Source organism: Macaca nemestrina, chromosome 7 (assembly GCF_043159975.1).
Source record: "Macaca nemestrina isolate mMacNem1 chromosome 7, mMacNem.hap1, whole genome shotgun sequence".
Classification (NCBI taxonomy): domain Eukaryota; kingdom Metazoa; phylum Chordata; class Mammalia; order Primates; family Cercopithecidae; genus Macaca; species Macaca nemestrina.
Genome location: NC_092131.1, coordinates 54,886,276 through 55,115,425, shown reverse-complemented (window position 1 = coordinate 55,115,425; position 229,150 = coordinate 54,886,276). Strand labels below are relative to the sequence as shown.

Sequence of the window (229,150 nt, the reverse complement as noted above, 5' to 3'; positions counted from 1 at the left end):
TGAAATGCATTTTTGACTTACGATATTTTCAATTTACAGAATGTAACCTCATCATAAGTTGCAGAGTGTCTGTACTCGGTTTCCACATTCTAGTTATTTTCCCGCTTTCCAGTAAGAGTTACTTTCTGAACAACCCCCAGCACAGCACCGACTGCTCTAACTACCATGCTTTCCTGAATCCACTTCTACACATGTTCTCTACATTTAGTGACAGAGAGTGGAGCGGGGAATTTTAATATTGTGAATAACTGCCCTGTTTCTTAACATTTGAAATTGCTTAAGTATAGCTTCATAAGACACTTTACTAGCTTTAGAAAGTCAGCCGTATTTGTTTGAGCAATTAATGCACAGGAAGGCAAGGACCTTCGGTTAAGTACCAGTGGAAGAATAATTAGATTAGGATGGGTGCAGCTGGTCCCTTCAGGCCTTCTTTTTGACTATTTCAAGCTGTCATTTGCTTTGAAGATTAAAGAGGAGTCAGCCTCACCTCTCTGAAACTGGGATTTTTTTTTTCCAGTTTATCAAGTGAGGCTTTCAAGTGCATTTCTTAAATATTTACTTCTACCTAAGATTTAGAATGTATTCAAATATAGAATCTTATCTGAAATCCCCTGCTAGAATCACTAGGACAATGCAATGCTTGTGGTACTTACATCATACTGAAAAGTAGCTGAGTACGCCAGTGTTTGGAAGAACAGCTCAAGCATTGAAAGCAGCAATATCCAAATAAGGTACCAAGCACTGGACTTAGATTTAGACCAAGCGATGCCTCACAGATCTGCCGTCAAATGCAGCCCTCGGGCTTGGTAATGCTCAGGTTGACTTTAGCTTTTTCTTTGTGCCTACTTAACACTGTGCTTTATATTTCTCAAAGGTCAATTCAAAATATAACCACTGGGTTTAAAAGAAGGAGAGAGGATGGGGGTAGGAGAAAATAAGAGAGGGTTTATATGAGTGTGAATGTGTAAGGGGGGACTTGAAAATGTGACATGAGGCCAGCAAGATGAAATGTAATGAATTATTCTTGTCAAATACCAGGTGGGTAGAATTCTTTCTTTGTCTTGGGGATTGCCAAAAATGGCACACACCAATAACGTTACTAAAGAGATAGAAATTCAGGGGTATGGAGTGTGATCTAAATGGGAAGGGAGGTTGCAAAAGCCACGTTTTTTATAGAAATGGGCAGTCACTGTAATTAGCAAGAAAAGGACTGGCAAACTGAGAAACAAGGAAGATTTGCCAGGAATATGGCTGTTTTCACAGACCAAAGAAGGGCTCTGAGATAACAGTGAAATCTTTAAGGGGAAAGAAATGTACTACTTACATTTATTGCTCTAGTTACAGAAAGTTTTATGTAGAAAACCATGCTCAGGGATACCTTCCCCCCTCCGACTTAAGTTTGAACACCAGGACACCTTGTCAAATATTCCTCACCTCAACAAAAATATCAAATGTTCACACATCCAAACACAGTAACTATGTGTCTAGCACAGTGTAGGACACTGAGACAGTCATGTAAATGTATAACACGTGTCACACATTCTTAGGGAACATCTATCTAATCCAGGAGGCTTATATTTAACACATCAGAAAGGACACTCACACACAATATATACCAAAATTAACTAAAAATAGAGCATAGGCTTAAATGTAAGGTCTAAAACTATAAAATTCCTAGAAGAAAACATAGGACTAAACCTTTATGACCTTGGATTAAGCAATGGCTTCCTAGATGAGACATCAAGGCATAAGCACCAAAGGAAAATATAGTTAAATTGGATTTTATCAAAGTTTAAAATAGTTATGTTTTAAAGGACAGCAACCAAAATGTGAAAAAGCAACTTATAGAATGGGAAGAATATTTGCAAATCATATATATTTTCAGTGACTTGTATAAAAAGTAAATAAAGAGCTATTACAATTCAATAATAACCCTAGACAAATAACCTAACTAAAAATGGGCAAAGAATATGAATAGACAGTTGTCCAAAGAAGACACACAAATGGCCACACAGAATATTCTCAACATCATTTATCAGCAGGGAAATACAAATTAAGGTACAATGAGATAACACTTCACATCCTACTAGAAGGACTATAATAAAAAGATGATAACAACAAGTGTTGGTAAGGATGTGGAAAAATTGCAACCTTTATAGGTTGCTGATGGAAAAGCAAATGGTAAGTTGCTTTGAAAAACAGTTCAGCAGTTCCTCAAAAAGTCAAACATAGAGTTACCATGTATATGGTTACCACATATATATAGTTATAGTATATATAGTTAGCATATACATAGTTACCATGGTCTGAATGTTTGTGTCCTCCTGAAATTCATATGTTGAAATCTAAACCCCCAATGTGATGATATTAAGAGATGGGGAAGGCCTGGCACAATGGCTCATGCCTATAACCTCAGCACTTTGGGAGGCCTAGGTGGGAGGATCACTTGAGCCCAGGCATTTGAGACCAGCCTGGGCAACATGGTGAGATCATGTCTTTGCAAAAATAAAAGTAAAAAAAATTATCTGGGCATCGAGGTGGACACCTGTAATCCCAGCTACTCAGGAGGCTGAGGTGGGAGGATTGCTGGAGCCCAGGATTTTTTTTTTCTTTTTTTTTCTTTTCAAGACAAGGTCTCACTCTGTCACCTGGACTGGAGTGCAGTGGCATGATCTTGGCTCACTGCAGCCTCCACCTCCTGGGCTCAAGTGATTCTCCCACCTCAGCCTCCCAAGTAGCTGAGACTACAGGCACATGCCACCATGTCTGGATAATGTTTGTATTTTTAGTAAAGAAGGGGCTTCACCATGTTGCCCGGCTGGTCTTGAACTCCTGACCTCAAGTGATCTGCCTTCCTCAGCCTCTCAGAGTGCTGGGATTGCAGGCATGAGCTATTGTGCCTAGCCAAGCCCAGGAGTTTGAGGCTGCATTGAGCAGTGATCATGCCACTGCACTCCAGCCTAAGTGACAGAGTGAGGCCCTAAAAACGAATTAAAAAAATTTTTTTTTGTTCTTTTTATTTGTCTCTAAAAATAAACTTAAAAATTTTTTTAATTAAAAATAAAGAGGTGGAGACTTGATTAGATCATTAATCCCCTTAATAAGGGAGTAGCACACTTACAAAAGAGGCCTAAAGGAGCTTGTTCACCCCTTCCACCATGTGAGGACACAGCGAGAAGGTGCCAACTATGAACTAGAAAGCAGCCCTCACCAGACACAAATCTGCTGGCCTCTTGATCTTGGACTTTCCAGCCTCTAGAAGTGTGGGAAGCAGATTTCTATTGTTTATAAGCTACCCAGTTTGTGGTACTTTGTTGTAGCAGCACAAATAAATTAAGACATCACATAACCCACCAGTTCTACTGTTAGGTATATACCCAAGAGAAGTGAAAACATATGACCACATAAAAACTTGAACATACATGAATATTCATAATGTCTAAAGGATGAAAACAGCCCATATGTCTTTCAAGTAATGAATGGATAAACAAAATGTGGTATATTTATACAATGAAATATACATTGTCTGGCCGGGCATGGTGGCTCACACTTGTAATCCCAGCACTTTGGGAGGCCCAGGTGGGCAGATCACCTGAGGTCAGGAGTTGGAGACCAGCCTGACCAACATGGTGAAACCCCGTCTCTACTAAAAATACAAAAATTAGATGGGCGTGGCAGCACATATCTGTAATCCCAGCTACTTGGGAGGCTGAGACAGGAGAATCCCTTGAACCCAGGAGGTGGAGGTTGCAGTGAGCTGAGATCGCGCCACTGCACTCCAGCCTGGGCAACAAGAGTTAAACTTTGTCTGGAAAAGAAAAAAAGAAAATAAAATAAAGAAAAAAAGAAAGATTGTTCAGCCTAAGAACAATCAGTACCAATACATGCCACAAAATGGATAAACTTGAAATCATGCCAAGTGAATGATACCAGACACAAAGTTAGGTATTGTATGATTCCACTTATGTGAAATATCCAGAATAGGCAAAACAATAGAGATAGAAAGTAGATTAGTGTTCTTGGGAACTGGGGGCAGTGGGGAGGGTGGTGAGGAAAGAATGGGAAGTACTACTAATAGGTGCAATGTTTATTTTGAGGGTGATAAAAATGATCTGAAATTAGATAGTGGTGATGTTTGCACAACTCTATGAATATACTATAAACCAGGGGTCCCCAACTCCTGGGCCACAGACCGGTAGCAGTATGTGGCCTGTTAGGAACTGGGCCGCATAGCAGGAGGGGAGTGGCGGGTGAATGAACATTATTGCCTGAGCTCCACCTCCTGTCAGATCAGCAGCAGCATTAGATTCTTATAGGTGCGCACACCCTATTGTGAACAGCACATGCAAGGGATCTAGATTGCACGCTTGTTATGAGAATCTAATGCCTGATGATCTGAGATGGAACAGTTTCATCCCTTAATCATCTCCCCACCCCACCCTGCTGCACCTCAGTCTGTGGAAAAATTGTCATCATCTATGAAACGGTCCCTGGTGCCAAAATGGTTGGGGACTGCTGCTATAAACTACTGACATATATCCTTGAAAATGTTGAATTTTATGGTATGTGAATTATATAACAATAAAGTAATAAAGAAATCAGAAGGGAGAAAAGGGAGCAAAAATAAAAGGCTACATTGTGAAGTACAGATCCATTTTGAGGACTGTGATAGTCTAGACTCTGTAAGAAGCTGATTAACGAAGTCATGATACGTTTTCTGGAGACGATAAAGCTAAGCGAAGGAGTAGATGGAGTAGGCCTATCAGAAGTGAGTATGGAATGCTCACCAGCCAGGAGAAGAAAGGAATAAATGCCAAGGAGATGCTCGGGATTGGTGAGCACAGAGTGAAACCAGACCAGGAAGGACAGAAGTTTAGACTCTGAAGTTTAAAAAAAAAAAAAAAGAGGAGCCATTTAAAAATTGGTTTGTGGGCCAGGCACAATGGCTCATGCAATCCTAGCACTTTGGGAGGCTGAGGCGGGTGGATCACGAGGTCAGGAGTTCGAGACCAACCTGGCCAACATGGTGAAACCCCGTCTCTACGAAATATACAAAAATTAGCCTGGCGTGGTGGTGCGCACCTGTAATTCCAGCCACTGGGGAGGCTGAGGCAGGAAAATCCCTTGAACCCAGGAGGCGGAGGTTGCAGTGAGCCAAGATCGTGCCACTGCACTCCAGCCTGGGTAACAGAGCAAGACTCTATCTCAAAAAAAAAAAAAAGTTGGTGTGTGGTAGTAATATTATGAAAGCAATGTTCAAGTAAGATTAATCTGGTAAAAACATGCATGATGGTTTGAAAGAGCTAGGGACTAGAATCTGAAAGGTTGGTTTGGAACCTGTTCACAACCTTAGATGTAAGGAAAAAACCTTTGGTTGGTAAGAAAAATAATAGGGGGTAGAAGATGCAGGGGATTTCAAAAATAGTATTAACAAAAAGTTTCTGAGCATTTTTGATGTTCCAGGCACTGTCAAGTTACTTTAAATGTTCCTTATGATAACCCTTAGTTTTTATTACTATCCTTATTTAATGTGAGTTCACTGATGGACAGATTGGTTATCTGGTTATACAACTTCTCCTAAGCCACACAGTTGGTATATGGAAGATCTGGGACTAAAACCTAGGTCTAAAAACAGATGGTCATAAATGCTTCAAAGTGTTTACGCTGAGGTGACTGGAATAACAGGGGTACTCCTGGACAGGGAAATGGAAGTTTAAAGGAGATGATTTCAGGGAGCCAGGTAAAGATGAAGAGCTTTTAAAAAGAAATATTGAACTTGGGGTGAAAGCATCACATTCAGTGGAAATGTTTAGAGGACAATTAGATAAGAAGTCTGGCAGTCTTGTGAGAGGATCAGATCACACAGAGAAGTCATTAACATAGAGGTGAGCCCTAATGGATGGCTCAGAGTCCCCAAATGAGGCTGCCCCGTGGGTCACTGTTCCCCACAGGCAAAAGTAGGAAGAAGAGTTATCTAAGGTAATAGAGAAGAAAGGATCAGAGCTGAGAAAGGAATTGGATTAGTTAGGCAAGCCAAAAAAAAAAAAAAAAAAAAAGAAGAAAGAAAGAAACTATTTCAAGAAAGAAAGGTTGGTCAACAGTATCAAATGACACAGAAACGTTCAGGAAAATAGTGACTGGCAAAAATTACTCTTAACCTTGCAGAGGACAATTCTAGAGCTGATGGAAAACAGATTTCCAAGAGTTAAAGAAGAAAAAGGGAGGTTTGCCAGGCAAAGGAAAGCAAGAAATAAGATGGTAATTTGGAAATGCACCAGAAACAAAGACACTTCTCAAAGCAAAGGAGACCTAAGCATGAGTAAAGACTATGCAAAATGTAAGGGGGATTTAGATTGATTCGTGATTATCAGGAAGAACAAAGAAAGAAAAAAAGAAAATATAAGGGGAAACATTTGTTTAAAAGATTCCTCATCGGGATAATTCCAAAGATTCAGGAGGAAATAGGAAAAGCCCTTGCCAAGCTAGAAGAAATACACATCAGTTTTCAAGAATAGAATTGGGTTGTTGGAAGGCTGTAACCATCTTATAAAAGTGGAAAGGCACAAGAGGCTAGAGTAAGTCGGTCACAAATGTATTTAAACAAATACTGTCAATATTAGTCAACGAGAGGGTGGGGCTGCTTGAGTTATTGTGCTGATCGGATGGAAGCCCTTCCCAGGTCAGATCTGGGCCAGGATGTAAGAAAGGAAGGATGTGATTGAGATTAGTTTCAGTACAACTGGGGCGGAGAGAGTCAGAGGCCGTAGAGAAATCAGCGGTGACAGCACAGAGGTGCATTTGCCAGCTAGAGGTGCTGCTGCCACTTGTGAGAGTCACTGGAAATCCACAGGCCAAGAAGCCAGTCCTCACAGCTGCCTTCATCCTACAATGCTTGATCAGTGTTTCCTTATTAATAAACATGCTAGACTTCTCCCTGATTTTTAGTGTTATTTATTGTCTAGCTGGTTCCTCCTAGTTTTGGGTGGCAGGTAAACTGCTGACTCTCAAACCCATTCTGAGAAATGTTCCCTACCGTTTGTCCTTTGTAACACAATGTTCTCTTTAAATGCATAAACCCTCTATTCTTTCCCAGGAGTTGCAATTCCACTAAAAGAGCCAAACCAGAAAGTCATCTAAAATTTCAACTGCCCTAGGGCCAACTCAGTCCACCTTGGAAGGACAGAAGTGCATTTTATCTACTAGCTCTTAAGAGGGTGCTCTCAGGTGACAGAGAACAGAATAGCAGCTGAACATTGCCATCTGGTGCCTGGGAGGTGTCACTGTGTAAACCTTTCCTCTCTCTTGAACTAAATTCAACAAATAATTCATTAAGAATTTAGGCCCAGTGCAGTGGCTCTCAAGCCTGCAATCCCAGCACTTTAGGAGGCCAGGCGGGGGACGAGGGGCTGCGGCGGATCACTGGCATCCAGGAGTTTGAGATCAGCCTGGCCAACATGGTAAGACTCCGTCTCCACCCAAAATACAGAAAATTAGCTGGGCATGGTGGTGTTCCGCTGTAGTCCCAGCTACCTGAGAGGCCGAGGTGGGAGGATGACTTGAGCCCAGGAGGTGAAAGCTGCAGTGAGCTGTGATCGTGTCACTGTACTCCAGCCTGGGCAACAGAGTGAGACTTTGTATCAAAAAAAAAAAAAAAAAAGGAAAAGAAAGAAGAAAATGAAAGAAAGAATTTAGGCTGGGTGTGGTGGCTCATGCGTCTATCCCAGTACTATGGTTTGGGAGGCCAAGGTGCAAGGATCACTTGAGGCCAGGAGTTCAGACCAGCCTGGGCCACAGAGTGAGATACTATCTCTAAAATAAAGCAAAATAAATACAAGAATTTAGTAAGCAAATGAAAATGTGTCCCTACACCTATTAAAAGATAAACCCTTGACCAGGGGTGGTGGCTCAGGCCTGTAATCCCTTGGAGGGATTACTTGGAGCACTTGGAGAAGCCAAGTCAAGTGGATTGCTTGAGCCCAGGAGTTCAAAACCAGCCTAGGCAACATGAGGAGACCCCCCCTCGCTATAAAAAAATTTTAAAACTTAGCCGGGCATGGTAGCATGCACCCATTGTCCTAGCTACTTGGGATGCTGCAGTGGGAGGATCACTTGAGTCTGAGTCTGGGAGGTCGAGGCTGCAGTGAGCCATAATCGCACCACTGTACTCCAGCCTGGGTGACAGAGTGAGACCCTGTCTCAAAAAAAAAAAAGATAACTCTTCGTTTTTAAGTTCCGTATCATTTCCATCACCATATAAACAGATTCTACTATCTCCCATTTAAATACATAAAGAAACGAATCTCTTGATCACATATCTCCCTATATTTTTACTTCTGTGGTTCCCGTAAACACAAAACCACTCAAATGAATGGCCTATATATATTTTTACTTTCTCAATTTTTGATTACTTTAAAACTCACCCCCAAATTTGCATCTGAAGAAAACATGTCACCTCAAAATATGCTTCTTTTTTTTTCACATCTGCATGAATCAAAACTGGCTCTTTGACATAAAAATTATTTTTGAGTTGAAGGCAATTCAGATGCAGCAGAGGAAAAGCTCTCTCTATCCAACCTCCTTTTCTGCCTAAAGACAGGGTATAAATTCTCCTTTGCTGGAGACCACTTGAGACTCTTACCAACCAAACATGGCACCAGAGGGATCTGCAAACAAACTTTATTCTGTTAGTTTCTTCCAATATATTTACCTTTCCTTAGAAGTCTAAAATTGCTTTTCTTTGTCCATTCTCTACAAATGTATTGTTCTTTTCGAAGATGCTGTATATGCTGTATAAGCCATCGATTTGAGTTACTTTTCATTGAAATTTCTCCCAGATGATGTGTGCTGTATGCATTAATCAAATTGTTAGCTTTCCTTTTGTTAATCTGTCTTTTGTTATAGGTATCCCAGCTAAGAACTACGAGGGGTTGAGGGAAAATTATTTTTCCTCCCTAATACCTCTTTCCATCACTCCACTGAGTCAGTTTTTTAATATCACCAATAATCTTCATGTTGCAAAAGAAATCGTGCCCTTTCCATCCTTTTCTTTGAATTCTCTCAGCCACTTGCCCACTCTCTCTTTCTAAACACACACTCCTCTTGGAGTCTGGACATTGCCATCTCTGAGCTTTTCCTCTACCTCTCTGTCCTCGTTTTTCAGACTTCCTTGCTGGCTCCTCCTCTAGCTGATCTCTGAAGTCGTCATGCTGTAGTACTCTGTCCAGGACCTCTTTTCTTCTCTATGTACATTCTGTCTCCAGCTGATCTCCTCATACCTTGAGGCTTGAAATACTATCTCTCTGTTGATGATTTCCCAACCTCTAGCCCAGACCTGTCCTTGAAGCTCCAGACCTGTAGATCCATGTGTAGTAGTAGGCACTTCAAACTAAAATGTGCAGTGTGAGACTCTGGACTTTTCCTCCAATGTCTACTTCTGCCCCAGTATTTTTCATCTCATCAGATAATATCACCATTCAACCCATTTGCTCAACTTATAAACTCGGAGTCAACCTTGATTTTCTACTTTCCTTTGCTGCCCGTCTGCAATGACTAGTTTAACACTACATCCTAGGCCGGGCGCGGTGGCTCAAGCCTGTAATCCCAGCACTTTGGGAGGCCGAGACGGGCGGATCACGAGGTCAGGAGTTCGAGACCATCCTGGCTAACACGGTGAAACCCCGTCTCTACTAAAAAATACAAAAAACTAGCCGGGCGAGGTGGCGGGCGCCTGTAGTCCCGGCTACTCGGGAGGCTGAGGCAGGAGAATGGCGTAAAAACCCGGGAGGCAGAGCTTGCAGTGAGCTGAGATCCGGCCACTGCACTCCAGCCTGGGCGACACAGCGAGACTCCGTCTCAAAAACAAACAAACAAACAAACAAACAAACAAAAAAAACAACAAAAAAAAAACACTACATCCTGTTGGTCTGTCTCTAAAACAGATCCCAAATTGATCCACTTTTCTCCACCTCCACCACCCCACCCTAATCTTAGCTACTGTCTTCTCACTTATATTATTTATTCAGTATCCTCCTAATTGGCCTCTCTGATCTTTCCCCCTCCAATCCATTTCTCTACACAGCAGCCAGAGTGATCCTTTAAATCTGTAACTCACAACGTTTACTCTTCTCTTAATAACATCAGTAGCTTTCCATCACACTTAGAATAGAATCCAAACTCCTTTATCATGGCTTGAAAGGCCTCACAGGATCTGGCCAGTCTACCTTGCTGACCTCTTGCTCACTGCATTCAGTCATTCAGGACTCCTTACTTTTCCATCTTAGCACATACCATTCCCTTAGCCCCGAGGCTTTTCCCTGCCTCTTCCTGTGGCTCCATGTTTCTCAGCCCCAGTATCATCCCTCAGCAAGGCTTTTCCTGGCCAGGTAGTCTGTAGTAGACTTTACCACACTGCATCCCCACTGCCCCATTACTTTCTATTTCCTCATTTGCTTGTTTTCTCCTATAAAACTTATCAAGAATTGAAAATTATCACATTTGTTTGTTAGCTTATGTTATTGTCTGGCTCTGTGTCCCCACCCAAATCTCATCTCAAATTGTAATCCCCATGTGTCAAGGGAGGGAAGTGATTGGATCAAGGGGGCGGTCTTCCCCTACTGTTCTCGTGATGAGGCATGAGTTTTCATGAGATCTGATGGTATTATAAGTGTCTGGCATTCCCCTGCTTGCACTCACTCTCCTGCCACCATGTGAAGAAGGATGTGTTTGCTTCCCCTTCCGTCATGATTGTAAGTTTCCTGAGGCTTCTCAGCCAAGTGGAACTATGAGTTAATTGAAGCTCTTTTCTTTATAAATTACCCAGTCTCAAGTATTTCTTTATAGCAGTGTGAAAACGGACTAATACAGCATATTTGTCTTCATCCCAGCCAGCCTTCCTTTCTACCATTATAAGAGCTCCTTGAAGGGAGAGACTTTCCAGTTCCATGCACTGGCACTGTTCCAGCTCTGTGGGCACAATTCATGTCATGATCATGTAAATAGAGGTCCCTAAGGCTTCCAGTGTTGGTCTACTTTGTTCACAGCCATATCTCCCAAGCACTTAGCACAGTACCTGGCACATGACTGGTGCTCAACAAAAATTTGATGAATGAGTGAAAGAATGAAAGGGTACTTATCTTGGATTCTATGCCACTAAGAAAATTAAACTCTTAAAGACTATTAGAACCAAGAGCATCAGCGGGACATATAAATATTCATGTGCTTCTCAGCCCCACATGCTTATTTTGTAGTGTGCTCTGATCTTTGAGCTGTAACCAAATATATCAATGTGCATAGATCCTGTCCTCATCGTCCTCGTAGACACTGTCCTTCAATCTTGTCTACTATCTTTGATTAGTCAACCCTGGCCCTTTGCAACCTAGCCTCACTCCTCATTCTCCTATGACTTCATCTCCTATTTCCTATTGAAATTGAAGCCACCAGGGAATAACTCCCTTGATTTACTCTACCAAACCTTCCGGCCTGTCGAAATCCACACAAGATGGTCTCTCCTCCTTTCCTGCTATTAGGCAGAAGAGGTGTTCATGTTCTTATCAAAGATTAATCCATCTGTGCCCACATCCCATTTCCTCCTATTCTCAATAGATTCTCCCGTATTTTCTCCTGCATCTTTAAACTCTCTCCTTGACCCAGAGGCTTCTTATCTGCACTTAAATGCGCTCAAGTCTTTCCCATTATTTGAGAGGCTAGAGAAGAACTCAGAAAGCCCTCCTTAGACTTTACTGTCTCCTTTCCTGTTGTTCTTCCCTTCATAGTCAAACTTCTCCAAAAAATTTTAAGCATTGTTTATACTCACTGTCTCCATTTCCTCTTACTGTCTTACTATATTTAATTTTTTTATTTTTAATTTTTGTGAGTAAGAGTAGGTGTATATATTTATGGAGTACATGAGATATTTTGATACAGGCATGCAGTGCGTAATGATAACATGGAAAATGAGGTATCCATCTCCTCAAGCATTTATCCTTTGTGTTACAAACAATCCAATTATACTCTTGTAGCTATTTTTAAAATGTACAATTATTATTGACTTTAGTCATGCTGTTGTGCTGTCAAATAGTAGGTCTCATTCATTCATCCTTTTTTTTTTTTCTTCTGAGATGGGGTCTCACTCTGTTGCCCAGGCTGGAGGGCAGTGGAACAATTCCGGCTCACTGCAACCTCAGCCTCCTGGGCTCAAGTCATGCTGCCACCTAAGCTTCTAGAGTAGCTGGGACCACAGGTGCACACCATCATGATAATTTTTTGTAGAAATGGATAATTTTTTGTAGAAATGCGGTTTCACCATGTTGCCCAGGTTTGTCTTGAACCTCTCAGCTCAAGTAATCCGCCCATCTTGGCCTCCCAAAGTACTGAGATTTTAGGTGTGAGCCACTGCTCCTGGACTTCTCCATTCTTTCTATTTTTTTGTGTGTCCATTAACTGTCTCCACCTCTCCACCTCCCCTGTCACCACCCCCCATCAACCCCCGCCACTACCCTTTCCAGTCTCTGATAACAAACCTTCTATTCATGGACTCAGTGTCCATGAGTTCAATTGTTTTGATTTTTATATCTCACAAGTAAGTGAGAACATGCAATGTTTGTCTTTCTGTGCCTGGCTTATTTCACTTAACACAATGACCTCCAGTTCCATCCATGTTATTGCAAATGACAGGATCTCATTTTTTTTTTTTTTAATGGTTGAATAGTACTCCATTGTGCATATGTACCACATTTTCTTTATCCATGCATTTGTTGATGGACACTTAGGTTGCTTCCAAATCTTGGCTATTGTGAACAGTGCTGCAACAAATGGGATTCTGCAGACATCTATTCAATATACTGATTGCCTTTCTTTTGGGTATATACCCAGCAGTGGGATTACTGGATCATATGGTAGCTCTATTTTTAGTTTTTTGAGGAACCTCCAAACTGTTCTCCATAGTGGTTGTACTAATTTACATTCCCACCCAGAGTGTACGAGGGTTCCCTTTTCTCCACATTTCACCAGCATTTGTTATTGCTTGTCTTTTGGATATAAGCCATTTTAACTGGGGTGAGATGATATCTCATCATGGTTTTGATTTGTATTTCTCTGATGCTCAATGATATTGAGCACCTTTTCATATGCCTGTTTGACATTTGTATATCTTCTTTTGAGAAATATCTACTCAAATTTTTTGCCCGTTTTTTGATTGGATTGTTAGATTTTTTCCTATAGAGTTGTTTGAGCTGCTTTTATATTCTAGCTATTAATCCCTTGTCAGAAGGGTAGTTTGCAAATATTTTCTCCTATTCAATGAGCTGTCTCTTCACTTTGTTGATTATTTCCTTTGCTGTGCAGAAGCTTTTGAACTTGATGTGACACCATTTGTCCATTTTTGCTCTGGGTCGCTTGTGCCTGTGGGGTATTTCTCAAAAAATTTTTGCCCAGACCATTGTCCTGGAGAGTTTACACAATGTTTTCTTGTCATAGTTTCATAGTATGAGGCCTTATATGTAAGTCTTTTTTTTTTTTTTTTTTTTTTGAGACAGAGTCTTGCTCTCTCACCCAAGCTGGAGTACAGTGGTACAATCTTGGTTCACTGCAACATCTACCTCCTGGGTTCAAGTGATTCTTGTGTCTCAGCCTCCTGAATAGCTGGGATTACAGGTGTGCACCACCACAATTGGCTAATTTTTGTATTTTTGATAGAGATGGGGTTTTGCTATGTTGGCCAGGCTGGTCTCAAACTTCAGGCCTCAAGCAATCCACCTGCCTTGGCCTCCCAAAGTGCTGGGATTACTGGTGTGAGCCACCACACCTGACCAGATTTAAGTATTTAATCCATTTTGAATTGATTTTTGTATATGGTGAGAGATAGGGGTCTAGTTTTTCTGCATATGGATATCCACTTTTCCAAGGATTACTGAAGAGACTATCTTTTCTCCAGTGTATGTTCTCGGCACCTCTGTCAAAAATGAGTTCACTGTAATGTGTGAATTTTTTCCTGGGTTCTCTATTCTGTTCCATTGTTCTATGTGTCTGTTTTTATGCCAGTACCCTGCCATTTTGGTTACTGTAGCTCTGTATAATAATTTGAAGTCAGGTAATGTGACTCCTCCAGTTTTGTTCTTTCTGCTTAGGATAGCTTTGGCTATTCTGTTTCTGTTCTGGTTCCATATAAGTTTTAGGATTTTTTTTTTCTATTTCTCTGAAGAATGTCATTGGTATTTTGTTAGGGATTGCATTAAATCTGTAGGTTGCTTTGGGTAGTATGGACATTTTATTTTATTTATTTTTTTGAGATGGAGTCTTGCTCTGTCACCCAGGCTGGAGTGCAGTGGCATGATCTTGGCTCACTGCAACCTCCGCCTCCTGGGTTCAAGTGATTCTCCTGCTTCAGCCTCCCAAGTAGCTGAGATTATAGGCATGCACCACCATGCCCAGCTAATTTTTTTGTATTTTTAGTAGAGATGGCGTTTGGTAGTAGAGATGGTCAGTAATGGTGTGGTTCTTGCAGACTTGTACACATACCATGTTGATGGTCTTTGATAAGATCTGGGAGAATTATCTGTATTTCCAGACCATGTTGGCCAGACTGGTCTTGAACTCCTGACCTCAAGTAATCCACCTGCCTCGGACTCCCAAAGTGCTGGGATTACAGGCGTGAGGCACCGCACTCAGCCCAAGACTTGTTTTTTTGATCTAATATATGGTCTATCCTTGAGAATGATTAATGTGCTGAGGAAAACAAAATGTATTCTGCAGCCATTGGATGAAATGCTCCGTAAATATCTATTTGATCCATTTGGTCTATAGTGCAGATTAAGCCTGATGTTTCCTTTGTTGATTTTCTGCTGGGATGATCTAGCCAATGCTGAAGGCGAGGTATTGAAGTCCAGCTATTATTGTAACAGGGTCTATCTCTCTTTTTAGCTTTGATAATATTTCCTTTATATATATGAGTACTTTAGTATTCGGGGCATAGATATTTACACTTGTTATATTCTCTTGCTGAATTGACCTCTTTATTATTATATAGTGACCTCATTTGTGTCTTCATATAGTTTTTGTCTTGAAATCTATTTTGTCTGATATAACTATAGGTACTCCTGCTCTTTTTGGTTTCCATTGGCATGGAATATCTTTTTCTCTTTCTTCATCAGTCTATGTGTGCCTTTATAGGTAAAGTGTGTTTCTTGTAGGCAACAGATCAATTAGTCTTTTTATTTATTTATTTATTTTTTTAATTCAGCTACTCTGTGTCTTCTGATTGGAGAGTTTAGTCCATTTACATTCCCTGTTATTACCGATAAGTAAAACTTACTCCTGCCATTTTGTTATTTGTTTTCTGGTTGTTTCGTGGTCTTCTGTTCCTTCTTTCTTTCCTTCTTGTCTTTCTTTAGTGAAAGTAATTTTGTCTGGAGATATGATTTAGTTTCTTGCTTTTTATTTTTTGTATATTTGTTGTATCCTTTTTGATTTGAGGTTACTGTGAGGCTTGCAAACACTATCTGATAACCCATGATTTTCAGCTGGTAACAACCTAACACTGTTGGCATAAGCAAACAAACAAGCAAAAAGGAAACTAATAAAAACTCTATCCATTAATTGCATCCACCCACTTTTTAATTTTTGTTGTTTCTATTTATATCTTACTGTACTGTCTATGCCTTGAAACATTGTTGTAGTTCTTGTTTTTAACTAGTTCATTATTTGGTCTTTCTACTTAGGATAAGAATAGTTTATGTATCACAGTTACAGTGTTATAACTTTCTGTGTTTTTCTATGTGCTTACTATTACCAGCGAGTTTTGTACCTTCTGGTGATTTCATATTGCTCATTAGTGTCTTTTTGTTTTTGATTGAAGAACTCCCTTTAACATTTCTTGTAGAACAGGTTTAGTGTTGATGAAACCCCTCAGCTTTGTTTGTCTGGGAAAGTCTTTATTTCTCCTTCATGCTTGAAGGATATTTTCACTGGATATACTATTCTAAGGTAAAGTTTTATTCCTTCAGCACTTTAAACATGTCATACCATTCTATCCTGGCCTGTAAGGTTTCCACTGAAAAGTCTGCTGCCAGATGTATTGGAATTCCATTGTATGTTATTTGTTTCTCTTCTCTTGTTGCTTTTAGAATACTTTCTCTATCCTTGGTCTGTGGAAGTTTGATTATTAAATGATTTGAAGTAATCTTCTTTAGGGTAAATCTGCTTGGTATTCTAGAACCTCTTATACTTGCATATTGATATCTTTCTCTAGGTTAGGGAAATTCTCTGTTATTATCCCTTTGAATACACTTTTGACCTCTGTCTCTTTGTCTACCTCCTCTTTAAGGCCAATAACTCTTAGATTTGCCCCTTTGAGGCTATTTTCTAGACGCTGTGGGTGGGCTTCATTGTTCTTTATTCTTTTATCTGCTCTGACCGTATATTTTCAAAGAGCCTGTCTTCGGGCTCACTAATTCTTTCTTCTGCTTGATCAATTCTACTATTAAAAGACTCTGATGCATTCTTCAGGATGTCAATTGCATTTTTCAGCTCCAGAATTTCTGCTTGATTGTTTTTAATTATTTCAATCTTGGTAAATTTATCTGATAGAATTCTGAATTCCTTCTCTGTGTTATATTGAATTTATTTGAGTTTCCTCAAATCAGCTATTTTGAATTTTCTGTCTGAAATGCCATATGTTTATTTCTGTTTCTCCAGGGTCAGTCCCTGGTGACTTATTTAGTTTATTTGGTAAGGTCATGTTTCCCTGGAATATCTTGATCCTTGTAAATATTCATCTGTGCCTAGGCATTGAAAAATTAGGTATTTATTGTAGTCTTCACTGTCTGGGCTTGTTTGTATCCATCCTTCCTGGGAAAGCTTTCCAGATATTTGAAGAGACTTGTGTGTTGTGATCTCAGCTGTATCTGCTTCAGGGGCAACCCAAGGTCAGTAATGGTGTGGTTCTTGCAGACTTGTACACATACCATGTTGATGGTCTTTGATAAGATCTGGGAGAATTATCTGTATTTCCAGGCATAGACTCTTGTTCTCTTCCCTTATTTTCTCCCAAACAAATGGAGTCTCTCTCTCTCTCTCTCTGTCCTGCACCACCTGATGCTGGAGGTGGAGTTACACAAGCACCCCTGTGGCCACCATCACTATGACTGTTTGGGTCAGACCTAAAGCCTGCAATGCACTTAGTCTTACCCAAGGCCTGCTGTAATCACTCCCTGACTACTGACTATGTTTGCTCAAGACCTTGGGGCTCTACAATAAGCAGGCGGCAAAGCTAACTAGGCATGTGTCCTTCCCTTCATGGTGGCGAGTTAGCCCAGTCCCAGGGCAGGTCCAGTGGTGCCATCTGGGAACCAGAGATTAGAGTCAAAAACCTTGGAAGTCTACCTGGTGTTCTATTATATCGTAGTTCAGCTGACACTCAAACCACAGATGCAGTCCTTCCCACTCTTCCCTCCCCTTTTCCAAAGGCAGAGGAGCCTCACCCTGTGGCCACCACCACCACAGGCCCACGAGGAGTACTGCCAGACTACTGCGGTATTCTCTTAAGGTACAAGGGCTCTTTAGTTATCTTGTGGTGAAAACTACCTGGCCTGGGGCTCATCGTTCAGGACAGTGAGCTCCCCTCTGGCCCAGGGCAGGTCCAGAAATGATTTCCAAAAGCCAAGTTTTAGAATCGGGGACCCCAAGAACCTACTTGGTGCTCTACTGTACTGTGGCCGAGCTGGTACCTGAGATGCAAGACCAAGTCCCCTTTACTTTTCCCCTCTGTTTTTGTCAAGCAGGAGTCTCGCCCATAACCACCACAGCCAGGAATGTCCTGAGTCTCACCTGAAGCCAGCAAATCTCAGAGGCTCACTCAAGGCTCTCAACATAGTACTTGGGTAGTGCTGCTGGTTATCCAGGGCTCAAGGGCTCTTCAGTTAGCAGGTGATGAATTCTGTCAGGACTGGGTCCTTTCCTTCAAGGCAACAGGTTCTCTTCTGGCCCAGGGCAATGTCTAGAAATGTTACCTGGGAACTAAGTTCTAGAAAGAGGGCTTCACAACTCTGACTGGTTCCTTCTCCTGCTGTGGCTGAGCTGGTATTCAAGATGCAAGACAAAATCCTTAGCACTCTTCCCTCTCCTCTCCTCTCCTCAAGTGGAAGGAAGGTGCCTCTTTTGGAGCTGTGAACCGTGCAGCCTGGGGTGAGGGGAGGGGTGATGCCAGCATTCCACTAGATGCCCGGGCTGGTGTCTCAGTAAGTTGCATCACCCCATCTAGTGGTTCTGAGCCCAGTTTAGCACTAGCACTCATGTAAAAGTTGCAGTTCTTATGGCCTAGACTGCATTTCCAGTTTATTAAGAGCCCCAGAACACTTTAGCTTGTGGTGGTGATTGCAGGGATTGGCAATTCCCCTCCAACTAAGGCTGATTTAAATGCTCCCTCTGCAGGTGGGCATCAGCTGAGTTTGGTCCAGTTTTCCTTTCTGAATTTTAGTCTTTATAAAGGTGTTTTCTTGTATAAATAGTTGTTCAATTGGTGTCCTTGTGGGGTTGAAGGGGGCAGGGAGGATAAGTGGAGACATTTATTCTACCATCTTGCTCCACTGTCTTATGATTGAACTCATTTCTTCATTGTTTACACTTCCTTACTCCACTGAAATGACTCATGTTGTGGTTTGAATTATCTCCATGTCACTGAATTCAAAGGACATTTTAAAACCCCATCTTTATTGATTTCTTGGCAGTTTTTGATACTGGTAACCACTTCCTCTTTGTAACATTTCTCTTGCTTTCTGTGTCACCATATTTTCCTGTTTCTACTTTGCTTCTTCTCAGACTCCTTTGCTGGGTTACCTTTATCATCATGATCTTGATTAGGTAGAGTCTTTGAGGCTGTATCTGAACACCCTTCTCTTATTCAAGGATCTCCTTCTAGGAGTTCCGTCCATCACAAAATCCCATTGTTACACTGAAGAAACAGTGTCTGTCCCACTCACCACCCTACTCTTGTTTTTTATTTGTTTGCTTGTTTTTGTTTTGAGGCAGGGTCTCACTCCATTGCCCAGGCTAGAGTGCAATGGTGTGATCACAACTCACTGCAGCCTCAACTTCCTAAGCCCAAGAAATCCTCCTACCTCAGCCTCCAAAGTATCTGGGACCACAGGCCTGTGCCACCATACCCAGCTAATTTTTAAATTTTTTGTAGAGATGGGGTCTCCTATGCTGCCCAGGCTTGTCTCAAACTCCTGGGCTCAAGCAATCCTCCCCAGTCAGCCTCCCAAAGTGTTGGGATTACAGATGTGAGCCACTGTGCCCAGTGGCTCATTTTATCCTTAAGACTTACCAGTGTGTGGCACAAAATTAGATACCTGATAAATGTGTGTTGAATGATTGACTGAATGAATGGCTAGTACCCTTTCATTTATGACTTGATCAAGCATTATCTGATAAATTCTCAGATTTTCAATCATCTTTGTGCCATCTACTTTTGACATATTTTTATTTTACATTCCTTCTAGTCTTCTTCCTTTCATAAAGTTTACTTTTTTCATTTCATCTTTGGGACAATGGCATTCTCCATGTAATACCACAGACTACTCTCCCTTAATTTTGTCTGAGTTTAGCTTTTAAAATCTATTCCTTCCTACCAAAACATTCATCTTAATATTCTAACTATAGGAAAGTCTCCTTTTATAATAGGGCTTTGTATTTTCAAGTCACAATATTCCTTGATATCCATCCTTGAAGCCTATAAAGGCTTTTAATTGCAGGCTTCCATTGCCCTTTCACTTTTGAAGAAGGTGAACATATGAAAACATACTCAATAACAGTGCATTTCTGAGATTTAATCGCTCCTCATAAATTTATTTTTAGTGTGTGAGAAAATGGTAAAGAAGGCACTTCCTCTCTTTCCCCGTAACTTTAAGTCTCTGTCCATTCGTTGACTACACCGATGGGGGAGTCACAAATTTTATTGCTTAGAGCCCAGATTATTAGTTGGGATAGTGCTGCTAATCGGCAACCTAAAGTGTGTGCCTATAGTGTGTGCCTATAGTACCCTAAAGTGTGTGCCTATAGACAGTCTGTTGTCTTGTGGTAAGTATCCTATACCTGGGGCAGGCTCAACACCTTCCTCCCTTCCACGCCATGTGGCTTCCAGGGTCTCAGGACCCTTTTATTTGGGCAAAAGAAATGAGATCTTGCCTGCACTTTCAGCAGAAACTACATTCTCCAATCCAGGTAGGGACCACTTCCCTCTTTGTGGGAGTATCAAGCGCTTGCTCAGCTATTAATGAAGTAGAACATTGTTTTGCATTTTGAGTTTTCTTTTCATGTGGCTAGAGCCAATTGAGTAGGAAGGATGCTTGGCAGTGCAGGATCTGGGCATTTCTGGGTCTCTTGTTTAATATGCTCAAAATAAGAGTATAAACTTTTACCTCCAATCTCTAATAACACACTTGTTTCTTTAGGAACTCTGAATTATAATTTCAGAGCTTATGCCATAAGGGTTTCACTTCTTGGCAGAATCTTTAAAATGAATAATAGAAAAGTCTCAATAAGTCTTCCAGTCTGTCTCCCCCAAACCAGAACAGGATCATTTCCTACATTAGGTCCAGCTAATGTTTTATCTGATTTAATTTTTAATATTTTGGATGATGACTTTCACAATTTCCCTGAGGAGGCCCTTTCATAATTTAATATTTATCTTCCAGACAGGGAGTGTTTCCAGTAATCAGCCTAAATTTTTAAATTTCATTTTGTTCTCTTGGAGATTAAATATTTCCTCTCTGTGAAAAGTTAACATTTTCAAATATGGTATTAATATACCAAACAGTTCCCCAGTATGCAATCTATTTCTTTAATCTCTTCAAAGAAATTAATAGTTCTAACCATTCGTTGTTGTTCTTCAGAGATGGGGTCTTGTGATTTTGTCCAGGCTGGTCTTGAACCTTCGGGCACAAGCTCAAGCAATCCCCTAACCTTGGCCTCCTGAGTATCTGAGATTGCAGGTGGAAACCACTGTGCCTGTTCCTAGCCATTTATTTCTATTGCTTTTCTGAATACAGATCATTTTCTTCTATCCTTTTATCATCTATATGAACTAAATTTTCCACTGTGGTCTCCTTTTTTTTTTTTTAAGTGTCTTTTATGTGGTTTTTTTGTGATAAAATGTACACAACATAAAATTTACCATTTTAACTTTCTTTTTGTTTTAGCTTTTTAGAATTGAAATTTTAAACATTTACAAAAGCTGGAAAATACTGTATTATTCAACTTGAATAATTATTAATATGTGGTCAGTCTTTTAAAATTATTTTAACCTTCTTTGTTTTATTTTTTGAGGCAGGGTCTTGCTCTGTTGCCCAGGATGGAGTACAGAAGCACAATTACAGCTCACTGCAGCCTCAACCTCCCTGAGCTCAAGCGATTCTCCTACCTTAGCCTCCCAAGTAGCTGAAACTACAGGCCCATGCCACCACGCTTGGCTGACTTTTGTACTTTCTAAAGAGGGAGGATTTTGCCATGTTGCCCACGCTGGTCTCGAACTCCTGAGTTTAAACAAACCACCTGCCTCGGCTTCCCAAAGTGCTGGGATTACAGGCATGAGCCACCATGCCCAGCCAATAAGCATTTTAACCATTTTTAAATGTACATTTCAGTGGCATTAAGTACATTCACATTATTGTACCACCATCACCACTCTCCATCTCCAGAGTCTTTGATCTTCCCCAACTGAAACTTTATTCTAGTAAACTCTATTCTAGTAAAGTCCTCATTCTCCCAACCCCAGTTCCAGTGGAAAGTAGAATCACTATTCTATTTTCTGTTGCTATGAATTTGACTATTTTAGGTACTTTGTCTAAGTTCATTCTTGTTTTTTCAAAAGAAATAACACTTCTGAACTCTAACATGTAGTAATTTTAGATGACAAAAATAACAATAACCTTATTACAGCCGTATTGATTCAGGATGATATGAAAAATATTAAACAACTGGCACGACAGGGGCACTGGGCAATTGGAACGAAGCCCAGCCTAGTCAGAGTGGATGACTGATGGACCAGACCAGAGCGCACAGCTGCACAGCAACCCTTTATCTATTACATAACTCACCCTAATGCTGCTATTTGCTTTGTGGCATTTTTAGATATTTTCTTTTCATTTAATAGTTACACAGCTGGCTTTATTGGCTCACTGGATTTTTTGCAGACCTAGTGAAATTATAAATTCCTTAAAGTACTTGGGGGAGAGAAATACAATATATGTATCTCTATATATGTATACATATATCTCAAGGAGAGTGCTGTCGTGACCAGCCACAGAAAACTCCACTGGAGTAGTCCTGTGGATGACAGAATTGAAAACTTGGAGTAAAAAAGCATTTTGATGTGTAAATTCTAACAGGAGTTAAGAGTTAGAATTTATGGTGATAAGCAAAAGAAACACATTTTTACAAAGGCTCCTAAGAGATAGTAGCCTGGGGAAAAGTCAAATCACGACTTTCATATAAATATATAGTGGACATAGGTTAAAAATGTATTTAACTCATTAATGAGTAAAGCAGCAGAATGGTTCAGTTGATTCAAAGAGAATCTAGAAAGCTGATCTATAGGATTGGTGGAAAAAAAAAAAAAAGCTCCTGGAGGAAGATGGCAGAATGAGATACAAAACTGGTAAATGTCCTACAGGGCAATAAAGTCATAACCTTTGAGGTTATCTTATTAATGGGACAAAAATCATTATCAGTTTTTTACAAGGTAATATTGAACTTTACAGAGTCCAGGCTCTAATCATCAGTAAATGGTAAATCAAACAAGATTATATCTTCTAGAGAATCTAGAGTCTTAGGCAGGTGTGTTAGATAATGATCTATTATGATATTGAAAGGCCATATAGTACTTTCTGTTTTATTTGCAAGTTTTGGACTTTAAAAAAAAAAAGGTGTATAGAGGCCAGGTGCAGCGGCTCACACCTGTAATCCCAGCACTTTGGGAGGCCGAGATGGGCGGATCACCTGAGATCAGGAGTTCGAGACCAGCCTGGCCAACATGGTGAAACCCTGTCTCTACTAAAAATACAAAAATTAGCCAGCTGTGGTGGCAGCCGCCTGTAATCCCAACTACTCGGGAGGCTGAGGCAAGAGAATGACTTGAACCTGAGAGGCGGAGGTTGCAGTGAGCCGAGATGGGGCCATTGCACTCCAGCCTGGGGGACGAGAGAGACACTTCGCCTCAAAAAAAAAAAAAAAAAAAGTATATAGAAAACATGATTCCTCAAATTTCCCCACTATCATTACTGAAGACATGTTGACTTGGTGGAAAATTCTTCCTACCAGAATGAAGTCCCTATAGATTGGGAGAAGACCTGAATGGAGGCTGACCAAATTTTTTGTATCTCTAATCATGTTGGCCAGAAACTCCAGCATTAGATAGTTACAAAGCCTAACCTTAGACAGTTATACTATCTGCCTTTAATGAGTCATAGTATCTAGATCTGACATTTGGGTACCAGATATAATTTCTTGTTATGCTACCAGTGCCATGGAAATACCACAAAAACAGTGCTACAAACACCCATGTATCCTTGACTTAGATTCACTAATTGTTAACATTTTATACATTTGTTTTATCACTTTTTTCACACTCCCATAAATATATTTTCTTCTTGAATCATTTGAACATTACAGTATATATCATGAAATTTCACTTCTAAACACTATACTGTATACTAAAAACAAGGACTTTGTTTTGTAGTGGATACTACAAAACTCTATCCAGATCCCTATTCAGGAATGAAGAGCTCATTCTCTCGTAGTTTTTGGAGTATCACCGGCAGACTGCCCTTAGCTTCTTTGGAAATTGTCTTGGCTGAAGAGACTCTGAGCTCAAGCTCACATCCCACCACCCCATTAGGGCCATCTGCATCCGATGACTGATGTGCAGGTCTAAGGCCTGGGTTGCTTTCTTACTCCAGAAACCTGAAGGGCCAGACCAGCTTCAGCTCCCCAAGGTGCCAGCTGAGGCCTTTCTTGAGTCTGCTTTGCAGCTCAAACTTTCTCTCTGCCCAGTTCTGCCTGGCTTTCTTCCAGTCTCTTGCACAGGTATTGATCCCAAGAACATTTCCTCATAAAATTCATGCACAACAATCTCCACTTTACACTCTGCTTCTTAGGAATCTCACCTGTGCATTTGGTGCCAGAAGGAGCTTGAAAGAGCTGAAACTGTTATTGGTTTTAGTGAATCATTCCAGAATCTTAGCATCATGACAATTAAAAAGATTTTCTCATGCTAGACTCAAAACTCTCCTGTTTCAACAGACTCCCAGATATGTTAAATGAAAAAAGCAAGATACAGAATGTTGTATATCATGAGGTTCCATTTTCAAAAAGCAAAATGGAGCAATACAGTTACAGACATGCTTACTTTTAATAGAATATCTTTGTAAGGAAATAAAACAAATATGTGACAGAGGTTGCCTCTGGGAGAGAAGGCTAGGGGCTTGGGAATAGAGGAAATAGAGAACTTATTTTTTTATTGTAAGTCCTTCAATAATATTGTAATTTCTATCATGCACTGTAAGACTGCCTTTTTTTTTTTTTTTTTTTTTTTTTTTTTTGAGGAATGTAGGAAACACAGTAAAACAAAATGGTAGTGGTTGTTAATTCTGGGTGGTAGAAATGTAGGTTTTGTTATTTTTTTTTTGTAGTTTATAAAATTAAAATTTCAAAAACCAAAAGGCTATGAAAAAAAATTTTTTTTAGAGGCAGGGTCTTGCTGTGCTACCCAGGCTGAAGTGCAGCGGTGCAATCATAGCTCACTGCAGCCTCGAACTCCTGGGCTCAAGCAACCTCCTGCCTCAGCCTCCCAAGTAGCTAGATCTATGGGTGTGCACCACCATGCCTGGCTAATTTTTAATTTTTTTTTTTTTTTTGTAGAGACAGGGATCTCGATACATTGACCAGGCTGGTCTCAAGTGATCCTCCCATCTTGGCCTCCCAAAGTGCTGGGATTACAGGCATAAGCCACCAGGCCCAGCCCCATCTGTTTAAACTTAATTAATTAATTCATTAATTTTTTTTTTTAGATGGAGTCTCGCTCTGTTGCCCAGGCTGGAGTGCAGTGGCACAATCTTGGCTCTCCGCAAGCTCCGCCTCCTGGGTTCACACCATTCTCCTGCCTCAGCCTCCCAAGTAGCTGGGACTACAGGCGCCCGCCACTACGCCTGGCTAATTTTTTGTATTTTCAGTAGAGATGGGGTTTCACTGTGTTAGCCAGGATGGTCTCGATCTCCTGACCTCATGATCCACCTGCCTCGGCCTCCCACAGTGCTGGGATTACAGGTGTGAGCCACCGCGCCCACCCAGAGGGTAGGTTGTTTCTTATCCACTCCTTTGGTTTCTATGACAAAGGATTTTCCCAATAAACTCAGCCTCTGTTGGTGCCTCTTATTCCTCCCTATGGATAGAGATGGAGTGGGCCACTCAGCTAGTGAATATGGGAAAGGATCTTGAGGCTGGTGGTGGTAGAGGCATAGCCTGGCCCCACTGTCTTCTCCTCCCTTGGAAACACATTCTGTTCTTCCTCTTGGGGTGACTTCCATGGGGGCCCGTCCAGTGGGCCAGAATTCTACTGTGTGTAGAATTTCCAGCACAGTGGAGACTGAGTCAATGAGGCTGCCTGATTTGGGTTTTTACTGGGGATACCCATGTTTCTGCACATCTAAGCCTCATTTTTCAAAAACTGTGTTGATTGTAAAACTGACATTTTGATCTCCATCTGATTCCTTCCGGCATATCTTAACTCTCAGTTGGTTCTAAACCCAGTCAGGGAAAAGAGAAGTCTTACTTCTGGGTCCCCCACCTCAAACCTGAACATCATTTAACAAATCTTTTTGTGGCACGTATTGTGGAAAAGACAGTTGAGACCTGAAGCATGAAGCAGAGTAAATGCCAAGAAGAAGATATGGTAAGAATTTCCAGGTTGAAGGAGGAAGGCCCTGTGGTGGGGGGACATGCAGATGTGAGATCTTGAAGGCAGGCTGGGGAGCTGGATGCAGAGAGGGAGGAGGATATGCGTCCAGTGGGGGCTGATGTAGGCAGGCAGGGGCCACATTTATCCTAAGGCCAGTGGAAAAGCCATGGGAGAACTCTGCATTGTGAATGATCACTTTGGCTGTTCTGAAGGAGACCAAAATGAATGTGGATAGGCGAGTCAAATCTAGAGGATTTATGATCTCTGTGTGGCTGGAAGTGACAGCAGTGGATGTGAAGAGGACAGATTTGAGAGATATTTAGGAGGCCAACTGATCCAAACTTTGTGATGGATTGGATGTCGGCAATAAGAAAGATGGAAACGTTACAGTAAGTCCTGGGTTTTCAGCTTGCATAACTGAGAGAATGGGAAGCACCATTCAATGACTTCAGGAGCAAAGGAAGACCCCAGGTATTGAGAGAGAAAGAACATGTGTTCAGTTCGGATATGTTGAGTCTGTGGTGCCTTTGAAACGTCCAAGTAGAGAGAGAGAGAGAGATGATACATTTATATATGATGTAATATATATAGTAATGTATCATATATATTACTATATATAGTGTAAACTATATATATGCTAATTATACTATATTATTTATACTATATATAATATATAATATACTATATATAGTGTAAATTAAAGACCAGGATGTAGGGAGATGACCTCGGGAGAAAATATAGCTAGATGGAGATGAGAAGGTGACCCAACACTGAGCCATGGAGTTCTCTAACAAGTAGAGGTCAGATAGGGAGAAGTAACCTGTAAGACAGACTGAATAGAAGCAGCCAGAGAGGCGAGAAGAAAGCAGGAGAGTGTGAAAGGCAAAACAAAGGATGTTTCCAGAGAATGTCTGTTGTACTGAACTGGATAGCTAACAAAATGGCTCTGCACCATCCATCCTAATTGTTATCCCTGTTTATGCAGGTTCTCGGAAATTGCTTTAATTTTTGCTTCCTACCTGTTTCAGTCTGTTCAGACTGCCATAGCAAAATCCCTTAGACTGGGTAATTTACAAACTAGAGAAATTTATTGCTCACAGTTCTAGAGGCTGGGAAGTCCAGGATCAACTTGCTAGCAGATTTGGTGTCTGTTGAGGGCCCATTTCTCATAGATGGTGCCTTCTTGTTGTGTCCTCAAGAGGACAGAAGGGGTAAACAGTCTCCCTTGGTCCTCTTTTATTTTTTTTATTTTTTTATTTTTTTATTTATTTTTATTTTTTTTTGAGACAGAGTCTCGCTCTGTCGCCCAGCCCAGGCTGGAGTGCAGTGGCGCGATCTCGGCTCACTGCAAGCTCCGCCTCCCGGGTTCACGCCATTCTCCTGCCTCAGCCTCCCGAGTAGCTGGGACTACAGGCGCCCACAACCGCGCCCGGCTAATTTTTTGTATTTTTAGTAGAGACGGGGTTTCACCGTGGTCTCGATCTCCTGACCTTGTGATCCGCCCGCCTCGGCCTCCCAAAGTGCTGGGATTACAGGCGTGAGCCACCGCGCCCGGCCTGGTCCTCTTTTATAAGGGCACTAATCCCATTTGAGGAGGCAGAGTCCTCATGACCTTATCACCTCCCAAAAGCCCCACCTCTTAATACTAGCACATTGAGGATTACGTTTCAACATGTGGATTTGGGAAGGACACGAACATTCAGACCACAGCACTATCTATGCTAGAAAATAACTTGCTTCACATTCTGTGTGCTCAATGCTCACTAATGATAACTCCATCCAAATATGCTGGAAGTTTTTGGCATTACTTCCTCCACTTTAGGAAAGAGAATGAACTTCTGAAGCTTGTAGGCAGGGCCTCTCGGGGGCAAATAATAGGTGGAAAGCAATGCAAGCTCCAAAGCTCTGGAAACCTGGTGGGCTGCACTAACTGACAGGCTAGAAAGGATAAAAGAAAATGGTTTGCAAACACTTTGTTTTGCATTTAAGAGTCTGAATTTTGTGAGCTGATGCAGCCCTGATATGATTTGGCTCTGTGTCCCCACACAAATCTCATGTTGAATTGTAATCCCCAATGTTGGAGGTGGGGCCTGGTGGGAAGTTATTGGATCATGGAGGTGGATTTCTTATGAATGGTTCAGCACCATCCCCTTGGTGCTGTTCTCATGATAGTGAGTGAATGAGTCCTCAAAAGATCTGGTTATTTAAAAGTGTGTAGCACCTGCCCCCAGCCTTGCTCCTACTTCTCCTGACATGTAAGACGTGCCTGCTTCCCCTTCATCTTCTGCCACCATTGTATGTTTCCCAAGGCCTTTCCAGATGCCAAGCAGATCCCAGCATCATGCTTCCTTCACAGCCTGTGGAACTGTGAGCCAATTAAACCTCTTTTCTTTATAAATTACTCAGTCTCAGGTATTTCTTTATAGCAATGCTAAATGGACTAATACATGTCCCAAATGCTATAATAATGACAACCTGGAGTACTTACTGTGGATTTCCCATTACCAACAGTTTATGACTCAGAACAACAGGGTGTCATCATTTGAGGGAAGGCATGAAACATGAGGGGTTGTTATGGTGTGACAGGGGCCTGGAGTGACAGGGCAGGTAGAGTGACATCTACTCACCTTTCTCAGTATGTCTAGATGACACTTGCTGGGAATATGAATGAGAATTAGTACAGCCCCTATTTTCTCCCTTGTGCTCATTTTTGGTTCAGGGCTTTTTGGGGGTGGAAAAAGTGTCAGCCATCAATACTCTTTTGTATTTATTTGTTGCTATTAGAGCAAGAATTGTAAAAACTGGGTGGCACAATCAGTTGTAAACTTCCCGAGTTTTGGAACTTTTGTTTTGTTCACTGCTATAACCACAGTGCCTTCTGAGGCATTGTGGACTCAGTAAGTATGTATTCTGTAAATGAAAGAATAAAGGATACTCTTAATCAATTACATAAATAGAGAAATATGCTATCAACTGAAACAGAACCACTGAAATTATGCCCCCTGCCAAGGACGCAAAGTGAACTAAAATGAAGAGCTTGCTATAGCCAGTTGGATCCTTGCCATTCTGCCTGCTGTGCAAATGGCAGAGCTTGATTAGATTAACTCCTCAGTTGATGTCATGCATACTAATAAGGCAGAAAACCACAGAGAGGGAACAACTAGCACAGGCTGTGTACTCAGGAGACACTCAGCAAATTTTTTTCTCATTTTTCTCTTTTTAGAGACAGGGTCTCACTCTGTCACCCAGGCTGTAGTGCAGTGGCGTGATCATAGCTCACCACAGCCTCGAACCCCTGGGTTCAAGTGATTCTCTGGCCTCAGCCTCTCTAGTAGCTGGGACTGCAGGAGTGTGCCATTGGCTAATTTTTCTTTTATCTTTTTTAAGAGACAGGGTCTTGCTATATTGCCCAGGGTGGTCTCAAACTCTTGGCCTCAAGTGATTCTCCTGCCTCGGCCTGCCAAAATGCTGGGATTACAGGTGTGAATAATCACATTTGACCCTCAGTTTTGGCTCACTGATGACTATTTGAATCCTTACCAAAGTATTTAAATCTAAATGCCTGATGTTTTATCTTCTGGGATACATCATGAATTAGCCTTGCTTGCAGCAGCTTCTGAGGACTAATATATTCTTGAAAACTGGAAAAAGGCCAACTTAATGTCTTACTGAATGAAGGATGAAAGGGACGACCTTGAAAATTATTAAGCTTGCAGCAATACCTTGAAAAGTAGTGCAGTAAATCAGCAGATGTCAATTTAGAAATGCTGAGAAGGGAACAAAGCATAAGGCATGGCTTTGTAATAAACGATTCTTGTCTGACTTATCCAATTTCCTTCTGGGCAGATGTTTAAGACTGGTTGAAGGAAAGGGAGCAATAAATAAAACAATTTTTTAAACCTATCAAGCATGTTCATTTTGTCTTGTATAGTAATTTTAAATGAGAAAAACATATTCTAGGCAGATATATTGGTAGGAGAATTAAATTCCAAAAAAAATCATTGTCAACTGCATAGAAACGGGTTGACAATGGGACTTCAAAAGTATTGAGTTCTACTGACTCTACCTTCAATTATGCAAAGCATATTCATTGAAAACTTACTTTTTTGCAGGCACTATTCTAGATGCTGGGGACATAACGCTGAACAAAACAGATTACAATCCTTGCTCCCATGGAGCTTACATTCTAGAGGGAGAATGGCAAATATACATATGATATATTAGATAATGTTAAGTGTTAAGAAGGGGAAAATAGGCAGGTAAGTGAGATAGAAAATGTAGGCACAAGGACGGGCGCAGTGGCTCACACCTGTAATCCCAGCACTTTTGGAGGCAGAGGCGGGTGGACCACTTGAGGCCAGGAGTTTAACACCAGCCTGGCCAACATGATGAAACCCTGTCGCTACTAAAAATACAAAAATCAGCCAGGTGTGGTGGCAGGTGCCTGTAATCCTAGCTACTTGGGAGGCTGAGGCACAAGAATTGCTTGAGCTGGGGAGGCGGAGGTTGCAGTGAGCTGAGATCACATCACTGCACTCCAGCCTGGGCGATAGAGTGAGACTGCATTTCAGAGAGAGAGAGAGAGAGAGAGAGAGAGAGAGAAAGGAAGGAAGGAAGGAGAGAAAGGGAGAAAGAGAGACAGAAAGAGAGAGAGAGAAAGAAAGAAAAGATAAGAAAAGAAAAAGAAAGAAAAAATGTGGGCACAAAGTGGGTGTATATATTTATGGGGTACATGAGATATTTTAATACAGGCATAAGATGCATAATAACCACATTAGGGTAAATGGGGTATCCATCACCTCAAGCATTTATCCTTTCTTTGTGTTATAAACAATCAAATTATACTCTTTTAGTTATTTTAAAATGTACTCTAAATTATCGTTGACTGTAGTCACCCTATTGTGCTATCAAATACTAGATCTTATTCATTCTATCTAATATATTTTTTGTATTCATTAACCATCCCCACTCCCTCCAACAACCTTTCTCAGACTGTGGTAACCATCCTTCTACCCTTATCTCCACGAGTTTATTGTTTTAATTTTTAGATCCCACAAATAAGTGAGAACATAAGAAGTTTGTCTTCTTGTGCCTGGATTATTTCACTCAATACAATGTCCTTCAATTCCATCAGCATTGTTGCAAATGACTGATCTTATTCTTTTTATGGTGGAATAGAACTCCATTGTGTATATGTACTACCTTTTTTAAAATCCATTTGTCTGTTGACAGACAGTTGGATTGCTTCCAAATCTTGGCTATATTTGTCAATAGTGCTGCAATAAACATGGGAGTGCAGATATCTCTTTGATATACTAATTTCCTTTTTTTCAGGTATATACATAGCCATGGAATTACTGGATCATATGGTAGCTCTATTTTTAGCCTTTTGAGGAATCTCCAAACTGTTCTCCACGGTGGTTGTGTTAATTTACATTCCCACCAACAGTGCACAAGGGTTCCCTTTTCTCCACATCCTTGCCAACATTCGTTGTTGCCTGTCTTTTGGTTAAAAGCCATTTTAACTGGAATGAGGTGATATCTTATCGTAGTTTTGATTTACATTTTTCTGATGATCTGAGCACTGTTTCATATACCTGTTTGCCATTTGTACGTCTTCTTTTGAGAAATGTCTGTTCAGATTTCTTGCACATTTATTTATTTTTACTTTTTTTAAACGGATAAAGTAGGATGCAGCTTTGCACATTTAAAAACTGGATTATTGGCCAGGCATGGTGGCTCACCCTTGTAATCCCGAAACTTTGGGAGACTGAGGTGGGTGGATCGCTTGAGCTCAGGAGTTCAAGACCACTTTGGGCTACATGGCGAAACTCCATCTCTACAAAAAATACAAAAATAAGCCGAGCATGGTGTCGCGTGCCTGTAGTACCAGCTACTTAATAGGCTGAGATGGGAGAATGGCTTGCAAGATTGGCTTGCAAGGATGCCTTGCATATCTGGCTAAAGATTTGTCTATTTTCTTCAACTTTTCAAAAGCCCAACATTTCTTTCACTCATCTTTCATATTTTTTAAAATTTCAAATTCTTTTATTTCTGCTCTGTTCTTTATTATTTCTTCTATTAATCTTGGGTTTGGTTTGCTCTTTCTTTTCTAGTTGTTTATTTGAAGTTTTTCTACTTTTTGATGTAGGCATTTATTGTTACAAACTTACCCCTTAGTACTGCTTTCACTGTATCCCATAGACTTTGGTATGTTGTGTTTCCATTATCATTTGTTTCGAGAAATTTTTCAATTTCCTTCTTAATTTCTTCATTGACACACTGATCATTCAGGAGCATATTGCTTAATTTCCATGTGTTTGTATAGTTTCCAAAATTCCTCTTGTTGATTACTAATTTTATTCCATTGTGGTCAGAGAAGATGCTTGATATTATTTCAGGTTTTTTTCGAATTTTGTTAAGACTTGTTTTGTGGCCTAACATAGGATCTATCCTCGAGAATGATCCATGTGCTTGCTCAGGAAAGCCGTATGTATTCCGTAGTCATTGACTGAAATGTTCTATAAATATTTGTTAGGTCCATTTGGTCTATACTGCAGACTAAATCTGATGTTTCTTTGTTGATTTTCTGCCTGTGTGATCTGTCCAGTGCTTCAAGTGGGGTATTTAAATCTCCAGCTGTTATTGTATTGGGGTCTTTTTTTTTTTAGCTCTAATAATATTTGCTTCATATATGTGAGTTGTCTGGTGCTGGGTGCATAGATATTTACAATTGTGATATCCTTTTGCTGAACTGATCCCTTTATCATTATATAGTGACCTTCTTTGTCTCTTCTTAGCATTTTTGTCTTGAAATCTATTTTGTCTGATGTAAGTATAGGTAGTCCCGTTCTTTTTTGGTTTTCGTTGACATGGAATATCTTTTTCTATCCCTTTATTTTAATAGGTGAGGTGTGTTTTTTTAATAGGCAACAGATCAATGGATTTTGTTTCATTTTAAGTCCATTCAGCCACTCTATGTCTTTTGATTGGAGAGTTTAGTCCACTTATATTCAATGTAAGTAAGGACTTACTATGGTCGTTTTTAAAATTTGTTTTCTGGTTGTTTTGTGGTCTTCTCTTCTTTCTTTCCTTCCTGTCTTTCTTTTAGTGATGATGATTTTCTCTGGTGGTATGTTTTAATTTCTTGCTTTTTATTTTTAGTGTATCTGTTGTATGTTTTTTGATTTGTAGTTACAATGAGGATTGCAAATGATATCTTATAACCCATTATTTTAAACCTATGACTTATTTATTTATTTTTTTTTGAAGACAGAGTCTCACTCTTGCTTAGGCTGGAGTGCAGTGGCATGATCTCGGCTCACTGCAACCCCCACCTCCCAGGTTCAAGCAATTCTCATGCCTTAGCCTCCCGAGTGGCTGGAATTACAGGTGTGGGCCACCATGCCCAGCCAATTTTTGTATTTTTAGTAGAGATGAGGTTTTGCCATGTTGCCTAGGTTGGTTTCAAACTCCTGGGCCCAAGTGATCCACCTGCCTTGGCCTTTCAAAGCACTGGGATTACAGGCATGAGCCCCTGTGCCCAGCCACTCATGATTGCATAAACAAACAAACAAACAAAGATAAAACTAATAAAAACTCTACACCTCTACATTTTAACTTCATCCCCTACTTTTTAACTTTTGTTTTCATTTATACCTTATTATACTATCTATGCCTTGAGATGTTGCTGTAGTTATTATTTGTGATAGGCTCATCTTTTAGTCTTTCTACTTAAGACATGAGTAGTTTGCACACCACAATTAGAGTGTTATAATATTCTGGGTTTTTTTTTTGGTGTACTTACTATTACCAGTGAGTTTTGTACTTCTGGTGATTTCATATTGTTCATTGACGTCCTTTTTTTCAGATTGAAGAATTCCCTTTAGCATTTCTTGTAGCACATGTCTAGTGTTGATAAAATCCCTCAGCTTTTGTTTTTCTGGGAAAGTCTTTATTTCTCCTTCATGTTTGTGGAATATTTTCACCAGATATACTACTCTAGGGTAAAAGTTTTTTTCCTTCCACACTTTAAATACGTCAGGCCTTTCTCTCTGGGACTATAAAATTTCCACTGAGAAGTCTGCTGCCAGATGTACTGGAGTTCTTTAGTATGTTATTTGTTTCTTTTCTCTTGCTGCCTTTAGGATCCCTTCTTTATCCTTAAGCTTTGGGAGTTTGACTATGAAATGCTGGAGGTAGTCTTCTTTGGGTTAAATCTGCTTGGTGCTCTACAATCTTCTTGTACTTGAATATTGATATCTTTTTTGGGAAGTTTTCTGTTATTATTCCTTTGATTAAACTTTCTGCCCCAATCTCTTTCTTTTGAGGCTATTTTCTAGATCTTGTAGGCATGCTTCATTCTTCTTTATTCTTTTATCTCCTCTTACTGTGCATTTTCAAATAGTTTGTCTTCAAGCTCACCAATTGTTTCTTCTGCTTGACCAATTTTGCTATTAAAAGACTCTGATGCATTCATCATATGCCAGTTGCATTTTTCAGCTCCAGAATTTCGGCTTGATTCTTTTTAATTATTTCAATCTCTTTGTTAAATTTATCTGGTTGGATTCTGAATTCCTTCTCGGTGTTATTTTGAATTTTTTTGAGCTTCCTCAAAACAGTTGTTTTGAATTCTCTGTCTGAAAGGTCACATATCTTGGTCTCTCTGGGACTGGTCACTAGTGTCTTATTTAGTTTGTTTGGTGAAGTCATATTTTCCTGAAAGGTCTTAATGCTTGTAGATATTTGTCAGTGTCTGGGCGTTGAAGGGTTAGGAACTTATTGTATTCTTCCCAATCTAGGCTTGTTTGGACTTTTGCATCTTGGGAAGGCTTTCCAAGGGACTTGGGTGTTGTGACCTGTCTTTGGTCACTGCAGCTGTACATGTGTTAGGGGGTACGCCCATGCCCAGTAATGCCATGGTTCTTGTAGACTCATAGAGGTACCATCTTGGTGGTCTTGAATAAGATCTGGGAGAATTCCTGGGATTACCAGGCAGAGACTCTTGTTCTCTTCCCTTACTTTCTCCCAAACAAACAGTCTCTCTCTCTCTCTCTCTCTCTCTCTCTCTCTCTCTGTGCAGAGCTATGAGACCAAGGTTGTGAGACCCAGTGCTGTTCTGCCTTCAGTGTCCACTGCCTGGCTACTGCCTATGTTCACTCAAGGCCCAAGGGCTCTATAATCAGCAGGTGGTGAATCCATCCAGGCTTGTGTTTTTCCCATCAAGGAGGTAACTACTTCTGCCTTGGACAGGTCCAGATATACTGCCTGGGAGCCAGGGCCTGGAGTCAGGAACCCTAGGAATTTACCTGGTGCTGTGGATCCAAGCCACAGGATAAAGTTCTTCTCACTCTTCCTTCCCCTTTCCTCAACAAGTGAGTCTTTCCCCACGGCCATCACTGTTCTAGGCCCACAGTGAGCCCTACATGACTCCTACCAATGTTCACTGAAGGCCCAAGGTCTCTTCAGTCAGTTTGTTGAATGCTGCCAGGCCTCAGTTTCCCCTTCAGGGTAGTGGTCTCATCCTCAGACCTAGGGTGGGTCTAAAAATGTCTTCCAGTAGCCAAGGCCTTGAATCAAGGATCCCAGCAGCTGGCTTGGCCTTCTACTCCACTGTGGCCAAGCTGGTACTCAAGCTGCAAGACAAAGTCCCCTTTACTCTTCCTTCACTTTTTTTCAAGCAGAAGGAGCATCTCCCCGTAGCCACCACAGCTGGGAATGTGCTGGGTCACACCTGAAGCTAGCGTGGCTCTGAGTTCTGCCCAAGGCCCACAGCAAGTTCTGCCTCGCTACCACTGCTGATTATTTGGGGCCCAAGGGCTCTTTAGTCAGCAAATGATGAATCCTGCCATGATTGGGTGCTTCCCTTTAAGGCAGGGGGTTCCTTTCTGGCCCAGGGGTGTCTAGAAATGTCATCTCGGAACTGGGGCCTGGAATAGGGACCTCAGGATTCTACCTGTTACCCTGTCCTGCTGTGGCTGAGCTGGTATCCAAGTTGCAAGACAAAGTCCTCTTTACTCTTCCCTCTTCTCTGCTCAAATGGAAGTAAGGAGTCTTTCCTGGAGCTGGGAGCTGCACTGCCTGGGGTTGGGGGAGGGTGACTCAAGCACTCCTTAAACCCCCAAGCTGTGTCTCACTAGGTTGTATGTACCCCAAGTCCACTGACTCTGAGCCTAGCACAGCACCAATACTTATGAAAGTGCTTTTTTCGGTGTGTGTGGATAGCTGTTAAATTTGATGTTTTTGTGGGGTAGGGGGTAATTGCTGGAGGCATCTATTCGGCCATCTTGCCCTGCCTCCCTCTCAGGTTTACAATTTTAAATAGAATGGCTGCAGTACAGTGTTATAAGAAGGCAATATGTGTGTAGAGACTTGAATAAGGTGAGAAAGGGAGCCACACAGATGTTTGGGGAAGAGTATTTCAGAGATGAAAATAGCATATGCAAAGGTCCCAAGGCAGGAACATGTTTGGTGTTTTGCATTGAGACTAGAACAGAGTGAGTAGAAGTTGAGGTCAGAGAGGTAGCAGGGGCCAGATCATGACAATTTACTATTTTTGGCAATGACTACTGAATGTACAAGACTAGATAGCTCTTTGTATTTGGGGACAGTACTCCATAATGTAAGTCTTGGTAGGAGGTAGAATACCCTCAGCCCCAACCTTTCAAGTTGAAAGGACCCTCTCTCCACTTCCTGGTAGATAAAGGAGCAAATAGAATTGGTTATTCCTATCCAGGACTTGGAGCCATCAAGGAGAAGAAAAATCAACCCTGCAGGCTGAGGAATGGTGGTGTTGACAGCTCTGCAGAAACAGTGCCTATTGCACAGTGTGTACAGCACCAGCAGCAGTGCCCTGTCCAGTGTCCTTGTGATATCACTGTGGCTATGCCTTCCTGCCCAGCCTTCCTTAGAGTCTGCCCATATTCCGAGTTTACTTATTTAACCTTCGTACCTTCTGTAAGCTACTTGATAAGCCAACAACACAACAAAACCTTTCTGCTTAAGTTAGCTAGAATTGCTTCGTATGCCTTGGAACCAAAAACACTGACTGCTACACACAGAACTCAGGATTATAACTTGAGACATTCTTTACCAGATAATGTATTAATTAATGAGGAGATGGACATACAGGGAGAAAACAAACTAATGCTAGATTCATTACTACTGCCTAGAACTGGGATTTATATTAAATTACCAACTAACATAAAATAAGTCTATATAGTGTGGTAGCTCATGTTTCCAAAGAGGGCTGCAACACCATCTCCCATCTTGCACAATCTATTACGCTGTGACTCTGCCACTCCTCGCACTCCCCCAACAGGACGGGAATATGTTTCCTCTCCCCTGGAATCTGGGCTGGCCCTGGGACCTGTTTGGACAAATAAAATGTAGCAGAAGTGATGTGGTATAATTTCCAAGGCTGGGTCTCCATCTTGGAAGCCAGCTGCCATGTGAAAATCCCATTCTATGGGAGACAGACAACTAGAGAGAAGACTGAAGACACTTGGAACATTCCAGTCCTGGCCAAACTCACAGCTGAATGCAGCTCAATGAGTGAGCTCAGCTAATGTTACATGAAGCAAAAGGACCAGCCAGCTCAGCCCAGTCCAAATTTCTGATCCACAGAATCTTGAGCTAACAAATCATTGTTGTTTTAAGCTACCAGGTTTCGGGTTTTTTTGCTACACAGCAATAGATAACTGAAACATACAGATATTGTCACAGTAAAAATTTTTAAGCACTTAATTGCATATAGTTTCAGTCATGAGCTAACAAAGATGTGTGTGTGTGTGTGTGTGTGTGTGTGTGTGTGTGTGTGTGTAACATCTGTCTACCAGGGCCTTTACTTTGTAGTAGATAGAACTCTCCCAAGCACAAAAGTAAAATACTTAGACTATGGGAGAAAATCACAGAATTGAGATATAGTTAATACCGTATTTAGATTAAATATAGGACAAAGATAAGTGGTATGTGTCTGTCTGTGTGTTGGGGAAAGGTCAAGGAGATTTCTGGTACAACTGAAGGGGAAGAAAGGAGAAAAGGAAAAGCAGCCAACAGAAAAGTTCACTTTTCTTTCAGAACCATATGCCAAGCTCAGGGCTTTGAACTTGAGAAGCACTAGAATTAAGTTTATTGGACTAAACCACGTTCAATTATTGATCATATAAAATGTCATTCATCTACTACTACATCCTTCAGTAGAAATTGTCAGAAACATGATTTTGCCAGTTTTGCTCACTGATCCATGCCCAGTGACTGAAACTGGGCCTACCTCATAGGTAGTCACTGAAAACTTATGGCAGAAAATAAACACAAAGGCAAACAGCAATATACTTAAGAATGTTTACCTAATAAATATCAGAAGTGTAATAGAGGTCATCCAACTTAGGGTTTCCAAACTGACGACTGGTTAGATCAGAAGAGGTGGAGTGAGTTGATGGAAGAGCATTCCAGAAACCTGTAAAATAGATACATATCGTTACCAGAAACTCAAAAAGGGTTAGGAAGGCTAGCACTCCAAATAAAGCCAATGTTTGTAAAAACTATGCATAAAAGCGTTTTTAAACCTATGTTTCTTAGCAACAGTTTCCTCTAACTTAGACCTCTAATTTTACCTGCAACTTTTTCTTTTCTCCTATTTCCTTTACTCAGAAAATAATCTTCATATTGGTAAGTATAAGATATACGTGAGAAGAGCTCAGGCACATTGAGCATCTCACGTCCCTTGGCTTTACATGAGTTTACGCCTCTGGACCCTGCAAGAAAGCTTTGGTCAAGGGTAGCATGGCCTCACTGAGTGTCCGCAGTTGGATCTTCTTCAGTGGGTCTGGAGGGCCAGTCACCCTGATCGGAGGTGAGTCTGTGTCTTACGGGTTTATTCTTGAGCCCAGGTATTATTTGGGCTAAGCAGCTTCATAACGAGCCCTATTAGCCCCCTTTGAGGAAATGTGCTTTTATAAGCTGGTGGTAAGTCTCAGCAGTATTCGACTGGCCCTTTCCAACCCATCACTCTGTCCTCTGGCAGAGGTAGCACACCCCACGCCTGAGGGCTCTCCTCACTAGGCAGCCTTGCCAACCAGGCCCTGCCAAACAGGCTGCACAGGAGGGGTGGCTGGATGGAATTTCTCCTTTGGTCAGATGGGATGCCAGTCTCCACAGCATCACGTATGCACAAGATAAACACAGAGAATCCTGTACTTGTCTGTTCTGTACTGGGGAACAGTCAGAAAACCACCAAGTGACCTCTCAGCCTCTGGAATGAGGCAAGTTTTGAAACTGATGCATACCTTCCTCAAAAGGCCAATGGTACACCGGTTGTGGATAGACATGCTGAGCCTTTCTCCTTTTTATAGACCTCTGCTGCATGAGCATCTCCAATACAGTTTAAAATATTACTGGTCATCAAAAGTACCAAAATGAGTGAGCTTTTTCCCCAAGAACTCTGGAATGCTGCTTTGGTTAAATGACCTTGGCAGAAGCTAGGAAGTTTACACATACGCTGCCTGCTCCATTGAAATGAACTCATACTCTGCTCTATCTTGCAACATTCTTATGGATAAATGCCCAGAAATGAACTCATTAAGTTGAATAATTTTTCAGGCTATTGATCTATTGTCTAACCTTAATTTATCCTTTAGCAAATGTCACATATTGGTTGGCCCACTGATTAAAAGAAACACTTTTTGAAATGTACAAAAAGTTAAAAGATTTATACATTGAATTATATGGCATCATATCAAAATTAAATGTGTCATTTAAGCACTATTTTCAGAAAATATTAGAAGTAACTCAAATGTCTATTGATAAAGGTTTTGTTAAATAAATTATGATATATCCAGATGATGGAATACTATGCAGCTGTTCAAAAGAATTAGGAAGCAACAGGTAAGGAAAGGTTTTCCAAACATGTTTAAAAAATATTCAGTTAAAAAAAGCAAAGCCCAGAAAAATATGTCATGCTTTGATAAAGAAGGCAGAAATGTAAGAATGGGCAGGGTGTGGTGGCTCATGCCTATAATCCCAACACTTTGGGAGGTTTAGGTGGGTGGATCACTTCAGCCCAGGAGCTCGAGACCAGCCTGGGCAACATGGCGAAATCCTGTCTCTACAAAAAATAAAAAAATTAGTCAGGTGTGGTGGTGTGCACCTGTGGTCCCAGCTACTTGGGAGGCTGAGCTGGGAGGATCACTTGAGCCTGGGAAGGGAAGGTTGCAGTGGGCCATGATTGAACCACTGCATTCCAGCCTGGGCAACAGAGCAAGACCTTGTGTATATATATATATATATATATATATATATATATATATATATATAAAGACATTTAAGAATACATATTCATAATTTGCTTCTATGTGTTTTAAACAACTCTGGAACTAAGTATATGTAAGAAATTAAGAAGAATGGTTATCTATGGAGTGAAGGAACTGGGAAAATGGGAGCCATGGGTTAGGGTGGGTTTCACTGTATAATTTTTTATATATTTTGGTTTTGACCCATGACAACATATTACCTATTTAAGAATCTAAATTAGACCAGGCACGGTGGCTCATGCCTGTAATCCCAGAACTTTGGGAGGCTGAGGCAGGTGGATCATCTGAGGTCAGGAGTTCGACATCAGCCTGGCCAACATAGTGAAACCCCATCTACTAAAAATACAAAAAAAACTAGCCAGGCATGGTGGTCAGCGCCTGTAGTCCCAGCTACTCAGGAGGGTGAGGCAGGAGAATTGCTCGAACTTAGGAGGTGGAGGTTGCAGTGAGCCGAGATCACGCCACTGCACTCCAGCCTGGGCAACAGAGTGAGACTCCATCTCAAAAAAAAAAAAAAAAAAAAATTAGCCGGGCGTGGTGGCAGGCACCTGTAACCTAACTTCAGCTACTCAGGAGGTTGAGGCAGGAGAATCACTTGAACCCAGGAGGTGGAGGTTGCAGTAAGCTGAGATCACATCATTGCACTCCAGCCTGGGCAACAGAGCAAGACTCTGTTTCAAAAAACAAACAAACAAACACACACAACAACAAAGAACACAAAAACCAAAAACCAAAAACAAAAAACTAAATTAAAAAAATACATGTGTATGAGACAAACTTCAGTAATTCAGTTTCTAGTCAATGGGAATCTGTGGTGAGTGGATCATGTTAAAGGCAGGGGTGATGATTTATTTCTTCATTCCATGGGGAAGACAGAGGCTCAGAAACTCCGGAATAGAAGCAGGGCTCTTCTCCCGAGTCTCCAGCTCATGTAGAGAAGCGAATGGGAAAAAAAGGACATGCCCCTCTCCTTATCCCTGCTTTATCCATGTCCTCCACAGGAATTTCAGTGTTCTTGCAAGTTTTTAACAAAAGCCTAAAACCACTGGAGATGTGTGCATTCAGTAAACATTTGTCAAGTACCAAGTATGAAGATTCAAACATAAAGAGTAGCCCATCCCAGTCCTTTAGAGAAACACAGTCCAGGAGTTGGGGTGGGCAGGCAGGCACAGGTAGGCCCGTCATGGGACAGCAGAGAAGCGGCTACTGCAGCCTTTGAAGGTGAATAGATGTGTGGGTGGTGAGGGGCGTGTCGGGGGTGTAGGCAATGGGGAAAGAGTTTTTCAGCAGGACAGGTGAGCTGAGTTTTCTAAGACCACCAGGAGTAAAGTGAAAAGGAAGGTGGGAGGGAATTCCAGAGACAGGGTCACAGAGTCACCATCCTCCTGCCTTGTGGGGTGGGGGAGAAGTAAGGGGAAGGCAAGGAAATGACCATGGGAGGATAGGAGACAGAGACCAGATTATGAAGGGCATTGAATGCCAGGCTGAGGAAGCTGGATTCTGATCTAGACACTAAGGGGACTTACATGTTAGGTTTGGGTTGTGAAGATAGGTGAACCTGGAGATGCTGAAAATTCAAGGTACCACTGAAAGAGGGAGATGTAATAATTTGCCTGTGAATTATTGCTTGTGATTGTTTCTGATTGCCCTAAAATGTACAACAGGCTTGCTAGGTTCTGGAAATATACTATGTGCAATATTTGGTATTAGTATTTTTGAGAATGAAGACAGAGAATGATTGTCTTGGTCAGAGTGCTAACAGAAAGCAGATGCACACTCAGCGGAGGACAATTCTAGGAAGGTTTATTTATAGAGGGACGTGACAAAGTTGAGCATAGGGCAAAGTCCCTGTAAGGGATGCTGTAGTAACCTGGGTTTGTAGCAGCCTGGCAACACCACAGCCCTAGGCCCAAAGGGACAAGGGCAGGGAACCCATGCCTGAATCCAGGAGCCAGAGAGCTGTGTGAAACAGGCCAGTGGAGAGGAGCAATGAACTTCTGTTAGGAGACGCAGCCAGCCCGACAGATCTCGCAGGGAGCAAACCAGGGCAAGAAATATTCTGACCTCCTCCTCCTCCCTCCTTTTCATTTCCTAGCAGTCAGAGGGCTCAGAGGCCCAGAGATGTGGGTCAGTCTTCAGGATACAGAAGGAGGGAGCTCAGGTCTAGAGGGGCAAATGAAAGGTATCTGGCATACATATTATAAGTGCATTTCCCTCGACTTATCCTTTCTTTTGTCCACCCCCTTGCAAAGAAAAACAAAAGAGAAAAATTTTGCTAGGCAAGTATGTAAGTTAGGAAAAGCCAGCCGCGGTACCAAACTGACCTTAAAATGTATGATGGCTCAAATACCGTAGAGTTTATTTCTTGTTCAGGTAACAGTAATGGGTACACCTCACAGGCCAGCAGAGTGCCTCCTTCATTTGGGCACCCGGGCTGACGGAGGCTCTGCTGTTTATAACTGGTGGCTTTCAAGCTTTCAGGGTTGCCCTGGGGGTCATCTTCATTCCAGCCAGCTGCAAAGAGCAAAGAAGATGAAGCATGGGAAGTTGTAATGGGGCAGACCTGGAAGTGGCACACATCACTCCAGCTCATTCCATTGGCTGGACTCAGCCACGTGGCCACTCCTCCCCGTCAGAGTGGCTGGGGCATGTGGTCTAGCCATGAGCTCAGGAAGAAGAGAACATGGTAAGGAAGCAGCTAGCATCTCTGCCACAGCATGTAAGTAATGTCCGTCAGCAAGATCGGTTTGCACTAAGTAATAGACTAAACTCTTGAAAGACCCACACTACTCTGAATGGTTTCAGCTCTCAACAGTGAAAATTGTCAAGTGTAGTGCAGTGCATGGACCAAATCACTAAATAGCTGAATTGGCTGAAAATGTAAAATTTTAATTTCAAAATGTATAGTTTCTTTATTTTACTTTCCTTACAGTAAAACCTCTCTCCGCTTCCAATTTATTCCTCGTATTTGATGTTGTCATCCTTCCATAATGTATGTGAATGAACCCAGTCAGGTCTTTGAAAGTTGCTAAGAGCACATCAGAAATAGACAGTACCGGCTGGGCACAGTGGCTCACGCCTGTAATCCCAGCACTTTAGGAGGCTGAGGTGGGCGGATCACTTGAGGTTGGGAGTTCGAGACCAGCCTGGCCAACATGGTGAAACTCCATCTCTACTAAAAATAAAAAAATTAGCTGGGCCTGGTGGCACAGGCCTGTAATCCCAGTGACTCAGGAGGCTGAGACAGGAGAATCGCTTGAACCAGGGAGGCAGAGCTTGTAGTGAGCCAAGATCATGCCACAGCACCCCAGCCTGGGCAACAGAGTGAGACTCTGTCTTAAAAAAAAAAAAAGAAAGAAAGAAATAGACACTACCAATAATCAAAGAAGTTGACAGCGTAAGAGGAAAAAACTTGTCTGTTTAGATGACCTGGAAGTATGGTTATGGAATTGTAATAGAGTCCATCATGGATCCATTAACAACATTAATCATCCCTATGACTTTTACCACATAAGCTGTCCTCTCGAAGCTCCCAAACACAGCGATTCACCCCTTCCACGTGGGTTGCTGTGTGCTACTATTGCTCCCATCAGTGTGAATCGTACATATATACCCAGTTACAGGTTCGTCGCCCTCTTGAGAGCAGGTTCCCACCTTATGGCTTTTATAAATCCTTAGCCTCTAACACATTACAAAGCACATGCAGGCAATACATTTGAATGAAAGAAAGAATGAATGAGCATTAATGACTGCAGTTTTATTTTGGGTCTCCAGAAATACTGACAGATGTAGTAATGATCATTATCTTTAAACTTCACATTCACAGGTAAGCCTATCTCAGCTTTCCATTTGGTGAAAAAAATAAGCAACCCAAAATGGCCTGTGTCCTGGGATCCCTGTCTTTTTTTTAATTTTTATTTTTTTAAAGGAGACTAATTGTAACAATCATTACAGCCTGCCTTCACTTTTATTCAACCACATTACAGAAGGTACAAAGGTACCCTCACAATTCAAACAAAGTTATAACAAAGAAATTAAATAAGTGAAGAAAGAATATATTTGATTTGCAAACAGGTTTCAGGCAGTAGCAACATAACAAAGCACCAATATTTCATATGCAAAACTGTTAATAGTAATACCACAGTTCTTTATATAAACAAATTAATAGTTTGATTTTGATTAAGCAATTGGTGGTCAAAAGATACTTTTATGTAACTCGGTGACAGCTACATCACAGTTTATAGAAGCAATAGGAATTCTATGCCATTTTTTTCTTTAACTGTGTGTTTGTGTGTGTTTAAGTAAAGAAAGGCATAAGATTAAAAAAAAAAAACTTAAACAGCATGAGGACAAAAATGCTTCTGTCCTCTAATCTAATGCTTTGTTCCTCTAATCTAGTCCCTATCACCAGAGGCATCAAATGATACTCCTTCTTGTATACCCTGAATTTAGAATTCTCAGTATTTATAAGCAGGGTTGTGTTTATTTTTTAATTTTATTTTTTTGAGACAGGGTCTTACTGTGTAGCACAGGCTGGAGTGCAGTGTCACTATCACGGCTCAGTGCAGCCTTCAACTCCCAGGTTCAAGCAATCCTTCTATCTCAGCCTCCTGAGTAGCTGGGACCACAGGTGCACATCACCATGCCGAGCTAATTTTTTTTTTTGGAGACAGAATTTCATTCTGTTGCTCAGGCTGGAGTGCAGTGGCGTGATCTTAGCTCACTGTAACCTCTGCCTCCCAGGTTCAAGCGATTCTCCTGCCTCAGCCTCCCAGGTAGCTGGGATTACAGGCGTGAGAGCCACCATGCCCAGCTAATTTTTGTATTTTTATAGAGATGGGGTTTTGCCATGTTGGCCAGGCTGGTCTTAAACTCCTGACCTTAAGCAATCCTCCTGCCTGAGAAAGCGTTGGGATTACAGGCATAAGCCACGGTGCCAGGCCTGCAGGTTATTTTTAAAAAGTTACACATGCGGTTAGCAATATGAAAAAATGGTCTGAGTCATCAATTGTTAGGTAAATAATGGAAACGATCCTTCTTGATCACTTATAATCAGAGGCCCAAGGGATGGGGGTCTCTGATACAGATGTATCCCGTGTTAGTTTGCTAAGGGTGCCTTAACAAATTACCACGAACTGGGTGATTTAAAACCACAGAAATGTCTTCTTTCATGGTTCTGGAGGCCGGAAGTGTGAAATGAAGGTGTTGGCAGTGCCTCTCTCTCTCTGAGGCCTGACAGGAGGATCCTTCCTTGCCTCTTTCAGCTTCTGGTGGCTTCGGGTGTTCGCTGGTTGGTGGCAGCAAAACTCCCATTACTGCCTCCACCTGCACACAGACTGCTCTTTATGTGTCTCTGTGTTTCAAATCTCCCTCTCCTCTTAGAAGGGAACCAGTCATTGGATTTAGAGCTCACTCAAAATCCAGCATCATTTCATCTGTGTGCAAATGGAGTCCCGTCTTTGTCACTTCCAGAAAGCCTGTGAAAGCTACCCCTTCCCAGCTACCCTGCCATGAGGAAAATGCCTTGCTCCAAGCCCCAGCCGCTCTGCCATCCTCCTTAAGGCTCACTTACATCATCCTCTGTGCTGGGCCTGAAGCACAAAAGCTTCTTTACGTTTCATTGTGGGAAGAAGAGCACTAAGGACCACTCAGACTTTTAGAAACAACCAACATCCAACAAATTTAGCACATAAAACACAACGAGTAATTAAGCTGGGAGCGGGGGGACTCTGTTGTAACATTTCCTTCTGCCCTCCACAGGAGCAATGGGCTTTGAATATAGAGAGAAGTCTCCACTCCACCCAGCCTTCATTTATTTACTCAGGATGCCACTTGGATTTCAGTTTTTATCCCTAGGGCATCCTAAGGGCCTTTGGAATCACTGTGAAATTTGGAAAGAAACATTGGGTGTTTCACACCCGGTATTCATCTGTTCATTCTTAAGGGACAGGCAGGCACTATGGTAAGATGTTGGATGCGAGAAGCCAATTTCCACCCCAAAGCACTCCACACCCTCCAGTGATGGATGACAGACATGTAAACAGACAGATAGGACAGGAGGTGGGGAGTGTAAGGATGGGTATCTGAAAGCAATATTGTGGGTTGTCCCTGCTTCTGGAGTATGACATTTACTACAAGGGTGGCTTTCCCCAGGCAATGCTGTTGCTGCCTGTTTTGAAGCTAATCGCATCTTTTGATAGTTTAGAGTCCTGAATGAACTATGAACTCATTCATAAGGTAATGAGACCTACTAGTTTTGAATATCCTCAAAAATAAATGATTGTAATTAATCCAATGTAGAAGTTACAACAAAAAAGCTAAAATAAGAAAAACACAGAAACTGACTCAAAATGGTTTCTAAAATAAGGAATGTATTAACTCATATAATAAGAAGTTCAAAGATTGACAGGCTCAACAATATCACCCATTACCCCTAGTTTTCCTGCCTCTCTTTGCTATTTTCCATAGGCTTCATCTGAACGCTGGTTCCCTTTGTCTTCCTATCATGACCCATAGCAATTTTGGCCGCATAAGTCCTTGTGTGTATCCACTAGGTGAGAGAGCAAGTAAACATCCTGGTAGACCAATTTAGTTCACATGCCTGCCCCTGGATCCATACCTCTCACCGAAGGGAATGCCATGTGCTGTTTTGTTCAAATCTAGATGACTGAACACTGGCAAAAGAGGAGAGAAGGAATTACTGAAATTAGTTTAGGCCAATCAGAGCCCATGCCTTGAGTGGGAATTGGGGATACAGTCTTCTTCTCCTGAATCTCCTTGGCTGTTGAAGACGCGTGCGGGACTGCTGGATGGATTAATGAAGCTCAGGTTCTGTTAGGAAGGAGGGAAAGGAGAACCATAAAGGATAACTGCAAACCCTGATCTACAATAATGAGGAAGGGCTTCCAGTAAAAATCAGTGAGGGCTGGTGAAGACCCCAGGATGGAACCTGCAGCCTGAGTCCCAGACACATTCTCCTACATGGTGTATCATGAGGGGGCACTCAACACTCCCTGGTTAGAAGTGATGGGCACAGGATGCTTAGGCTGGCTGTAGGAGTTTCCAGGGGACACTGCGGAGTGGTAGGGGGAGGTGAGATTAAATGAAGAAGCACACAATCTTGCTCTAGTTGTAGGAAACAGTCTGTCAGGGAAGCAAAGTAGGAAAAAATTACCTGTGACTTGTGAACAGTCTCACAGTTGTTGATTGCTGCTGACTAGGGAACAGAAAGGGCATCACACATATACCAGACACACCCACACCCTTGTGTTACAAGGAACCAAAAAGAATTTTTGCCAGCGGAGAACACCAGTTTAGTCCCTCCTGCACTGAAACCTCCTACCCGTTGCTCTTCTGGGAATACCCATCTCATGTCTGGTTCTGCCCTTACTAGTTGTATGTTCTTGGAAAGTTGTTTAGCCTCTCTCTATTTCAGTTTGCTCTTACGTAAAAATGGGATAATAATAGTACCTACACTCATAGGGTTGTTGTGAGGGTTAAGTAAGTTAATAAATGTTAACAGTTAGAAAGTTACCTAGAACTTAGTAAGCATAAAGTGATGATAATGGTGATTGGCTGGGCATGGTGGCTCACACTTATAATCTCAGCTGTCTGGGAGGCAGAGGTGGGAGGATCACTTGAGCCCAGGAGTTGGAGACCAGCCTGGGAAACATAGTGAGATCCCATCTCTCCAAAACAAAACAAAAAAAGAAGGCAAAGGATGATGCTGGTTAAAAGAAGAGTAATATAAAATGAACTCTGTGTGTGTGTGTGTGTGTGTAAAAAGAGAGGAGCAAGAAAAAAAGAATGGACAAAATAGAGTAATACTGCAATTGAGCTATGGACATTTTGAACAAACCTAAATCTGCGTGTTGTCATGAACCAGTGACTCCTGTGTACCTCCCGTTTTCTTCCTTTTTGAACAGGAATGCCTCTAGCTGCTCTCCTTCTCCTGTTCCACCATTGTACATTGGGTGTGTGAGGCAAACAACTTGTTTCATTTTTTTTTTTTTCATTTCATAGTTTTGCAAGTCCGCAGGAAGAGGAATTGTGCTCCAGGAGCTGGACTTAATGAGTTACACTTGAGGAGCCTCATCCGTACACCTGGACCTGATTTAGATGATGAGGTTTTGGCCCTCAAAGTGACTCTGTAATGGAATAAGACTTTTGGAGGACTTGAGATGGGGTAGATGTATTTTGCATATGGGAAGGACATGGATCACTGGGGGCCAGAGTGTGGATTATGGCAGACAGGCTACATGGCTCCCAGTGAGCCCCGCTGATATGGTTAGGCTCTGTGTCCCCACCCAAATCTCACCGCGAATTGTAATCCCCAGGTGTTGAGGGAAGGACCTGGTGGAAGGTGATTGGATCATGAAGGTGGTTTCCCCCATGTTGTTCTCATGATAGTGAGTGAGTTCTCATGAGATCTGATGGTTTTATAAGGGGCTCTTCCCTCTTCTCTCTCTCCTGCCACCTTGTGAAGAAGGTGCTTGCTTGTCCTTTGCCTTCCATCATGATTTTAAGTTTCCTGAGGCCTCCTCAGTCATACAGAACTATGAGTCAATTAAACCTCTTTCCTTTATAAATTACCCAGTCTCAGGGAAGTTCTTTATAACAGTGTGAGAATAGACTGATATACCCACCTCCTAGCATTCTCACCTTGTATAATCTCCTCCCCTTGAGTGGGAATGGAACCTGTGACTTGCTTCTACCAATAGGACATGGTATAGGAGATGGAAGGTCACTTCTGTGATTACTTTAGGTAAGACTGTAACTTCCATCTTGCCAGAAGACTCCATTGATTTTGCCCCGGCTGGCTTTGATGAAGCTGCCAATGTGGAGAGGCCCATGTAGCAAGAAACTCAGGGAGCCCCCTGAGAGAAGGCTAGGAAGGAGCTGAGTTCCTCCACCTGACAAGCAACAATGAACTGAATCCTGCCAACAACCATGTGAACTTGAAGGCAAGTCCTTCTCCAGTTGAGCCTTCAGTGAAACCCCAGGCTTGGCTGACACTGTCATCACAGTTTTGTAAAAGACCCTAAAACAGAGGATCCTGCTCACCTGTGCCTGAATTCCTGGCCCAATAAATGGTGTTGCATCTACCAGAGAGCCAGCTGGAAAAAGATGTCAGTGGAGGCCTACTTATCTCATCACTACAATAAATTCTGGCTGGATTGCAGATATAAATACTCAGCACAAAATAATAAATCTTTGAGTAGAATATATCGTGAAAATTTTTCATAATTTCAAGGGAAATACTATCTAAATGATAAACTTTCTAGAGGCCAAGAATGAAAAGGTAAATTCAAAAACATAAAACTGGAAAGACTTCTGTATAAAACAAACACTGTAAATATGGAGGGAAGAAGAAGCAAATCGGGGAAAAACCCCTCCCATATATACATGAACAAAACGCGATTTTCCCTGATATGTAGAGTTCAACAAGTCAAACAGCAATGTGATAGAAAACAGGCAGAGAACATGGTTCACAGAACAGAACATGCAAGTGGCTCTCAAACATAGGCAAAGATGGTCGACATTTGATAAAGATGAAACCAAATTAAAATTATGATAAGGTATCATTATTTAACCTATCAGTTGGGATAGGTAAAAAAGTTGGAATATTCTGTGCTAAGGGATGGGGAAACAGGCCCTCTCCTTTTGTTTGAGACACAGTCTCACCCTGTCACCAGGCTGGAGTGCAGTGGTGCGATCTCGGCTCACTGCAACCTCTACCTCCCAGGTTCAAGTGATTCTCCTGCCTCAGCCCCAGAGTAGCTGGCACTACAGGTATATGTCACCACACCTGGCTAATTTTATTTTATTTTTTTGTATTAGTAGAGACAAGGTTTCTTCGCCATGTTGGTCAGGTTGGTCTCGAACCTGACCTCAGGCCATCCGCCTGCCTCAGCCTCCCAAAGTGCTGGGATTACAGGCGTGAGCCACCACACCGGACCGGAAACAGGTACTCCCATACCTATGCATATAAATTGGTACAATCTCTATGAAGGGCAATTTGACAAAATATCTATCAAAATATCCAAATTTGACATAGAAATCTCACCTCTAGAAATTTTACCCACACATGATATATTTGAAAAGATTGTCACTGAAGCACAGTTTGTAATAGGGAAAGATGGAAAATAACCAACATGTAAATAAACAGGGTACTGTTTAAATGTCTAGTGAAAATGAACACATAAGGCAGTTCTGTTTGTACCGACATGAAGCAGTTTTCAAACAGAGAGGAGAATATTGTGTATTGTATGCCATTTGAATAAAAACAATTACATATACCAGACGTGCTTATTCATGCAAAGAATATTTCTGGAAAAATACACAAGAAACTTGCTTCCAGGAAGAACTAGGTGGCAGGGGAAAACAGAAGTTAGACACTTATTTTACAGTTTTTTGAATATTTGGGACGAATATTATGACTATATTCTCTATGCACAATTGTTAATACGAAAATGAAAAGGAAGTAATGTTTTGACACCCAAAGCCTCTCTCCAGGACTTAAAAGGGAGGGGTGTTTTCTAGGCAAGAAAGAACCAGTGAATGCCCCTCTGTGCGTGCAAAAGGAGAGAACGCCCACTGCATTTTAAAAGTACATCTTAAAATAGTGCGTTGCAAAGCTCAGTGGGCTCAGCCCTTTATGATTGTTGGTTAGAAGACTGTCAGGGATCATTTTCCAAATGCCAGCTTACAATCCCCTGTCATCCAGAAAGTTCTTATTCCTGGGAGAATTTTTAGAATTTAGAGAATGGCTAGTAGGGCTGACAGCCCCACGCAAAGCCGGTGGGGAAGCTTCAGAGGAGTGGTCCCCGTGCAGCTATTTCTCATCGTTTTCTTTCCTCGTTCCAGCCAGTGCTACCGGTCCTCTTTCCTGGGTCCAGCCTTTGACATAAACTGTGCAGCTGAGACCCCTGACCTCTCTCCCCGCTTCCCTGTCTTACTTAAGCCTGGAACAGCTCTTGCTGGCACCTCTGCAGCTGTGACTCATTGCAAATGCTTTGCATTCCGGGATGTTCTTCAGGGTTTTGGGTCTCCCCTGTGGCTCAAAGAACCAGGCAAGTTGAAAGGGAGGAGTAAAACAGGCCCTGCAGCTGCCAAAACATTGCAGACGTGAGGCGGGAAATTGTTAGGAAAACGGAAAAGGTTTTGTGCTGGAAGGACCCCAGCCAGTTGCTCCCTCGCTTGGGCCTGCTTGTAGCTGGAGCAGAGCTAGGGGATTCCTCTGTGGAAGCTGAGTCAACTGTGGGTTGTCCCAGCCCCCATGAGGTTCCATTCACAGACCCAGAGGCACCACACCCCATCTGGAGACCATCTCCATGTGTCCATGAAGGACTGGGTTAAAGCCACTCTGGAAAGCAGAAATGAGGGTGTCATCTAGAAGTATTGTTTGTCTCAAGTGTTGTTAGTTTACCTTTACGTCACTGGAATGATTTTGTCAGCTTGTTCCGCCTCCTCACCACCTTCAGCTGTACACAATTTATGTTTATAGTCAGGTCAACTGACATCTACTCTTATGACAGCTGTGTTCTTCCCTGCCCCTTAAAGCTATGAGACCCTATGTTGAAGGTCTTTAGGTAAAAGAAATTAGTGTCTAGCTGTCCAGGTTAATTCAATGGAGATGGGGGAGGGTAAGCTGTGCCCTCTCATCTTCACTTCTTTCCTGATCCTCTATAAAGACTCCAGTGGGGCATCATTTTAAAAACCTTTTAAATAAACTTTATCAATGTAAACTTACGTATAAGAAAACACACCCGGGTTGGCTCCGGTTGCAGAGCTGAGTGTCCTGAGAGGTCAGATTGCTGTCAGACATGGCTCATGAACATGGACACAGTAAAATGGAACTTCCAGATTGTAAACAATGGAAGATAGAGGGGACACCATTAGAAACTGTCAAGAAGAAGTTGGCTGCACGAGGGCTAAGGGATCCATGGGGCCGTGATGAAGCTTGGAGATATGTGAGTGGCTTTGCAAACAATGGTTCCTCTATTGGTGCATTATTACAAGGATTCAAATGGGGATTTGCTGCATTTGTGGGAGCTGTAGGAGCTGAATATTATCTGGAGTCCCTGAATAAAGATAAGCATCACTGAAGATAATACCTGGAAGTATCACAGTGGTTTCTTAACTCTCCAAAATAAGATTTCTTCACTGTAGCCTACTTGTCTGGCTTGTCCCTTAAAGAAATTAGTAAGATTTAATAAAGTAAAATATATGCAAAAAAACCTCACTCCTTTTTGGTGTATAATGTTATGAATTTTTTGACAAATCTACATACCCATGTAAAGCATAATTTGAAGCCAATGGCTTAATAGACATGAAAACAATGAAATAAATGCACATGGTGGGGTCAACAGTATTTCATATTCACCTACATTTCTCTCACCCTGTGGGTGCAACATCATCACATGTTAAGGCTCCTTTGCTATCAAACAATATTCAATATAGTTTTACTTGGATTTCATAGGAGGAAACAACTTGGATTGAACAGAAAAAAAAATATGAAGTAAAGTGGGAAGAGAAAAAATTGCTAGTTTTAAAAAAATTTTTGTTTTACTTTAGTTCAGGGATACATGTGCAGAACGTGTAGGTTTGTTACATAGGCTAGATTTCAAATAATTTTTTTTCTGTATAACAAGTATTAGCTCTTAAAAGTTCTTTCCGAAATTAAGAAATTTCGGAAGTAATGATGCTTTTTTTTGTGAACCACACATTTCAATTTTATACATTGACTGACTTCCACAAAAAAATGAGGATTATCATACTTCCTCTCCTTACATTACCCTCTCCTCAACTTTCATGTTTTTATTTTTATTTATTTATTTTTGAGAGTGAGTTTTGCTCTTGCTGTCCAGGCTGGAGTGCAGTGGCGCAATCTTGGCTCACTCAAACTCCGCCTCCCAGATTCAAGTGATTCTCCTGCCTCAGCCTCCTGAGTAGCTGGGATTACAGGCACCTGCCACCATGCCTGCCTAATTTTGTATTTTTAGTAGAGACGGGGTTTCTCCATGTTGGTCAGGCTGGTCTCGAACTCCTGACCTCAGGTGATCCACCCACCTTGGCCTCCCAAAGTGCTGAGATTACAGGCATGAGCCACCACGCCCGGCCCACAAAAACCTTTTATGTGGCTTCTGCTCCTTTATTTCTTTCTCGAAGTCTTCTCTTAATTGCCAGGATATCATCAAGTAGTTTCTCTGAGAGAGGCTCATGGATGCTGTGTTTTCTGATGTTTTTCTTGCTTGCGAGAGTCCTCTTTGCCCATGTGTGGGAACTTACTTGCATAAGATCCTTGGGTTACACTCCATTAGCCATTGGTTCACTGTCTTCTGCCATTAAGTTCTGAGGTCAGCCTGTCCCCTGCATATAATGTGTTGTTATTTGTCTGAATGCTTGAAGAATTCTTTATTTTTGAATTTCAATAGGTAGGTCAAGATATGTCTTAATATTGAATGTTCTATGTTGAAGTAGTTTGAAACACAACGTGTTCTTTAATTCTGCAGAGTCGCTTTTCTTTGTTTCAGGGATGTTCTCTTGAATATTTTTCTGTTCAATTTGTTGGGCTTTCTACTTCAGAGACACAATTTGTCATTATATTACTTCATCTTCATCTAGTTCTCACTTCTTTTTATTGTAGAGGAGGAAAAGTAATTTTCTCTACCTTTCATAGTTCTTAGTGAGATTCTTATAATCAAAGACAGATTAACAAGAGAAAAACAGAGGTTGATTAACATGTATACCTCAGGAATACATGGGAAATACACAGAGAAATGAGTCAATCTCAAAGAAGTGGCTTTGAATTCAGCCTTATATACTATAGTTCACTGAAACAAACAGGTGCGGGGAAGGCCAGTTATGGAGAGTTAACCAGGGAAAGCATGGGTAAACTAGGGTAAGGTTTGTTATGTGGATTTAAGTTGGTGCCTTCTCCATTGACAAGAGTCTTTTGTTATTCAGAGTCATCCTCTCCTCCTGGTACAGAGAGAAGTCATCCTTACAAATGGAATTTTCCTTTATATTTTCCTTACAAGACAGTAATTTGTTTTCAGAGCTAGTCCTTTGCTGTTGCTCAAAATAATCCTTGTGCCAAAAAGGCATATTTTGGGTGGCATATTCTGGTCTCCTATAGCCATATTTCAGATGTTATATTCTGGTCTCCTACACCACTTTATTTATTTGAGACAGGGTTTCACTCTGCCACCCAGGCTGGAGTGCAGTGGTGCAATCTCGGCTCACTGCAGCCTTGACCTCCCAGGCTCCAGCAATCCTTCCACGTCAGCCTCCTAAGTAGCTGGGACTACAGGTGCATGCCACCACACCTGGATAATTTTTGTATTTTTTGGTAGAGACGGGGTCTTGCCGTATTTCCCAGGCTAGTCTCAAACTTCTGGGCTCAAGTGATCCTCCTGCTTCAGCCTCCAAGTAGCTGAGACCACGCCTACCACACCCAGGTAATTTAAAAAATTTTTTGTAGAGACAGGGTCTTGCTATGTTGCTCAGGCTTGTCTGCAACTCCTGGTCTTAAGTGATCCTCTCTCCTTGGCCTCCCAAAGTGCTGGGATTACAGGTGTGAGCCACCTCACCTGGCCTAGTTTTTTTTTTTTTTTTTTTTTTGAGACAGGGTCTCACTCTGTCACCCAGGCTGGAATGCATTGTTGCAATCATGGCTCACTGTAGCCTCTACCTCCCACCCTCAAGTGATCCTCCCACCTTAGCCTCTCAAGTACCTGGGACCACAGGTGAGAGCCACCATGCCCAGTTAATTTTTTTTTTTTTTTGTAGAGATGGGGTCTCCCTGTATTGTTCAGACTGGTCTTGGATTCCTGGACTCAAAGCAATCCTCCCACCTCAGTCTCCCAAAGTGTTGGGATTACAGTCATGAGCCACCATGCCCACCTAAATTGCAGCCTTGGTTAGACTCTTTGGGCTCTGCTTTCCTGAAATTTTGTTAAATATCTTGTACTAGTTTTGTTTTGCCCAGCTGGAGGCTGTATCCTATTCTTAGGTTGGAATGGCTGAGTGGGGAGAAGGCATACTCTCAAGTTTAGGATTATTTAGTGAAGAAGTTAAGGACATGTCACCCCAAAAACATATGCTGCTTTGTTGTTTATTTTGAGCTGAAGGCACTTGAAAAACAGCAGAAGCAGGAAGGGCTCTCCGATCTACCCTTTTCTACATAAATACAGGCCATAAAATTCCCCATAAGAAAGGAGCCCTCCCTGTACAAGGAAGAGAAAAACATCCTTAACACCAGAGACTGGGAATCAACACCGAAATCGATCTGTATAAACTTACTAAAGCAACCCTTATCATCCACTAGTTTTACCTCCCTCCCAGTATATTTCCTGGTCACTTCCCCACAATTTACTGTCCCTACCCCAATCCCCTTTGTCTGGTCAAAACTTCAAAAAGTTATCATTGCTTTGACTAGAAGGTACAAAACCTCTTCTACTCTGTTCAACTTCTTCGGGTCTTCGTTTTCTGGTGAAGGGTTCCATGTGCATCTAAAAATTTAATAAAACTTGTATACTTCTATCCTATTAATCTGTCTTGTCAGTTTAATTCTTAGGCCTATTGGAGATCCTAGAGGGTAGAGGAGAATTTTTTCCCTCCCCAACAGTTCTGGTGATGAGGAGGGAATTTCACTGCTTGCCTTGGTTACTGTAGCTGAGAGATCTTGGGACCTTTGACAAAAGCCAGCAGAGGGTAGAAATTCTTACCACTTCAGTGTCCTAGATCTCTGCCTGCAGGGTCTGGTTGAAGCAAGACTGATGAGTCTCTTTTTTTCTTTCTACGCTTACATTAGCGGAGAAAATATTTGTGTGAAGTCATTCTTTGGGTGTGGCAACTTTGGCATTTTCTGTTTCAAGTATTCTTGTTTTCTATTTGATCCCACTCTTCCCAGAGATGGTCATTGTTTTCCTTTGTCTTCATCTTTTGTGTCATATGCTACTAGGGGGAACCCAGGTCTAGGGCCTGTAGTCCTGTGTTCGAACTGGCCTCATGGACTGGTGAGTGCACACTTCTCACCAGATTGGTGTCTGTTTAGATAATCTTTGTATGGGTCCCTGAAGCAAAAACAAGATGAGATTCTTTTACTTGTGTTATGTCCTAAAAGCTTGACTTTGTGACCAGTGAGAATATTCTCTCTGGGCCCCTCTAGTTCAGGGCAGTAAGTGTTGGCTTGCTTTGTGTCAGGTGGCCGGCCTACAGGGTGGAAGCCTGAGACATGTGATGACAGGTAGCATTCTCTTTGTTGGAACATGCCAGCTTCCAGGGCAGGTCCCAGTCCATAAGGGCCATTTGTTTTCTCAATCTTCTTTGTTTTATTAGTACTGGGAATATCCCATCCTAGGGTTGCCCCCCTGGTGCTACAGATTGGTGGGTCTGTGGCTGGAGGTGTCCCATGTCTTGTGACAGACCAGAGACACCATTTTCGTAAACACAATTCACACTGCTGGTGACAGCAAAGGTCTTTGCTTTCCTAGGCCACCTCTGGGTGTGAACTTTTTAGGATCATGTGGGTGCATCTTCTACACTCACTCTAGGGATGCCTTTTGCATCCAGGGTAAAGATTTATTCTAAGCCTGGAAAGTTATTTCACAGTCTTTCCATGAAAAGGTTTATTGGTTTCAGTTGCTATTGAAATAAACACATTCTTGGATATCCTATTGGTCAATGGCCAGATGATGGATCCTTTGAAATGGAAAAACTTCCCTATTTGAAAAAAATTTTCTCATCCAAAACAACTGTCCTATTGGCACTATGGAAAGATCACATTGTAAAGAGGACGTAGAGGAGGGTAACAGCTAGCTTTAGGGAAGAACAGATTTAAAACAAAAGTTAAAGTCCACACACACTACAAATCCTCCTTCTCCATCCACTTATGCTTCCCTGCTCCCCCAACTCCCTGTCCCTGAACCTCCAGAAGATCTTTTAGATCTCTGGGCCCCTGGCTTGAATCACCCTCCTCAAAATACGGCCCCTTCTCTTCAGCAAAATCCTTTAACTCGTAAAAGTTTTCCAGCTTTTTAGAAAATCCCTTAAACATTCAGCTGCCTGCTTTAACTTCCCTTTCCTGGGAAGATTACAGAGCACCCTCTGGCCTGATCTTCAGGCCTGGGGTATACAGGTTGCCTGTGTAAATGCTGATAGCCAGGAAGTCAATCTGGCCCAGGCTCCAAATAGACTCCTCCTACTTCCCAGGGTTCTGCAAACTCCATCAACTCCAGATCTTTCTGTGCTGTGACCCCTGTGAATGTTATACTGGATCCCCACCACAAAGGATTTGTCTCCAGACTGCACTAGACCCTTTATTTTATTTTAAAAAATGTATATATTTTTTGAGACGGAGTTTTGCTCTTGTTGCCCAGGCTGGAGTGCAGTGGTGTAATCTCAGCTCACTGCAACGTCCACCTCCCGGGTTCAAGTGATTCTCCTGCCTCAGCTCCTGAGCAGCTGGGATTACATGTATGTACCACCATGTCCGGCTAATTTTGTATTTTTAGTAGAGACGGGGTTTCACCATGTTGGCCAGGCTGGTCTTGAACTCCTGACCTCAGGTGATCCGCCTGCCTTGGCCTCCCAAACTGCTGGGATTATAGGTGTGAGCCACCGTGCCTGGCCTAAATGTTTTTTATTAGTACAAATTTATGGGGTAGTGTGAAATTTTTAAATGTATATATAATGCATAGTGATCAAGTCAGTATTTAGGCTGTCCATCTCCTGAGTATAACATATTTTTGTTTACTACACTCACTCTGCTATGAAACCTTAAATTTCTTCCTTCTGTCTAATTTTGTGTTTGTACTCTTTAACCCACTTCTCTTCATCATCCCTCTTCCTCCCACTCACCCTTACCAGTCACTGTTATTTATCTTTTCACATTCTACCTTCATGTGATCAAATTTTTTAGCCCCTACATGTAAGTGAGAACATGTAATACTTGTCTTTTTGTGCCTGGCTTATCTCACTTAAGATGATGACCTCCAGTTCCACCCATGTGGCTGTAAATGACAGGATTCCATTCTTTTTTATGACTGAGTAGTACTCCACATTTCTTTATCCATTCATCTGTTGATGGATATTTAGGTTGATGTTGTATAGCAGCAGGTGTTTTAAATTACAAAGCCCTTTGGTCCCCACTTTCAGAAGATTCTACCAGATTTAGAGAGGAGTTAGAAGGATTGGTAGCCACTCATAATCCCACTCACAGGGACCTCAACTGGCCACTAAGATGTGTTCTTCCTACCCGTGATGATACTGTAGTCATTAGACAGGCCCCCTGACTCTAGGGGAACCAACTCTTCCCTACCCACCTCCACCCAGGAAATAGGTGGCTGGAACTACTTCTAGACCCTAGTGCAAGAGACCAGGAAATGGCTCAGCTAGAGGCCAGTATTCCATGCCTAATGGAGATGATGAAAGAGGCTTTTCTCCCCAAGGTGAATTGGTCTCAGGTTGAAGCATACACTCAAAGGAAGGAGAATCTCCTAAGGTTCTTATGGAATACTTTATACAAACTTTTAAAAGCCACACTGCATTAAACCAGGAAACCCTAGAACATAGAAATCTTTTAATTTCTGGCTTGGTTGGAAATCTTCTCCCTGATATGAAGAGGGAAATTCAGAATACTGTGGCTGCCTGGGTGAGTCAGTCTCTGAGTGTTATTACAGAAGCAGCTATGCAATTCTTTGAAAATAGCTTGCAGAAAATAAGAAGAAAAAAATTAAAACTGACAGCTCTGCCTTCTAAATCTAGTATTTACAGAAACAAAGCTGTGACTCTAAGAGTAACTCAAAATCCCCTCATTTTTCTTACCGACCACAGTGCCTGCCTTGTTTGCCTCCAGATGTCTGCAGATGTTTAAAAAACCAGGACACTGGAAAAACAACTGTCCTGCACTTCAAAGAAAGATGAAGAAGAAAGAAAAAGTGGGGTCCGTAGATCCCACCATCCTCAGAAGTTTCATTTTCCCCTTCTGAGGGATAATACCCCATTAACTGATGGGGTCAGCTGATCCTCAGCCACACCCCCAAACCCATCATTAAACTTTAAGCAGAGGCTTGGGAACTGGATTTCTTAATTGACACTGGTTCGACTTCTTCTACCATAACACCCAGAGGATTTATTTTTACCTGTCACCTCTGAATCTATTTAAGTTGTCAGAGTCTGTGGGCAACCTATTTCACTGCCCATGTCTTAGGCCACCCCAGTATAATTAGGCCCTCTCAACATTGTGCTTTTGTACTTTCTGACTCCTTACCAGCAAATCTTTCCAGAAGAGATTCTAATGCAAGTTTCACGTAAGCATATGATGTAATGAGAAAGATGTTTTTATTTTCCTGCCCTCGGAACAAACCTAAAACTTTCTACTTTCCTTAATGGAAACCCATCTCCATTTAAAATGCAACCTTAAAAGATGCCCGAACTAGTCTTTGGGCCTTGCATGTAAATGACGCTGGCTTGCTACTAAGCACAGGGCCTGCGCACGCCGCCTGGGAATGAAACAAAACTTTCCCACCAGTAGCCCACAATCTTCTCTTACGAGATGCAATGCGAGGAATCAAACATATAATTGACTGTTTTTTACAGCAGGCTGCTGGGGTCTTTATTTCTTCACCCTGTAGCACCCCAAGCTTGCCAGGAAAGAAAGAAGAGAAATTTGATTCTGATGGGGTTGGGAAGTGGGGTGGGGGAATCACTTCTATCCAATTGTACAAGATCCAAGAGCCAAAAGCAATTCCTTTGTAATTCCTTGCTACCCTACCCCATAGTCCCTAATCCAGCTACCATTCTTACCTGGATTCCTGCTGACACAGCCTGGTTTACAATAATTGACCTCTGCTCGATTCCATTGCACCCTGACTAGACATTTCTCTTTGCATTTACATATGAGAGAGACAATTAACATGGACTCACATTCCTCAGGGATATCGTTAGTCTCCCTTAATGCTTTCCCAGGTCTTTAAAACCCACTTAGACTCTTTAGCCCTTACCCAAGGCTCCACTCTTGTGCCATATGCTGATGATCTCCTCTGAGCCTTAATATTAGCATTGTTCATACCCACTGCCCTTGGCTTACCTAATTTTGACCACCTTTTCCTCTATATTGCCATAAAAATAATGAGATAGCTGCAGGTATTCTAAGACAACTTTTTGGATCTCAAATATGTCCTATAGCATATTTCTCATGTCAGTTAGACCCTGTGGTAGCAAGTGTGCCCTCACGCCTGTGTGTAGTTACTGCAGCTGCCACCCTAATTGGCAAAGGCAGTACTCTTATACTAGAATCCTCCATTTACCTCTATGGTCCCTGTACTGTGTCTGTCTGCTTTCTTATAAGTTTATAAAACACAGGACCTCTCTACATGATGACAGACCACTTCAGAAAAGCCCGTTAACCATCCCTCCATCATGTTACATCACTTTAACACTTTCAATCCAGCTACTCTACTGCCTCTCCCTGTTGATGAAGAGCTTCATTCCATTTCTCATCATTCCTTGACGCTGTAGAAATGGTCTCAAAGCCACGAGCGAACCTCTTAGCTACACCTTTGGACAACCCAGACTTACTTCTATTTTGTGATGGCTCTTGTAGATGAAATTTCCAGGGAAACATAACAATGGCTACTTTTCCCACATGAAACACTTGAGGTGTGCTCTTTGCTCACTGTAAGATCACCCCAAGCTGCTGAACCGATAGCTGTCACTCAAGTTCGCACACTGGCAAAAGAAAAAATGGCCACTCTTTACACTGACTCCAGATATACCTTTGGAGTCTGCCATACGGTTGGCATAACCTGGAAATGCCTTGAATTTTTAACTTCTGCTGGTGCTTCTATTGCCAATGGGCATATAATTGTTGATCTGTTACAGGCTATTTTCCCCCTACTAAAATTGCTATTGCTTATTGTTCAGCCCATACTAAGGAGTTTGGTATTATATCTCTTGGGAACAATAGGGCTGACAAAGCTGCTAAATACACAGCCAAAAATGGGCCACTTTTTTTTTTTTTTAATCTAGTTTCTAAACCTACCTTTATCTCTAGCTGATACTATTCATTATCAGGCAGATGCTCCATGATCTGAAAAGACAAATGGATACAAAAGCGTTCAAAACAATGATCAGATGGATTATATTGGGCCAAAAGGTTTTCCTACGGCCCCCATTCTTTCAGCCTTTTGGCTTGCACTTTTCTCCCATCAAATGGGATGTATGTGCAGAAGGAGGATAGTTAAGGACCTACAAGATAAATGGAGGCCAGGTGCAGTGGCTCACGCCTGTAATCCCAGTACTTTGGGAGGCTGAGGTGGGTGGATCACCTGAGGTCAGGAGTTCGAGACTAGCCTGGCCATCATGGTAAAACCCCATCTCTATTAAAAATACAAAAAATTCACTGAGAATGGTGGCGGGCACCTGTAATCTCAGCTGCCTGGGACGCTGAGGCAGGAGAATTGTTTGAACCGGGAGGTAGAGATTGCAGTGAGCCGAGATTGTGCCACTGCACTCCAGCCTGGGCAACAGCAGCAAAACTCTGGCACCCACAAAATTTCTGGCCAAATTATTTCCCAGTGTACTGCTTGTAAATCTCACCAAATTTCTGGAGGAAACCAATATTCCTCAGGAAGTCCTCGAGGCCTACATTGCCTCTTGTGGCACTCCAAGTGGATTTCATAGATTTATCTCCATCTTTAGGTTACTCTTACTGTTTGCTTATTGTTTCTATGTTTAGTGGATAGACTGAATGCCATCTGACTAGACGTGCTGATGCCACAACAGTGGTGAATAAACGAATAACTAAGATTATTCTTTGTTTTGGCATTCCTTTATGAATTGAGCCAGACCAAGGAATTCATTTTACAGCAGGAATAAACCACTTGCTTGCAAAAACTTTGGGATATTCATTAACATTTCATACCCTGATCATCCTTTATCTTCAGGGCAAGTGGAACAGAAAAATCTAGACATAAAAAGGACTTTGGGGAAAGAAGCATTGGAGGGACTGGGTTGTTTTCACTGCCCTAGTGAGCATGAGATTGAGTGTGGTGTGGGGAGGGCTTTAGGAGCTGAGGTGGCTGTGCTTGGCGGGGGGTTGGGGAACCACAATCCTCCAGAGAAAGCAGATAAAGTAGAAGTTCCCCTACATCTTTAAAAAATATTTTATTTAAGAAATTTTTAGAGATAGGGTCTTGCTCTGTCACCCAGGCTGGAGTGCAGTGGTGTGACCTTGACCTCCTGGGCTCAAATGATCCTCCTACCTCAGCCTCCCAAGTAATTAGGACTACAGGCATGTACCACCACACCCAGTTAATTATTTTATTTTTTGTACAGATGGGCATCTTACCATGTTGCCCAGGCTGGTCATGAACTCTTCCTGCCTCAGCCTCCCAAACTGTTGGGATTACGGGTGTGAGCCACCATGCCCAGTCTCCCATGCTTTCTAAATCAAGTCTTCAGGCAGCAGAAGCCTCATCTTCAAACGGAGACAAGTGGTGAGTTACTGGCCCATCTGAATGACTTACTGTTTGTTCACTGATTAGCAGAAGAGTCCAGGACAAATGCCTGTGAGAATAAATGTGGAGTCATCAAAAAGGAGCACGTACTGGCTGCAGCAAAGGGAATTCTAAAGAACAGAGGCTCAAAATCAACACATTCTTGAAAATTGTATGATGCATTGTCTTCAGTGGTAACAGGTTGTAAAAGCACTTTTTATGAATCCATTAATATTATGGATTATTAAAATATTGGCTAGTTAAAAACAAAAAACTTTAGGAAAATTCTGTCAAGAGACTGCACTGAAATGGCCTGAAACGTTCCCCTAAATACATAAAACCTGGAATACCTGAAATAGAAGGCATGAATTAACCCCTTTTGAAACAATACTTGGTTGTCCTATGCCTAGTGGTATCTCTAAGCCTTCTGTTCTTGAATTGAGTGAACCATTATGGAGACTTAAGCGAACAATTTGATGCTATGACTAGTTATATACAGGAACTGACTAGTATACTTCAAGCATATCAGCAGGTAAAAATGACACGGCCTCTGCCAACTGACAATGCTTGCCATCTCTTTTGACCAGGAGATCTATGTACATCACGGTTTTTAGAAGACATCACCTAGCTAGGAAGGACCTTATGGAGTACTGCCAACAATTTATGCCACTATCTGAATAAGATAAAAATCCTCATGGATTCCTGCAAGCCATGCTAAGCTAGGTCAGCAGTCTTAGGACAATTGAGAGACCCCAGATCAACACTCTCGGGACAATTTGGAAGACCATCCCTGCAAGTGACCTTAAAGTAAGGATTTCCAGGGTTAATCCCTAGGCCCTGGAAGCAGACAACATCATGAAGTAGACAGTTTTTTTCTAAGGTCATTAAGAAACTTCACTTCCACTGATTTCCTCCCCCATTACGTCTTCCTACTCCAAAACAAAAACAAAAATATCTCTTCCTTTTAATGAAGACTCCTTTTCTTTGGCCATTTATTTAAAGGCTGACTGGAGATTGCTCCTCTCAATCTATCCTGTTTTCACTCTGATTCTCCACTATGGGCTCTCTTCCAAACTCTATTAAGCTTTTATAAACTCTTCCTGTTTTCTCAACAGGCCAAGCAGAAACCTGACATTCTCCTACACCAGTTTCCCAAACCCTGGCATATTAGTTATTCAGATTGCTGGCTATGTCCAACATCTAGATCACACAAAAACTAGGCCAGGTGCGATGGCTCATGCCTGTAATCCCAGCACTTTGGGAGGCCGAGGCGGGCGGATCACCTAAGGTCAGGAGTTCGAGACCAGCCTAGCCAACATGGTGAAACCCTGTCTCTACTAAAAATACAAAAATTAGCTGCTGTCGTGGTGCATACCTGTGATCCTAGCTGCTTGGGAGGCTGAGGCAGGCGAATTGCTTGAACTCAGGAGGCAGAGGTTGCAGTGAGCCAAGATTGAGCCATTGTACTTCAGCCTGGGTGACAGAGCAAGACTCCGTCTCAAAAAAAAAAAAAAAAATCCCAAAAAACCTGAACCAATTTTAATTCCTGTCAAGGAATGACAGGTACTTGCAAAAAGCTGGTAGACCAAGACTGGAAAATAGATCTATGACAAGATATGGCATTTATCACCAAGGAAACAACGTCACTCTATTTCTCCTTTTGGTGAATTACTTGGGTATGGAAAAACTTTCAGGGAAGCTCAAGGACTGTCCTGTGCTCAGGTAAAGTCATTAGAAGGGAATTTTCTCCTTTGTCTTGAAAACAGGAGTGGTGCTGGGCCTTTCCTGTGTGACATACCAAGGCAAGACATACCCTGTGGTTTGATTTCACAGGCAGCATCCTCAAGCCTCTTATGAAGGTCATAAATGGTCCTGACACTGATTCTTATGGTACAAACAATTGTCAAATTACCAGATGTTACAGCTGAGCCACAAGCCACCCTTGTGTAACCTCGGGTAGCTCATCTGCTTTCCTCACTAGGCTGCCAAGCAAGCTGGTGACCCACGAAAGCTGGTTGGTGGCATAGTTTGAAGACCTGAGAGCCAGAGAGCCAATGGTGTGGATTCCACTGTGGATCTAAAGACCTGGGAACCAGGAGTACTGAGGGCAGGAGAAGATAAATGCCTCAGCTCAAGCAGTCAGGCAGAGGGAGTGAATCCTTCCTTCCTCTACTCCGGCCCTCAATGGATTGGATGGTGCACATTCACATTGCAGAGGATAATTTCCTTTACTCAGTCTATCAATTCAAATGCAAATCTCTTCTGGAAATACCCTCACAGGCACACCCCAGGAGTCATATTTAACCAGATATTTGGGCATTCCATGATCAAGTCAAGGTGACACATCAAATTAACTGTCACAGGATCTGACAAAACTTTTCTTAATACCTCTTATTTAAATGGCAGGATGGAAGTCTGTGTACTGGGTTATTCAGCAATTAAGAGGACCATAGCTGGTTGGTTAGCCATTTTGTTAAGATTAGTGTATGTTCTTTAAATTAGAGGAAAGCCTGGTTACAATGATTGCTTCTGACCCTATCTTGTGCAATTCTTTGAGTCTGGAGAAGCACAAAAGACTATCTAAAAAAGTGTGTAGCAGCAGAAACCTGGAAGTGTAAGCTCACTGGATGGCAAAATCATTACTTGAGAGAGATGATTCTCAAGTGATGAGCCCAAATTAACAAAGTGAAATTTTAAATATTTTATATATATATTTATATATTTTATATATAGAAATATTTTAATATAATATTTATATATTTATATAAAAATATATTTATAGATAATATTTATTTATATAAAATATAAAAAAAAATATATTTTTGAGATAGGGTCTTGCTCTATTGCCCAGGCTGGAGTGCAGTGGCAAGACATCTGCTCAGTGCAACCCTTCTGGGCTCAGGTGATCCTCCCACCTCAGCCTCCCAACTAGCTGGGATTACAGGTATGTGTCACCATGCCTGGCTAAGTTTTTAATTTTTTTTTTAGAGGTGGGGATTTGCCATGTTGCCCAGGCTGGTCTCAAACTCCTGGGCTCAAGTGATCTACCTGCCTTGGCCTCCCAAAGTGCTGGGATGAAGACATGAGCCATTGTGCCTGGCCTATAATAGATATTCATAATTTAGGTGGTCCAGCATCCAAACTCTTTTAATTAATTAATTTATTTATTTTGAGACAGAGTCTTGCTATGTCACTCAGGCTGGAGTGCGGTGGTGTGATCACAGCGCACTGTAACCTTGATCTCCCAGGCTCAAGTGATCCTCCTACCTCAGCCTCCCGAGTAGCTGGAACTACTTGTGGGTACCACCACACTTGCCTTTTTTCTTTGTAGAGACGAGGTCTCACTGTGTTGCCCAGGTGATCTTGAACTCTTAGACTCACGTGATCCTTCTGCCTTGGCCTCCCAAAGTGCTGGGATTACAGGTTTGAGCCACTGTGCCCAGCCTAAACTCACCTTATATGTGCATATATTACTTGCAAATTCTTCTAGCTTCTATGTGGAATGTTGAGAATTGAAATACTTGAAGATATTTTGCATTTGTGAGAAATAAAAATATTGAAGGTAATTAAACCCTTTTGTTAGCCTGTATTAGATTGGTGCAAAAGTTTACCTTCAATGGCAAAAACTGCAATTACTTTTGCACCAACCTAATATATAAACTGGTTCTACAACTCCCAGGATCCATTGGCATCAAGAATTGAGAGAGGTTCTGGGGAAATGGAGGCCTTCTCACCTTTAACTCTCCTTGGCACAGCACAAAGGACCAAGGCTTCTCCCTGGGAAATACAATCTGGGTACTCAGTACTGGCAGGATTTAGAGTCAAACAAGAGCTTCATTCAGGCTAATGAGAGTTGGTACAAGTAATATTGCTGTAAGGATTCTTCTGACTACTGAGCATGCATATTAACCAGCTTAACTTTTGTTCCTTGTTTTTGCAGTTATGGCAAGTGATCTGGGTTAAGCCATCTTCCTTCCTCCTTTTTCTGTTTCGTGACACTTATTTCTGTAGTCTAATTGAGCTGCACCAACAGAACAGACTGTGAGCTCTTATGGTGGGAGTGGGGAGGTGGAAGGAGAGAGGCTTGGCTTATTGAGTTTTCTCTATCACCTCGGACAACTGCAATCACAGAGGAAATTACTGTTGGATTGAATTGAACCAAACTGGCATGGAACTAACTGACCCATAAGATGAAAACCACATACAAACAAGGAATGCTTGTGTTGGGGTTCAGAGAAAGATCCCTAAAATATGACCCTTTGACATGCTGAATGAAAGAAGCAGGCTCAAGGTCTCTCTGACCTCCCTGCCCGCTTCTCTTTCAATAGTCTCTCTCTCCCAAAGCACAGGATGTAGCTGTTCTCGGAAGTTCCCTTATCTACCTAGAAACTGGACCCATGAAAGAGAAACACAGTTGTCTTTGATCTCCTCCCTGAAATTTCATAAACCAGAGATTAAAACTCGTATCACCAAGGAAGAGGCTGAAAATTAAACACCACATGTAGAGCTCAGCTGAACTTTTTTTCCAAACTATTTTCTGTTCTCTGGTTCCATTCAATTCCCCAAAATAATTATGTGGTAGTCATTGCCTGAGCATTGGACCCATTCATTTCCCCTAAAAATCATTTGTTACCTACTATAGTTTGGATATTTGACCCTCCAAACTTCCTGTTGTTTTTTTTTTTGGACACAGAGTCTCACTTGTTGCTCAGGCTAGACTGCAGTGGCACAATCTTGGCTCACTGTAACCTCCACTCCTAAGTTTGAGTAATTCTCTTGCCTCAGCCTTCTGAGTAGCTGGGACTACAGGCGCACAACACCATGCCCAGCTAATTTTTGTATTTTTAGTATGGACAGGGTTTCACCATGTTGGCCAGGCTGCTCTCGAACTCCTGACCTCAGGTGATCTGCCTGCCTCGGCCTCCCAAAGTGCTGGGATTACAGGCATGAGCCACTGTGCCTGACCTTCATTTTGAAATTTTATCCCTAATGATGGAGGTAGGGTCTAATGGGAGGTGTCTGGGTCATGGGATGGATCCCTCATGAATGGCTTGGTGCTGTCCTTGAGGTAATGAGTGAGTTCTCACTCCATTAGCCCTCAAGAGTTTCCCCAAGAGCTAGTTGTTCAGAAGAGCCTGGCATATCCTTCCCATTTTCCTTGTTTCCTCTCTCATCATATGATCTCTGCACACGGGTTTTCCTTTGCTTTTCACCGTAAGTGGAAGCAGCCTGAGGCCCTCACCAGAAGCTGAGCAGGTACCAGTGCCATGCTTCTTGTATAGCCTGCAGAATTGTAAGCCAAATAAACCTCTTTTAGTTATAAATTACTCAGCCTTGGGTATTCCTTTATAGCAACACAAATGGACTAAGACACTACCCCTCAAAATGGCCATATTTCCCCCATCTCCTTTCCCCCTATGAAGAAAGGTATATAAGCATATGGACCTCATTAGGTTGTTAATCATTCTCCTGCAATTCCCCTGTGCTTATGCATATTAAATAAACATGTATACCTTTTTCTCCTAATAATCTGCTTATCAGCATTCATTTTCAGTGAACCTTTAGAGGGTAAAGGGGAAACTTTCCCTTGGTCTCTACACTTGCTAGATATTTAAACAATTAAATTCATAGATAAAGCGACTTTCTTTTCTTTTCTTTTTTTTTTTTTTTTTTTTTTGTTGAGACGGAGTCTCGCTCTGTCGCCTGGGCTGGAGTGCAGTGGCCGGATCTCAGCTCACTGCAAGCTCCGCCTCCCGGGTTTACGCCACTCTCCTGCCTCAGCCTCCCGTGTAGCTGGGACTACAGGCGCCCGCCACCTCGCCCGGCTAATTTTTTGTATTTTTAGTAGAGACGGGGTTTCACCGTGTTAGCCAGGATGGTCTCGATCTTTTCTTTTTTTTTTTTTTTTTGAGACGGAGTCTCGCTCTGTCGCCCAGGCTGGAGTGCAGTGGTGCGATCTCGGCTCACTGCAAGCTCCGCCTCCCGGGTTCACGCCATTCTCCTGCCTCAGCCTCCCGAGTAGCTGGGACTACAGGCGCCCACAACCGCGCCCGGCTAATTTTTTTTGTATTTTTAGTAGAGACGGCGTTTCACCGTGGTCTCGATCTCCTGACCTTGTGATCCGCCCGCCTCGGCCTCCCAAAGTGCTGGGATTACAGGCGTGAGCCACCGCGCCCGGCCATAAAACGACTTTCAACAGGGAGAGAAGCTGGGAATGTGTTTTTCCTTGATCTTCATTCTATAGCCTGAACTATTGTATAATAATTTATTAAAAATTAAGGGATGCCAGGCACAGTGGCTCATGCCTATAATCCCAGTACTATGGGAGGCTGAGGCGTTTGGATCACCTGAGGTCAGGAGTTTGAGACTAGCTTGGCCAACATGGTGAAACCCCGTCTCTACTAAAAATACAATTAGCTTGTGTGGTGGCAGATGCCTGTAATCCCAGCTACTTGGGAAGCTGAGGCAGGAGAATCGCTTGAACCCAGGAGGTGGAGGTTGCAATGAACTGAAGTTGCACCATTGCACTCCAACCTGGGCAACAAGAGCAAAACTCCATCTCAAAAAAAAAAAAAAAAAAAAAGAAAAAAAAGGAGGGGGTGGTTGCAGAGGAAAGCCAGCTTAAGGAAAGTCAATTAAATGGGCATTAAAAAAACTCCCATTTTTAAATGAGTGTGGTGGCTTATGCCTGTAATCCAAGCACTTTGAAAGGCCAAGGTGGACAGACTGCTTGAGTCCAGGAGTTCAAGCCCAGCCTGGGCAACATGGAGAAACCCCATCTCTACTAAAAATACAAAAATTAGCCAGGCATGGTGGCGCATGCCTGTAGTTCCAGTACTTTGAGAGGCCGAGGAGGGCAGATCACGAAGTCAAGAGATCAAGACCATCCTGGCCAACATGGTGAAACCCCATCTCTACTAAAAATACAAAAATTAGCTGGGCATGGTGGGGCATGTCTATAATCCCAGCTACTTAGGGGGCTGAGGCAGGAGAATCTCTTGAGCCCAGGAAGTCGAGGCTGCAGTGAGCCAAGATCATACCACTGCACTACAGCTGGGTGACAAAGAGAGACCCTGCCTCAAAACCCAGAAAACCCCCAAAATTCCTATTGTCACATTAGGTATGTGTTGCTTCGAAAAAAATAATCAACAATTCCAAAACCACAAGCCCTAGAAGTTAAACTTGTAATTATACTTACCTAAAGAAAGAAAATTACGGACTTCATTCCACCTTTGCTCACCAAATTTAATTCTCCTTTAATTTTTAAAAATTCTTCATATGGAGAAGAATAAAGATAGCACATTAATTTTTATTTAAACAGTTCCTGAAATGCTACAGTGAGCATGAACTGGCATTATTGCACCTAATACAGCAAAGGAGAGAAATGCATAAAGATAAAAGTAGTTACTTAAAAACCAGAAAACAGAAAAATAGTACTAATAAATAAAACCAAAAGCTAAAAAAAGAAGCTTATCTTCATTGTTTCAAAAGAAGAAAACAAATATACTAAAAATAGGCAATAGAAATAGGTTAATTACCACAGATATAGGGAAAATTAGCAGACTTAAGCTAATTTTACTTAGTACTACGCAAAATAGTTTCTATGATGAAAGTGGATGATTTTCTAGTAGATATTAATTGCCAATGTTGTCCTCACAAGAGATAGACAATCAAAATACAGCATTCGTTGTGAGAGAAATGTGGAAAGTTGTCGGCCTCCTTACCAAAAATAAACAATGCCCCAGTCACAGATAATTTTACTAGTAAATTCTACTAACATTTAAATAACAGATAAAATCAAATGTTCTAGAGTATGCCGAAAAGAACAGCCTCAAGGCTCTCATGACAAATCCAGCCTATAATTGATTTCAAAACTCAACAAAAGTAACAAAAAACCCCACAGACCAGTAGCACTTATGAATATGTAGAGGAGGGAAAAGTTTTCTTTTACCTTCTTAGGTTTAGTAGCTGAGGCCTTTGAATTAAACTGTGAATAGATGGATTAACAAGAGAAAGGCATACACGTTTTATTGATGTTAATATTTTTATGTGCATGAGGGCTTCACAGAAAAGGAGAGAAAACCCAAAACAGCAGTTAGACTTAGAAGTTTATATACCATTTTAACAAAGAGTGATACATTGTGAAGTGACTAGATGAAAAAGGGAGTTGGGCTTCTACAGATGATGAATTGTGAAAAGGTGACTAGAAAACATATGGGGAACTAAAGAAAGATAAGAGTTATTTTAGTAAGGTCTGTTTGTGCAGACTTTTTTTTTTTTTTGAGACAGTTTTACTCTTGTTGCCCTGGCTGGAGTGCAATGGCACAATCTCGGCTCACTGCAAACCTCTGCCTCCTGGGTTTAAGTGATTCTCCTGCCTCAGCCTCCCAAGTTGCTGGGATTACAGGTGCCCACCACCATGTCCAGGTAATTTTTGTATATTTAGTAGAGACAGGGTTTTGTCATGTTGGCCAGGCTGGTCTCAAACTCCTGACCTCTACCTGCCTCAGCCTCCCAAAGTGCTGGGATCACAAATGTGAGCCACTGAGCCTGGCCTGTTTGTGCAGATTTATTTGGGTGCTGATTTTCTGTCCCTGGTGATAAGGTTGCTCTCCTTATCATGGTACAACAGAGGAGATACCTTCACAAGGAAAATTTATGTTACTTTACAAAGAGAAATTTATGCCCTGCTTTTGGGAAATAAAGATTATTCAATTAAAAATGATTGTTTCTTTATGTATGTATGGAGAAAAAATGGTTGGACAGTTAACTGAGTGAACTTTTTTTTTTGACAGTCTCACTCTTTCATCCAGGCTGGAATGCAGTGGTGTAATCATGGCTCACTGCAGCCTCAACTTCCTAGGCTCAAGCGATCCTCCCACCTCAGCCTTCCGAGTAGCTGAGACTAAAGGTGTGTACCACCACGCCCAGCTAATTTTTGTAGAGACAAGGTTTCACCACGTTGCCTAGGCTAGTCTTGAACCCCTGGGCTCAAGCAATCCTTCCGCCTCAGCCTCCCAAAGTGTGGAGATTACAGGCGTGAGCCACCGTGTCTGACCTGAGTGACTATCTTAAAATACGAGATTGTGTCCCCCTACTTCACTCTGTATACTGTTAAATAATTCAAACCTAAAGCTGTTAGAACTTTAAATTATTTTGAGACTCGGGAGCAATGTGACTATGTGGCCTGAGTCACAGCATGAAACTGCAACTTCTCTTTGATTATAGATTAAATATCTTCCAAATTCTTGTCCTGTAAATGATTGAGAAAGATCAAATAGCATCAGAGATCAAACCTCTCAAGACCATTACCCCTCCTTATAGGATGTGAAAGCAATCTTCATTGGAATATAGCAAGCTGTAACCAGTCAAATCACTATAACGTATGTACTGACTTTGTATGGGGAATGTTGCAACTCTGTTAACCCTTTTCCCGTTTTGAAAAAACACGTGTGGCTCACTGCCAGGACTCACTTAATTTTATATAAACACACTCTTTGAGGCTGAAGCAAATCTGATTTTCAATGTGAAAATAAAATATTAAAAAACTTCTTGGAGTTATTTCTAAACAGAACATCAGAATTGTCTGAATCATTAGAATTGTCTATTTTGGAAAAATCATTCATCAAATTAATCTTTGGCCAACAACAGTTTGAGAATGATGTTAACATCACATATAGGAATGCTACGTTTTCTAGGATTTGAAATTTTCAGTGACTGAGAATGACTATATTTTATAGATGAAAACACCACTACTAAAAACAGAGTGCTGTAAATAGAATGATGTCTTTTGTTTCCAAAGTCGATATACTAGAGTGATGCAAAAATAATAAAGTGAGATATTCTGTGGCAAAGTTTTCTGGGGGTAAAAACTGTAACCACAAGCACTGCTGGTGAGTATTTTTGGGACAAATGGGAAAAGGGTTAAACATCTGTCTCTGCCTATATAAGAGAAATCTTAACTTTCTCACTCTGGGATGCTGACCCATTCTTTTGGAGTCTGTGTTTACTGGATGGTCATCAAGATTTGTGCTTGAATAAACTCCATAGTTAATCTTATGTTTTGAATCTCATTATTTAAGGTTGACAATACCAAAATAAATTTGAGATAAAGATTTAAATGTAAACAAACTAATTCACAAAAGTACTAGACAAAAACATGGGAAGATTTTTATGAGCAAATTCTTTTTTTTTTTTTTATTATACTTTAAGTTCTAGGGTACATGTGCACAACATGCAAGTTTGTTACATACGTATACATGTGCCATGTTGGTGTGCTGCACCCATTAACTTGTCATTTACATTAGGTATATCTCCTAATGCTATCCCTCCCCACTCCCCCCTCCCCACAATAGGATGCGGTGTGTGATGTTCCCCTTCCTGTGTCCAAGTGATCTCATTGTTCAATTCCCACCTATGAGTGAGAACATGCAGTATTTGGTTTTCTGTTCTTGCAATAGTTTGCTGAGAATGATGGTTTCCAGCTGCATCCATGTCCCTACAAAGGACATGAACTCATCCTTTTTTATGGCTGCATAGTATTCCATGGTGTATATGTGCCACCTTTTCTTAATCCAGTCTGTCACTGATGGACATTTGGGTTGATTCCAAGTCTTTGCTATTGTGAAGAGTGCCACAATGAACATACGTGTGCATGTGTCTTTATAACAGCATGACTTATAATGCTTTGGGTATATCCCCAGTAACGGGATGGCTGGGTCAAATGCTATTTCTAGTTCTAGATCCCTGAGGAATCGCCACACTGTTTTCCACAATGGTTGAACTAGTTTACAGTCCCACCAACAGTGTAAAAGTGTTCCTATTTCTCCACATCCTCTCCAGCACCTGTTGTTTCCTGATTTTTTAATGATTGCCATTCTAACTGGTGTGAGATGGTATCTCATTGTGGTTTTGATTTGCATTTCTCTGATGGTGAGTGATGATGAGCATTTTTTCATGTGTCTGTTGGCTGTATGAATGTCTTCTTTTGAGAAGTGTCTGTTCATATCCTTTGCCCACTTTTTGATGGGGTTGTTTTTTTCTTATAAATTTGATTGAGTGAGCAAATTCTTAGAAAGGTCTTTGGAGGAAGCAAGTATTTAAAAAATCTCAGGAGAAACTGGAAGTCTTGAGAAACCGAATTTTCTGACCATGCTTTGGAGACTCGGTTAGCTTGAACTTAAGTGTGTTGCCTATTTCTAGTCTCATGACACAGGTCTTGAATGGAGGAACGTATAACCCAGATGTCAGCTGAAGCACCTTTTCCCTTGAAATTCAAAGAAAATTAGCTTGAACTCTTGTGTCCCTCCTCAGGAAAATCTGGGTGATTTATGCATTTTCCAGTTACCTCAGTATTCGGAGAATTTATATTTATTTTAGAGATTGAGTCTGTATTCCCCAGGCTGGATTTAAGATCCTGGGCTCAAGCAATCCTCTTGCCTCAGCCTCCCAAGTAGGTGAGACTACAGATGTGTGCCACTGTGCCTCCCCATGTGCTGTTACTCTCCTGCATTGCTTTGTCCCAACTGAGGACTCTCAGCCTTTTCCCCCTCAGCCCCCCTCAAAACAATAATACTTACACAAGGCATTTGTGTATGAAACAAACTTTACTGAAGGCTGCTTGGTTTCCCTTTCCCTTTTCAGAGCTTTTTTCTTTTCACATGTTCCTATCTTAAACTTACCTGCTTCTGTGATTTTCTACTCTTCACTTCTTTCTTTATATGCAGAACTATTTTTAAGTTTGGGGTACATGTGCAGGTTTGTTACAAAGTAAACCTGTGTCATGTGGGTTTGTTGGTACAGATTGTTTCATCACCCAGGTATTAAACCCAGTTCCTATTAGTTACTTTTCCTGATGCTCTCCCTCCTCCCACCCTCACTCTCCACCCTCTGATAGGCCCCGGTGTGTGTTGTTCCTCTGTGTGTGTCCATGTGTTCTCATCATTTAGCTCCCACTTATGAGAACACGTTGTATTTGGTTTTTCTGTTGCTGCATTAGTTTGCTAAGGATAATGGTCTCCAGCTCCATTCATGTCCCTGCAAAGGACATGATCTCATTCTTTTTTATGGCTGCATAGTATTCCATGGTATATATGTACTACATTTTCTTTATCCAGTCTATCATTGATGGGCATTTATGTTGATTCCACATCTTTGCTATTGTGAACAGTGCTGCACTGAACAGACACATGCATGTGTCTTCATGATAGAATGATTTATATTTCTTTGGGTATATACCCAGTAATGGGAATTGCTGGGTCAAATGGTAGTTCTGTCTTTAGGTCTTTGAGGACCTAAATATTGTCTTCCAAAATAGTTGAACTAATTTACACTCCCACCAACAGTGTATAAGCATTCCTTTTTCTCCACAACCTCACCAGCATGTTATTTTTTGGCTTTTTAATAATAGCCAGTGCAGAACTATTTTGATTCTTCTTTTCCAGACCTGCCCTGCCCCATCTCAAAACTCATTAGTGTGTTTTGCAAAACAATGGCTCATCTAAGGAATATGAACCTTGAGCTATAAGGAGAAGTGCAGTCAAAGGCTTTTCTTTTCAGCCTTTCTGAAGAAAAGCATGGGGACAGATAGTTAAATCATCCTACTTTTAAAGATTGATCCTTTATTCCTCTAATTCTGAGTAAGCCATTTCTTTCCTAATCGCACATCCTACAATCTCCTATCTGCCTCTGGGTTAGTAAACATGTTAATATTGCTCAATACTCTCAAAAGAATAAGGAACATTTAAGTTCCTTGGTATGTAGATTAGTATGTAAAATTATCAGAGATTATTCCTGTTATTTCTGCTACTAATGCTTGTTTCTTAAAAGATAAAACACAGTTTTGAATAGGTAACTCATGCAATTAAATATTCAAAAGGCACACAAAAAAAGGATATATAGCTAAAAGTAAGCATACCTTCTACTCCTGTCCCTCAGTTATCTAATTCTCTTTTGCAGAGGTAACCACTAAGACTAATTTCTTGTTTCATCTTTCAGAGGTATTATATCCTGTGTCTTCCTAACTGCCTATAAATGGCATACATTCTAAACACTCTACAATCTACACATCCTGTTTTGCATTTGGGTTTTCATACAGCTTGGGGACTGTGCCGTACCTGTACATATAGAACTGCCTTATCTTTCTTTAATCTTTAGGCTATACACAATTCCACTTTATAGAGGCACCATTATTTCTTTAGCTACTCCCGATCCATGGAATTTACATTGCTTTTAATCTTTTGCTGTCACGAACAATTCTGTAACTACTTTATATGTAAGTCATTTTTCAGGAGTGGTAATATCTGAAGGACAAATTTGTAGAAGCAGAATGGTTAGGTGAAAGGGTATGGGCATTTTCAGCTTTGCTAGATATTGCCAAACTACCCTCCAAAAATGTTGTACCTACTCATATTTCCACCAGCAAATGTTTGGGAGTAACTTTTCTTGTACCCTCACCAACAGAGAATGTTATGAAGCCTTTCGAACTTTGTCACTCTTATAGATGAAAAGTGGTAGGTCACTGATTTTTATCTTAGATTCTTCTTATAAATGATTTGAAATGCGTTTATCATATACTAAAATTGGCTATGTATCTATTTCTCAGCTTTCTCATCTATTCTATTGGTCTCTCTTGTCTCTTCATACACTATTACTCTAGTGTTTTGATCACAACAGCATTATACTGTTTTACTATCTAGTTGGCCAATTGTCCTCATTACTCCTTTCCCTCTTGGAAATTTCCTGAATATTCTTATTTTTTCTATACAAATTTAAGACACAGCTTGCCCACTTCCAAAAAAGATCCTGTTGCATTTTTGAGATTGTATCGTATTAACAGATTATTTAGGATACTATCACTCACTTGGTAAAGCTTACTGTTGAAGCTTATCATTTGTCCATATGCTTTGAGTTACATCTTCCTTGTGCTTATCACAACAGTGATGCCTTACCTAAAATGTTGTCTTATTAATTCTTTACAACAACCTTGGGAAACAGGTAGGGTAGTTAGAAGATTAGGGATTAGTTCAAGATTATATATGATAGATTATCCTAATCCAGTTTTATGTCTACTACTTGGTAATACTTCCACAGATATTTCATAACAAATTAAAAAGACAAAATAGACTTTCCTACTAAGGGTTATATTTCCCTATTGCAAAAAGCCAGCAATATGCAAGCACAATTCTGCAGTGTATTTCTTGTGTGACAATCTGTGGCCAAGCACTGTGGAATGCATTCCAATTGTGGATTAACAATCTCAAAAGAATGTTGAAACCAGAGTTGGCTTGAATGTTGTACAATGACACCAAGGATCTTGGCCCAATTCCCAGGTTTTCTCTTTTCGGTTTTCTAGCAAGTTCGATTATGCCTGGGAATTTGCGGAATATGGCACTTGGATCAGTGACTTCCTGAATATGACATTGAGATCAATGGCATTTGTCTGCCTGAAAGATTTTGGACTATGATTTTTAGATATATTGCAGTTATAAATAAATTCTCTTATTTATAATGGTACTCAGGAAGCCTTGACACAGGGTACAAAGAGGAAGAGGAGTTTGTGAATTGCTTATGGAAGGCAAAGATCTTGAAAGAGTTATTTTGTGAATAGTGAGTTGCATACCTGGGCACACTGACATTCCAGCTGGAGGATCTTCAAGTCTTTAAAAAAAGATCTAGTGGATTAAAATCTATCTTTAATGCCTCATTTGACAAATGGCCACTCACCAAGGGTCAGCCAGACTGTTATAAACTGGGTCCCTCTTCCCATCGTCCTAGTTCAGTTGAGAGCTGACAAAGAGCCTGCATTAGTTACTGAATTATTTTTGAGGATAAAACTATGTGTTGACTTGAGCGTATTTTTGGATTACATTTCCAAAACAAATAATGCATTCATCATTTTGCTGTAGTCAAACTTTTCTCAATGCCATGAGTAATTAAGAGCTGACTTAAAATTTTAAAAAGATGTATAGTAGTATGATATACATACCTAGGTCAGTTTGAGTTTTCTGCCACCATATAAATGAGAACATTCTTTAGCTTGTCCCTCTGCAACAAAGACTACTGTGTTCTAAACTAGAATGTTATGCAAGAATCTGAACAGCATACAGTTTACTGAAAGCTCAGCCTGTATAGTGACAACCAAAAACTAGGACAAAGGTTAAAAGCAAAAACTTGGGGCAAGTTCTAAGCAATAAAGTTAAAGGCATATGGGTGATCAAATATTTACCAAAGCAGAGACCAGGTTGTAAAATCTGGCTAGTAAAAGTGTAAAGATGAGTTGTGATTGACATGGCTATTCAATTCAATGAACTCATTGGTTTGTTGAGCATTAAGAATGTTGCCAAAATCATGAAATTATACCGCTTTGAACAGAGATGAGGTGGCATGATGGTGTAACATATAATGTGCCTTTTATTCCCACTATAAAGGCAACCCCTCAAGCTATAAATATTAACTATTTGTACATGAGAAATTATTGAAAGGTGAAGCAAAATAGGCAGCAAAAAGAAACTGTTACATTAAATTAAGCATAAATCATATCAAGTTAGGAGAGCATTTTCAATTCTAGGAAAATGACCTAATACAGATTTCATAATTCTCCACATATATTTATATTTTAGAGACAGGGTCTTGCTCTGTTGTCCAGGCTGGAGTGCAGTGGTGCAATCATAGCTCACTTGCAGCCTAGAACTCCTAGATTCAAGTGATCCTCCCACCTCAGCCTCCTGAATAGCTAGGACTACAGGTGTGTGCCACCACACCTGGCTAATTAAAAAAAAATTGTAGAGAGGAGGTCTTACTATGTTGCCCAGGCTGGTCCTGAAGGCCTGGGCTCCTGTAATCTTGTCTTGGCCTTCCAAAGGGCTTAGGATTTCAGGCGTGGCTACCACATGTGGCAGATTGTCCTTGTGGACAATCTACTTTGGCAAATTCTATATTTATAGAATTTGTCTCAACTGACTTATATGAGGAACACTTTTTACAAACAGACCATGCTGAGTCTTAACATGTACCTTAAGTGTCATTAAGTGCTGTGGTTACAAGACTCAGCAAATCTCAAATAAACAGAAATCTGAGTCTGACAAACCTCTCAGAGAAACGTAAAATATGATTCCAAAACTAAAGGGTATTCCAGTTCCTTTTGATGACAATTTTTAAAATTTAAGATTTGTGGACTCATTAAGGACCTCTGTATAGCTGAGAACCTGAGTGTCTTAGTTTTAGATACACATACACACACACACAAATAAAACACATATGACACGTATGCCACATATATGTCATATGTGTGATTCTGAAGAACCTTTGAAAGATTTCAGGGTCTTTATTCTGGAAAAGACTTCACACTGTTAAAAATGTGGCTCCAGGATGATTATGACAGATTATAATACAGGATATTTTCAGACTTAAACCTGGGGAGTGTGAATTGAACCATTCCCAGGACTATGTTATTCCTAGATAAGAATATTTAGCTGTTGTATGTACTGGAAGGAATACAGGTAAGATTATATTCACTGTGAAAATCACTTGTCAAGATACCAGCCATTCTGCTCAAAGCCCAGAAGAGGCAAAGCAGGATGTGCTCACCTTGGTTTCTTCTTCCACGTGAAAGGTTTCTCTCTATTCCACTCGTGCAAACTATAGTTATTTTACTAGTAACTGAGATCACTAGCGGGGGAGTAGGCTAGACTTTTGACTGAGTTACAATTATCAGGCCTCTATATACAGACGTTTATGTGGAGTCTGGTCTCAAGGCCCATGTAGAAGGTGTTCCCAAACATTAAGCTGGGAGAGGCAGCAGAGTACAGGATTAAGCATAGACATACCACGGCTCCACCATTATCTCATAGCTGTGTGACTGTGGTTACCTAACCTTTCTGTGCCTTGGTTTCCTTGTGGAAAGTTAAGAGCTAACAATGGTATTTCCCTCATAGGGATACTGCGGACATTAAATGAGGGGATGTATCTAAAGCACCTACAGTGCCAGGTAGATAGCAAACCTTCAGTAATGTTAACAGTGATGTTAATACAAGCTGCACAATTAAGGATTTAATAAATTTTGCAAGCTAGTAAGCTCTCACTCCTATACACATAGCCACATCCTTAAATCTTTTTACAGTTGATAGGGGGAAAAAATGAGAATTCTTTGAAACAGGTGGTGTTAGCAAATATTTAAAGCCACTGATCTTGTTGAGAAAAATGCTCAGTCTTTGATGTATCAGCAATGAGTATTCTCTACTTTGGCATTACTATGAGGAGCCAGACCCGACCCCTAAATAAGATGCCCCAGTAGTCTCCATAGATGAAGTAACTTTCCACCATTACTATCTGTGGGAGGGGTTTATCTCCCACATTAGTTCTCCCTCTTCACTGTGTTGTGGTTTTCTCTCCCCACAGAAATAATTTTTAGTACATTAGTCACACCTTAAAATGCATTTATAGACTGGTAGAAACTGGTGATCCTTAGCTTCCAAAATAGTTGCATTTCTAAAGTTAACAGCTATTTATTTAAAACTTGGAATACATTCCCTTCCTTATAAACAAAACACAACAACAAACGTTGTAGTATCCCTCACAAAAGCAAACTAATTGATCACCATTTTCCACAAACCTCATCTTTTTCTCCTTTGCTTGTTTTCCCTTCCATTTTATTTCAGTTGCAGAATGAGTGAATCATAAATTACTGTCTGGCTTAGAGACAAAATAGTCTGCAGCTTGAAGGCATTGAGAAAGCACTGGGAATGTGTCTTTTTTCCAACTGCAACTCATTGCTGACTTCAAAATAAATGAAAGTTCAATACATGGAAGTTTTCAGGGTGAGGGGACAGCAAATGCAAAGGTAGAGAGGGGTGAACATGCACTGTTATGTTTAGGGAACACCATAGGGCAAGGAGGAAATACTTCTTGGTTTCTGTAGGAAACTGCCACTGAGTTACTATGGGACCAAGTTGGGAAGTGCCTGCAATTATAAATATTTTGTTAGGGATTTTAGCACACGTTAATGTAACAGTTTTTTAAAATAGCACACCCCAGTTCTGCATTCAAGTTCACCATGACATATAATTTCTACTCTTCTGCCTTGCCCCACAAGCTACTAATTTTTCTTTCTTTGGCTGTGGAGAAAGAATGTTCCTTTAGTCTTTTGGTTCCAGGTAGGGTTTGCCCTTTCTCAAGGCTTCTCCCAATTCAGCAATTCTCATTATTTTGGTCAGAGTTTCCCATGAAGGCAAAGATTTTTGTATTTTTAAAATTCATGGTTGTTCCCAGCACTTAGAGCCTGGTTTATATACCAGTGTAGACATAATTCAGTAAATTTAAGCACCTACAGTGTACTGTGGAGGGTCTGGTGATGATTAGGATTTCTCCCCTGCTTTAAAGAACTTACACACACAAGTGGGAGACTATAATGAAACCCCAAATCAAGGCAAAAATGAAGCCAGTGCAATTATTGAGAAGCACATTTTTTTTAATAAAAAATATTTTCAACTTTTCATTTAGAAACAATGGGTAAATGTGCAAGTTTGTGACAAGAGTATATTGTGTGATGCCGAGGTTTGAGGTACAGATCCCATCACCCAGGTACCCAATAGGTAGTGAGCATAGTACCCAATAGGTAATTTTTCAACCTATCCTTCTGCCCTCCTCACCTATACAGTGTTCTACTCTGCAGTGTCTGTTGTTCCCACCTTTGCATCCTCAGGTACTCAATGTTTAGCTCCCATTTGTGAGAACATACAGTACTTGGTACCTTCTGTTCTTAATTTGCTTAGATTATGGCTTCCAGCTGCATCCACGTGGCTGGCTGCAAAGGACATGATTTTGTTCTTTTTAGGGCTGCATAGTACTCCATGATTTATATGTACCACATTTTCTTTATCCAGTCCACTGTTGATGGGCAGCCAGGTTGATCTGTCTTTGCTACTGTGAATAGCACTGTGATGACCATATGTGCTTTTCGTAAAAGGATTTATTTTCTTTTGGGTATAGACCCAGTAATGGGATTGCTGGGTTGAATGGTAGATCTGTTTAAAGTTATTTGAGAAATCTCCAAACTGCTTTCCACAGTGACTGAACTAATTTACATTCCCACCAACAGTGTATAAATGTTCTTTTCTCTGAAGCCTTACTGGCATGCTACTAGACTTCTTTACAACAGCCATTCTAACTGATGTAAGATGGTATCTCATTGTGGTTTTGATTTGCATTTCTCTGATGATTAGTGATGAGCATTTTTTCATATGATTGTTGGTTGCTTGTATGTCTTCTTTTGAGAAGCGTCTGTTCATGCCCTTCACCCATTTTTTAATGGGGTTGTTTTTTGCTTGTTAAGTTCCTTATTGATTCTGGGTATCAGATCTTTGTTGGATGTCTAGTTTGCAAATATTTTCTCCAATTCTGTATGTTGTCTGTTTATTCTGTTGATAGTGTCTTTTGCTATGCAGAATGCTTTAGTTTAATTAGGTCCCGACTTGCCAATTTTTGTTTTGTTGCAATTGCCTTTGGGGATTTAGCCAAAAGTTCTTTGCCAAGGCTGAAGTTGATAAGGGTATTTCCTAGGTTTTCTTCTAGGATTGTTATAGTTTGAGGTCTTACATTTAAATCTTTAATCCATCTTGAGTTAATTTTCATATACGGTGAAAGGTGGGTGTGTGTGTGGGGGTCCAGTTTCATTCTTCTGCATATGGCTAGCCAGTTATCCCAACATCATTTATTTAATAGGGATAAAATCCAACTTCCCTCATGATAAAAACCCTCAACAGACGAGGCATCAAAGGAACATACCTCAAAATAATACGAGCCATCTACAACTGACCTACAGACATCATACTGAATGAGCAAAAGCTGGAACTATTGGCCGGGCGCGGTGGCTCAAGTCTTAATCCCAGCACTTTGGGAGGCCGAGACGGGTGGATCACGAGGTCAGGAGATCGAGACCATCCTGGCTAACATGGTGAAACCCCCGTCTCTACTAAAAAATAACAAAAAACTAGCTGGGCGATGTGGCGGACGCCTGTAGTCCCAGCTACTCGGGAGGCTGAGGCAGGAGAATGGCGTGAACCCGGGAGGCGGAGCTTGCAGTGAGCTGAGATCCGGCCACTGCACTCCAGCCTGGGCAACAGAGCAAGACTCCGTCTCAAAAAAAAAAAAAAAAAAAAAAAAAGCTGGAACTATTCCTTTTGAGAACTGGAATAAGAAGAGGATGCCCATTCTCATCACTCTCATTCAACTTAGAGCAATCAGGCAAGAGAAATAAATAAAAGGCATCCAATTGGGAAAAGAAATCAAACTAGCTCTCTTCGCTGATACGATTTTACACCTAGAAACCCCCAAAGACTCTGCCAAAAGCTCCTAGCCTGATAAACAACTTTAGTCAAGTTTCAGAATACAAAATCAATGCACAAAAATTAGGAGCATTTCTATACACCAATAATGTTCAAGCTGAGAGCAAATCAAGAACCCAATACCCATTTACAATAGCCATTAAAAAAAACTGAAATACTTACGAATACACCTAACCAAGGAGGAGAAAGATCTCTACAAGGAGAACTACAAAACATGGCAGAAAGAAATCAGGGATGAAACCAAAAAATGGAAAAACATTCCATGTTCATGGACTGGAAGAATCAATATAGTTAAAAAATGGCCATATTGCCCAAAGCAATTTACAGAATCAATGCTGTCCTATCAAACTACCAACTTCATTTTCCACAGAGGTTAGACAATTTTCACAGAATTAGAAAACAACTATTCTAAAATTCAGATGGAACCAAAGAGCGAGCCTCAATAGCCAAAGCAACCCAAAGCAGAAAGAACAAAGTCAGCAGCATCACACAGATGTGGCCTCAAACTGTAAGACCACAGTAACCAAAACAGCATGACACTGGTACGAAAACAAGACACATAGACCAATGGAACAAAATAAAGAACACAGAAATAAAGCTGCACACCTACAGCCAATAGATCTTCAGCAAAACTGATACAAACAAGCAATGGGGAAAGGAACACATCATTAATGGGGGCTCACAAGCAGTAATTAATTTCAACCAGGGGATCACAAGACATTATCTTCAAAGACAACTCCATTAGGAATATGGAGGTAATTTTTTGTTAAATGATTATTAATTTGAACTCTTTTGGATCCAAGACAGAGATCCACCTCAGAATAGTGTAAGCAAATAAAAGTACAACTGATCTGGAGGCGATACTCACTTCAGTTCTCCAGGAACATTGGCTCATTTCTTGTGTAGGCTTCCTTTTCATGGCAGATGCACATAATCCATGTCCCAGGAAAGGGTGGAGTTTTGCCATGGATGGCTCCATCCTCATATCACCCCATGTGCCACTGGATTGTGTTTAACAGCCATAGAAGGCTCCCTGCACATCAGGGCCACCAAATAAAATCCTATGGAAGGCTTCTGCCCTGTCTTGTTAGGGTCCTGTGCCTATTTCTTGTCTAATCACTGTGGCTTATGGGGTGGTAAATAAGGTCTGATCTGAGTCATGTACTCATCTCCTGGCCATGGTGCACAGTGCTATGATTGAGCTGTTGGTGCTTACAGGGACTCACACAAAGCAGAAAATAATTTTAACTAGGAGCAGGAAAGGGTTCAAGAAGACGTATGGAATTGGGTAGGAGAGGATCCAAAAGGAGGGGAAATAGGATGCTGGGCAGACAAAAACAGGTAGCCACTACAATAACTAAAATGCAAGCATTTTAAGGCAAATGGAATGTAGTTTATTTTAGCAAAAATATAATTTGATTGTTGAAGGTAGGCAGAGGAGAAGCAGGCAGGAGAGTCAGGTTGGGCAGGCTGTGGGGAGCCTTGAGTGACAGACGGCATCATCAAAGGGCTTTGGTTGTCTTCAGACCGATGTGTCCCTATCCCCTTTCTCAGAAACAATGCCTCTGAAATGTCTAAGCTGTCACACTGTCATGATCATGCACAAATGTCTTTCCTTTCACATGTTTACCTTTTCTTTCCCCTAATAGTCAGTACACTGTCCCATCTCAATTCTATATGTAGTCCCTATAACCTGGCCACTTATTTCTCATCTAAGGTCAGTACCACCTCAGGGAATTGCTTTTGTTCAGCACTGAAATTCCTGGACTCTTAAAAAACAAGCACCTAAAACTTGACTTTTTAAGTCACTTTGGTAGCAAAGGTGGGGGAATGGGAAGGTGAGTGGAAATGTAGTAGGAGTAGGTCTCTATCTGCACAGGTTCTTAGAGTTAGCCTGAAGACCTCAGAGCTTTGGTCATTGACTGAAGTCTGGACTGAGAAATTGTGAATGCACCATAATCAGAATATGCCTATCTTTTCTTATATATAAGTGTACTTTATCCTCTGATGTTTTAGAGGGAGTTGTGGCCACCAGCCTTCCTAGTAGAACGGAATGTGGTAGCCATAGCTGATGAATAGGGAGATCTTTTAATCTTCATAAACTTTTTGGAAGAGTTACCACGAACTGTATGATGAGGATTATTTTCCCCAGAATGCTTAGAACAGACTAGTCTGAGGTTGCTCACTGTAGGGCACAACTACTTCTTTCGGGTGAGCAAGATAACAGATCAATTCAGCTAGAGAAACACAGTATAATGCAGGATAAAACATTTACCTCTCATTTCTTCGAAATTATTAAATGTGCGTGCATCAGTTCCAGCTGAGAAAAATCAGAATTGGACAATGCTACAATAAAAGTTTAAAGTTTCTGCCATCCAAACTGATCACTGCAGAGAAAACAGAAATAATGCATGCTTCAGTAAAACCGAAGATCCTGAGAAAACTAACCTGCCTTGGCTATTGAAAATAAGAAGTAACAAAGAAAAGGAAAAAGAAAAAGCCTGCCTTCAGAGACTTGTGATTGCAGTCACTGACAACTTTTAGTAGTGTTAGGGAGAGTGAACGTAAGAAGTCTCAGGAGCTGAAAGAAAGGAAACAAGGGTCTCAGGAGAGTCATGGTGCCAGCTGCTTCTGAGAAATGTCCCTATGAGCAAAAATTCTCCATCTTCTTACTGGCAACGTTGGGATTATGGCAGCCTTAGAACCAGAAAATGGTTATAATTTTTTGTCATGAAGCTCAAAGGGAAACAAAAAGTTTGAGACATCAAGCAGGGACCAAGGTGGGTGTGGGTACAGTCAAGGGAAGGTATGAGTGACGCTCCTAGATATTCAATGTCTTCCAGGAGAAAGCACTAAAGGTCGAGTGTTAACATACTTGTTTTTCATCTTACTCCAACAGAAGACCAGATGTAATCTTCCTAAAGAATATTCCCCAACATATCCTGACAACTCTTGGGTGGAGAGGAAGCAAGTTGTACCATGTTACATATAAATGAAAAACCATAAGGTAGCAGACAATACTAAGCATGCACCCACCCCTATTCAAACACAAAGGCAGAGGAAAAGTTCACGCTAACAATCTACCAAGGGACTATTTTTGGGGAACACACACACACACACACACCCCAAAAAACAAAACACAAAAGTAAGAACTCTTCTTGTAGTCTCCAAAAAGGATAGTACTTAAATTTTAAATTTCTGAGTTAACCTATGTTGAAACAGTTTTGGAAGTGACCTATTTGTCATGAATTGATAAAAGGCCAACACATAAACACTACGGAAAGGAATGTTAAACATTAGTTAATACTGTGTAACTTGTTTCCTTAAGTTTGCATTTGTCACCAGAATAGAAAACTAACAAAATATTTCCTGGACATTTTAATTTTTTTTCTTGATTTTCTTTTTGTTGTTTTGTATTTCTTTTTCTTTTTCCTAGGTATTTTGAATCTGAGGCATAAGAGGAAGTCTGTCCAGACCTGATAGTGTACTCTTATGAGAGTCTGGAAGGAAGAAGGGACCAACTGGGAACTCAAGCCTATAGCCATGTGTTAACAGCTTGTTGAGTAAAGGATGAGATTACAGAGCTGTGTGTGTGGAGGGGGGGGGGGTGGGGGACAAAAATGAAGACAGGCAGTTTCTGCCCTTTAGGAGGAGTTTCCTATCAATTAGGGGAAACAGTCTGATATAAGACATAGTTGGGAATCAGGGGACTAGGTTCTAATTCTGATTCTGTCATTGATTGGCCATGTGATTGTATAGGGTGGAATTGGTCACTTACCAACTGAAGGAATCACATGAGGAGGTGAAACTGTAAAATTAAGGAATTAAATGTGATAGCATTTCTCTAGGTAAATGCCAAATTAAAAAATATGGTTAAATAAATTTGGAGGCCCCCACGCAGCACCAGATAGATTCACAGAGCATTTAGTGTAGCAAAGGCTCCCAAAGCCCTGCTGTAAGGGAAATTTTTGAATTTGTCAATTCCTAAACTTAGTTTTTGACATGACACCTGTTAATATTTGCAGAATACTATTTAGAAAAGAATGGTCTCTATGCCCCTTCCAGCTTTAAAATTCCATCAATATTTTTTACTTTACTACTTCCCTCAGTTGTCGCTGTATTTAGTCTTTCATGGAGTCTGCTGCCCTTCACTTTACTTTTCATGACCTTTACTGCTATTTAAATGCTGACATGATACTATAACAGGGTTAGATTAAATGATCTCTAAAAATCTGTACAAACCCAGAAATTTTACAGTTCTTTGAAAACTATCACAAGCATCTACTGAAGACCGAAAGTATATAACCCAGGCTGTCACCAACTCAGCACTAACATTTACTAAATGAGACCTTTGAGATTCTTACGTTTTAAGTTCAGCCAGAGTACCATCAGATTCCTGGCAGAGCCTTGAGGCACAGGAATGACAGAAGAATACAGATAAGGGATAGAAAACTTCAGAATAACTACAGAGGTCAACTACCCCAAACACAGTTTAGTAAAACTTAGTTTCTTTTTTTTTTTTTTTTTTTTTTTTTTTTTTGAGACGGAGTCTCGCTCTGTAGCCCAGGCTGGAGTGCAGTGACCGGATCTCAGCTCACTGCAAGCTCCGCCTCCCGGGTTCACGCCATTCTCCGGCCTCAGCCTCCCGAGTAGCTGGGACTACAGGCGCCCGCCACCTCGCCCGGCTAGTTTTTGTATTTCTTAGTAGAGACGGGGTTTCACCGTGTTATCCAGGATGGTCTCGATCTCCTGACCTCGTGATCCACCCGTCTCGGCCTCCCAAAGTGCTGGGATTACAGGCTTGAGCCACCGCGCCCGGCCTCTTTTTCTTTTTTTTGAGACGGAGTCTCGCTCTGTCTCCCAGGCTGGAGTGCAGTGGCCGGATCTCAGCTCACTGCAAGCTCCGCCTCCCGGGTCCACGCCATTCTCCTGCCTCAGCCTCCCGAGTAGCTGGGACTACAGGCGCCCGCCACCTCACCCGGCTAGTTTTTTTTGCATTTTTTAGTAGAGACGGGGTTTCACTGTGTTAGCCAGGATGGTCTCGATCTCCTGACCTCATGATCCACCCGTCTCGGCCTCCCAAAGTGCTGGGATTACAGGCTTGAGCCACCGCGCCCGGCATATGATTTTTCTTTTTCTAGCATATGATTGCTACATTCTTTTTTGCTCTGCCTTGATCTTTAATATCTTACGTTGTTTTAGAAGAGCAATTTTAATACATACACTCAAATTAGTTTTCTCTATTGTCCACATGCCTTACTCATTAGCTGAGAAGAGAGAAATACCAATCTAATTGATCAAAAAGAAATTTATTTACTTGTCTTCTACTACAGACTTTACAGTAAAATTTCTTGGCTTGATCTGATTCCACTGGAAGGGGCTCATGTACTAACACTGGAATGAACAGAGGCACCAGCTCTGATACTGCACTGACAATTTCTTTTCCTTTTGTCTACTGGTTAGGTGATGCAAAGCTGGAGTATGGTGTGTTAAGTTTCTTGTAGACTAGGATGCTTTAGCTCCCAATGAGGACACAGAGAGAAAAAAGAGACTAAGGATGAATGATTACACATATGAGGCCTTTAGTGTGAGTATTCAGCATGAAGCATGTTCAGTGTGAGTACTTCAAAACATAACAGATGCCATTTAACAGAAAGAAGTAAAACATAAGATTCCTAAGGCTTGCTTCACATACAAAAGAGCAGTTATGAGAACATCCAGTGTGTGTGTGTGTGTGTGTGTGTGTGTATGTGTATACATATATACATATATTTTTTTGATACAGGGTTCAGCTGTCACCCAAGGTGGAGTACAGTGGTGCAATCTTGGCTCACTGAAGCCTTTACCTCCCCTCAATCCTACCCACTTCAGCCTCCTCAGTAGCTGGGACCACAGATGTGTGAAAACACACCCAGCTAATTTTTGTATTTTTTGTAGAGACTGGGTTTCACCATGTTGTCCAGGTTGGTCTTCAACTGTTGGGCTCAAGCAGTCTTCCCTGCTTGGCCTCCTAAAGTGCTGGGATTACAGGCATGAGCTGCCACACCTGGCCAAAATCCAGTGTATTTTTAAATTGTGTCCTAAAATACAGTAACGCTGGATTATAAACAAAATTACTCTTGAAAAGAAAGTATGAACATAAGGCTTAGCAAGACTAATTTTAAAGTAAAAACAAAGCTAGATTTAATCTAAGACATTCTTACTCTAACCGTCAATAATTCTTGGGAACCTAACTAAAGTTCAGTGATCTAATCAGTACTCGGGAGAATCATCATAGCATGTACACAAAATAGAGAATAAAATTTTAATGGTATCAAAAACAAAACTTTTTTTGGCCGATTTAGTACTTGCTGGAATAAAGTTGCAAAATGTTACTCAGTAACTGACTTAGCTTCTAATCAAGCCAGAATGACACACAGTCTGTATATTAAGTATATACAAATACATCCAATATTAACATGCACAGACATAGAAACAAGGATACTACAAAACCAAAATCACCATCTCTACTGATGAAATAATGAACTGAAAACAAAACATCCATCCAGTAGTCCAGAACATCTTATTTTTGAAAAGGTTTCGAATATTGCTCTTTCCAAGAATTCAAATAAACTCCAGATGGTTAAATTTGACTGTTTTCTCCATATGAAAAAAAGAAAGCAGGCATATTCCCATGGCTATAGGAACATACCTTTTACTCAGTGATATCAAATTAAAAGGTTTGACATAATTTCACTCTTCTCAGGTAAAAAGGGCTCTTCATATTCTAGTGGTTACGAATAAATCCCATAAAGTTCTTATGCATTTGAGTGTCATACCACCTACAGCAACATATGCTCAAGTACCTTTAACGATACAGTCATATAGCATGAGTTTAATTTTCCTGAGAACTAAATTAGATCTACAAAATAAACAGGCTATGAAAATGACCTGAGTTCATAGGAATCTCTAAGTTAGAGATTACTTTAGCTTTGCTAAGATTTCATCAAAAGCCTTTTATAGCAAGGGTTTCTTAGTGAGTCACATACTTGGTCATGGAGCCTTGGAATTTTTTTTAAACATTAAAAACAAGTGCTTTATGTTGTTGTGCAAATTCAACAAAAGGCCAAAGCAGCCAACAGTACTGAAGTGCTAAGTAAAACCTACAAGTAAGTCACAGATTCTACTATGTTATGAAGAAAGGAGGAGGTGAGAGATACAGCTGACCAACTTTGCTCCCAGTTTGACAATGATTATTGAGAAGCTAAGCAATTCCTTGCAAGATAAGAAAAGACAGCACCTTAAGTGGAACCTAGTGGAAACCACTCAGAAGTGAGGGTTGTGTGCAACAGGGATGGCTACTGATCCCCTCTAGGTAACTCCTCTTTTGTGTGAGAATCCAAGAACCTAGAAATCAAGCAGGGAAACACTGGGTTCATGGTCATTTATCCTAATTATGAATTGCAACTTCTGTTGTTATTGTTTGCAAACTACTAAAGATCACATGTGAATTAAGTCATTGAACAGCATATAAAAGAGTATGGTCTGGCTTCAACCCAAGCTTTTCTTTGTTTTTTAGAGACAGGGTCTGGCTCTGTCACCCAGGCTGGAGTGCATTGGTGCGATCAGAGCTCACTGCAGCTTCGAACTTTTGGGCTCGGGTGATCCTCCCGCCTCAGCATCTCGAGTAGCTGGGACTACAGGTGTACACCACTACAAGTGGCTAATTTTTGTCATTTTTTGCAGAGAAGGGGGTCTCACTATGTTGCCCAAGCTGGTCTTGAAATCCTGGGCTCAAGTGATCCTCCCACCTTGGCCTCCCAAAGTGTTAGGATTACAGGCGTGAGCCATGGTGACCAGCCCAATCCAAGCTTTTCTGATTTGTGATGTAATCTAATTCAAGGCACTTTAAATGTTTTGGTGCCTTGGTGTATTAACATGTAACATGAGAACAAGATTTATTTACTTACCTCAAGGAGCTAGTACATGGGTTATTGAATGTACTCCTCTTAAACTTTGAGCCCCTCAGATGAAAAGCACTGTGGAAACAATTACAGCTGAAGAAAACCCTTCCAATGCCTCAGAATCCTGACTTACTGTGCCTTGTGTCTCAATGGCACATTTAGAAACAATGTGCACTAGTTAGTGGCATCCCATTCCTTCATATATGTTGTTTGGTACACAAATGTTTGCACATTTAAAACAGCTGTCATACTACCTATTCAAAAGCATTTACTAGTTTTCTAATAAAGCTAATGAAATGTACCCATTATGGAGTACTCTGTGTCAAGTTTAGAGAAACTTTAGCTTTCCCTGAAGTACATGTAACATAATAAAAAGTTTATTTAAAAAATTGAACTAGTGTTGTATGAAGCCATAAGTTTTTAATGAAAAAAGAAAATAATGTATGCCACAGTGTCTATATATTCATCTGAAGAGTACAAAGATGGAGTTCTGAGAAAAAAGGGTTTAACACTATAGAAAATAAATCTGGTTCTTAAATTATGTTCAAAGCAAACATTAAAAGTCATGTCTCATACATTGAAATAAAGCAATTAGAGGTAATAAATTATAAATACAGTAGTTCAAATATTGTTTTAAGCATTAGTTTTTCCTAAACAAGTTAAATTCAAAACATTTTAAATCTGTTATATTTTTTCAAAGGGATGTAAAAATGAAAGCCTTCATAGAAATCTAAAACAATGATACCACCTTGCGATCTCCATATAGAATATGCTGAACCTTGATCATTTTTAATTTATAACATACTTTGGTTAATACATTATGTTCCATATGCCTTTATATTTGGGAGGAATCAGATTGTGATTTGTAGCCTTTACATGCAATTTACCCAAACCTTCTTCACATCCAGGTCTTGCTTGATTCTCTGGAGAAGGTTTTGTCAGACTCATAATTAGAATGATAGAAACTGTAAATAACTTCTTCAGAACTGAAAACTTTTTTTTTTTTTAAATAAAGTGCTTTTAAATTCAAATATCTGTTGCCCTAAACAAAACTAAAATATACTTTAACCCTGAAATCTCCATATCTTGACACACACATTTTAACAGGAAAAAAAAATCAGTTTTAGGCCATTCATGTCCTTCGAGAGTTCAGATTGGATCTAAATTGGGTTTTGCATCATTATCGTGCTCATGTTTGTACATGAAGGTTAAAAGAAAAAGGGCAACATCCAAAGATGACCAATAGGCAGTATGCGACGTGACAGCTGACCAATAACGGCTCTCCACAAGGCCTTCTCTGAGTTCAAAATCAATCCTGTGATCCAACTCCACTAAAAAGAAAAGAAGTTAAACAAATGAATACAGATTACAATAAAATATGTTCTATATAGACTTACTAGAGTTGAGAGTAAAAATTTAGCTAAATAGAAGTGATTCTGTCACTTTTTAAAAAAGTGACTTTCCATTATCATCTTATAAGAAAAACACTTAAAAGAGTCTCAGTAGTATAGGATTCTATTTGTGAAGTTCTTTCCTTTGTATGCTAAAGTTAATATGAAATAATAAAGGAAGACAAAAAAAATCACTTGGTATATCATAGAATATTTTCAGAGTTAAAAATATTGCTTTCAAAACTTGGCATTACCATTTAATCCTTGTGCCTAATCTGTAAAATAAGGAAAACACCCCTCTTGAAGATTTAAGGGCCAGGCTTACATGCAATAATGCCCGTGGGAGTGCAAGAGATCATTCAATCTCCTCCTTAGGGAGGGCCTATATATCCACTGGTTGTGTGGGGGATATGTTAGAAGATAACCATCTGTGTACAGTCCTAGAATGCTTTCTTCTCTACTAGGCTGAATGCCTCACAGGCAACCCCCATAAACCCTAGTCTCCATCCAATCAGCAGGGTCTAACATGTGCCTGGGACATACAAATGCTCATTAAGTGTTTGTTCAACAAAAGAAGAACATGCAGGGTGGCTGGGAAAGTTAAACGGGGAGGAGCAGTGGTGATTCTTGGGAGGAAGGACTTTGCTTGTAACACTGCTGTCCACAAACAATTCAGTGAATTCAATCAACTATTTTCTAAAACCCACAGAAAGTCTTTGCAATACCTGTTAGAGAAAAATCACCTTAATAAATCAAGGCTCTAAGATAATTTCAGTGAACTCATTTAATAAATCCTTAGAGATAAACACTTAAGAAAAATGACATCTTGATCTTTAGGAATCCTTTAAGACTGTTAATAAGCCATACAGTGTTCTGAAGGGTCTATGTTACAAACAAAACAAAAATACTCAAATCGTTACCAACCAGACACTGTAAAGTCTGCCCCTGAACAAGCACCACAAGGATTTTAAGAGTAAAACTGGCACAAATTAAGAAGGAGATTGGAGAAAAAGTTGGGTTTTGATTTATAATGGGAATTTGGCAATCATATATAGGAAATCATAATACTCTAGGGAAATACTTCATATAAATGCTTAGTTAATGCTTATTTTAAATAGGTATTTTGTGAAAATACCATTTGGTAATTTAAAAATGCTTATACAGTTGTTATTTTTTCTGTTCAATTATGCTCTTCTTACAAGGTATGTTCATAAATCTAGCTACACATTTTCAGAGAAGGTTTACACTTAAGTGGTATAAATACCAATTAGGTTATAAAATACTTGTGAAATACATTGACCTGGGATTTTTACTAAGTTTTTTGGGCTGCTTTTTTTTTTTGTTTCGAGACAGTCTCGCACTGTCACCCAGGCTGGAATGCAGTGGCACAATCTTTGCTCACTGAAACCTCCCTCTCCCGGGTTCAAGTGATTCTCCGGCCTCAGCCTCCCAAGTAGCTAGGATTACAGGTGCCCGCCACCACACCTGGCTAATTTTTTTGTATTTTTAGTAGAGATGGGGTTTCACTATGTTGACCAGGATGGTCTTGAACTCCTGACCTTGTGATCCACCTGCCTCAGCCTCCCAAAGTGCTGGGATTACAGGCGTGAGCTACCGTGCCTGGCCTGGACTGCATTTTAAAATTTAAATTACAATAAGCTAATCAATAACAAGTCAGAAATAGCTGAAATCCATGTGGACTAGTGAGTTAGTAAATGTCCTAATCTTTTGTATTCCATGGGACATTTGTATTAGATTTGTAGGTACATTCTGACACAACAGACAGGAAGATAAAAATAGAACAAGAAACTGGAATGCTCAAGCACAATGAAGATGAGTCAAGATGAATTACAAAGGAAAAAGAAGATGAAAAACAGATGGGAAATGTGTTAATATTAGTGAAGACCACAAAGTTATAATTTTTAAGAATTCACTTTCAAATGCCACTCCATAATGTTTTCCTAGTCCAACACTTTTCAGTTATAATTCTGTTTTTTAAGTCAAAGAAAGGAAGATATTTCCTGTTTATAACACGTGTTATTTGGCTCCACTTTGATTTTATGTTCCTGAAATTCTTCTTAATGTGCTATTACTGTCTTACAACACTGCCTTTGAGTAGACACTCAAATGTTAAATTTCATTCTTGTCCTATATTATGTGCCCGTATCATTTTATCACTTAAAGGGACTTTACTCGGTGTCACTAACCAGATTGGCTCCCTCTATCCTTCTATACTTATCTATAGGTTGTCTCCATCAAAATGGGTATTAGGAAGCTAGCTTGTACTTGATGAACCTGTTTCAGTTTCTTGTCCTCCCTGAAGAAGTTTATTCCAGGCAGTCTGGCTGTCAGTGCAGGGGACCTCACATGTATGTTGGTTATACAGGTGGATGGATGAAACTAGGTGGGCCTATGTTCCATCTTTTCTCTCTCTTAGGTAGATCACGGAGTTCCCAAGGGAGTGAGGGTCTATCTGGCAGCACCATTCTATATGTGTTGTGAGATCAGCTCTTGGCCAAAGTAGACTCAAATCTACATGGAGTAGCCTAGGACCTACTTTCTCATTATTACCATCTCAAGAATGGGTGTTGTCATACAGGTTGGTAGTTTTTCCCTGCTTTCTCTAGCTGAGCTAGGTCAAAAAAAAAAAAAAAAAAAAAAGGAGAACATAAAATCATCACTCCTTTTTCTCTCTGGAATGCCCAAGTGACAGAATTTCTCTATCCATAAAAAAAAGAATCAGGTTTCTAAACAGTTGAAGAGAAGTAAAAATGAGAAAAGAAACTGTGTTTTTAAACAATCATCAACTCTGCTTAAACTGTTTTAAAACATGGATTATTTTCTTTCTGGGGTGTCACATACATGGGCTTATTTCTTTCCCTGTTCTCCAAAGTAGAGTATCTGCCACATTCCATGTGGAAGTGCTTGACAATCAAGGAATCTCCATAGTGTGAAGGTCAAGTGTCATCAGTAGTGTGCTTTCATCAGAGAATTATTGTGTGCACAAGGCTTGTCAACAGACATGTAATTAGTAATTATAATATATGGTAGAATGTGATGAACCACAAAGCAGAGATACAGTGAAGGACTCTCTGTTCTAAGGAATGAAAGATGGCTTTCACCTGGAGAAATCGTAAAAGGCTCTCTGGAAGGAGGAGGATTTGGACATGTAGAGATGAAAAGACATTGCAGGGAGAACAAACAGCATGAGTAAAACTGCAGAGGTGGGAAGCATGGGGCACGAAGGGAAATATGTTAGTTTTCTTGAGAAAAACCAGGAATGATTAAAACAGAGTAGTTCTGACTTTGACTAGAAAATTTTGTCAAACCAAATTGTGAAGGGTCCAACAAATCTAGCCATTCATTTCTCCGTATGAATGATTGAGACCTTTCTCCAGGTGAAAGCAATCTTTCATTCCTTAGAACTGAGAGTCCTTTAGTATACCTCTGTTTTGTGGTTCATCACATTCTACCATATATGATAATTACTTATGCAGTTATCTACCTTCCCTACTAGAGTTTATGCTCTCTAGAAAATAGATAATTTTCACACTAGCATCTTTATAGGCAGAATTGAAATTTGTTTCATCTTTTCTAGTGATTACCATGGTCTCTTGGCTCAAGGTAAACAGTGAAGTAAACAATTGTTGAGTGAATAAAAACAGGAAGTGCAAAAAGAAGCCATATAGATATTACCACCAGAATCATTTTGTGTAGTTATGATTACAGGTTTAACTGCTTAGGTAGCTAGGTAGGATGGTTTTGAGATATTGGATATATGGGCTACTTGGTTGCAGGACAAATGTATGAGTGAATTAATTTTCCTTTCTCCAACCAAAAATGCAAACAACATAAATAAAATTCTTTCTTTATGAAAGAGGCTGGCTTGGGCAGAGACCAGAGAGAGCACTTACGTAAGATAATTTCTTAAGGGGAATTCACTGAGTTAGATCAACACAAACTGAAGTAGTAAAAGAGTTTTTTTTTTTAATTGAAAAAAATTTATGAAAATTGGTGATCAAATAAAGAAACTGTAAAATGAGATGTGGTTAAAACATTAAAAAAAAAAACAAAAAACAAAAAACAAACCGCAAAATGCTGTAACGTGATTTGTCAAAGACAAAATCCAGTATTTTTTTTTTTTTAAAAAAGAGAAGCTGTGGAAAAAGGAATCAGAAGTTCGTCATAAAAATAATTTTAAACTGCTAAAGTTAATCCATAGTGATACATTTAGAATATACTGAAAATTAAGAGATTAAAAATATCTCTTACATCTAAGAATACTGTTTTTTAAAGTGAATGTACTCCCCTAAACTACATTAAATATTTGTGTTGAAAGCAATCAGCTATGACATACCTACAACGCTAAGTGGTAAATTTACTGATACCTGAAATAACCAAGAATGACTACATTCCTTGTACTATTAGAAACCCTTTTATATCTAAATGTATTAACTGAAAAGAAATAGCAAACCTCTTTGGAGCCTTTAGGACAATAAAGAAGAAAGAAAATGACCTTATGCTTTTCTTCAGGTTCCTTCTTTGTAGAAGTATACATGAGTATACTTTAGCACATTAAGTGGCTACTCAATTTTCAGGTTTTAGAACCACTACCATTTAAGATTAGAACATATGGGAAGAAAATACACATAAAATAGTCTATAATGGTAACACTGAAGCTGATCTCATAGAAGAACTGATCCAATTTTTCAATGAGCAGAAGAACTCTAAGTAGATCATTTTTATAGTATTCTGAATGCTATTCCTGACATATACCATACCGAGGGCATTATCTTTATTCTGCATTACATTTTCCGGAAAAAGAAGTTGTGGGAGATTAAAGAACGATTCTTGAAGTCTGAAATCTGTGAAAAAAAAACACAAGATGCTGTAAAGCGTTGGCTGATGATTAAAAATGGCCTTCAATGATGTAGTGGCCAAAAGTTAGAACACCACTCCCAAATAAGTTGACTAAATCTAGCACACATAAAGTCGTACACATCTAAATTTTTGTAAGGAGCTCTTTCATGGAAAATGTATGCATAAGTAACTTGAAATATAATCTCATAATATGTTAACACCCAGATATTCCCCAAATTCATAGCTAATTTAGTTCCTAACCTAGTTGCAAAACAATGCTAAAAGAAACAGATCTTTGCATTATATGTTAGAAAAGAAGTCTAGACTTTTCAAAAGAAATGAAGAATAGCTATGTAAGATGCTTCAACTGGATGAAAATAAAATAGGTTTCAATTGACAACACTCATTCTTCACATAAAGAAACAGATCATGAATTCTAAGCCTGTGCCCCATTTCACCCTCAAATAGCAAGTGAATCAAAGTCGGTAGCTTCAGAATAAAGGTTATCTAGAAGAAATGAGGCAACCAATGTAAGTAGAAGGAAGGAGGGAAGTCAGAATCACCTAGTTACAATGACCACATTTCAGAAAGAAGATTTAATGAAGAAAAGTTTTATGATTTGCACGATATAGCCAAGACACAGCACTTACGACGAGAAATTATGATGATTACACAGATTGCGTTATTGAAGCAAGCCAAATAATTAGTAAAGCAAATCTTGGGAATAGGATTTAAAAGGCAGAATCTTATTATAATTAATAGTCTAATTTTAATAGTTATATCTATATCTAGAGGTGAGTATGTGTAATATGTATAATATGTTAAGTATGGGTAATATATGAATATGTGTAAGACTCAATGATTACTTCACATTGCGTCTTGCTGACAACAAATTTACCATCTGGACTATCAAAGAATTTATGTGTAAGAATGACATAGTATGTATTTTGTTAAGCTCTCAAAATAAAAAGATGCAATACAGCTATGCACTTCTACTAACTGCTGTTCTGGAAGAAAAAACTGGGTGTTTCTCTATTATTTTGAAATTACGACGTTGAACAGAAAAAAAAAAACTAAAAAGGTTTTATTCCCTCAGATCCTATAGATTCTATATATAAGCTTTCATTACCTTTTTCTGGGGGGGTTAAACCCCTGTTCTTCTTGCTCCCTCCCTCACTCTATGTTTACCAGCACTACTGTTGTGTATTAATGACATTACAGAAAACCATGACTTTTTATCTGCTACCTTACAAAATTCTTTGAAATTAATTTTTCTCAGGAGTTAGAGTTTTCTTGACATCTGCATGTCACAACAGAATTTTGTATTTTCACAGTCACATTTTTGATATTAAGTAGAAACAAGTCAGAAATAGTATGAGAACTCTTATAGGAAAACTAAAATATATTTAATGCAAATATCAAAGTCTAAAAAAGAATTTTCCAGACTTGCAACTATAAAATTTTAGATACCGAGTCTGGCACAGATAGAATTAAATTAAAAATGCTGTTCCCCAAGTAGGAATGTTCAACCCTATTAATAATTCATCCTGGAGTGGAGTTGACTATGGAAGAATTAGTCAGCCTCTAGGAGTGTCACACCTGAACTTTCTAAGGATGGATGGCAATGAATGCCATCATTTTACAATTTAGAGTAGCAGACACAGTAAGAACACAACATGATAAGTAACAAATATAATCTGTTAAAAAATTTCTAGAGAAAGAAAAGTTTTCTCCCTGCTATAGTTACAGAAAAGGAGTAGCTAGTTTCAGAATTTATATTTCTTTATAGGTGGCGATGAAAAAATAGGACTTGATGTTTTAGTTTTATTTTACTAGACACCTAAAAATAATGTTGAAGTTCAGACTCTTGGAAGTAAATATATACTAAGTGTATTAGTGTTTCACAACTACTCAACATTTCAAACTTTATAAGTCCACTGGAGAAAGCTTAAATAAAGATCCATTATAATGCTAAGTCCAACATAACTATCCATTTATTTACTCATTTTTTCAATATCTGCTTTACACTAGGTAACTGGGATAGAATTGGAAGCCATTCAGCAGATCCAATAAAATTTCTAAGCTTTGAATAGAAGCAGGATGACTTTGGTATAGCAGTTTTTAAAGTCTCAAGACCAGATACCGCACAGATCTAAAGCAATAATTACATGATTTTTGAGACTGAGAAGATCATATTAGTAAGAATCTACTTTATGAACTTCAGGGGGTACTTACCCTAAAGAGATTTGTTTTATGTTTGATGTTTAAGACCCTGTGCCACAAGGCCCTAATTATTAATATTCTATTAATCCACCAATGCAGAAAGTAAAACTGCATTTTCCTGCAAATTACTGTTAAAAATATAAGCAGAAGGAAAGCATTTTTTTCTTTCAAAGCTAAGGCACACTTTAGATCTTAGAGTTGACTAGCTAGTATTAATATCTTATACCTCCCCCCTGCCCTCCCCAAGTTTTAAAAGATACAGTATAAACTTAAGGAAATAATGTATGAACTAACATGCAGAATCAAGGAAGCCAGAACTGCTATGTGGAAGGGTCTGTGTTGCCACGGTGGTAGCAGAAGGTGAGGCGACTGGTTTCTTCTCATCTTCCATTGAGTCTTTTGATGTTTCAGATGACGGTGTTGTAGATGAACGTCCAAATCTTGAGAACAACATTCCTCCAAGTCCCTTTCCAATGCTAGCAGCCCCTGTATTTCACAAAGCAGGGTAGTCATTCTGTTGAATTACACCACACGCTAAGCTAAAGAGCACCACCCATAATTACAGCCAACTGGCAGAGGGATCAAACCCTAGTCATGTTTTTCCAGGGTGGGAACATAAGAAAATTATAACTTATATTGCAGGTTTCTAAATAAAAATGGTGAATAGAAAGACAATTGTATAAGCTCTAGGAATATAACATAGGAATATATAAACAAAGGAATCAAGATTCTATTTTATTCAAGTGATCATGGTTTATTAAAATATTTGGCAAGATTAAAATCTTTAATAAAAGAACCATGCTATTGATATGAGTATAGATTTACTATTGATATACTTACTACTGAATTTAAATGGATATGTAAGAAAAAGCCATCAACAATGTATTAATATGAGAAAGTGAAACAGCAAAAGAGTCCAGCAGATAAAGCCTATTTATAGTGCCACCTTGTGGGACTTTATATTAAGGCAACTTGTAACCAAAGGCAATGGATAGATTCAAATAGCACATAATCCAGTTCCAGTGATACAGCCAAACACTGTGCTAGTACTGGAGATCATTCAAAGAAAAATTAAACATCCTTGTTGCCCTCAGGAATCACATAGTTTGAGAGACTTTTAGAATAGATCAGAGAACTGGTTGGTAGGCGTACCCTCTGACACAAGTGCTTTCTTATTTCACAGATGAGCAAGTAGAGCATTAAAAACTATATTATTTGTTTAAGATCTCGCAGCAAGTGGTAGGATCAAGATTAAAATGAGGAACTTAGAACAGCTTTTACTGGTCCATCCAGCTATCTCATATTCTAAAACTATAAGATCTGATCTAATCAGAGACCTTTGAGCTTTTTGGGCCTTAAATACGAACATTGGGAGGGTAGTTAATTCTAGACACAGGGATTAACTATTGGGAGTTTCCTAATACATAGAATGCTTCTAGTTCCCCAAACTTTATGTCTATAAAAGTGCTTATATGCATAGATAAGGAATACTTAAGATAAATTACCTAGTATGCTTGCTTTGCCTATATTTGTTATAGATTCTCCATAGTGTCGGCGGGACAAGACTGGTGAGGTCACGGGGCTTGGTATGGTTGAAATGCCTTCATTCTCTGAAACTGAGGTAGGTTCTTTAGCTGGGTTGAGAAAGCTTGGCTTCATATGTTCATAAGGTAGAGGATTTGAAGTATTGTACCAGTGGATCTGGACAGGTGAAATGTTGCTGTAGTGTTTCAGTATTAATGGTTCTAATCTATAAGCCTTGATTAAAAAAAAAATTCAAAGAAACACAGTGTTAAAGCACAATGCTTGGATTTTAATAAACTGTTCTTACTCTATTGCATGCTATGTAAGCCTCAGAGACGGAATTTAATTAAAAAACAATAGTTATTTCAAACGTGTATTTCTATTTGTTCACTGTTAATATACAGTTGGTCTAATGATGAGATTATGAAAAACAGTCTAGGCTAATAATGTCTATCAATTAATTTTTCAGAGAAATATTTTTATTATGGTCTGATATCATGTAACAATTAGATTTATTTAGTCTCATGAGCAAAGTTGTAGTAGTAGATGGTAATCCTGGGAAACAGCAAACAAAGCCAATTTTTAATATTTTAGGAGCTCTATTTAAGCTCTACCTTAGCTCTATTTTAAAATAGATTGATATAGTAACAGCATAAATCAGATGCCAACATAAGAGCATCTGTCTGATGTGAAGTAGCGATGAGACAGCAGAAAAGGCAATGGATATGGCATCAGCATCCCCCAATTCATATTCTGGCTTCTACCACTTACTTTTTAATTTACATTTTTCAAAAATTTTATTTTTTAAGATGGAGATAGGGTCTCACTATGGTGCCCAGACTGGTCTCGAACTCCTGGGGTCAGGCAATCCTCCCACCTCAACCTCCCAAAGTGTTGGGATAACAGGCACGAGCCACTGTGCCCGGCCTCTGTCACTTATTAATCACATGATGCTTGTCAAGTCACTAGGTCTCGGAGCCCTTAGTTTCCTGAGATGTAGAAAGGAGGTAACACCACCTCTCTTTTTTTTTTGTGATGGAGTCTCACTCTGTCACCCAGGCTGGAGTGCAGTGGTGCGATCTCGGCTCACTGCAACCTCTGTTCCCAGGTTCACGCCATTCTCCTGCCTCAGCCTCCCGAATAGCTGGGACTACAGGCGCCCACCACCATGCCCCGCTAATTTTTTTTTGTATTTTTAGTAGAGATGGGGTTTCACCATGTTAGCCAGGATGGTCTCGATCTCCGGACCTCGTAATCCGCCCACCTCGGCCTCTCAAAGTGCTGGGGTTACAGGCGTGAGCCACGGCGCCTGGCCAACACTTCCTTTCTTACAGAGATGTGAGAAAGAACAGATAACATTTGTAAAAACTGCCTTGCACCTTTCTGACATAAACTATTTAACAAAGTATTAATTTTTAAAAAAAATCACAGAGAAAGTATAAAATGAATAATAAAAATGTATGAGTTTGGAACCCTTCTTTAAAGTTACAACAAAGTTTAAGATATACAAAGGACAGGGCTCAGAGCAGACCTATGGACTGAAATTCACTTTCAAGTTATGAGACCATGAATAAAATGAGTATATGTTAATGAAATGCTTATTGTCTAGCTGGGTGTATATATATATTTTACTTAATCCTAACAATCCTAGAAGGCAAAATATTATTATCTACATCATACTGATAAGATACAGTCTCAGAAATAACTTGGCCAGGATTGTGCAGTTTGTATTTGAATCTTATATTAAACTTCCAGTTCAGTGAAGTTAATATAGCAGTTGTAAGTCTTTATATGGGAGATTTTCTAAAATTCAAATGGTTAGTCAATGTTATATTTATTTGGTACTAGCTAAAAGGATCCTTTAAAAGACTTTCCACAATTATATAAAGCTATTTTTTTCAGAGAATAAATGCTATTTAAAATAGTTTAATATTCAGTTAAACCAGCCTTGTCCCAAAGAGTTTTAAGGGGACATTTTTCTTGTTTAAAAATCTTACTTGGCATTACACTGTTTACCAGGATGCAAGGTTCTTCCATTAAAAAAAATATTTACAGCATAAACATAATAGAGAATAGAAAAATCCAACATTTTACAATTCTATTAGGCTATAATATAAAGTTTTATTTTGATGTTTAATATTTGAATATTTTCATTTTTCAGAGAACCTACAAAACACATTCCAATATTGTAGCATATTTTAGATAAAAAAGTATTTAGAGCAGGATTTTTAAGATTTATGGTTTCTAGGTTACTGGTATTACAATTGGTTAAGGTTTGAAAGTCCAGTAGACTCCTGTCTCTTGTATTAATTGTCTGGGAATAATATTTTTACATTATGTTCTTGTATTACAAATGCAACATAACCAGACCATCTCTAAGGTATTTTATCTTATGAGCTCTAAATTAACCAAAACACACGTTTAATAATCAGATAAATGAAGTGTTATTCATTAATTCCATGGCACCTTGTAAGATGTCTTAGATAGATTTTTATGTTTTTGGAGACGGAGTCTCACTGTGCTGCCCAGGCTGGAGTGCAATGGCACAATCTCAGCTAATCGCAACTTCTGCATCCCAGGTTTAAGCGATACTATTGCCTCAGCCTCCTGAGTAGATGGGATTACAGCCATGCCCAGCTAATTTTTTGTATTTTAGTAGAGACGAAGTTTCACCATGTTGCCCAGGCTAGTCTCGAACTTGAGCTCAGGCAATCCGCCTGCCTTGGCCTCCCAAAGTGCTGGGATTATAGCCATGAACACCGCGCCTGGCTTTTTTTGATGGAGTCTCACTACTCTGTCACCCAAGCGGGAGTGCAGTGGCATGATCCTGGCTCATTCTAACCTCCACCTCCCAGGTTCAAGTGATTCTCCTGCCTTACAGGCACGCACTACCATGCCCAGCTAATTTTTTGTATTTTTAGTAGAGACGAGGTTTCGCCATGTTGGTCAGGCTGGTCTTGAACTCCTGACCTCTGGTGATCTGCCCACCTCAGCCTCCCAAAGTGCTGAGATTACAGGCGTGAGCCACAGCTGATAGATTCTTTTTAGGAACAATTTGACATTGAGAAAAAGAGTCTATATTGCAACTCACCACTGGATCTGTAGGATGAAAAATATTTAGTAACCGGTTACAAATCTCTCTAGGCAAAATATGGTCTTGACTTCCAGTATTTCCTGGGCGGATGCCACGCAATGCCAAGAAAACTGCTAATGGGGATCCCATACAGAAGAAATTCTCAACCTAAAATGATAAAGTCATCTTAAAGTTTAAAAATGGTGAAGTGTTATTTTTCAACAAAATTTGGGCATGACAATATATGGCAAAATACAAATAATAAAATTATCTCTGAGTATATTCATTTTTAATAAGAGGTATCCAGATGGGCTCTGCTACCCCTTAACCATTCTAGAATAATCTATTTCCATGAGATACTTCATTATCTTTAAATCTAACACAAGTTGAATACAAGGAAGATAAGGATCATTTTCTTAAATATTTGTATACACTAATCAAATATTTATCGAGGTACTACTTTGTGCGAAGTAATACGCTAGGTGCTGTGATGGATATAAAGACCAATAAGGCACAGCTTCTGCACCCAAAGTTTACAGTCCTGTGGGTAAAGCAGAATAAAATATGTGCATAACAGAGGGAAAGAATGCTTTAAGGGAGTGAAAAAAATAATTCCAACTTTGAAGGCTTTATAGAGGAGGTAGCATTTGCATTGGCCAGTAAAAGACGAAAAAGCTTTCTACAGCTGAGGCTGGATATTGGTGCTGGAAAGAATAACATTCCAGACTGAGAACCAAATGAACTAAAGCCAAGGTGGGAAATAACTTGGTTTATTTTATTTCATTATTATTTTTTGAGACCGAGTCTCGCTCTGTCACTCAGGCTGGAGTGCAGTGGTGGTGCGATCTCAGCTCACTGCAAGCTCCGCCTCCAGGGTTCACGCTGTTCTCCTGCCTCAGCCTCCCAAGTAGCTGGGACCACAGGCGCCCTCCACCGAGCCCGGCTAATTTTTTTTTTTTGTATTTTTAGTAGAGACAGGGTTTTACCGTGTTAGTTAGGATAGTCTCGATCTCCTGACCTCGTGATCCGCCGGCCTCGGCCTCCCAAAGTGCTGGGATTACAGGCGTGAGCCACCGTGCCTGGCCATAACCTGGTTTATTTTTGAGAATAAAAAGTCTGATAGGCTGGGTGCGGTGGCTCACGCTTGTAATCCCAGCACTTTGGGAGGCCCAAGTGGGAGGATCACAAGATCAGGAGTTCGAGACCAGCCTAGCCAACATGGTGAAACCCCATCTCTACTAAAAATACAAAAATTAGCTGAGCGTGGTGGCAGGCGCCTGTAAAACCAGCTACTCGGGAGGCTGAGGCAGGAAAATCACTTGAACTGGAGAGGCAGAGGTTGCAGTGAGCCAAGATCACGCCACTGCACTCCAGCCTGGGCGACAGGGCAAGACTCCGTCTCAAAAAAAGAAAAATAATGATGGTAGAGATGAAACTCAAATTCTACAATGGGATTACTCCAAAGACCATAGTCTTATGGCTTTTAAAAATATGTTATAACTTACCATAAGGTTTTAAATGTATGGTGTATGTGTGTGTGCGTGTGTGTGTGTATATATATATCTTAAACACTTTGTAAGTAATGGAGATAGATTCAATTTAAAAACTCCTCATGTTTTAAAGCAATTTCTGCATCATTCCACATCTTAACCTGTGTGTTAAGTTCTTGTGATAAAAGAAACACATTTCAAGAAGAGGTAATATAGTATACTAGACATGAGCAAATACTCAACAGGAAATGAGTATTAGGAAACTTATGACATTTCCCATTTAACACTGCAAACAAGTTATTTGTTATTCACCTACAGGGTATGTCCTTTCCGATAGTCTAGTCAATGCTGACACCTCTGCCACATTTTCCTAAAACACTGCTTTCAACAGGTAATTATGATACTTAAAAATCCTGCAAAGCTTCCCAATGCCCATATCAAATACAAGTTGATTATTTCTAGCTATTCCTGCTCTCTTACTGTCTCCTTGTTCTGACTCCTGTATATTCTAGCTAAACTAAGTTTGCTCGCCCAGCTCCAAGCTAACCCTGTGCACCTCTGTCTTGTGCTTTTGTCATATATTGTTCACCCATTGAAATGCCAGCTTTCCATCCCTGGAATCATTACTCATCTACTTCCTCTGATGTTTTCTCACCACTGACCAACTAAGTGGTCATTCTGATTTCTTAATTCTAAATAATAAATATTTCTCATCAGTCTCTATTTTTCTTTACCACTATTCTAGATTAGTTGATGTTTCTTGGGGTATATGAAGTTATACCCCTCCATGCCTCTGTTTATGACATTCCTCTTACACAGAATAGCATCTCTCCTTTCTTTTGCTGGGCAATATCTAATTTACTGAGACCAAGTACAAATATCACTCCTTTGTAAACCTTTGCAGGCAAAGTTAGAACCTCCCTCTCGTACATATATTGTTCTGTATACTGATAATAGCATTAATAATACTGTGTTGTACAACCTGAGGACTGGGGAACTGACTTGTCTATTCTTTTCTTTGTACAACCAGAAACTAGCAGTGTCCAACATATAGTATATGTTGAATAAATATTTATTTTGAAAGAACAATAAACTTTCATTTGAATCCTAACGGCATATTTCAAATGACGTTAAAAAAATACTGAGATCAATGTTGAAGAACACATTGCTCTTTCCTTACCTTAAATTTTAAGGCAGGTGTTTGTGTCATAGATGATGCTTTCAATCCATGCAACCGTTCTTCTATTTCCTTCAGCCTAAGAAGGGGCATGAGATTATATACACATACATATTTATAATTTCATAAATATTAGATGCTTGCTAGCTTACTAAAGTATAAAGATGCAGATGATGATGGACCATTATCTCTCACATTAATCCTGGTTGACAGTATTTAATAAACGTCTCTGCCATAGTACAGAAAGTGTATAAAAATTTATGAAATAATTAGTAAAAGTACCCCCAGTTGTCATGATACCTGCTGTTAATAGCTTTTTTTGTAGTAAAATGTGAGTCACATACAAGCACATATACACCTTTAAAAAAATTATACCAAATGGTTAATACCATATATACTGTTCTATCTCTCTTTTCTATACTTAAGACTTTAGAGATCTTTTCATTTCATTGCCTCCTGACCTACTTCAATTTTTTTTAACAACTATGACTGTCCAAAATACAGGTGAACCATAGTCTAACCCTTCTCTGTGATGAACATCATTTTCAATTACAATGTTTCATAGCTACTTACATTTAGTAAATATGGAATTAAGTTATTATTATTATTATTATTATTATTTTTTAAAGCTATACTTGGCCAGGCACAGTAGCTCGTGTCTGGAATCCCAGCACTTTGGGTGCCTCAGGTGGGTGGATCACTTAAGGTCAGGAGTTCAAGACCAGTCTGGCCAACATGGTGAAACCTCATCTCTACTAAAAATACAAAAATGAGCCGGGCGTGGTAGCAGATGCCTGCAATTCCAGCTACTGGGGAGGCGGGGGCAGGAGAATCACTTGAACCTGGAAGACAGAGGTTGTAGTGAGCTGAGATTGTGCCACTGCACTCCAGCCTGGGCAACAGAGCAAGACTCCGTCTCCCCCCCCAAAAAATCTGTTATTTTCCATGCTTTTTTTTTTTTTTAAAGTTTTACTGGATTTATACATCTAAAATGCTGCTCCAGTCTTGCCAAACATGACATTTTATTTCAAAACTATCAATTATTTTGACGCTATATTTATGTGTCTAGCCTACGGTACTTAAGATTCTAAATGAAATCCTTAGTTAACATCTATAAGACAAAAACAAAACGAGTAAAACTTTTAGTCAATTAGCATATTTGTTTTAATATGCTAGTAAATTATCAAAATGAATGATTTTTCATTGTTATATTAGAATTAATCAGATAAAGAGAACAAAGAAGATAAGGCATGTAACTAGAGATGAAGATAGGAATGTAGCAAATAATTAAAAGATAGTATCGGGAAGGCCACAAATGATTAAATAATTATAAAATCTATTTATAATTATGTAACAAATATAATTATGTTTATATATATAACATATGTAAAAAAAATATTTGCCAAAAAAAGCGCTTAAAAATTATTTTCAGAACAATAAGAAAGGTAGAAACCCACCTCGAAAGGTCAGTAAAACTACGAAAGATTATAAACTGGTAAACATTTTCAATAAGGATTCTATGCAGTGACTAAGCTTGGAATAAGTTTTAAATTTCACTCCTAACAAATTGTGAAGAAAAGATGAAAGGAAAACAAGGAGAATAACAAAAGAATTTATTTTATGCTACAGGAAAATGCATGTAATTAGCACGAAAATCAACAGTCTCTAGCTTGATTACACATGCTATGTAGTAATCGTTGTATCCTAAACAATGCATTATTTCTTTATCATGAAATTCTTAGTTTTCTCCTAAGAGGTTCAGTAATTCCATAAAGACATTTAAAAAGTTTTCAAAAGATTAGGATATTTTACCGTCGTTTTGTTATATAGAGTTCATCGAGAAGATGTCGTTCTTCATAGCTCATCCATCGTTCATCAGGCAACTCTTCTTCCTTTTGCAGCAACTGTTCATAGAGTCGAACTGGATTCCAGCCAGTCATTATGTCATAAGTAATTACACATCCCAAGGAATGTGATACTATTGAGACTTTACCCCCTTTTTCTTCAAAGTCTGGATTCCGAGAACAGAAAAGGGAATATAATCGATTCAGCTCTTGCTGAAGGCCTTTAACTAGCTGTTTGAAATAAGAAAACATTATCATATTAGAGTTGGCACTGACTACTATACACTTATTCTAAACTCAAATACATTAAGGTAGAAAAACATACATTACTGATTAAACATACCTAGGTTATTAAAATTAACTTAGGTCTTTCAAAATCTTGCAGGAATGAAGGTATACATACTATTATAATCCATATCATCACTAAGAATATAGGCAGATATTACATAGATCCTTTTGTAGTCCTTAAACCTAAAACTGTATAAGCCAGTAGTTCCCTAGATTAAAAAAAAAAAAACACCAAAGTTCTACGCAGATACCAGTAAGATTTTCAAAGACCCCTGCAAATTTCTTTTTTGTTGTAACTTACCTACATGCAATTCTAAATTTTTGTACCTTGCAGATTTTAGTCAGTAAATTTCAGAAAATGAGTATCTGGGCTTATGATAATAGGTATACTAACATATTATAAATTATTGTGCTTTTAGATAGAGTAATATAATAAAAGGCCACTGTATGATTGAAGAAAAAACTAAAGTTCATCTACTGGATATTTCAAAATTCCCACTAAGTTGGCAATACAGATATAAAAGTAAAAAGTTGCTTTCTATGTCTGGAAAGCAGGGCTATTTTAAGTTTAGAGGTTAATAATGTGGGGAGTATTTTCGTAATTTTTCTTTTTAAAACTGCTTTCTTTGAAATTAAGCTTTAACAAATACTACTAAAATATTCCATAAAGTCAGAATAAGGATCTCTTGTTACTCAAACCCATCCTGGGCCCTGACCTGAGTTTTAAGGCAGTCTTCTCTTCTTCCTACCACTGCTTACTTCTATTTGATTATGAATTTCCTGCTGGATGTTCAATTTCTCATTTCAGTACTTCTTAATATACCAGCTGCTACTCTGACATATAAATATTAGTTATTTGTTGCTTCCATTTTCAGGCTTGTTACTATGTCTCAAGAGAAAACTAGCCACTATCAACTTTTATTGAAAATTCTTTATCTGCTGATACAACCTGAAAATCATTCTTTATGTACTTTATGATTGGCACGGTTAGCAGTGACATGAATAAAGGGATGATGGTCTCTGTTGACATCTCAGAGCTTCACAATGCAATACTGGTTAAAGCTAAAGGTCTAGTCAAAGCTCTGAAACTATCATGTCTGATGAAATATATTCAGCTGATGAAGAAAGAAAAGGATAAGACAAGCTTGCAGCATGTGGAAGGATGATAAGCTGCCTTTTCTCTAGAGAGAAATGCCAAAGTTTTATTTTAATTAGACTCTTTTTTTCATCAGGAAGTAAAAAAGAATTACACGCTTTAGTGCAATGGTTCTCCAATTTGCAACATGTATCAGAATAACCCGGAGGGCTTGTTAAATACAGATTTCTAGGTACCATCCCAGACTTTTTGATCCCGAAGTGCTGAGATGTGGCCTGGGAATTTGCATTTCATTATGCTCCCAGAAGATGTTGATGCTACTGGCCTGAGGACCACACCTTAGAAACTACTGATTTAATGGCAATGTACATAAACATCTTCTAAGACACGGGTTGTAAGTAAAACTCTAATTAATATAGATTCAGGAATATGCAGTGTGAAATACTATATTGCTGTTTGAAGGGAGCTATAATATGCTTTGGATTTGGCTTTGATAACAATATCAACCAATCCTTAAAATTTCATTATTTTCCTGATTTACAATCTACATGAGGTAGGTACAGAGAAGGCTAACACTTAGATAAAATAATTTCCTTTAAAAGCAACAGTTCTTAATCGTTTTTATTTTTGAAGACCTTGATTTTAAGACTTGTACCATGTAAATCTCAAAGCACTAACAGATACATACTTTATACTCTGATAAAACGTACCCAATCTTTTTGTTTTTATAAAATACCAGCCTACTCCCATATTAAAGTTTTTTTTTTTTAAAAAGGAAATAACACTACCAGTAATTAACCTATTTCATATTCAAAAATTTTAAAACATCTCTCACTACACCAAATACTTCATTAGTTTGTCAATCACATATGGGTAAAAAAACAAGATCAAATTATCTAATGCAGAGAAAGTCTATTTGATACTAAAATATTTCACTATGGAATGAGGCATAGCACGGACAGTTTCTGAAGAGCTGATGATGTCATCTGTTTTAATAATTATACACTTGAATAGAAATGTCCTTTGTATTTCCTTATTAGAGCATATCTGGATATGGTAGCATTTTCTTTTTCTATTGCTTATGCATATATATGGGACATCTGTGGTCAGACATTATGATTCTGAAAGCCAACTTTTTAAACAGCTTTGTACTACCTCTAAATGCTTCTGTATCTCATCTGCTCATCAGTGAAAGGAGAAATTCATATCTATGTTGTATCCAACAAGTTTACTCTAATTGGAATTTCTTTTCCTTCTTGTTTCTGATCCAATTATATTCTCCCAATTAGGATCCCTTTGTGACCAACTGTATTCATTTGGGACATCTCAGCCAAGATTAACAATATACCCTGGGATCTTAACTTTATTATCTATTAGATCTACAATATGATCTAATCAAGTCAGCAAACCTCTTAAACAGTAAGCACTGGATAGCTTTTTAAAAGTTTAAAACAATTTCTAATTTCCATGACCAATGCTCAAGAGTAAAAATTTATGAAGGAAATGAACATAAGGAGGAAAAACCAGGGAGTTTCAAGAGTTGAGTCAAAACACACAAAATATGGCTGAGGAATAGAGTTAGTCCTTTGCTCTCCCTGCTTCAAGAAATTGTGATGAGAAAATGTAATTTAGAGAGTTCTAGTCATATATATCAATTAAATAATTCAAATAATGTCAAGATACAGCTAGGACAATTCTCTATATAATTCTTCATTTTTAAAAGCTATTGAAAAGAGTGTTCAGGGCCGGGCGCGGTGGCTCAAGCCTGTAATCCCAGCACTTTGGGAGGCCGAGACGGGCGGATCACGAGGTCAGGAGATCGAGCCCATCCTGGCTAACACAGTGAAACCCCGTCTCTACTAAAAAGTACAAAAAACTAGCCGGGCGAGGTGGTGGGTGCCTGTAGTCCCAGCTACTCGGGAGGCTGAGGCAGGAGAATGGTGTGAACCCAGGAGGCAGAGCTTGCAGTGAGCTGAGATCCGGCCACTGCACTCCAGCCTGGGCGACAGAGCGAGACTCCGTCTCAAAAAAAAAAAAAAAAAAAAAAAAAAAAAAAGAAAAGAGAGTTCAGATTTACACAAGATGTACAGTTCTCTCTGGATTCCTTGTGTTACTTTAGGGTTGAAGTAAGGGCCAAAGGCTCTCTGATGATCTCTTGATAGTCTGAAATTAATTTTTTTGGTTGATTTTTTTAAGCTGGTCCTCAGAAAGTCATCTGAGAAGTACTGATTGATATACACAACTTTTCCCCTAACCATGACTTTTCAGGAATTATTAGGAAAACCATTAATTAGGGTTCTTCCATGAGCATGTAAGAATGTGAGAGTTAAAAGGGACCTCAGCGATGATCTAATTTAAACTGCTATGAAGCTAGGAGTCCCTTCAGTAGCATCCCTGAGAAATGGTCACTCAGTCTCTAGTGCATATCTCCATTTTTAAAGTGTCCACTTCTATCTTTAGAGACAGCTTTGTTACTACACAGCTCCGTACAGTAAACAAACATGTTCCTTCCCGTATTTTCTATCCACTGACCTTTACTTTTTAGACTTAACAGAATAAGTCTATTAAAAATATGGTGGCCCTTGTAATACATAAATACAAATATACACATAATCAATCATAACTTGAATGTCTAAGGACCATGAATTGTACTGGAAACTTTATACACATTTCATCTTTAATCCTAATGACAAACTTTATCTACATATTTTATCCCATTTTATAAGTCGGGAAGCTAAGAAAGTGAGAAATTTGATCTCAGAACACAGAGCTGGTTAAGTGGCAGGTTTTGTTGTTGTCGTTGTTTTTGTTTTTGTTTTTTTTAGATGGAGTTTCCCTCTGTCACCCAGGCTGGAGTGTAGTGGTGCGATCTCAGCTCACCGCAACCTCCGCCTCCCAGGTTCAAGTGATTCTCCTGCCTCAGCCCTTGAGTAGCTGAGATTACAGGTGTGCACCACCATGCCTGGCTAATTTTTGTATTTTTAGTAGAGACGGGGTTTCACCATGTTGGTCGGGCTGGTCTCGAATTCCTGACCTCAAGTGATCTGCCTGCCTTGGCTTCCCAAAGTGCTGGGATTATAGAAGTGGCAGGCTTTGAATCTCCATCTATTTGACTACAAAGGCTCAGAGAAGAAGGGGGGAAAAGGCTCTTTAAAATGCCTCACCAATAAACCAAACAATGTTCATTCACCAGGCATGTGACTTACTCCAAATCATTCCTTCTCTAAGGAAACATATACTTTTAAATAATTTATCCTAGAATATTGCCTAACACCAATCTCATGTTAATGGATTTTAATTTACAGAATCAACTTCTCTTTTTAAAAATAGGAATACGCCAGGCACAGTGGCTCACACCTGTAATCCCAGCACTTTGGAAGGCTGAGGTGGGACGATCACTTGAGTCAGGAGTTCAAGACCAGCCTGGGCAACATCGTGAAACCCTGTCTTTACTAAAAACACAAAAACTGGCTGGGTGTATTGGTGCGTACCTGTAGCCCCAGCTATTCAGGAGGCTGAGGCATAAGAATCACTTGAGGCCAGAAGACGGAGGCTGCAGTGAGCTGAGATCGTACCATTGCACTCCGGCCTCAGTGATACCCTGTCTCCAAAAAAAAAAAAAAAAAAAAAAAGTTTGCCCTCCTCTCACTTAGGAAGCATCCCTTTTGTTCTTCACAATGCCTTAAGCAGTGTTTTCCCAGAATTCCTGGGATAGTATCAAGTAGGGGAACTGTTAAAAATACAAAATCACAGGCTCCATCTCAGAGCCACTGAATGAGAATCTCTGGGAGATCTGGGAAACTATTCCTTTTCTTTTTTTTTTTTTTTTTTTTAAATGAGATGGGCTCTCCCTCTGTGGCCCAGGCTGGAGTGCAATGGCGTGACCTCGGCTAACTGCAACCTCCGCCTCCCGCGTTCAAGAGATTGTTCTGCCTTGCCCTCACGAGTAGCTGGGACTACAGGTATCTGTCACCATGATTGGCTAATTTTTCTATTTTTAGTAGAGATGGAGTTTTGCCACGTTGGCCAGGCTGGTCTGAACTTCCAGCCTCAAGTGATCTGCCCGTCTCGGCCTCCCAAAGTGCTGGGGGGATTACTAGCATGAGCCACCATGTCCGGCCTCTTTTCTTTTTTTGAGACGGAGTCTCGCTCTGTCACCCAGGCTGGAGCGCAGTGGCGCGATCTCGGCTCACTGCAAGCTCCGCCTCCCGGGTTCATGCCATTCTCCTGCCTCAGCCTCCCAAGTAGCTGGGATTACAGGCACTTGCCACCACGCATGGCTAATTTTGTATTTTTAGTAGAGATGGGGTTTCTCCATGTTGGTCAGGCTGGTCTCAAACTCCCAATCTAAGGTGATTCACCTGCCTCGGCCTCCCAAAGTGTTGGGATTACAGGTGTAAGCCACCGAGCCCGGCACGGCCACCTCTCATTTGAAAATAATTTCAAATATAGAAAATGTTGCAAAATAAAAATAACACAAAGATCACTCATATAACCTTTACCCAGGTTCACATATTGTTAGCATTGTCTCCCACTTGGTTTATTCACTTGTTCTGTTTCTATGATAAACACATAAACCCTCACCTTTTTTGGGAATCATTTGAGGATATATTATATATGTCACGGTCTTTTACCCCTAAATTCTTCAATTTAGATATGGCATTAGCTATATGTGTCTTTAGCATCCTTTAATCAGGAACATTTTCCGCAGCCACTCTGCCTTTATGATACTGATTTTCTTTTTCTTTTTTTTTGAGATGGGGTCTCACTCTGTCACCCAGGTTGGAGTACAGTGGTGTGAGAACAGCTCACTGCAGCCTCGACCTCCCAGGCTCAAGGAATCCTTCCTAGCCTCAGCATTCCGAGCAGCTGGGACTACAGGCCCAAACCACCATACATGGCTAATTTTTAAAAAATTATTTTTGGTAGAGACGGGGTCTGGCTATGTTGTCCAGGCTGGTCTAGAACTCCAGGGCTCAAATGATCCTCCTACCTTGGCCTCACAAAGGGCTGAGATTACAGGCATGTGTCACTGAACCCAGCCTGATAATGATATTTTTAAAGAATACAGTGTCATTCCTACTTTTTATTACAACATCCTCATTTTGTGTTTGTCTGATGTTTCCTCATTGTCAGAATACTGTATAAGTGATATGTTCTCCTCTGTATGTCATATCCAGAGGTGCATAATGTCCATCTGCTCCTCAGGAATACCCAGTTTAGGTATTGCTTGATTTCTCCAGTGTATAATTATTGTTGATCTTTCTTAAACGAATAATCAGTTTGTGGGGATATACTTTATGACCATGTAAATATCCTGCTCCTCATCAAAATACTGCCTTCAATTTAGTATCCATCAATTTGTGTCCAGTCTTCTCTTACCTAATCCTACCATGATAGCTGTAAAATGGTTTTCCAACTCCAGGATTCCCTCCATCAGCTGGCCTTTGGCATTCTACTGTAAGCAAGGATTCTCCTTTCTCCCCATGTATTTATTTATAGTCAATATGAACTTCTAATAATTTTTTCAATGATTTATAAATAATACTTTTGGTGCTCAAATTGTTCCAGATTTGGCCAGTGAGAGCTGCTTAATTTGGCACTGTGTTCCTGTGACCTACCCCATAATTCTTTTGAGCATCTTCCTACCTTCTGTCATAACAAGTTGTTCCAGCCCCAGAATCAGCCATTTTCCTGAGGAACCCTGATTTTCCTCAGTGGGAAATAATAGTGCTAGAGGAAGAGATCTGGGTGCTAGGTGTGCTCGATTAGGGTGTCTTTGCTTATTGGCCACTTCGGTGGGCAAGGTTAGGAAGTACATGCGTGAACAGGCATACCCTGTTTTATGGCACTTTGTAGACACTGCATTTACAAATTGAAGGTTTGTGGCAACCCTGCGCTGAGTAAATCTACTGTTGCCACTTTTCCAACAGTGCTCACTTCATGTCTGTGTGTATTTTATAGCAATAAAGTATTTTAAAATTAAGGTATGTATACTTGTTTAGACATAATGCTGTTGCACACTTAACAGAATACAGTATAGCATAACCATAATTTTCTATGCACTGGGAAACCAAAAAATTTGCATGACTTGCTTTATTGTTTTTATTGCTTTATTGTGACATTCACTTTATTGCGGTGGTCTGAAACCAAATCTACAGTATCTCTGAGGTATGCCTGCATATATACATATTCACTTACATATATAAGTAATACTCACAACACACACACATATTTTAGAAATTGTTGAATTTACAATGATACCCTCAAATTCCAGTACCCGCCACCCCTACCCTGGGTTTATTTTTGCTGTTATTTTTAATGAGTATAGAAATGATTCTCATCAGGGATGTTTGAAAATCACTGCTAAAGATTGCTGATGAATTTCAGTCACAAGTTCTCATGCTCTCCCATGAAATTCATCTGGATCAAAAGACAAACTAATTCAAAGGACCAGGTGTTCCCTTTGCCCCCCATTTATCATAGACATTGGTTCCCTCTTCCTACTACCTATTTTATTCAGTTCCATTCTGAGGACAATTATCTTTCCACATGTAAGAGCATTACAGAAAGTGACCATTTGCTCAGTCACCACTAGCCAATGACCAGAGCTTTGAGCCCTCTTAGGGGTACCACCAGCCATATATATGCAGGTATGTGTATGCGTATGGTAACATGTGCTCTGATATCCTCCTCCCTGCACTCTCACTGGTTTCACTTCTAATATTATAGTCTGTGCTATACAACTCCAGAAGGGAATCGTAAACATACCAAAAATTTACAAGTATAATTCATTATTTTCCTTATGTTCTACTCTCTTCCCCTACAAAAATCTGCTTCCCCTTCCTCCATTTATAGTTAATATCAGAACCATCTACGAGTTGCCTAAGCTAGAAATTGTAAGCATCATCTGTCTCTTCCCTTCCTGTATCACCCATAACAAATCATTTCAAGACCACTTAATTCTATCATATTTTGAATCTATCTCTTCTCTTTATTCCTATTAACACTATTTTGGGTTAGAACTTTGTTATCGCTCACTTGAATTTATAAAGATAGAATTGGGGTATGGGATATAACTGTTTTTTCCTTTTTTCATCCTCAAGAACATAAAAATATTGGAGAGAAATGAGACACAAACAACACTATCTGTTATTCCTTTGCCAAGTCTATGCCACTTTACTAGCTTAAAAAAACAAAATGTGTCAAAATGTGCTCAGAAAATATTTGGCAAATTACATTTATAAGTTAATACATATAAAACAATAAACCTGTTAACTCTGAAATACTTTACATGTCTATTATAAAGATAGTTATAGGTTATGGAACCTTAAGAAATCTAAGATCTTTATACAGAAAACATATACACAAAATCCTACTGTCAGGCTCCACTCCATACTTAGTTTTTCAAAGCTTAGTTAGGAATATTTTTAGATTAAAAAAATTGATTAAAAAAAGCTCCCACAGAAAACATCAAACCCTTCTTTCTCTTATGAAAGCAAAGGTATCTATAGGCAGCAACATGTCTGTTTCAGCATTGAAGAATTTTACTCAGAATTCAAAAACTAAAATGATTTGATATTATAGTACCTGTAATAATAGTAATTCTTGACTGCCGTGTGCCACATGTTAATATAACCATTACCTCAATTAATCTTTACAAGAATGCTATGAAGTAGCTACTTGTTAGAATATCCACTTTGCAGACAGAGAAGCCATACAGAAATTAAGTGTTACAGTGGGACTGGAATCAGGCAGTCTATCTCTAGAGCCCATATACACTTTGCAAAAAGTAATTTCTACTGCATGGTTTTTAGAACAAAAATTGGGGCCACATATGACTATGATGAAATATGGAAATGTAAGTTATCTTAAGTACTATAACAATAAGCCTAAATGCTTTTTTCAGAGGGAAAAAAAGAGTAATTGCAAAAATTTCCATAGATTTCTCTTCCTTCCACACATTTCATAAATATGGACCTATGTATTGTAATATTTTAACCTTTCTTGAAGGCAGAGACTCCCCCTTATACAAGATCCTTGTACAGTATCTTATATATAGTTCTCAATAAACACATTTTCAATAAACATGTAGACCATATTCTTAGTTCAAAACACCTTTAGCCAGCTGATTCAGTATACATAAATATTATCAAATCTTACCTGGGATTCCTGATAAATAAATTTTACCAACGTGACAGATCTTACTTTCAAACACTTGTACTCATTTTCCCTGTCTCCCTGCTAATGAAGGGTAAGAGTCTGCAGTAAAGTGGCCCCCTGTTAGCCTGTGTTTGGCACAGAGTAGGGGCTCACTAAATATTTACTGATTAAAGGCCCAGGAAAGTCAAAATAATCAGCCAATAAATAACAGAGAGACTGGCTATCTCATGAACACAGAGGAGAGAAGTGGTAAACAGTGTAAGCTGTGAAGCTATATTGCCTGGGTTCAAATACTGGCTCTGCCACTTATTAAGCGAGACACAATGAGCAAGCCTTAAAATCTCTCTTGGTATCAGTTTCCTCATTCTTCAAATGAGGATACTAATCATACCTACTTCACAGGATTTTTTAAAATAAGGATTAAACAAGTTAACACGTTAGGCAATTAACAAATGTTAGTTATTCCTACTAAACAGAATTCCTTTCCCTCTTATCAATAAAGTGACAAAATGCATTTGGTGGAGATTCTCTCATCTTCTTGAATAAACCTTCACCTCTTGCCCTAGTGTTACTCTTGGGAGGCATCGGCTCCACTACCATTTGAAAACTGTACGAATTCATTACAGAAGTGAAGCAATAAACGTCCATCATATACAAAAATTGTAAAGGACATTTTATGTCTAAAACTCTTTTGTGAAGACAACAGTCACAGATATAATCAGATTTATGAACACTGTTACTTCTCAAAGAGCTATTTTCTAACCAGTCCCCCACCTGAGACTATCTGTTTCATTAACGGTCCTAATGTCTTGTTTGAAGACTATCAAATTTATTAAAAGTAGGCTATTTGTAATGAATTCCTGTAATTTCTCATTTGCTTAAAAAAATGTAAAAATTCAGGACATTTGTAAGTTATCACTAAAAAATACCCACCAGCAAGATAATCATGATACTTACTTCATCTCTATAAAGCGGACTAGTATAATACATTATGTCCATTGCACTGCTGTTCAGCATATCCCTTAAACCTCGTACTTTGTCAGGAGTAATGGAATCAACAGTGTCTACAAAAACAAGCAAAAAAACCAAGTAAATTGAACTTATAGAAAGTCTCTGTTATATGGAAATAATAGCGAAGAAAATTACATTGCCTGAAATAGTAACTATTTAACATTTAAATATTCAAGACCAGCTTTGGCTCTAATGAATCTTCCCTTCCTGTAAAATACCACAAGAAAAAAACAGTAAAAGACAAAACAGGAGATGAAAAGAAACATTAAAGGATGAAAGCCGTTATCAAATCTATAAAGCGTCACCCTTTTTTGTATATTATGGCTTTTGTATGAAATTCAGGGGTACCCAGAGCAAAACGAGGCCACATATTTTAGAACAAGTGTCAAAACACAATCCCAAGTCTTTTTGTACCTCCTTTTCTGTTTCCTCTCCTTTTTGAGATGGAGTTTTGCTCTGTCCTCCAGGCTGGAGGGCAGTGGGGTGATCTCGGTTCACTGGCTCAAGTAATTCTCCTGCATCAGCTTCCTGAGTAGCTGGGATTACAGGCGCATGTCACCTGCCCAGCTACTTTTTGTATTTTTAGTAGAGATGGGGTTTTACCATGTTGGCCAGGCTGGTCTCTAACTCCTAACCTCAAGTGATCTGTCTGCCTAGGCCTCCCAGAGTGCTGGGATTACAGTTGTGAGGCATGCACCTAGCCTGTTTTTTGGATCTATGCACCTTCAGCTTGGCAATACACATGTAGACTGCCTAGAGCCACTGGTGGCAACCAGCAACAAATCAAAAAGTCATCCTACAATTTGCATCTATCTTTAGTGAGCCAAAGATTCTGTGGGCAAGAACTGTCAGATCACAAATATGCACAAAGGCAAATAAATCAGCAATTTTATCAGTAAACAAGATAAAGGTGGTATAATTTACTCTCTTGAAAAAAATTGCTACATAAACTGATTTTCAAACCAGTACACCCTTCCACGAGTTATGCTAACCTATGGAAATTCTACCATGGAAAGATTATTCTATTAGACACCTAATAAAATTATTAGAGATACGGAAAATTTTACATTTCTTATAGAAATACAAAGCACTATACTTGGATGAATACTGTGATTTGAAAGCACAAGGAGAGCAGAAGGCATATAATTTTAGTGAAACAAAATTTCTTTTATTCCTTTTCACTTTATTGGCTTAGGTTATTTTATTTATTCTTCCACTTTAATACAATGTAATAATAACAGGAAGGCAAAGACAAGCAAAAGTTCTTTTTCTTTTTTCAAAATTGTAAAGGGAAATATTGTTGCTGTTTGTGGTTGTACAACATATTTACAGGCTGTACCTATTTTTAAATTGTAAAAGTGAAAGGTGTACTACCATGCTGATCTGAAAATATTTCAAATGTCATTTTAATGCATTTCCAAAAAAAGTTTTTACTGTGAAATACAGACACATATAAATAAAGGTATTTAATTATGAATGGGCAGTTTAAAGAATAATTCATAAAAAGAAAAACATGTTCATACCATCTAGTTTAAGAATACTGCCAGTATCTTACAAACCCACCATATATTCTGAAATGATCACAGGCCTCTCTAGCAGAGAGAGAAGTAACTACAGGTAAGAGGTTTGTATTAATTGTGCTTTTCCTTTTCCTTATAGATTTACTACATGTCCAATAATATTAATAACTGTACCCAATTACTTCTACAGAATTTACTATGTGCCAGAGCCTAAGTATTTTACCTCATTCTGACCACTGTGTAAACTGAGGTATTATCTATGGTTTGCTTGCACCCTTCCACCTAATCTTATGTTTCTGAGATTCATCCAAGTTGATGCATATAGCTGCAATCCACTCTTTTTCACTGTTGTATAATATGCCACTCTATACCTATATCAAAATTTATCCATTCTCTTTCTAGAGTTATTTGAGTTTCTGGTTTTTTGCTACTACTTATAAATCATGATCCTAAATAACACTGTTTTACATGTCTCCTGGTGCACATGTTTAAGAGTTTCTTTAGAGTATATCTCTAAGAAGTGGAACTACTGTGTCAAAGGGCACATGCACCTTCAACTTTATAAGATGATGTTAAATCTTCCAAAGTGACTATACCAAGTTTCATTCCCAACAATAGTGAATGAAAACTCTCACTACTATACAACCCCAACAACACTTGGTATTGTCACTTTCTTAAATTTTTGCTTGATGGGTATGAACGATACTTCACTGTGGCTTTAATTTGCATCTCCTTGATTACTAGAAAAAAATATACATACATAAATTTAAAAAATCTTTTCTTTCCCACTTAAGTTTCTTGTCCTTTATTCTGGATATGAAACCTTTGGTGGTTATATCTGTTGCTCTGTTATAACATCTTTTTCTCAGTTTGTGGCTTGTCTTTCTTTTTTTATGGTCTACTGGTAAAGAGAAGTCCTTAATTTTAATCTAATCAAATTTGTTAGTTTATAGTTGCATTTTTTTGGTATATTAAGAATTCTTTCCCTGCACCTTGAGCTGCACCTTGAGGTTGTAAAGGTAGTGTTTTGTATATTTTTCTAAAAAGTTTTAAGGTCTTGGCTTTCATATTATCATGTTTTTGATCCATGTGAAATGTGAAGTAGAGATCATTTTTTACTTTTTTCCCCCATAGGACACCCAGTTACCACATGCCATTTATGGAACAGGCCATCCTTTCACCAACGATCTGTAATGCCAGGTATGACAGGTTTCCTGTTTAGGGAATCTCTAATCCGGTACACAGGTCTATTTGCCTATCCTTGTGCCAAGGATATTTACAGAAGTTTGAATACAGTACTAGGTATGGCTACCTAGTAGGTCAAGACTCTACCCCTCAAATCCGTCATTCTGTGTTTCGGCTATTTTCAGACCTTTGTTCCTTTTTTATTTCTTTTTTTTTTTTTTTTTTTTTTTAATTTTATGGGTACATAGGAGGTATATACATTTATGGGGTACATGAGATATTTTGATACAGGCATGTAATACATAGTAATCACATCATGGAAAATGGGGTATCCACCCCCTCGAGCATTTATCCTTTGTGTTACAAACAATCCAGTACTACTCTTTTAGTTATTTAAAAATGTACCACTAATTTATTATTGATTATAGTCACCCTGTTGTGCAATCAAATACTAGGTCTTATTCATTCTATTTTTTTGTACTTATTAACCATCCCCACCTCCCCAGTATCCTTCCCAGCCTCTGATAACCAGCCTGCTCTCTATCTCCGTAAGTTGTTTTGATCCAACAAATGAGAACATCTGCTGTTTGTCTTTCTGTGCCTGAGTATATAATGACCTCCCGTTCCATCCATGTTGTTTCAAATGACAGGATCTCATTCTTTTTTATGGCCAAATAGTCATCCATTGTACATATGTACTACATTTTCTTTATCCCTGCATTTGTTGATAGACACTTAGGTTGCTTCCAAATCTTGGCTATTGTAAACAGTGCTGTAACAAACACAGGATGCTGCAGACATCTATTCAATATACTGACTGCCTTTCTTTTTAATATATACCCAGCAGTGGGATTACTGGATCATATGGTAGCTCTATTTTTAGTTTTTCGAGGAACCTCCAAGCTGTTCTCCATAGTGGTTGTACTAACTTACATTCCTACCGACAGCGTACAAGGGTTCCCTTTTCTCCACATTTCACCAGCATTTGTTACTGCCTGTCTTTTGGATATAAGCCATTTTAACTAGGGTGAGATATGTCATTGTAGTTCTGATTTGCCTTTCACTGATGATCAATGACGTTGGCACCTTTTCATATGCCTGTTTGCCATTTGTATGTTGTCTTTTGAGAAATACCTACCAAATCTTTTGCCCATTTTTTGGATAAGATTATTAGATTTTTTTTCCTATACAGTTGAGCTCCTTATATATTCTGGTTATTAATCTCTTGTTAGATGGGTAATCTGCAAATATTTTATCACATTCCGTGTGCTGTCTCTTGACTTTGATTGTTTAGCCCTTTGTTCTTTGATAATCATTTCAGAATCAGTTTGTCAAGTTTCATGGAAAAACTCTGGAAATCCTGATTGGAATTACATGGAATCTATAGATCGATTTGGGAGAATCCACACCTCTAGAATAACGAATTTTCCAATCTAAGGAAATTATCTTTAAGTTGTGTTTAAGGTCTTTTAATTGTTTAATTTGTAACATAAATATACTTCTTTTGCTAGATTTATTTCTTGGAACTTTATATTTTTGATGCTATTTGTCTGTTCTTGGTATACGGAAATGCAATTATGTTTATATATGGAATTTCTATGTCACAACCCTAATAAATTACTTTATTAATTCTAATAATTTTTTTTTTCTTTTTCTTTTTTCCCAGATATGGGGTCTCTGTTACCTAGGCTGGAGTGCAGTGGTTATTCACAGGTGTTATCCCACTAATGATCATCACAGGAGTTTTGGCCTGTTTTTTCTCCAACCTGGGCTCTTTCACGTCTCCCTGCTCCTGAAAGGTCATTATATTGATAGTGAACTTGGTGTGAACACCTGCTTGGCATAGTGCACTACAGCACAAAACTCCTGGACTCAAGTGATCCTCCTGCCTATGCCTCCGAGTAGCTGGGACTACAGCCACATGCCACTCTGCCCAGCCTAATAATTTTTCTGTATATTCTTTTGTATATTCTGAGTAGACAACCATATGACCTACAAATCAAAACAGATGTTTCTGAGTCTTTGTAACTATTATTTCTTTTTCTTATCTTACTGCACTAAGACTTTCAAGCAGAATGTTTAAATTATAAGAGTGGATATCTTTGGCTTATTCCTGATTTAAAGGAAATGGTTTTAGCCTTTCACTGCCAAAGAACACAATGATGTGTGCTGTAGGTAGATACCCTTTTAAAATTATTTTTAAATTTACACACAATAAAATTGACTCGCATGTGTAGTTTTACGTAACTACTGCCAGGATCAGGATATTGAACTGTTCCATCACCCTGAAAAACTTCTACATGCTGCTCCTATAAATTCAAATCCTCCCTCCTTCCCCTAACTCCTGCTAACCAATGATCTGTTCTCTGTCCCTGAAGTTTTGCCTTTTCCAAAATGTCATGAAAATGGAAGCATAAAGTATATAAACTTTCAAGACTGGCTTTTTTTTTTTTTTTTTTTTGAGACAGGGTTTCACTCTGTTATCCAGGCTGGAGTGCACTGGCACAATCTTGGCTCACTGCAACCTCTGTCTCCTGGGTTCAAGTGATTCTCGTGTCTCAGTCTCCCAAGTAGCTGGGATTACAGATGCCCACCACCAAGCCCGGCTGATTTTTTTTGTATTTTTAGTACAGACAGGGTTTCACCATGTTGGCCAGGCTGGTCTCAAACTCCTGACCTCAAATGATCCACCTGCCTCAGCCTCCCAAAGTGTCAGGATTACAGGTGTGAGCCACTGCGCCCGGCCTAAGACTGGCTTCTTTCACTCATCAGAATGCCTTTTATACTACCAAAGTGGCTTAAACCTAACAGAAATTACAAACTCAGGAGTTTTACTAAATAGTAATTCATCCATATTATATACTTTCCTGAGAAGCCTGAGCAATTTACCTGTATGAATGGGAGAAGTTCAAGGGATCATGTTGTTATTACACTAGAACTTTACATATCAACCACTGCTGCTGAGATCTGTTTTGGTCAATAACATTCCTTTTTTTTTTTTTTTTAAACTCATTACAATTTTTGATGCAATTTGGGTTTGATAAACTACAAATGACATTCCTAACTGACTGTGAGACAGAATCACAGACCTGGACGAGTCCTTATAAATCGTAACTGACTATGAGACAGAATCACAGACCTGGACAAATTCTTATAAATCACCCAGGGAGGCAGTTTAACACTGTGATAAACATAGAATCTGCCATCATACAGCGCTAGATTCTGCCTGCCACTCTTAAATTTGCCTTTTAGTGAGTTTCAGTTTTATCAGTAAAATGGAGAAAATATAGCAGGTATTTCATGAATTTTTGAGACAATTAAATGAGATACTCCATGCAAAATGCACAGCAGACTGCCAGGTACATAGCAAAAGGCTCCGCAAATGGCAGCTGCTAATATTATATCCAGTATAACAACTCTCTCATTTTGCAGATTATGTAAATAATCAATCTAAACATTCTGTTTTTATGGTTTTAATATTTAACGGACATAATTTGTGTAAAGAAAGACACATATTTTGGTTGATGACAGATCTTTAAGGAAGACAACTAAACTGATTTTATTTAAACAAATACACAAATTCTCTATGATAGACTGTAATTCACCAGCCCAGGGAACGTATGAAAAACAACAAAGGAAAAAAAAACCCTGAGATTTTTATTTTCCGATTATGAGAGGAAAATTATTAGAAAGAAAAATGTAAGCTCGTATGGAATTGTGGAAAACAAATATTTTTAAAGTGATGACAAATCAACTTAGTGTCAAAAACTTTGGAAAACATTTTGTTCCCGCTATATCCCTCCACCCACCCTCACAATCCACAGAGGGCATGCATGAAAACAGTGCTATCTATGAAATCTATATAGTGGTTCAAATGATATTAGTCAGTATAATTATTTTAGAAATCAATGGATTTTATTTTCTTAAATAATCTAGAACAAAGGGTGAGTATACCTCAAGACAATTAAATGGAAGACACTATGTTCTCAATGAACAAGAAGTATTTTCTAAAACTTTCTGCATTTGTTTTGGTAAAAGTTTGCCATTGGCTAAATCATTCAATTTTTAAACAAAATATACCTCCATCAAGAGTAAGTTTTGACCGCCACTCAACAGGCAGAAATTCAACATGTGTTGCATGGTTGGAAAAATGCCTTTCTTCTATTTTTCTTGCAGCCTCTCTCATCCTAAACAAACAAACAAAAATGCAAACAAAGCTTTATGAGAATAACTTCACATATAAATGTATATGAGATAGAATGTGTTTAATCATAACACTTCCATTTGCTTATAGCTTTGTCCTAAATTTGCAATCTACGATTTCAAATATTCTAAGCTTTTACATTATATTCTAAATAATTATACATAAGAATTTTCAGTAGACAAAATGGCATAATGAATACCTCAGTGCCATCACCCAGCTCCAAATATTAGCAAGTCATGACCTATCCTGTTTCATCTATTGCTCTCTTCATCCTTTCCATAATATAAATTTTAAAATTTTATTTAAAATATGAAGATACTATAAAATTGACTCTTTTCCCCCTTTTGGTGTCAGTTATATAAATTTTAGCACATGTGCAGATTTGTGATTAGTATTACACAATTCAGAACAGTTCATCCAGAAAAACTCCCTCATGCTATTCCTTTAGGAGTCACTCCCTTCTCCCATATTTAAAAACAAATCCTAGATATTGCATTATTTTGTCTGTAGATAGTTTAGTATATATTTCTAAAATAAAAGAAAAACATAACCTATTCAGTATTATCATACCAAAGAAATTAATCATTGCTTAATTTCAGCAAATACGTAGTTCAGTGGTCCTATTTTTCCAGTTGGACTATAAATATTATTTTATAATATTAAAATTGTTTTTACACTTGTTTAAACTGAGCTCTAAATACAATCCATGCACTGCAATTAGAAGACATGTCTCTACTACAGGCTCATTTCTCTATTTTGCCTTGTAAAGGCATACCTTGTTTTACCGCATTCATTTTTTAAAAAAAATTGCACTCTGCAGATATTACTTTTTTCTCCACTTTTTAAAAAACTGAAGGTCTGTGGCAACCTTGCATGGAGCAAATCTATTAGTGCATTTTTCCAATAGCATGTGCTCACTCTGTGTCCGTCACATTTTGTAATCCTCACAATATTTCAAACTTTCTCATTATTATTACATCCACTCTGGCGAACTGCACCTGTATAAGATGAGCTTAATCGATAAATGTATGTGGTCTGACTTCCACTGACTGGCTATTCCCCAACCTTTCTCCTGCTCCGAGGGCTTCCATATTATCCCTGAGACACAACAATATTGAGATTAGGGCACTTAATAATTCCATACTGGCCTCTAGGTGATCAAGTGAAAGGAAGAGTTGCACATCTCTCACTTCAAATAAAAAACCAGAAATGATTGAGCTTAGTGAGGGAGGTATGTCAAAAGCCAAGCATGCCAAAAGCTGAACCTCTTGCACTGGTTAGCCACTTTGTGAATGTAAAGGAAAAGTTCTTGAAGGAGATTAAAAGTACTACTCCAGTGAACACACAAATAAGAAAATGAAAAAACCTTATTGTTGATAAGGAGAAAGTTTTAGTGGTCTGGATAGAAGATCAAAACAGTTACAACTTTTCCTTCATTTAAGCCAAAGCCTAATCCAGAGCAAGCCTTAACTCTTTTCAATTCTAAAAGACTGAGAGAAGCAAAGAAGCTGCAGAACAAAAGTTTGAAGCTAGCAGGTTAGTGCATGAGGTTTAAGGAAAGAAGCTGCCTCCATAACATAAAAGTGTAAGGTAAGTGCTAATGTAGAAGCTTCATCAAGTTAAGAAGATCTAGCCAAGATAATCAATGAAGGTTGCTACCTTAAACATATTCTCAACGTAGACAAAAAAGCCTTCTAATGGAAAAAGATGCCTAGGACTTTCACAGTTAGAAAGAAGAAGTCGATGCCTGGCTTCAAAGCTTCAAAGGACAGGCTGACTCTCTTGTGAAGAGCTAACACAACTGGTAACTTAAAGTTGAAGCCAATGCTCACTGACCATCCCAAATATCCTAGGGCCCTTAAGAATTATACTAAATCTACTGTCCCTGTGCTCTATAAATGGAACAACAAAGCCTGGATAGCAGCACATCTTTTTTTACAGCACGGCTTACTGAATATTTTAAGCCCACTGTTGACACCTACTGCTCAGGAAAAAAAAATGATTTCTTTCAAATGATTACTGCCTACTGACAATGTACCTGGTCACTCAAGAGCTCTGATGGAGATGTTCAAGGAGATGAATGTTGTTTTCATGCCTGCTAACACAATATCCACTCTGCAGCCCATGGATCAAGGAGTAATTTTAACTTTCGAGCCTTACATTTAAGAAACAAATTTTATAATGCTATAGCTGCTATAGATAGTGGATGAATCTGGGCAAAGTAAAGTGAAAATATTCTGGAAAGAACTCGTCATTCTAGATGCCATTAAGAACATTTGTGATTCAGTAATTCATGGGGGGTGAAAATCTCAACATTCCAGAAGTTTGGAAGAAATGGATTCCAACCTCATAAATGACTTTGAGGGGCCCAAGACTTCAGTGAGGAAGTGACTGCAGATGTATTGGAAATAGCAAGAGAACTAAAATAAGAAGAGTGTGAAGATGTGACTGAATTGCTGCAATTTCATGAGAAAACTTCAGAGGATGAGTAGTTGCTTCTTATGGATGAACAAAGAAAGTGGTTTGAGATGGACTCTTGGTGAAGATGTGAATATTGCTGAAATGGCAACAAAGAATTCAGAATATGCCATAAACTTAGTTGATAAGGCAGTGGCAGGGTTTGAGAGGATTGATTCAAATTTTCAAGTTAAGTTCTACAGTGGGTAAAATGCTCTCAAACTGCATTGCATGTTACAGGGAAATCTTTCTGAAAGGAAGAATCAATTGATGTGGCTAACTTCATTGTTGTCTTATTTTAAGAAATTGCCACAACCACCCCAAACTTTGACAACTACCATCCTGATCAGTCAGCAGCCATCAACATGGAGGCAAGACCCTTCAACAGCAAAAAGATGCTGTGAACTCACTGCAGCCTCAGATAACTGGTTAGCAACGTTTAGCAGCACAGCATTTTAAAATTAAGATATGTACATCGATTTTTAAAGACATTATGCTATCACATACTTAACAGTTTACAGTGTAGTGTAAACATAACTTTTATATGCACTGAGAAGCCAATTTGTGCAACTTGTTAATTATGGTATTTGCTTTATTGCAGTGGTATGGAACCAAACCCACAATATCTTTGAGGTATACCTGTAATTTTGTGTTTATGTTTCCTATAAAGTTACTCAGAGTCCTATTTTCATTCATTGCATCCCTATGGTGTTAACATGTTCTTTGTCCTGTTTCCTATAATTTGGTAGTTAGTTATAAGGGCTTCATCAGATTCAAGCTCTGTTTTGGTGAGACTACTACTCCATATGTACATAGGTACATACAACTCTTCTCTTTTTGGTGATGATAGCAGTTACTGATGATCATTGTTTAAATCCATTAGTTTTCATGGTGGCAAAAGCGCCTTTTATATTCCATCACTCTTCATTTGTTTATAGACTTATATTTCTAGAAAAAGAAATTTCCTTACATTAAATATTTAGCTGCACTGGGGTATAACCAAATAGTTTCTGCATGAACTGAGGCACAGTTAACCTAGAAAAGGCAAGATAAATGGTTAATTCTTCCCCTTTATTAACAGTTCTCAAAATAACAAGTTATTAGGTTTTATATATTTTGATATCATTACTAATTCACAGATTTAAGCATATTTGATGCATATCAATCCACTGTAGTTATTATCCTTACCAAGGTTCAAATTGTCTCCTATTTTAGGTCTGTGAATCTCTTCAAGTTGCTTTTGACACAACTTCACTAGTTTTTTTTTTTTTTTTTAAACAACTGTGGCTTTTAATATATTCAAAGACTTATGCAACCATCACCATTATCTAATTTCGTTAACACTTTCATCACCCCAGAAAGAAACACTATACTCATTAGCAGTCACTCTCTATCCCTCTTCCTCCCACCCACCGGCACCCACTAATCTACTTTCAGCAGATTTGTCTATTTGAGTATTTCATATAAATAGAATCATACAATATGCTGTCTTTTGTGTCTGGCTTTTCAGTTAGTGTAATGTTTTCAAGTCTCATCTATGTTGCATCATAAATCGGTACTTCATTGCTTTTCATTGTTGAATAGTATTTCATTATATGGATATGCCACTTTTGCTTACCACTCATCAGCTGATGGATGTTTGGGTTGCTTCCATCTTTTTGGCTATCATGAATAATGCTTCTATGAACATTCTTTAACAAGTTTCTGTGGTCATACATTTTCAGATCTCTTGGGTATACACATAACGATATTGCTGGCTCATACACTAACTTTAACTTTTGGGAGAACTGCCAAACTCTTTCCAAAGCAGCTGTACTATTTTCTAATCTCACGAGAAACATGTAAGGGTTGCGATTTTTCTTCATCCTAGCTAATACTTGTTAATTTCCATCCTTTCGATAAGAGTTATCCTAGTGGGTATAAAGTGGTACCTTTAAAGTGGTAGTGTTCAAGGTCACATCTCTCTAATAACTAAAGATGCTGACCATCTTTTCACAAGTTTATTGGCCATTTGTATATCCTATTTGGACAAATGCCTACTCAAATCCTTTACCCATTTAAAAAAAACTGGGGTCTTCCTTTTTTAAAAACTGTTGAGTTGTAAGAGTACTTTATATATTCTGGATCCTAGACCTTTATCAGATACGTGGTTTGCTAATATTTTCTCCCATTCTGAGGGTTATCTTCATTTTCTTCAGTGTCCTTTGAAGAACAAAAGGACTTTCTACTTATAGTAGCATGCCATCTGCAAACAGAGATAGTTTTATCTCTTCCATTCTAATCTAGATGTCTTTTATTTCTTTTGATTAATTGCTGTGGCTGAAATGCACAGTACAAATGCTGAACAGAAGTGGTGAGAGTGGATATCTTTGTCTTGTTCCTGATCTCAAGGAGCAGCTTTCAGTCTTTCACTATTAAAGAATAAGTTTAGCCACAGGCTTTTTGTAGATGCCCTTTACCAGATTGAGAAAGTTGCCTTCTGTTTCTAATTTCCTGAGTGCTTTTATTATGAAAGTATGTTGAGATTTTGTCAAATGTCTTTTCTGTGTCTGAAAGTCACATGATGTGGTTTTTTTTTTTTTCCTTCATTCTACATGTGGTGGATTACCTTGATTAAAAAAAAAAAAAAAAGTTGACCCTATCTTGCATTCCTGGGATAAATGCCACTTAGTCATGGTATATAACCATTTATATATGTTGCTGGATTCAGTTTGTTGGCATTTCATTGAGATTTCTGTGGTCTGTATTCAGCAAGGGATATTGGTATAGTTTTCTTTTCCTCATGATGCTTTCATTGGTTTTTGGTATCAGGGTAATACTGGCTTCATAGAATGAGCTGGGAAATCTTCCTTCCTTTTCTATTTTTTAGAGAGTTTGTAGAGAAGTGGTGCTAATTCTTCTCTATTTTTTTTTTAAAAGACATGATCTTACTATGTGGCCCAGGCTGAAGTGCAGTGGCTATTCACTGGAACAGTCTTGTACTATAGCCTGGAGCTTCTGTGCTCGAGCAATCCTCCTGCCTCAGCCTTCCATGAAGCTGAGACTGCAGACACATGCCAATGCACCCAGCTTAATTCTTCTTTTGATGTATGGTAGAATTAACCAGTGCAATCTTCGGGTCCTGGGCTTTTGTTGTTTTGGTGGGAAGTGTTTTGATTATTAATCCAAATGCTGTACTTGTTACAGGTCTCCTCAGACTTCCTATTTCTTACTTGTTACCAGATCAGTTTTCCTAGTTTGTGTCTGTCTTGGAAAGTGATTACTAAAACAGTTTTGGTAGTTTGTTTCTAGAAATTTGTTCATTTCATCTAGGTTATACACTCTGTAGCACAGAATTGTGCATAGTATTCCCTTATAATCCTTTTTATTTCTCTAAGGTTGGTGGTAGTAATGTCTCCTCTTTTACTTTTGATTTTAGTAATTTGAATCTTCTTTTTCTCTTGGTCTAGTTAAAAGGTTCTCAACTTTGTGAATCTTTTCAAATAACCAGAGTAATACACAGAGATCTTCCTTATTTTACAACTGCATACTACTCCATTATATAGACAATAGCTGTAGTTTATCAACCTATCTCTTACTGATGAACATTTGAGTAGTTTCCTAGTAGTGATGCTGCAATCAAAAGCCTTGTGCACGTCCTTTTATTTTTGCTGATATTTTTTGGGATAGAGTCCTAGAACTAGGTTTTCTGGGTCAAAGGATAAATACATATGTAATTTTGATAGATACTGCCACATACTCATTTTCATTGCATTCCATCAGCTGTATAAGAACATCTATTACCTACAGCCTGGCCAAAAAAGCATGTCGTCAAATTTTGAACTTGTGCTAATCTGATAGTTAAGAAATGACATCTGTTTGGGTGCGTTGCTCATGCCTGTAAACCCAGCACTTTGGGAGGCCGAGGCAGGCAGATCACTTGAGGTCAGGAGTCTGAGACCAGCTTGGCCAACATGGTAAAATCCAGACTCTACCAAAAAAACACAAAAATTAGTTGGGTGTGGTGGTGCGCACCTGTAGTCCCTCCCAGCTATTTGGGAGGCTGAGGCAGAAGAATCGCTTGAACCCGGGAGGTAGAGGCCGCAGTGAACCAAGATTGCGCCACTGCACTCCAGTATGAGTGACAGAACAAAACTCTCTCCAAAAAAAAAAAAAAAAAAAAAGACTTTTCATACGGTGAACAGCCATTTCCTTTTCTAGGAACTACTTGCTTATATCTTTAGCCCATTTTCCCATAAGGTGGTTGAACATATTTTTATTTTTAGCATGATTTCACATATTAAGAATCCTTCATCTATAAGTTGAAAATGTTTTCTTTCAGTTCAACTTAGTTTTTCTTTGCCATATTTTTTTTCTAGATGATATAATATTTATCAATATTTTTCCTTATTTCTTGTGGATCAAGTCATAGAATAGTTTTCTCTATTCCCAAGTTCTAGAAGAATTCAAGCTCTCCTTTAAAAAAAATCCCTAATACTTGTATAATTTCATTTCTTTTCCTCCCCCCTGGCCTTTTTTTGTTTGTTTGTTTAGAGATGAGGTCTTGCTATGTTGCCCCAGCTGAAGTGCAGTGGCTATTCATAGGTGTGGTCATAGGGCACTATAGCCTCGAATTCCTGGGCTCAAGCGATTCTCCTGCTTCAGCCTCCCAAGTAGCTAGGAAAGTAGCTAGGACTATAGGCACGTGCTACCATGTCCTGGTTTCATTTCTTTCACTTAAATGTAATCCAATTGAAATTTATCCTTGTGTGAGCAATGGATCCAATTTATTTTTTTTTCTATATGCAAATCTAGCTATCCCAATAGTACTTGTTGAAAAGTCTATCTTCATTTTCAGTATATTTTAAAAGGCATTACATTATAATTATGTTTATTGATTGCATATCCCCAAAGTTGGCATTTTAAGAAGCCTAAATAGATTCTACTTTGCCAAAATAAAGATGTGCTTCCCTTATCATCACTGAAAATAAAATGATAGCCAAAACTTTAGACTTGAAGGCAGGTTCTCTTTATTATCCACAGAGTCTAAAAGTTCCTTTTTTACATCAGATACTCAAGTAACGGTCGCAGGAACATTTTTAAAGTTTCTTTGTCATCTTTTCAAAGGTTCAGTTTTAAAATTTCTAATATTTTTCTACCCACTCATTCAATTTTGATGGCTGTGTAGTTTTTAGGTAAATCATTGTGATACAGTAATTAGGAAGTGGTACGTGTGTTGCTGTTTGAATTTGCACACAAAACAGTTCATTTAGATTAGTGGTTCTCAACCATGGACAATTTTGTACTTTGAGGGACACTTGGCCATGTTTGGAGATATTTTTGGTTCTAACAACCAAGGGTTTTATTTGCATCAGTGAGAAGAGGCTAGGGATACTGTTATACATCTTACAATGTACAGGCCAGCCCTCATAATAAAAAATTATCCAGTCAAAAATGTCAATAGTGATGTAGCTGGGAAACGCTAACTTTGAGTTCTCAACTCGGAAACACTATATCTGCTTAAAATGTTGTTTTTTTCTAAAGCAAACTTATACAATCCTTCCCTCCACAGGATCGCTATCATAATTCTCAAATGATCAAAAACTGATCAAACAGGTATGTCTACTGAATCATTTGGAGTACTGGAGTGACTGTTAAGAAAAAAAAGAAAAGGATGCAAGAAAAATGAAAAAATAGTGAGGGAAGGAGAAGGGAGAGGAGGGGGATGCCAAAGAGAGGAAGGGGGAGACAGGGAGAGGGAAGAGAGAAGATGGATATGTTCTGGCTAGATGCCCAAATTTGCCTTACTAAAAGCAGTAAAATCTATTTCTTAAATATCTCATAAGAACTACTGAGACCAACAGGGGATAGAGAAAATGAGAAAAAGGAATGATTAAAAAATATAATACTATACCTCAGACAATGACCCACTACTGTGCTGCTACGCATGCACAAAAATCATGATTTCAGTCCTGTTATAAGCTTATTTCAACTTCCATGTTCTCTGAGCAATGAATGTTTACCTCATATTGTAAGAAGAGAAGATAGAGATTAATAGCATTTAAAAATTACTGTACAACTAGGGATCATTAAATAGCTGTAAAAAATAAGTCTTCATAATTCCTCTCAATTAGAAAAAAATTGGTAAACTAATTGGTTTTAAGAAAATATATGTGTGATATAAATATAGAAAAAAATAGAAAAAGATATAAATAGAAAATCATGAACAGTAATCTCCAAGATACTTTTTTTTTTTTAAGAGATGAGGTTGACCGGGCGTGGTGGCTCACGCCTGTAATCCCAGCACTTTGGGAAGCTGAGGCAGGTGGATTGCCTGAGGTCAGGAGTTTGAGACTAGCCTGACCAATATGACGAAGCCCTGTCTCTACTAAAAATACAAAAATTAGCTGGGTGTGGTGACGTGTGACTGTAGTTCCAGCTACTAGGAAGGCTGAGATAGGAGAATTTCTTAAACCCAGGAGGCGGACGCTGCAGTGAGCCAAGAACATGCCACTGCACTCCAGCCTGGGCAACAGAGCAAGACTCTGCCTCAAAAAAAAAAAAACCAAAAAACCAAACATGGGGTCTTGCTTCATTGTCCAATGCTGCAGTGCACTGGAAACTCACAGGCATGATCATCGCACACCACAGTCTTGAACTCCTGGGCTCAAGCAATCCAAAATACATTTTTAAAACAAACAAACAAACAAACAAACAAACAAACAGGGTCCAGAAGTCTACAGCATGCATGTTTTGTGTGGAAAAAAATTTGTATATGCCTAAAGAAAATCTAGAAGACTATAAATGGGGATACAAGGACAAAGGAAAATGAGGGAAGATGGAGAAGAAATGAGAATCAGTCTTTTTACTCCACATTTTAATATTTTGTTTTGTGAACTACATGTGTATATTTCCTGTTCAAAAACGTAAGTTTTGTTGATATTCTTGTCACTATTGTTTATTCTCCCATGTTTTTCTGTACTTAAGGGTTTATGCCTTTCTGCTTTTTAAAATTCTTTTTTATAGCATGTTCAAAGAGGTTTCAGGAGGGAATAAGATAAGCTCATGTGTTCAACCCACTGTGTTTAATTGAAAACCTTCTTATATTCTTCTAAGATTATAGCTTTAAAACGACTAATTTAGGGCATTAGATCTACAAGTTCTATGACTAGTTCCCTTATAAGGAAACTCCACAAAAAGTAAATCCAGTTGTATTTAAAATGCCTTCCATTTATCCCTTTTAGTAAACTATATCTGACATTCCCAGAAGTTGTCTAAAAATTTGCTTCTCAATCTGTGTTAAGTAGTAAACATATTTTTCTGGAACAAAGGTGATTAAAGCTAGTTTGAACTAATCATTAGCAGGTTTGCTAAAATAATGTTGAGGGAAAACTCTCTATTACCAGGAATCTAAGACATGATTTAAAGAAATCCTGAGAGAACAAAAGGCTGTCAAATCAATCACAAGTACACACAAGCTTCAGGATGGCCCTGATAAGGATGAAGTTTTGTACAGGCCTGAATACTGAACTTAGGAATGACAGCAAGCAGGGAAATGGTAAGAAATCATATAGATTTTCCTATCTTTTAATCATTTATTATGCAGAATTCCTTTTTATATGAATATTTTCCATTGATTACTAAGTTATATGTAGAATTTTCCATCAAATTAACCTGTCTATGAAGAAATGATGGCAATCCTCCCTGTAGTGGACACTTGGGGTTTTTTTTTGAGCCACCTTGGATTCATTCATCCTACTTCCAATAATAGCTCGTGATTTTTATCTGTGAATCTAGCTCTTCCTATAGTTAAGATGAAGTCAACTTCCCTCTGATTCTAGGTTGGGAATATGACCAGTTTAGCCAATCATACCCTGCATGGCTACATGCATAGATTCAGGAAGTTGGATGCAACATCATTAGTCACTGAAATGCATAGACTAGCTGGGACTTTTGGAAAAAAAGACTAATTCTTTCTTCTTGAATTTGAGCACAAGATTATATAAACAACATTTGGAATCAAAGGAGATGTGTGATAATGGCTCCACAATGAAGGTGATGGAGCAGATAAAACTGGATTTTGATGACTTGTTTGGCAATTTAACTCCTAGACTCCTCAGTTTTATGAGTTACTAAATGCTGCTTTTGGCTTAAGCCTTTTTGGGTTAGGATTTCCCTCACTTGTACTCAAAGAAATCAAACCGATACCTTCTTATTTATCAATGGCTCCAGAGAGAATATGCAAGTAAACCTAGTTCTCAGGTTCCTAGACATCCAAACAAAATATCTGCATACTAACATAAAAACATAAACATCACAGGAAGTAATATACAACTCATCAGAAAGTAAAATCAGGATCAGAGGGAAGAGATTCCTGTAATATAAGCCATGGAGATTGAAAAGGATCAGACTTGGCCTGACACTATGTGACAAGGTTTTTTCTTTAAAAAGTTGAATTGTGAGGTCTGTTCCAAGATGACTGAACAGGAACAGCTCCAGTCTGCAGCTCCCAGTGTGACTGATGCAGAAGATGCATGATTTCTGCATTTCCAGCTGAGGCACCTGGTTCATCTCATTGGAACTGGTTGGACAGCGGGTGCAGCCCATGGAGGGCAAGCTGAAGCAGGGCGGGGCATCGCCTCACCTGGGAAGTGCAAGGGGTCTGGGATTTCCCTTTCCCAGCTGAGGGAAGCCGTGACAGATTGTACCGGGAAAATCAGGACACTGCCACCTAAATACTGTGCTTTTCCAACAGTCGTAGCAAATGGCACACGAGGAGATTACATCCCGCGCCTGGCTCAGCGGATCCCACACCCACGGAGCCTTGCTCACTGCTAGTGCAGTAGTCTGAGATCAAACTGCTAGGTGGCAGCCTGGCTGGGGAAGGGGCATCTGCCATTGCTGAGGCTTGAGTAGGTAAATAAAGTGGCCGGGAAGCTCGAACTGGGTGGAGCCCATCGCAGCTCAATGAGGCCCACCTGCCTCTGCAGATGCCACCTCTGGGGGCAGGGCATAGCTGAACAAAAGGCAGCAGAAATTTCTGCAGACTTAAACAACCTCCCCCATCTGACAGCTTTGAAGAGAGTGGGGTGGTTTTCCCAGCATGGTGTTTGAGCTCTGAGAACAGACAGACTGCCTTCTCAAGTGGGTCCCTGACCCCCGTGCAGCCTAACTGGGAGATACCTCCCAGGCAAATGGGGTCTGGAGTGGACCTCCAGCAAACTCCAACAGACCTGCAGCTGAGGGACCTGCAGCTGAGGGAAAACACCTCCCAGTAGGGGCCGACAGACACCTCAAACAGGGCGGTGCCCCTCTGGGATGAAGCTTCCAGAGGAAGGATCAAGCAGCAATATTTGCTGTTCTGCAGCCTCTGCTGGTGATACCCAAGCAAACAGGGTCTGGAGTGGACCTCCAACAGACTCCAACAGACCTGCAGTTGAGTGACCCGACTCTTAGAAGGAAAACTAACAAACAGAAAGGAATAGCATCAACATCAACAAAAAGGACATTCACACCAAAACCCCATCTGTAGGTCACCATCATCAAAGACCAAAGGTAGATAAAACCACAAAGATGGGGAGAAACCAGAGGAGAAAAGGTGAAAATTCTAAAAACCAGAGCACCTCTTCTCCTTCAAAGGATCGCAGCTCCTCACCAGCAACAGAACAAAGCTGGATGGAGAATGACTTTGTCAAATTGGCAGAAGTAGGCTTCGGAAAGTTGGCAATAATGAACTTCTCTGAGCTAAAGGAGTATGTTCGAACCCATCGCAAGGAAGCTAAAAACCTTGAGAAAAGATCAGATGAATGGCTAACTAGAATAAACAGTGTAGGTGAATGACCTTGAAGACCTGATGCATGCATAAGCTTCAGTAGCCAATTTGATCAAGTGGAAGAAAGGTTATCAGTGACTGAAGATCAAATTAATGAAATGAAGCAAAAAGAGAAGAGAAAAAAGAGAAAAATAAATGAACAAAGCCTCCAAGAAATATGAGATTATGTGAAAAGACCAAATCTATGTTTGACTGGTGTACCTGAAAGTGAGGGGGAAAATGGAACCAAGCTGGAAAACACTCTTCAGGATATTATCCAGGAGAACTTCCCCAGCCTAGCAAGGCAGGTCAACATTCAAATTTAGGAAATACAGAGAACACCACAAAGATACTCCTCGAGAAGAGCAACTCCAAGACACATAATTGTCAGATTCACCAAGGTTGAAATGAAGGAAAAAATGTTAGGGGCAGCCAGAGAGAAAGGTCAGGTTACCCACAAAGGGAAGCCCATCAGACTAAAAGCAATCTCTCGGTAGAAACCCTACAAGCCAGAAGAGAGTGGGGGCCAATATTCAACATTCTTAAAGAAAAGAATTTTCAACCCAGAATCTCATATCGAGCCAAACTAGGCTTCATAAATGAAGGAGAAATAAAATCCGTTACAGATAAGCAAATGGGTTGAGAGATTTTGTCACCACCAGGCCTGCCTTACAAGAGGTCCTAAAGGAAGCACTAAACATGGAAAGGAACAACTGGTACCAGCCACTGCAAAATATGACAAATCGTAAAGACCATCGATGCTAGGAGGAAACTGCAGCAATTAATGGGCAAAATAACCAGCTAACATCATAATGACAGGATCAAATTTACACATAACAGTATTAACCTTAAATGTAAATGGGCTAAATGCCCAGTTAAAAGACACAGACTGGCAAATTGGATAAAGAGTCAAGACTCATCAGTGTGCTGTGTTCAGGAGACCCATCTCATGTGCAGAGACACACGTAGGCTCAAAATAAAGGGATGCAGGAGGATCTACCAAGCAAATGGAAAGCAAAAACAAAAACAAAAAAAACCAGGGGTTGCAATCCCAGTCTTGGATAAAACAGACTTTAAACCAACAGATCAAAAGAGACAAAGAAGGCCACTGCATAATGGTAAAGGGATCAATTCAACAAGAAGAGCCAACTATCCTAAATATATATGCATCCAATACAGGAGCACCCAGATTCATAAAGCAAGTTCTTAGTGACCTACAAAGAGACTAGACTCCCACACAATAATAATGGCAGCCTTTAACACCCCACTGTCAATATTAGACAGATCAATGAGACAGAAGGTTAACAAGGATATCCAGGACTTGAACTCGGCTCTTTACCAAGCAGACCTAACAGACATCTACAGAACTCTCCACCCCAAATCAACAGAATACACATTCTTCTCAGCACCACATCACATTTATTCCAAAACTGACCACACAGTTGGAAGTAAAGCACTCCTCAGTAAAGGCAAAAGAACAGAAACGACAACAAACTGTGTCTCAGACCACAGTGAAATCAAATTAAACTCAGGATTAAGAAACTCACTCAAAACCACACAAGTACATGGAAACTGAACAACCTGCTCCTGAATGACTACTGGGTACATAACAAAATGAAGGCAGAAACAAAGATATTCTTTGAAACCAGTGAGAACAAAGACACAACGTACCAGAAACTCTGGGACACATTTAAAGCAGTGCATAGAGGGAAATTTATAGCACTAAATGGCCACAGGAGAAAGCAGGAAAGATCTAAAATTGATACACTAACATCATAATTAAAAGAACTAGAGAAGCAAGAGTAAACAAATTCAAAATATAGCAGAGGGCAAAAAATAACTAAGATCAGAGCAGAACTGATGGAGATAGAGACACAAAAAAGTCCTTCAAAAAAATGAATGAGGCCGGGCGCGGTGGCTCAAGCCTGTAATCCCAGCACTTTGGGAGGCCGAGACGGGTGGATCACGAGGTCAGGAGATCGAGACCATCCTGGCTAACACGGTGAAACCCCGTCTCTACTAAAAAATACAAAAAACTAGCCGGGTGAGTTGGCGGGCCCCTGTAGTCCCAGCTACTCGGGAGGCTGAGGCAGGAGAATGGCATAAACCCGGGAGGCGGAGCTTGCAGTGAGCTGAGATCCGGCCACTGCACTCCAGCCTGGGCAACAGAGCGAGACTCCATCTCAAAAAAAAAAAAAAAAAAAAAAAAAATGAATGAAACCAGGAGCAGGTTTTCTGAAAAGATCAACAAAATTGATAGACCGCTAACAAGACTAACAAAGAAGAAAAGAGAGAAGAATCAAATAGATGTAATGAAAAATGATAAAAGGGTTACCACCACCGATCCCACAGAAATACAAACTACCATCAGAGAGTACTATAAACAACTCTACACAAATAAACTAGAAAATCTAGACGAAATGGATAAATTCCTGGACACATACACCCTCCCCCAAGACTAAACCAGGAAGAAGTTGAATCGCTGAATAGACCAGTAACAGGCTCTGAAATTGAGGCAATAATTAAGAGCCTACCAACCAAAATAAGTCCAGGACCGGATTCACAGCCAAATTCTTCCAGAGGTACAAAGAGGAGCTGGTACCATTCCTTCTGAAACTATTCCAATCAATAGAAAAAGAGGGAATCCTCCCTAACTCATTTTATGAAGCCAGCATCATCCTGATACCAAAGCCTGGCAGAGACACAACAAAAAAAAGAGAATTTTAGACCAATATCCTTGATGAACATCGATTAGAAAATCCTCAGTAAAATACTGGCAAACAGAATCCAGCAGCACATCAAAAAGCTTATCCACCATGATCAAGTCAGCTTTATCCCTGGGATGCAAGTCTGGTTCAACATATGCAAATCAATAAACGTAATCCATCACATAACCTGAACCAAGGACAAAAACCATATGATTATCTCAATAGATGCAGAAAAGGCCTTTGACAAAATTTAACAGCCCTTCATGCTAAAAATTCTTAATAAACTAGGTATTGATGGAATACATCTCAAAATAATAAGAGCTATTTATGACAAACCCACAACCAATATCATATTGAATGGGCAAAAACTGGAAGCATTCCCTTTGAAAACTGGCAGAAGACAGGGATGCCCTCTCTCACCACTCCTATTCTACATAGTGCTGGAAGTTCTGGCCAGGGCAATCAGGCAATAGAAGGAAATAAAGGGTATTCAGTTAGGAAAAGACGAAGTCAAATTGTCCCTGTTTGCAGATGACATGATTGTATATTTAGAAAACCCCATCGTCTCAGCCCAAAATCTCCTTAAGCTGATAAGCAACTTCAGCAAAGTCTCAGGATACAAAATCAATGTGCAAAAATCACAAGAATTCCTATACACCAGTAACACAGAGAGCCAAATCATGAGTGAACTCCCATTTACAATTGCTACAAAGAGAATAAAATACCTAGGAATTCAACTTACAAGGGATGTGAAGTACCTCTTCAAGGAGAACTATAAACCACTGCTCAATGAAATAAAAGAGGACACAAACAAATGGAAGAATATTCAATGCTCATGGATAGGAACAATCAATATCGTGAAAATGGCCATACTGCCCAAAGTAATTTATAGATTCAGTGCCATCCCCATCAAGCTACCAATGACTTTCTTCATATAATTGGAAAAAACTACTTTAAAGTTCATATGGAACCAAAAAAGAGCCCACGTTGCCAAGACAATCCTAAGCAAAAAGAACAAAGCTAGAGGCATCATGCTAACTGACTTCAAACTATACTACAAGGCTACAGTAACCAACAGCATGGTACTGGTACCAAAAGAGAGATATAGACCAATGGAACAAAACAGAGGCCTCAGAAATAACACCACACATCTACAACCATCTGATCTTTGAGAAACCTGACAAAAACAAGAAATGTGGAAAGGATTCCCCATTTAATAAATGGTGCTGGGAAAACTGGCTAGCTATATGTAGAAAGCTGAAACTGGATCCCTTCCTTACGCCTTACACAAAAATTCATTCAAGATGGATAAAAGACTTAAATGTTAGACCTAAAACCATAAAAACCCAAGAAGAAAACCTAGGCAATACCATTCAGGACATAAGCATGGGCAAGGACTTCATGACTAAAACACCAAAAGCAATGGCAACAAAAGCCAAAATCGACACATGGGATCTAATTAAACTAAAGAGCTTCTGCACAGCAAGAGAAACTACCATCAGAGTGAACAGGGAACCTACAGAATGGGAGAAAATTTTTGCTATCTACCCATCTGACAAAGGGCTAATATCCAGAAACTTAAACAAATTTACAAGAAAAAAAACCAAACAACCCCATCAAAAAGTAGGCAAATGATATGAACAGACACTTTTCAAAAGACATTTATGCAGCCAACAGACACATGAAAAGATGCTCATCAGCACTGGTCATCAGAGAAATGGAAATCAGAACCACAATGAGATACCATCTCACACCAGTTAGAATGGCGATCATTAAAAATCAGGAAACAACAGGTGGAGAGGATGTGGAGAAATATGAATGCTTTTACACTGTTGGGAGTGTAATCTAGTTCAGCCATTGTGGAAGACAGTGGGGTGATTCCTAAAGGATCTAGAACTAGAAATACCATTTGACCCAGCAATCTCATTACTGGGTATAAACCCAAAGGATTATAAATCATGTGAATATAAAGACACATGCACATGTATGTTTATTGCGGCACTATTCACAACAACAAAGACTTGGAACCGACCCAAATGTCCATCAATGATAGACTGGATTAAGAAAATGTGGCACATATACACCATGGAATACGAGCAGCCATAAAAAAGGATGAGTTCATGTCCTTTGTAGGGACATGGATGTAGCTGGAAACCATTATTCCGAGCAAACTATCACAAGGATAGAAAACCAAACACTGCATGTTCTCACTCATAGGTGGGAACTGAACAATGAGAACACTTGGACACAAGGTAGGGAACATCACACACTGGGCCCCACCAGGGTGAGGGGATGTGGGGGGCATAGCCTTAGGAGATATACCTAATGTAAATGACGAGTTAATGGGTGCAGCAAACCAACATGGCACATGTATACATATGTAACCTGCACATTGTGCACATGTACCCTAGAACTTAAAGTATAATAATAATAAAAAGAAGTTGAATTGTATTTTTACTTTAATCCATTAGCTGACATTAAGAGATGTTACAATAAAAAGTGAAATAAAACTCAGCATTGCATTATTATTATACAGGTGTTGCTGAGGACATACTTCCTAGTATCATAACACCGTTTACTTTATAAGGACTCAAATGAACCTTTATAAGCCTCAGAATCAAATAAACTGGACTTGTCAACAACAGACTTGTTCTCCTGGCATCATCTATAACCGATTATATTTTTCTTTACACTGGCTGCTAGCTCACAGCCAAGTTTGCGGTGGAACCCTTAACCCTAACATGACCTTTTAACAAAGTCATTAATGTTTTTGAAACACGCAAATATCATATATACCCCTAAAACATCTTAAAAAGTTTTAGGATAAAACTGAATGTAAATAAACTAATGAGGTAAATAACCTGTCTGGTGTGTTGGTAAATAATCCACTGTTTTCCACATAAAATTCAGAGTTCAGTTTCCTTGGGTAGCAATTAATCGGATAGGTTAAGCTGCTAATTGGCTATTTCTTAGCCTTTTAGAGTTGTGCAACTTTGCAGTATTCTTAGTTTCTGAAGTTCAGAGAGTAAGATATAACCTAAAACTAGATATTTTTCTTGCTTTCAACCTTAGACTATAAATTAACTTAATATATTAGATTTAAAAAGGCTTCCTTATCCCTCCTCTTCTCCATACTGTGGGGAGAAAAAAATCAAACATCATCATCATCATCCAGTAGACATAATCCCTCTCAAAATTTGGTCCAGATACTTGATCTATGACTTAAGAGGTATTCGAACAGTTGGCACTGGAGGAACATGCAGTGGAATTAGTATACTGTTAATATCTCTTATACTCTGGATGAAAGTTTGGATTCTAGACTAGACATAGAATGTATTCATCAAAGAACTTACATGGCTGTATTTTTTATAATTCTTCCTTGGTCCATTTTCTGCCCAATGCCATGCACAACAAATACAATATGGGTAGTCTGTGATGGCTTGTCTTCTAATGTGGCTTCTTCTACATAACCTCTATGAAGTCTGGTCCCACTACTTGATGCTGTAGAAAAATTTTAATTCTAAATTTACTATTTAATCTGAGAAATAGCATTTTCCACAATATGTTTTAAGAAAAAAAAGAAGTAAAAGGAATATTATGAAAAAATTTCACTGGCTGTGGGGGAGGAAATAAAAACTGTAAGAAGGTATATATTGATCAGCTGTGATATAAAGTGAACTGGACACAAAACCAAAGCCAGAAACCATAAAGAGAAAGAAATGGAAGGAAAGAAGGACAAATTGAATATATAAAAATTTAAAGCTTCTATATTATAATAAGAAAATATCAGGAAAAAAGAAATGGCAAACTGGAAAAAATATGCAAAATATAACACATAATTACTTAAGTATACAAAGAGAGCTTACTAATTAAAAAGTAGAGACAACCATTCAAATAGCAAATTAAGCTAGTTACACAAGGTAATTCAGAAAATAAATACAACTGAGTAATAAACATAAAAAGATATTCAAAGCACATTATTGAAATTAAAAATGTAAAATATGGTATAAAAATTGTATCAAACTTTAAAATTCTTTTTACATTTATTTTTTGATAATGCTCTCCCATCTTCCCCAGGTATCATTCTCTCTTTTCTTTCATGTAGTCAAACGTGTCTAAAGAGTTGTCAGGCCAGGCACTGTATTTCAAGTCTGTAATCCCAGAGCTTTGGAAGACCAAGGCAAGAGGATGGCTTGCAGCCAAAAATCTGAAACCAGCCTGGACAACCTAAGGAGACTCTGTTTCTACAAAAAATTAAAAAAATTAGTTGGGCATGGTGGTGCATCCCTGTAATCCTAGCTACTGAGGAGGCTGAGTTCAGAGGATTGCTTGAGCCCTTGAGGAGGCTTGAGTTCGGAGGACTGCTCTGTCCCCCTAGGGGACAGAGTGAGACCCCATCTTAAAAAAAAGAAGAAAAAAGAGTTGTCTATTCTCATTGCTTCCATTGCTTCATCTTCTACTTATGCTTCAACCCATGCCAATCTGGTTTCTGCCCCATCAATCCATCTAAGTCACCAATGACCTCCAGGTCACTAAATATGATGGAAAATTTTCAGTCCTCATCTTCCTTGACACTATATTTCAACTGCCACAATTTAGGTTTAACAGCTTTTGTGCTTTCAGAAGTATAAAAGATATTTATTAATCTTGTCAAATCATTCTAAATATATAGTTATTCCTTGACGAACACATGTCACCTCAACTTAAAAAGTTTCATTTATTTAAAAAGGAATCTGTCACTAAATTTAATACATTTAAAACATACTAAAAACAGAACATGAATTGTCTATTTTGAATATAAGAGAAAAAGTCAGATTCCCAAAATTTTGATAAGCTATAGTAATATTTAATGATTACCTTTAGAAAATCCCAGTTTTTGGGTAACTGTTCTTGCAATTTTAGATGTTGTTGCATCACTATAAAGATATACTTCATCCACACTGTGCCAGTCCACATGGTTTCGACTCAACTTGAAACTATGGACAGCTATTGTAAAAAGGAAAAGCTAATTTGAAAGTCTCCAAGACAAACTTTATTTGTTTGAAAAATTATAACACTCAGATTTTTAAATCAATCTTATCTAACAAACTCAGATATGAAACTTAATTCAATAAAACACTATTTCACATAAAAGTTATGTGAAGCAAGTAATGGATAGGGACTTTATTTTATAAATGATTAATCCTGCTATAGGGAATGGCAACCTTTTAAAGCACTGAGTGACTTAACCATCATAATTTTAACCTCTAATATACAGTTTCTATGTGTTTTGATAATTAAACAACTGCTTTTCCAGGCGATGTGGCTGACTCTTCATTGGGTCTAAGGCATATATACCTCAAGCTCTCAATAGCTTTGACACAGCAACTTCACTTCAGTTTCTTCTACTGATTTTACTAAAAATATCAAATGATTTGTAAAAATTTCACTAAGTGCTAGACAAAATAAGACTCAGGGGAAAAAAATTTACCTTTAAACTGGGAAAAGAATAATCTATTAGAAAATGAGGTATTTTTGGAATGGATGGTGAAGCCAATAATTACCGGATATTGCTCATCATAGCACAAATCCAAAACTGAAAGATATTTTAGTATACAGAATTAAGGAAATGTTTTTCTGCCACGATGTTCAAATCAATATGGTTGGCTGGGTGCATTGACTCACACATATAATCCAGCACTCTGGGAGGCTGAGGCAGGAGGATCACTTGAGCCCAGGAGTTTGACAGCAGCCTGGGCAACAACAGTGAGGCCTCATCTCCACATAAAAACTAAAAAAATCAGCTGAGCATGGTGGTATATGCCTGTGGTTCCAGCTACTTGGGAGGCTGAGGCATGAGGATCGTTTGAGCCCAGGAGGTCAAGCCTGCAATGAGCTATGATCATGCCACTGCACTCCAGCCTAGGCAACACAGAGAGAGAGATCCTGTCTCCAAAAAACAAACAAACAAACAAACAAACAAACCAGTATGGTTGCTGCATTTCTGTAACTGGGGATATGCCTGGCGAAAATGAAAGAAACTCTGAACCTATATTCTTTAGGAATTCGTAAGTCCCAGGAGCCAGGGACTGTGTCTTGATCATTTCTTATATCCCTAGCACCAAAAAGAATATCCTATCACAGTGTCTGGCACATATACCACAAATACAGCAATGTTTGTGGAAGTAGTAAAAAAATTGATAAAACATATCCATCAATTCATAATTTGATAATTCTTATGTTTTGAGGGCCTCAAGCTTTTCCTTTATAGCTCTGGTATATAGGTAGAAAAAATTAACATACCCATCTTCAGATTTTCTTAAAATTCTTAAAAGAATTTTATTCTTTCTTAAAGAATTTTATGCTTGATTTATTTTCTTAAAATTCTTTCAAGGCAAAATATTATCTCCCATTTTACTTACAAAAATACAGAGGTACAAAGACATAAACTGACCTGCCACAGAGTTAGCTACAGGCAGAGTCTAACTCTTCTGATTTAAAGATGGGCTGAAAATAACCTCAAGCTAAATATAAAAAAATATAGCTCTGGTCAAGATCTATGATCATAAGACATTTTTATGAAAACCTATTGCCTACTAGGATACAATGACATTATAAGGAACAGTACTTCTTAGTTATATTAAATATGCAATTTCAAAAATCTATGAAAAACCAATTTATATTTTACTTACCTGCCACGGCACATTACTAACACTGTACACCAGATCAAGATTCAATTAACATAATGAACATAAATTATATCTTCAGCTCCAAAGAAAATAATAAGGTCAGCTTTTTAAATAAAACAACTTTTCATAAACTAAAAAAAACCTTTTGCAAGGGTTTAACAATCACTTTTCTAATTACATATCTGATCCATGCCATGACTTCAAGCTTTTGTATGTTTCTAAACCACATTTTTGTTAAAATAGTTGTGAGCAACAGATGCTTAAAACGTTAAACTATAAGACCAAGATATTTAGAGATTAATGTTAAGCCAGAAAAATGCTTTTCCTCCTTAAATCATCCACATATCTTAAAGTAAACCATTTTAATGTTGGGGAACATCTGAACATCCTGTTACTGGACTACATACACTGTTTACCAATATTTATACACATAATAAAGTAGCAGTAAACAAAATAGTACAATGGACACATTTTTAAAAAACTAATACTTTCTTTGCTTTAAATGCAACTGAATGCTATAAGCCAGGAATATAACTACATGGAGAAATAAAACTACAATTACTGTACCTTGGGAACGCTTTCGTTTAAGACCTGCCGCATCTGTACTCTCCTTATATCTTCTCCATTTGAACAGAGAAGGGAGGGAGAAGGGAGGGAGGTGGTAGACAACTAAGAAAGCAAAAACACTGAGCTTCAAAGTAAATTTTAAATGAGATTTGCCATTTTGCCTTTTTGTTCTAGTATTAACTTTAAAAAACAAGTTGTATTTGAAAAACATTATTCTAAATGCTTTATTTATATAATTTCTAAGAATCGGTAAAGCAAAACATTAGTATAATGTTTATCAAATAGCTGCTGTACCTTTACTGAAAGAAAAAAGGCAAATGATATCTAAATTTATTAAAAACAACTGTGATTATCATGTTTAATGTCTTTGCATAGAAAGAATTTTTTAAAAAGAACATAACATTTTCAAATGCTAAGAGATTTATAAACTCCATCTTTACAATACTAAGGTTATTTACTCTCACCAAATTTGTGACTGACATAGCCAACAGCTGATGTACAAATTGAGAATGCAATAAATAACATTTTACATATCTAATGCAGCCTTTCTGAGAAGATACCACAACATACATTCTACTAGATGCTTTCCACTACTGAAGTATAATGGAACCTTCCCTTAGGGGGAAAAAAAAAATTCTTTTCTCAACTCCATTCAAGTTATTAAAAGACTTTAAAAAACAAAACTTTTACTAAAAAACAAAAATCAAACTGGAAGCTCTGCTTTTTAACTTTGCCTTTGAAAAGACTGTAATAAAATAATGAAAAAAGTCATTAGTAAAAATGTATGCTGTGACAACTTGTAAGCACTAAACAGACAACGTAGAGTAAAGCGAGGCACAGACTTGATATTTGGCAAATCAGTAGATAACCTTAAAGTCAACATTTTCCCTGTCAAATTTTGGTAGTTATATAAATTTGTTTATATTTTAAGCAAGCAATTATTTAAAAGTTCACTTGAACTTGAACCTTACAAATTAGTTTCTCACCAGTTAATAAATTACAGAATCTTTATGATTAGCTCAAATTTATGTTCAAATACATTTGATTTTCATCCTCACTCCCTTCTATATTAATGTGACATTTGAAGGTTAAATACTGCTCAAATACAAAAATACTTAATTCCTGTTTTATAATACTAGAAATGTAACAAATCTGTTGAATATGCAGATATAGTATATGCAAAGATTTGTGTAATAAAAGTAATTGAGAAATGCTTACAAGACACTTAATAACTATATCTATATGTAATCAGATGGCTACAAAAACTGTAAACTAGAACTAAAAGCTGGATTGCTACGCCAGGATTATAAAAACATTTCCTTGTCATGGAGAGGTAGAAAATGACAACTGATGCACTTTTCTTCACTGAAAATGTTTCTTCTTTCATGTGCCTTCTGGTCAGTTACTGAGGAGCAGATGTACCACTTAGACCAGGAAACAGTTTTAAACAAAAAATTCATTAGGAAAAAGATGCTAATATATCAAAGTAAACCAAACTGACATAAACTTGATACTTTACTGCTTGAAACAAAAACTAGATTTTGTAGATCTGGTAGTAAAACTAACGTGAACTAATTCCATATTATTAAAGGAGAACGAAATGGGAAATATATGGACCATTTGACCACGTTTTAAAATTATGTAAACGCTTTCAGAAAGCTAGCCAAGATACACAAATGAAGGCTTTCTTCTCTAAAACAACAGTATAATTTAAGGATTAAAAAAAAAACACCCCGATACACGGAGAAACAAAGAAAAACTTTTTTTCATCCTCCAGAGAAACGTATTTAAAACTTTTTCACAAAATTAAATAGACATGGTTCTTTCTTTTCAAATATAATTCTTATTTTCACTTGAAAGTCATTTGCTTTATTTATTACACATCCTGTAGCATACAGAGCTTAATTTTTTCAACCCAAAGCACAGAATTAGGGGTACTATGATAAGTACAGTAGAGGAAAAAAAGTTTACTATCGATCCAAACAAAGATCACTGTTAAAGAAAATTCAAATGCCAGAAAGCACTATTTAATTTTCTTTTTTAAAAATAAACTTTTAGTTAGAAATTCTTACGTAGCATTAGCAAAAGATGCATAAACTCAAAACACAACTGCAAATGCTGATTAATGCTAACATTTAAAATTTTAATATGTTAAAGTCTTACATAGCAATGAAAAAGATTTAAAATACCAAAAATATTTCCAATAAATTTCCTTACTATATCTTAAGGAAACTTTCTGCATTATATCATTCTGAAAGCACTAGAAAAGAGGGTTACTGCTGCTGCTGACATACTAATTCCTACAACAGAAAAACTAACTTTTCCCTTTAGCAAAGCTGGCAACCTGAAAAATTCCAACCCCAGGGAAGCAGTCTTACACATGTCAAACCTGCCAACTATAATGAGAAAATTCCTGGCAATATTTCTTGGACCTCAGAGAAATAAAGCTAGATAAATTTATAAAAATTAAATAATAACTAAAAGCTAGAAGGTGGGAATCCTCTTAGTCACCAAAGAGAGGAGAAAAGGAAAGCTAGTTAGAAGGTGAGCACCCATCCATCTTTTTAATTGAGCTTTGAAATGCTATCTTCACAGTATGGGGTAAATTTATTCAGCTACAGTGATAGGAATACATACTTCATCCATCAGCTTGTTAAATGTCATAAATCTTTACAGAGACACCAACACCTGTGCTGCTATGGCACCTGAAATTACCTGGAACTGTAAAAATTCCAATCTTTTACTTTCAATCTATCTGTGATTTTTATAGTCAGGTCTTGCATTCTCAAACAATCTGTCACTTTGCCTTTTAATTGGAGTATTAACTATCTTATATATACAAATACATTTATATTTGTTGTTACTGATATGGGTGAATAGGTCTGTCATTTTTCCACTTATTTTTCTCTTTGTCCCACCTGTTTTTTGTATCTCTGTTCCTCTTTTCTTGGTTAATTTTGGGTTAATTGAATATTTTTTAGTATTTCATTTGAATCCTTCTACTAGACTTAAACTTTGTAATTTAGAGTAATTTTAGACTTAACAGAAAATAGCAAAAATAGTACAGGGAGCTATGACATATCCTTCATCCAGCTTCCCCTAATGTTAGCAATTTGCATAACTATAGTATAATTAACAAAACTAAGAAATTAACACTGGTACAATACTATTAACTAATACACAGACTTTATTCAGGTTTCTCTAGTTTTTCTACTAGTATCTTTTTCTGTTCTACGATCCAATCCAGGGTACCACATTGTGTTGTGTTGTCATGTCTCCTTAGTCTACTCTATTCTGTGACAAATTCCTCAGTATTTACTTGTCTTTCATGACCTTGACACTTTTGAAGAATGCTGGTCAGTCAGTTATTTTGTAAAACCATCCTCAGTACAAGTTTTCTCACGACTGAATTGAGTTTACTCACTTTTTGGGCAGAGTGATGTGCTGCACTTACCCATTCAGTTCAACCCTTTTTTTTTTTTTTGAGATGGAGTCTCGCTCTATCGCCCAAGCTGGAGAGCAGTGGCGCTATCTTGACTCACTGCCAGCTCCGCCTCCTGGCAGTTCAACCTATTTTTTACTGATTACTATGCAAGTTTGGATAGGTAAGATGTAAAATGAGTGAAACACTAATCTAGCAGATTTAAGTATTAATGTTTACCAAATTACTTGTTGAAGTCTTGATTTCTATTTTTATGTTTCATCCCAAGTGAAACAATAGGCTTTCATTTGTTAAACTACTAGATAAACATTTTCTAGCCCAGGAGGTAGGGTAAGAAGAAAATCAATTTTCATTTTAACTCTCACAGAGAACTAAGTTTGGATTAAAGTATTGAAATCACAAAGTCATTATCTTTTTGTGGGGTATCTTTATTTGTATGCTACAAAGAACTACATAGTGTGCCAAATTTTCATGTCTTGTTAATTCAATGCTCATTTTGAGATTAGTAAGGGAAGTTAATAAAGAGGAAAATATTAAATACAGTTGGCATCCCTGATCTGCAGATTCAACCAACCACAGACCAAAAATATTTGGGGACAAAAATTAAAAAAAAAATAAAAAATATTATCAATCAAAAACCAATACAGCATACAACTATTTACATGGCATCACACAGTATTAGGTGTCATAAATAATCTAGAGATTATTTGAAATACACAAGAGAGGACTGGGCACAGTGACTCACACCTGTAATCCTGGCACTTTGGGGGCCTGAGGCAGGAGGAACACTTGAGCCCAGGAGTTCAAGACCAGCCTGGGCAACATAGTGAGACCCTGTCTCTACAAAAAATTAAAAGAAAAAAAAAATTAGCCTGGTGTGGTAGTGTGCATCTTCTTGGGAGGCTCAGGTGGGAGTGTCCTGGAGCCCGGGAGTTAGAAGCTGCAGTGAGCTGTGATTATGCCACTGCACTTCAGCCTGGGTGACAGAGCAAGACCCTGTCTCCAAAAAATAAAATAAAATAAAAATAAAATATACAAGAGGATGCTCATAGGTCATATGCAAATACCACTCCATTTTATTAAAGGGACTTGGATGTCCTCAGATTTTGTTATCTGGTGGTGGGGGCGGGGGGGGGGCCGGTGCACCTAAAACCAATCCCCTACAAATACCAAGGGACGACTGTACATCTAATCTGTTTGTGGCAAGAACAACCCTAACCAAACAGCCAAGGTCGGAAGAAAAAGGAATTATTATTTATTTTAATGTCCCTGTCAGCAAGAACTATTAGTTTCTTTGATATTCCCTAGAGCATTTAATAAATATCCCTGAATATAGTATTTTTAAATGTTTTAAATTATTAAGTGAGGTTTTTCCAGAAAGCCTTATGTGAATAATTCCACTGCACTGTGATTATCTACTCACTTTATTCCAAGTATCTTTTCAGAATATGTAATATTGACTGTCTAATACTATGACTTCTTGTAGTTACTCTTTTGTAACTGTTTTCATCTGTTGACTTTGTTTACTCTAATAGGCTTAAAACTCCTTGAGGGTAGAAACCTTGTCAATTTCTCTCACAAAAGTGCCTACCACATTACTACACATGGGATCATTCAAAATCTGACAATATGAATAGTCAAGGCTTTATACATGAGAAAATTTAGGTGGAAAGGATATTTTCCTCCCTCAAACTAATGAAGTATAAAATTTCAGAAGCTTAGAGGTAACAGTACATTAAAAAGATTATAATATTTTTTAGTCTTTGTAGTTATAAGTTTGAATTATTTTCCCAACAATGGTGGTCTTTGGATAGCAAATGTTCTTTCCTTAAGACTTGTTATTAATTTCAAATGTACTACGCAATTTCCCATAATTTTCAAAGTCAAATGTCACAAGATATAAATATGTTTAATACTGAATAAAAATAAAGTGACTAAAAATTATGACAAAGATATGTTCAAAGATATGTTCAGTTGTATCTTTGCTAATAACAGAACATGCTGAATCTTATATGCTACAGTACACTATAAAAATTTTTTTCTTCTAATGAACCTCAAAGAATCATTTTGGAAAGATTACAATGCAAAAATGTTCTACTAATTTAATAATTTTCCATTACTAATTAAAATTCTAGTACTCCATGTATATCCATAAAGATAAAAAAATTACAATATCCGAGAGATTGCTACCCTAGAACTGACATATACACTCACACATACACATATGCAAAGACATTCTAAAAAATGTACTCACACAAATAAACCATCTTCTTACACCAGTCTTATTTAAATTCAAACACTTTCAGAAAAACTGAAGTATCTTGCTACATTTAACATTTAGGCAGGAAGCAGAAGTAAAAAGGACATATTAAATTTGAATTTTTATTGTAGTAAAAAACAAGATTAGAAACAGGTAGAATCTAGAGATGAAACAGAGCTGATGATTAATCTCCACAGGATGACTTAGCAAACGGAAAAAAAGAAGTTCTGAACACAGAATGAGAAAGGGGAACCATCTACTTGTATTTTTCATACCCATCCTCTTTTTCCTCCAAGCTCCTGGATTTTTTTCATGCATTAATAATAAGAAATTCAGGTGACTAAACTGGGTTTGTGATGGTGAAATTGACATTTTTTGTGGCAGAAGACTTAGGAGAACTAATAGACAGAAAAAAAAATCTGGAAGTCAGACTTCTCCAATGGCAGTAAGATTATTTTATGATAAAAGGTTTGCCATTCAAATACTATGAAGTATACTTTTTAAATTATTCTGATCAATAGTGATGAGAAGTTATAAAATATTTCAGTCACTACCATAAGATCACAAACATACAAAACTTTCTATTTTTGCTATGAGGAGATCAAAGTATTACATGGCAATCTGCAGAAACAGCTCCTATACTGGGCTGCTCCTTATTTATTGATATATAAGAACCTTTACATTTTACAGTGAAATGACGACATATTTGATTCTATAGATTAGGAAAATAATATATTTAGAATTTCCAGAGTACGGTATCTGGCACATAACAGACAACTATTATTATATAAATTTGTTAGCTTTAATTGCCAATTTATTCAGAAGTCACAAGTTTTCCTCAGTCATGTAGACTTTTAACCAACTAGATGTAAATGATATTTTACTTTGATATAAGCTAAACTACACAGATTCTTGTGACAAATATATACATATGTTCAGAGAGGTAAGAGAGAGCAAAGAGTGAAAGAGAGAAAAAACATGGAATGTTACTAACAATAAGAAAAAAAAAATCCCCTGCCAACTTAAAGCTTACTGTTGACATTAATTATGTCATATAAACAATTACTTCCAACCACATAATTCGTCTTTTTCAAGCTTCATTCTGTAAATTATCTGATCAATATTAAGTTTTTCTGCCTTAGAGATGTTTTAGGAGGGGACAGGAAAAAAATAAATTCATATTTTAATTCACTGGATTCAGCAGAGCTTGTCAAGAAACCTCCCAAATAAAGGCTAGCATGGATGAAGAAACGCTTTTAGAAGAAAAACTTCAGAGAAAACTACAAATTCTAATCTACCTGTACAGTTATACTCACCAGAATAGCTGATCCCACTGCCTGCAGTAAATGGAACAATAGAAGTATTTTTAACTTTACCACATATTTTGAAGTTTACTCAAGATTTAGACACATAATGAAAACGTGGCAATCTTGCCTATTATATAGTATTTTTAACTGTTACAAAAATATGCAAGTGCTGAATAAAGAAATGTAAGGAGTAGATTGTTCCAAATTAAAACTTGATACGGTTTTCAATAGGGGATAGCTGAGAGATACACAAAGATAATTAAAGATTTTTTTTTGAACTTCAGGAAAAGAACACTGAAATATTAATGAAACTTGTCTTTTGATATAATGACAAGGAATTTTTTGGTTAAGTTCAATTTCCTTTGTTAACTAAAAAATTACTAAAAAAGATTAAATAGGGAGTACATTGTAACAATTTGTACATTTATAGTAAACTGTGTTAATATCATGACACTGACCATACATATTAAAATAAAAATTGAGATAGTTCAGATATTTATAGCAGTTAATTTTTAAATTCTAGAATAATCAAATGTTTAAAAAAATCAAATTTTCTAATTCTAAACCTCCTGAATTATTATGTCAAATTCACAAACTACTCTAAACTTTATCAACAACTTACTTGGTTTGTAGAATATATTAAATGTATCAATCGATCTTACCATCTTTGCCATCTATGGATTTTGACACTTCAATATCAAAATTTTCCTGCATCTGCTGGCCTCTAAAACAATTGAGATGTTCTTGCTCAATTAAATTACTTTCTTCCTCTTCTAGAGGCTGCCAAGTGCCATCAATAAACCACTGTCCACGCATTACTGGTATTTTATCAGCCTCTGAAAAAGAAAAATCACAGAATTATACATTTTAAGATTCAATTTTCAAAAGAGACATAGTATCTACAATCTTATATTTTGCTACTGCTGTCACAAAAACAGATTTTCATGACGCAATACAATCATATAAAGTTTTATTTGTATTTATTTATTTTGAGATATTTATCTTGCTCTATGCTGCCCAGGATAGAGTGCAGTGGTGTGACCACAGCTCACTACAGCCTTGATCTTCCAGGCTAATTTTTATATTATTCTGGTAGAGATGTGGTTTTGCTGTGTTGCCCAGGCCAGTCTCAAACTCCTGGGCTCAAGAGATGCGCCCACCTTGGCCTCCCAAAGTGCTAGGATTACAGGTATGAGCCGCTGCGCCTGGCCCATTTAAAGTTTTAAAATCCAGATTTTGAGCCAGAGTGTATCATATTCTATAGCATATACTTTTACTTATATTAAATATTACACCTAAAAATCACTTTAGCACTAGAAAAATAGATGAGCAGCTATGTATATAATTGAGACTCTGAGTAACCAAAATTAGCAGCCTAAGGCGTTAAAATGAGTTTCATGCAAGGCTCTGATGATAGTTCCAATGTCTTAGAAAATATTAATATAAAATCCAGAATAGTGTTTAGAAATAGTGTGTGTGGTAGTAGTGTGTGGCACTTTTTAGAGCTGTCTTGGAGACTAGAGGCTTCTAGTAAGTATACAAGATAAATGAAACTATTATATTAGCAAATATTTAATCTACTTTAGGGAAAAAAAAATTTTTCTTGGCTAACTTTTGATTAAACACTATCCCTAGAAACCTAAGACTTCTAGTTGTTATTTAAAATAAACCACAACTGTCAGCTAAGCTATCTTGAATTCTTTAACACGATTTTTTTTAATATAGCAAAAATAAAATAAAAATAACAAAACCCTAAAAGTAAAAAGCAAAATGAAACAAATGAATCTAATCATGTAGAATGCTGGTAGTTTAATCACACAAAGAGAAATTATTTCAAGTGAATTTAAAACTCTGTCATTTGCACATACATCTTTGGAAATAAAATATGGAGAAAAAGAACAGCAAACATCTTAAACCTTTTGCAATAACCATATTGTCAGTAATACTATTTGTATTACTAATTTGAAACTGTAGGTTAAGATGAATGTATTAATTTTATTAATATCATTAGGAACCTAGATTTTAAGCATAAAACAAAAGAGATACAAGTATAAAAATCAAATAAAAAAGCTTGTAATCATAAATTTTAACGAAAAATTTCAGTATGGACTAATGATGTATTTTCTCTTTGAAAAAAAGGTCCTAGTAAAGGCCTAGAATTGAAGACAAACCCAGTATAAGTGAACACTCCTAATACAAAGATTGTGAACTGTAAATATCATTTCCCATTAAAAGAAACCAAGAGTCCTTGAAAAAAAATGGCTAAACTTCAAGTTTGAGACAAGAAATACACTAGATGATCTTGAAACATCTCGTCATACCAGATTTGTACTGCGATGTATTTAAAATTTTCTATTATGTGTTTCTATTGCTACTTGCATTCTCCTATATTCTGCTACAGTGATTCTGGTATATTTAGGTGTTTGCTGTGTCATTTGGTACCTAGATACCAAAAAATATTATAACTTCATTGTGAATTATGGTTTTAACCACTATAAACATACTGTTATACTGAATAGTTTTTGCCTGGATTCTACTTTATCAAAATGGAAACTCCTGATTTCTTATTTTTTCCATTTGCCTGTAATATCTTTACATATTCCTTTATTTTTGATGGCTGGAATCACTGTTTTATATGTCCCTTATGTAAGGCATAGAATTGGGTTTTGCTTTATAAAGCCATTTGAAATCTTTTTATTTTAATAGATGAGTTAAGCCCATTTATGTTTACTAATATGATTGACATATTTGAACTCAACTCTATATAGTTACCATGTTTATTATTCACACTTATTCTTTTTTTTCTTTATGTTGTATTTCTGCTATTTTTGCTTTTTTTGTACTTTCTTTTGGTAGTTAGGAAAATTCTAATTTTTTGTTCCAGTGGTTCTCTCTCTCTCTCTCTCTCTCTCTCTCTCTCTCTCTCTCTCTCTGTGGTGGTGGCGGCGTGTGTGTGTGTGTGTGTGTATGTATGTGTTTTAGAGTAACCCAAATCTCCTTTTTGCTTACTTTACCTTTTATTATCTGGTCAATCCATTTAAATGGTATTGTATGACTCTCATTTATTACCTATATTGTGGAGAATGACCTTAATTCTATCTCTCTTTCTCTGTTCACCCATTTATTTTTAGTTTTATTCTTTTTACTTTGTCAGAACATATAAAAATTATACCTATGTCCCCGGCACTGTTTTAAGCCTTGGGTCTACATTTAAATATAGTAAATTATCACCACATATTTCCTAAATTCGTGTGTGTTCAAACTGTTTATCTGATACTCTAAAGACAGGTTGGCTAGCTTGTGCTTTATTTCTTTGAGTTTTTAAAAATGGTGCTCCACCGTAGCCTTCCTTTGAATATTGTTCTAGGCCAGGCGCAGCGACTCATTCCTGTAATCCCAGAACTTTGAGAGGCTGAAGCAGGTGGATCACTTGAGGCCAGGAGTTTGAGACCAGCCTGGCCAACATAGCAAAACCCCATCTCTACTAAAAATATAAAAATTAGCTGGGCATGGTGGTGCATGCCTATAATCCCAGCTACAGGAGGCTGAGGCATGAGAATCACTTGAACCGGGGAGGTGGAGGTTGCAGTGAGCCAAGATCATGCCACTGCACTCCAGCCTGGGTGACAGAGGGAGACAGAAAAAAAAAAAAAAAGAATATTGTTCTTAAGGAATCTGATGTCAGCCTTTTAAATAATATAATCTTTTTTCCCCTCTCAAGAGGTCCAGGAAAAAAGTCTTTAAAATCTAATAGTTTTACTAGGCTATGACTCAGCTGTTCTGTATTAATCTGTCCATGATGGGGCCTTTTAATACGTAAAATTTCAAATTTCCTATTATTTCTGAAAAGTGTTCTTGAGTTAGGGTTTAATTAGTTCTGTTCTAGTGATTTGCTTTTCTTCTTCAGGGACTCCAATTTTAAGTATGTTAGGTCTTCTTTTGTCTGTATTGAATTTAAACTATCTTTTACATTCTCTTGGTTGTTTTCCTTCCTTTTATCAATGGCTCTTATTAGTTTTTTATTTGAATCTATTCTCCTATTGGCACCTTGTAATTAATATATAGTAGTCCCCCCTTGTCCGTGGGGGATACATTCCAAGACCCCCACTGGATGCCTGAAGCCTTAAATAGTACTGAACTCTATATATAATGTTTTTGTAATATACATGTATTTATGATAAAGCTTACTTTATAAATTAGGCACAATAAGAGATTAACAACAACTAATAATAAAACCCAACAATTACAACCATATGCTAGCATCACTACTCTTGCACTTTGGAGCCATTATTAAATAAAATAAAGGCTACTTAAACACAAGCACTTCAAAACCACCACAGTTGATATGATAACCGAGACAGCTACTAAATGACTAATGGACTAGTGGCATAAACAGTTGCATATCCTAGACAAAGGAAAAACTCCCATCCTGGGCAGGATGGAGCAAGATGGCTGGAGACTTCATCACACCAATCAGAAAAGCATCCAATTTAAAACTTGTAACTGTGGCTGGATACAGTGGCTCATGCCTGTGATCCCAGTACTTTGGGAGGCTGAGGCAGGAGGATCACCTGAGGTCAGGAGTTTGAGACCAGACTGGCCAACATGGTGAAACCTCGTCTTTACTAAAAATACAAAAATCAGCCAGGCGTGGTGGTGCACACCTATAGTCCCAGCTACTTGGGAGGCTGACGCAGGAGAATTGCTTGAACCCGGGAGGCGGAGGTTGCAGTGAGCTGAGATCATGCTGACAGACAGGACTACCTGGATTTCCTAGGCCGACTAAGAATCCCTAAGGCTAGCTGGAAAGGTGACTGCATCCACCTTTAAATGGGGCTTGCAACTTAGCTCACACCTGACCAATCAGGTAGTAAAGAGAACTCACCAAAAAGCTAATTAGGCAAAAACAGGAGGTAAAGAAATAGCCAATCATCTATTGCCTGAGAGCACAGTGGGAGGGACAATGATCGGGATATAAACCCAGGCATTTGAGCCAGCAACGGGCTACCCTCTTTGGGTCCCCTCCCTTTGTATGGGAGCTCTGTTTTCACTCTATTAAACCTTGCAACTGCCCTCTCTTCTAGTCCTTAATTAAGGCTCAAGCTGAGCTTCTGCTTGCTGTCCACCACTGCTGTTTGCTGCCATCGCAGACCCACCGCTGACTTCCATTCCTCCGGATCCGGCAAAGTGCCCGCTGTGCTCCTGATCCAGTGAGGCGCCCACTGCCGCTACCAATTGGGCTAAAGGCTTGCCGTTGTTCCTGTACAGCTAAGTGCCTGGGTTCATCCTAACCTAGCTGAACACTAGTCACTGGTTTCCAAGGTTCTCTTCCGTGACCCATGGCTTCTAATAGAGCTCTAACACTCACCACATGGCCCAAGATTCCATTCCTTGGAATCTGTGAGGCCTAGAACCCCAGGTCAGGGAACATGAGGCTTGCCACCATCTTGGAAGCAGCCCACGACTATCTTGGGAGCTCTGGGAGCAAGGATCCCCGATATTTGGCGACCAGGAAGGGACCTCCAAAACGGTAATATTGGACCACTTTCGCTTGCTATTCTGTCCTATTCTTCCTTAGAATTGGAGAAAATACCGGGCACCTGTTGGCCATTAAAAACGATTAGTGTGGCTGCCGGACTTAAGACTCAGGTGTGAGGCTATCTTTGGAAAGGCTTTCTAACAACCCCCAGCCCTTCTGGGTTGGGAGCATTGGTCTGCCTAGAATCAGCTTCCGCTTTCAATTTTCCTGGGGAAGCCCAGGGCCGACCACAGGCAGAAAGCTGTTGTCCCGAACTCCTGGCATTAACTGGTTGAGATCATGGCTAGTCTCTATTCAGCAGTCACCCGTGCGTGCACCCCTACCTTTCCTTCTGACCCATACCCTGGGTCCCGACCATGACTTTCTTGAAAGTGTAGCCCTAAAATTCTCCTTACCTCTGAATCTACTTTCTCTGATCCCTGCCTCCTAGGTACTAATGGTTCAGACTTTCAATTCCTCTAGCAAGTTGTATCTCCAAAGGGATCTAAGGAAGCTCTACGCTGTGTCCTTAGGCATCTAGGCTATAAACCCAGGGATTCTTATCCCTGGTGTCCCTCCGGATTTAGGTATACAGCTCTCGACATGGGCAGTTATGTGGGACCCGTTCCCTACCACCCTTGCCAGGGCCCCAAGTTTGTAATGGCTAAGAGGAGGGGAGAGAGAGGGATAGAGGAGAAAGAGAGAGAGAGAGAGACACGAAGGAGAAAGAGAGAGAGAGACACGAAGGAGAAAGAGAGAGAGAGACACGGAGGAGAAAGAGAGAGACACGGAAGAGAAAGAGAGAGAGAGATGGAGGAGAAAGAGAGAGAGACGGAGGGGAGAGAGAGAGATGGAGGAGACAGAGACGGAGGAGAGAGAGAGACGGAGGAGAAAGAGAGACAGAGGAGAGAGAGAGAGATGGGGAGACAAAGAGAGAAAGAGAAAGAAATAGTAAATAAAACCAGTGTGCTCTATTCCTTTAAAAGCCAGGGTAAATTTAAAACTATAATTGATAATTGAAGGTCTTCTCCGTGACCCTGTAACACTCCAATACTACCTTGTTGTCAGTGTAAACAAGGGCGTAGCCTGAAAACACTGAGACCACTGATAACCTGTAGTTTTCCTATCAAAAATCCTTAACGTAGTAACCTACGTTTGCATTCAATCTGTAGCGGCAACTGCTTTGCTAACAGAAGAAAGTAGAAAAGTAACTTAGAGGAAACCTCACTGTGAGCTTCCTAGTTCAGAATTATTCTAAGTCAAAAAATCAAAAAGGTAGCTTATTAACTCAAAAATCTTAAAGTATGGGGCTATTCTGTTTAAAAAAAGGTAATTTAACACTAACCACTGATAATTCCCTGAATCCAGTAGATTTCCTAACAGGGGATTTAAATCTTAATTACCATACAAAGGTCTGACCAGACTTAGGAACTCCCTTCAGGACAGGATGGTAGATGGTTCCTCCCACGTGATTGAGGGAAAAACCAAAATGGGTATTCAGTAATTGATAGGGAGACTCTTGTGGAAGCAGAGTTAGAAAAATTGCCAAATAATTGGTCTGCTTAAAGGCGTGAGCTGTTTGCACTCAGCCAAGCCTTAAAGTACTTACAGAATCAAAAAAAGATATCTCAATCCTGACTCAAAAGGTTACCTACATTCTCTCTGAAACGAATTTGTATAAGAACTGTTGTTTATGGGAATGCATCTTGATGGGGCGGCTGGGTTTTACGAAATACTCCGGAACCCAGCCCAGCTCTAGGACTCACCCCTGAGCACAAAGGCAATGTTGGGCACGCTGGTAAAGGACCACTAGAATCCAACAGCCTGGACCCCTTTCTTTGTGGTCAAGAAATGAGGAAAAGGGGTATAGGACTACTACATTGGTGAGCATAACTAATCCGATAAGCAGAGGTCCATGGGTGGTTACGCACCCTGGAAAGGAATAAGCATTAGGACCATAGAGGATGATCTAGGACTAATGCTCATCGGAAAATGACTAGGGGTGCTGGCATCTCTATGCTCTTTTTTCAGATGGGAAACGTTCCCCCCAAGGCAAAAACGCCCCTAAGATGTATTCTGGAGAACTGGGACCAATTTGACCATCAGATGCTAAGAAAGAAATGAATTATATTCTTCTGCAGTACCGCCTGGCCATGATATCCTCTTCAAGAGGGAGAAACCTGGCCTCCTGAGGGAAATATAAACTATAACACCATCTTACAGCTAGACCTCTTTTGTAGAAAAGAAGGCAAGTGGAGTGAAGTGCCGTATGTACAAACCTTCTTTTCATTAAAAGACAACTCGCAATTATGTAAAAAGTGTGATTTATGCCCTACAGGAAGCCCTCAGAGTCTACTTCCCTACCCTGGTGTCCCCCTGACTCCTTCCCCAACTAATAAAGACCCCCGCCCTTCAACCCAAACAGTCCAAAAGGAGATAGACAAAGGGGTAAATGATGAACCAAAGAATGTCAATATTCCCCGATTATGCCCTCTCCAAGCAGTAGGAGGAGGAGAATTTGGCCCAAGCAGAGTGCATGTAGGGCCTTTCTCTCTCTCAGACTTAAAGGAAATTAAAATAGACCTAGGTAAATTCTCAGATAACCCTGATGGCTATAATGATGTTTTACAAGGGTTAGGACAATCCTTTGATATGACATGGAGAGATACAATGTTACTGCTAAATCAGACACTAACCCCAAATAAGAAAAGTGCCACCATAACTGCAGCCCGAGAGTTTGGCGATCTCTGTTATCTCAGTCAGGTCAATGACAGGATGATAACAGAGGAAAGAAAATGAAACTAGGCCTCATAAAACTTAGAAACTAGGCCTCATATAGAAAAAATTAACACCAGGTGGCTCTGGATAGGGTCCCACCCTGCCTCGATAGGGACCCACCCTGATAGGGTCCCACCCTGCCAATTCTGGGAAACAACCTCATGGGGTCCCACCCTGCCTCGAAGTTCCCGGAATCAACAACTCCAGGAAAAAACCTCATAAGGTCCTGCTCTAACCAGTTAGCATAAGACACCTTGCTCAGGCCATAGCTAGACCCAATCATTTTGCGCCATAAGCTTTGTTTGAATTTCGCGCCATAAGCTGTGTTTGAACTTGTGTTTGCCTATATAAACAGCCTGTAACAAGCAGTCGGGGTCCCAGGGCCAACTTAGAGCTTGGGACCCTAGCGCGCTAGTAATAAATAACTCTCTGCTGTGAATCTCGTGTCGGTGATCCTTCGCGGCGACCCCTGCCCAGGAAGGAATCGACAGTTCGGTTCCAACAAGAACAATTCCACACAGGCCAGCAGGCAGTTCCCAGTGTAGACCCTCACTGGGACACAGAATCAGAACATGGAGATTGGTGCCGCACACATTTGCTAACTTGCATGCTAGAAGGACTAAGGAAAACTAGCAAGAAGCCTATGAATTATTCAATGATGTCCACTATAACACCGGGAAGGGAAGAAAATCCTACCACCTTTCTGGAGAGACTAAGGGAGGCATTGAGGAAGCATACCTCTCTGTCACCTGACTCTATTGAAGGCCAACTAATCTTAAAGGATAAGTTTATCACTCAGTCAGCTGTAGACATTAGAAAAAAACTTCAGAGGTCTGCCTGAGGCCCAGAGCAAAACTTAGAAACCCTATTGAACTTGGCAACCTCGGTTTTTTATAATAGAGATCAGGAGGAGCAGGCGGAATGGGACAAACAGGATAAAAAAAGGCCACCACTTTAGTCACGGCCCTCAGGCAAGCTGACTCTGGAGGCTCTGGAAAAGGGAAAGGCTGGGCACATCGAATGCCTAATGGGGCTTGCTTCCAGTGCGGTCTACAAAGACACTTTAAAAAAGATTGTCCAGATAGAAATAAGCCGCCCCCTCGTCCATGCCCCTTATGTCAACAGAATCACTGGAAGGCCCACTGCCCCAGGGGATGAGGGTCCTCTGAGTCAGAAGCCACTAACCAGATGATCCAGCAGCAGGACTGAGGCTGCCCGGGGCAAGCACCAGCCCATGCCATCACCCTCACAGAGCCCTGGATATGCTTGACCATTGAGGGCCAGGAGGTTAACTGTCTCCTGAACACTGGCGCGGTCTTCTCAGTCTCACTCTCCTGTCCCAGACAACTGTCCTCCAGCTCTGTCACTATTTGAGGAGTCCTAGGACAGCCAGTCACTAGATACTTCTCCCAGCCACTAAGTTGTGACTGGGGAAGTTTACTCTTTTCACATGCTTTTCCAATTATGCCTGAAAGCCCTACTCCCTTGTTAGGGAAAGACATTCTAGTAAAAGCAGGGGCCATTATACACCTGAACATAGGAGAAGGAACACCTGTTTGTTGTCCCCTGCTGGAAGAAGGAATTAATTCTGAAGTCTGGGCAACAGAAGGGACAAAATGGATAAGCAAAAAATGCCCATCCTGTTCAAATTAAACTAAAGGATCTTGCCTCATTTCCCTACCAAGGGCAGTACCCCCTTAGACCCAAGGCCCAACAAGGACTCAAAAAAATTGTTAAGGACCTAAAAGCCCAAGGCCTAGTAAAACCATGCAATAGCCCCTGCAATACTCCAATTTTAGGAGTACAGAAACCCAATGGATAGTGGAGGTTAGTGAAAGATCTCAGGATTATCAATGAGGCCACTGTCCCTCTATACCCAGCTGTATCTAACCCTTATACTCTGCTTTCCCAAATACCAGAGGAAGCAGAGTGGTTTACAGTCCTGGACCTTAAGGATGCCTTTTGCTGCATCCCTATATATCCTGACTCTCAATTCTTGTTTGCTTTTGAAGATCCTTTGCACCCAACGTCTCAACTCACCTGGACTGTTTTCCCCCAAGGGTTCAGGGATAGTCCCCATCTATCTGGCCAGGCACTAGCCCAAGACTTGAGCCAGTTCTCATACCTGGACACTCTTGTCCTTTGGTACGTGGATGATTTACTTTTAGTTGCCCGTTCTGAAACCTTGTGCCATCAAGCCACCCAAGCGCTCTTAAATTTCCTCACTACCTGTGGCTACAAGGTTTCCACATCAAAGCTGTAAAACTACAAACAGTTCTTCAAATGGAGCCCCAGATATAGCCCATGACTAAGATCTACCACAGTCCCCTGGACCGGCCTGCTAGCCCATGCTCTGATGTTAACGAAATCTCAACTACACAACCCCCACTACACCCCAATTGAGCAGGAAGCAGAGCAGTCACCCGCCAACCTCCCCAACAGCACTTGGGTTTTCCTGTTGAGAGGGGAGACAGAGAGACAGGACTAGCTGGATTTCCTAGGCTGACTAAGAATCCCTAAGCCTAGCTGGGAAGGTGACTGCGTCCACCTTTAAACACCGGGCTTGCAACTTAGCTTACACCCAACCAATCAGGTAGTAAAGAGAGTTCACTAAAAAGCTAATTAGGCAAAAACAGGAGGTAAAGAAACAGCCAATCATCTATCGCCTGAGAGCACAGTGGGAGGGACAATGATCAGAATATAAATCCAGGCATCTGAGCCAGCAACGGCTACCCTCTTTAGGTCCCCTCCCTTTGTATGGGAGCTCTGTTTTCACTATTAAATCTTGCAACTGCCCTCTCTTCTGGTCCATGTTTGTTAAGACTCGAGCTGAGCTTCCGTTTGCCATCCACCACTGTTGTTTGCTGCTGTCGCAGACCCGTCACTGACTTCCATCCCTCAGGATCCGGCAGGATGCCCGCTGTGCTCCTGATCAAGCGAGGCGCCCATTGCAGCTCCCAATCGGGCTAAAGGTTTGCCATTGTTCCTGCACGGCTAAGTGCCTGGGTTCGTCCTAATCGAGCTGAACACTAGTCACTGGTTTCCAAGGTTCTCTTCCATGACCCACGGCTTCTAATAGAGCTCTAACACTCACCACATGGCCCAAGATTCCATTCCTTGGAATCTGTGAGGCTAAGAACCCCAGGTCAGAGAACACGAGGCTTGCCACCATCTTGGAAGTGGCCCGCCGCCATCTTGGGAGCTCTGGGAGCAAGGACCCCTGGTAACAGTGCCATTGCACTCCAGCCTGGGTGACAGGGAAAGACTCTGTCTCAAAAAAACCAAAACCAAAAACAAGTTGTAATTGCTTATTTCTGGAATTTTCCATTTAATATTTTTGGACTCTGGTTGACTGGCTAACTGAAACTGCAAAAAGCAAAACCACAGCTCTAAAGCTGGATTACTGTAGTCTTCTGAGATGGCTTTGCCTGTCTTCAATTTCTTTCCTGCGTTCAATAAAATTGTGTTGCACTTCTTCCTTTTTCACTTCTTTTTTTCTCATGTCAGAGTTTAGATTTCTGCTTCTAAGTTTGTGGTTTTTGTAGTATTTTCACAGATTTGAGAATATTTGGTTGAAGCACTGAGATCCCCTTTCCCTTTGTATTTGCTTTTTCGGGGAGAAGTTTTATCAACTGAAACACTTTCATTCAAATTTCTATATTCCTCTTAAAGTAGCTTTGTCTAGCATTTGATTCATTTCTATTCTTCAGCATTTTGTGAATAGGGTTCTTGGGCTCTTAGTTTAAGAGCATTCACTTCTGCAGATTAGTAAAGAGGAGCGCCTATAATGGACGGTGCTATGGTGGAGTTGTTGGGTGGGGGATGGGTTGCCGTGCCTTGTTTCTCTTTCATTTCTCTAGAAGCCTCAATTTTATCCCCACTTCCTTCTTTCCTCTTGCTGCCATGCCTCCATGAGGTATTATCTTTTCTCTGTCTCTTCTTGTAGGAGCAATGCTACTCTGAAGCTGCCTACTTGTGGTCCCGCTCACTTTCATACAGCTTAATGTAGCTAGTTCCATAAATTACCAAGTCCTAGACCTGTCTTTGTATTTGGCAAAGTTGGGGACTTTTTCTGAGGGTGATTTTGTCTGTGCTTTATTTTAACCTCTGGTCTCTTCTTCTCTTTTCTCAGTCTCTCAAGCCTTTCCTTACCCAACTCTTTCCACTCACAGATTTGTAGCAGCAACAGGAACCATTGAATGTATAAAGGTAATTAAAAATTCATGGTATTATCTGTCTTTCAGTAGTGCTGAAAGTGTGAGTTATGTATGGTTTGTGTGTATGCATGTGTGTGTGGAGTCCTTTTGTTCTTACAGCTTTTGGGGAGGATATGTGGAGATATTTAGATTTGGACAGTTGCCATTATCTTCCAGACCCAGAAGTTTGTCTCATTTAACAGTAATCTTAAAAGGCTATTAATCTCCCAGCTTTACAAATGAATAAGCTAAGTCTTAGTGAAACTAAATAATTTGCTTAAAGGCACATAGCTACTAGTAATGTGAGAACCAAGATTCCAACCAAAGTTTGAGTTCAAAGTTCATTCAAGCTCTTTCTACTACATAATACAAACCTATACTCTCAAATAGAAAAAGCACATTTTTAGCTCTCATTTAGCTCTTGCCTGCCAAGCAAGAGGTTCTTTAGTGGTGTTCAACCACAAATAGTCATGAAACCCTTAGCTTCCTGGAAAACAAATTGAATAAAACAGAATACACACCTGTTTCTCCACCTGTATTCTCTATCACAGTGAATGGAAAGCTGACAGTATTTAGGTGGCTACCCAAGGCAGAAAACTGGGAGTCACCCAACATGCTACCTCCTCAAGTACTTCTTACAACTGTGCACTAAGTGCTGTTTATTCCATCTCCTAAATCACTTTCAAATTCATCCCTTGCTTATCAGGCCTACAGTCATTATCTGAGTTCACACTAATCATTTCTTGTATTATTTCAGAAGCCTCTTAGGTAAACTGAGTATCCCTAGTTTCAACTCTACAACACTCTCACCACCATTACCCAATGCCTACTCACAAGCAAGTGTATATGTAAGTACATGCACATACATTCAGATTCCCTTCATTTACTGTCTCCCCCTTAAAACCCAGAATGTGTTGTGCTGGTTCTTACTTCTGTAATTTGCATATGTTGTTCCTTCTATCTGGGATGCTCTTGCTTATTTTCTACATTTAGCTAGCTTTTATATTTACTTCTTCAAGAAAGTCTTTCATCACCTTCTATGATTTCACTGAAATAATTCTGTACACATCTGTCAGTATTTTTCTTAACTGTATTCTATTTAGTCTTCCTCCCTTCTATGGGATTCTTAGATACAGGTGTTATGTCTTCATAAACCTTGAGAACTCAAAAGATAATAGTAACTATCATAGCCAGGCATGGTGGCTCAAACCTGTAATCCCAGCACTTAAGGAGACTGAGGTGGGCAGATCATCTGAGGTCAGGAGTTCGAGACTAACCTGGCCAACATGGTGAAACCCTGTCTCTACTAAAAATACAAAAATTAGCTGGGTCTGGTGGCACACGCCTATAATCCCAGATACTCGGGAGGCTGAGGCAGAAGAATCTCTTGAACCCAGGAGGGAGAGGCTGCAGTGAGCCAAGATGGCACCACTGCACCTGCACTCCAGCCTAGGTGACAGAGCAAGAGTCCATCTCAAAAAAAGAGAAAATAACTAAGTAATTATCCTAATTACAATTATTAGGAAGAATGGTCTTTATTGGAATCAAAAGAAGAACACGGGTTCTTCTTGACTGAAAAATAGTTCTAAGGTCCATTTTCTACTTTGTAAATGCTTGAGTGGATCTCATGTGTGAGTAGGAATACATTTGCAATAAAGATATTTATGTGGCTGGGCACAGTGGCTCACGCCTGTAATCCCAGCACTTTGGGAGGCTGAGGCAGGCGGATCACCTGAGGTCGGGAGTTTAAGACCAGCCTGACCAACATAGAGAAGCCCCATCTGTACTAAAAAATACAAAATTAGCTCTGGGCATGGTGGTGCATGCCTGTAATCCCAGCTACTTGGGAGGCTGAGGCAGAAGAATCGTTAGAAGCTGCGTTGAGCTTCCAACGAAGCTGTGGTGAGCTGAGATCACACCATTGCACTTCAGCCTGGGCAACAAAAGAGACAAACTCCATCTCAAAAAAAAAAAAAAAAAAAAAAAGATATTTATGTATAAAAAGCTACACTTACACCAAGAGGGAGTTTCTATGTATAAGATTCCTAAAGGTCTGTTTCTGAGAACTGTTTATATTCATATTAAACTTTGCAACATACATGTGTACAGAGAAAGTCTTAAGGACCACTTTCCTCATGTGGCCACGCTGCTACAGCTTACTCACTTAGGTCCAAGCCATGCCTATGGTTCAAATCTGACCACACCTGACTTAAAGAGGAAAGAAGTCACAGAGCATGGGAAATTAGGAATGGCGGAGTATTGGTATTCTAGGGAAGAAGAAAGCAAGGATTAGAAATAAGTAGAAAACATAAGAAAAGGGGAAGGAGATATATGAAAGACAAGGAAGATAGAAAAGAAAGGTAGAAAAGTAAGGAAAATGCAGACATTCATTCTTAACGTTTATTGTAAACATACCATCTGGGAACTATGAATGTATTTCTCACAGAATTAATGCTATAAATTGTGTCTAAATTCCAGATCAGCCCCACTTGAACTATTAAATATCTAATGTATTAATGCACTGTTGCCATCAAACCATCCTTTATGTTTTCTTATAGAAAAACGTATTCTAAGTTATAATTTAGACCATCAAGCATTTATTTCTCCACTGGGGCAAAGACTAGATCCCATAAATATTTGCATTTATTTTTTTAACAGTAGCTAGGACTGGGTAAGTATTGGTGATAACGACTCTTCCTTCTTCCCTGTAGTTAACGTGCTTACAGCAGAGGCATCAGGCTTTTTCTGAATTAGAAAGACAAAAGGCAGCTTGGGACCTGTGTACTGCAGACTTTGAGTTTTCCTGTACAGGTCATGCAAAAGCTGTTATGCACTACTAAGAGGAGGCTAGGTATCTTGGTGTTTTGGTAATTATCTTTAAAGTTGATTACCCCTCCAAAAAATACATTAGACGCAGCAAATCAAGAATTTTTCACTTAATGCTTGATATGTAATATACACTGAATTAAAATCCATTTTACAGAACTACAGAGTTGTACAGAAATACAAAGTTTCAGCTATTCAGGTACAATTTCTTTGCTTGACAACCTCGTTAAAATTAGTCTGGTTACTGCAATGTAATATTGTGGATAATTAACATATCCCAAAGCTAATTGTCCAATTCAAAGCACAGAACACTTCCTAAAGTATTTAACACTTCCCTTAGTAAACAGAATAGGGTAAATATAATTTTATATTTTCAAGCCACTACCTTAATTTATTATGAAAGGGAGCTTTGTTGTGGAAGCTATATATACTGCTTATATTGAAAGGATTTTGACCACAGAATAGATGTGTGAAACATTGTCTGTGTCTCTACTGTCAACTTTGTCTACTGCTAATCTGTATCAATCTTAGATGAATATAAGAAGTTACACAGGGCCAGGTGTGGTGGCTGACTAATGTAATCCCAGCACTCTGAGAGGCCGAGGTGGGCAGATCATGAGGTCAAGAGATCGAGACCATCCTGGCCAACATGGTGAAACCCCATGTCTCTACTAAAAATACAAAAATTAGCTGGGCATGGTGGCACACTCCTGTAGTCCCAGCTACTTGGGAGGCTGAGGCAGGAGAATCACTTGAACCTGGGAGGCGGAGGTTGCAGTGAGCTGAGATGTTGCCACTGCACTCTAGCCTGGCAATAGAGCGAGACTCCATCTCAAAAAAAAAAAAAAAAAAAAAAAAAGTTATACAGTTTAATGTGACATGAATCGAGCTATGTAAAATTAATTCCTATATCAAAGCCTTTTCAAACAGATATTTTCTCAAATTACCATAAACAAAACCACTTTCTACAGTGACTAAGTTTTTTGCATGCTCTCCATGCCTATGATATTCAACACCTATATCTCTTATTCTGCATTACTAATATAACTTACTCATCAATCTGCTCATCAAAACGTCTATGTCCTTATCTACTATTTTCTGTTCCTATTTGTGTAAGTAACATACGGAGTAGTCTTTACAGCATCTATCATCTATACCAGTATAATTTGTGGAGCCTACACATTCTTTATTATTGCAAGACAATGGCAGATGTTCTTCACACCTATCACTAAGCCTGCTTGGCTTTAACACAACTGGTTGCATGCTATTCATGATACTGAAAATCCTGAAGACTGCCTGAATATAAAAAAAGATATATTAGAGTCACTTGGTAGAGAAATACGTAATAATTTCAACGTGACTTTCACTTTTTTTTTTTTTTGGAGACATGGTCTCACTCTGTTGCCCAGGCTGGAGTGGAGTGGCGCCATCTCAGCTCACTGTAACCTCCGCCTCCCAGGTTCAAGCAATTCTCCTGCCTCAGCCTCCAGAGTGCCAGGAATACAGGGGTGCACCACCATGCCTGGCTAACTTTTGTATTTTTTTTTTTTTTAAAGTAGAGTCAGGGTTTCACTATGATAGCTAGGCTGGTCTCAAACTCCTGACCTCAAGTGATCTGCCTGCTTCAGCCTCCAAAAGTGCTGGGATTACAGGCAGGTGCCACCACGTCCAGCCATCTTTCACTATTTTTTTTTTAAAGGGTTAGAACTAGAAGAAATTATTTATAATGCATATAGCCATTCTATATATTCTTTTTAAAAAAATCCTGTACAAGCCAAAAAAAAAGTATGAGAAACTCTATTTTAAAATATGGGCAAAGGGAGAGAGGCCAAGATGGCCGAATAGGAACAGCTCTGGTCTGCAGGTCCCAGTGAAACCAATACAGAAGGCGGGTGATTTCTACATTTCCAACTGAGGTACCCAGTTCATTTCATTGAAGAAATGAACCCACAGAGAGTGAGCAGAAGCACGGTGGGAGTGTTGCTTCACCTGGGAAGTGCAAGGAGCCAGGGGACCTCCCTCTGCCAGCCAAGGTAAGCCATGAGGGACTGTGCTACCCAGCTGGGTTACTATGCTTTTCCCATGGTTTTTGCAATCTGCACATCAGAAGATTCCCTTGTGTGCCTATACCACCAGGGCCCTGGGCTTCAAGCACATAACTGGGCGGCTGTTTGGGCAGACACTGAGCTAGCTGCAGGGGTTTTTTCAACACTCAGTGGTTCCAAGAACCCCAGAGAGACAGAATGGTTCACTTCCCTGGAAAGGGGGCTGAAGCCAGGGAGCCAGTGGGTCCCACTCCCACAAAGTCCAGCAAACTAAGAACCACTGGCTTGAAATCCTCACTGTCAGCACAGCAGTCTGAAGTCGACCTGGGATGCTGGAGCTTGGTGGTGGGGAGGGGCATCCACCATTACTGAGGCTTTAGTAGGCGGTTTTCCCCTGACAGTGCCAAGGAGCCTGGGAGGTCTGGACTGGGCGGAATTCACCACAGCGGGGCAAAGCGGCTGTGGCCAGACTGCTTCTCTAGATTCCTCCTCACTGGGCAGGGCACCTCTGAAGAAAAGACAGCAGCCCCAGTCAGGGGCTTACAGATAAGACTCTCAACTCCCTGGGACACAGCACCTGGGGGAAGGGGTGGCTGTGGGCACGAGGCTTCAACAGATTTAATCTTTCCTGCCTGCCAGCTCTCAAGAGAGCAGTTGATACAAGGTGATTCTCCCAGCACAGTACACCAGCTCTGCTAAGGGACAGACTGCGTCCTCAAGTGGGTCCCTAACCCCCATACCTCCTGACTCGGAGCGACCTCCCAATATGCGTTGACAGACACCTCACACAGGGGACCTGTGGCTGGCATCAGGCCAGTGCCCCTCTGGGATCAAGCTTCCAGAGGAAGGAGCAGGCATCCATCTTTGCTGTTCTGCAGCCTCCACTGCAGGTGAACAGGGTCTGGAATGGACCTCCAGCAAACTGCAGCAGACCTGCAGGAAAGGGGCCTGACTAATGGAAGAAAAACTAACAAACAGAAAGCAACAACATCAACAAAAAAGACCACCACACAAAAACCCCATCCAAAGGTCATCAGCCTCAAAGATCAAAGTTAGATAAATCCACAAAGATGAGGAAAACTCAGTGCAAAACCAGTGAAAATGCCAAAAACCAGAAAGCCTCTTCTCCTCCAAATGACTGCAACTCCTCTCCAGCAAGGACACAAAACTGTACAGAGAATGAGATTGACAAATTGACAGAAGTAGGCTTCAGAAGGCAGGTAATAACAAACTCCTCTGAGCTAAAGGAGCATGCTCTAACCCAATGCATGGAGGCTAAGAACCTTGATAAAGGTTACAGGAACTGCTAACTAGAACAACCAGTTTAAAGAGGAACATAAATGACGTGATGGAGCTGAAAAACACAGTCCAAAAACTTCATGAAGCATGTGCAAGAATCAATAGCCAAATTGATCAAGGGGAAGAAAGGATATCAGGGATTGAAGATCAACTGACTGAAATAAGGCATGAAGAAAAGATTAGAGAAAAAAAGAATGAAAAGGAATGAACAAAGCCTCCAAGAAATATGGGACTATGTGAAAAGACAAAACCTACGTTTAATTGGTATACCTGAAAGTGGTGGGGAGAATGGAGTCAAGTTAGAAAACACACTTCAGGATATTATCCAGGAGAACTTCTCCAGCCTAGCATGGCAGGCCAACATTCAAATTCAGGAAATACAGAGACCACCACTAAGATACTGCTCGAGAAGAGCAACCCCAAGACATGTAATTGTCAGATTCTCCACGGTTGAAACAAAGGAAAAAATGTTAAGGGCAGCCAGAGAGAAAGGTCAGGTTGTCTATAAAGGGAAGCCCATCAGACTAACAGCAGATCTCTCTGCAGAAACTTTACAAGCCAGAAGAGAGTGGGGGCCAATATCCAACATTCTTAAGGAAAAGAATTTTCAACCCAGAATTTCATATCCAGCCAAACTAAGCTTCATAAGCAAAGGAGAAATAAAATCCTTTACAAACAAGCAGATGCTGAGGGATTTTGTCTCCACCAGGTCTGCCTTACAAGAGCTCCTGAAGGATGCACTAAATATGAAAAGGAAAAACTGATACCAGCCACTGCAAAAACAAAACAAAATATAAAGACCAATGACACTATGAAGAAACCACATCAAATGATGTGCAAAATAACCAGCTAACATCATGATAACAGGATCAAATTCACAAGTAACAATATTAATCTTAAATGTACATGGGCTAACTGCCCCAATTAAAAGACACAGACTGGAAAATTGGATAGAGTCAAGACCCATTGGTATGCTGTATTCAGGAGACCCATCTCATGTGCAAAGACACACACTGGCTCAAAATAAAGGGATGGAGGAATATTTACCAAGCAAATGCAATGAAAAAAAGAACAGGGGTTGCAATCCTAGTCTCTGATAAAACAGACTTTACCAACAAGGATCAAAAAAGACAAAGAAGGACATTACATAATGGTAAAGGGATCAATGTAACAAGAAGAGCTAACTATCCTAAATATATATGCGCCCAATACAGGAGCACCCAGATTCATAAAACAAGTTCTTAGAGACCTACAAAGAGACTTTGACTCCCACACAATAATAATAGGAGACTTTAACTACCACTATCAATATTAGACGGATCAATGAGACAGAAAATTAACAAGGATATTCAGGACTTGAACTCAACTCTGGACCAAGATGACCTAATAGACATCTACAGAACTCTCCACCCCAATCAACAGAATATACATTCTTCTCAGTGCCACATAGCACTCATTCTAAAATCGACCACATAATTGGAAGTAAAACAATCGTCAGCAAATGCAAAAGAATGGAAATCATAAACTGTAGAGGACTACGTGCTCGCAAAGGAGATGTTCCTGATAAGTCCTGCTCTTGCAAACAAAGCAGGGCGTTCCCAATAAGTCCTGCTCTTGCAAATGAAGCAGGGCGTTCCTTCCCTGTAAACAGGGAGGACAAAGGAGCCAGCTGCAAACAGCAGACCCTGGGGGTTTGTTTATGTGTAAACATCTTGAAAATCCAGAAAGTCAGGGAAAGGTCAGAAAAACAACAATGTGTCTTGTGACTTGGCAACATTCCACAAACGACTGTATAAAATAAAGCAGAGCGGCGCCATTCGAGGCGGCCGCCATGTTTGTCTTGTCTTGTGTGTTCATTCCTTTGTTTAGGAAACACGCAGACCCCAACAATAAACAGTCTCTCAGACCACAGTGCAATTAAATTAGAACTCAGGATTAAGAATCTAACTTAAAACCACACAACTACATGGAAATCGAACAACCTGCTCCTGAATGACTACTGGGTAAATCATGAAATTAAGGCAGAAAGAAAGAAGTTCTTTGAAACCAATGAGAACAAACAGACAACGAAAGAGAATTTCTGGGACACAGCTAAAGCAGTGTTAAGACAGAAATTTATACCATTAAATGCCCACATCAGAAAGCGAGAAAGACCTAAAATCAACATCCTAACATCACAGTGAAAAGAACTAGAGAAGCAAGAGCAAACAAATTCAAAAGCTGACAGAAGGCAAGAAATAGATCAGAGCAGAAGTGAAGGAGATAGAGACATAAAAAACCCTTCAAAAAAATCAATGAATCCAGGAGCTGGGTTTTTGAAAAGATTAACAAAATAGATAGACTGCTAGCTAGACTGATAAAGAAGAAAAGAGAGAAGAATTAACAAAATAGACACACTGCTAGCTAGACTAATAAAGAGGAAGAGAGAAGAATCAAATAGACAATAAAAGTGATAAAGGGAATATCACCACTAATCCCACAGAAATACAAACTACCATCAGAGAATACCATAAACACCTCTATGCAAATAAAACAGAAAATCTAGAAGAAATAGGGGTCGCTTCCAAGATGGCCAAATAGGAACAGCTCCGGTCTGCAGCTCCCAGCGAGATAGACACAGAAGTCAATGATTTCTGCATTTCCAACTGAGGTACCTGGTTCATCTCATTGGGACTGGTTAAATAGTGGGTGCAGCCCATGGAGGGCAAGCTGAAGCAGGGCAGGGCGTCGCCTCACTCGGGAAGCACAAAGGGTCAGGGTATTTCCGTTTCCTAGCTAGGCGAAGCTGTGACAGACTGTACCTGGAAAAATGGTATACTCCTGACCAAATACTACCCTATTCCCAATCTTAGCAACTGGCAGACCAGGAGATACCCTCCTGTGCCTGGTTTGGCGGGTCCCACACCCATGGAACCTTGCTCACTGCAACAGTCTGAGATTGACCTTTGAGGCGGCAGCCTGGCGGGCAGAAGGGGCGTCCGCCATTGCTAAGGCTTGAGTAGCTCACAGTGTAAACAAAGAAGCCAGGAAGCACAAACTGGGCAGAACCCACTGCAGCTCAGCAAGGCCTACTGCCTTTATAGATTCCACCTCTGGGGGCAGGGCATAGCTGAACAAAAGGCAGCAGACAGCTTCTGCAGACTTAAATGTCCCTGTCTGACAGCTCTGAAGAGGGCAGTGGTTCTCTCAGCAGGGCATTCGAGCTCTGAGAATGGACAGACTGCCTCCTCAAGCGGGTCCCTGACCCCTGTTTGCCTGACTGGGAAAACACCTCCCAGTAGGGGCCGACAGACACCTCAAACAGGGCGGTGCCCCTCTGGGATGAAGCTTCCAGAGGAAGGATCAAGCAGCAATATTTGCTGTTCTGCAGCCTCTGCTGGTGATACCCAAGCAAACAGGGTCTGGAGTGGACCTCCAACAGACTCCAACAGACCTGCAGTTGAGTGACCCGACTCTTAGAAGGAAAACTAACAAACAGAAAGGAATAGCATCAACATCAACAAAAAGGACATCCACACCAAAACCCCATCTGTAGGTCATCATCATCAAAGACCAAAGGTAAATAAAACCACAAAGATGGGGAGAAACCACAGCAGAAAAGCTGAAAAATCCAAAAAAACAGAGCGCCTCTTCTCCAAAGGATAGCAGCTCCTTGCCAGCAAGGGAACAAAACTGGATGGAGAATGAGTTTGGTGAGTTGACAGAAGTAGGCTTCAGAAGGTCAGTAATAACAAACTTCTCTGAGCTAAAGGAACATGTTCTAACCCATCATAAGAAAGCTAAAAACCTTGAAAAAAGGTGAGACGAATGGCTAACAAGAATAAACAGTGTAGAGAAGACCTAAAGTGACCTGATGGAGCTGAAAACCATGGCACGAGAGCTTCGGGACACATGCACAAGCTTCAATAGCTGATTCAATCAAGTGGAAGAAAAAATATCTGACTGAAGATCAAATTAATGAAATAAAACAAGAAGACAAGATTAGAGAAGAAAGAGTAAAAAGAAACAAACAAAGCCTCCAAGAAATATTGGACTATGTGAAAAGACCAAATCTACTTTTGATTGGTATACCAAAAAGTGACCGGGAGAATGGAACCAAGTTAGAAAACACTCTTCAGGATACTATCCAGGAGAACTTTCCCAGCCTAGCAAGGCAGGCCGACATTAAAATTCAGGAAATACAGAGAACACCACAAAGATACTCCTCGAGAAGAGTAACCCCAAGACACGTAATTGTCAGATTCACCAGGGTTGAAATGAAGGAAAAAATGTTAAGGGCAGCTAGACAGAAAGGTCAGGTTACCCACAAAGGGAAGCCCATCAGACTAAAAGCGGATCTCTCGGCAGAAACCCTACATGCCGAAAGACAGTGGTGGCCAATATTCAACATTCTTTAAAAAAAAATAATTTTCAACCCAGAATCTCATATCCAGCCAAACTAAGCTTCATAAGTGAGGGAGAAATAAAATCCTTTACAGATGCAAATGTGGAGAGATTTTGTCACCGTCAGGCCTGCCTTACAAGAGCTCTTGAAGGAAGCACTAAACATGGAAAGAAACAACTGGTACTAGCCACTGCAAAAACATGCCAAATGGTAAAGACGATCGACTCTACGAAGAAACTGCAGGAATTAATAGGCAAAATAACCAGCTAGCATCATAATGACAGGATTAAATTCAAACATAACGATATTAACCTTAAATGTAAATGGGCTAACTGCCCCAATCAAAAGACACAGAATGGCAAATTGGATAAATAGTCAAGGTACCATTCCTTCTGAAACTATTTCAATCAATAAAGAAAGAAAGAATCCTCCCTAACTCATTTTATGAGGCCAGCCTTATCTTGATACCAAAACCTGGCAGAGAGACAACAAAAAAGAAAATTTTAAGCCAATATACCTGATGAACATTGATGCGAAAATCCTCAATAAAATACTGGCAAACCGAATCTAGCAGCACATCAAAAAGCTTATCCACCACATACAAGTCAGCTTCATCCCTGGGATGCAAGTCTGGTTCAAAATATGCAAATCAATAAACATAATCCATCACATAAACAGAACCAATGACAAAAACCACATGGTTATCTCAATCGATGCAGAAAAGGTCTTTGATAAAATTCAATATCCCTTCATGCTAAAAACTCTCAATAAACTAGGTATCAATGGAACATATCTCAAAATAATAAGAGCTATTTATGACAAACCCATAGCCAATATCATCCTGAATGGGCAAAAGCTGGAAGCATTCCCTCTGAAAACCAGCACAAGACAAGGATGTCCTCTCTCACCACTCCTATTCAACATAGTACTGGAAGTTCTGACAGGGCACAAGAGAAAGAAATAAAGGGTATTCAAACAGGAAGAGAGGAAGTCAAATTGTCTCTGCAGATGACATGATTGTATACTTACAAAACCCCATCGTCTCAGCCTAAAAACTCCTTAAGCTGATAAGCAGCTTCAGCAAAGTCTTAGTACACAAAATCAATGTGCAAAAATCACAAGCATTCCTAAACACCAATAATAGATAAGCAGAGAGCCAAATCATGAGTAAACTCCCATTCACAACTGCTAGAAGCAAAATAAAATATCTAGGAACACAACTTACAAGTGACGTGAAGGACGTCTTCAAGAGGAACTACAAACTACTGTTCAATGAAATAAAAAAGGACACGAATAAATGAAAAAAAAAATTCTATGCTCATGGTTAGGGAGAATCAATATCATGAAAATAACCATACTGCCCAACGTAATTTATAAATTCAATGATATTCCTATGAAGCTACCACTGACTTTCTTTGCAGAATTAGAAAACAATACTTTAAATTTTATATGGAACCAAAAAAGAACCCGTATAGCCAAGACAATCCTAAGCAAAAAGAACAAAGCTGGAGACAACACACTACCTGACTTCAAACTATACTACAAGGCTATAGTAACCAAAACAGCATGGTACTGGTACCAAAACAGATATACAGACTAATAGAACAGAACAGAGACCTCAGAAATAGCAGCACACATCTATAACCATCTGACCCTCGACAAACCTGACAGTAACAAACAATGGGGAAAGGATTCCTTATTTAATAAATGGTGCTGGGAAAACTGGCTAGCTACATGCGGAAAATAGAAACTGGACCCTTTCCTTACATCTCATACAAAAATCAAGTCAAAATGGATTAAAGACTTCAATGTAAAACCCAAAACCATAAAAACCCTAGAAGAAAACCTAGGCAATACCATTCAGGACATAGGTATGGACAAAGACTTCATGAATAAAACACCAAAAGCAACTGCAAAAAAAGCCAAAATTGACAAATGGGATCTAATTAAAGAGCTTCTGCACAGCAAAAGAAACTATCATCAGAGTGAACAGGCAACCTATAGAATGGGAGAAAATTTTTGCAATCTACCCATTTGACAAAGGTCTAATATCCAGAATCTACAAGGAACTTAAATCTACAAGAAAAAAAAAAAAAAAACCATCAAAAAGTGGGCAAAGGATATGAAGAGACACTTCTCAAGAGAAAGCATCTATGTGGCCAAAAAACGTGGGGAAAAAAAGGTCATCATCACTAGTCATTAGAGAAATGCAAATCAAAACTACAATGAGATACCTCTCATGCCAGTTAGAATGGCGATTATTAAAAAGTCAGGAAACAACAGATGCTGGTGAGGCTGTGGGAAACAGGACTTTTACACTGTTGGTGGGAGTGTAAATTAGTTCAACCATTGTGGAAGACAGTGTGGCAATTCTTCAAGAAGCTAGAACCAGAAATAGCAATAGAAATCCAGCAATCCCATTACTGGGTATATACCCAAAGGATTATAAATCATTCTACTATAAAGACACATGCACACGTATGTTCACTGCAGCACTATTTACAATAGCAAAGACTTGGAACCAACCCAAATTTCCATCAATGATAGACTGGATAAAGAAAATGTGGCACATATACACCATGGAATACTATGCAGCCATAAAAAAGGATGAGTTCATATCCTTTGCGTGGATGAAGCGGGAAAACATCATTCTCAGCAAACTAACACAGGAACAGAAAACCAAACACCCCATGTTTTCACTCATAAGTGGGAGTTGAACAAGAACACATGGATACAGGGAGGAGAACATCACATACCAGGGCCTGTCAGGGGCGTCAGGGAGCAAGGGAGGGAGACCATTAGGATAAATACCTAATGCATGTGGGGCTTAAAATCTAGATGATGGGTTGATAGGTGCAGCAAACCACCATGGCACATATATACCTACGTAACAAACCTGCACATTCTGCACATGTATCCCAGAATGTTTAAAAAAAAAAAAAAAAAAAAGAAGGCAAATGATACTGTGTAAATTACCCATTTACTGCCTCTCAGCTCTAAATCTACCCTTCCTTGTGTGCTCTACAATAATGGAGCTGAACTCTGTAAATAGTTCTCCCTTGCCAGCTGGTCCAATTAGGCTTTACCAGTAGATGACACTTGAAGGATGCTGGAAGAAGAAGGTGTTTCTCCTTCTGGTTCCAGTGTGCTTACCTTATTGGGCTCCTGCAGGATGCAGATTTTAATTTTTGGCAGTCTCCAGGTGCTAACAGCAGTGGCACCTTCTCATGAGCTGCTTCCCTGGCACCAACCACCCCAGACCTCCTGGCAGTTTCATAGTGAAATGTCACCTGCTACGAAACTCCCCTTGGACTACTTTTTTAGCACCTACTCAGGCAGCTTGCAATGAGTTCCACAGCTAGGCACCTCCCTGGGGAAGACTATCCCTGCTAGCACTCCAGAGGGCAGATTTCTAACAGTCCCCATGGGGCAGCACTTGGTGACCACTGCCACTCTCCAATTAGGTCTGAATCTCAACCTTAAGAAGGAATGGTCTCTTCCTTGGGTGTTCTATCTTGGTCCCAGAGACAGTGGCTGCTACCTGTATCTACTATTTCTGTATTCTTTACAAACTTCTCTTTGCTCTATTACTTTGTTCCTCTGCTAATAATAATTTTTTTTTTTTTTTTTTGATGGAGTCTCACACTATTACCCAGGCTGGAGTGCACTGGTGTGATTTCAGCCCGGGTTGAAGCAGTTCTCCTGCCTCAGCCTCCCGAGTAGCTGAGACTGCAGGCACCTGCCACCATGCCTGGCTAATTTTATTTTTATTTTTAGTAGAGATGGAGTTTCACCATGCTGGTCAGGCTGGTCTCGAACTCCTGACCTCGTGATCTGCCCACGTCTGCCTCCCAAAGTTCTGGGATTACAGGCGTGAGCCACTGTGCCCAGCCAATAATTCTTTATGTTATACTCTCTCTGTTGAAATTAGAGTGGTTTCTGTCTCCTGATTAAAATATAACAACATTTTTACAGAAGGAGAAATGCAAATAGTTAATAAAACTGTAATAAAAAATATGCGCAGATTCACTGGTAATGAGAGAGCGAGAAAGAATTTGAAACACTCTATTCCTAAAGCATATAATCTAGAGAAATTCTGGCACATTTGTACAGAGAGACAAATGTGCCAGATAATTGCTGTAATTATTATTATTTTTTGAGATGGAGTCTTGCTGTGTTGCCCAGGCTGGAGTGCAGTGGTGCCATCTCAGCTCATCGCAACCTACACCTCCAGGGTTCTAGTGATTTTCCTGCCTCAGCCTCCCAAGTAGGTGGGATTACAGGTGCTTGCAACCATGCCCAGCTAATTTTTGTATTTTTAGTAGAGATGGGGTTTCACCATGTTGGCCAGGCTAGTCTTAAACCCCTGACCTTAGGTGATCCACTGACCTCAGCCTCCCAAAGTGCTGGGATAATAGGCATGAGCCACCATGCCTGGCTAATTGCCGTAATTATTACAGCAATGTTTGTAATAGCAAAACAAACAAACCTGCAAACCACCCAAATGTCCAAAGAGGAAAATAAACTGTGGCACTTTTATGGAATGAAATACTACTATGCAAAGTAAAAACAAATCACTGGAACTATACACATCAGTATGAATAAATCCTGAAAACCTACATTAAACCAAAATGCAAGTTTTAGGAGGATACAAACAGAATGAGACTGTTTACACAAAGCTAAAACAAGCAAAAAATGCCAATGGGAATAATAATATATGGAAATAAACACATATTTGGAAACGTGGTTACTTCTGGATTAAAAAAAGGAGAATGGAGGAGTCAGGAGATTTTGATTGTATCTGTAAAGTTTAATTTCTTAAGGTAGGTGAAAGAGGTACTGATTATAGTTTTTTACATGTTTGAAATATTTCATTATAAAGTCAACAATTAAAAATAAACTGACAATACTCAGATGGGTGATAAAAATATATTAAGTTGGTCAGGCATGATGGCTCATGCCTGTAACCCCAGCACTTTGGGAGGCCAAGGTGGGAGGATCACCTGAAGTCTGGAGCTCGAGACGAGCCTGGCCAACATGGTGAAACCCCATCTCTACTAAAAATACAAAAGAAATTAGCCGGGCGTGGTGGCGGGTGGCTTTAATTCCAGCTACTTGGGAGGCTGAGGCAGGAGAATCACTTGAACCTGGGAGGCAGAGGTTGCAGGGAGCCGAGATCATGCCAGTGCACTCCAGCCTGGGCGACAAGAGTGAAACTGTCTGGAAAAAAAAAAAAATACACATATATATACACATACATACACACACACACACACACACACACAGAGAGAGAGAGAGAGAGAGAGAGAGAGAGTTAAAAATTAAACATTTAATTGGTAAATGGAATGAAAGGTAGTAACTTAGGATCTAGTATCAAAATGCTACCTTGCATTAGAATACCTGAATGCTTGTTCATTCACTAGCTAGAAACTGTAATCTGAAAGAATATAATGCAGGACAAAAGTAATTAATCATTATCCTAATAATCATTTAGCTTGGCTGCTAAGTTGGATAGTAGTTAGCAATTACACAGAATTTTATCTTACATAAAAAATAGCTATACCTCAAAATATAACTGGGATCGCATTTGAAAGTAAGTCATGCTAAGAATACTAAATAATGCTTCAACAAGGGATAATGTGAATAGTATTTACAAACCACTTTGATAGAGGTAAAGAATCTGGACAATGTAAGTATACCCTAAATACCATTTGCTAATTTTGATTCAGGAAACAAGGTTGTAAGGGTTTTAAAACCTGCATATATGTCTCAGTGCTTCAGCAGTGTAGCTGTAAAATTAATGAAAAGATTCGTTGTCCTTGTATTAGTTAGCTAGGGCTGCTGTACAAAATACTACAGATTGAGTGGCTTAAACAACAGAAATGTATTACCTCATGGTTCTAGAGGCTAGAAGTTCAAGATTAAGTTGTCAGCAGGTCTGGTTGCATCTAAGGCCTCTCTCCTTGGCTTGCAGATGGACACCTTCTTGCTGTGTCTTCATATGGCCTTTCCTCTGTGTGTGTGTGTGTGTGTGTGTGTGTGTATGTGTGTCTCTTGTGTCTCTGTGTGTCTAAATTCCCTCCTCTTGAAGACACCAGTCAGACTGGATTAGGAAGTTTAGGACCTACCCTAAATGTCTCAATTTAACTTTATCAACTATTTTATAGGTCTTATCTTCAAATACTGTCGCATTCTGAGGTATCAGGACTAGGACTCCAACATAAGACTCTTAGCCTTTTTGCAAATTTTAATTCACAGAGGTAGCTTTTATATATTCTCAATTCTTTGCATCTCAATTTGGAGAAGAGGTTTTAAATCATAGGCCATTTTATATCAAGTCTTCCAAGTTTCATGTTTTGGTGGATCTAGGCAATGCAGACTTTTATATGCTTAGGGAAAAATTTCTCTCTAGGTATTTAGCTAAGAAAAAAAATATCTGATATAATCTGCATAGATATGGAAGAAAAACCTTGCTAAATAAAATGGAGTACACAACAGTAAAACAGATGTCTCAATTTTCAGTGTTGATTTTAGCTTAGGAGATACAATCAATTCCACACTGATTATAGCCATTCTATCAGATTATTAAAATCAAAAGAATATGTATTGACGTAGTTGAAACTTTTATATTGGCACAAGTGTCATTCAAACTTTTCTATTTTCTCTTTCTACTCTACATATTTTCCATGATTTAAACCTGTGGTTTCCAAACCTGGTCTATAATCAGAATCACCTGAGAAATTAAATTAAAAGATGGATTTTTTTTTTTTTTTTTTTGAAATAGAATCTCGCCCTGTCACCCAGGCTGGAGTGCCATGGTGCGATCTTGGCCCACAGCAACCTCCGCCTCCTGGGTTTGCGTGATTCTCCTGCCTCAGCCTCCTGAGTAGCTGGGATTACAGGCACCCGCCACCATGCCTGGCTACTTTTTTGTATCTTTAGTAGAGACAGAGTTTCACCATGTTGACCAGGCTGGTCTCAAACTCCTGACCTCATTATCTGCCCACCTCGGCCTCCCAAAGTGCTAGGATTATACGCATGAGCCACTGCACCCAGCAAAGATGGATTTTTTAAGATTCCTTCCTAAACTTAATAAACCAGTCTCTGGAGATAGGGTCCAGAAATATGTACTTTAAGTTCTCCAAGTCATATACACCACAAAACACAGTCCTTGCATAAGTGATCACTGGTTCCCAACTAGTTAAAAACAGTTAATTCTCTAAATCTGATCACTTACCCAAGGTAAAAATATTTTCAGTATTCTTATGTATACACATTTACAAATTATGTATATATATTGCTGTTCTAAAATGTTTGATTATGATATACAAAAATAGAAAAATTGAAAGGGTGAAACAGAAATATGAATTTAAACATTTCTATTGTAATACATCTAAATGTAGTATCTGCATACCCTATTTTATTCTTTTTGAGACAGGGTCTCACTTCCACCTCCCAGGCTAGAGTACAGTGCAGTGGAGCAATCACGGCTCACTGCAGCCTTGACTTTCCGGGCTTAGGTAATTCTCCCACCTCAGCTCCCAAGTAGCTGGGACTATAGGCATGTGCCACCATCCCCAGCTAATTTTTTGTATTTTTAGTAGAGATGGGGTTTCATCATGTTATCCAGGATGGTCTCGAACTCCTGGGCTCAAGCAATTTGTCCACTTTGGCCTCCCAAAGTGCTGGGATTACAGGAATGAGTCACCCACCTGGCTGATGTAACATCCTTCTTTAAGACTCAAATCAAGCATCAATTTCTCCGGAAAGCTCTTTACTTGATGTAGAAGTGATCATTCCCATCTTTTTTACCTAGTAAATATTAACTGAGTATTTGTTGAATTAAAGAATTAAAGTTTTGAAAAAATGTATTGAAAGAAAACAATTCACATTACAAAAGAGAAGCACAGCATTTAGGAAGATGGCAAACAAATGTCAGACTGTCAAAATAGTTACTCGTCAGGAGGATTAACTAGCTATAAATAAAACAATCACATCAGAATTTAAGCTCTAAGTGGGGTTGAAATCAAAAGAGAAACTAAATTCTTTTTTTTAAAAAAATACATAAAAAGGAGAAAAAGATTTGTGTAGTCAAAATTCATAATGCTAACAAGCACAGATGTAAACGTTTGAACATTTTTTTTTTATAAAAAAAGTAGAAGAAACATTTAAGAAACTCTAAAGTTACCAGACACTTACTTGAGAAATGTATTTAGAAAATCATCAAACAGGAGGAATACATAGCAGTAAAGTTGAGTGAGGAAATTTTACACGGCTACAAAATAAGCCAGGATATTAAGTACTATTGGCAACCTAAGCTTCATATCTGCTCGAATCGTGCAAACAGTGAAGTTGCAGACTGTACAACAGTAGGAAAAAAACTGGGTTAAGGACTCAGGAGGCCTAGCCCAACATTCCAGTTCACCCCTTAACCTCTCTGAGCCTCAGCTTATCATCTATAACAAGAGGATATTGTCTCACTGCAAGGTTACAATGGGGATTAATAAAAAAATGTACATGAAAGTACTTTGTAAACTACAAAATCTCATCCCAAATTATGGCATTATTTTAATTTGTGGAATATTGTTTGAAGTTTCTAAAACCACATGCAGTAGTTACACATAGCTACATCAAGACTAACCATCAAGAATCCTCAGCCATTTGGTACAACTAAACCCCATTTTATCCACCAACTCTTCTAAAATAAAAACTTTATGCCATGACAGCTGGAGAAGCAAGTCCAGAGAACCCAAAAACAAATACATACTAAGACCTGAAGATGAGATCAGACACACAATGACTGGCAAGTTAACTCAGTGCTCTGATTTACTTCCTGGTGTTATCAGTAAAAAGTAGATCTTTTTATGTGAAAATAGATCTTAAGAGTCTGTGTTTACATTGAGTTGTATAGTTGTATGAAACAAGACAGAATAAGAAAAGGTGGAATGACATGGTTTGGCTGTGTCCCACCCCAAAATCTCATCTTGAATTGTAATTCAAATTGTAATCTCCACCTGTTGGGGGATGAACCTCATGAGAGGTGATTAGAACATGGGGGTGGCTCCCCCATGCTGTTCTGATAGTGAGTTCTCACGAGATCTAACGGTTTTATAAGAGGCTTTCCCCTGTTTGCTCTATATTTCTCTCTCCTCCTACCATGTGAAGAAGGACACTGTTTGCTTCCCCTTCCACCATGACTGTAAGTTTCCTGAGGCCTCCCCAGCCATGTGGAACTGTGAGTCAATTAAACCTCTTTCCTTTATAAATTACCAAGTCTTGGGTATTTCTTCATAGCAGCATGAGAATGGAGTAATATATGGAGACTAACGGTCTGTCTTAGTCCATGTAGGCTGCTATAATAAAATACCATAAAGTTGGTGGCTCGTAACAATGGAAACTTATTTCTCACATCTCTGGGGACTGCTAAGTCTAAGATCAAGGCACCAGCAGATATGGTGTCTGATGAGGATCCACTTTCTGGTTCATTGTGCCTGCTCACTGTGCCCTCACATGGTGGAAGTGGGGAAGGGGCAGGGTGTTAATGCGATTCATAGGACTCTGCCCTATGATCTAATCACTTCCCAAAGACCCCATTTCCCCAATACCATCACCTAGAGGTTTAGGATTTCAACATATAAATTTTGGGGAGATATTAACCTTCAGCCCACTATAGAAGCATAGAAATTAAGTGCAATAGTTGGTTCAGTTAGGCCATGTGTATTATGTCAGCAAAAAAGGGCCAGAAGCAAACAGTTCTGATACAAAAGTCTATCACTTCTACCTACAGCCCTTAACTGCATAATGTCAGGCCTCTGAGTCCAAGCTAAGCCATCATATCCCCTGTGACCTGCAGGCACACATCCAGATGGCCTGAAGCAACTGAAGAACCACAAAAGATGACATTCCACCATTGTGATCTGTTCCTGCCCTACCCTAACTGATCAACTGACCTTATGACAATACACCCTGCCCGCCCTTGTGATAATGCACTGTGATATTCCCCCACCCCTTAAGAAGGTACTTTGTGATATTCTCCCTGCCCCTGAGAATGTACTTTGTGAGATCCACCCCCTGCCTGCCTATCCCAAACCTATAAGAACTAATGATAATCCCACACCCTTTGCTGACTCCTTTTTTGGACTCAGCCTACCTGCACCCAGGTGAAATAAACAGCCTTGTTGCTCACACAAAGCCTGTTGGTGGACTCTCTTCACATGGACGCACATGACATTTGGTGCTGAAGACCCAGGACAGGGGGACTCCTTTGGGAGATGAGCTCCCTGTCCTTGTCCTCACTCTGTGAGGAGATCCACCTATGACCTCAGGTCCTCAGACCAACCAGCCCAAGGAACATCTCACCAATTTTAAATTGGGTAAGCAGTGTTTTCACTGTCTTTTCCAACCTCTCTCGCTATCCCTCCACCCTTCAATCTCTCCCTTCCTTAATTTCGGTTTCTTTCCCTTTCTGGTAGAGATAGAGGAGACACGTTTTATCCGTGAACTCAAAATTCCGGCACCAGTCATGGACTTGGAAAGACAGTTTTCCCTGGGTGTTTAATCACTGCAGGGATGCCTGCCTGATTATTCACCCACATTTCAGAGGTGTCTGATCACCATGGGGATGCCTGCCTTGATCCTTCACCTTGGTGGCAAGTACCACTTTCCCTGGGAGGCAAGCACCACCTCTCCTGGGTGGCAAGTACCAAACCCCCACCCCACCCACCCCATCATTACCCTCTCTTTTCTCTGGGCTTGCCTCCTTCACTATTGGCAACCTGCCACCCTCTATTCCTCCTTCTTCTCCCTTAGCCTATGTTCTCAAGAACTTAAAACCTCTTCAATTCTCACCTGACCTAAAACCTAAGCGTCTTATTTTCTTCTGCAACACCACTCAGCCCAATACAAACTTGATAATGGCTCTAAATGGCCAGAAAACAGCACTTTCCATTTCTCCATTGTATAAGATCTAGATAATTCTTGTGGTAAAATGGGCAAATGGTCCGAGGTGCCTGACGTCCAGGCATTCTTTTACACACTGGTCCCTCCCTAGTCTCTGCTCCCAATGTGACATGTCCCAAATCTTTCTTCTTTCTCTCCTGTCTGTGCCTTCAGTTTCCACCCAAGTTCTGAGTCCTTTGACTCCTCCTTTTCTATGGATCCACCTGACCTCTCCCCTCCTCCCCAGGCTGCTCCTTGCCAGGCCGAGCCAGGTCCCAATTCTTCCTCAGCCTCTGCTCCCCCACCCTATAATCCTTCTATCACCTCCCCACCTCACACCCTGTCTGGATTACAGTTTTGTTCCATGACTAGTCCTCCCCTACTTGCCCAACAATTTCCTCTTAAAGAAGTGGCTAGAGCTAAAGGCATAGTCAAGGTTAATGCTCCTTTTTCTCTATCAGACCTTCAGACCTTTCCCAAATCAGTTAGCATTTAGGCTCTTTTTCATCAAATATAAAAATCCAGCCCAGTTCATGGCCCATTTGGCAACAACCCTTACACACTTTACAGCCCTAAACCCAGAAGGGCCAGAAGTCCGTCTTATTCTCAATATACATTTTATTACCCAATCAGCTCCCAACATTACAAAAAGCTCCAAAAATTAGATTCTGGCCCTCAAACCCCAAAACAGAACTTAATTAACCTTATCTTCAAGGTGTACAATAACAGAGAAGAGTTGCAATTACTTGCCTCCACCGTGAGACAAATCCCAGCCACATCTCCAACACACGAGAACTTCAAAACGCCTGAACCGCAGCGGCCAGGCATTCCTCCAAGACCTCCTCCTCCAGGACCTCCTCCCCTAGGATCTTGCTTCAAGTGCTGAAAATCTGGCCACTGGGCCAAGGAGTGCCCGCAGCCCGGGATTCCTCCTAAGCTGTGTCCCATCTGTGCAGGGCCCCACTGGAAATCAGACTGTCCAACTTGCCTGGCAGCCACTCCCAGAGCCCCTGGAACTCTGGCCCAAGGCTGTCTGACTGACTCCTTTCCAGATGTTCTCATCTTAGTGGCTAAAGACTGACACTGCCCGATCTCCCTAAAAGCCTCTCAGACCATCACAGACACTTTGGGTAACTCTTCCAGTGGAGGATAAGTTCGTTCCCTTCTTAATCAATACAGAGGCTACCCACTCCACATTACCTTCTTTTCAAGGGCCTATTTCCCTTGTCTCCAAAACTGCTGTGGGTATTGACGGCCAGGCTTCTAAACCTCTTAAAACTCCCCAACTCTGGTGCCAACTTGGACAACATTCTTTTATGCACTCCTTTTTAGTTATCCCCACCTGCCCAGTTCCCTTATTAGGTTGAGGCATTTTTACTAAATTATCTGCTTCCCTGACTATTCCTGGGCTACAGCCACACCTCATTGCTGCCCTTTTCCCTAGTTCAAAGCATCCTTTGCGTCTTCCTCTTGTATCCCCCCACCTTAACCCACAAGTAACAGGACACCTCTACTCCCTCCGTGGCAACTGATCACACGCCCATTACTATCCCCTTAAAATCTAATCACCCTTACCCGGCTCAATGCCAGTATCCCATCCCATAACTGGCTTTGAAGGGACTAAAGCCTGTCCAGGATCTTCACCTTATTAATCAAATGATCCTTCCCATCCAACCTATGGTGTCAAACCCATATACTCTCTTATCGTCAATACCTTCCTCCACAACCCATTATTCTGTTCTGGATCTCAGACATGCTTTCTTTATTATTCCTTCACACCCTTCATCCCAGCCTTTTGTCGCTTTCACTTGGACTGACCCTGGCACCCATCAGTCTCAGCAACTTACCTGGGCTGTACTGCTATAAGGCTTCAGGGACAGCCCCCATTACTTCACTCAAGTCTTTTCTCATGATTTACTTTCTTTCTATCCATCTGCTTCTCAACTTATTAAACATTTTGATGACCTTCTACTTTATAGCCCCTCCTACAAATCTTCCCAACAGGACACCTTCCTGCTTCTCCAACATTATTCTTAAAAGGACATTGCACACCCCCCTCCAAAGCTCAAGTTTCTTCCCCATCTGTTATCTAACTCAGCATGATTCTTCATGAAAACATGCATGCTCTCCCTGCTGATCATGTCCGGCTAATCTCCCAAACCTCAATCCCTTCTACAAAGCAACAACTCCTTTCCTTCCTAGGCATGGTTAAGTAATTTCGCCTTTAGGTACCTAGTTTTGCCATCCTGACTAAACCATTATATAAACTCACAAAAGAAAACCTAGCTGGCCCCATAAATCCTCAATCCTTTCCCCACTCCCCTTTCCATTCTTTTAAAAACAGCCCTAAAAGCTGCTCCCCACTAGCTCTCCCTAACTCATCCCAACTCTTTTTCATTACACACAGCCAAAGTGCAGGGTTGTGCGGTCAGAATTCTTACACAAGAGCCGGGACCGTGCCCTGTAGCCTTTCTGTCCAAACAACTTGACCTTACTGTTTTAGGCTGGCCCCCACATTATTCCTGATACCATACCTGACCCCCATGACTGTTACCTCTCTGATCCACCTGGCATTCACTTCATTTCCCCATATTTCCTTCTTTCCTGTTCCTCACCCTGATTACACCCGGTTTATTGATGGTAGTTCTTCCAGGCCCAATCACCAATCACCGGCAAAGGCAGCCTATGCTGTGGTGTCTTCCACATCTATCATTGAGACTACCGCTCTGCCCCGCTCCACTACCTTTTAGCAAGCTGAACTCATTGCCTTAACTCAGGCCCTCACTCTTGCAAAGGGACTACATGTCAATATTTATATTGACTCTAAATATGCCTTCCATATCCTGTACCACCATGCTGTTACATGGGCAGAAAGAGATTTCCTCACTATGCAAGGGTCCTCCATTATTAATGCCTCTTTAGTAAAAACTCTTCTCAAGGCTGCTTTACTTCCAAAGGCCACTTTACTTCCAAAGGAAGCTGGAGTCATTCACTGCAAGGGTCATCAAAAGGCATCAGATCCCAGCACTCAGGGCAATGCTTACACTGATAAGGTAGCTAAAGAAGCGGCTAGCCTTCCAACTTTTGTCCCTTACGGCCACTTTTTCTCCTTCTCATCAGTCACTCCCACCGAAACTTCTACCTATCAATCTCTTCCTACACAAGGCAAATGGTTCTTGGAGCAAGGAAAATATCTCCTTCCAGCCTCACAGGCCCATTCTATTCTGTCGTTATTTCATAACCTCTTCCATGTAGGTTAGAAGCCACTAGCCCGCCTCTTAGAACCTCTCATTTCCTTTCCATCATGGAAATCTATCCTCAAGGAAATCACTTCTCAGTGCTCCATCCACTATTCTACTACTACTCAGGGATTGTTCAGGCCCCCTCCCTTCCCTATACATCAAGCTCAGAGATTTGCCCCTGCCCAGGACTGGCAAAATGACTTTACTCACATGCCTCGAGTCAGGAAACTAAAATACCTCTTAGTCTGGGTAAACACTTTCACTGGATGGGTAGAGGCCTTTCCCACAGGGTCTGAGAAGGCCACCAGTTATTTCTTCCCTTCTGTCAGACATACTTCCTCGGTTTGGCCTTCCCACCTCTAAACAATCTGATAATGGACCGGCCTTTATTAGTCAAGTCACTCAGGCAGTCTCCCAGTCCCTGGGCATTTAATGGAAACTTCATGCTCCTTAACACCCTCAATCCTCAGGAAAAGCAGAAAGAACTAACGGTCTCTTAAAGACACACCTCACCAAACTCAGCCTCCAACTGAAAAAGGACTGTACAGTACTTTTACCACTTGCCCAGCTCAGAATTCGGGCCTGTCCTTGGGATGCTACAGGGTATAGCCCATTTTAGCTCCTGTACGGATGCTCCTTTTTATTAGACCCCAGTCTCATTCCAGACTCCAGCCCTCTAGGTGATTATCTTCCAGTCCTCCAGCAAACTAGACAGGAAATTTGCCAAGCTGCTAATTATCTTTTGCCTACTCCAGATTCCCAGCCATATGAAGACACCCTAGCTGGATGATCAGTTGTTAAGAATCTGACCCCTCAAACTCTACAACCTTGATGGACCAGACCCTACTTAGTCATCTATAGTACCTCAACTGCCGTCCGCCTACAGGACCCTCCCCATTGGGACACCATTCCAGAATAAAGCGGTGTCCGTCGGACAGCCAGCCTGAAGTCACAAGTACTCTCCCCTACTTCCCTTAAACTCACTCGCATTTCTGAAGAACAGTAATAACCCTTATGAGCCCAATACATCCCTTCATTCTATTAGGTCTATTCGTCCCTACTTTTTGCAACAGGGCTTTACGCAGTCACTCCTACTACTTGGACTGTGCCCCAAAAACTTGTCATCCCTACTGTCTTCTGTCTAGTCATACTCCTATTCACCATTCTCAACTACTCATAAATACCCTGCCCTTGTTTACACCACCAGTTTACACTTTTCCTCCAAACCATCGTAGTGGTTATCTCCTGGTACTATCCCCAATCCACCACTCTTGACTCCCTCTTAGAGTGAATAGACGATCTTTGCTGATAGGGCACACTCCAGTACGTTCACCCTGATGAAGTTCTCTTCTTTACTTTTATACTCACTCTTATTCTCGTTCCCGTCTTATGCCACCCTCTACCTCTCACCAGCTGTCTCCACCACACTATCAATCTCACTCACTCTCTCCTAGCCATTTCTAATCCTTCCTTAACAAACAATTGCTGGCTTTGCATTTCTCTTTCCTCCAGAACCGTGGAGGCCTGCACTTACTCACTGCTAAAAAAAAAAAAAAGGGGGGGGGGGTGGGACTCTATATTTTTAAATGAAGAGTGTTTGTTTTTACCTAAATCAATCTGGCCTGGTATATGACAACACAAAAAACTCAAGGATAGAGCCCCAAAACTTGCCAACCAAATAATTATGCTGAACCCCCTTGGGCACTCTCTAATTGGATGTCCTGGGTCCTCCCAATTCTTAGTCCTTTAATACCTGTTTTCCTCCTCCTTTTATTGGGACTTTGTGTCTTCTGTTTAGTTTCTCAATTCATACAAAACCGCATCCAGGCCATCACCAGTCATTCTATACGACAAATGCTACTTCTAACAACCCCACGATATCACCCCTTACCCCAAAATCTTTCTTCAGTTTAATCTCTCCCACTATAGGTTCCCATGCCACCACTAATCTCACTTGAAGTAGCCCTGAGAAACATCGTCCATGATCTCTCCATACCACCCCCCAAAATTTTCACTACCATTTTGTTTTGTTTTTCTTATTAATATATGAAGACAGGAATGTCAGGCCTCTGAGTCCAAGCTAAGCCATCATATCCCCTGTGACCTGCAGGTACACATCCAGATGGCCTGAAGCAACTGAAGAACCACAAAAGATGACATTCCACCATTGTGATCTGTTCCTGCCCTACCCTAACTGATCAACTGACCTTATGACAATACATCCTCCCCGCCCTTGTGATAATGCACTTTGTGATATTCCCCCGACCTTAAGAAGATACTCTGTAATATTCTCCTCGTCCTTGAGAATGTACTTTGTGAGATCCACCCCTTGTCTGCCTATCCCAAACCTGTAAGAACTAATGATAATCCCACCACCCTTTGCTGACTCCTTTTTCGGACTCAGCCCACCTGCACCCAGGTGAAATAAACAGCCTTGTTACTCACACAAAGCCTGCGGGCAGACTCTCTTCACACAGATGCACGTGACGCATGATGCATCTCAATTCTACTCCATGTGGCAGCTGCATGATCTGTATTAGCTCACTAAAGAGTTATCCATTTTAACATTCCTGAGCAGGAAGGCACATAGGATATGTAAGCACTGGGTTGTGCCTAATAGAGAGATAAAGATGGTCAAGAATGGAGAGAGTAAATCAGTTAAACTGTAAGAACAGACTTCTACTTCCAGCAATGACAGAGTAACACATAATGGATTTAATATCCCACCTTAAATAACTAGAAAATCGACAAAATATATGCAACAATGAATTTTCAGATATTGTACAACAGACAGAAGAGGACAGTGATCACTGAGAGAATTCCTACCACTGTAATGTCAGGCCTCTGAGCCCAAGCTAAGCCATCATATCCCCTGTGACCTGCAGGTATACATCCAGATCACCTGAAGCAACTGAAGATCCACAAAAGTGAAAATAGCCTTAACTGATGACATTCCACCATTGTAATTTGTTTCTGCCCCACCCTAACTGATCAATGTACTTTGTAATCTCCCCCAACCTTAAGAAGGTTCTTTGTAAGTCTCCCTACCCTTGAGAATGTACTTTATAAGATCCACCCCCTGCCCGCAAAACATTGCTCCTAACTCTACCGCCTATCCCAAAACCTGTAAGAACTAATGATAATCCACCACCCTTTGCTGACTCTCTTTTTGGACTCAGTCCGCCTGCACCCAGGTGAAATAAACACCCTTGGTGCTCACATAAAGCCTGTTTTGGTGGTCTCTTCACACGGATGCGTGAGACAGCAGAAGCTTAGTGCTAGATTTTCCAGGCAATAGCACAGGGAAAGTTAAACCAAACAAAGCCTAACACTCTGAGTTTTGAAAGAGCTAAGAGTTCAGGAACGCCAAGACCTAGAATTTGTGAGGCAAAATGTAGTACAGGGCATTTTGGCACTGTAGAAAGACAGTGCCAAATATCTCTAGAAGAGTTCCCTTTATTCTTATTTGAATACTGGCTTATGCACATAAAGGAGAAAACTACTTGAAGCCAGGGAAAAGAACCACTGGAAAGGAGCAGGTGGAACAATCTCCAGAGCTCATATAGGACAACAAATAGTTCATGTTCCAATCAGCAGTCAGAATATAACGACCTAATCCAAGAGGCATTGAGCAATGTCCTCAGAAAGGTAATGCCTCAGTAGCAGAGATAAATTATCCCCACATTAAATGCTGCTGTGACTACCCTAACAAAGCTCAAAAGAAAGCCTTAGATAGAACGAATTAATTTGAAGTATCTTAACTGTCCATTGGAATAAAGCCCAACAGTACTAAAGGAATCCTACACAATCCAAAAACATCTAAAGCATATACCTAACAGGTATCCAAAGAAGCATGAAAATTTAACACATACCCAGGAGAAAAGTCAGTCAATAAAAACATCCAGAAACAACATGGATGGGAAAACTGGCAGAAAAAGATGCTAAAACCACCATTCCTCACTCCCTAGATTCAAGAAGGTAGAGGAAAACACAAACATGAGGAGGAAGAAAACAGAAGATACAAAAAATACCTAAAATGAACTTCTAGAGATGAAAAGTACAATATCAAAAATAAAACATATAACAAACGAGATCAATTGTAAATTAGATATTACAGAAGAAAAGATCAGTGAAATTCTTCAAAGTCATAATATAGCACTAGGACATGTTAATTCAAGAAAACAGCAATAGAAACTAAGATGAAATACAAAGAAAAAAAGAAAATACAGGGCAGACCAGGTGCGGTGGCTCACACCTGTAATCCCAACACTCTGGGAGGCCGAGGCAGGTGGATCACTTGAGGTCAGGAGTTTAAGACCAGCCTGGCCAACATGGCGAAACCCTGACTCTACTACAAATACAAAAATTAGCCGGGCGTGGCGGCACACACCTGTAATTCCAACTATTCGAGAGGCTGAGACAGGAGAATCACTTGAACCTGGGAGGCGGAGGTTGCAGTCAGCTGAGACTGCACCACTGCACTCCAGCCTGGGTGACAGAGCGAGACTCTTTCTCAAAAAAAAAAAAAAAAAAAAAAAAAGAAAAGAAAAAAGAAAAAGAAAAGAAAAGAAAATCAAAGGGCTATAGGGCAATATCAAAATGTACAGTTGTTAAGCAGTATCAAAGCATACTGACTTATATGTAGTAGGAATCCGAGATAAGGGGTAAGATGAACAGAAAAATAAATTTGGAGAATAGCCAAATTTGATGAAAGTGATAAAGCCACAGTTCCCAAAATCTCAACAAATCCCATGAAGATGAATTATGAAGAAACACCACAGCAAGACACATCATAATCAAATTGCTGCAAGTCATCAGTAAAGTCAGGGGGTTGGGGGAAGGAAGCTGTCAGGGAAAAAAAGATGACATTTAGAAGAACAAAGATAAAAACAATAGCAAACTTCTCGTCAGAAACTATAGAAGTGAAAGACAATGAAGTGATGTTTGAAGTTGTGAAGGAAACAAAAATGTCCACCTAGGATTCTATATCTAGCAAAATTATGTCTCAAAACTAAGAGAAATAGAGTTCAAAGAAATTGTTTTTTAAAAATTGCCTACTTAAAGGCTGGGTGCGGTGGCTCATGCCTGTAATCCCAGGACTTTGGGAGGCCGAGGTGGGCAGATCACTTGAGGTCAGGAGTTCAAGACCAGCCTGGCCAATATGGTGAAACCTTATCTCTACCAAAAATTAGCCAGGTGTGGTGGTACACATCTATAATCCCAGCTACCCGGAAGGCTGATGCAGGAGAATTGCTTGAGCCCTGGAGATGGTGGCTGCAGTGAGCCAAAATTGTGCCACTGCACTCCAGCCTGGGCAACAGAGCGAGACTCTGTCTCAAAAATAAATAAAAATAAAAAGATTGTATTTTGGTGTTTATAACAAATAGTAATGAAACGTGTGACAATGGCAAAACGGCTATGAGGAGGATAAATGAAAATATGCTAATAAGACAGCTGAGGTCATGAGGCAACTAACTAATAATATCTAAGGAAAAATAAGATGTAAATACTTGCTTGCTTAGGGGGAAGACATCAGATGCCATACAAGCCAGTAAAAAGATTTCAGCAAAAATGTTTCAACAGTTTGCTAAAGGTCCAGTGTGGGCTACAGTAAGAGTATAAAATTTCTGGGGCTTCAGACACAAGAGCAAACTATACCTTGTTGCAGGTTCTTCTCCACAGATATTACCAGGAACTCATAAGAAAGACTGAGGGATGGGCAAGAAACCTGAAAAAGTATTGCCTTCATAGTGCAGGGTTGGGAGAGGGGAACAGTGGCAGGTATGGAAAGGTCTGCCTGGATCCTTACAAGGTCTTGTCTAGATCCTTACTCCCTATCTCACCTAAGGAATGAAAGCCTTAAGCTGCTGCTAGAACAGCAACAACTAAAGAACCATAGCGGCTGGGAAAAGGTAATAGAAGAAAACAAAAACAAAACACACACACACACACACACACACACACACAGGCAAACTATCAGAGGCAGGAAATTGTCCTGAGCCTAGAAGATGAGGTCATTCATGGCTGGGGTAGGGCAGAATTGCTGAGAAGGCTCCACTCTTGAGACCCAGAGACACTGTGCCTAAGAATAAGGCAGAACTAGAACAGAGAATATCCCTTCCACACTCTCGCCCATACCATCACCACCAAGTTAGGGAGTTAGTTTCATCTATTTCTGGGGGAGAGTAAAAGCATGAAGAACCTTCTTTGAGATAAAGGTGGAAAGGGAAAACCTGATGCTAAGAATAAAGCAGACCTGAAGGAAAATCCTTGGTGAACCAGCCCTCTAGGTATGGTAATGCTATGGGAATTTAAAGCCTGTGGTGCACTGATAGTAACTACAGCAATAATGAAACCCAAATGCAGATCAACTCCCAACTAGGTTGCTCAATCCCCCACACTAAACGTCTAGCAAAATACAAGGTGTGCCTTGAGCATTATTTGAACCTGGAAGGCAGGGGTTGCAGTGAGCTGAGATCACGCCACTGCACTCCAGCCTGGGCAACAGTGAGATCCTGTCTCAAAAAAAACAAAACAAAAAAACAACAAAAAACAAGGCATGCCTATTTCTAGGCATAAATACTCTACTACCCAACACAAGATGTCCAGCTTTACATTAAATTATGAGACATTCAAAGAAGATGGGAGAAACCAACCCACTGTCAAGAGACCACACACACACAAAAAAAAAATCAACAGACCCAAACCAGAAATGCCCACAGATGCTGGAACTATTAGAAAAATTAAAATAACTATGATTAAAACACTAAAGGCTCTAGTGGAAAAGGTAAACAACATGTATAATTAGATGAGAAATTTCAGCATGGAAATAGAAACTACAAGAGAGTCAAACAGAAATGCCAGAAACTAGAAAAATGGTAAGATAGATAAAGAATACCTTTGATCAACACAGCTGAGGAAAGCATCAGTAAACTCAAAAATAAGTTAATAAAAATTTCGCAAATGGAAATACAAAGAAAAAAAAAAGAGTGGGTGAAAAAATTAAACAGAATAGAGTATCCATGAACTGGGGAGCTATATCAAATGACCTAACATATATATGTAATTGAAATACAAAAAGCTTAGAAAGGCCAGGTGCAGTGGCTCACGCCTATAATCACAGCACTTTGGGAAGTCAAGGTGGGCAGAGGACCTGAGGTTAGGAGTTTAAGACCAGCCTGGTGGTCTTAAATGAGACATGGTGAAACCCCGTCTCTACTAAAAATACAAAAATTAGCCAAGTGTGGTGCTGTGTGCCTATAATCCCAGCTACTTGGGAGGCTTAGGCAGGAGAATTGCTTGAACCTGGGAGGTAGAAGTGGCATGAGCTGAGATTGTTCTACTGTACTCCAGCCTGGGCAACAGAGCGAGACTTTGTCTCAAAAAACAACCAACCAACCAACCAAAAAAACCCAGGGAACACAAGCCAAGATAAATATGAAAAAGTATCCCTAAAAACTAATATTAAAGATAGAAGAGAATCATTAAACAAACTCCAATCCCAAAGAAGGCAGGAAAAGAGAAGAAAGGGAATGAAGAACAAAGGGGACAAACAGAAAATTAGTAGCAGGATGTTCATTTTAAAATCAAACTTAGCATTAATCATACTAAATGTAAATGGTCTAAAATGCCAATTAAAAGGTAGAGGTTGTCAGAATAAATTTTAAAAAGCGAGACTCAACAGATAGGTAAAGACGCATACAGGTTTAAAAGTAAAAGGGCAGGAAAAGATATAAATTATGAATACTAATCAAAAGGAATCTAGAGTGGCTATATTAGTATCAAATAAAGTAGACTTCAACAAAAGAAACATTACCAGAGATAAGGGGGATATTTCAAAGTGATAAAGGCAATATTTCATCAAAAGGATGTAATAATCCTAAATGTATACACATCTATAAACAGAGCTTTGAAATACATGAAACAAAAACCAAAATAACTTTATTAACAGGCTAACTGCATCCACAATTACAGTTGGAGACTTCATCCTGCTCCTCACTCACAAAAGAATACAGAAGATCAATAAGATACAGAAATTTTAAAGTAGAAGGACAGTGTGGCAATACATAGGTAGAAAGAACAATAGAGATTAAATAAAACTACCAATTTGCCAGAAGGTTAACTTCCCTAGAATCTCTAGAAATGCAACCTTGGACTGACTGAACTGGTAATTCTCTGAGTGTAAGTGAAAACAAGTGAAGATGAGGCAGCTTCCAGCCATTTAGACTAGGGGGTTTATGAACTAACAGAATTACCAAAGTAAGGTCTTCGAACCCTTTGCAAACAAAATTTCTTCTATTAAAGAGGAAGATTCTCTGGCCCTAGCTCAGATCTCTTGTACCAAATCTCCAGGGATAAGATCCGAGAATCTGTATTTTAACAATCTTCCCAGTAACTGTTACACTCAATTAAATCTGCAAACTACTGGTCACACAAAAGTGCTAGAAATTAACAACACAGGTTGCCATTCTGCAGACTACAGAATCCAGCAGAGGCAATCAGAGGCTGAAGAGTATTCCACTAAGCCTTCATCTTACCTAGATATATTTTCTTCAAACTCAGAGTTCAAAGGGGCAATTAAGGTGAAGTATGAAACTTCACTGTGACTCCCAGAACTCTTGGAGTGATTAAGTAGTTTTAAGATGAGTACACGAAAATATATACAGTACATGTGTGTACGTATGTGTATATATCAAGTATAGGCTGAAGTAATTTTGATAGAGTCATAGCTTTCCACCCTTCCCCCTAACTCCAAATAGAACAGGTATTTCCAGAAGATAGGCTTCTAGTTCAACAGCAAATATACCAGCCTGGCTTAGCTAATGCTTATTGACCTAGGTACTGTGCTAAGCATTCTGCATATATGTACTTCAATGAAATCTTAATAATAATAATCACCCGATAATAACTCTTGGCAGCAGGAATGATCCCCACTTACAAAGGAGAAATAAATTAGGCCACAGAGATTATAAATTGCCCGAAGGCATATAGCTATGGTAAATCAAGGATTCAAACTAAGGGAATTAGACAACAAAGATCTGTTTATCTGTTCCCATGTGGTTTTTATTGCCAATGCTGGATAAGGAATGGCTGCCATGTCCTTTGACTAAGGAGAGAGTCAAGATTATTTTATACTGTTAGATTTTACACTAATTGCCAGAACCTAGCTGCCATCCTTACTACTACTGGTTTAACTGCAGATCAATTAAGATAATTCTCATAGTTTTCATGCTAAGGTCTCCATCATAAGAAGAATTGTTGGCCATTTTTTTCTTGCCAGCATGGCAAAAAAAACAAAAAAACAAAACAAGAACATTACTGGCTTTGCCTTAACTGAAAACTGAGCAGTCTTTTAGAAAACTGTAAAGTTCTCTATTTTATCAAAAATCCTGGTAGCTGGGAGAGTCGTCTAAATGAGCTCTGGGGATAAAGTTGGTATCTCTCACATTTGGTGACAGGATCTGCATAGCAACAAAAACAGATGCTCAAGAATTTAGAATGCTTTTACAGGAAAGAATTCCTCCTTTCCCACAGGCAATAGATTTGTAAGAGAATGACTGGTGAACTTCTCCCAGGTCCAAGCCAGAACTCAAGACAGCACCGACCTTTCTGGGGCCTGAGAGACCAGACAAAAATTACAGCTTCTCATAAAGGCAGGCAATAGTTACAGAGAAACTAGGGCTGTGCCCATTTTGAGAGTTGATTATCAAGATGGCAGGCCAAGAATATGCCATGTGAGGAAAGAGACTACAAATTGAAACAGGAGAGCAAAGAATGTCAAGTGGATTGGAAATTTGGAAGGATGTGAACAGGCAAGGAAGACGGAGAAACAATCATAGCTAACAGTTTTATAGAACTTACTATTCATCATGGGATATTTTTAAGATCTTTAAATATTTTACCTATTGAAAACAATCACAAGAGGTAGATATTATTATCCACATTTTATAGAAGAAGAAAGTAAGACACAGGGAATTTCAGTTGCTCAAGGTCACAGAGTACAGCACAGCTGGGATTTGAGCCAAGACTGGATCCAGTGGTCCTTGACATTCTTAAAATACGAAACAATGTTGCCTCCCTAGAAAAACCAGTAAGAATTGAAATGGAGGTGGCAGAGATGAAACTGATTAACTGTGGTAAGGTGAGTGGTGATTTGAAAACAAATGCTGTAAACCATGTTTGTTAGAAATGCTTGTTCCTCGGTGCCATAAAGAAATAGCTCTTGAACATAAATTTAATTTCCTCAGCAAGGCCATTTTTACTTTCTGCAGAAAGCGTACACTCGCCAGCAGTTTTGCCATGAAAGTACGCGGAACCAAGGAGACAGGGTCATTTATAACCTGACGCATTCACCTTACTGCTGTGTCTGGTTTCTATTGGCTGGAACGGGACTTCATATTTTGTATTTGTCCGGATTGGCTAGCAACTTAGAACTTTTTAAAAGAAGCAAAGGCAGAGGAGAGCAAAGGAAGGAGGAAGTAACTTGTGGAATGCTGAGAAAAGTAAAAACACCTTCAAATAAGGAAGAGGACCAGGTTATGACTTAATGCTTGCTTGGACCAGTATAAGCATGCGAGGGCAAATATTTAGGCTAAATTGTAGGAGCTAAGAACATAAAGTACATTGATTTCTTTATTACGGCTAGCAGATATTTATGAAAGTTAGCACAGCTCTTTGAATAAATTTTGCTTCTAAGAGAAATTACTCTTTATTCTTAATTAGATGGGGAGGAAAGTCTTTGAAGAGGAACTTCCTCTTTACAAGGTTCAACCTTTATGTGTGGCCTATCATACTCCTTAATGGATTGTAGGTCTTTCCATAAAAGGCAGAATCCTGCCAGGCAATTAGAATTCCAAATGATTCAACCCAGTATTCCAAGATTAGGGGCATTCACTATACATGAGATATAGTTGCCTTTCTCCCCTACCAAAACAAATGTAATAGATAATGTAGTTTATACAAAATAGCATAACAAGCTAAACAGTAAATAGGTTAAAGAATAAACTGCAACTATATCCAACCAGATATTCTAAAATATAAAGTCCTAATATTTTCCAGTGAAAGGCAAAGAGCGGAATCATGGGTAACTTGTGCTAATCTTAAATAAGAAGCATAATAGTGATTGGCTATACAATGAGAACATTAAGCAAAGGCAAGTATCTTTTTCTAAATCTTACAGACAGGTACACTTGTCTCATATGGTGTTAGCCATATAGGAAAGGTTCATTTCAGCAGCAGATAGCTACATTGGAAGAATATGAGTCACTGAAAGTGCTTCAGCAACCACACTGAAATTTCCTCAGTTTGGGTGCTAAACATCATCTTTGGTTTCAAGTAGGTTCTCTCTTTCCTACAAGTGGCTTTTGATTTACAGCAAAGACTTTGTTTAAAAAAATCATAAACAAACTTGGGTGTACTTAATGTTAACACATAAACCAGATGTTAAAATGCAAGTTTCACTGAAGGTCTAAGTAGGTGTATCACGTACACATAAGATACCCCGGGCCTAGTTAGAAGCAATTCTACAGAATGAGAATAACGGACTCAGCCAATAAAATACGAACTAAAAGTTGCTATTAAGTAGTTGTAGTAAGTTGTAAAATATAAGAGTGGGATTGCATTTAACTAAATATCTACACTAAGGCTTAGAAGTAATTCTGACTCTGCTCCCTGTGCATCATCTAAAATTACTGAGCAGAGGCCGGGCGCGGTGGCTCACATTTGTAATCCCAGCACTTTGGGAGGCTGAGGCAGGTGGATTACCCGAGGTCAGGAGTTCAACACCAGGCTTACCAACATGGTGAAACCCTGTCTCCACTAAAAATACAAAACTTAGCCGGGGGGGGATGGCGCAGGCCTGTGATCCCAGTCACTCAGGAGGCTGAGGCACAAGAACCCGGGAGGTGGAGGGTGCAGTGTGCCGAGATGGCGCCACTGCACTCTAGCCTGGATGACGAAGGGAGACTCCATCTCAAAAATAATAAAAACATAACATTACTGAGCAGAGCATTCCATGGCACATGCTTTAAAATCTTCAGTTTTAAGAAGGCTGGGTATGATGGATCATCCCCGTAGTCCCAGCACTGTGGGAGGCTGAGGCAGGAGGACTGCTTGAGCCCAGGAGTTTGAGAGCAGCCTGGGCAACATAGGAAGACCATGTCTCTACAAGTAATAATTAAAAAAATTAGCTGGGCATGGTGACGTGCACCTATGGTCCTAGCTTCTTTGAAGTCTGAGGTGGGAGGATTGCCTGAGCCTGGGAGGTCAAGGCTGCCGCGAGTTATGATCACTCCACTTTACTCTGGCCTAAGCGACAGAACAAAATCTTGTCTCAAAAAAAAAAAAAAAAGTTTTAACATAGTACAACTAGTTATTTGTCCCCTATCATGTTTCTCAAAGGATATCCTGCATCAAGGTTCATAAAGATAGTCCACTGAGAAGCAGCCAGAGACAATTAGTAATATCAGAGAGATTTCCATCCATATAGTTAATATTACATTCCAGCACATAAAAGCTTAACTCTCCATTATTTGGAAAAGCCATCCATTCAGATGGAATTTGTATTTCTCAAGGATTTTCCAGTATCTGAGGTCTTGGAATACAGAAGTACCAGTAACAGTGTCATTTCCAAAGGGTGACCTGACCCCCGGCGGTCATTCAATAGACTTTATTTAAACATACAAGAGCAGTGATTATAAAGATTATCTAGAGATAGCTTAATATAAGAAGACATTAAAATAAACATTAATGGGCCAGGTGTGATAATGCATGCCTGTAATCCCAGCACTTTGGGAGGCTGAGGCAGGAAAATCACTTGAACCTGGGAGGCAGAGGTCTCAGTGAGCCGAGATTGCACCATTGCACTCCAGCCTGGGCAATAAGAGCGAAACTCTGTCTCAAAACAGCAAACAAACAAACAAACAGGCTGGACACAGTGGCTCACACCTGTTATCCCAGCACTTTGGGAGGCCAAGGTGGATGGATAACTTGACGTCAGGAGTTCAAGATCAGCCTGGTCAACATGGTGAATCTCCATCTCTACTAAAAATATAAAAATTAGCCGGGCATGGTTGCACATGCCTATAGTCCCAGCTACTAGGGAGGCTGAGGCAGGAGAATCGCTTGAACCTGGGAGGCAGAGCTTGCAGTGCACTGAGATCACACCACTGTACTTCATCCTCGGCAACAGAATATCTCAAAAAAAAAAAAATTAATTAATGTATAATTCAATCTTGACAATTTGCGGAGGCTAAAAAGCAGTACATAAAATAGAATTACTTTTATATGATTATATCAATTTTGCTACTGTTTTTCTTCAGTTCTCTGGTACAGGCAAGTTCCAATTTTTTACCACCTTGAATTTCACTTGTCTCCTAATCTAGGAGTATCAGAAAGTATCTGCATTGTGGTTTTCATTCTATTAATTTACTCAATTATCAGTGATTCAACACTGCTTATGGGCACAATTTCCCTTTACCAATGTGGATGCAAAAGGGTAGAACTGTAGATTATATACAGTACCTATAAAAAATTTTTTTCCTTGTTCTACTTTTTAACTGAACTTTTAGAGTGTATTGTGGAAAAAAAGAAGGGACTCTGTATATCTGTACCCTTCATCAATGCTGACAGTTTTTTTTTTTTTTTTTTTTGTATAACATGCACAGTTTAAATTCCAGTACATTCACGAAAAAACAAAGGTCTTAGGTCAGATTCCCTAGTTATTAGGAATTCCATAACTACGTACTTCCCAATTTCTTTTGCCAATATTTTTCATCTTAGGCTTCCTGTGAATAATAAGTTCTTCTTCTAGTTCTCCTCTCTGACTTCCACTGTCCTTCCCCAGTGTCCATAATTCTCAGAGGATTCCTTGACCAGCACATCCAGATTTTTCTTGCTCTCTACAAAAAAGGATCAACTGTAGGTTCCAGACATCAAGGTTTCTCAGCAAAACACAAACTATAAAGAGCGATATGGAGATAAAAGACCCAAAATAAAATTTGGAAGAGAGAAGCATACACAAGATCTCTTTTATAAGAAAAGGGTAAAAGAGGAAAGAAAAGCAGAGGGGGTTTACAGGGGTAAGAAAACCACACTGATTGCTCTAAGCATTTGCATAAAGCACTTGCAAAACATGCATTATAACATTTTGGACATACATAAGGTGAATCAATAACTGATATTAGATCAGTTTTTAAAGTAATGACGCATTTCAAAGGGAAAGAGAAGCCCCAAACGCCATGGTCAGGTGCCAGGTCCTGCCCTCCATACATGTCACTATCCATTCACATCCTTGTTCTGTTTTAGCAGGTCACTGTGCATTGTAAAACGCACTCTAAAGCAGATCTGATCTGGGATGAGGCGGGTTCTCAGAAAACTGGGGCCTTGGTACTGTAAACCTGAGCAGTCAGGGTTCAATGCAGTCCAAGGCTGCTTTCCAGTCCAGGCTAGTAGGGGATAACACAGTTATAAAGAGTAAAAGATAAAAGTCTCCAACACTTTTTCAGGGTCAGGCACTATCCCTATAGTTCTGCTTTACTGGAGACAGAAATTGATCAAAAAAAGAGTGCCTTCTGCCCCCGGGACTCCATTATTTTCCATGATGCCCTGTGCCACATAAAGGATTGTTATTATGAATAACATGGTCACATCTACACCAAGTTTGTAAACATCATGTAATTAAGGGAAAAGCTCTAATTTTTTTTTTATCTCATTTTACTGGGAATATAATTTTCCCTTTGTTGCAATATACCACAAAAACCACCGGTTTATTTCTAAAGCATTTGAAACTGAAAATGGTTTAAAATTACAATAATGCAAGTAGGCTGCATAAGTATACCAGAAGGTGGGGGGTGACAGAGGGGAAAAAAGAAATCTGTGGTTTATAGACTCCTGGATACTACATATAAAAATGTGGTCAATAACTTTATTAATTTAGTCAATGAATAGAAATCACACAACTCCCTAGTGCAAACTGCACACATCACTGCCATCAGAATTGCTGAATTATTCTTTTTTTTTTTTTTGAGATGGAGTCTTGCTCTTGTCGCCCAGGCTGGAGCGCAGTACCACGATCTCGGCTCACTGCAACAGCTGCCTCCCAGGTTCAAGTGATTCTCCTGCCTCAGCCTCCTGAATAGCTGGGATTACAGGCACCCGCCACCATGCCCGGCTAATTTTTGTACTTTTAGGAGAGACGGGGTTTCGCCACGTTGGCCAGACTGGTCTCGAACTCCTGACCTCAGGTGATCCACCCACCTCAGCCTCCCAAAGTGCTAGGATTACAGGCGTGAGCCACCGTGCCCGGCCTAGAATTGTTGAATTATTCTAAGCTCATGAAATATCTCTAGAATGTTCCATATGCCTTCCCATCTGCTATTACTAAATGCTTTGGCCACTTTCTTGCCAATATTCCTTACAGACATTCTTTCACCTCTGATGAGGTACTGACTAATAACAAGAAATTGTGGGCACTCAACAACTGTGCACTGGTTAACTTTACTAACCTGTATATGCACTTCTAAAAATAAGGTGTATAGTTTTTTTGAGATCCACATATAGTTAACACCTAGTACAATGTGCCAACCACTGTAATAAGGATGTTACATGTAATAATCCTCAAACAAGTCTATGAAATGAGTACAAACAGGAAGAACACTGCGAACAAGAGAGCTCACAACCATTACTCAGCATGATTAGTTTTTATCTAGAATGTCCACATGCAGCCAGAAGAATATCTAAACATACAATAAAACAAAAATAAGTTTACAACTAATATTTTTTCATATGTAATAATATTGGCTCCTCATTAATAGAAGACAAATTCTGTTCTCCTTTCTGATTCATGTACCCCAAATTAGTTCAGATTTTATCTGCTAGTCAAGTTCAAAAGGAAGAATAAAATAAAATCTTTCTTTTAGAATAGGTATAGCTAACTTGTTGGCCTTGACACCCAGATGCAGTGGGCTAAATTAGGACACAAAAATCTAAATGGCCAATGGATTCATACCACCATTCTACACAGGAACTTACTGGACTTTTTTTATTTTTAAACTCTTTTATTACCACTAACCAGTTTCCAAAACAGCTAAAAAGGAAAAGTAAAATGTGAGCAAGGTCAAAAGCTGCAACATATAGTATGAGTTTTTCTATTTGAAGAAAGGCTGAAGAACCCATACGGGGACTGGACCCTCCTAGAAAGTGTGAAAATGTACACACAGAGACTTAAGAAACTAATTAAAGTTATATGAGATTCTGTGAGAAATGGCAAATTACAGGATAGATAAAAAGCACGATTGTGATTTTATTATAGCTCATATGAGGGCTTGGACATCCACAGGACTGTATCTTGTAGAGAATTATTTAGAAAATGCTAAAATAGAGATAAAAACAGGTGTTGCTCTTATGCTAGTTAACAAAAATTTATAAGCTATAATTGGCCTAATGGCTGTTTGCTTTAGGAAAGAAGACTGGAGAAAGACAAGTCCACATTACCTTTAGGTTAACTTTTGTAGGCTCCCACCAGTTCTTACTTGATTTATGATACTAGCATTCTACTGATATTCTGCTTCCAACTCTCCAGCTCAACCTTTGCATTGTCATTAATCACATGTAAGTATAAAGAACCTTCTACTGTTTGGTTCCTCATTACTCACAGGATAAAGGCCAAACTCCTTAGCACTGCTTATCTACTCTGTCCCTTTTCCAGCTATTCTCCCAAATGTGCCATTCATGTGCAGGTGCTCCCTTCACAATCTCCATCCTGTCCCTGACCAAACACCAGCCCTCACATACTTCGGTCTCTGTGGTTGGTCAAAGCCCAAACCCAACCCCATGTGTCTCAGTGCCTGCAGGTGTAGACTTCACTTCCTTAAAATGCCATGCAGTTTCAGACCTGTGTCCTTGTGTATGTACCTATCTAGCTGGAATGCCCTTCCCTCTATTTCTCTGCTTCATTAAATTCATCCTGTAAGACTCTGTCTTAAATATTCTGGGACGCTTTCCTGATACCCTCACCCTTGGATGGGTCAGAAGCTCTTTGCATAATGCAATGTATTCCCCCACTAGACTAATGAATGAACTGCTTCATCACTTTGTAGCTGAGTGACCTTGGACAAGCTCATTAATTTCGCTGAGCCCATTTCTTCATGTATATAATGTTAGTATTAATTTGCTATCACTGTAAAATAATGAACGTCAAAAATCACTTTGTAAACAGTGAAGCACTATGCAGGCATTAACAATTTTATCAAAAACCAAGAGAGCACACAGTATTCTTGGTGAATATACTTCAGTTTAATCTAAGGGTAAGATTCATCTCTCGGTTTCCGTCCCCTCTCCAAGGATACCCTGTATTTTTATCCAACTTTCTGACTCCACTAAGTCTTGGTACTTCTATATTCAGGAAAAAAAAAAAAAAATGATGATGTTTAAGTCATTTGAAGGAAACACCGAGCGGGAAGCTCTGAAAGGGTAAGGATTTTCCTTTTCCCCATCTTTCTTAATGCCTTCACAAGAGTACCGTTATGGACATACAAATACTCTGAATATGAAAGAACTGAATGAATATAAACATATCCTGTCTTTAGTGAGCTTATAATCTAAAAAAGTGAATGTGTAACAGATCTCACTGAATCTGACCTTATAAAAATGGTAATGAATGCCTTTAGTATCATCTTAATGTGCAGTAAGAAATTAAATTTCCTGCTATTATTTTATTTGGTGATTTGACACACGTTGGAATTGCTATCTTAGTAAGTCATGCTTAACATATGAATGTTTTAACATTATCAGAATCACTGATTGCAATTCAATAACTAGTTATTGAATATGTATTGCACTAGGCCCTATCAGAGTACAAAGGTAAAGGTGATGGGCTCTGCCGATGGTAAGGTGCTAAACATACAGAAAGGAAGCTGTCACCAATCCATCTAATTAATAGAGGGCAGAGTGCTGTATGGAGGATTTAAGGGTTGTGACAATCATTGAAGACACCTGAGTTAGGGCACTGGGCCCATGAAAATTAGAAGTGTATATTACATATAATACTGGTGGTCAATAACTTCTGTGACTATTGAATATCTACTATATATTACATATGTAGTATTTGCTGCATGCACTGGCAGATATTTATGGTCACCTTCTTCCTATTCAACTATAAACCCATCTGTGTTATTGTCTAATAAATACTGTTAACACTCATATCACACGTAAGTACCAACCATAGTTCCAAGCCCTTGAGGTATATTTTCTAATTTACTTTCACAACAATCCCATGAGGTAGGTACAATTTCTCCCCTTTTACAGATGAGGAAGACGGGGCACAGAAATAGTAATTTTTCAAGGTTAAGATGCAAAGACGAAAATATGTAAATGAGGACCTAAGAGACAGAATCCAGTATTCCATCGAGGGAGCGGAGCCACTTGCCAGAGCTGCTTCACGCAGTGCTTTCCACCTCTCCGAACACACCCAGTGGGAACCACCTATCTCCTTTCCCGCCAGGGATTCTTTTTCTTTTCCTGAATCCGTAACTAAGCTGTAGATTCTCGAGCAGATCCTCTCAAATCTTCCTACTCCAGAAAACGTGCCGCTATTTAAATCATAGGCTGTTCAGGGTAAATGAGACCGAACCAGATCCCCAGGTGGACAAAGCTGGTAGGATCACGAAATTAAACCTCGGGCTGCGGATCCGTTCCTGGATCACTTCCAGGGGATGGCAGCAGCACCCGGCTCACCCAGGAGGCGCTACTCACTAAGGTATCCAGTCCTCCTGACCCCAGGCAGCTTGGGTTTTGCCATCTGCTCGTTTACCCTTCACCTGCCGACGCTCCCTGCGCAATCTCCATCCTGCCCCGGACAAACGCCAGGCCTCACGCGCCTCCCTCTTCGCGGCGACCAGTCCCAAACCCACACCGGTGCACATCGGCCCATGCAGGGACAGCCCGTCCCGCCCTAACCCCAGCCCGCTACTCACGGTTCCAATACACCGGGTAGCACTCTCCTTGGGTCACATCCACCTCGTAGAGGCCACCCCGCACGCACACAGGCTCGATGTTCACCAGTTCCACCATCTCGGGCTCGTGCCCCGTCGTACTCTGGCAGAAGCCACAGGCGCGGTCCTCATCGTCATCTTCTCCGGAACTGGAGGCTGGGCCCGTGGGAGAGCACACATGGTCGCCGTCCCGGTCCTCGCCCTGGCGCCGGGCACCCGTGGCCTGCAGCAGGGTCCGGAAAGCGAGCTCGATGCGGAGCGAGTCGTAGCCGATGAAGGGCTTCCAGGTCTTCTTGTCCTCCTTGTAAAACCAGCGTACCTCCTCCGGGCCCAGCTCCGTCACTACCTCATAGCGGTGCCGGGCCGCCGGGCCGCCAAGCCGGGTACGTTTCCTTTCCCCGGGGACCCCTCCTGTCGCCCCGCCGCCCCCCGAGTTCGTCGGGACCAGCGGAGCCTGCTGCGGCGGGTGCAGCGACAAGGAGCTGCCGCCGCCGCCGCTCTCGCCCTCGCTGTAGTAGCGCAGCGAGGAGCCCGACTCAGCAGAGCTGAAGTCATAGTTCTCGTCACTGAGGCAGGGGTCCAGCGCCAGGTGGTGGTTGTGGTCCTCAGTGCCCGGCGCCAAATGCAGCCCAGGATCCCCGCGAAGCAGGGCCAGGGGCACGTCGCCGTCGCCCGGGTCCCCGCCGGGCAGGTGCTCGAAGCAGCAGACGCCGCCGCCGAACGCCGGCCCCGCGTCTGAGCCCAGCTCCCAGGCGCCGCCGCCGCCTCGGCCGTTATGCTCGGGGCTCCGCGGGGACCCGCGGCCCGGGTAATTCATGCTGTGGAGACGCCGCCGGCTGCCCGGCGGCGCGCGGAGCCGTGACCCCCAGCGCTTCCGCCACACATTCAACGCCGCCGCCTTCTCCACCCAGAGTTTTTAATCTTTCAAATCCCGACCCGAGCTGCGGCGGCAGCGGCAGCCGCTCCGCCCCCACGAGACCCGCATCCGCCGCAGCCGCGTTCTGCGGCCCGCCCCATTGTCACGCAGCCCGACGTAGGCGGTGCTTCGGTCCCGGCCCCGCCCCCCGGCCGCGCGCGCCGCCCCGGAAGCCCGGGCTGTAGCGGCGCCGCGAGCTGGCCTCCCACCGTGCCCTTATGGCCGGGAGTGCAGGCTTGCCTCAGGTCGCCCGCCGCTGTTGGGCCTCCTCGGCTCCCTTCCTCTTTCCCTGCGGTCTTCATGCACAGCTGCCTCGGTCCCCCGCTTCTGGAGTTCACAGCCCAGATGTGGATAGGCTTTATCCCACTCATCCTTGCAGTGTGGGTCATGAGCCCAGAGCCTTAAGCTGCGTGTCAAGAGGGCCCCGGGATGTTGGATTCAGCATTGCTTTTTTTGACCTTAGGCCCTACTGCGGCCTCACCTGGACATTTTGTCACCAGGCCCTGGTCCCTCCAGACAGAACCAGGACGCATAAGTGGATGGATACGAGGGCACTCCACCCCACACCCATCACTCACCTTGGTGTCACCACTCCCACTGGGAAACTGGAATCTAAACCTCACTTCATATGCCATATCATATTATTACTTATATTTTAATGCTTGGATTTCCTGTTTTCTCAACCTCATTGCAAGGCGCTTGACGGAAACCAAGTCTGTATGTCAGCCTCTCCCAAACAGTGGGTGTACAATCAGTCTTAATTGATTATAATGATGTCAAGTCCAGCCATCTGTGGTAAAGAGTATTCGATTGAAAGCTAGAAAGCAACTAGGTTCTAGATTTAGCATTGCTAACCAGCCACAGGCAAATCACATAATCTCCCAGATCTTTTTAGTTTCCTCATCTGTAAAATTAAGATTCTTGGACCAGATGATATCTAAAGTTCCTTCTAGCAATGGAATTCTATGAACTTTAAGGTTTCTTCCAGATTTTTGTGCATCTCTGATTCTGTAACTCATATTCTGGAATCAAGTTGAATACAGAGGGTCCCTTATGTGGGTCTTTTTTATTTAAAAAAATTGTTTTGTAAGCACATCACCCTATGTTGAGAATCCAGAGAAAAACTATCTCCAATCTCAGTGTTTTCATTTTAAGAATAGACAATCTTCACTGTTTCTTTTACTCTCTTTCTGGTGGAATCAGATTGGTAGGGCAATTTTTCATGCTCCTGAGATGTAACCAGTCAGACATTACTGTCATTATTTAAGTCAGGACCCATCTGAAGTTTGTACAGTGCCTTTGTAGGAATTTGAAAAAAGGCATTGCTTCCTGTGGGCAGATACAGAGCAGTGTTGGAGTTCATGGCTTGTCAAGTAGAATACAGGCTGGATTTTCTGCCCCAATTAGTGCCCTTAGCTGATTAACCTTGTGCAGTGAACAACCTATCCAATTGTATACTGCAGCTCTGACTGAAAGCGTCTAAGATCAGAACGCTCTTTACTACTCAAAAAAAAAAAAAATTTCTGAGTACTTGCTTCCCAGTTGCTCCTCCAATATTTCTATTGACAACATGCAGAAAACGATATTGGGTATGAGTTTTGGTCTATTTACTAGCTGTAAAAGCATTCATTCTACAGGGTTTGAATAGGTGCCTGGCCACCTATATGCCAGGCACCTCTATGCTAACTATAAAAGAGAATGGGAGAGAGTTCTTTCTTTCTTCAAGGAGCTTACAGCCTAGAGGGGGATACAGACAAGTAAACAGATACCTTATATTATAGGACAGTATGAAAAGTACTATGAAGGGTATTGTGAATAAGGAATATCACAACATTTAAAATAATTCTATTCCTTTATGTTTCTTGATAGAATGTAGCCTAACTATATAGTTATCTGGTCAGATTATTTTGGCCAGATTTTAACTCTTGACTACACAATTTCCATTAACATTATCCGCTGTTAAAAAAAAAAAAAAAGTACTTTTGCTTTGCATTGAATGAATGTTTCTATTATTTTTAAGTGTTGTGCTTATTTGGTTATTTTGAGAAGGTTATACTTTTGTGGTTCACTGGGGAAATGCTACACTCTTTTTAGGTAGAGTGATCATTTTTGAAGGAAATGTTGATTCTCAACACAACCCAAGTGGCAGAAGAAGGGAATCCTAAATTCTCTGCTGACCTTGTTATCGTGGTCTAGAGCCAGGTGTGTGTAATCTTTTGTCTTCCCTGGGCCATGTCGAAAGAAGAAGAATTGTCTCGAGTCACACATAAAATACACTAACACTAATGGTAGCTGATGCGCTTAAAAAATCCTGAAAAAAATCTCATAATGTTTTAAGAAAATTTATGAATTTGTGTTGGGCCACATTTCAAAGCCGTCCTGGGCTGCATATGGCCCATGGGCTGCAGGTTGGACAAGCTTGGTCTAGACCTTGTTGAGGGGAGATGTCAATCAACATTTGTGGGCTGAGATTGCTTCTGCCCCTTGGAAGTGAGCTGGGGCTATGGCAGACCCATGTACCGGGTCCCAGGCTGACAACGCTCAGGAGATATTTGAGAGCACAATATCTAACTTCATGTGACTGCATGTATTTATTTCCTTTTTACTCCCTAGGCATATCAAAGCAAAGATCATTTAATAATTATGCAAGACCAGGCCTCTTTCACGTAAGGCAAATAAGTGTGATTGATTCAGACTTCTGGCATTACTGGGCCATGCTGCCGCAAGAAACAGGTGCATGTGGAATCAAGCCTGACGGAGTTATTGGTGTGGAGAAAAAAAAAAAAGAGGTAAAACCAGTTGGTTTTTACTACAAAAGACTAAAACAGCTCATCTGTGTATCCTACCACCTTCCTGTCCCCATTAGGCATATGGCAAGACCTATCTGGTAACAATGACCATCTCCTCCATGCGTCTCAAAGATGTTATAGTGCAATTGCGTGCTGTCTTTCCTTTTTCTTCTTTTCTTAAAGTTTGTCCCTGTTGTTCATTTTATTATTTTAGAGATAGGGTCTTGCTGTTGCCCAGGTGAAGTATAGGAGCCCAATCCTAGCTCACTGCACACTCGAACTCCTGGCCTCAAGTAATTCTCCTGCTGCAGCCTCCCCAGTAGCTAGTATTATAGGCACAAGCCACCGTGTTGCTCATTTTAACCTGTCTTCACCTTTGTAACATTAGGGATCGCTTGATGCCGAGTAATTTATCCTGAGCCAACATCCCACACCTGCACTTGAAATAGCTTCATCCAAAGTGTATGATGGAAGACATCTATTTAGAATGAAAGAAAGAGGGCAGACATAACCATGCCACCATCTGCTGTATCTCCTGTTTGATAAGCTATCCACCATACCTTAAATTTTATTTCACTTTTTGGTTTTAGGATTACACTTATCCAATTTTTAAAGATGGGAGTGTTTTCTTTGATGCTCTGAATAAATGAAACAACAACCTAGACTGAAGCAGGGAACATTCACTGGACATTTCAGGCACTGTGCTAGGCTCTACAGTGAAGCATTCACAGTCTAGAGGTGTCTATAAATAAAACCACAATGCCAACTTTTAAATTCCTGTGAGGAATATAATTGTAATGCCACTATAGCTGCATCACTACCCCAGGGGTCATTCTCTCCCTAAAAACAGATTAATAGACAAAATCAAATTACAATCCAAAGGAAGCAAGGTGGGTAGAAATAATGTAGGGATTCATAATGAATAAAGTCATTAATCCTTCCGTTTATTCATTCAACAAATATTTATTGTCTAGTGCTATTGTGAAGAAGGTTTTCGTTTTATTTTTAACTGAAATCACACTTAAAATTTAGAATTATGAAATGCATTTACTTAAAGATTTATAAGAGGCCTATCCACAAAACCATACTTGCGAAAACCCTATAAAAATGCTTTCTATTCCTTTTGGAAATAAAGATCAATGGTGCTGAAGGTATATATTCTAATGAAAGAAAGTATGAATCAATACAACATTGATGCATACTCTGTGGAGGCAGCCACAAAATCCTCGTCATCTTGTTTATATCAGACAGATTTGGCCATCTTCCTGCCCTTTCATTATAGAAAAATGAGTTGGGCCATAGCTATCAGCTGCTGTGAGGCCCACATTATGCATCCATTGTAGATGCATTTAATGACTTCTGTGCTCTAGGGTTTTTTCCTACCTCCACAGGTAAGTTGAAAGTATATATTTGTTCACAGATTCATATGAGCCTTCAATAAAAAGTAATTGATAATCATAATATGGTGCTGAGCAAGACTTAGAGGCAGCACCTTGTATATGTGTATTTTATTCTGATTTTCATAAATAAGTTAAAAAGGAAAGAAAAGAGAAGCTTTGTTCCAGTAAGGATTTATTTCCACGAATGTAACTGTCAGTAATTTGCTGAGCATTTAAAGGACTGAAGGGCAGAATTGATTTACTGTTTTTGCAACTACTGCTTTAAAAAGTATGTTTATCCTTACATCATAAGTCAGCAATTCATTTAAAGTTTCAGCTTGAACAAAATATGATTCTAGGCCGGGTACGGTGGCTCACACCTGTAATCCCAGCACTTTGGGAGGCTGAGGCGGGCAGATCACAAGGTCAGGAGTTCGAGACCAGCCTGCCCAACATGGTGAAACCCTGTCTCTACTAAAAATACAAAATTAGCTGGGCGTGGTGGTGCATGCCTGTAATTCCAGCTACTAGGGAGGCTGAGGCAGGAGAATCACTTGAAACTGGGAGGCGGAGGTTGCAGTGAGCTGAGATCTTGCCACTGCACTCCAGCCTGGGCACCAAGAGCAAAACTCCATCTCAAAATAATAATAATAATAATTATATATATATATATATACACATACATATATATATATGATTCTAGACTCACAAGCTTACAAATTCTTTTTGTGGGTCTCCCACTGTGTTATTTGAACCATACTAGATAGCCATTAGGGTAATACCATTAATAAATGTAAATGGCATGGTAGGAAAGCAAAGTTCTTCAGAAATTTTATCTTCAAGATTCAGCAACATGTATTTTAAATATGAGAAATTAGTAACAATGGCCCTGCATTTGTGACTCCTTTCTTCACTTCTTAAGTTTACAACATCAGATTCACACTAATTCTTAATCATCTGTAAGAACTCACAAATAGTCCTTCTTTTGATTATTCATATTACTCTGATTCTCGGGTTAACAATTATAAACTTTGATCACTCATGTGACTGTACTTCTCAGGTTAGAAATTATAAACCTCTGGGCCAGGTGGATCAGGCCTGTAATCCCAGCACTTTGGGAGGCTAAGGCAGGAGGATCGCTGGAGCTAGGAGTTCATAACCAGCCTAGGCAACATGACGAAACCTTGTTGCTACCAAAAACAAAACAAAAAACAAAAACAAAGATTAGCCGGACGTGGTGGTGTGCCTATAGCCTCAAGTACTCAGGAGGCTGAGGTGGGAGGATTGCTTGAACCTGGGAGGCGAAGGTTGCAGTGAACTGAGATCATGCCACTGCACTCCAGCCTGGGTGAGAGTGATACCTCATCTCAAAAAAAAAAAAAAAAAAAGAAGGATATATATATATATATATATGTATATAATTATAAACCTTAAGAAGATATAGAGGGACAGTGTATTCGTTTCCTACGGCTGCACTGCATGATTTAAAACAACAGAAATGGCCAGGTATGGTGGCTCATGCCTGTAATCCCAACACTTTGGGAGGCCGAGACAGGTGGATCACCTGAGGTCAGGAATTCCAGCCAACATGGCAAAACTCTATCTCTACTAAAAATACAAAAATTAGCTGAACGTGGTGGCAGGTGCCTGTAATCCCAGCTACTCGGGAGGCTGAGGCAAGAGAACGGCACGACCCCGGGAGGTGGATCTTGCAGTGAGCTGAGATTGCGCCAGTGACTCCAGCCTGGGTGACAGAGTGAGACTCCACCTCAAAAAAAAAAAAAAAAAAAAAAAAAAGACATGCAAAAGAACAAATATATGTGAGAAAATTGGAGAAAAGGGAAAATTGAGGTTAGAAAAATAAAAAATCAGGGAATAAATCATCCTGGGCAAAGCCCTATATATTTGTAAAATACAGATGGGCCACAATTAGATTCTGCGCTTTCCAGCAGATTAGCTATGTGATTCATAGTTTCAATCAGATGAAAGTTAGTTACTGATATTTGTTCTTCATATGTAAGCAAGGGAATAAAGCATTATTCAGTAGAGGGAATTACTTATTTTCATTTTTAGAATTTTAGATGAAATATAAATTAATAAATATATATATTTTTTGAGAGAGAGTCTTGCTGTCACCCGGGGTGGAGTGCAGTGGTGCAATCTTGCCTCACTGCAACCTCTGCCTCCTGGGTTCAAGCGATTCTCGTGCCTCAGCCTCCCGAGTAGCTGGGAGTACAAGTATCTGCCACCACACTAGGCTTTTTTTTTTTTTTTTTAGTAGAGGTGAGGTTTCACCATGTTGGCCAGGCTGTTCTCAAACTCCTGACCTCAAGTGATCCACCCACTTCAGCCTCCTTAAATGATGAGTTTACAGGTGTGAGCTATCCGCCTGGCCTGATAAATATATTATTGTAATACTTTGCTACAGATATTCTTCTCTTTAACTTCTCAGATAAGTCATGGATTTTTCTAAAAAGTACCTTTGGGAAGCCAATGGGAGAGAGATTATCTTTCCTAAACCCTTACTGACATAGATATAGGTATTAGACAATATAATCCAAAGTGTATTATCTCTGTTTTGAAAACCAAGCAAGAACAAAAAACCAAAACCAGAAAAACTGAAAACAGAAAGCTATTCTATAGTAGAAAATATCTTGATCTAAGAATGAAAATAGCAGAATGGTTAAATAGCCTATGGTACATCATGACTATGAAACACTATGGAAAGAAGAGCTAAGCTGGGCATGGTGGCTCACGCCTGTAATCCCAGCACTTTGGGAGGCTGAAGCGGATGAATCACCTGAGATCAGGAGTTCCAAACCAGCCTGGTCAACATGGTGAAACCCTGTCTCTACTAAAAATATGAAAAAATTAGCCAGGTGTGGTGGCGGGTGCCTGTAATCCTACTTACTCAGGAGGATGAGGTAGGAGAATCGCTTGAACCTGGGAGACAGGGGTTTCAGTGAGTCAAGATCACGCCATTGCACTCCAGCCTGGGCAACAAGAGCAAAACTCCATATCAAAGAAAAAAATAAAAATAAAAACAGCAAAAAGAATGTACTGGAACAGAAAGAACTCAAAGACATATTATTTATTAGAGGAAAATGTCAAGTTACAGAATAACCCATGGTTTGATCTTATTTTTACATTAAAAACACAAACATCCCCACACTATCTCTGTGTGTATATACATATATGCATATATTTTTATATGTTTACCAACATATATGCAAGTTGTTGAGAAAAGGATATGTTTGAATGGATATGTTCCAAACTATCTGCATAGTTAATTCTGGATGGTGAGGGGGAAGTAAAGGTAGACCTTAAGTTCTATATCTGAACTTTATATGATGAGCACATATTCATATGTTACTTGTAGAATTAAAAATAGCTTTTAAAAATAAGTAAAATAGGCCAGGCATTGTGGCTCACGCCTGCAATCTCAGCACTTTGGGTGGCCAAGGAAGGGAGATCACTTGAGGTCAGGTGTTCAAGACCTGCCTGGTCAACATGGTGAAACCCTGTCTCCACTAAAAATACAAAAATTAGCTGGTTGTGGGGGTGGGCACCTGTAGTCCCAGCTACTCGGGAGGCTGAGGCAGGAGAATCACTTGAACATGGGAAACGGAGGTTGCAGTGAGCTGAGATTGTGCCACTGCACTCCAGCCTGGGCAACAGAGCAAGACTCTGCCTCAAAAAGAAATAATAAAATAAAATAAGTAAAATAAAAGGGAAAATACAGTTTAATATTGACCACACCTACCTGCTTTTAGAGATTTTTCTTCAAGCAGCCCTTTCCTTTATGGACTGCATCAATTTAGACAATTAACATATTTGAATAAAATCACTGTCTACAGGTGTCATACAAATCACATGCAGATTGCAGACAGAGTTAGGTTCAGTTTTCAGTCTTGTGAAAGACTGAGTGTGAGCTTTGAGTCTCAGATTCACCATCAGTCACATGGGAATAATAACAATACTTGCCTCACTTTGTTGTGGTAAAGATTATTTAAGACAAAATGAGCTTATGTGTATGAAAGCTCTTGTGGTACCTCCCGTGATTGTCACTTGCCATAGCTGACAGCAAACATATTATGCAACAAAAGACTTCCTATTTTTCAAAAGTTTTCTCCCCTTGCTTTCTTTTTATGTGTAAGTCTTACAAAGTAGAATTGGTGAGAATCAGCGTCTAAAACACCTTATTTGCATTTCTTTCTATTCCTCTGATACCTTAGTTACTCAACCTTGTTCATCTCAGAACTGTTGGCCAATCTACACAGAGATGAGGAAAAGGGACTCAACCTCTCAGTCCTCAAAGGGCCTGTAATTACCCACGTTCTCTTCTCTGAAGCTGTTCTTAAACCCTTTTTGGCTTCTCCATGTTAGTACAACTTCTTGGAAAGGCCACAGACCTGAATTCTAGATCATGTGCAGTCCTTGTTGCAACTTTGTGCTCTCCCCTACTTAATAGTGCTGGCCTTCTTAATACCAGTGGAGGAATCCATGGAGTTTTAAAAACTAAAATTTAACCCACTCTTTTTTTTTTTTGAGACGAAGTCTGTGTCTTGTCCCCCAAACTGGAGTGCAATGGCGCGATCTCGGCTCACTGCAGCTTCCACCTCCCAGGTTCAAGAGATTCTCCTGCCTCAGCCTCCCGAGTAGCTGGGATTACAAGAGCCTGCCACCACGCCCAGCTAATTTTTGTGTTTTTAGTAGAGACAGGGTTTCACCATGTTGGTCAGGCTGGTCTCGAACTCCTGACCTTAGGTGATCTGCTGGAATTATAGGCGTGAGCCACCGCTCCTGGCCAATTTAACACATTCTTTAATGTGCTTTGTTTGAAATCTTCTTTAGAAGAGTCCAGGAACCCATGAGATTCTTTTGTGCCTACAAATTCCGATCTCCTTTAAAGGTCATGAAAACTGTGAGAACCCCATTAGAGCTAAATAAGTTTTAAGGTAAGTGAAACTTTCTTGGAGTTTTCTGATTGATGACCTGGTAGTCTAAGTCACAGGTGAAAACATAGAATTCTTAGGGAGAAAAAAGATGCAAATAGAATTTTATGCTCAGTAGCATATTTCAGCTCTTATAAATAATTGTCAGACAATATTTTCCTACTTGTAAAATGAGGGACAATGAAAATGATCCTTCTCTCAAGAGCGATGAGTTATTAGAGTAATTGACAAAAGGTCAACTCCAATGAAGACATATGTATTGAATGCCTACTATGTATCAGCCAAGTACTGTCATCCCTCAGTAGCTGTGGGTGATTGGTTCTAGGACCCCTTACAGATGCCAAAATTTGTGAATGCTCAAGTCCCTTACATAGAATAGCACAGTATTTGCATATAACCCATGCGTATTCTCCTGTATACTTTCAATCATCTGTAGATTACTTATTAATATAATATCTGTATTATAAAACATAATGTAAATGCTATGTAAATACTTGTTATACTGTATTGTTTAGGGAATAATGACAAAAAAAGGTCTGTACATGTTCAGTACAGAGACAAGCATCGTAGGCCTACCTGCATTTTTTATCTGTGGCTGGTTAACTCTAGATGCAGAGTCCATGGATACTGAGTGTTGACTGTACTCTTTCAGAGTACTCTTACAGAGTACTCTTACAGACAATAATAGACTGACCCATATAGGACTTATGATATAGTGGAAAAAGTAGAAAATATGCAGTTGCAAAGTGTGAAAGAAGCCATAAGAAGGGCCTTGAAGGGTGCTATTATGATATTTAGAGGGATGAACAACCCATCAGTTGGGTGTGAGGATGAGAACATTCATTTGCAGAAGCCATCCCAGAAAAAGAGATACTGTCTTCATCTGTTTTATTTTGCTATGACTGAATACCACAGATTGAGTAATTTATTTAAAAAAAAATTAGAATAAAAAAAGAAAATGAAATTTTTAAAATATGAAGAAAAAAGAAAAAGAAAAAGAAACGAAATGTATTTAGCTCATGGCTCTGGAGGCTGGGAAGTCCAAGAGCCTAATACCAGCATTTGGTGAAGGCCTTCTTGCTGGATCATAACATGGCAGAAAACATCACATGGTGAAAGGAAAGAGCATGCATGTCAGCTCAGATCTTTCTCTTCCTCATTTTATAAAGCTTGAACAGTCCCATCATGGGCCCCCACCCTGATAACCTTGTCTAATCTTAATGACCTCCCAAAGCCCCACCTCCAACCAACATGAATTTGGGGAATAAGTTTCCAATATATGAAATTTGGGGAGCACATTTAAACCATAGCAGAAACCCAAGCCAGGACTTGAAAGACGAATAGAAGGTAACTGAAAAGGGGAGTGGAGGTGGAATGCAGAAGAAAATTCCAGGCAGAAAGAATCATGTACCTACTGATCCAAAGTCATGAAAGAGCTAGATGAACTGGAAAATAGAGAGTAAGCCAGGAATGATGAGCAAGTGTTGATTACTAGAAAAGTCAAACAAAATAAAACAATAATTATCTAGAGCCAGGCATGTTGGTGCACGCATCTAGTCTCAGCTACTTGAGAGGCTGAGTTGGGAGGACTGCTTGAGCCCAAGAGTTCGAGACTAGCCTGGACAACTTAGCAAGACCCCATCTAAAAATCATCTAAATATAGCAGATGCCATAACATATTTAAAGGGTGGGCTTAAGTCCCTAGCAATAATCAGAGCTACGACCTTCCTTAAATCAATGTGACTGGAAGCACTTTGATAGCTCCTTCAGCATGTAGCACAGGGCCTTGCACATAATTGCCACTCAGTCCATATAATTGAATGAGGACATCTCTAGGTATTTGTTTCACTCCATGACCAGTACTGATACCATTATTCTCATATAGTCTTCTCATGGGCTCATCCTCAGTCACCATGCTGATTTTGACGGAAAGGACATCACAAGGCTCAACCCGCTTTAAAACACTTCCTCAACAGGGCATTTCCTTCCTACATGGTTTGACATACATTCATAACAAAGGTAGGAACACTGTCGTTGTTTGTTTGTTTATTTGTTTATTGAGATGGAGTTTCACTCTTGTTGCCCAGGCTGGAGTGCAATGGCACGATCTGGACTCATTGCAGCCTCTGCCTCCCAGGTTTAAGCGATTCTCTTGCCTCAGCCTCCCAAGTAGCTGGGATTACAGGCATGCACCACCATGCCCAGCTAATTTTGTATTTTTAGTAGAGACAGGGTTTCACCGTGTTGGTCAGGCTGGTCTTGAACTCCTGATATCAGATGATCCACTGGCCTCAGTCTCCCAAAGTGTTGGGATTATAGGCATGAGCCACCGCACCCAGCCTGTATGTATATTTTTAAATGTGTGCAGCTGGTATGACCAGGCTTTTCACTAGATATACATGAGGTCATATTAACTTTTTAATGCTCCAAATATAACTTGAGCCCCCACTTAATTGATTCCTAGTCAAATATTTCCCAAATATTCCCTGTTGTCCCCCAAAGGATAGCTTATATCTGCTTACAGTCTGTCCACTACAGTAACCATCCAAGCCAACCATGTTCCTTTTCTACCAGCCTAGCAACACTGTGTTCACCCATATGCCCTGCCTGTCCTCTAAGTAGCTTGAAGGAATCTCGTTCCTTGGTAATGATGCTGTACCCTTCTGATATTGGTGGTAGCCTTGCCAAGAGCATGGTCTTCTGATTCCCTCTGGCTCTACCATCCAGGTGCCAAGCTGAGCAGGAAGGAGGGGACACCCCCAGCTCTGAGCCATGCCTTTCACCTGAAACTTCAATTGATCCTCCTGCCTCAGTCTCCTGAGTAGCTGGGATTACAGGCATGCACCACTACACCTGGCTAATTTTTTGTATTTTTAGTAGAGATGAGGTTTCACCATGTGGGCCAGGCTGGTCTTGAACTCCTAACCTCAAGTGATCCACCTGCCTCTGCCTCCCGATGTTCTGGGATTACAGGCATTGAGCCACTGCACCTGTCCAGAGTCTGCAACTCTTAAGTGACAACTTCTTTACTTCTATCACCCAGGTTTCAAAACTCTTAGGGCCGGGCCCAGCTAAAGCACTTTAGGCACAAAGGAAACTCTGCCATCCAGAGGGAAAAAGGTAGCTCCTTTGCCATTAACCTAATAAACTCTTAATTATTTAGCAGATTGGTAAAGACATGAAGGGTCTAAACTCTGAAGACCAGCCAATGTCAGTGTGTTAAATACCTGAGACTGGAAAACTCTAGGTAGTTTCGTATGAATCTGGTAGAAAAATGGGAAGAACAGAGGATGAGAGGGAAAGCTTCCAAAAAGAGATTCTAGACATAAATTATACACAAGACAAACTCTGGCCTATCAATTAAGCTGTAAACTTTTTGACTTTCTAACATCACCCATAAGTTAATATCACAACAAACTCTTAAAGTGTTGTCATAAATATGACTGACATAAGATTACAAACCTCAATAAATAAAGAGGTCCTTTTCATAGACTGGAAATCATAATAGGCTTCCTTTAGAAAAGTGGGCAGAAATTATGAACATAAATTAACAAAAGGGGAAATGAAAACTTGAAAATTGTTAAGAGAATAGGATAAAGACTTCATCTGGTACAGTAGCAAAAAATGTAAAGTAAAACAATAATTGCATGCCACTTGTGCCAAAGTTTGTACCTGAGCAGAGAGGACCCCTAATGGCATGCTCATGAGAGTAGAATTTATTCTGTACATAATATGAAAACATGGAAGGATATTTTAATCAGGAGAGTAACATCATATCTGCCACCCCCCCCCACTTTTTTTTTTAAGGAAAAGGAAGATTAAGTAGTCAATGTGATATAGGATGAATTAAAGAAGATGAAACTGGCCTGGCGCAGTGGCTCACACCTGTAATCCTAGCACTTTGGGAGGCTGAGGTGGGCAGATCACAGGGTCAGGAGATTGAGACCCTATTCTGGGTAACACGGTGAAACCCCGTCTCTACTAAAAATACAAAAAGTTAGCCGGGTGTGGTGGCAGGCGCCTGTAGTCACAGCTACTCGGGAGGCTGAAGCAGGAGAATCAGTTGAACCCGGGAGGCAGAGGTTGCAGTGAGCTGAGATTGTGCCACTTGCACTCCAACTTGGGTGACAGAGCGAGGTTCCATCTCAAAAAAACAAAAAAAAGATGAGACTGCCTACCATAATTGTAAAGATGAGGGAACATTTCCAGAAATGGTCTGTGTAGACATACTGTTGAAGATCTAGCTTTGGATAAACCCATAAGAAAGGATTGAATTACATGCTAACTTCCTGCATTCATTATACTGTCTGTCACTAGACCTTGCTTCCTGATAAGGGATGCCATTATACCACAAGACTCTCTATAAAATAATATCACACAAGAACATCCAATAACTCATTTTTAAATTAAATAGAGGTGTCCTTTTAAAGAAATTTCTTTCACAAATATTAGGAGGTACCAGCTTCAAGAATTAGAGGACTTCTATTTTCAAAAAGTGCTTTTTTTGTTGTTCATGAAACATGAGGAACAATTTTTTTTTTTCTCACTCTGCCTTATGGTGCTGAGAGGAACAATTTTATCAGCCTCCTTAAAATGGCTATGCCATCCATTTTTAACAGTCCTGCTTTATTGCAAAGGTAGTGTAATTAAAGGAGACTTCCTTAAGTTTGGCTTTTCCCCAAAGACAAAAAATTTTCTGATACTTATTTTTTAGAATATTTCAACCTTATCTTAGAAGATGCCTTTTCCTGAGTGAACATAAATATTGTTTCCTTCTATCAAAGAAGTAACTGAACAGCAATTCTGTTTAATTGGCAATAACATTGAGCAAAAGCTTATTTTGCCTGCCCAGATTTCTTCTGTTTACTTTCTATGTTTTAACTGTGTTCCCCAGAGCTCACTAAGACATGGTGATGCAATGGTGGTTTACCCTTTCCCCAACTAAGGCTTGCTGTCACCCCAGCCATCAGTGTACTCAAGTGACAACAGAATTAATTAATTTTTAAAAATTATTTATTATTATTGCATGGAGGCCTTTTTCAGAACTCCTCCAGGCAGAGCTCTAGGTATGGAGAAACAGAATATTTGGATTATAGTAACTTTCTCTTTCTCATTGTAGGTAGGAGCTTTGGGCCTTGTTGGTCCTAGCTGTCCTTAGCAATGTCCTTCATAGACGGAGGGGAAAAAAGTTAGTCTTCTTGGTAGAGATCAGGGAAAGCGTGTGTGTTTCAAGATGTGTAGCTAACAGCGGCATGTGGGAATGAAGGAACGGAATAAGTATGGGACAGGAAATTAGGAAACCTAGATTCCAGACTCAGCTCTGCCACTAGTTAGACATGTGACCTGTGGCAACTCTTTCACTCTCACAGGGTCTGGTTATTTCTTATCTGCAATATGAGGAAATTTGTTACCAGTGGCCAATCTGTACAAATCTGCAGCAACCTCAATTCTTGCCTCCTCAGAAGAAAGAATTGAACTGAGGGGCATAAGGCAGAAGGAGAGACTGAGGCAAGTTTTATTTATTTATTTATTTATTTATTTATTTATTTATTTTTGAGATGGAATTTCACTCTGTTGCCCAGGCTGGAGTGCAGTGGTCCCATCTTGGCTCACTGCAACTTCCCCCTCCTGGGTGCAAGCGATTCTCTTGCCTTGGCCTCCCAAGTAGCTGGGATTACAGGCACCCGCCACCACGCCCAGGTAATTTTTGTATTTTTAGTAGAGACGGGGTTTCACCATGTTGGCCAGGCTGGTCTCAAACTCCTGACCTCAAGTGATCCGCCCTACTCGGCCTCCCAAAGTGCTGAGATTACAGGCGTGAGCCACCGTGCCCAACTGAGGCGAGTTTTAGAGCAGGACTGAAAGTTTATTAAAAAGCTTTGGAGCAGGAAAAAAAGGAAGGAAAGTACTCTTGGAAGAGGACCAAGCAGGCGACTTGAAGGACAAGTACCCACTTTGACCTGTTGACTTAGGGGTCTTGCCTCCCTTCTCCCCTGATTCTTCCCTTGGGGGTGTGCTGTCTGCATGCGCAGTGGCCTGCCAGCGCTTGGAAAGGGAGCATGGGCAGTGTGTTTACTGGAGTTGTACACATGCCCACTCCAGGCATTCTTCACTTACCTGCCAAATGTCCCTAGGAGGTCATATACCAGTTAAACTGCCCCATTTTGCCTCTTAGTGCACATTGTGAGCCCACTCAACCAGTTCCTGAGATATTATTGGGAAGCTGCTGATCACCACTTTCAGGTTTTTTCCATCTGTTGGGAAACTGCCTATCCCTGGTGCTCACTGCAACCAATTATTATTTTAGGGAGAGACTTAGCAACCGCCTGACCATCACTTGATGATCGCCTGATTTTCTTGGTAGGGGGTGGGGAGGGTGCCACCTCCTGTCCTGCTCATGTCTGCCTGACTACCTACTGTAACAAACTGAGCTAAGGTCATTTTTAGCTACAGCCTTTTTTTTTTTTTTTTGAGACAGAGTTTCGCTCTTGTTGTCCAGCCTGGAGTGCAATGGCACGATCTTGGCTCACTGCAACCTCTGCCTCCTGAGTTCAAGCAATTCTCCTGCCTTAGCCTCCCAAGTAGCTGGGATTACAGGTGCCTGCCACCACGCCCGGCTAATTTTTGTAGTTTTAGTAGAGACAGGGTTTCACCATGTTGGCCAGGCTGGTCTCAAACTCCTGACCTCAGGCGATCCACCCTCCCCGGCCCCCCAGAGTGCTGGGATTACAGGTGTGAGCCACCATGCCCAGCCTACAGCCTTTTATGATGGTTTTTCCAACCACCAAATCAGCATCCATGACTACATAAACTTTTTGGCCCTTTGACCAAATGGGGACATCTGGCATACTGCTATCAACCAATATGTAAGTAATTGAACTTTGATATATCACATCAACCCAGAGGGAAACTACAGCTGTTGAAGTAGCAGCAGTGTCCCGGGGGACTGGGAAAGGGTGGATGTGGCCTACAGACCACTTCCATGATCTCATGTGTTATCTCTTTTTTATACTTCCATATTTTCACAATTATCTGATTTTTGTGTTTTTTATTATTTTATATTCTTCTTCCAACCCTGACCCCTTTCTTTCCTTTACAGTGTTTGAGCTTTAGTGTTCTTGCAAAAGAATTTTCAGAAGTTGGGGTCTGAAATAAATGTATTTTACTTCTTGCTAACTGAAATATGTTCCTAGCCAGCTTCATTCATCAGCTCACACTGGGCAAAGCCTCTGGAGCGTGAGGTGGGAGGTGCTGCTTCTGCAGGAGTTCCTGGCACTGGAGTCCTAGGGATAGGACCCTTATACAATGTCATCTCAGCACATGGACCCTGTGGTTCACCTGGTGTAAGGCAGAGGCTCTCAGTGTACTTCTATGTCCAGCTTGTGCCCTATCTTCTTGTTTCTTAAACATGTGTTTCTATTTGGTCACATTGCACCTTGTTCTGTTAACCAACATAGTGGGTGTACATTTCAGGCTACACATTCGATTGTATAAGAGACATACTTTATTTTTTCTCTGTTCTGCCAGGTAGTTGAAAATGAAGCTCTGGGTCTGAGTTCTGGGATGTTCACCTGTGCCAAGTAGTCAGAATGGAGGCGAGGAGC

At 39.9% G+C, this 229,150-nt stretch overlaps 1 protein-coding gene and 1 pseudogene across 7 annotated transcripts; one reads left to right on the top strand and one right to left on the bottom strand.

Moving 5' to 3' along the window:
• The first annotated feature begins 52,079 nt into the window (after positions 1-52,079).
• On the top strand, positions 52,080-52,361 carry LOC112426670 (NADH dehydrogenase [ubiquinone] 1 beta subcomplex subunit 3 pseudogene; annotated as a pseudogene).
• A 37,030-nt stretch (positions 52,362-89,391) lies between these two features.
• On the bottom strand, positions 89,392-212,489 carry LOC105481810 (DDHD domain containing 1). Of its 7 annotated transcripts, XM_011741553.2 has the most exons (15): positions 211,490-212,489; positions 155,955-156,128; positions 155,302-155,322; positions 148,284-148,385; positions 145,906-146,034; positions 144,402-144,549; positions 125,970-126,076; positions 119,131-119,237; positions 108,595-108,857; positions 106,786-106,861; positions 104,134-104,283; positions 101,024-101,276; positions 99,813-100,004; positions 97,217-97,300; positions 89,392-92,375 (listed from the first exon to the last, which is right to left on the bottom strand). In XM_011741553.2, the coding sequence occupies exons 1-15, from the start codon at positions 212,322-212,324 to the stop codon at positions 92,194-92,196; spliced, it is 2,823 nt and encodes a 940-aa protein (XP_011739855.1). In that variant the 5' UTR covers positions 212,325-212,489; the 3' UTR covers positions 89,392-92,193. The 7 variants fall into 7 exon arrangements, with proteins under 7 accessions (XP_011739855.1, XP_011739856.1, XP_011739857.1 ...); XM_011741554.2 differs by lacking the exon at positions 97,217-97,300; XM_011741555.2 differs by lacking the exon at positions 148,284-148,385.
• Positions 212,490-229,150: the final 16,661 nt, after the last annotated feature.

What these genes read in the sequence shown, in the direction of transcription:
- LOC105481810 (XM_011741553.2), bottom strand. Translation starts at nt 212,324, where the DNA reads ATGAATTACCCGGGCCGCGGGTCCCCGCGGAGCCCCGAGCATAACGGC. An exon ending in CTACCCGGTGTATTGGAACC is followed by an intron (nt 156,129 to 211,489) that starts GTGAGTAGCGGG and finishes TTTCTTTTTCAG; the next exon opens with AGGCTGATAAAATACCAGTA. An exon ending in TAAACGAAAGCGTTCCCAAG is followed by an intron (nt 146,035 to 148,283) that starts GTACAGTAATTG and finishes TTTTTACAATAG; the next exon opens with CTGTCCATAGTTTCAAGTTG.